Here is a 224,973-nt window from a genome sequence, read left to right as displayed (position 1 = left end):
CTGAGTAAACATCTAACGCTATCAATGGTGGCCATTAAGTTACATTTTTATGGTAAAAAATAAACAGGTCTGTCCCCTGTGAGATCTAATTGGCCTGAACCTGGTCCTCCAACTGGGGTCCTGGGCTCAAATCCAGGTCAGTCCACATGTGTGGAGTTTCCATGTTCTCCCTGGGCCTCCATGGGTTTCCCTTGGGTACTCTAGTATCCTCCCAAATTCCAAAAACATGCATAATAGGCTGATTGGACACTCTAAATTGCCCCTAGTTATGATTGGCTGTCCTTTGTCGCCTTGTGTTCTGTGATTGGTTGGCCACTGATTCAGCTGGGATAGGCTCCAGCACCCTAATGAGGATAATGTGGTTCCGAAAATGATTTGAGATCAATTTTAAGAGAAGACAAGATTCAGTTGTCTGTGGGAGAAAGTGCAAAGTGATCAAGTAAAGATGTAAACGGTAAAATGTGAATTGGACATGTTCCGCCTTCGGAAAGGCTCGAAGAAATCAAGTGTCAAGAGATCATTGAATATGAAGTACACTCACACTTTAATAGCATTTGGCTGCGTGACTGACGATACCTCTGTACTGCATTTGCCGGCCCCCGCGCGAACCCTCAACTTTTTTCATCCGTGTCATTGAGGCGCTCGGAACAGGCTCCATGTTTGAAATGGAATTTTCTTTCTTTTTTTTTTCATAATCACTCCAGAAAAATATCATGGTGCTTTTCCATGCGGAGAATTGAACAAAGAAACCAAGTTTTGCTTCAAAGTGCTGCAGTTGGGCTTTTCTGCTTTCTGTCAGGGAGAGTTTTTGTGATTACTGTATTTTTACGACTATAAGGCGCAATGCATGTAAAGGCGCACCGTCAATGAATGAGACATTTTTTTTTTTCCATATATAAGGCACACTGCATTATAAGGCGTCATGTCTATTTTGGAGAAAATTTAAGACTTAAGTGCGCCTTATAGTTGTGAAAATACAGTAGTATTGATGAATATAAGTACTTTGAGTTTATTGCAAGCTATTGCTTAATTTAAATCTGTTTTTTAGGGATGTCTTCATCACATATTTTTTTGCATGTCATCTGATTTTATGGATTTGTACATACCTAGGAATTATAAAAAAAATAGCACATTTTTTTTCTCCCCAATTTGAACATTGAAGACTCAGGAGACATTTTTTTCTGCAAAAACATGAACATCAGTTGTGCAGCAACAAAAAAAGGTTTTGAACAAATGACCTTAAAATATTTGGTTCTTATAAATAAGATCTCTTGATTGGGATTTTCCTGACTTTGACATTTTGACAGTAGTACGTATAGTCATACTGTATATGTATTTTTTGCAGTATAGCTCAGGATTTTTTAGTTGTTTGTAGCCCTTAACTCTTCCACTGACCTCAAAATGTAAAGTTTGACATTGTGTAATCAGGTTTCTCTACTATGGACGGCCATAGGCGTCCAATTTAATGTGACTGGAGGGTTGCCAGATGACATAAAGTTAGTCAGTTCTTAGCCAAGTACAGTTTTTGGGCGATTTGCTTCGATCCAACGCACTTAAATCGACTTCTCCGCTTCAATCCCAACTTTCCTTCTTCCATTCATTGGATAAAACATGACCACAATGTCCCCTTTCCTCAAAATGTTTCTACAAAGAAAGCCCAGATAAAGATACACACACACAGACACTCGCCTTACTTTACATGACCATGTTTACTTTTCATTACTTCTCCCGAGAAGGTTTGTTCAAAGTTCAAGCGTCGACAGAAAGGACTTTCCAGCTAATCTTCCAATTTAAGTAGCGGGCAAACAAAAGCGCAGATTGGACTGCTGACGCCGTCCAGAATCTTGACCAACAACCAACCGGGAGAATCAAATTAGTTTGCTGTAAATCCGTCTCGGGCTTGAGCAAATATTCTAAGGCGGAATATTTAATAATTCTTAAATAACCCTCAGTACAATAATGACAACGAGTTATGATTTTTCCATGAAGAGGCTTTTGAAAATGGCCTCTCGAGATATAACGTTGGGAACAAAGAACAAACAATATCATGGATATGCAATCATTCATCACTCTCCATGATAAGAAACGCGGCAATTTAATAACTGAGTGACTGACCCCCATAATGCATTGCTTCCAAGGAGATTTCTTAAAATGACGTGTTATGTTCTCGTGTGTGTGCTTGTGTAATTGTTATTACGATAAGCTGCTTGTTATCTTTTTCTTCGTTGTTTTGTGATGTGCTTGGGTTTGTGTAGTACTCTGTGTGTGTTTTGTGTTGTACTTGTACACAAATGCCTGAAAATGAATTCAGATATTCAGTACTGAAAAAGTCTTGGCACTATTTGATGTTTTTCCCAAATAGTATAATGACTGTATTTTCACGACTATAAGGCGCACTTAAAAGTCTTAAATTTTCTCCAAAATAGACAGTGCGCCTTATAATCCAGTGCGCCTTATATATGGAAAAAAACTGAAAACCAAAAACGAAAGACCACCACAGACGGATATTAAAAAAACACAAATGCCTGAACTGAAACAATACTGTTAAATATGCAGATCAGCCATCTTAGTTTACAAAATCTTCCATCATATAGCTCCTCCCCCACTGCAAGATTTTATACAAAAAAAATCCAAAACATCAACGATGGCTGGCTCTAGAGGTGACTGTAAAGTAGTGAGTGCTTCATAACTGGAAGTCAATAGCAATTACCGTATTTTCATGACTATAAGGCGCACATAAAAGTCTTAAATTTTCTCCAAAATAGACAGTGCGCCTTATAATCCAGTGCGCCTTATATATGGGAAAATGTCATTCGTTGAAGGTGCGCCTTATAATGCGGTGCGCCTTATAGTCATGAAAATACGGTACTTAAAAAGTCAATGGGTATTTTTAATAAATACCACATTGGGTACTACTGTGAATACCTTACATATATTTTGGCTGGTAGTGAATGAGTTAAATGTACGCCAAATGTGAAAATAATGTGGATTCACATTCATCAATTGTTGTAAAAACCAAAGTGATGACTGTGAAAAAGGTCATTACATCAACAAATAGTGGCCGTGAGACTTTTTCAGAATATATTTTACTCGACTGTGTAAGCTGTTGTTTACTCTGCAGGGAAGTTAAAATTAATTTGTATAGGTCATTGGAGGATCGGGGGACATTTTTTTGTCCCCACCTGCAAACTTAAATCAAGAAAATGATAGTAAATAAGTCTATTTACTCATCCCAAAACGAAATAATTTACATACTTAGCGTATTTTCAGGACTATAAGTCGCTTTTTCATAGCTATGACTAATACTCAAGTGTGGCAAATATATATTTTTTTTCTCTTTCTGACCACTAAACCATTTTATTAGCTTACAATTTTTCAAAAAGTCTAAATGTTAATTTAGCAAGTAACTATTTAGCCTGTTTTTCTCCCATTTACCTATTTTTACTCAAATAAAAAACGTATATATTCCACTGCAAATTTTATTTTTCCATTTTTCAATTTGCATTATTTGGCTAGTGCGACTTATAGTCCAGAAAATACGACATACATGCAATTTCTGATTCAATTAACTCAAAATCCGCCAAAAAACAAATCTTAAAATATGATAAATATTAAAAATATATACTTAGCTAGCATATACTCCATAGGAAAAAGCTAGTTAACCATATACACCCACAAAATTTAATATACAATTAGGTCAAATGTTACCATTGACCTATTTAAGCCACAGATAGTTTTGAGCTAATATGTAGCAGAAAACCAGAAAAATTAAGGTTCTTTTCCCAAATTTTGAGGCGCAATTCCGGAATACCGCTTTTACCCAGGTGGTCTTTGCCATTCATTTGAATCCAACCTGACCCGCAGGTAACTATTTAGCCTGTTTTTCTCCCATTTACCTATTTTTACTCAAATAAAAATCTTATATATTCCACTGCAACTTTTATTTTTCCATTTTTCAATTTGCATTATTTGGCTAGTGCGACTTATAGTCCAAAAAAATACGACATACATGCAATTTCTGATTCAATTAACTCAAAATCCCCAAAAACCAAAAATCTTAAAATATAAGAAATATTTAAAATATCTAAATATCTAACATATAACATAACCAAATATACTCACAAAATTTAATATACAATTAGGTCAAATGTTACCATTGACCTATTTAAGCCACAGATAGTTTTCAGCTAATATGTAGCAGAAAACCAGAAAAATTAATTTTGAGGCGCAATTCCGGAATACCGCTTTTTCCCAGGTGGTCTTTGCCATTCATTTGAATCCAACCTGACCCGCAGGTAAACCAAAATCCCCCCCGCAAAAGAATCAGCTAAGTGCTAATAAGCACTCTCTTCTAAATGGAGCCTTGATTCCATTTAAAAGAGGGCAGAAAAGTACTCGCACTCTCGCTCCAGGCTTTCATCTTGCGTATAAATCATCGCAGTCGAAAGTTGGCGTCGAAGCGCCGCATATTTCAGTTCTCGGGGCGTGCTCCGTATCGCTAGCCAAGACTGCATTAACAGCAGCCAAGCCAGCCAATTTTAAATATATTCTTTGAGCGGATCAAATGTGGAAACGGGAGGCTTTTTTTTGACGGATTTAAAAAGCTTACATTCTTTTCTTTATTTATTTTTTTCTCTAGGTTCCCCCGCAGTTACGATCCCTGACGTACAGTTGCGAGCCGGCCGTGCTGGACTACTGCCGCGCTCACCTGCACGTCAAGATGGATCCCCGCTTTCCAGAGATGGAAGGCCAGGAGACTGTTCGTCCCCAGGACTGTTCGCCGCTGCCAGTGAGCGGCGCTCACTATTAACCAGTCAGACATCTTTTTTTTTGCGGAAAAAACTGTGTGGAAGGACGGCGCCACTAGGGAGGAAAAAAACCCAAACATTCAATTTTCCGCAGAGTATCCAGGGTATGACGAAGATGAAATATTTCTCCGTGGAAATACAGTAAGAAGACCGCCATCCATCCTATTGATTGACATGTTTCTGACCCACGGAAATTTCCGTGTCCTCAATTAGCCCAGGAAGGCCGAACAGCGTTTTTTTTTTTTTACTTGGTTTCGCTTCACTTGTCGCCAAGTATTAGAGGGAATACTTCGACCATTTGTTAATCCTATTAAATGATGGGTATTTTGCTCATCGAGTTCTTCTGCTGTGTCAGGTAAAGACAGTAAATAAGGAGGAAAAAAAACTAGGAAGAAATGGTGGCCATTAAGGGTTTTTTGCTGCTTTTTTTTTTCTTCTTGAGATATTATCGCTATTATTATGCTGCCAGTCGGATGGATGTCCCTGTACAATTTTCATTTGTGCTCAACTAACCACTCGAATGAATATATAAGCGTCAAAAGTGCTACAGTTTCAGCCACATGACATTTCTGGGAAATAGTATACAGATTTTTTGATTTTTTTTTTCATGATTTGTGATGTCTGTTGCATTATAATTAACTGCAAAGAGACATGAGCAAAGTAAAAAAAATACATATATATATATGCATATATATAAAAGTGTAAGTACAGGCCTTGTCTCAATTGACCACTCACTTATTGAGCCATCTTTTCATCATTTTTAGGCACTCCTGTATAAAAATATGTTTATTTTTCCTCCCCAAGGTGTATTCTTATGGTGTGCTTACATTACTACATGCGTGAACTTTTTACAGGATGTTACATATTATATGGAAAATAAATGGTGGTAAATCACTTGTTTTGTGTTATTCCTCATGATCCATGACCTTTAGTTTGAAATCAGCGGCAAGTGGTTAGCGCCTCACAGTGCTGGGGTCCGGGGTTTGATCACAGGTGAGTGCTTTCTGGACTTGTGTGGGTTTTCTCTGCGTATTTTGGTAGGTTATATGTATGCTAAATTGTCCATAGGTGTGTCTGTCGGCGTGAATGGTTGTCTGTCTCCTTGCTCCGTGTGATTGGCTGGCCACCCAGGACTTCCCCTGCCTGTTGGCTGGAATTGGCTCCAGCACCCCCTGCGACCTTTGTGAGCAATGTACTCTTCAACATGCGTAATTGTGCACGGCTCACACATTCTCAGCGCACAAGAAAATGTATGCAGTGCTTAAAAATGTCATTAATAATATGTAATGCTGTACCTCATCATATTTGATTAATTTGACCAATGTTGTTTTCTCACAGTAGTTGTAGTAGTATGTTTATTCTATGTAATATTTTTGATTATTAACGGTTTTTAAATTAATAATATTAATTTTCTGTTCAGTTTGATATCGTCTCTCAGTGAGCGACAGAGGTGCCAATCAGATGACGTCACTGGTGCAGGTTCGCTCGCCAACATTGGTTAACACTAACATAGTGAAACGAGCGAGAAGCGACAAAAAAGACAAGATAAAAACGAAAAATATGCTTCTTTTAAGATGGATCGGCTGTCGGAGGATATGCAAATATAATAAAAAGTGGTGCAGCTTGGTAAGACCTTTTCTTTTACAAGTGGGAAAGTTTTATTCTGTAAAACATGCAGCCAATGTGAGTTTTCCGTACAACTTCAAGTACATAATGAAGCCAAAACTTAAACAAGGGTCAATCGGCACCTTTTGCGATAGGGTCGCAGATGTGAGAAGCTAAAGATCTCACAACTTGTGGGTATTTATGCTAAATATCGGTCCAGATTGTGATGTTTAGTTTAATGAATCGTATCAAAACCGCATCCAGGAATCATCCAGAAGACGCTCATTTGGAACACCTGAGGCTAATAAAGTCAAGCTGACGAAGCCATCAACCTGGACAAAGTGTATATTTACAAACATTTGACGGGTGACAAGAACATACGTGAAAAATAAGGTAAGATTTAATTCAGACATTTTTAAGTGTTATAATTATTGATATCAACAAGTGTATGCGGTCCGGTGGATACTGGACAGCACGTCGGGCTCACAGTTCTAGGGTCGTAGGTTCGATTCCAGGTCGGTCCTTACTGCGTGACGTTTACATTTTTTTTGGCTCTAAATTGTCCCCATTTATAAATATTTGTCTTCTTGTTGTCTCCTGTAATTGGCTGTCCAAAAATTCAGGGTGTATGTAGCCCATCTGCTGGGATAGGCTCCAGCACCCCTCCGTGATCCTTGCGAGGATAAGCGGTACGGTAAGTGAATGAGTAATATAACAGTTGTTTGCGTATTGGATGCTGAGAAACATTTAATGTGTAATTGATGAATAATAATTAAAAGTGATGAAAAAAAGTGGAACGTGGTAATTATCCAAAGAATAAGAAGCAAACATGAGTTGAATATTTATTATTTGTATTATATGATGTTAATATAAGCTGTGGGAGGATTTTAGCAATGGTGAATCTTTTGTTTTGAAGATTTGCAATGGCCGTTTTTCTTTAGGAAGAAGTCTGTGAAAAAGATGGATACTCTGCATCCAATAAATTAGGAGAATGGTGTCATTTTATTTGGCCTTTCGACAAACACAAGCAAGGAATTGGATTGTGTACAAGGCTGATTTACTACCAGAGCCGTACTAGTTAACAGGCTTCAGTTCATTGACTAAACTGGGTTTTACTCATTACATTACTGCCAGCGCCATAGGGATAGTTTGATTAGACTCCAAGCTAATTTTGTTGCAGGCTCCCCACATTACTCCCAAATGAATTCATAAGAAAATGTGTATCATTTCAAGCAAAGGTCAACTGAAAGTGGTCAATTTTTCATTGCTTTTTTTTAGTCTATTTTTCCAATTTGGGTTTACCTTGGGGCATTTTGTTGGAAAATACCATTGATTAAGAGCAGAGTTTGGCTCTCAGTTCTTTTTTGTTTATTACAATTTAAAGTTTATCTACTTGGTTGTAGTATTCAGGATCTACCAGTAGGGATTTTTTAATGTTTTTTTGTTGTACCGTATTTTCGAGACTATAAGGCGCACTTAAAAGTCTTAAATTTTCTCCAAAATAGACAGTGCGCCTTATAATCCAGTGCGCCTTATATATGGGAAAAACAGAAAACCAAAAACGAAAAACCACCACTGTAGGATATTAAAAAAACACAAACGCCTGAACTGAAACAATACTGTTAAATATGCAGATGCCATCTTAGTTTACAAAATCTTCCAACATATAGCTCCTCCCCCACTGCAAGATTTTATACAAAAAAATCCAAAACATCAACAATGGCTGGCTCCAGAGGTGACTGTGTAGTTCATAGCTGGAAGTCAATAGCAATTACCGTATTTTCACCACTATAAGGCGCACTTAAAAGTATTAAATTTTCTCCAAAATAGACAGTGCGCCTTATAGAGCAGTGCGCCTTATATATGGAAAAAATGTAATTCGTTGAGGGTGCTCCTTATAATGTGGTGCGCCTTATAGTCGTGAAAATACCGTGAATGAAAGTCTCGCTGCTTGCTTTAAAACCATAATTGAGGATCTGAGCATTATCTACTAATGGCAAAAGTGGTCTAATACATGAAGGAATCATGCCGTTTGCGGATTTATAGCTGGAAGGCCAGAGCTATAGTCCAACATCCCAGTTTGAGCAGTTTAACGACACTGATAGATTGCACGGCGCACTCTCTCGGGGTGTTCGCAAAAGTGTTGGCGTAGAAATCGAGAATGGCGAAGAGCAGCAGATGCTGCATTGAGACTTATGTGTTTAAATGCAATTATGCAGAAAGGCTGGTGACTCATGATGCTCCAGTCAATAAGCGCTTCTGGAGCCGTTCTGACTTTAACCACAAAATGAGACGTAATCATCTCACACTGCTCCGTTTTAATCAGCTACGGAATGTTTTTAGCCCGGAGTTTGCCTCAAGCAGGTAATGTAGAAAAAAAATTGTACAAGTAATCAAGAGATGCTGATTGTTAAACTAAAACTTTTGCTGAATTTTATCGCATATTAACCGCCTCTGCGTATAAACAGTACCCTTAAAATCGTTTAATTTTACTATTTCTCTCGTATAAGTTGCACCCTGATTCACAATTTTCAACTCCATATTCATGGTTTTAATAGAGTACAAATGTGTTACTTTGGAGGGAAAATCATCGCATGTGGTATTTCTAAGATACTGTATAAATCTGGATGTACATTCCAAAAGGGTGTGGCTTGGACGTAAACCACATGTGTCAAAGTGGCGGCCCGGGGGCCAAATCTGGCGCGCCGCATCATTTTGTGGGGCCTTGGAAAGTAAATAATGAGTGCCGACTTTCTGTTTTAGGATCAAATTAAAATGAAGAATATAGATATATAATACATTTCCTGATTTTCCCCCTTTTATATCAATAACTGTCATTTTTTAACCATTTTTTTCACTTTTTAGTTAAAAAATAATTTTGTAAAATCTAAAAAATATATATAAAAAAGCTAAAATAAACATTGTTTTAGATCTATAAAAAACTCAATATTCAGGGATTTTTAATCCAGTTTTTAAATCCATTTATGAAAAGAAAATCTGAATATTATATCTAAAATAGTCCGGCCCACATGAAATCGACACCCCTGACGCAAACAAATTCAAAAAGGAAGTCAGGTGAGCAATACGACCAGGAAGTGTGTCCGTAGCGGTTTGGTTTGCAAGAGTTTTTTTTCTTCTTTTGGTGCAAGATACATTTTTTTTCTTGAATTTCATTCATAGACTTCAAAATAAATGTTTAGCGTTTATCTTAATATTTTCGTGCATGTCAAGTCTAATTTGTGCGCATATAAGCCGTACCCTTAATTCAGTCATCATTTTTTTAGCGACAAATCCGGCCAATATGCGAGAAAATTGCAGTAAATCCCTCAAGGAGGGTGACGGATCCTGGCACAATATTTGTTTGCTTCTCTTTCCGGTGAGAACCACGGAAAATGGAAGTGTCACAGCATGAGATATTTTAATCTCAAATGTATTGTGTAGATACACTTGGCATGTTATCTATATTGGTCCTTTTTAGTCTGCAGGTTGGCATATCCTCGGGAAGCTGACACAAACTATTTTCCTTCTCGGCGGGGCCGTCAAAGTGACTCAGACATTGTGAACGCTCTTAAAATATAAAGGAAAGTTTTCTCATTCTGCTCCATTGATTTCATCTAATGAACTAATTCTGGGGGAATTTAGGACATCATCAGGGGAGTTCTCGGCAATTGGAAAACTCATAAACACACTATTTTTTTTTGCAACTAGGCGATTGCATACTTGTAGAGAAACTACTATGAAGACCCGAATAATAGTAGGCACTGGAATAATAGTAGGGAGTGGAAAATTCCAAATGAATTAATAATAGTAGGCAATGGAATAATAGTAGGCAGTGGAAAATTATAAAAATAATGAATATTAGTAGGCACGAGATAATTAGTGTCTAAGAATTAAAGCTATGATGGAAGATTTATTATAAAATCATAACAAGGACAATCATTATTATTTTAATCAACAGTTTACTAGTAGCATGAAACAAAATAATATGTTTAAATTCCACAATTAGCTACAAATTAAAGTCATGATGATCGATTACATAGGCTACTGTAAAGAAATCATCAACTTTTCTGTCAGTCCAAATAAATGGCTCAATTCAAACTGTTAAACATCAGTTTAAGATACATAAAGAAATATCATATGAAGCAACAAAGGTCTAGAAGTATACTTAGTAGTGATATTATTTGTGTGTATTATCCAGCCTACTGCTAGCAAGACAACGGATAATTGTGTTGCAAAGTTGTATTACAGTTGCAAATAATTGCTGCAATGAATTGCGTATAACGTAACTCTCGTATATATTAGGCCTACCAATACATTGTAATTATGTATACATTGCAACTCTACTACTGGCAATTGCACGTTCTTACTAGTACTAGTACGTGAGTAAAAACAGCACGTGTGCTTTACACGTAGAAAGTTATTGATATAGAACAATGTTGCTGCTGCATGGACTTAATTGAGGCAAAAATTAATAATCGTAGGCACCCGAATAAGAATCGTAGGCATGCGAAAATTTGAGTTGAAAAAATAATCGTAGGCATATGATTATTCGGGTCTTCATAGTATTCATGTATCACACGTTTTTGGAGGAAATGACAAAAGAGGAAATGTTGAATCTTAGGACACGAACGTAGTGACTAAATTAAGATCGTAAGTTGACATGTAGCTCAAAGTAGACGGTATTTTTTGGCCGGTTGTCAGTCACGGCGTAAAGACTGACAACTAAAACCGCAAACGTCAGATCAGCTTCAGTGAAATAGATCATTCAATTTTAGGATCGAGATCAAGTCGTTTTCATTTCACAATTGTGATGCGTCTTGCTGGTACACAAGGAAGCTTTTTGAAGGTTTATTTCCCTGGAGTGTCACCTTTTTAAGGCCTTCCAGGTATCCCATTTCTAAACGTCTTTCAAATGGCTCGCCAGACATCTGATTTCTCGGTGCCCTTCAAAGTTTTCAAAGCTATTGTTGACGTTTCGATTACGTCTATGAATCAGAGCTCTGTTTGTCTCATTAGACGCAGCCATAGAGATAGACTGTCGTCAAAAGGTCGATAAATGTAGCCGACCAGAAAGTCCAATTAGCACGCCAGTGTCACATCACATTCCCCGACCGGTTTGCATTTTGACTTGCAATAAAAATAGGAAACGCAACATTACCTCCACTTTCATGTTATTATTATTATGACTATGCTAACTATGCTGCTATGTGTTTGGATTCTACTTGTGCAAATATTTAGGACGGTGTCAGAAATTATCCACCATGACGGTTTACTAGCGCGAGTCAATAAACAGAAAGTATTCACGTTTTGAACTAGTTTTCTTTGTTTAAGTCAGTTTTCACTATTATAGTAGACATTTACTCATCAAAATACGATACATTAAAATACAAAATGCTGTTTTTATCATAAAGTGAGGTTTTTATTGGTTTATTTGTAACCAAAAACACAGTTCATGACTACTGTGACGCCACTAAACCGAAACCCAAACAATTTTATGATATTACCGTATTTTCACGACTATAAGGCGCACTTAAAAGTCTTAAATTTTCTCCAAATAGACAGGGCGCCTTATAATCCAGTGTGCTTTATATATGGAAAAAAATTAAAATGTGTCACTCATTGACGGTGCGCCTTAGAATGTGGTGCGCCTTATAGTCGGGAAAATACGGTAATTAAATGCTCCTCCCATATACATTTTTTTTATATTACGGTATTTTCACGACTATAAGGCGCACTTAAAAGTCTTAAATTTTCTCCAAAATAATCAGGGAGCCTTATAATCCAGTGTGTTTTATATATGGGAAAAAATTAAAATGTGTCATTCATTGACGGTGCGCCTAAGAATGTGGTGCGCCTTATAGTCGGGAAAATACGGTAATTAAATGCTCCTCCCACATACATTTTTTTAATATTACCGTATTTTCACGACTATAAGGCGCACTTAAAAGTCTTAAATTTTCTCCAAAATAATCAGGGTGCCTTATAATCCAGTGTGCTTTTATATAAGGAAAAAACATAAAATGTGTCATTCATTGACGGTGCGCCTTATAATGTGGTGCGCCTTATAGTCGGGAAAATACGGTAATTAAATGCTCCTCCCACATATATTTTTTTAATATTACTGTATTTTCACGACTATAAGGCACACTTAAAAGTCTTAAATTTTCTCCAAAATAGACAGGGCGCCTTATAATCCAGTGTGCTTTATACATAGAAAAAAAATTAAAATGTGTCATTCATTGACGGTGCGTCTTATAATGTGATGCGCCTTATAGTCGTGAAAATGCATGAAAAAGCTTTGGTTTTCTGGTAATTGTTATTTTTTTTGGGCTGAACTAAAAAGACCCAGCTTTTTTTCTTTTGAGCCATCATGTGAAAAAAAAACGGGTTAAAAAGTCAAAGGTACTCCAGACCCACATACTCCGTCAAGGACCATGCACTAGCTTAACCGATTCCATTGAGCAGGGGACTTGAAGGGGGACAAAAAGATGATATCTTTTACCTTTCAGGATAGAGATTTTTTTTTTTATCCCAAAGGTATAATAACTTGAAGACAACTGCCCTCATGTCGAGGTGATAAATTCTTCTTGGTAGTCTACATTTTGTTAGAAATATATCATCTATAATAGAAGGATATGCATAGCCTTGCTATTAGCGCACGATCCACACACAAGGACTGAGCTTTCATATTTAAAGGCAAAACAAAGAAATATGTTCCTGGAAATGTGTATAAACTCAGAGAATACAAGAGAAAAGACAGTCAGGCCACTTAAAGCAGGATTAATGATGCACATTTGGTAAGAGTGCAACAAGGCAAGCATTGTTTCTTTTTGATGAGGAATCGGAAATGTCAGTCGGGTCTGTTAGGCGACCAGAGACAGAGCAGTTTCACCCTGCTGTCTCGACTTTCCTGGTGAGGATAATAGACAGTCTCCATAAATCATTCTTTCCATGTTGATGTTCCTTTTAAAGCAGGGGTGTCAGACTCGGGTTGGTTCGCGGGCCGTGTTAACGTCAACTTGATTTCATGTGGGCCGGACAGTTTTAGATATGATATTTAGATTTTTTTTTTTATAAATGGATTAAAAGAACTGGATTAAAAGCCCTGTATATTCAGTTTTTTATAGATCTGAAACAAAGTTTATTTTAGATTTTTTTAAATATATTTTTAGATTTTTCAAAATGATTTTTTAACTAAATACACCAAAAAAATGGATTAAAAATGACAATTATTGATTTAAAAGGGGGAAAATCAGGAAATTTAATATATATCGATACTCTTCATTTTAATTTGATCCTAAAACAGAAAGTCGGCACTCACGATTTACTTTCCCGGGCCACAGAAAATGATGCGGCGGGCCAGATTTGGCCCCCGGGCCGCCACTTTGACACCTGTGGCCAATAGAATCCATACCTTTGACTACATCATCGGTTTCATTTCTGCAGAAGCAAACCATTCCCAAAAAAATGTTTTATTACCCAATTTCAACAGTTATGGATCTATGCGAGTCTTGATAATTAATTTTTAAACACCCTGACAAGATTCAATGATTTAATCAGTGTGCTAAAATGATCCAAGACAAATGTAGACTAGAAAACACAGTATAACAAAAAATAAAACCAAAGGTCACATTTCCACTTTATCCATTAAATATAGCGTCGTCCTAGGCACGAATGAATAAAATGTCTGTCCCCCCCTTTGATTCCCGTTAATGGCGCTTACGTTGACTTAATTGAGCTCATCTCCCTGGATACGAGACGAGAGGATGTAACATTAGCCGTGGCTCACATGCGGCTCATTGGGATGCAAGGACAGTGCTGTCAGAGTAAACTGCGCCTTGGCAGCGATGCGGTGGGGCTGCCGCTCGCTGCTGCAGGGACATGACAACCATTCTCCAAAAACCCCCCCTCAGCCCAGCCACACCTGTGAATTCGGCTTTCCGCTCAACCGTGGCCAAGTTCGCACTTTCCCGCTGTGCGCTATATCGCTGGGAGTGAGTGGTCAAGTGTGAGACATTTGTGCTGTTTCCTCAACATCTATCACTCAATAGGGATGCTTCATAGAGGAGAAATAGGGAAGTGTGTGCTAGTTTGTGTGTAGAGGCAATCATGCTATCTACTTCACATGTCCTGGATAAGAACAGAGTCGAGATCACAGAGCCAATTTGCCGTCACATTTGCCACGAAAGCACGTCGCGTCCTGGTTGAGGTTTTTCCAGATTTTTTTTCTTTTCGTAGTCGCCAAATTTGGATGAAAAATAAAAATCATCTCGTTGACTAATATATATATATATAGTGTGGGATGGAAGGGAGGATTAAAATGTCACCTGCTCAATGTTGACAATAACTTGCAGCTACGTGTCATAACAGATTGGCGAGAGCTTTACTCAGCTTCTCTCATTCTGCTTCTCAGCTCAGTGTGATATAACTTTGATTGTCAACTTGCAATTCGCCCAGCAACTGCTGGCTTGCTGGCTTTGCTTGCTGTCTTCACTGGGTTTTATTCAGACCTTTTCTTAGATCGCTAACGATTGCCTAGCAACCTTTTTCCCTTCCAAATACCTGGCTGAGTACAGAGATGTCAGGGTGGCTTAGTTGAATTACTGGAATTTCAATGCAAAACAAACACACACATTAGAATTAAAAATGTTATAAAACCACTGCAGACATATTGCTAATCAAGCATATGTAATATTTTAAATGGCTGAGGATGCTCATCTTTCAATGCCACTATGTTATCTTTATATGGCCAAAAAATTTACTGCACCAGCCCAAGTGAGAATAGTCGGAATGTGTCAAAGTGGTGGTCCGGGGGCCAAATCTGGCCCACCGCATCATTTTGTGTGGCCCGGGAAAGTAAATCATGAGTGCCGACTTTCTGTTTTAGGATCAAATTAAACTGAAGAGTATAGATGTATATTAAATCTCCTTATTTCCCCCCTTTTAAATCAATATTTGTCATTTTTTAATCATTTTTTTCAGTTTTTTTTAGTTCAAAAATCATTTTGTAAAATCTAAAAATATATTTAAAAAAAGCTCAAATAAACATTGTTTAACATCTATAAAAAAACTGAATATTCAGGGCATGTAATCCATTCATAAAAATAATGTAAATATAATCAAACTGAATACTAGTCTCCACTTAGTCAGGTTTAATCAGTCAATGTGTACATTTAATCCTGAATGCATTTTCCTAAAACAAAACTGGTCATTAGTGAGTTCTTTTTATGTATTTGTTTTCTTTTTCTTTTGGAAAACCCTCCGTCTTTGCCAAGGTAAATCCATTAGAGACACAGAGGCCAGGTGCGCTACACTAATGTGTCTGTGATACTAATTTCAAACCATTTTTACCGCTTCTGTCCCTTTTCAACTGAGTCCATTTACAAATAGTACTCTGACAACATATCCATTCAGCGACAATAAATGTCATTTTTCTCATATTTCCAATGTAACCAACATACATATGTACGTCTACCTATATGTTAAGCTACCAAAATAGCCTAGAATCCCATAATTGAACGTACAAGGACATAGAAAAGACACTTGGGACCCCCCATGGTAATAAAATGTGTTGTTTACTCATCAGTAAATAACAGGGAGTATGATCATGATTTTCCTAGTTGTATTTCTATTACCTTTTTAATGATTGGCTCACCTAATGAGTCTGTAGTCAAACGACGTCTCCGCTGTGTTGACATGAGCCACGCAATTAATTAGCTTTTAAAAAGGTGCTCTTAATTGCGGTTTCTTCAGCACCAGCCTGAGCTGATATTAGTTCTCTTTCAAGACTAGTTAATGTTTGTTTTCTCATCTTTCTTTGCTTGAGTCTACTGCTTGTTTGTGAGGCCCAAGGGCAGCGGGTGAACAGCTGCAAAAAACTGATTTATTAAATAGTTTTCTTTGCAACAACTACAAATAGCCCACACAGTGCTATATAATAAGTCTGTCAGGCAGTGCATGCTACTACATAATAATGAGTTCCATATATGACATGTTTCTGTTTTGATAGAAAATAGCTTTTTTGGGACTAAATTTAATCTTCAGATACATGACAAATTGTGCATTTTTTAACAACAGGTTTGGTGTATTCAGTCCAATGCAAGAAAAAGCATTTTTGTGATGGTTTGCCTCTGCATAGTGGAGATCAGTGATGGAGTTAGGGACTTGGGAAATGCAGGAGAGGTCAGATGAGTCAATCAATGGTAAACAGTTATTGAGACTTGTATTATTCCTGTGGTGTCTAAAAATGTTAATTAGGTTATGTGAATTCATTCCGATGCAAGAAAAAGCATTTTTTGTGACGGTTTGCCTCTGCATAGTGGAGATCAGTGATGGAGTTAGGGACTTGGGAAATGCAGGAGAGGTCAGATGAGTCAATGGTAAACAGTTATTGAGGCTTTTCTTTATCGTGTGGCGTCTAAAAATGTTAATTAGGTTATGTGAATTCATTCCGATGCAAGAAAAAACATTTTTGTGACGGTTTGCCTCTGCATAGTGGAGATCAGTGATGAGTTAGAGACTTGGGAAATGCAGGAGAAGTCAGATGAGTCAATGGAAAACAGTTATTGAGGGTTGTCTTGCTCCTGTGGCGTTTTAAAATGTTAATTAGGTTATGTGAATTCATTCCGATGCAAGAAAAAACATTTTTGTGACGGTTTGCCTCTGCATAGTGGAGATCAGTGATGAGTTAGAGACTTGGGAAATGCAGGAGAGGTCATATGAGTCAATGGAAAACAGTTATTGAGACTTTTCTTTATCGCGTGGCGTTTTAAAATGTTAATATCGGGATTTTTGTGTTTTTACTCTGATTTGTTGGCAAGATTAAAACTTTATTGCACTTTTTTTTGTTAGTTCATTTTAAAAAGGTAAAGGACTATGGGTTATGGCTCAGTGGAGACCAATTAGTAAGAAGAAAGTCTGAAATGTGCAAGTAGATATACAAAACGTTGTGAATAATTAAGTACTGTTTATGAAGGTTTTGTGTACATTTTTTAGGTTGAGTTTACATGTCTTTTGAAAAGTAGTGTTCTAGTGTTTTCGTGGTACATCTTGTGATATTTAGATTAGTGTCAGGCAGTATTTCTGTATATTAAAGAAAATGAAGTTTGCTTTGGTTGGAAAAACCACAGGCATAGATGGTCAATAATGCTAATGTACATTGGCACGATGGGGTATTGTACATAGTTTACACATCTGCAGCACTGTTAAACATTCCGGGTTTGATTTTTGCTTGGGGCATTTCATCTGTACGGTTCCCGCTCAACACTCTAAATTAGCCCGAGCTTTGAATATTGATAGTTAACGGTTTGCATTTGAAGGCCTAGATCAGGGGTGTCAAACTCCCTTTGGATCATCGTATTGCAAAATGACATAGAACTAACAATAAGCCCACTTTTTTTTTCCTTTGTATTAGTCACTAATACTAACAATTAGTGCAAAGAATGAGTAAATTATCAAAATATTTATTAACAGAATTTTCCTTTTACATTATGAACAATATATTATGAACAAGAGAATAACACAAGAACATAAATAAATGTCAATTCATGTTGTCTGCACGTACTAAAACACTACGCCCCTAGCGGATAATACAAGAACTACAAATTGTAAAGAAAATTCACATTTTTTTATACATTGCAGTTTTCTTCCCCGGGCCGTACCAAACCACCAGATGGGCCGTATCCGGCCCGCGGGCCGTATGTTTGACACCCCTGGCCTAGATGCTGTGAAAGCAAGTCTCAACTATTGTAAATGCCATTCAAGGGTCTTTTTTGACAAAAACTTTAGTTCTGATTATCACTAAATGATTAAACTAACCATTTTCTACCTTTTTTATTAATTTAAATCCATTTGGCAAAGAAGGAGGAATAAAACAGCTTGGGCTGAGCCAAAAGGAAAGAAAATCCTTTGTCTGTTGCATTGTATAATCTATTAAGATGTTCCCACACAAGATGCACTCTCACACCTTCCACCCTCAGAGATCACCCACACAATATGTGCATTTGTCTGTCTGCCCTGACTAACAGCTCAATAGCTACATGCTAGGCTACGAATCTGCCTCCATGGCCAATGAGACCTATGCGCATCCGTCATAATTATGTACTGCAGTGACTGAAATAGCAACTCTTGGTTCTTTCCAAGGGGAACGTTGCAACCGTTTTCTCTTGGTACTCCACTGTAGCACCGTGGAATATTTGAAATATAAAAATTCATCTTTCTCAAATGTAGTTTTTTTTTCTTTTTATCTGTGCAGTCACCTTTCGTCTGACATTTTTACTCTTCCTCAGACGGATTTCAAGCGGGGCTTCCCTGCCAGGATCATAGGCACTTTCTCAATTGAATCGGAGACTCGGTTAACCGGACGGCAACGGGAAGTCTGTACACATAAATCTCCCCCTACTTTTCACAGGGTGTAAACAGACACATGGAGAAAATTGTTTGTATCTTAGTATTACTAAAAGTGGAAAAACGGGAATGGTCACTGAGATTACTTGGGAATGAGTATTGAGAAGGTAAAGGAAAGTTTCTGGGAGACTGTCCTTTGGAAAATGTACCGTATTTTCATGACTATAAGGCGCACCTCAATGAATGACATCTTTTCCATACATTAGGCGCACTGTTTTATAAGGCGCACTGTCAATTTTGGAGAAAATTTAAGACTTAAGTGCGCCTTATAGTCGTGAAAATACGGTAATTGCTATTGACTTCCAAGTATGAAGCACTCACTACTTTACAGTCGCCTCTAGAGCCAGCCATTGTTGATGTTTTGGATTGTTTTGTATAAACTCTTGCAGTGGGGGAGGAGCTATATGATGGAAGATTTTGTAAACTAAGATGGCATCTGCATATTTAACAGTATTGTTTCAGTTCAGGCGTTTGTGTTTTTTTAATATCCGACAGTGGTGGTTTTTCGTTTTCTGTTTTTTTCCATATATAAGGCGCACTGTATTATAAGGCGCACTGTCTATTTTGGAGAAAATGTAAGACTTTTAAGTGCGCCTTATAGTCGTGAAAATACGGTAGCTAGGGTTTTTGGGGTTTTTGCCTTGCCAACTAATTACCGTATTTCTCGCATATAAGCCGTATTTGTCGCTAAGAAAAATGATGACTGAATCAAGGGTACGGCTTATATGCGCACAAATTAGACTTGACCTTCACAAAACTGCAAGGTAACAAAGACGAAAGGCCATAATGCAAAATAGAGAAAAGATAAGCAGATAGAATGCTAAACAAAATGTATTTTGATGTCTATGAATGAAATTCAAAGAAATAAAAACGTATTTTGCATAAAACGAGCAAAAACTCACTTAATTGTACCTTCCATTGCTTCCTTAGGACGCCGCCATCTTAACTACGAATGACAAACCAGACCGCTACGGACACTCTACCTGGTTGTACTGCTCACCTGACCTCCTTTTTGAATGCAGGTAAGACCCTTACTCATTAAAAAAATGTAAAATTAGACACTATTCAGGCAATTTTAAGGGTATGGCTTAAAAGCTGAGGTGACTAATATGTGAGAAAATACAGTAGGTTTTTAATTACACCTTGAACATCATTTGAACCAATCAGCTGCCACTGGCGCCATGTACAGGTGTTTGCCGTTGTCTTGTCAATTTGTTCCCTGCTTTGTTGAGTGAATGTCAGTCTTGATTTTGCCGTTAGGATGATCTTTGTGTTCTTTTGGTGTAAATTTAATTAGGATTTTGTTTCTCATTTGTATTCCTGTCAAGTTTTTTTGTAGCGTCTGTCTACGTAAAAGTGGCTGAGTTGAAATGACTTCGGAAAAAAAGTTGGATTTTTTGTTTTCAGGACGTAAAGTTGGGGAATTGTATTCATCGTGGTTTTAAAATCAATTAAAAATCATGTTAAACTGTTATTTATTAGAGTACATTAAAAAGGCCAGATGTTGGATGGTCAAAAAAAATGTTTTTATTCTTTTGCAAATAATCAATAACGTTGAATTTTATGTCTTTTGACACAATAACTGGTGGTTAAAAAGATCTAGAAAGTTGAGAAATAAAATCAATTGAGGCAGTTTCTCATTTGAGTACTTTTGTACTTTTGTATTTGACCTTCAACATGTAATGGCGTTTATAGCAAGATGTAAAAAATCACTCTTATTAAGACCTCGGTTTTTGCTGGGACTGATAAAAATCCATCATAGGGTAAAAGGACAAAATTATCTGTAATTATTTTCCTAGAAAATTCTATTACCATCCATTTCCTTCTCCTCTGAGTGTCTTTTTTTTCCGGGAAAATGGTTGGGTGAAACTCAACATTTTGTGGGATGAAGTACACAAGGTTACCTTGAGGCAACTTTTTGACATGCTAGGAAAAGGGGGAAAAATAAGAGGCCAATCGTAACCGTAAATCAAAAAAAAAATTTAACTCCTTGAAAGAGGAAGGCTGGATGGAACTCAGGGGGAGATTAAGTGAGATTAAAATGCTTAATACCTGGCAGGCTCATCATCGGGCAGCTTTCCATGAAGCGGTGACACTAAAGGTGACTTTCATACTAAGAGTAGAGTCGTGACACCTTGTCATGTGGGAGTGGGGATTTCCCGACATTTTCGGGAAAGAATCGTCAAAAATGCTGCTTGCATTTTTTTCTAAAAATGTCTTTTTGTGTAGAAATATGAAAAGGATAGTGTATTTGATCCTTGATTTATGGTATTTGTAATTTTTATTGTGTTGCTTTTGATTAAGAGTCCATCTTCTGTTGCTATGTGATAAAATATATATAAATATAGAGACATTTTAAGACAATTCTTCTTATTACTTACATATTTTTTCAATTTTTTGTTACTTTTTTAACCCTGTATTTTAGGATATTAGAGAAAAAATATTACAACTGGGCTTGTGTTGTACTTAAAAAAAATCAGATTTTTTTAAAGACATATTTTTTAAATTTGTGTTACTTTTATAATCCTGTATTTTAGGATATTAGAGAAAAATATTACAACTGGGCAGACAGTGTTGTACTTCTTATAAAATCTTATTATTTTTAAAGACATGATATATTTTTTACATTTTTTGTTACTTTTATAATCTTGTATTTTAGAATATTAGAGAAAAATACTGCAACTGGGCACAGTGTTGTACTTCTTAAAAAAATCTCATTATTTTTAAAGACATATATTTTTTACATTTTTTGTTACTTTTATAATCCTGTATTTTAGGATACTAGAGAAAAATACTGCAACTCGGCACACTAGTACTTTAAAAAATATATATTTTTAAAGACATCTTTTTCTAATTTTTTGTTACTTTTATAATCCTGTATTTTAGAATATTAGAGAAAAATACTGCAACTCGGCACACAGTGTTGTACTTAAAAAAAAAAAAAGTTTGCTTTTGCTGTGAAAAAATTGACCCAACAAGTTAATTTTAGCTTCCCATAATTAATTAAAACCACTGAGTATTGTAAAAGCAAAGCAATATACCCAACAATGGATTTTTTGGGGGGCGGAACAGCAATTTACAGTGTAGATGTAAATGTAAACTTTAAATGTTTATACTCGTTAAAGTCAACTTTAATGTTTCATAATGGATTGCCAAGACGCTTATTTTTTTGTCGCTAGCCGTTTATAATTAAGTACACGGGATATTTGCGTTTTCATTTCATGCTTTTACACCATTGAACTGAATATCTTTATTATGGTATGCAGTTATTGCAGTAGTAATCGTGTATTTGAAAAGTGCAGAAAATGATAGACTAGCACGCTTATATAACCATCTGATTTAACGCCAAGTGTACGCTTCAGAAATCATAGCGTATATATGTGTATTATGTGGAGTTCAGCCTCCTCGCCTGTTCTCGAGAGCCTTTTAACCAGAACATAAGGCTATTATTTTACATCTTATCATAATTTTATGATCCTATTAATCACACTTACTCCGCAGTGGTTCCTTATATTCAGAAGAAATAAATCTTTCTCAAATAATGTCATTAATCCAGTATAGAAGCAGCCTTGCAGATCCCTTCAATTCATGAAGTGAAATAAAAGAGCAGTAATTCTATATTGTCTGGCTCCTTTTCCTAACATCATGTTTGTTGATTACATTTCTGCAGGGTCATTCATCACCTCCTTTTTCTTTAGGCATCTTCATAAATCGGCGTTCGTATTTTAACAAAGTGTCTTTGTATACTGTGGTGTCTTGACATAAGAGTAATTTGAGATACGAGTAACATTTTGAGCAAATATTTATCTTGACCAGAAAAATTTGGATATAAGAGTGCAACTTCCTTGTGGAATGTCTCTGTGAGCACTGGGCGGGGCGTTCGATTTTTTTCAGTGTTTTTTTTCCCTTGTTAGTCAGTGCAGAAAGGCGGAGCTTGTTTGCTAATACGAGAGGAGTATATAGTACTTCTTGTTGGCAAGTAGTCGTGTGTTATCCTATTGTGAGGACATTTGTGTGTAGTATTTTGAGAATATTTTGAAGGGAATACAAAAGCAACCTTGATAGGTTGCATTTGAAAGTCAGGGTGGAGGCGGGGCTAATAGAGCCAAGAGAAGAAAGGTATCAAAATTTAAAACACAATTAGAATTAAGTTTAGTATAAGGTTAGATTAAATTTATTTTTCAGTGTCTACATTGTAATTCAAGTTAATTTAAATTTGTTTGTTATGTTACAAGCGCGTTGCCATGCAAAAACTCACCCTCTCTCTCTCTCCTCTGCAAAATCGGTCGAATTTTAGTTCGATTAAAACACATTTTAATACTATTAAACCACTAGTTATGTTACTTTTTTAATAGATGGCGCATTAGTACAAAAAAAAATCCAATCCAATATCCTTTTTTGGGTGTTTTTTCAGAGTGTTCGAACGAATTAATTAGTTTTTAGTTCATTTCTATGGGAAACATTCGTTTAAGTTAGTTAATGTGAAAGTCAGGGTGGAGGCGGGGCCAACAGAACCAAACCGGGAGAAGAAAAGTATCAAAATTTTAAACAAATTAGAATTAAGTTTAGTGTAAGGATAGATTAAACTTATTTTTTAGTGTATCTGCATTGTAATCAAAGTTAATTTAAATGTATGTGATGTTACAAGCACGTTGCCATGCAAAAAGTCCCTCCCCTCCTCTCTGTTCGTCTCTCTCTCTCTCTCGATTCCCCTGCGAAATCCGTATAATTTTAATACTATTAAACCGAGGTACCACTGTAATGTATGCTTAGCCTTTGATCGACTCGGGCGAAGTGAGTCCGTGTTCAATTTCCTCCTCTGTGATGTGCCCCCACCCGTTTGAATGGGCTTGTAAAATTGAAAATGTGGGAAACCAGTTCGGGTTGATGGAATGATATTTGCTACGCAGAGAGAGTAAAGTCCACATCCTCTTCTAAGTGATTTCGGGGTTACGAAAAATCAATATCGCTTTGACCGCACTTCTGCCAACTTGATGGAAGCGGTTGACTACAGGTGGAGAGAGGAGGATCCAGTTGGGAATCAATCAATTTCCAAATGGTTCATCTCAAAGTGGCAGAAATACGGGGAGCTAAAGGAAGAAGTCAAGCGAGTTCTAGTCGGTGAGGGCGGATTGGAAATGTGGAGGAGAAAATGGAGTCTGTTTATAGCAGGGTTCTGTTTTCTACATTGCGTAGTGTCCAAATCAAGCAGCGCTAGCTGGCTAATACGTTTAATCGGTCTTAATCTACTGGTAGGATACAGTGTATATTGGCTTTGAGAAAGTCTCTAGTGAAAAGCTGTTGTTTATTTTTGTTTTATCTGCCGTAAAAGACAAGACAGATTGCTTGCCCGTCCGTTGGCTTTTGTTTTGTTTTGTTTCTATCCGTAGCAAAAACTTGCCTTCATTTCCGTCATCATTGGATGTCACCATCCCTTTCCATGCATGGCTTTCAATTTCATCATTAATATGGAAATATTCATCTGACGTGACTAATTTTAAGAGACGCATAGAAAAAAATGCGTATATATGTATATGTATGTATATGTGTGTATATACGTGTGTATGTGTGTATATATATGTGTATGTATATATGTATATGTATATATGGGTATATGTATATATAGGTGTGTGTGTGTATATGTGTATATATATATATATATATATATATATATATATATATATATATATATATATATATATATATATATATATATATATATATATATATATATATATATATATATATATATATATATATATATATATATATATATATATATATATATATATATATGTATATATGTATATGTATATGTATATATATATATGTATATATATATATATATATATATATATATATATATATATATATATATATATATATATATATATATATATATATATATATATATATATATATATATATATATATATATATATATATATATATATATATATATATATATATATATATATATATATATATATATATATATATATGTATATATATATATATATATGTATATGTATGTATGTATATATGTATATATATATATATATGTATGTATGTATATATGTGTTCATGTATATATGTGTACATGTATTTATGTGCACATGTATATATGTATATATGAATGTATGTATGTATGTATGTATGTATGTATGTATGTATGTATGTATGTGTATTTGTATATATATGTATGTTTATTTGTATATATGTATGTTTATTTGTATATATGTATGTTTATTTGTATATATGTATGTTTATTTGTATATATGTATGTATGTGTGTATGTATATATATATACACATGTATATATGTATATACATACATGTATATGTTTATATATTAGCTCATTATTAACTTGCTTTTGAATTTTTGTCATGCAGTCTCGCAGACTTTAGATGTCTTTTTACTATTGCTCACACTGGTTTTAGGCACCCCCAAGTGTGCTTGTTGATTAGCATTTTAGCCAAAATAATATTTAATGATATATTATAGCATCATGAAACATTTGCTACCCTAAAAAAAAAAATCCTGCCCCCGTCTCTCCACCTCATGAATATTTTTCTAGCGACGGCGCTGCTTATCATTACACTTTAGTGTCAGAAAATGAACAGCAAAAGAAAAGCAAACACACCTAAAAACACTTTCCCGGTGTGAAATGCAGCCTCACTATTTGGCAACGTGACAAATATTTTTTTTCTAATACATCAAGTCTCAAAGTAAAGCCTCCATTTTCTTATATCATTATAATAGAACAGAATAGCAACCTTGAATATAATTTACATAAAAACAATTGGCACCTTTTGTGTTTTTCCATGCTCCAGATGTCTCATCTTAGTAGATTAGTGTTACAACTGCTAACATATTTCGTCTGTAATCACTCTGATACCGAAAATGCAAAACGCCAATTAAAAAACAAACAAGGAAGACAATTAAGCACACTACAATATTTGCACGAATGTAGATATTCAATCAAAGTAACATCCGAGAAAATGTTTCCCTCGTGTACCATGATACAACATCGACGTTGCCTTGGGAACCAAGCCTTCAATTTGACCAGTTTTTTTTTTCCGAAGCTAGCAATTGGTTTATTTTAAAATCTAACCATTCCACTGAGTAAAAGTGAAACCACATCATTGCTTTTGGAGAGGTTTTTATTTGTTGTTTTGACACAATGAAAGTAGGGTGGTGTTAAAACATCTTTTCCAATGACGGCTACATCGAAAAAAAGCAGGCTTTTGTATCTCGGAAGGCTTTCAACGCCATTCGCGGTGGAAACGCTAACCTCGCGGACGCTGTTGACGTTCAGTCGGGGGAGGGGGGGGTGCCGTTCAATGGTTTTCACCGAGTGGCACGCTAATGTCCTCTTACGTAGACGTTAGCGTAAAATGTCAGTGGGAATTCGAACATGTGGAACTAATGTTCCTAGAGAATCTCTCTCATTTTATTGAATGACTTTCCATCCATGAAATAACTATTTAGTCCATTAGAGAGGGTTGAACTTGGAATAAGCATTGACATTTCTCAGTCACTAAAGCATCAAATGTGTCTGTCTACCCTGTTTTTTTACAGGCTGAAAATTAATAACGTGTTGCCAAGGCAATCCTGTTAGTACAATCTAATCCGGCTCAGACTGATAGACTTGAAGACCGGTCGGTCTCAGAGGCAGTTGAAGGATTACTCGGCTTCAATCATACCGACAACATTTGTCTGTTTTTTGGGTGGGAGAAACCGAGGGGAAAAAACAAGATGGAGGAAAATGAAGGAAGGAAAAATCTGTAGTTTGATCTGAGTGTTTAATTTTGCTTAGCAGATATTTAAGCTAAGGATTAGGCGATAAAATAATACGTTTAGATTGGTTAGCGACTAAGATTTGCATTCAGAATGGAGGTTGTTAATAGATTGTTTTTAATTACTTTGGAGAAAGTTTAAAGACTTTGTCAATGAGAATAGTTAGGCTGTTGAATGGGTAAGGAAGGGATGAGATGACAGTGGAGAGATAGTGTTGCTGTAATTATGATATCAGTTGATTGATAGGAATGAGTTATGAGGATTAGCATTACAATTTATTCCGCTTTCAATACTTTTTTTCTCACTCACCCATCTTTGACCTTACTGACCTGATGCTATTCATTCATTCTCTGAACCGCTTTATCCTCACAATAGTCGTAGGGGGTGCCGGATTCTATTCCAGCTGACTTTGGGCACAAGGTAGGGGTTTGCCTGAATTGGTAGCGGGCCAATCACAGGGTACGAGGAGAGTAGTAACTCATAGATAGGGGCTGTTTATAGTGTCTATTCAGTTTATAAATGGATTAAAAGAATTGGATTAAATGCCCTGAATATTCAGTTTTTGTAGATCTAAAACAATGTTTATTTTAGCTTATTTTTTTTTTTAATTATATTTTACAAAATGATTTTTAAACTAAAAACAGAGGAAAATCTGATTAAAAAATGACAATTGTTGATTTAATTTTAGATTTTTTTATATATATATTCTTAGATTTTACAAAATGATTTTTGAACTAAAAACATAGAAAACATTGATTAAAAAATTACAATTATTGATTTAAAAGGGGAAAATCAGGAAATTTAATACATATCTATACTCTTTGTTTTAATTTGATCCTAAAACAGAAAGTCTGCACTCATGATTAACTTTCCCGGGCCACACAAAATGATGCAGCGGGCCAGATTTGGCCCCCGGGCCACCACTTTGACACATAATTGTCCAATCATCAGACTATGCATATTTTTGTAATGTGTGAGAAAACTATAGTACCCAGAGAAAACCCACACATGGCCCGGGGTGAACATACAAAGTCCACACAGGTGGACCAACCTGGATTTGGTTGACTGATTGTTTTAAAATGGACAATTGTAGTATATATGTTTTCCCATTGGTTCCTCCACCATAGCTTGGTGGTTTAGAATGTACTAATGAACTTTTTTTTCCCGCAAATGAGGATGTAATCGACTCACTCTCTCTTTTGAAATCTAGCAGTCGATAGCAATTGGCTTATCGGGTAACTCCACCATACACTAATGAAGTTGAAGTTGTTCCCTGCTTACTTCAAAATAGGTTTGGATTGTTTAATGCTATTCCAAAAACTGCTTCTAGTCTAACTCTCATAGGTTTTTGTTTTAAAAAGAAGTTTTGGGTGATGTTGTGTCTCATTGGCAAAATAACAAAAAATATGATAAGAAAAACTGCATTTTTACAGTTTTAGACACCAAAAGTCAAGGCTATTAAAGGTAATATGTAGGCAATAAATGACACCCCCCCCCCTTTATCCACTTAATGGGGTACATCGACGTGTAGAATGCATTAAAGTTAATTGAGCATTTTTTGCCTTGTGAGCTGTATTAATCGAAAAGCCATCATTTTAAGACTTAACGTAGTAAATGACCACATTAAGTGTCAACATTACATTTGACATCCTTCCAGAAGGGAAAGTACTTGATGAGGTCTCAGTGGGCTCTCACCGTCAGCAGATAAGTACAACGCTCGTGGGGGTGCTTAGGTCGAAAGACCGGGGGATCGAATTTCTGTTGTTCTTTGGCTTCGTTGTTGGAGGGATTTTCGATAAGCTTTGATTTGATTTTTTTGGGGGGGATTTTTTTTGTGATATCTGCCGTCTGAGCAGCTGTTTTATTGTTTAGGAGGTTTTCCAACAAATCCTGAAAATGTGTTTCCAATCCCTTGTTAGTCGCAAGGAAATGCGAGAGACAAAGACGGAGAGGCTGTGTAGAAGATGAGGCACTTTGCGATTCGCTCCCATCAATCCCCCTTAATCTACAAAATGAAAGAGAAGCATCCCATCAATGAGATAAAACAAAGGCTTTGCACTTTCTGATCCTTTTTTTTTGTGTGTTGACGACAAACTTTGCCCCGCATTTGCCATTTGCCAGACTTTCATCCGCCTTGAGTGAGTGACGCTAATGATGTTAAGCTAGAAAGGGCGGGAAATTTGCTTTAATGTCGGGAAAATTTCAATAAGAAGTTACAAATACCGGTGTTAGTTTGGATGTTAATTTTGCACAGTTTTTGAGTCCTGGGTTCAAATCAAGGGTTGGTCCACTTGTGTAGTAGAGTTTGTATGTTCTGTGTACCTTGTGTGGGTTTTCTATGGGTACTACAGTTTCCTCCCATATTCCAAAAATATGCATGGTAGAATGATTGGACACAATAAATGATAGGTGTCAAAGTGGCGGCCCGGGGGCCAAATCTGGGCCGCTGAATCATTTTGTGTGGCCCGGGAAAGTAAATCATGAGTGCCGACTTTCTGTTTTAGGATCAAATTAAAATGATAGATATAGATGTATATTAAATTTCCTAATTTTTCCCCCTTTTAAATCAATAATTGTAATTTTTTGATCAATTTTTTTCTGTGTTTTTAGTTCAAAAATAATTTTGTAAAATCTAAAAATATATTTAAAAAAGCTAAAATAAATATTGTTTTAGATCTATAAAAAAACGGAATATTCAGGGATTTTAATCCAGTTCTTTTAATCCATTTATATTAAAAAATAATCTAAATATTATTTCTAAAATGGTCCAGCCCACATGAAATCAAGTTGACGTTAAAGCGACCCGCCAACCAACCCGAGTCTGACACCCTTGCTCTAAATTGTCTCAATGACCTACTGGTTATCCGTCTGGCCACCAATTCAGGGTGTCACCCGCCTCAGGTATAGGCTCCGGCACCCCCTGCGAGTCTAATGAGGATTTTTTTTAAAAGAAGAAAATGAGATGAGAGAAAGAGAGAGAGACGTTTGCACAGCAGCATCCAAATTGAATGAAAAAAAAAACAAAAGACCAAATAAATGCCACATCTGGTGCTCATGACACTCTAAAGTGGGGAAAATGAAGTGCATAGCTGAAGCATCAACACGAGGATCTCGCTTGCAACATAATTAGACACCCGCAAAATGAAAAATGAAGCAGCAAGCACTCCTCAAAAGTGTCATGCTGCAAGACAAATGGAAGCCATTTTATAGTCATTGGGCAGTGGTTCAACAATATTTTGCATGACATTATTGGACTCTCCCACTACAACCGACAAGGGCAACATTATAAAGGATTATGTGGCAAAATGTGCCCCCAAAAAATGTTTCAGTTTTTGGTTGTTTTTTTTTTATAAGCCGTGCATTGGACATTAGGAATGTGTTATTTATTGAGGTGAAAATTAATTGGTATTACAACTTGTTCTGATAGATTTTGGGTATCTTCTGTAGTTTAAATTCAGTCTGGGCCGGACCATTTTAGATTTAATATTTAGAGTTTTTAAATGGATTAAAAGAACTGGATTAGAAGCCCTGAATATTCAGTTTTTTTATAGATCTAAAACAATGTTTATTTTAGTTTTTTTTATATATATTTTTAGATTTTACAAAATGATTTTTGAACTAAAAAGACAGAAAAAATGATTAAAAAATGACAATTATTGATTTAAAAGAGGGAAAAATCAGGAAATTTAATATACATCTATACTCTTCATTTTAATTTGATCCTGAAACAGAATTTTGCCACTCGTGATTTACTTTCCCTGGCCGCACAAAATGATGCGGCGGGCCAGATTTGGCCCCCAGGCCGCCACTTTGACACACGCGATTTAGATAGTCGATGAATTTCTGCAAAACATTTCTAAGCTAAAAAATCCTCTATTATGAAATTCACATCTGCCAGCATTCTTTATCATAGTCACATAATTCACTTTTGCGGACCACACAAAATGAAGAGAAGGGCCAGATTTGGCCCATGGACCTCCAGTTTGCCACATTTTATAAAGCAATGGCAATATCAGAACCATCAAACATTGGAGAAAAAACAATGTGTAACAAATGACAAACTAGTTCAATATAGAACACAATGACTGCACCTCAATTAACATATTGAAAAAAAAATGTCTGTATTTCAGATTACATTTAGTTTGACATGATTTCAACATCACTGCATCTGTTTTTATAATGTGACTCACTGCAGTGAGCTGCTGTGAAATATCATATTTCTTCTAACTGCCAGTTGTTAAAACAGCAATTCCTCTGAGGTGATGTTTATTATCTCTCAATTGTAAACTCTTGAAAATTCTACTTCATACCTTAAGTTGAATCGTTGAAAAAAAAAATGACGCTCACTACTAAAACATGTAAAACAAATTGATTATTTACACTTTGTGAATATAGACTTGTGATCTCTTTGTTATTTTTTAGTACATGGAATAAAATAGGGATTAAAATAGGATAGCATTACCTTGCGTTGGTGTTTGCAAGCAGCTGGAATCAAACTTCAAAGTCGGATTTTTAACAAGAGAAAGCAACAATATAACAAGGTCTCGGCAAGAAAAAAAAATAGCAATCAACTTTTTTCCAAGCCACAGATTGGGGAACTATACTATACTACTCCCAACACCTGAAGGTGTTCTTCCTACTCTTTCTATGTCAACAACAATATGTTCCGCCACCAGGGATTTGAAGGCATCTCTATCTTGTCTAGTGAATCCATCCGCTGAAAATTCATCAGTCTGGTTTGGGGGCTGACAAAGTGGACCAAAAAAAAATGGCTGCCAAACTTTGAGCGCTACAATATTTCCAAGGTAGAAAAAAAAATGGGTTCTTAAACACAACAGCAGTTTATGTCCTGTTGTGTCACCCACATAAATAACAACCCTCAAAAACCGGTGATGCAACTATTAATAGCGATTTGTTCAGAAAATGATTTCACAGATCCAGATTTTATTTTTTCTAGGGTGTATTCCAGACTAAATAAAATATGCTCATTGGATGACATAATTAATCTTTATGATAATATGAATTAACAATAAATTCCAGAAGTGTGCCATGCGGCAAGTGGGTTTTTTGCTTGACCGGACGTTTGGTCGCCCGGACGTTTGGTCGCCCGGACGTTTGGTCGCCCGGACGTTTGGTCGCCCGGACGTTTGGTCGCCCGGACGTTTGGTCGCCGGTCAAATGTACTTAGATATTAAATAGTACTTAGATATGAAATAGTACTTAGATATGAAATAGTACTTGGATATGAAATAGTACTTAGATATGAAATAGTACTTAGATATGAAATAGGACTTAGATATGAAATAGGACTTAGATATTAAATAGTACTTGGATATTAAATAGTACTTGGATATTAAATAGTACTTAGATATTAAATAGTACTTAGATATTAAATAGTACTTAGATATTAAATAGTACTTAGATATTAAATAGTACTTAGATATTAAATAGTACTTAGATATTAAATAGTATTTAGATATTAAATAGTACTTAGATATTAAACTCTCTCTCTTAGATATTAAACTCTCTCTCATGAACATAATTTTGAGACCTGGTTTCAACAGTAAACTCTCTGTCACCATTTGACTGACGACCAAACGTCCGAGCACCGTTTTTGTGTTCCGGGTCAGTATTTTGATTACTATTTCAACCTGTTATCAGTGCGTAATTTGATGAAATGGAAAAATACAGCCCGTAGTTGATGTTAAATTGTCTTCTGTTCTTTATGAATTGCTTTTATGTTTCTAAATTGCTCCCATTGTATTTATTTCCAAGGTTTTGTCTTCTATTTTCTAAGGTTACAGTCATTTCACACTACTGATTCATATCTCCCAATGCTAACAACAATGTCACTGTCACAATGCATTTTTTATTTTAATATCACACTACACACAAACACAGTGAGATATTTTTTGTTTTTGTGATGTTATCTGCTGTACGTTGTAGTTTCGGCTATGTTTGCAAACCATGTCTTTATTGTTAGCCTAGACTGAATCTATTCTATTTGCGCATATCGGTTTGTAGAGCATCTATCACGCGATATCTTGCGCCTTTGAGATACTTTCACTTTTCTCTTGAGGTCTCATCCTTTTTGAGAATCTGGCCTAGTGAATGGAATGGCCTCAGGAGCCAATGCAGATTCTTGTCTCTTTCGTAACTCGGTGTACTCACTCATTGGGAGAGTGTAGCGGGATAGCAACGCGGAATTTGAACCGAAAAGTTGAATTGGAGTCATTTGTGAATTTGTTCAAATGTGTGATATCAATTCCTGTATTTTTTCGCATAAAAGCCGTATTTGTCGTTTAAAAAAATGATGACTGAATCAAGGGTGCGACTTATATATGAAGAAATTAGACTAAGACTAACGACAAAGACGAAAACGCCTTAACGCAAAACAATGTGGATTGATACGGTCATTTATTTCAAAATAGAGAAAAGATAAACAGATAAAATGCTAAACAAAATGTATTTTTGTTCGTCTGTGAATGAAATTCAAGAAAAAATAAACTGTTTCTAGCATAAAATGTGAAAAAAACGTGCTCAGAAATACGACTTATGATGATTTTTCTTAAGATTTTCCCTTCAAAATAACACATTTGTACTACCAATTAAATTCATGAATATGGAAGTTAAAATTGTGAATAAGGGGGCGGCTTATACGAGGGAAATTGTAAAATGCAACCATTTTAAGGCAATTGTAAGGCCGCGGCTTATACGAGGGAAATATGGTATATTAAAAAACTTATATAAAGCCTTTTTCCGATGGAGATTCGTTTGAAAATGAAATTAAATACCACGTCGACATGGAATGCCATTTTGCATTTGATTTTATTTGAAACCAAGAGTTCATACACGAGTGCAATATCAATATTAGCAATAAAACACTTTTCGCAAGCTTCTCTTGAAAATTTTATGTCACCAATGGATCGAATGGCTTTGGAAGAAAATGAAGAGTCTAGGGTTGCAGTATCTCAGCTTTGAAGTCAATTTTATTGTTAAGCTTTACTCATTCCCTACGCTCTCATCAACATTGTTTGCAGTAGCTTTATTTTCAACCCACATTTTACCAGCAAAAAACAGTTGGCAAAGACTCAACAAGCTGCTGGACTTATTGCTCTCAAGAGTAGGTTCACTTCAAATTACACTCATTAAATGAATAAAATGGTGTAAAAAATGTTACATGCATTCTTAACAATAAATAAATTGACAAAAAACGAAATTGTCCATCACTAACGAGTGGTGTTGCATAGATAAATATTTAACTTGTACGTCACCAAAAAAATTGGCATAGAAGTAGTACTAACAATGTGTACCTTTTGAGATTTCTTTTTTTTTTTACAGCTGTCACGAACTCCTTCGGAAAAGTAGCAATGCCGGTTGCACTACCGTAAACCACATTGAATACGTCTCCCAATTTTATTTATTTATTTTTTAACTCTGAGGGGCACTTTTTAAAGGCTCCTAAGGTTGACTCGCAAATCTTTCAATTTGTATTTGTTATATAGGCAATTGGAATCAGATTGTTTTTTAAATATCGTGTTTAAAAAGTATTTTAAGTATGAACTCATTGACGGCAATAAATGTTCAATCTTTTTCATGCAATGATTTTGTATTAAAGTAGAGAAATTCAATGTAGGCTGAATTTTAACCAAATTTAATATTTTTCTCATTTGTTGCGGGCCAATTAGAATTGTGTAGCGGACCGGAATTGGCCCGCACTCCATAGTTTGCTTTTGAGGACAAAATAAGGACAAATGCAGTAATTTTGAATAAAATGAAGAAGAAAAATACACATTATTAATGGTCAATAACATGTTTTTTTTAAAATATATATCCGTTTCGGTGCAGAAAAAAAACTATGAATATTTCCTCATTTGTTTGGATCTGTGATTGGCAGGTAATGAGTGGGCGGAGCCCAAATCAAGCTCCACGCAACGTAATGAGGACAAGCACTACACGAATGGATTAAGGTAAGTCATTTTATTTCTAAAACAATAAAAAAAATGCTCATTGAATCACACCAGCTGTGTGGTAGTAGACTGTATGCGTTGATAAGGATGACAATAACATTTTGGTTCCAAAAAAACAACAACGAAAAAAAACGCTCTCAAGCCAACAGAATCGCTGAGGTAAACAAAAAAAATTGGAGATTGCAATCCGGTTATATCAGGCACCCTGCACTAATAAATGAAATCATCTGCTCCAACTGGCAGCTTGCCAAGTTGACATAAATAAATTAAGCAACAGATTTACTCCAACCTCCTTCATGATTGCAGCTGCGCTCTCTGAACAGAAAACAGCCTAATTCCACTGATAAAGTGCTCCAAAATATATTGCATTTAGACGGAATTCATTTCAGTTATGTCCATAGATTCATTTGTTTCATGCTACCGGATTTTCACGACTATAAGGCGCACCGCATTATAAGGCGCACCCTCAATGGATGACATTTTTTCCATATATAAGGCGCACTGTATTATAAGGCGCACTGTATTATAAGGCGCACTGTATTATAAGGCGCACTGTATTATAAGGCGTACTGTATTGTAAGGCGCACTGTCTATTTTGGAGAAAGTTTAAGACTTATGTGCGCCTTATAGTCGTGATAATACGGTAATTGCACTCAGTACACAGTCACCTCTAGAGCCAGCCATTGTTGATGTTTTGGATTTTTTTTGTATAAAATCTTGCAGTGGGGGAGGAGCTATATGATGGAAGATTTTGTAAACTAAGATCGCATCTGCATATTTAACAGTATTGTTTTAGTTCAGGCGTTTGTGTTTTTTTTAATATCCGACAGTGGTGGTTTTTCGTTTTTGGTTTTCAGTTTTTTCCATATATAAGGCGCACTGGACTACAAGGCACACTGGACTACAAGGCGCACTGTCTATTTTGGAGAACATTTAAGACTTTTACGTGCCCCTTATAGTCGTGAAAATACGGTAAATTAAACAATGAAGGTTAATCTTCTTTTAATGTTTTGCGGTGTGGATTTGTAAATAAATGGTTGAAATTAGCCAGGATTAACAAAATGAAAGATTATTAGGATGGCAGTCACTGCTTGAGGTATGTTAAACTTTCTCGTTTTAAAAAGAAGCAACTGCAGAGAGAGATTTGCTTAAATGGACGTACTGACTTTATTCATCGGAGTGATAAGAGGAAAATATTAACAAGTTTTTTTTTCGATAATGCAGTCCTGCAGCGTTTGATAGTTGGTCCAGCACACTTAAGTAATTATATGAAAAAAAATATATAGTCTGTGCTATTGGCAACTCTTCTATCCGTTTTTACACAAATGACTCACTTATTCATACTTTAAGCTCTTGAAAATTCATTTTCCGGCCTTCACTCATACTACAAAACTTACCAAGTGCACGTGTATGACTGGTATTTCTATTTTGGTGAAGTATAAATTTGTAGTTTTTTTGTAAGGGATTAGTCACAGATGTCCTCTATTAAAAGTCATCAATCATATTGAGAAATCTGGAATTAAAGTACCCAAATGTAACCTTAAAAAAGTACAAATATATGATTTTTTTTATTCCAAGTATACCAATAGAACATTTAATTCAAATGTATATGTACATGTACAAAAAAGTATAAAATAATGATGCATGATAGATACATGTACATGTACATATAAATGTATCATTTATATTTATATACATGTACATATAAATGTATCATTTATATGTATATGTACAGGTACATGTATCTATCATGCATCATTATTTTATACTTTTTTGAACATGTACATTATTATTTTTGTACATGTAAATGTACAAAAAGTATAAAATAATGATGCATGATAGATACATGTACATATAAATGTACATGTAAATATAAATGTACATGTACATATAAATGTACATGTATATGTACATATAAATGTACATGTACCTATCATGCATCATTATTCTATACTTTTTTGAACATGTACATTATTATTTTTGTACATGTAAATGTACAAAAAAGTATAGAATAATGATGCATGATAGATACATGTACATGTACATTTATGTGTACATATATATGTACATTTATGTGTACATGTATCTATCATGCATCATTATTTTATACTTTTTGTACAAGTAAATTATTATTTTTGTACATGTACATGTACAAAAATAATAATGATGCATGATAGATTATATACTTAAGTAAATTATCTCGTAAACATGACATTTTGGGTCATGTAGGCCATACTAAATATTAATGTTAGGTGCATGACCTAAATTGTGATATGTCTGGGATTAAGTTGTTTGTTTATTTAATAACCGAAAAATGGTCACTTGCCTGATTGAAGGTTTAAAAAAATAAGTCATAAATATTATATATAGCATCCAAGCCACATTGTCCTTGATTGCACTAAATTGAACTGCCATTCAATGAATCATAGAAATACCAGGAACACCAGTTAGCCTAAAATCAATTACCATATTAATTTCCTTACTTTAATAATTCATTATTTTGATTCCACCACACACCTTTTTGCATATTTTCCCCCAATACCTCTATAGCAATACCCTTACTCCTTGTATTTACATGCCACCTTCTTTTTTTTTTTAACCAAATGTCCCCGTCAACCTGGCAACCCGCAAATCGTGATACGAATATTGCACCTCAAATAATGAGAACAACTGTTTTGATTTCTCGGATCCACATTGTCGGGGTCATCGATAGAAGAAGCGTTAAGTGAAGAAAATTGATGGCGCACTGTTAGGACGTTAACACACACAAAGACACACAAAGACACACACACTCACACAAAGACACTTGCCAGTTATCAAAGAGGGAGTACATAACAATGTCTGTGAGAGTTAATGAGCTTGGTCTTCAAGGTAGCGGCCTATTTGAGCAGGAGAGGAAGTGGTGGCGCCTCTCTAAGCGTGGATGGATGGTGCCGTTTGATCGCTTGTTATCCAGGTGTGTTACTCCAAGGTCGCCGTGTTATTGCATCTAGTCTAATTATGTCAAGTCAAAACCAGAGTCATTTCACATTTGAATTCATTAGCTTTGGCAGGAAGCCGTCCCCTCTGCTACACCGTTAGAGGGCGGATTGTTCGAGTTCACGTTTCTGTGGTGAGGGTGTCAAAGTTTTTTTGTGAGGGAGGGCCCGTGTTGGGGGTGGGGTTTCAGAAATTACCGTATTTTCACGATTATAAGGCGCACTTAAAAGTCTTACATTTTCTCCAAAATAGACAGGGCGTCTTATAATCCAGTGAGCCTTATATATGGGAAAAAATCAAATGTGTCAATCATTGACTGTGCGCCTTATAATCCAGTGCGCTTTATATATGGGAAAAAAAATCAAATGTGTCAATCACTGACAGTGCGTCTTATAATCCAGTGCTCCTTATATATGGGAGAAAATCAAATGTGTCAATCATTGACAGTGCGCCCTATATATGGGGGAAAAATTCAAATGTGTCAATCATTGACAGTGCGCCTTATATATGGGCAAAAAATCCAATGTGTCAATCATTTACAGTGCGCCTTATATATGGGGAAAAAAATCCAATGTGTCAATCATTGACAGTGCGCCTTATAATCCAGTGTGCCTTATATATGAGGAAAAAATTCCAATGTGTCAATCATTGACAGTGCGCCTTTTAATGTGGTGCGCCTTATAGTTGTGAAAATACGGTAAGTTGTTTTGGAAGAAAAAAACATTATCAATCCTTCATTAGACTTCACTTTTATGAAAAGTTTGTGTGGAAAATGATCCTTCTAATTGATTTCCCAGAAACACGCTTGCTTATCGAGTGTGAATCATTCGCCCCCTTGCAGACGGAAGTCTTTTTCTGTATCAAGCTCGGATTAATGCTCGTTTGCCCGCTTGTCTTTGGCTCTTTTATCGCATCATTTAGCGCCGACGTAGATAAACATTTCCAAAATGGCAAGGAAAAACACCCATTTGGTGGACTCCATTGAGATGGATATTTGTATGCTGGAAACGTGGCCTTAATTACAAGCGTAAACACTTTTTTCTTTGTCCTACAATCCGCAAGTGAAGCAAACATGGCGTAATGATCCCCAGTGTATTACATTTTAATTATGTGATTACCGCATATGAATACAATTAGTTCATCTGAAGGAGTTGATCATTTCTAATGGCCTGGCAAGAATTCTTGCCAGTGTAGAGGGAACAAAAAAAAACATCTTGTATCAGGTGGATGACATTTAAAACCATATGCTATTTATAGCTGTGATTGTGTGTGTGCAATTTACCTGAAAAGCCAAAGTCATTTGCATAAATCTTGCCTGGAATACATAGCAAAAAGTCAACTACAGTGGTACCTTGAGATATGAGCTTAATTCGTTTTGGGATTGAGCTCTTATGTCGATTTTTCTCGTAACGGACGTTTCTCATTGAAATGAACTAAATGAAACAAATTAATGTGTTCCAACCCTCTGAAAAAACACCAAAAACAGGATATTATATGGGAAAAAAATGTTTTATTTCTTCTAATTTACCATCTATTAACAAAGTAACACATAACTAGTGGTTTAATAGTAATAAAATGTTTGTAATAGTATTAAAATTATACAGATTTTGCAGAGGGGAAGACTTTTTGCATGGCAACGCGCTGGTAACATAACATAAATAAATTTAAATTAACTTGGATTACAATGTAGATACACTAAAAAATAAGTTTATTCTACCCTTACACTAAACTTAATTCTAATTTGTTTTAAATTTTGATACCTTTCTTCTCCCGAGTTGGCTCTTTTGGCTCCGCCTCCAAACTCACTTCAGATGCAATTTTTCGAGGGTTGTTTGCTTTTGTATTCGCTTCAAAATATTCCTGAAAACGATGCACACAAATGTCCTCACAATAAGATAACACACGACTACTTGCCAACAAGAAGTAGTAAATACTCCTCTCCTATAATAACTAAAATAACTTTTTACTCGTATCTCAAATTGCTCGTATGCCGGGCCACTCATATGTCAAGGTACCACTGTATACCACTTTTTGTTCAAATTCGGCACTACAGAAAACATTAAATGTAATTTTACTCTCAGATTAATTCAACATTTCACTATTAAATTTAATAAGAACTAACCTTCCCAGTCTGGATATGGATTTTTTTTTCTTTTGGCCTTTTGTGATGTTTTAAAAATCATAAGTTTGCTTTGATGTATAGCTTTCAGGATACATATGTCATGACATCAATATTCTTTGACAGGTTCACGGTTATCGGACCACCCAAAATGATATCCGATGGATGGGTCAAGTTAAAATTGGACAGGTGAAACACTATGTCATTCTGACATGAGGACAATGTGGACAGGATGAGCATTCATTGGAAGGAAAAAAATGGATTTGAGGAGGGATAATATTTAAAGGGATGGAATCAATCAAGCTTTTGGATGAAAAAAAATTGGTTTTCGTGTTATTAAGGACGTATTAGTGGGTAAAAATAATGTTCCAATGTCCTTGTTGAGTTGTGGGTGAAATGTTCGGGTAAAGCAGGGTTTTTGTAGTCATGTTTTTGAGGGCCGTATTGTAATTTTGATTTACTTTTGAGGGCCATTATGTCTGGCAGCTCATGGAAAATGAATGGTTGCCTCATCTTATTACATATAAATAACAAAATGAATAATAGCCAGAGCTCTACAACTTTTGCTTTTTTTTTTTTTTTAAACAAGTAGGCACTGTGGCAATCTGACCTAAAATGTTAGAGTGTTGGTAGTAGCACATTTATGGAAATCGATAAAGTCAATATTCACATTTCCACTCATGCGTTAATAATTAATATGGTGGTATAGAGGCTCATTTATGCATTATGTCGTTAACAGCTGGGCTGGGAGTGCAAAAGTAAAATATTTCAACTATGACAAAAGAATTGAGAATAATAACAATTTAAAACATTTTTTTTAAAAAAATAAAACATTTAAAAAAAATACCAGTCTTTAAAAAATAATAATAATAATTAAAATCCACATTTTTCAACATTTTTACCATCCACAAATACCGTATTTTCACGACTATAAGGCGCACCGCATTATAAGGCGCACCCTCAATGAATGACATTTTTCCATATAAAAGGCGCACTGTATTATAAGGCGCACTGTTTCATAAGGCGCACTGTCTATTTTGGAGAAAATGTAAGGCTTTTAAGTGTGCCTTATAGTCGTGAAAATAAGGTAATTACTATTGACTTCCAGGTATGAAGAACTCACTACTTTACAGTCACCTCTAGAGCCAGCCATTGTTGATGTTTTGGATTTTTTGTATAAAATCTTGCAGTGGGGGAGGAGCTATATGATGGAAGATTTTGTAAACTAAGATGGCATCTGCATATTTAACTGTATTGTTTCAGTTCAGGCGTTTGTGTTTTTTTAATATCCGACAGTGGTGGTTTCTCATTTTTGGTTTTCTGTTTTTTCCATATGTAAGGCGCACTGTTTATTTTGGAGAAAATGTAAGACTTTTAAGTGCGCCTTATAGTCGTGAAAATACGGTAATACAATTTCAGACCAAAATCCATGCTTAACCCTTTAAGGGTAAAACCACAAAATAATTGCCAGCTAATCAAAATTTTCAAACTCTGAGTCATTAATGGAAAAATCTCACTTGGCTCAAAATTCATGTATCAAATATGAAATATAAAAATTCCCATTTGTTCTAAGTAGTTGTTTCTTCCACTAAGCTTGAATTCCAATAACTGGATTCATCTTTGTTGAGGATATTTTGTTTCTTTACTCTGGCTAAGAAAAATAAACGACACATTCTTATTGTAGTTTTGACCAAATGATGTCCAAGCTTTAATGTTTTTAATTCTTCTTATTGCAGGCCTCCAATTCTCATCAAACAAGCTGAAAAGAACAAATCACTGCTTTTTAGCCTTGCCTTGGTACGGACCCGGGTCGTCATGGTAACCAAACATACTTGCCATCATCGTACAGGTGGGTGGAGATTTACATCAGACAAAACAAAGATGTGTTCAAATCCATGAGAATGACAATTATAGCCAAAAAATGACATTAAAATCATTATTTAATGGCTGAAATCTACCAAAAAAGGCTTCTGTTGCAAAATTAGTTATTATTATGCCTTACTAAAACGTTAATTATCATTAAAATCCACTTTAAATGCCACCTAAGCAACCCAAGATGCACCGTTTTACTCAATTTCAAAGTTATTTTTAATCAATTTCTCAGAATTGAAACGGCTTAGCAAAATTGTTGATATGTCATTGGGCGGAAACTGAGATTATTCTCTTTTTAATATACCAAAACCTCCATTTAAAACAAGAAAAATGGGTCACTGTGATTCATTTAGCTGTGCCAGTTCCCTTTTTTTATTATTTTTTTTAGCAAATCACAGCATTACGCTGAGCAATAGATTATAAATGTGTAAAAAATCACAATATACTTAAAGCAAGGGTTCAGAAGGTTCTTTTTTTTCCAAGTGATTTGTTTGTCATTAAGCTGTTTTTTTATTTATTTTTACGTTTTTATGATTATCCCCAACATGAGTGTATTTTTTAATAATCTCCCTTTCACGTGGGATATGCAATGTTATGATAAATGATATTAAAAATAAAAAAAAAACCTTAGCTATCAGGATAATACAAGCTCGTTCTTGACTACTGGCGAAATGATAATGGCTTTGGTGATTGCTTGATTGACTGATTAAATGAATTTCTATCCGACAGTCCAAATCTAAACTGACTGTTATTACCTTTTTTGCCAAGGGAGAAATTGTCGTATGCTAGTAATAATGGATTTCATTAGACTGTTCAGATACCACTGAAGGATCGGGATGAATGACTGAATTCAACATATTTAATAAATATTTATTCTTGGTAGGAAGAGATTGAATTTTCCCAAAACTCATTTCAATTGTAGTTTTAATGACTAGCGTATTTTCCGGACTATAAGTATCAATTTTTCATAATTTGTGAGACATTTTAATTCTCTGTCTTGTGTCAGATACCACTGACCAATCTGAATAAATGACTGAATTCAACATAGTTATTAAATGTTCATATTTGGTAGGAAGAAACTGAATTTTCCCAAAACTAATTTCCATTATTTTTAATTACTACCGTATTTTCCGGACTATAAATTGCAATTTTTCATATTTTGTGAGACTTTTTTGTCTCTCTTGTGTCAGATACCACTAATGGATCTGAATAAATGACTAAATTCAATATATTTAATAAATATTTATTCTTGGTAGGAAGAGATTGAATTTTCCCAAAACTCATTTCCATTCTACTTTTAATGACTACCGTATTTTCCGGACTATAAGTTGCAATCTTTCATAATTTGTGAGTCATTTTTTTTTCTGTCTGGAGTCAGATACCACTAATGGATCTGAATAAATGACTGAATTCAACATATTTAATAAATATTTATATTTGATAAGAAGAGATTGAATTTTCCCAATGACTACCGTATTTTCCGGACTATAGGTTGCAATTTTTCATAGTTTGTGAGAGTTTTTTTCTCTCTCTCTTTGAACCCTTAACAGCCTCTCATGTTGTTTTTTTCCGCTATACTTTACAAATTACATATTTACAAATATTTAGCCTGCTCTTTTGCATTTTACTGACAAATTTTTGTTCTTGATTTGGGATATATTATAAAAAAATGCTCTCCCAAAAATAGTGCTACATTTTTTTTTCTGCCTAATTTTGTATTCTTCAGCTAGTGCGACTTATAGTCCAGAGACTACGGTAGCGTCACATTATCGTTCACACACCTATTAGCATTTAACACAAGGACGCAGAAACTCTCCAGAGTTAAGACAATTTTCACTCGGAGGTGTTAACCACATGCCCAGATGGAGTAAATGTTACATAAAATGTTGAGTCTTTAATTTAAAATGTAGCAATGTGTAATTACCTCATGTTTAGCTTTAATGAAGGCACTGATTAAACTGGCAGTGTTGCATCGGGATGCTTTCCAATTGTCCTTTTTTTTTCTTCATTGACTTATATTAGAACTCTCATTCAAGCAGTGTTTGCTTAAGAATTATTATGGATTAATAAACCCATGATAAAAGCATTTATTGATCAGTTTGGATATTTATTAAGATAAGGATGGTAACATTTTAAAAAATGAACCATTTGCATTACAGAATATGGCCCTAAAAGTAATTTTCTATATGGATTAAGTTAGTCAGTAAAATTTAACTTTAAGGCAAGTTAGATTTAGTTTCTTGGATTTCAACATTTATCTTCAAGGACTTAGTCATGTTTTTCCAAATGAATGATGTCACGCTGCTTCTGTGAGACTTTAAAATTTGTTGTACCTGGTTTTCTAATCTCATTATATTTCACGCACTGTTTCATCCCAGTCAAAGAAATTTCACCACTATCACAACCGGATAGAAATTGTGAAATAAATGTGTCACATGTTCAAATTGACATCTCATACCTTGGCCAATTGCTCCACTTATAAATGATTCCAATTCCCCTTTGTTAAGTGATAATAAACCATACAAATGCAACACGGCACATATTTACTCGCATAGGGCGCACTTAAAAGTCGAAGATTTTCTACAAAGTGGATGAAGTGCTCATCAGTATGCAATAAATTCAAGATTCTGTAGATGTCGCTATAGACACGATAACGTTTTTGTTTGCTACAAGTGACCGATACGATCCGAATTAGAGCCAAAATGGGTAAAACGAGGTCGCTTTTACAAAATATACGTAAAAAACATCCCGTACAAAAGTTGTTACACGGCGTGCACAATTTTAAGTGTTAAAAAAACTTATTAGTTGACAGGTATGTTTATATATTTCACTTCCAGTCTGTAGTACCTTGTGTCGCCTCTAGGGATCTGTTCAAGAAGTGAGTTCCCAGTTTGATAAGCGACCTCTTGGAAAAAAGAACGCGGGGCCGACGACAACAACAATTTCTATATTCAGAAAACTATTGTGCGCTCATTCTTTATTTAAGACTTATTGACGTGTTCTTTGAAATCTGCTGCTCGCGAGCGTCCCTCTTTAGAGAAGCTTTGAAGTATCTAAACTACACTCCACTGACACTATAAGCTTTAGCATAGATCTACTCAGGAGAGGCTGTTCTTGCTCTATTTAACAGGATTGAATTTTTGAGGTTATCGATAATGTAAGGTCACAAATTCAGCTAGGATAATATGATTAACTAAACTTCCGCCCGGTACAGTAATCCCTCGAATATCGCGTCTTCACTACATTGCGGATTTTCAGTAAAGTAAAAAAAAAATATATATATATATTTTTTTAAAGTTAATCTGGGTACTACTAGAACTCAGCACTGAAGTAAAACAATAAATACATATATTTTTTTTAAATAGGGGTGACCCAACTTCACGGTTTTTGGTTAATCGCGGATTTATCTGGTCTATATTAAGTGCACTAATTGAGGGATTACTGTACAATCAAATGATAATCTTATTTCTTCCCTTAATAATTTAAGTCAGGGGTGTCTATCCTTTTTTTTTAATAATCAAAGGATTCAAGGTGCAAGTTAAATCCTTCCACTTTTATTTGCTAAATAGCTGATCTGAATCATGTGAAAAACATAAATATAATGAATAAAATAAATGTGTTTTAGTCAAGAAAATTACCTCCAAAATACTTCAATTCATCACATTGGATTTTTTTTAACTAGAAGTTTATTTGTGTAAAACAAAATACTGAAACTACAATATATACTGGCTTTAGAATGGCCGCATACATTTCGGACTAGAGCAGTTTATGAGAGTTTAAAAAATATACATTGATTAAAGAATAGTTGTGTATTATCTATCTCACACACACAATACACAACCGACACTTGCTGTAAAATGTCATTTGCCACTTTGATTGTGTAATTTGCATCCCCCGCCAGCAAAACTCAGAAAATAATATTCGCTACGATAAAGCCATCGTGAACCACTTTTCATGAATTATTTATTCAATGTTTTTTTTTATTTTTTACATGCTCCAGAACAACCGTCAAGATCTACTAAATAGTTATTTTTATCCTGTCTTCCTAGAGACTCGGCACCCTAAAAACTTTGGATCCAACAATGACATGTGACCTTGACCAATTGCTTTGCTTGGAGCTCAACTTTCAAAAAGGTAATGTCAAGTTCCTCTTTTTCAGGACTTTAACGAAGCATTTCTGTTGGTTGCACTCGAGCAGTAAATTCAATTTTACATCTGTCGTGGCTAACGATCTTTTCTAGTCATCAATATATTAATCAATTACTCCTTTTCCGGCAAATTATTCTCAAAGGTCTAGCTAATCACAATGTGTCACTTTCTACAACAGTGTGACATTTGTTATTTGCGATCTGCTACTTAACGCCCACATTTTAAAAACATAGTTCAATTCAAGATTGCAATTTGTACTCCAGGCCGCTAGGTGGCGATAACGTAAATTTAATATAGTTGCAGATTTTTGTATCTTCTTGTAGCAACCTTCTGGATTGCCTTACTACGGTCAATTCTGTACATTAGCTAACTATTGTTTACATTATTAACAGTCATTTAGAGTATAAAATTAAAATTGGGTGTACTTGGGGAGAAATACCTGGGAAGACAGCACTATTGGAGGGTTCAAGTACTGTATTTTCCACACTATAAGGCTCACTGGATTATAAGGCGCACTTTTAATGAATGACCCATTTTAAAATGTGTTTCACATATAAGGTGAACTGGATAATATGACTCAGCAGTAGTAGTAGTAGTAGTAGTAATAGTAGTAATGGTGGTAGTGGTGGCTCTTACAGGTTGGAATGAAAACCTGCATCCACTCTGATTAGGAGTTGTCATACATAAACTAGATGGCGCTGTGCTAAGGGGAATCTCTTACCAGAATTATCCCATAATGATCAATTTTCATACATAAACTAGATGGCGCTGTGCTAAGGGGAATCTCATACAAGGATTAACCAATATTGAGCCATATTTAGGGTGAAAATCTGGCTTTTTGAGGAAATTCAAAGTCTTTCAGTTGTGCCTTATAGTGCGGAAAATGCGGTACTTCTGGATTTCCATGTGTATGCAGATTTTTCCATGTAAAACAAACATGAAGGTGGAGTTAAAATAACAGTTTTGCGTTTTTGCTCAAAATCAATGACTTGGAAAGTTTTCAGTTTGCTTCAAATTTTGATTACAATTTTTAGCTTACTTCCTAACTACCAAGATAATTAGTTTAATCCTTTTTTTTCTGGTTTAGTTTTTTTTCTTTTCACTGTCACAAACAACAGTAACAATTCCCAAGCATCTTCACGGTATAAAAAAAACGCCCACTCGTCATCATTGGAACTCCACGCAAACACACGTAGGCACAAATAAACAAACTCTCCAAACTAAACACTAAGACCAAGACGAAAAACATTTACCAACACAAAAACGGGTGTGTTTTTCATCTTTTTAAGGGTCACGCTTATTCAGACTCTTCCAGTCTAACGTGACCTTAAAATCAAATGTAAAAAAAAAAAAAAAAATCACTGAGCAGCGGCAACATTGTAAGAGATGTGAGCCAGATCAAGGTCCATTTAAAGAAGATTTCAATCTTTGCTCTGAAAAAACATTGTCGGATCAAACCATGTCAATCACTTCACTTCAAGTAAAAAAACAAAACAAAAAAAAACACTCCTGCTCTTTTCTCCAATCCAATAAATCCACTAGATTTACCATTGTTTGTTTTTCATACTTCCTTTTTTATGAAGTGGAGTCAAGTTGAATTTCCAAAACGGGGGTCTCGTAGATAACGATGGAAACGCGCCAAAAAAACATAAAAACTGGACTCGCCATGATTTTAACTGCCCGACCTCCCATCTGCTCTGAATTGCCACTATAAAACGTCATTTTCACTTTGGAGTCTATGAAATCTATTTTCAGCGCCCAAGCGCAACGAGGAATCAACGAGGGCATGCCCGTGTCTTTGATGAGAAAACGGCCAAAGAAAGATGCAATAAAAGTCAAGTAAAAACCACCCCCCCTCCCCCCCTCGCCTTGATATCGCTAGGCAGACGCTTGTTTGATACACCTCGGGCTAGATATTAAAAATCTCAGATGGGCTGTCCAACTGACAACTTAATCCATTTAGAGTCTCAAAGTAAGCAGCGGCAAACTGACCCGGGGTCAGTCGACACGGAGGTCTGTCATTTCTCTCGCCAGGCGCAATAAGTTTACAGTGTGTCTGTTCTTCTTTAAAACACACTTGAGATGGAAGTAAAGAGCAGAAAGGGGGAATTATGCTAATTAAAAGCTGCTCCCACATAAAAAATGAAAAAAAAATGAAGTTATTTAATGGTTTACCGTATTTTCATGACTATAAGGCGCACTTAAAAGTCTTAAATTTTCTCCAAAATAGACAGGGAGCCTTATAATAGTGTGCTTTATATATGGAAAAATAATTAAAATGTGTCATTCGTTGAGGGTGCGCCTTATAATGCAGTGCGCCTTATAGTTGGGAAAATACAGTAATTAAAAGCTGCTCCCACTTACTTTTTTTAAATGGAGGTGATTTAATGGTTTACCGTATTTTCACGACTATAAGGCGCACTTAAAAGTCTTACATTTTGTCCAAAATAGATGGTGCGCCTTATAATCCAGTGCGCCTTATATATGGATCAATACTAAAATTATTATCGTATAAAACTTGGAGTTTTCGATGACTCATTTGGACAATTGTTCAATTCGGACACAGAAAAATGAGGATTTTGATGGATTTGTGGGTGATGATGATGTGAGTACATTATAAAATGGCTAAATAAAGTACAACTGAACTCCGTTTTTATTCCGTTGCCTTGTAAAAACCTGTTTAAGATGGTGTAAGGCTGCGTCTTTAAAATTGGTGCGTTTTGTGTGTGTTTGTGTGTGTCAAATACAGAAATAGCACTCGTTACTGACAATGCGCCTTTAAATGCGATTGCGCCATATAGTCGTGAAAATACGGTAATTGTTTTTTGCCCATTTTCAAACTGCAAAAAAATGATGCATCGGTAATAATGGACTGAATGTGAGATTATTATGTAAAAGCCTTCAAGTAGGTAAGATGGATAAAAGGATGACCTTTTCAAAAAAGAGCAGTTCAATATGTTAATTAAAAAAAGGCCATGTTGCAACCAGGCAAAAGATCAGTATGGGCCACTTTAGTTCTTCTAACTTTGATATTAAGGATCGCTGGGAAAATAAGAGCTGACATTTGGAATACATTTTAGAATTGAGATTTAGTGTGTTCGCAGACAGCATTAAAAAAAAGAAGGCGACTTTTAAACAATGACTCGACATCCGAGTGGGAAGACGGCAGACATTGGAAAAGCACTTGAATCTCTTCATTCTGTTGAGTCAATTCTATCCAATCTTACTATTTTTTTTTTTTTACTGAATGATCTTGAAAATTGGGTTTTGCTCAAAAGCCAAAATGGAAGCACAAATTTATTAATGTTGATGTTATATTGTTGTTATTTTCCCGTGCTGTCAAAACGATTGAATTATAAAGAAATACATTGACTTGCCACTATCACCTCAGGGTGTACTTTACTCAATCTGATAACTTGAACTTCACCCAGCCACGGATCGTCGTTCTTTTCTTTAAAAAAAAAATATATATATACAAAAAAGCACAATAATAATCACATTTCGCTGTTGGCCAGAAAACCGGGGTTGTTACAGTAAGTCATCTAACGCAAGGTCGACTTATTTGTAGTACTCTTTTAGTTGTTTGTTGTTGTTTTTTTTTCTCCAAGAAATTCTATCATTTTATCAGAAAACGATTATTGTATTTTCACGACTATAAGGCGCGCTTAAAAGTTTTAAATTTTCTCCAAAATAGCCTGGGCGCCTTACAATCCAGTGTGCTTTATATATGGAAAAAAAAATTAAAATGTGTCATTCGTTGAGGGTGCGCCTTATAGTGCAGTGCGCCTTATAGTCGTGAGAATACGGTAATACGTGTTTTGTAGGAAATTAGTACCATACCATATAAAAACTGCTAATTTAAGCCCTTGTCTTTTTTCAGAACTCAATGAATGAAGCACAAATAAAGAAATTGAGATGTTGGTAAGTAGACAATATTGTTGTTTTGATACAAACATTTTTGTAAACAGACTTTGACAAAGTAACACATGACATGTTGACAACAAATTGGGTTTTTGGGGCTAAACTGCATAAAAATATACCAGTTTTAGATGGTTAGCATGCTGGCTAGCTGCAGTGATTAACAATAATACAACAATCGGTCCAACGGATGAGTGGTTAGCGCGTTGGCCTCTCAGCTCTGGAGTCCTGGGTTCAAATCTTGGTCGGTCCATCTGTGTGTGGAGTTTACATGTTCTCCACTGGCCTATATGGGTTTTCTCTGGGTAATCCGGTTTCAAAAACATGCCTGGTAGGCTGATTGGACATTCTAAATTGCGCCCATGTACGAGTGTGAAATCTTGTCCATTTCATCGTGCCCGGCGATTGATTGGCCACCCGGGTCTCCCCTGCTCCAGCACCCTCCGCAACCCTGGTGAGGGTAAAGCAGTTGAAAATGATTGAATTAATTCTTGAGACATATTTAAAGTTTTGGGGAGTTAATTGCTGTGTATTTTGTTGAATTTAGAGGCGAAAAGTGTCCTTTTTTTGCACAATTTGTGAATATGTATATCAAACCCTCACCACTGCAGCTGGGACTGTTAGCTCACTGTGACTCATATATTGACAGAAGAATTTATAGACAGTTTAGGCTTTGCAAAGAATGTCAACTCTGACAGGTGTCAGACTAGTCAACTGTGTGCTCCACTGAGAAATGGGATGGTGTGTGTGTGCGTGCGTGCGTGGGGGTGAAAAACCTCATTAAAGTATATTAAAAATACAGAAATTGATTTGACAGTGCCATACTGCCATCTCCTGGATAATTAGCACCCTGTGGTGGTGCCAAAAAGTAGCCAGCAAATGGACAGATTCTGGGTTTGGAGAACTGTTGCAAAGAGAGAGAGCTTATTTGGGACTGGTTACTGTTTAGTATTTGACAGGTTGTAATATTGATCATGATTTTGTATCGATATTTTGAGGGAATATGAGGGAAGTTGATTCTGGGTTGCCAGGTTTAAGGTTCTATGGTTTATTGGTGGTTTTGGGTTTTTGGTGTTGTCCTTTTTTAGGTGAATTTTGATTTTAATGTCTGTTTTTTTAGGGGAGTAAATGTGTAAATATAATTTGCATTGCATGAATTTAGTAGCCAAGAATGAGCTCAAATTGGTTGGTGTTATTTATTACTTTCCTGGTCCATAATAGTCAACTAAATGGCAGGTGTTTTAGTAAGTAAAGCAATATTAAAGCTTTTTTTTAATGAAGTTAATTGTTATTCATATTTATTGGCTAAATTATAATTCGTTATATCATTTTTCTTGCAAGAAATATGTTTTAGTAACTGTATATTATGAAACAAGGTAAAGAGCATCTCCATAAAATAGGGACAATATATGCAAAAAATGAATTAAAATTAGTTTTCATATAGAAAATAGTGTTAAATATAGAAATTTATAATGGAAATTCGACAATGGAGGGTTACAGTCTAATACTTTACAGTCTTTTACTTTGTTAATGTAAAAAATTGTCCATAAAATAAAGATTAGTTGCAGAAAGAAAAAAAAAAACAACTGCGTCACAGTGACGTTTGTTTTAGTGGCCAAAAAGGAGGGTCGTTTGAAAGCTACAAACTTTTCTTCCGGCGTTCTCTATGAAAACAAATGTGCATTTGTCAACGATGTAAACGCCTAATTTGGATATTTAACTATGATTCGTGAACGTATATTGCATTTCACGCTAGCTAACGTTAAAGATACCATCACATGATAGCTTGCTAGCAAGCTGCTATCTGCTCATAGACTGTTCATTACCAATTCTTCTCTTCGTTACAACGATCTCAAACATTAGGAAAGATGGCAAGTGTGCACGAAAGTTTGTATTTTAACCCAATGATGACAAATGGAGTGGTGCACGCTAATGTTTTTGGCACAAAAGACTGGGTCAGCCCTTATAAAATCTCCGTATTGGCGTTGCTGTACGAGATGACATCGTCGTCTAAAATAACGCTGCCGGAAAGAAGACGACTCAACAAACTTATTTTACCTCTGCAGCAGGTAATATTGGCATTAATGTTGTTATATGTGTGTATATTTATCTATATTATATTGTTTTCATGCTTTTTCAGAGCTCTGATGTGTCTCTTGGTCATTTTCTCAAAACTGTGGGAGAGTGTTGTTCAGAAACTGCATTTTCCGTCAAAATGAGGTTAGTTTGCTTTATTTATTCATTCATTCATTCATTTTCTGTGATGTTACCCTTGCGGGTCGCGAGGGGTGCTGGAGCCTATCCCAGCCAATCGCAGGGAGTTATCTTGCTTTAAAATAAAATCAAACCATCTCATCATTTAGTAATTATTAATGTACGACTTACTTTAGTCATTTTATAAAAGTTTTAACTGTTTTCTACTATTTTGTATATGTATTTCTATCATATAATAATAATATAATTTAATGTATTCTGTGAATAGTTTTAATTGATCATCATTTATTTAGTTCATTCAAAATATATTATCACAATGAAAATGATTAAAAAAGAAGAAATTCAAGAAATGTATAATTATTACATTGTATAAAATGGTAAAAAAAATGCAAATATCTCACAAAAAAGGGCAAGATTTTGAACTCACTCACAATGCACATGTAGCAAAACTGGATCAAGTTTTCACATGTAAATGACTCTAATCTTTATTATTTCTGGCCTGTTTTTGCATCCAAAGGCTTCATGAAATGGTCCACGGAGAACTGCGAGACATGGACTGCTTCTTTTCCACCTTGCCTAATTCCTTCACGGCTTTTGATTCGGAGGCGTATAAAACAAGTGTTGTGGGTGGGTAGCTGTTTAAAGCTATAAAAACAAGAAATATAATCTATAGCATCTTTTTTTTTTTTTTACAATTTACCAATCAAACTAACAAAGGATACATCATTTCTTCTCAATTGCAGGTCTTTTTATGCGACACATGCTGCTGGCCTACAATAAGCTGTCTTTCAGTCAAGTGTATAAATTGTACAAGTCCCTACAGCAATACTACCACAGTAACTACCCCAAACCCACCGACGGACAAACGGCTTCAATGCCATTGGCTGCTGATGATTGTGATATGGACCTCACCAATACTGAGGATACCGTTGGGGACCACCGGCTGGACAGAGTGGACAAGGACAACTTTATAGACGAATCAGAAATTGAGTTGGTGCTTTTTAATTATTTTATTTTAAACTACAAATCTAACGTACTCCAACTCTGGCCAGGGTTGCTCTGATTGGTACAGGTCATGATTATCAATGCCTACTGCTGACTTTATTACAATAAATACGGTTATTTTTATTTTTCAATCTAAGGGCTGTGTCAAAGTGACCATTTTTTTTTCAAGAAGATATTATGTTATCAAAACCATTCAAAATTAAGTTTTTTTTCAGAAAAAAATGGACTAAAGCCCATGTTAGAGTTTGGCTAGACTTTATTGAATTTGGTTCTATAACCACAAAACTCGCATTTATAAAAACTAAAGTTTAACAGAGAATGGCTATTGCATTACTAAACTAAAAATATATTTTATTGTTTGGGGGTACGCAAATCTTGTGCATTCCATGTAAATGAAATACAGTCTTCCCTCGATTATCGCGATTTTACTGCTTGGCGATTTTTTTTTTTGCTCCTATTAAAAATTAAAAAATAATTAAAATTAAAATTCATAATAATGTAAAACATAAGTGGAAGCCATTCTTTCTACTAGGGCTCAGTACTGTGGTACAAATTTATAATGGGGGGTTACCCTACTTTTTTTGCGATTATTCCGACCATGTCTGGTCTATATAAACCGCGATATTTGAGGGATTACTGTACTTTTGGATTAGTGTAAATTTCAATAAAGTAATAGTAAGAAGCATAATTTTAGTGACACTATTTACTCTAAAAAAAAAACTCAAATTGATGCCATTCTATTGCTGTTTACTTGATATTGATTAAAATGGCATTATTTTCCCCATTGGTCAAATCAAAGACACGCTGGCCTGAGTCAAAGTATGTGAGATTTTTTGGTCTTTATATTCTTTAGATTTAGAATGATTTCTGATTTACAATACTGTTGATTTTTTTTTTAGGCATGAGTTTACTCCAAGCAACGGTCCCCTATCCCAAAAACAAGCAGAGTACTTTCTTGCAAGACAGGTAAATTCACCATTTCTTCCACTCGATTTAGAATTTGTGTGATGCATATTATGCATATCCTTAGGCATACCTTCTGAAAAATGACGAGTATAAAGCCCTGAAGCCTGCATTGCTGCAGGAGGAGCTCAACAACATGCTGAAATTTAACCCAGACTTTGCTGAGGCGGTGAGACTTGTCTTCCTTCAACTTGACCATTTTGACACTTGAATATTTTCATGCTTTTTATCTTTTTTTCCCTTCTTTTTCTCAGCACTACTTGAACTATCTTAACAGCATCCGAGTGCAGGACATCTTCCTCTCCACCCACAGTCTCTTGCATTATTTTGACCGCCTCATTTTGTGTGGGAGTGAAGGAAAGAGCAATGGAGAAGAAGGCCTGGCCAGAAATCTACGTTATGCCACGCTCAATTTGGCCAGCCTTCACTGCCGTTTCGGACACTAGTTAGTATAAGAGGAGTTCATTTTAAGCGGAAGGGGACTTGGTTGATTGTTTTTTTTTTCTCATCTGTAGCCAGCAGGCTGCTCTGGTTTTGCAGGAAGCCATCCGTATCGCCCAAGAATCGAATGATCATGTTTGCTTGCAGCATTGTTTGGTAAAAAAAAGAGAAAACTTTCATTGAATTGTCTTTTTGTAGGATGATTGATGGATAGCGTTGTAGCCTTACTTTTTTTTTGTTCTGCATCAGAGTTGGCTCTACACACTGGAACAGATGAAAGGATGTGACAGCGCTGTGTTAACGGAGGATTCTGTCAAAATGGCCGTTCATTTCTGCCTGCCGGTGAGTGCCACGTCAACAGATGAGATTTTTGTGCAATTTAAAAGACAAGACTATCATGTTTGTGTCAGCAAAAATTATTGTGTAGTAATTTTTGGAGAAAACACAATTTTATGTTTCTGATGTTTTAACATGGTCTTGAATGGGATCTTTACAAGCTTTATTGTGTGTCCATTTGTGTAAATATTCTGTAAACAAATTGGTTTGTTTTTTTGTCAAATTTGGTCAATGTGTATTATAGTATGAGGCTTTATAATCTGGAAAAAAATAGGTTAATCTGACAAGAAATTTTCCAAATACGGATAATATAAAATTCTAATCTAAGTTTAAATACTACATAAATAAAATCTGTTTTTTTTTGTCAAATTTGGTCATCGTGGTTAATAGTAAAGGGGCTTTATAATCTTACCAGAAATTGGTCAAATATGGGATGAAATAAAATTCTAATCTAAGTTTAAAAACTACATATTACATATTTTATTATTGTGCTGTTCAAGAACACAGTCATCACCATGGTTACACTTAAAAACTAATTTTTTATTTTAAGATATTCTTTTCTCCATTCTCAGAGGTCTAATAACCATTTACACACTCACTTAAATACATTCATTTATACTAGGTTTTTCCCTTTCCCTTTAATATTTAGCGGCATGCCAATTGCCTTTGCATCACATGAACATCCAATGCAGAATCCTGACATATTTACGCTTTTTCCCCCTCTTTGCTACAGTACCTAGCCTCCCTAGGCATCCAGTCTTTAGTCCAGCAGGGGACAAAGCAGGGAAAAACGGCACATAAACTGATGGATGCGCTGAAGGACACCGACATCCTTCACTGGAAGCACAGCCTGTCTGAGCTGATCGAGATCAGCTTGGCTCAGACTACGTCCATATGGAGGATGTACGGCAAAAGGTCTGCTTTATTGACACTTTGGGGGCCAGCATTCCTTTTCTAGCTCTGCACATCGGAAAAGTGATTTATTTGATGATTTTTTTTGAAATATCCTTGAGAATTACAGACAGACCCAGTTTGAGTCATAATGATTGAACCAGTTGTTTTATTCCCTTTGTGCGCTAATATGTGCAGCACCATGGCACTCCAGCAGTCCCAGCTGCTTCTCCACATGAGCAGCTTGGAACCAGTCAATTACGGAGTCCAGCAGAACAACACGGAGCCTTTCAATGTGGCTCTCTGCCATCTGGCGGAATTGCATGCCGGGCAGGTAAGTCTTATATGGGTGATTTATGTCCTGATATGCACATAGACAAAATAAAAATCTCTATTTGTTCAATAGGGCCTTTACGGTGCTGTTTCAGACATCCTACGGCATCTGAAAGATCAGTTTCCTGCTCATACACAGCACGCCAAGGTATGTCCTCTCATCCAATGTTCCCTCTAAGGTGCGCACTACTAGTCATCTTCTCTGCGCAGCAGCAATCATATGGCGCGCAGTAAATAAAATCTAATTTTTTTTATACCCCTTTCCCCATGATGGCGCCGTTTACGCGGCAGCCAGTGGCAGTAGCTCTGTCCACTCTTATGTTTTTTGTGTTTTACAGCATGTTTTACATGAAAAATTAGAGGGAACATTGACATGCACCTGTTTATTGCAGGTGTAATACTAGTGTGCACATAACGAGCAATGATGATGTCACTCATACTGGTAATCAGTGCGCTCAGGGAGGTTGTTTTTCTGCCCAGACCAACAAAAAATTAGAGAACATTGCTTTCACCTGCAGCTTTCTTTTTTTTAAAAAAAAAAGAATAGTCCTTGCATTCAGCTTGTTGTTCTCTTTCTCCAATGCAGCTCTGGATGTTATGTGAGCTAAAAATCCAGTTCGAAAGGCACATGATTGAAGGAAAATACAACTCGGCGGAGCAGCTGGTCACGTCAATTTCAGCTTTAAATGAAACCGAGGGTCTCTTCAGGTAGTGGAAATGCACGGTGTGACCTAATTCATCTCAGTTGGAGGTTTAAAATAAATTAATAAAACCGTGTGTGTGCTGTTTCCAGGAAAGTTCAAGTGTTAAAAGTTCTTAATCGAACTACTGAAGCTTTTGACATCTTGCAGCGATTGCACCTGCACTGCGAAAAAAGCAAATGTACAGAGACGGTCATCAGGTAGACAGACACCTGCTGTACGAATTCATCATTTCTGATTCCGCGAGGACTCACCCTGGTGTTTTGTCTCCCGCAGAGTTATGCTTTGTACAGCTGAGCTCCATTGGGAGTCTCACGGTTTCTCCACAGCCCTTCCTCTCCTATTTCAAGCCTTAGCTCTGGCCCGACAGCACCACCTACAGGCACTTGCCTCAGAGACGCTCCTACACCTGACCTTCACGCAGGTCAGTCCAAAACTATTTACCTCCAGTTGTCGGCATCTCAGCTCACGTCACGCCTATTTCGTTCGTCTTCTCCACAGTTGATGCTGGGGGTGCCGGAGAAGGCTCTCGTTGTGTTGCACGAAGCCATCGAGCCCGTCCTGGCTCACGGGGCGCTGCTGGATAAAGGCCGTGCACTGCTGCTGGCAGCCCGCTGTCACATGGCTGTCGCTGGATTTAGGCCAGATAGTCAAGGGCAAGCAGGTAACACTGTTACTCATAAACATTCCTAGGTCAGAGTAGATGTACCGACACATGCAGAGTGGCATGTAAGCTACCTATTTTCTCCCCCCTCCAATATCCTTCATCAGTTGTAAGGTTCATGTGCTAATACACTGTCAACATGAATAAGTCAAATTACTGTATTTTCACGACTATAAGGCGCACCCCCAATGAATGACATTTTTTCCTTATATAAGGCGCACTGTATTATAAGGCGCACTGTCTATTTTGGAGAAAACTTAAGACTTTTAAGTGCGCCTTATAGTGGTGAAAATAGGGTAATTGCTATTGACTTCCAGGTATGATGGACTCACTACTTTACAGTCACCTCTAGAGCCAGCCATTGTTGATGTTTTGGATTTTTTTGTATAAAATCTTGCCGTGGGGGAGGAGCTATATGATGGAAGATTTTGTAAACTAAGATGGCATCTGCATATTTAACAGTATTGTTTCAGTTCAGGCGTTTGTGTTTTTTTTAATATCTGACAGTGGTGTTTTTTTGTTTTTTGTTTTCTGTTTTTTACATTATATAAGGCGCACTGGATTATAAGGCGCGCTGTCTATTTTGGGGAAAATTTAAGACTTAAGTGCGCCTTATAGTCGTGAAAATACGGTATTCAAAAAAATAAATGCTCGAGACTCTCAATAAAAACAATGGATGTAACAATTTGCTTCTGCATAAGTTGAAAGCGATGGGTAAAAATTGGGCATTATCGTGTGATGAGTCGTAAGAATGTGATTGCAGGGAGATTTTTTACAATTAAACGGTAAGCAAAATCACCATAGCCCAAGAGACTTAGAGAGAAATCGATCTATCCAATCTTGTAAAGTACCCCCCTTGAGGTGATTAAGAGACTTAAATCCTTAGTCATGTAGTACTCTGCTGAATTAGTAACATAACGCATCATACACCATTTTCCACTTTATCAGTAAAAATAAATAATTGCTCATTTACCTTCAATATACTTGTCCCAGCAGATGTAAAAGTTGCTGTTTCTGCGGTGGACATGTTAAACGAGGCTGCCGCCTATTTCACCAAGCTGAACTGCAAAGAGCAACTGCGAGAGGTCCATTACCTGCAGGCTCAGCTTCACCATTCTCTTGGACAAGCATCACAACGCAATAAGAGCGCCATGCTGTTTCGACTTTTGGACCAGGAGTTGCGAGCACCCGCACTGCCGCTCTCGATGCGTCTCTAAAGCTCCTTCACTTTTCAAATGAAGCCTGATTTGACCGCTAGATGGCAGTAAGTCCCCGTTCTTCTTGGAACAATTCATAACAGTAATCCCTCGATTATCACGAATTCACTACCTCTCAATTTGTTTATGCTATTATTATTATTTTTTATAACTTCATAAAAATTTGAAAATCCTTGCTGAAACAAGGAAGGGGAAGCCACTCTTGGTAATAGGACTCAACACTGAAGAAGAAATGTATTTATTTTTTATAGGGGTGGCTCGATTTTTTTGATTATCACAGCCATGTTTGTTCTACATTAACTGCAATATTTGAGGGATTTCTGTATTCGTTTATCCGCCCCTCCCAGTCAAAATGGATTTGATGAACCTAATCAGACTACCTAGCGCAAGGGTGTCAGACTCGGGTTGGTTCACGGGCTGCTTTAACGTCAAATTACTTTCACATGGGCCTGACCATTTTAGATATATTATTTAGGTTTTTTTTATAAATGGATTAAAAGAACTGGATTAAAAGCCCTGAATATTGAATTTTTAATAGCTCTAAAACAATGTTTATTATAGCTTTTTTAATATATATTTAGATTTTACAAAATTATTTTTGAACTAAAAACAAAAAAAATTATTAAAAAATGACAATTATTCATTTAAAAGAGGGGAAATCAGGAAATGTAATATACATCCATACTCTTCATTTTAATTTGATCCTAAAACAGAAAGTCGGCACTCATCATTTACTTTCCCGGGCCACACAAAATGACACGGTGGGCCAGATTTGGCCCACGGGCCGTACGTTTGACACCACTGGTCTACTTATAATTGGCCATGAATGTCACTCGCTTTCTGTAGTCAAGGAGAAATAACCCCAAAAATGTAAAGAATCAAATTAATTCATCTAATTTGTAAATGGGCCTGTACTATACAGGGTGCTAAAAATAAGGAGTGAAACAAATGATATCCTAGCTTGTAAAACAAATAGGCCAAATTTGTCTAGGTAGATAAGGTGAAAGTTTATCAGGAGCTGTCAGTCCGCTGCAGTTTGAACCGTGGCTTTTTTTTTTTTTTTTGATGAATGGAGGTAATCTTGCAGCTTCCCTGGCCTGGTTTATTCAGAGTCTGCCCGGAGAATACTGATGATGAATCCACAGGAGGAAATTGTCATTCCATATATAATGTAGGAGACCTGCCATGACATAACTAGACACTGTCTGCTTCCCACTTAGCTTTGACTCGGCGGGATGACAGATAACATCTATATCTCTCCCCCAAAAAATTCTAAATTTAAAGTTTTGGCAGGTGAGAATATGCAATATTTGCTCGTATAAGACTTTAGACAGCAGGTAGCTTTTCTTTTGGGTATACGTACTTTATTTGCAAGTGTTTTGTTCCTGTGGTGCAGTTGAGGACTTGTGTGAATGAATATAAAAATCAAATCACCGGTAAATCTCAGCCAAATATATTGCCATAAATTGTCTCTGCTCACAAAATTAATGAGACGCCGGTTGACATTTTCGTGGGACAAATGGGGAAATTATAAATTTTCTCTGTATTGAGCGATTTTTCAATCATTTTTATAAGCAATCAAGTTAAAAAATAATGGTTTTTTTTGGAAAAGTTTATTTTCAAATCTGGTCACAAACATCATAAAAACAATGCAAGTTTAAAAAAATATATTTTTAAATGTGTCCAAATTCCACCTTACATAGATTTTAACAGGTCATTCGTATAAAACATGTGCAATTCCTCATTTTTTTTCTATACTTTCTATAGAAAAACTTTTTTTCTTTAGGTAATATTGTCATTTTCAACGACACTTTACACATTTCACATTTCAAACATATATAAAATTCTTCCCAACGTGTTAAAAAATTAATTATTGCATGGCCGTGCAACTGCATTCAGTATCCAGCCGGGTAGCCTCCTTTCCGGGGGTCCGATTCCGCGCAAAGATAGTCTCCCTGGCGCAATACCACCTGAACCACAGAATCTGGACTCTGCTGCAGTGTTACGTGATTCTTCCAGCTGAGACCTTCCAGGATTTTCTAGAATATTAACACACACATGAAAGATTGGGTCATAATTGTTATATGCCACATTTAAAGCAAATTGTGTCAAACATATTTTGCTTTATTTCTTATTCAGAGTCACTTTGGGTTTTTTTTTGTCCTAAAACTGAGTCAACAAATGGCAGTCAATGAGTTAAAAAGGAACATTAAAATGCTTTATTTTCCTAAGACGAGTTAATTGAGGAAATTCATGGCACATGTAAGGACATTTTATATCATCTTTACCATGTTGTGGTTATTTTTTAAATTTTTTGGCGGTATTATTGAAGAGAAAATTATTGAACAGATTATACATATTAACATTTTTGGGTAAAGTTTACAAAAGGTTTGGAGTTGGAAATTATTTCTCATATGTGACCAAAATGAAGGTCATTTTCTTTCATTAGTGGTAAATTATTATCAAAATATTAGACAGGTCGGTTGTAAAAATTATAATGCAATTGAACACTGACAAAAATGTCTTTAAAACAAGCCAAGAAACCTGTTTTAAAAAAAGGTTAAATTATTTCCCTCATTATTTGCCTTATTTAATTACTAACGGTTGCCTATCATTAGAATTCACTTATTAATCATCTAAATTTGTTTAATTAACCTGTTTTTTGCACTTTCAGGAAAGACACTTGTAATATTTCCATTGCCTTTCCAATGTATTCTCATTTATATACAGTGTTCCCTCACTTATCGCGGTTAATGGGGACCGGGACCACCCGCGATAAGTGCATTTCCGCGAAGTAGGGATTCCCCTTCAAAAATGCTTAATTTGAATTTAATTCCTTTTTTTTTAATATATATATTTTTTTTACCCCCCTGTATACAGTACACCATATAGAAAATACGGGTAGAGAGAGTGAAATTCATGTTATAACAAAAAACTGTAAAATATATTGTTTCAATGTAATATTTGTATTTTTTTATTTTTTCAAAAAAAATCTGCGAAGCTCTGAGTTCGCGATAGCTGAACCGCGAAGTAGCGGGGGAACACTGTATATATATTAATATATTTTTTAACCCTAAAGTAGGGGCCATTTTAACAGTGAAGATCTTCACTTACATTTTCAAAACCATGTTCCACCACCGTCATATTTGGATTGAGCTGATTGTGCACTCGCGGCTCAGTCACCGCTTTTCTCAGGTTGTACTTAAAGAACAAAGAGTTCAAAATCACCTGTTTACACAACCAACAAGGAGCACCAAAATTCAAAGCACGTCAAAAGAATTAAGATCCTCATCTCCGAGCTGTACGCCATTGCACTCTCTCTCTCACCAATGCCGTCGCCGTGGTAATTTTTGTGCCACCAGATGCTCCGACCACCATCTTCACCTTTTTTTCTTTATCAAAGATTATGGCTGGAGACATGGAAGACAAAGGCCTCTTTCCTGCAATTCACGGTAAGAGCAAACACACAAAAATAAAGCATTTAAGGATAATTGTTGTAATATTTAACCCTTATTTTTAAATAGAAACAGGCCAAAATGGAGAAGGAATCACCTGGTTGGATGAAGTTGTTCGGGGAAGGAGGGATTCCAAAGCCGTTAGTGAAATATGGAGAGCTAAAATCATCCATTTGGTCATTCAAGATGATTCCAGTGGATCGAGACATGACTTTGGACCCGAAGCTGAAATGGGGTAAACTTTAACATCTAATAAGGCCAAAATAATTCATACTTTAGCCAAATTCTTTGTTTTTTTGCTATAAATGACTTAAGCTGTATATCTTTTAAAACCACTATTTTCAAATGCAAGTCGGTTATGATTTGAAATATCGTTTTACAATAAATTTCAGGTCAGTGAATCGTTTGGCCTGGTAGTGAATCATGTTGCTCTTAAGTGTATTTACTGCAGATGTAGATTTATTTTGGGAGGGCAAATGGAAGGGAGTTAGTTTGGATTTATGGGGAGGAGATGGATGGGAATCTTACTATAGATTAATGGTGCTGGTAGCTGCTACGGCACTTCCGTCTTCTGCTATGACTGACAGGTGAGCCGTTCCGTGGTTGTCGGGGACAAAGTAATCCGGTTCGTAGTAAATGTCTGGATGCGTGGTGTCGTCTGTAATTTTCTGCCGTATGCCTTCGGCAAAGTAGGTGGATGTCATGTTTTGGATCAGCTGAGAACAGCCAATACATTTGCAATTAATGTACTTGAGCACACAAATTATTATTATTTTTTTAATTTTGTAAGACATTATTTCAGTTTTTTTATTTTTTAGACATTATTTCAGTTTTTTAGTTTTTTTTTATTTTGTAAGACATTAGTTCAGTTTTTTTAGTTTTTTTTTATTTTGTAAGACATTATTTCAGTTTTTTATTTTATTTTGTAAGACATTTTCAGTTTTTTTATTTTTAAATTTTGTAAGACATTTCAGTTTTTTCAAAATTTTGTAAGACATTATTTCTGTTTTTTTATTTTATTTTGTAAGACATTATTTCAGTTTTTTAGTTTATTTTTTATTTTGTAAGACATTATTTCATTTTTTTTATTTTGTAAGACATTATTTCAGTTTTTTTATTTTATTTTGTAAGACATTATTTCAGTTTTTTTAAATTTTATTTTGTAAGACATTATTTCAGTTTTTCTATTTTATTTTGTAAGACATTATTTCAGTTTTTTTATTTTGTAAGACATTATTTCAGTTTATTTTATTTTAGTTTGTAAGACATTTCAGTTTTTTATTTTATTTTGTAAGACATTATTTCAGTTTATTTATTTATTTATTGGACTATAAATCTCGCCAAAGTATAAATAACACAATTTTATTCTGTAAGAGTCCAAAAGGAAACATTTTACAATGTATATTAATCATAATATTGAGAACAGCATGCTAAATAGCTGTCTGATATGTTAAGTTATTCTGAAAAATACTATCAATCTCACTACTAAGCCCTTTTAAAGTTTTCCTCTTCTCAGAAAGTCATCTGAACAACTACACCAACTCTGGAGACTCCTGAAAATATGGTAATATTCCTTCCTATCACTTGATAAACAACTTTTAATGATTTCTGCTAGTCTGTCCTTCCACTTAAAATGGATTGGATGGACATCCCTTGCCGTCAATGGAATATAATGAATTATTAGTACTACTTTAATAATTTAATATCTTACATCTGTAACATTGAGAAAACGCGGGTCCCCGAGTCTGCTTCGCTTGGCATAAGCGAAACGGAAAGTCTCGATGATGCGATGATACGTTAGCGTCTTTTTCTCTGCAGTGGAGACACTCGATTCTGTAAAGTTGTATCCTGCAAAATATTAATATCACTTTTTTATAGATGGAACTGTCAGTGTGCTGAAAACTCATTTCAGATGAGATTGAAGATTTTCATACAGGGACTTGCTTATATTAGACGGGAACATTTTTTCTTGTTTTAGGTCTGCCAGCAGTTTTTAGATGAGGAATCCAAAAACTGACCTCAGTTTTTCTCTATCACATAGTTTTTTTAACTATTGGATTTTTAGACATGTGAAAATCACAATCTAATAAATGGGAACAAAACTAATTGGAAAACTAAATGAAAAAACTAACAAGAAAATCTGAGACCTGGTTTGGTATTCCGCATCCAAAATGAGTTCCAAAGGGCTCCATTTTCATTTTGAGTGTTATTAATCAAATCCAGACTTGAGAATTGATTTCAGGCTACCGTATTTTCACGACTATAAGGCGCACTGCATTATAAGGCGCACCCACAATGAATGGCATTTTTTCCATATATAAGCGGCACTGTCTATTTTGGAGAAAATTTAAGACTTAAGTGCGCCTTATAGTCGTGAAAATACGGTAATTGCAATTGACTTCCAGGTATGAAGCACTCACTCACTACACAGTCCCCTCTCGAGCCAGCCATTGTTGATGTTTTGGATTTTTTTTGTAGAAAATCTTGCAGTGGGGGAGGAGCTATATGATGAAAGATGTTGTAAACTAAGATGGCATCTGCATATTTAACAGTATTGTTTCAGTTCAGGCGTTTTAGTTTTTTTAATATCCGACAGTGGTGGTGGTTTTTCGTTTTGGGTTTCTGTTTTTTCCATATATAAGGCGCACTGTATTATAAGGCGCACTGTCTATTTTGGACAAAATTTAAGACTTTTAAGTGCGCCTTATAGTCGTGAAAATACGGTACTCACCATTTAGCACGTTGAGAATGAGCGCCAAAACCGGACCACTGGAGGGGGCATCCGGGACATACATAGTGTACTCCCCCGCACTCAGCTTCAAGGGATTTTCATTGAGCACCGCCTGGTACTCCAATAAATCATCCAAGGTGATAATCCCACCTAGAGCATTGAGATTAGTAACTGTCCTTTTTGTTTTGCTGTTGATTTCATATTTTTTAGCCCAAAATAATGACAGCCAACCTGCCGCCTGGATATCTTCCACCAGTCTCTGTGCTATGGAGCCATTGTAGAATACGTTGGGACCGGCTTCTGCTATTCTCTGGTATGTGTCTGCCAATTTGGGGAATCTTATCAAGTCGTTTTCCTTGAGAATGCTTTTTTGGGCGTCACAAAACACTTCACTGGAAGGTAAGGGAAGACAAAAATGTTTTTTTTTTTTACATTTCAAGCACTGATTCATGAGCTAAAAGAACATTTTTAGTATTAGATAACTAGATGTGAGCTAAAAGTACAGTTTTAGTATTAGATAACTAGATGTGAGTAACCAACGGTTTTACTTACAACGCATACTACTTGAAGACGATACTTATTTACCTAACGTCTCGATTCGATACAGAGTATAAGTAACCGTTATCCAGATATTTTGGGAGTATTTTATTGTTTTTGGTACGGCTATTTTTCAAGTAGCAAACAGAGTCAAATTTGCAGCAGTTGCGTGTTTTAAGTACTATTGTACAAACAGCTGCTTAAAACTACCAAAGTTTGAGTACTTCCCTTTGGAATACAACCGATATTAACAGAGCATTGTTACTAATGTTACTTTTTTACATTATTCTTGCTAGTCTAAAAACATCGGATTGTTATTGGCAAAAGATATCTTCAGAAACATTGGATCGGAAGTTAAAAATGAAAAATAATTAGCACCAGGACATCGGTAAGTGCCAATCATTGAGCTATTTAGTGTTGGATGACATTGATGTTATCACTTTCTCCTCACCAAAGGTTAGCGTTTCCTTGTATGGAATCTCTGCTTCTATAGATGGCCCGAGCCAAGGATTTCCCAATGGCAAAGCCTTCTCGAGCTAAGGTGATACTTGGCTCAAACAGCTCTTTCCATGGCAGCCTACCATGTCTCTTGTGCGCCATCTCATAGCCACGAATCTGCCCAGGAATGGCAATGGACAGTCCACCTGTCGTGTATCATCATCATCATTAACATCCTTCATGGTTCCATTTTTCTCGGTAGGCCATCATACCTGTACGTGAAAGTTGTGTGTTGTTGCCAAACATGTCTTCTGTAGCTTTCTTGGGTGCTGTCTCTCTGGCATCGATGGTTTCTACCCTTCCTATTGAGAAGATCATATCAGCGAGGGTCAGTTTAACTCATTTAATTTCCCCAATGTTCCGTAAACCAGGTGTGCTTAAACTTTTGCTCAAAGATTGACTTTTCAAGGAGCCAAATTTTACTACAAATCCAGTCCTTGATTCAAATCTTTGTCATGTATTGAGGTATTGACGATCCCTGTTGGAAACGATAAGGTAAAATAACGACAGGTCTCACAAAGTATGGACAAATAGGCTTAATAAAAGTTTTCCCCCCATATCTATCAGGACTAAACTTGCGGTAGCACGACACACGGTCCCTTCTGTGTAATAAATTCGGGGTGAGGTAACATGAAAAACTTTGGGCGATGACAATTAGCCTCGATTCAATGATGATGACAAAGCCTCTGTCCGATTATTATAAGGGAAAATCACCTGACGAGGCGCTGTAGATGACAAAGAAGCCCCCTCCTCCAATCCCCATGCTGTGAGGGTTAAAAAGGCCGACACATAGCAACGCAGCAATGGAAGCATCCACCGCGGAACCTTTTTTCTTTAAAATATCCCTAAAAAAACACATTGAAGATGATGGTTGGTGGTAGATTCCAAGACAGGTTTTTCTTTGGGATTGTAATCCAAGTAAACCACATTTGATTATTTTTCTTTCAATCAATTGAGGAATAAACATCTTACCTTCCAATTTCTGAACACTTTCCAGCATCAGCAGCTACCGCCGCTCTGGAGAATAAATGTCCTGAAGGGGGAGCCAGATGTTTCTTCCCCATACCTACGAAAAGGACCAGGCCAAACACAAGCACCAGAAGAACCACCACACCAGCAACCAGACGCTTTGCAGGCATTTTCCTGCCAAGTGAATTCAAAAAAAGAACAACAATGGACACATTTAGCGGCCAACAGGTACCCTGAGACGTTAACTATTAATAATAGCTCATTCATTAGATGTGCTTTCTCACATCCCCCCTAAAAAATAGATTGACCTCATGGAGGTATTAAATTTAGGCCAATTTTGCTTAAGAATGCATCCTACAGCCTTGTAAGGTATTTGTATGCAAGCGTATCGGCACGGTACGTTGCCTCGTTTTATTCCCCCGTTTGCTTGGGCTGCTGCTGGGCAAGACTAATAATGCGGCTGTGACTGCTGCTCCTGCTGTTTTCATTGCTCAATCTAATCACGGATTGCGTTCTCAATCCCACAGGTTCCAAGGCTGCCTGAGAAAAGGGCAAGCAGCAGAAGGGTACCATTTTGCATTCTCGTGTGGATAGGAATACTCGTTTGTGTTCATTTGAAATGATCATTCTTAATGATGTAATGTGTGGTCGTTTTATATTAAAATGTGCTTAATGCACCATGTGGGGGATTGAAAAAGGCATTGCTGTACATCATAAAAGGGATTTTTTTCATAATGATGAGAATTTTTTGTCAAATGTGTCACTTTTTGTGAAATGTTTACTGTTTTAAGATGCATGCAAGGTTGCTTGATCACTTTAAATTGTCCCTAGGGTTCAATGTGACTGACTTGGCTGCCAATCAGGATTTGCTGGGATTGGCTCTAGCACCCCTGCGACCCTTGAGGATTAGCAGCTCTGAAAAACAACTCAAGGTAAAATTGTCACTTAAATGTGCTTCAAAATGACACTTTATAGGTCAAAATACACAACACTAGGCCTAAATACTTAATACTAAGTAGTTTTTGTCTTGTACTTGAGTACATTTGGAGAATCATAGTATACATTTTGAGTTTAATGGTATCTTGAAGTAACAAGTTTTAGACAGCTGCCTGTCTTCAGTTATGATTATTTTATTGCATTACATTCAGTTTTGCAAAGATGTTGTTTCAGATATATTGTGTTGTTATGTTGTCTACTTATCTTAGTTGACTACTACTTATTTAGAATGTTGACTACTTATTTATTGATTCTTTTTCTGTTTGTTGATATTTGTGCACTTCCTTACTCATGTTGTTGACTACTATACTATTTATTTTTCATTGCTGATTACCTATTTATTAGTCATTGTTATTTATGGATCTATTTGTCTGTTTGTTGTTGTTGTGCACTTTGTGGTGAGGCTTTAAATGTCATTATACTTGTATAATGACAATAAAAGCATTCAATTCAATTTAATGTTATACGTATGACAAAATTGGATTAGAACTCCAATTTAAATTGAATTTTTGGCTGTCTAACCATCCCCACCACTGGTTATTCCGCTGCAAATTTGTCACCAAAACGCCTCATTTACAGCTAAGGGCGGGGTTTAATCGGGGGAGGCGGGACAGTCAGGATGCTAGACGTGCTCTGATTGGTCAAACGTTGCACGTTGCTCCAACCTAAACAGCAGCGTAAAAACAGAAGACGAGACTGTTCGAGATAAAAAAGCAGACGGAGCTTCGTCGTTTATCACCGTCATTCTAACAAAGGTAGGACTCGTCAGATTCTATTTTGGACAATTCTACGTTAAGTGAAAGTGCAACAAAAAATAAAAAAATGCGCTTGTTATGATGTTTTTTTTTCCTCCAGCGGGGACCACGACGTCGTGCAGGCTGATCCATGGGTCAACCCCGTCGCTAATCCCGTTTGACTCACTTCGACAACATCGCCTCGCCATGGGTTCTCGCCTTAGCCGACAGAACAGCTTGGACGGCGAGAATTTCTCCAAAAAGCGACGCAGGCTGCTGGATGTGGCCACGGAGAGCGAGAATAGGAGCGGCCGTGTTGGCGGAGACTTCCTGTTGGCCCTGATGCTTAAGACTGACAAACTGCCCGGGATGCTGCGTCGGAGCAACCATAGCCCTTACGTGAGACGAGTGGCTTGGATCAGGGATATCCAGAAACTGCTACGCGATCGCAGGATGGAGCAAGCTACCGAGGTGCTTCGATTTCTGAGGAAGGTGAGCTCACATTGTACACATTTCTGCCTGATTGGGATGTCCTTTCTGTTTGGGCCTCTGACCTTACTGATGCAATGCAAGAGCAACAGATGGGTAGTGCGATGTAGACACTTGTATTTTGTTGTTGTTTTGCATCTTTGTGATGATAATGTAGCCTATTTCATTAGTGTCAAATTGTTTGGTTCATGGGATAAAGCTCAAATAGGCCGAACTAGTTTGTTTTTGACCCAAAAAGTTAGATTACTGGCCACCCTTGACAGCACTAGGCGTCCAAATCCATGAACAAACCCATAAGAATCATGCAAATTCCACATAGAAAGGGCAAAACCTACCAGGGATTGAACCCTGATCTCAGAACTGTGAGGCAGATGTGCTACCCACTTTTCCTCCCGTTTAATATAGTTTTTTTTCACATAAAATGACATTTTAGGTTAAATATAGCACATTGTTGCCACCATTTAATATGGTTGGTTGTATACTTTGAACACATTTTTGTGATTTCAGTTCCTGGAAACCTCTCAGTTATGTTTTAACCAGACTTTTTGTTTACTTATATTGGCGGTATTACATTTTGTGGTGATACACACTTAAAAATTGGATAGTGGTGTAAAAGCAACACATGGTATGGCTATTTATTCCTAATGTTGGTTCCTGTACGGAGCCATAATTCAGATTGGAAGTGATAAAGGTTTAAACCGTGCTCTATAAAATCCATTGCGCTCATGGCACACGCTTCACCGTATGACCTCGTCCTTTTCAAATGCAGTTTGCATACTTAGCCGCCTCCTGGCGCGTTAGTCATCAAAAGCAGGACACTGACAGCATGGCGTAAACATGCTCAAAGTAGCAGGCGCAACATGCATTGGTCTGAATTTGAAACAAGAAAATAAACCTGCAGCCCAAATAAGAAGAAATCCATCATGATCTTTAACCAGATTATCACAACGACAGACATTTTCTTGCGGCGTCATCCGTCTTCTACCCTCTTATTTTTATCATTCTGCTTGGCACCACTTTGTGGAGGAGATTTCCCGTCTGGTTGGGTTGTTTGGACATGCCCATTAGTACAGACTTGAGAAGTACATGACGCTGTTTGAAAAGAAGGTCACCGACAAGGAAATATGGAGCTGTTTCGACTGCCCTTTTATTCCATTGTCTTCGCTCATGTTGGAGTGTGAAATCAATGGAGTAATTGTATGCGACTTTGAATTGCAAATTCTCCATCAAACAGAATGCCACGCAGTAGAACAATGCTACGGTAAAGCATTTGAAATGCGTATCAGTCCTTTCCCTCATGGAGATTTAAAATGCAGCTAGTGAATCCTGTGTTTAATCGATTATACTGATACATATATTTTTTTTTCGGGTCTTTCACACTCAAGGGATTAATTCGAAGTTAAAGTGGGAAGGATTTTGAAGGCGATCAGTCATGTCAGGGTTGACTAATGTTAGGTTTTGGTGCGTTTTTTAAATTTTGAGTTGAATCTCTGTGTTTAATTCTAGAGTCTCATCATGGAAACTGATTGGTCATAAAGAGGCGTGCCCATCCCTGACAAAAAAAAATGTAAATAGGGAAATTAAACTAGATTTATAGTGTTTATATGAGTGAGAAAAAATGAAAATATTTTAGAGTCACCTTTATCATGTTTTATTGTTCGCAGGCTGCATTAATGTCAACTCGATTTGATAATTTTTAGATAGTATTTTTTATAAATGGATTAAATTAACTGGATCAAAATCCCTGAATATTCGGTTTTTTAATCTAAAACAATTTTTATTTGAGCTTTTTTTCTTAATAAGGGAAAATCTTGTTTTAATCATTATGTTCCATCTTAAAGTAGAAAATAGAATATTTAGATTTTACAAAATGATTTTTGAACTAAAAATACAGAAAAAAATTGATTTAAATAATTTCAATTATTGATTTAAAAGGGGGAAAATCGGGAAATGTAATATACATCTATACTCTTAATTTTAATCTGATCCTAAAACAGAAAGTCGGGACTCATGATTTACTTCCCCGGGCCACACAAAATGATGCGGCGAGCCAAATTTGGCCCCCGGGCCGCCACTTTGACACATACTCTAACCCTTCAATTTAGTTTGATAATAAAGCAGTCTAAGTATCTAATTTTAGACCAGAATAATAGACTATTGTTCTCTTTATGACTATAAAGAGGATAAATCACCTACTTTTTCTTATTCTACTGAGCTTATACATGTAGTTAGATGAAAAGCATTCCCTAGACGAGTCTCCTGACATCTAAGTGAGTTTCCACCTTGAAGATTTTATATGTAATTAATAGTTTTCTAACAACCCTTGAGTAAAAAAAGATCCCATCACTATTTCTAGTGATTACATTAAATTTCAGCCTCCCTCCCTCCCTTTTTGGCTGGCCTATTTGGCTGGCAATCATCTGGGAATGCAGCCATATAGTCTAGCTATCTGCGATATCTTTTTAATAGCTCTATCATGGCTCAGTCTTTGAATTCAATTCCACAGATGAGTTTTATTTGCACCTGACTTGTCGATTAAAATAGAAAAAAAAAATAAAGATATATTCCCGGCAGAGTCTTTCCAAGTTAGCGCGAAAAAATGAGGGTTGCTGATATTTTTATAAAAAAATTTTGTATTCATTGAGTTGAAAATGGAGCGAAAAAAAGCATACTGAATTCCTGTTTACTGTATTTTCACGACTATAAGGCGCACCCCCAATGAATGACATTTTTCCATATATAAGGCGCACTGTATTATAAGGCGCCCTGTCTATTTGGGAGAAAATGTAAGACTTAAGTGCGCCTTATAGTCGTGAAAATACGGTAATTGCTATTGACTTCCAGGTATGAAGCACTCACTACACAGTCACCTCTAGAGCCAGCCATTGTTGATGTATAAAATCTTGCAGTGGGGGAGGAGCTATATGATGGAAGATGTTGTAAACAAAGATGGCATCTGCATATTTAAGAGTATTGTTTCAGTTCAGGCGTTTGTGGTTTTTTAATATCTGACAGTGGTGGTTTTTCGTTTTCTGTTTTTCTGTTTTTTTTTCCATATATAAGGCGCACTGGATGATAAGGCGCACTGTCTAATTTGGAGAAAATGTAAGACTTTTAAGTGCGCCTTATAGTCGTGAAAATACGGTACTTTTTTTTTTGCTAAATATTATGTTTAATGTTGGATTTTTAAATCGTCACACTTCCTAATCCTAGTTTTGTTTGTTTACTCTTGTTAAAACGGAGGCAGAACAATTTAGCGCCGCCAGCCTCCCACTCTCCCTGTCTGTCGCAATCAGCGTCTATTGTGATACGCTGAATACAAAATGTACGCGCGAGAGCGTGTTGAATCAGCTGGCCAAGTGCTTGTCATTGTCATTTTCCTCATTAGAGCGCACAGTTGTTGAAGCCAGCCGCTCTGTCCAATACAGACAAGAAGCCCCCTCATTACATTCCTTAAATGCTGAATTTCATATCTACTTGGAATTATTTCTTCCAGAAGTTTTCGTGTTTTACAGCCCCTCTATCTTTTTTTAAATGCCATTTTAATATTTCTTAATACATTCGTTTTTACTTTACTTTGTACTTTATACTTTTTACTTTACTTTGTACTTTACACTTTTTATTTTACTTTGTAATTTATACTTTTGACTTTACTTTGTACTTTATACTTTTTACTTTGTACTTTATACTTTTTACTTTCTACTTTGTACTTTTTACTTTACTTTACTTTGTACTTTTTACTTTACTTTGTACTTTACTTTGTACTTTATACTTTATTTTGTACTTTATACTTTTTACTTTGTACTTTAAACTTTTTACTTTGTACTTTACTTTGTACTTTATACTTTTTACTTTGCACTTTATACTTTTTACTTTGTACTTTATGCTTTACTTTGTACTCTATACTTTTTACTTGACTTTGTACTTTATACTTTTTACTTTAATGATGAGTGACGAGTATGTTAATACCTGATTCCTTTTTTTTCTGTTTGTTTCATATGTACTGTTAACGGATGCACTTTTTTATATGTATCCTATCTAGTGCTGACCCCTCCCATCTGTCAAATTTTTAAAGTCAATTTGACCCCCGAGCCCAAAAGTTTGACCACCCCTGATCTAGGAAAAGTTTCAAACACTAGTCAAATGATATTTTTTTCACTTTAATATATGAATCCTGTTCAATAAAATGTAAATTACTTTTTTTTTCATTTCCAATGTGTCAGTGATTTAATAGAAAGCTGTAGATGTCAGTTTCAATCACACAGCCACATTCTTATTGGCCACACATTTTTCCCTTGTCGTAACATTCTATGGATTTGATGATTGTTTTGTTTTTCTGTTTTCATCTAGGATCTGGGATTGGAAGGAACCTCGCTCAATGACATTTTATATAAGAATGCAGCCTTCCTTAATCTAGTGGATCCAATTTCACACGAGCTGTTACTGAGCTTGGCCCGAGAGATGCAAAATCCAAAGAAGGTCAGCTCTTTTCTTTTTTTCATTTTCCCAAGCATAGCACCCCTTGCAAATCCTTTTTAATGCTTGAAGGCACCAATATTGAAACTGTCAATGACGCCTACTTAAGTCATACATCTATATTAAACGCAAAGTAATCTTGTTTTATTGTATTTTTCTATTTTAATACATTATTTTTAGACATATGCTAAATGTAAAATATAAAAAGGAGAACTCTAATACCATACATGTTCTATTTTGGTTCTTAGGATTCAGACACCATAAAGTCGTCGGATAAAATTTGCAGACAGCTAATCTACCACCTGACGCCACATTCAAAATGGCTGAGACAGAGCATGTCCCGTCGGAAATCCCAGGCATGGTAAGTAAGCCCCTTGTACCCAGACACCCGCTAATCATAACAGTCATAAATCTGCAGACTGAGGTACCAACCAGTGCCGGGTCGAATTAGAACGGTGTTGGCAACAGCCCGACCTGACGGTGACCACATCTGTCAATCATTTTTTTTTCCATTTTTAAAGTGCATGGCTTGTCCAATGCCTGCGGGTTCTTTCCCTCTATGTCCCTACTCTTGTGACCTCCCGTAAAAAGTGCCACTGCAACCCATTTTCCATCTGTCTGAAGGAGAGGGAGAAAAAACTCGTGGGGGGTATGCACTGAATACAAAATAGGATTTGATGGCACTTGTATTTTTTGAGTGGTTTTAGATGTATTTGTTTGGTGGATGTCAATGATGTGGTCACTACATATAGTGGATATTTTTTTCTAAGGGAAGAGGGAAATTGATATTGAAAACTAGGGCTAGACCTTTAAGATAAAACTTAAACTACCGTATTTTCAGGACTATAAGGTGCACTTAAAAGGCTGAAATTTTCTAGAAAATAGACAGGGCGCTTTATAATCCAGTGTGCTTTATATATGGAAAACATTTTTGAATGTGTCATTCGTTGAGGGTGCGCCTTATAATGCAGTGCGCCTTATAGTTGTGAAAATATGGTTTATTTATCAAAGCAAACCCTCAATTAGGGGCTGTGAAATATTGGTCCACGGGCTACAGGTTTTAGAGCCATGTCTTATGGGACTGTAATTAAAAAACATTTGAGGTTTTGAACAAAAATCATAATTTGTGAAAGAAAAGGTTTAAAAATATAATCTGCATTACTTCTCTTAAACCACTAGGATTGCTGTTGAGTCATTCCTAATAGAACGGCGATTATGATTACTTGATATAAAAAAGTTTTTGTTTTTTTATAGTTAGACAAGTTCATATTTGAGGTGAAAATAGTATATTAATTTAGGCCACATTTTTAAAAATCTATTAATTACTGTGAAGAATTAAACTGAAGTGAGATTATCATAAATTGCATTCACTTAAATAAAGCACAACATACATTTATGCAAACATTATATATCAATTCTTAAAATAGGTAGTCAATGAATACCGTTAATTTTTTTTAGCAATTGTTAATCCTCCCGTGGCAAGGCTTATATTTTACATAATATATCCTTTATTATGCATTATAAATTTGATTAAAAAGGATGATTATGTAATGGATAAATACATGACTGAATCAACAATAGCATGCCGATCATCAACAATACCTTGAAAGCGATTATGTCATTATTAATCTCTCATCAATTCCATAATTATATGTCGTCCTTGAGACCTTCACTTATTAAATCAAAGTTACAGTTTAATTCATTCATAATGTTATGCTCAGATTCTAAATTATGCAGGTGCTCAAATTTTTCTTTAACATAACTACCTAAAATTAATTTAAAAAAAAAATGATTTAAGCACTTTTTTTTAATAGCGGGTTCTACAGCTGGCAGCCATTTTGTTTGGAAACTATAAAAAAGTACATAATGCATTATTTCTTATTACTCCCCAATAATAATGATGTCATTTTAGTGGTGTATCGATACTAATACGATTTTTGCGATGATTATCTGTGGGGAATATTTAACTGTGAGCTTGTAATATGACTAATAGCGGACTAGGAGTGCTGTATATACATATAATTATGATGTACTGGAAAGCATAATGAACTCTTGTTGAACCTGACCTAACATCATTGTTTGCCTGCCTTTAAGCACACGAGGCATATTTCGCCTCAGCCCTCACTTGAGATTGTCATCATGCATCACAATGAAGCAACAAAAATGACAGCCCTAACTAGTGAGCCATGCTAGAGACGGCTATAAATAATACAGCAGTACTTCTACATACAACAATTCCAGGCTACCAAACCCTTTGATATGATCCAACATACAAAAACAAGATCCATTTTTACAAACAACATAAATACAAAATGCACTATGTGGAGAAAATGCACCCTGGATTATTATTTTACCATATAATTCAACTTGTATCACAAAAATACCAGAACCAGGGGTGCTTAAACTTTCGTTTTGAAGGACACAACATAGCACAAGCTAGCTTTTTTCCCCCATGCTAACGACAGCTATAAATAATACAGCACTACTTCTACATACAACAATTCCAGGCTACCAAACCTTTTGATATGGTCCAACATACAAAAACAAGATCCATTTTTACAAACAACATAAATACAAAATGCACTATGTGGAGAAAAGTCACCCTGGGTTATTATTTTACCATATAATTCAACTTGTATCACAAAAATACCAGAACCAGGGGTGCTTAAACTTACGTTTTCAAGGACACAGCATAGCACAAGCTAGCTTTTTTCCCCCATGCTAACGACGGCTATGAATAATACAGCACCACCTCTACATACAACAATTCCAGGCTTCCAAACCCTCCATTTCTGTTCCAACATACAAAAACAAGATCCATTTTACAAACAATACATGAATACAAAATGCACTGTATGTGAATTTCTATAGAGGAAAAAGCACCCTCCATTATTATATTACTATATTATTCAATTTGCATCACATTAATGTCAATCATTGACAAAAAAAATACCAGAACCGGGGGTGCTTAAACTTTTTTTTCACCATGCTAGATAGTTTTCAAGGAGCTAACAAATTATGATTGAGCTATTTTTTCTATATGCTAACTACATGCTAGCTAATTATATTTTTATGGAGCGTTTGTAACATCGTAGGTCAGAACCTAAAAAATCCAAGTTACAAAGCTCTTTGCTCTTGGCCAGCCTGGATGTTTTTCCTTCCTCTGTTTAGTTAGCGACCATGCTCCGGTCTTAACCAGCCTTTTACCTCGAGCCACTGAGTCCATCCGTTAAAAAAACACAACATAAAGCCAACATTTCCAGATCAATGGCCCTCCTAACACTTCATTTCTTCACTCCTTTTACCACCAAATAACCTTTAACAGTTTTTCCTGATATCCTTTTCACAATAGTCTCAAGACAACACTCCAGAAAAAACTATCCAACGACACCGTGGACTTGTCAGGCATTCCCTTGTCCACCCGGGATGTCCGCCAAGTGGCTTTCTACCTCCAGAATAACGGCGACGCCGTAGCGGCGGTCGACGTCAGCTTTACGGAACTCCAAGACGAAAATCTAAGGCTACTCCTTCCTCTACTCGGCTCTATGCCAAAACTCAACACCCTAGCCCTCAATGGGAACCGTCTCACCTTAAATATCCTCAAAGACCTAACCGAGATGCTCAAAGACCCCAAAAAGTTCTCCAACCTAGCTTGGATCGACCTGGGAAACAACGTTGATATTTTCACCATGCCGCAGCCCCTACTGGTGGCTTTACGTCGGCGCTGTAGCCTGAAAAGTAGTCTACCCACCATCTACGAGTACACAGAAGGCCAACCCTTCTGCTACAGGATGGAAACCTCCATCGAAGAACCCAGCCATTACGAGGAAGACGAAGAAGATGAAGTAGACGAAACGGATAAAAAAATGGAGCTGGAATCGTGGGGTTTAGGCGAGAAACAGCTATCCAAAGACTTTACCCTTCACTACTGCGAGAGGTGATCGACTAGGCGTCTTTCCGACGGAAATGTTAAGACTTTCCTTAGCTTGAACACCCTTCACACCTTCTGGCCCAATCACAGTTTGAGGTACGAAGGAAGAGCACATGGCGAAATTTAGCAGAAACCAGACACCACGTAGCAACGATAAAAGGAATCTGCGCTAAAGAAAGTTGAGATAACGGACTTACTGCGTAGGTGGATGATGCTCTCGGGAAAGGAGGACCGCAGGACTGAATTCATTGGAGGTATGTCACTCACTTTAGCACACTTGCGTCCCTTTTTTTTTACTATTTGTCCAAGTGTCAGTCGTTACACCGGTCCAGCGGCATTGAGCCGGTATTTCTAGTCCGTGACCGGTCCGTTTGGAAGTAGTAGTGGTTCCTCTTTGGAATTCTAGGCCGAGACTGAGACCGTTTACCATCGGCGGGGCTTCACTTGGCCATTGTGTTTTGTCTGCTAATCTCTCGACAAAAGCCATGATACAAGTTCAACAGACTACACGGCCAATGAACTGTCACGTGATACTGGCAAAACTGCTCGGTCGAGACTTTTTCAGTCCTTTCTCTAGTGTCTACTTGTGAATAGCCTTGCTTCTCTTGTTTCTATGTAAATGAGGAGGTAAAATGTGGCTGTTTTTTGGGGTTTTTCATTTTGCGTGAGCTAATTCATTTGACATAGTAACACGGCTTATTGTTTTTTTGCTCCTTGAAGTACTCGTAGTTGTCAAATCCTGACCTCACATCGCCCAAATTGGAAGTCCACCTAATGGAAAAATAATACAATGAATTTGCCCTGGAAATTTTAAAAGTTCTTCTAAAAACAGTTTTGTGCTAGTCCATGAAATATTCTTTTATAGCAAACTAATGAGATATTTTATTGTAAGTGTTTTTGCCTATAGCTCTAAGAAATTTGTCTAAATATCAATTTAACTGCCAATGTAGGTTCAAAAAAGTTCAAAAATTGTGATACTAGGAAATCTTTTAAACCTGACATAATGGTATTGTATTGTGATACCTACTTGTTCCAGTTTCAACTGGTTAAACAAAACAAATTTTTTTCCACAAAAAAATACAAAAATTATAAGGATTTGAACCTCATAATTGGATCCATTTGTCTTCTAATATTACTTTAAGCTCCTAATACTCTGACAATATAAATAAGCAACCAGACAAGTTATATTACAATTTCGATCCTGTAATATTACGACAAAAACAACTTCTCATACCATTACTGTCTAAAGCGCTCAAATTTTAAAATATCAACTTTATATGGGAATCTAGCATGCGTGTGGTCTATACACAGCATTCACAGAGCGCCAAAACTTGTTGTTTTTTGTTATTTTTTGGTCAGTGTTGTCATTTATTGTGTTACTATGCGGGGTGGAACGCATTGGTGTGCTAAATAAGTGTGAAGTTGTTTTTTTTAGACATAATGATTCACATTTAGATCTCTGTATAGAACTTTTTGGAGCACAATAGCAAGAAATGAACTGAAATGGTGCATCGCTCCACCCAAAAAAACACAACTCTCTTTCTTCCTCGGCTCTATTTCTGTTCTTAGAACGCCACGACTGTTATTTTGTGTATCTAGACGGAGTTTCAGGGTCATGTCATTTGCAGTAGCACATGGACTACAATCAGTGCAATGCACTTCAAAGCACTTTTTTCTTTTGGATTTCTGCATAGAAGAAAATGGTGGAGAATTGTTTCAAATCATAATCCACAAGACAAAAATTGTCATCCAAATGGCTGGTGATTGTTAGAAAGTTCCGCAAGCAAGTACTTCTCCGTTACAAATATACTACACTCGATGTCTAAATGTCGAAATATATGTTAGTCAACACTGAAATGTCTTGTTGTCGTTGTAATTATTTGTTTTTTTGTCCAATTCTGTGATGTTAAGATTACAAATGTCATCAAGTTGAGCAAAGTGGCAAACTGAAAAGTGACTTATTGCGTTAGCCAGTGTAATTTTTCGATTACATTGAAAGCAATGTTGAATGTTTAAGCGGAGTTGGGGGGGTGTTAGAGTCGGGAGGGGGCGCTGTTTAATTGGTTCGTACCGTCCGTCTTTGTCTCTGAACAATTATTCTTGTAGTTCGCCCATTCCGGAACCAAAATCTACCAATAAATGAATCGATTCCAATCGAGAGAGTGATGTTTGGTCTTTTTTGGGTTTTTTTTTTTGTCCGTTTTGTGTTTTGAATTCTGAAAATACCATAGTGTCAAAATGCTGAGGTGTCAAAGGTAAGGTACATGGGCTAGGAGTGGTCTGATAGGGGTTCCGATCTTGGTTTTGCCTGATGGGCACTTTGTAACTCATTCATATGGTAGGTACAGAATGAAATGCTTTCTTTCAAAATTACTTTATGTATCCTACTTTGGTATTGTATGTCCTAATTTTAAAAACACAGAAATAATCTACCGTATTTTCACGACTATAAGGCGCACCCTCAATGAATGACACATTTTAATGTTTTTTTTCCATATATAAGGCGCCCTTGTCTATTTTGGAGAACATTTAAGACTTTTTGGAGAAAATTGAAGACTTTTTGGAGAATATTTAAGACTTTTTGGAGAATATTTAAGACTTTTTGGAGAATAAGACTTTTTGGAGAATATTTAAGACTTTTTGGAGAATATTGAAGATTTTTGGAGAAAATGTCAGACTTTTTGGAAAAAAATTAAGACTTAAGTGCGCCTTATAGTCGTGGAAATACGGTATTTGTTAAGGCATACAATAAATGGACAAAAAAAAAGACAGTTTCCATTTAAAGTTATTTTAATCTGTACTTTGAGATCAAGCCTGTTGTATATTTTGCTCTTAATTTATTTTCACATAGAAATGTAACATTGAACTGTAGATGTTGTATAATGAAATCTCTCCATGCTCACCAATGCCTTGCATCAGTAACCAACTGCTTTCCCCATTTTCCTGGCATCAGAAACCGCACTGATGCACCCCCGGTCTTTCTCCACCGCGTTGACCACATTGAAAAACTTCTTGATGGGTTTATGGATGTGTCCCCGACTCTTCAGATCCTCGATGACATCCTGAAAGAGGTTTTTCTCGTCACAATTCAGCCAAAAACCCACCTTGGCTTAGTTACCTTGTCAAAATTCCCTTCGAACTTCACCGCATTTTCAGAGTCGACGTAAAGAATCGGTGCTGCGATTGCCTCTTGAAGGCTCATTCCTAGCCACAGGTTGTTGATAATTGCCTGTAAATCATAATTATACCTCAACCATAGGGCAACTGCCAACAGGACTGGGCTAGCCGCCATGGTAACGAGGAAATCGTTAGCGGTGCTTAGCATCGACGCGCACCGAGGCCACTCCGGTGGTGATCATGCTGCCACCTGTGCCGCCAATAACCAGCACCTTTGACTTGGACTTTAGCACAGTCGGAGCCATGGATGAAGGAGGTTGTTCCCCTGCAACGATAACAAAAGCTTGGACAGCCGCCATTGGGATTCCTCGGCAAATGCAATCAGTGGCTGTCATTCGGAATTGCGGCTGTGCTAGTCAATATTTATAGCTTAGAAATGGCATGGAGGACGTCAGGTTTATTTATGATTTGTTTTTTTTCTATTGGGGAATGAACTGACATGTTTTTTTGGACGATGACATTTTTCCACTAGCGCAAAGGTTAGCTTGCCATATCATGTCCATCTGATTGTGTTTTTACACCCAACTGACAATCATTCTGACCTTTTAGGACTTGGTGGTGTTTTGGAGCGTCTCCTTCAAATGGCTTGAACAAATTGGAATGCCAATGTGACAAGAAAGGTTGATTTGTTCATTCATCCATTTTTTTTCTTCCTTAAATACATTTTTTTTTTAGATTCTTAGAAGCACATCTAGCATTGTTTTTCTGTCTTCCACTGCCCAAACATCCAACTAGGCAGTCCATCTCCTCATGGAACCCTGACTCATGTTAGCCGACATACTTCTAACTACAGACTGCGATGCTAACCATACGCCGTTTCCCATCATGTGTGTGATGAAAGAAGCCCTACTTACTACTTGCAAAAAGGTGCGTGATTTCTGAAGTCTGCTGAAACGCGGGGTCACTTTTCTGGTGCTCGGACGTTTGGTCGCCAGGTCTTTTGGTCTTAAACAGTACTTCGATACCAAACAGTACTTCGATACCAAACAGTACTTCGATACCAAACAGTACTTCGATACCAAACAGTACTTCGATACCAAACAGTACTTCGATACCAAACAGTACTTCGATCCCAAACAGTACTTCGATACCAAACAGTACTTCGATACCAAACAGTACTTAGATATTAAACTACTTATATATTAAACTACTTATATATTAAACTACTTAGATATTAAACTACTTAGATATTAAACTACTTAGATATTAAACAGCACTTAGATATTAAACAGCACTTAGATATTAAACAGCACTTAGATATTAAACTGTATTTAGATATTCAACAGTACTTAGATATTAAACAGTACTTAGATATTAAACAGTACTAGGATATTAAACTACTTAGATATTACAGAGTACTTAGATATTAAACAGTACTTAGATATTAAACACTACTTAGATATTAAACACTCTCATGAATAAAATTTTGAGAGCTGATTTTAACAGTAAACTCTGTTACCATTTGACCGGCGACCAAACGTCCAGTCACGACTTTTCCACATAATCGTTCGCTTGGAATGGAACCGAGACCACCAGGTCTTGGGCCCATCATTTGCTCCGCCCCAGACTTTTCAGATTAGTATCCACAATAGCCCAAAAGACGCACACTAGCTAATCTTTGGGCTTCGTCCCAACCCAACAAGTCAAATGTGTCATAATGTTGACATTAAGTCCCACCTGCGACTAAGCTATCAACTCTTTGGCAGAAGTCGCATAGCTGACTGTTGAGGATGACTCCGGTTCTGCTTGATAAGACTCTTGAGCCAAATCTGAGAAAACAAAGAAGGAAAAACTTCACGTCCACAGTAGAAAAACAAAGAATTACATTTTTTTTGTTTGGAATACTGACAGGTGGTTGATGCTGCTGGTTACAGACACGGCGGAACCGTCCTCGGCCAGAACCGAAACGTGCGTGGTCCCCGTGCTCTCCAGATAGGGTGTTGTGTGATAATACTGGGGGTCATGTGACCTCTGGTCGCTGATTAAAGCGCGGACGTGGTCGGCCAGGTCGTCCTTGGTGATGTTCTCAGTCAGCCGGGAGACAAAACATTATGGGCGTGTCACAGGTACTAAACTTGAAACTGTTCTTTTGTTTTTAAGATCTATGTCGTTCTTCACTCTTCTACTTTCGTCTTTCTAGTCTTGTTTTTAATTGTGATTATCTGACTTGATGGTGGATCGTTCTTTTGTAGCAGTTAACGCGGAACACGCTATAAAACTGTTAGCTATTTTTATGTCCTGATTTCCGATGATGATTTTTAGGTATGTTGTGAAAAATGAATGGTGTTAACTCACTGCGCTAAATAGCGGATCATTGGAATATTTCTTTAACCCGTTTGCAAATTTCAGTGCTTCAACGTAGCGGTGATAAAACAAGGATTTTTGTTCACCGCTCAGGCATGTTGGATTCAGGTTGTATCCTAAAAAACAACAATAACAACAACAAAAATTCTGCTATTACAGCTTTCTTAATTGCCAGTAAGTCCATATTTCAAGTCACCTTTCATGATGTTAAGCACGAAATTTAGGATGTTGCCACCTCCAGGTGGTGGCGCTGTGTACATTTGATATTCCCCCAAAGGAATAGTCCATGCGTCAAGAACACTTGGTCTGTACGACGCCAAGTCTTGCAACGTTAGGACCCCTCCTGAGCCAAAACAAAGGAACAAGTGTGAGTAAAACATGTTTTTATTTTAAAAGAATAGCCTCTTTAACAAGCTTGAATCCTTAGCTTGGTTAATAGTGGCTATTTTATGTTCATATATACCGTATTTTCACGACTATTAGGTGCACTTAAAAGTCTTAAATTTTCTCCAAAATAGACAGGGCGCCTTATAATCCAGTGCGCCTTATATATGGAAAATAAAATAAAATGTGCCATTCATTGAGAGTGCGCCTTATAATGTGGTGCGCCTTATTTATGGAAAATACAGTATTTAGCTACTACAGTCAAGTTTAAAATAGAATAAGGCTGGAAAACTACAAAATCTGTACTGACACTGATACATGCAAAAAATATATTGAATAAACAATAGTACTTCGACCAATAGTGGCCTCCACGCAGAATAAAAAAAAAATCCAAAAAAAACACTTTATTTTCACGACTATAAGGTGCACTTAAGTCTTGGATTTTTCTCCAAAATAGACAGGGCGCCTTCTAATCCAGTGCGCCTTATATATGGGGAAAAATGTCATTCATTGAGGGTGCGCCTTATAATGCAGTGCGCCTTTTAGTCGTGAAAATACGGTAACTAAAATGAAACAAATGCAATATATAGTATCCTTTCTCAGTACAAATCAATGAGTGAACACACGCACTTTAACTAGAAAGTAGCTTTCTGATGGTGCTTATTTGACTCTTTATTTTTCCAATGTAACCCAGTAATGAATAAATTAATGTTTATAATGTTCCAACAGTTAAGTAAGTGAGGGATTCCTGTGGTGTATTTGTCACATAATATTACTTCAAACCTCTGTTTTGCTTAGATGTTGTTCTGTATTTTACTCATTTGTTGTTGTGTTTGGCCAAAAGGTTAAATGCTTCATTTAATTAGCCAACAATACCTGCCTCCTGTATGTCTCGGATTAAATCTTTTGCGATTTTTCCAGTGTAGAAAACATCTGCTCCCAGTTTTGCAACCGTCTCCAAAGTGTCGGCCAGCCTCTGGAATTTGACGGTGTCCCCCGTTTGGAGCAGCTTTCCACTTTCATCTGAGAACAGCTCACTTGAAGATGTAAAAGCGGTAATTTTTACTATTATAATATGAATATTGCATGGAGAATGTGAACAAAAATGAGTCTTATGATTAGGTACAGTATGTGAATTTTTAAGCATCATACCACAAATAAGCAGGGGTCTAAAGACACAGCTTTTTCGAGGACATTGGTACCTCTACTTACAAAAAAAACCCTTCTAGTACCAAATAATCTTGTAAATAGAGGCATATTTTACATTGAATCAGCTTAATTTGTACCACAATCTTGAATACTAGCCACTATAAACCCTTTAAAAATTAATAAATACCAATTTCAGATTAAATATGTATGGAATGGTATGCAAAAAACAGAAAAACTGCAAAAATATCAAATGTTATTAAGTCATAACAATGACAAACCAAACAAAGTCTACATCAAGTCTTATAGTATTTTCTTGTTAAGTATAATGGTTTACCTCATTTATGGGTTTGTATCCTGAAACAATAATTGACCTATCAGTGTCTTGTAACCGGGCAGATTAGTATGTTGAAACATTTGTAAGTAGAGGTACTACTGTCCTGTATTTTGAAACCTTAATGATATGTACAAAGCAAAAGCTGTAGCTTAACATGCATTCAGTCACCATGTACTGTGTAGGTGTTTCTTCGCGTTGGAGGCGGAGCCTACCGAAGTGGCTGCGATTCGTTGGAAATAGTCGCGGCCAGGTATTGACCCAGGATTTTTGGAATAGGAAATCCTTGTCTGGCTAACTGGATGCTTGGCTGGAAGAGGGTTGCCCATGGCAACTTGCCGTAAAGCCTGTGCGCTTCTTCGTAACCACGGAGTTCTCCTGGGATGCCAATCCAAACGCTACCTGGAGAGGGCGCCACTGAAATACAAGATAAGTGTTTTTTATTTTACAGCATATTTAAAATATAGATCATGTGATCAGTTTGTAAATATGGCTACGATATTTTTTTAGGGGTGACTTAATGTGATTTGGAAAAATGAACAATTATACTCAAAAATAAAAAATCTCCGGAACGTGTATTTATTAAATGTTATACATTTATAGATATATATAGATACATATTTACATTTTTTCAAATTAAAAGGGTGGAAAGAGTCAACATATGTTCATTTTCCGTATTGCTTAACCCCTAAAGGGTCGTAAGGGGTGACGGAATCAGCCAATCGCAGAGGACAAGGAGACAAAGGACGACCAATCATCTTCATACCCAGAGAAAACCCACACAAGTCAAGGTATCTTCTTTTTAAAGTTCATTTTAAAATGAGTCAAATAGTTTCTTTCACCAATTTGGCAGGGAATGAAATATAGTGATTGCATTTGTTTTTTTTTTAAGAAATAAAATAGTACCTGACACAAAACGAGGAGGGTTGGGACAGGACTTCAATGTGTCAACATAGTTCCCGGGGACACGCTCTCTGGCGTTGATGATTTTTACTTTGCCTTGGGAAAGAGAACAGAATTGACACTTTCACTTCAGATCTGGCCTTAATGAGAAGAATGTATGAGTTTAATGAGAAGAATGCAGTGTGATTTGTGCTAAGCTAGGCAGGCACCAGTGCTATCCATCACTGTGAATATGGCTCCGCCCCCAAGGCCCATACTCTGAGGGTTCAGGAGAGAAGTGCAGAGAAGTGCGGCAATTGCGCCATCTACAGCTGAACCTCCTTTTTCAAGCATGTCCCTGAAAAATAATAATCACGCCCACCTGAGGTTGTGTATTGGGAATTCAGATTCTTTCAAAATAATAATTATTATAATAATATTTGTAATATTCATAATAATAATAATAATAGTAAAGTGGAAAATTTCAATCTCGGGGCAGTTAAGCTCTCCCAGAAGTGGTTAAATTTGTAAATAGCTCATTATTGTGATTTTTATTTGAATCCCAAATTAGTGACAGACATCCTTGCGTTTGTTGACCAGGCTTTTATTTTGAAGGAATCCCGCACAGTCTGTTTACATCCGTTTAACCATGTAATATTTAACCATTTTTATCAATGCAAATGTGAAACCATCACTTTCTGAGATATTTTATATGGCCTGTCCAACCTACAAGAAATGGAACTAGATAGAAAATATCTTATAAATTATATTAATTCTGGCTAAAATCTATATATTCACACATTTTCATATTTTTGCACATATTTCTTTATATCTAAACTATTTTACATTGTCCACAACTTTCTTATGTATCTTATTTTTTGTTTAATGATATTTAGTTGGACTTTGCACCATTGTTTGTATGGAATATTTAGTTGTATATGGATTTAAAAAATAGTTTAAGTGCTTTTGTATTCAGTTAGTTCAGTTTTTTGGGAGGTGGACAATTAGTCCCTTGATAAAAAGTACATGAAGAGAAAATAATTGACTTACCGTCCAATTTGTGAACATGTCCCAGTATCTGCAGCAACTGCAGCGTGAGAAAAAGAATCTGGTGGACATCCCCGTTTGGTAAATTTGATGATACATACAGTTAGGATAATGACGCAAAAAAGCAGTATCAGTATGACGCATGCATAAATTTGCCTCTTGGATTTGGCCATCCTTCCCTGCCAAGCTTGATTGGTCTCTTCATAAATTTTTGGATGATATAAAAAGTGTGAGCGTCAATGTCTGCTGGTGTAAATGCGGGGTGTCACTAAATCTTTGGTTTAAAAAAATGAGTCAAGCTCCACCTCTGCTTGGAGAATCGGAGGGGGAGCAAAAAAATGGGAATTGAGGAGTCATTCTAATGGAAGTCTGTGAAATGGAAGGAAAAAACATTAGAAAATGATGTGACATTTTCTAATGTGTATTTTTTGGATGTCTGGAAACAGGAAATTGGACTGAAAATGGGTGGAATCTGAATTTAACTGTACTACAAAACTAAAAAGGAACCTGTTTCCCACATTTCTCAGGTTAAAAGGGAGTGCATTCCAGGTGGTTTTTAGCTTTGATGCCTAAGAAAGCTGCTCTATAATTAAAGTCGTTTGTCTTTGTTTTTCACAGATGTTCATAGGATTTCTATTGGGGCCCTAAGGAAGTCATTTATTTTATGACAAGCTTCTTTCTTCTTTTTACTACCATCCTTGGCCCATTCCATATTTTTTTTTATTTTTTAACAATTCAGAACCTTGACTTCTCACCCTTTTTTTCCAGGGAAAAAAAACATCATGGCAGGGACAAATGTCAAGGAGACAATTGAGGTATTGTAAAGTTCCTAGTTACTAATTTTCATTGTAAATGATTTGTGATTAATGTTTGTTTAAGCCAAGAATGAGCTCTAATTAATGAATAGTTAATTAACCCAATCATTATTATGAGTTAAATACATAATTAAAGTGACGAATCTGTAGGCATTCAAGATAAGAGACCTCACAGCAAACTCGTACTCGAACCTAACATAGAACGACGAAAGTCTTCTATTTTGAAAGGTAAAACCGGATGTAGTTACATGCATTCCAACTTTCTTTACAATGGGTCTTTCCCAGTGAAGCTTTAGCATTTACAATCCAATTAGCATGTCTGCCGGTGTTCGACACAAAGAAAGAGTATCCAATTATCGGTAGGAGCATATTTTTTATTTTAAACATAAATACTATGTTTTCCCGTTCGGTATTCCGTCGCTCTTTTCAAAAACAAATGTTTTTATTTTAATGTCGAGTGGGGATCCGTCCGCTTGCATTGCAGTGGTGCACAGATTAATCGATAGGAAACACCTGTGTGCCTTCTTTTATGCTCTTTTTTTGGTCATAATCTGAACGTTAAGCGGGTATGGATGCATTTATTAATATATAATATATCGATCATGTAAGGGGGAGAGGGAAGATCAAGAAAAGGAACATGTTGACCAGTGAATGTTGTGGTTTTTATGATTTGAGTGGGTGTGTGTCGTGGTTTTTATGGTTTGGGTGTGTGTGTGTGTCGTACTGTGGTTCGATGCTACCACCCAGGATTCCTCCAACAACGTGGGTGGGTGTGGGTGTGTCTGTTAGAAGGATAATCCCACGATTTTTGGTGGAAATTTAACCATATACACATGCAGGCATGGGCGGGTTTACCAGGGTGGCATCGGAGGGTAACAGGCCCCCCAATTGGGGTCCCATGGGTAAAAAAACTCCGGTTAATTTGACATTTACGAGCACGAAACTCCAACGGTAGTGTGAAGGAGATGGACAAGGCGTCTTTGGCACTCACCGAGTGGAAAATAAGGGCTATTCACATTTGGTAATATACCATCACGAAATAATTGCCTCCTAAAACTGTCCCCCAGCCCTTCTGGACACCACATTAATATTGTTTCTGGATCCGCCCATGCCTGCAGGTTTTGTCTTTTGGTTTATGACTGTGGCTATTTTCATCCCCAAAGAGAAATTACAAAGACTTCATTTGAGTTTTATTCTCAGTGCATCAGCGCTTATGTTATTGTCAGTGTGTGTGTGTATGGCTACCAAGGGAGGAGATACTCAGGGAGACATTAGGCTTAAATTCAGCAATGTGCCAATGACTCATGGCTTGATTCAGTCACTACAGGGTCTGCAGTGCGGTTTTATCCGTAGGGGGTGTTAGAAAAAAAATAAGTCTTTCATGTTCTGGGATTTATATCCACACACATAGAGACAGAATGGTTGGTGACTGAGTCGTTTGGAGTTGCGCATCTTGAAATGCTAGCACACATTATGTTGCTGATTTGTGACTTGCTTACCTTGTTCTGTCCATCCATTTTCTCTCTAGCTAGTCCTCACGAGGTTTATGGGACCGCTGGAGTCGACCCAAGCTAACTTTAGCTCAAGGCTAGGTTACGTTGGGCTTGAGAATAAATCCCAGAATGCATATTAGACTCGCACTTAAATTCCTAACTATGAAAATACGTTTTGGGAAAGCTAAAAAATGATCGAAACCCTTTAAAAGTACCAACGCAGAAAACCCTGATGTGCTAAGTACATGTCCACTGCTCCACCGTTCTGCTCATTCTTAAAAGTAAATAGATTGGGTGATCTGTTATGAAGCCGCAAGCTTAAAAACAAGATTGTCTTGATTATGTAAGCTGCTTTATTCAACCAACAATCACAAAATTGGTCCTGGCTGATTACACAGCAAACTGTTGATGGTTCCCGGGGTTGCAAAAACGCAATAACTGTTGTACCTTATGCCAGAGGCGGGCTGGCTTCTTATTCCTTTTTCTCGCTTGTCTCTGTTTTCCAGAACGCGCGTAATGCAGCGGCTCTCTTCATTTGCAAGATAGAACGGGGAGAAAGAGCGGCGCCATCACCACCACCAGTAAACACACACTGCGAGGGCGTCGCTCTCTGCCCAGAGCTGAAATGTTACGATTGGAGACCGAGGGAGTCCGATGAAATCACAACAGACCGAGAAAGGAAGCAGCAGCAGCCTTTTTTTGACGCCAAACCTTTCGTGCCTTTCAATGCCGCTCCCAAACCAAACCAAGACTTAACTCTTATCACCATCCTTCCGTGAGATTCAGTCTTGCGTAGCAGAGTCCAGATGGAATGGTCCCTAGATAGCGTGAGGGAGATGCTGGCCGGAGGGATGCAGTCCGTAAGAGACTGCGAAACTAGCGCTTGTGCCACGGTGGGGTGTGTCCTCTTCCTGTTTTTGTGGTATTGCTACAGGGTTGGCCGAGATCACGGCCCCGCTCCCTCAAGAGGACCCGGCAGGGTCGGCGGCTTCGTGGGATCGGACTGTCGGAACAGGGGCGAGGGGAAGTCTGGCTCCATGTTGGAAGACCAGAACGGATTTGCCTTCTGCCAGTCGTCGGAGTGTTTCCGCTGCACCAGTGCTGGAGAGAGTCTAAACCAGAGGCTTTATCACAGCTTGCAGGAATACGCCAAACGCTACACCTGGTCCGGCATGGGTAGAGTCCACAAAGGGGTTCGGGAACAAGGCCGCTATCTTAAAAGCAGACCCGCCATACAGCGACCCGAAGTTTTTTTCCTCCCCGACTTACCGTCGGCTCCGTTTTTCTCCCGGGAAATTCAAAGACATGACGTGGAACTCCTGGAGCAGAGCTTCCCCACCCTTCTAGCTGAGTTCGAGAACATCTACAATCAACCCCCAGCCCAAGGGGGATCTCCCTTACCTCCCGGATGGAAGGCTAATAACACCCCCCGTGGACAGTGGTGGACCTACTACCTGGTTAACCAAGGGACACCTCTAGTACCCAATGCTAGGAGGTGTCCACGGGCCTGGAGGGTGCTGGGACAGCTGCGTACTTTCATTGCCAATAACGTCTTTGGAAACGCCTGCTTCTCCGTGCTGTCTCCTGGAGCGCTGATCACCGAACATTACGGTCCGACAAATGTGCGGCTACGCTGCCACTTGGGTAAGAAGGTCAGGCAAGGGGGTGGAGCCTAAACACTTTGCAAAACGATTGCCATACATTTATAGAATTCTTATTAATGAAATCAAAACACTGTTTAAGAGAGTAACAAAATACATGGGAAGGAAATTACAAATTAAATCTTAAATTAGGTCCTTTGCACAAATCGTGTAGTTTTCTGTTATGGTCTTTGGTCTTTATTAAAATTGTGAATTTATGCTTTTTTTTTAAACTGACAGGTCTGCGTGTGCCACCAACTTGTGAGCTTGTTGTTGGTGGAGAGCCACAGTGCTGGTCTGAGGGCTACTGTCTGCTATTTGATGATTCCTTCCTCCACAGGGCTTTCCACGAGGGTAAGAAAGGCTTCACCTATATTCCTTATGTAGTGTGATTAATGGGTGTGTGTATGTTAAGATTCTCTCGCTACGTTTGTCCAAACCGTACAAAGTAGAGAGTTGAAATTTTTTTATGTTGGTCAGAAACGACTGTCGGATCCTAATAGACAACCCTTTCCAAGTGTGTAAATATTGCAGTTTACGGTGCAACGTTACTTGACATCTTCTTTTTTCCCCTTTGAGTAGCTAAGAACGGGGCTTCCGCTTTTTTTCATGCTTGGCATGTTTTATTTTACTCATTTCCACAGAATGTCTAATTTATCCTATCAATGAACATCTGGAAAGGCACGGTGTATTTTCTAAATAGCTTTAGCAAGACGCTAAATGTTTTGGGATTATTTTTTTGCGCTTACACTTGTAGGAACTGCAGAGGACGGCATCAGGGTGGTCTTCATGGTGGACCTTTGGCACCCCAATGTTGCCGCCGCTGAGAGACAAGCCTTGGACTACATTTTCACTCCTGGGCGTTTGGAGGAGAAGGATGGCAAATAGGTGAACCTGTGAAGAAAAATCATGTCCAAGCACAAGAGGTAGAAGTTGTGTATGTATCTGCCGGACTTTCAAGTCTGTTCTTCTTTTCTCAAAATTAGCAAATTTGGTCTCCAATCTTGCAGGGATCATTTGAGAACCTCAAGAAATATTCATTCAATTTGGGTTTTAAACAACTGCACAAAGCGGCACATTTTCAAATATTTACGGTGGGGTTCTCAGACAGGGGTGTCCAAACTTTTTCATTTCTCAAAAGGACAGTTTAAAAAAATCTATGGATGGTAGTCTAGTTTAAAATTCTTCCACTTTTGTTGAATAGATGACCAGATTCAGGGAAAGTGTTTTTCATTCATCATTTGATCGCTGACAACCATTCTAGTCAAAATGGATTGGACGTTTAAGTCAGACATGATGACTCAATACCAACTTTCCAAGGTAATGTGGATTTGATTTTTATAGCTGTCATTTGAAGTGAATGATTTAAGGGCTACAAAAAATAAACAAAAAAGAATCCCTACTTATGAAGATATTCCAAAATACATATATTTACACTTCTGAAAACATCCTACAACATTTTCTACATTCGTTTCAAGGTCATGTTACTAACTGTAAGACAATAATAAGTGGGCAGCGGGCCGCAGTTTGGACACCTCTACTGCAATCTGTCAAAATCTCTTACGCTCAATATCTCGTACCAGTGGCTTAAAGTGTTAGCTTTATGCTACGTCTTTCCGTAAATACCTTCGATACACATTAGCCATTACGTGAATGTTTACAGAACTATTGCAGCTGAAGTTATCACTCCTGCAATCAATGGTTGCCATTTATTTTGCTCCAAATCCTCATTTTACAAGACGTGGTTGAATAAGCACATTTTTTTTCTTGAATTGGATGACTCAAGCAGATTTAAATGGAGGTCAAATTTCTGTTTAAATTTGCTCAACTACGGCAATTGGATTGTTTTTGTGTTGTACATATGTAGGAACTGAAAGCTGGAAAAAAAAGTCTTTTGGACTTCAGTGCTTGTAACTATCGTGTCGTCTTGAGTTGATGAATTCATTCACTGCTTTAAAAACTGCTGATTGCACTTGATAGATTTTGTAAAAATATGGATGAAGATTGCTACTTATTTATTTTATGTTATGCATGACATGCTAACACACAATATTACAGTATGTTTGTGTAACTTTAATCCATACTTACAGTTGAAATATAAAGGTTTACAGCTTATATGAAAAAGCACAAATGCCTTTTCTCCCTCACTGTCTGACATAAAATCAGACTGAACTTTCCTGTTTGGTGCTCGGACTTTTGATCGCCGGTCTTTTGGTCCCCAGTCTTTTGGTCCCCGATCTTTTGGTCCCCCGGTCTTTTGGTCCCCCGGTCTTTTGGTCCCCCGGTCAAATGGTGAAAGAAAGCTTACTGTTGAAACCAGCTCTCAAAATTATATTCATGAGAGAGAGTTTAATATCTAAGTACTGTTGAAAACAGTAGATATTTAGATATTAAACTCTCATGAATATAATTTTGAGAGCTGGTTTCAACAGTACTTAGATATTAAACTTTTCTTTTAGATATTAAACTCTCATGAATATAATATCCGGCGACCAAATGTCCGGCGACCAAACGTCCGGCGACCAAACGTCCGGCGACCAAACGTCCGGTCACGTTCCTGTTTTTGCTGTCCAAGAAATGAACTTATTTTGGTTTGTTATACGTGTATCAACTCACAGCAAAGTTGGTAAAGTGACACTTAGCCAAGTAAAGCAGTACGTTAAAAAGTCTTTAGTTGAAAGGCTACAATGAGAGTAGGAATCTATTAATCTGAAATAAATCAAAATAAAAATATTGCTATTTGAAAAGGCACAATTTGGAGAAATACTTAGATTTTTAGAGGCATTTTCCCCATAGCCGAAAATTAAATATTCCCGATGTTATGTCAGACAGTCATGGGTTTAAAAGTCTGTCTTTTTGTATAGCGTTTGAATTTCTGGTTGTACATCATTATACAGTATGTGCGCTGTTTAAAAGGGCCTTATTTTTTTTTGCACACGACGATTAATCGAAAACAGCTTTGTGTTTTTGCGGTCAAACACTGTTTACAAAGTCTTAGAACAATGGCGCTCACATTGAGCTGTCGCTTTTTAAATGTTGATATATGGATGTGGCTCATCGACATTTCGAAGAAGAGCGTGCAAGTTATCGAAGCTCGTTGTTTAAATTTTACGATCGGACAACGACATTGTTTACATTTCGGACGGGAAATGTTTTTCGGGGCTTTTGCGACCTCTGTTGGTGAAATGAATCATTGCAGGACACTGGTGATGACTTTTGTCGCCATCCACGTGGCAAAGAATTGCAGAAAGAAATGATTTCAAGGACTTGGACGTGTTGAGGTGATGTTTTGTAATGTTTTACCGCTATGGTCGGAGATTTCTGGTGGATTTTGCAGATGTTTTGAGTGATGCATGTGTTAAAGTAGGACAGTGACAGTCAGTGCCTTCAAAAGTCTTTCTAAACTACTTTTGAAATTGAATTTGTCGTATGATATTGTGTGGTGAGTAGTAGCCAACAATAGTTTGGTGGGGTTGTTAACACACTTTTTAATCCATCAATGTTGTTGTTTATTTTTTACTCAGTTCTGTTTAAAGTACTTATGAGTATTTCTTCCTTGTGGATTTTCAAGTGTTTCTGTACATCTAATAAATGGTGGAGAATGTTGGAGTTGGAGAATTTTGGTTGCTGTACTAATCGAGAAGTGGTCGTTTCTTCACCTAAACTGTCGTTAAGGTAAGGTACATTTTAAGTAAAGTTATTGTAGACATTTTTTTTCAAGTGCTGTTTTGAAACATTTGGTTTGAAGTAAAACTTGAACCTAACAAAAACTGAATTACAGCAATACAAAATCAACTTAGATTTCATTGTGCTAATTGATTCTTTAAATGTCTTTCTAAATATTTAAATTTGATTGTATATAAAATAGATAGATCATTTTTAAAATGTTTGCATAGTCATAAAATATTTTAAACTTGTTTCATTTATTATTTGACTAATAGTATAATGAACATTTAATTTGGCAAGCAGGGTGACCTAATCAAAGCTGCAAAAATTAAATAACTTGTAACGTGAATGTTTATATATACTAAATTGAGTAAAAAAAAAAAAACATTTAACGTGTAAAAGCAGATCCGAGGTGAGTCAGATTTATGTACCTCATTTGTTTCCATACACGTGTAACCACCCCAACATACACACACATGCACACACACTGCCCGAAACAGGTGCTGTTAGCCACTCAACACAAGCTGGCAAGAACTGGTCGACAATGGAAAGGAAGACCGGACGCGTGATGGCGACGATGACAATCGAGCCACCACCACGAACGAAAGAAAATCGGTAGCCATGAGCGCTTCTTTCCCACCATCCGACTCCACCACCTCGTTGCTCAAAAGCTCCTCGAGAAGATCCCCGCACGTCCCCCAACGCACGGTGGAGACTCGGAGAAGTCACCATCCGCATCACCACCACCGTCCCGCAGCCTCTTCTGCCACCACCACCGCCGCCCCGAACCAGAGCAATGGAACCGGCGAGGAGGCTTTATTGTCGGCGGGCAGCGACGTCAGCGCCCGGAGACCGCTGTGCCATCCTACGCTCGCCGGCAACCGTGACAAAGGCCAATCAACGCGAGTCAAGTGTCGGGATCAAGCACCTGACGGCCCCCTTCCGGAACCTCTAACCGAGGCCGGTCGCGGCGCGCACCGGCACCACCACCGCCGCAGGAAGCACAACCGAGAGGAGCGACAGCCCGCAGCCGGAGCGCCCGAAGCGGAGCCTCCGGAGCGGTTGCCGGAGCTTCGCCCTCGCTACCGAGCACGTCCTCTCCCGAAGATGCTCCCTCTTTCGGGCGAACAGGACGATAGAACTCCCCTGTGCGAACCGCGGGAGCAGCACAAGAGGGCCGCTTTGACCAAAAGCGGTGGCCGGGCCAGTCGGTCCCCGCCGCCGCCGCCGTCCGCCAGCTCTCCGCCGGTGCCGCCGTCCAGTGCCTCCTCGCGGCGTTCCCGGAGGTCCAGCGCCGCTTCTTTCGCTTCCGATGGCAACCTTCGCACTGTCCTCAATTCACTCTTTGGCCAGGTAAGAGTTACTGATTCATTTCCCATTAAGGACATAAAGTATGTGCTGTGGTCGTTAATAAAATATGGAAATTGTTATTTACCTTTCATAGGATAGTCGTTTAACTCGTTGCTGCCATTGACACTAATAGACGTCCAATTCATTTCCACCAGGAGGCCTGACGGTGACCAATCTCATTTGTTGTCAGCCTCTCCCAGTTGTAAAGGATAGGACACCAATTGCAGTCAAAGGCAGTGGTAGACATTTACAACCACGTAATCACCGTATTTTCTGGACTATAAGGAAAAATATATACCAGTATACATGGTGCACTGAGTACAAGTCACATTATTGGGAGGGTCTCACTTTTCTGGGTTTGTGGGTTTGATGCCAGGTTGGTCCTCACAATGTGGAGTTTCCATGTTCCCCCTGGGCATGCATGGGTATTCTCCAGGTACTCCAGTTTACTTCCACATCCCAAAAAATATGCTGGTGAGACACTCTTAATTGACCCTAGCATGAATAGTTGTCCTTCGTCTCTACGTGCCCTACGATTGGCTGGGATGGGCTCCAGCACCCCCAGCGACCCTTATGATAATAAGCGATTTGGACAAATGATTGAATGGATGATTTATGTATTTATAGACCATTAAGAGCAAACCGTGAACTTTAGACTTGGCGCACATTAGGTTTGTTTATTCCCAATATGCAAATGTCTTCAACATTGTGTAAATGCAACCATTTTTGGACAAACTTCAGGCCATCCTTGTCCAAAATGGTTGCTTATGTAATATATCCTCCTACGGACCTTCTGAATGAAAGCTTTTTCCTATCGAAGAGATTGTGCTGCGGGAGAGGAAATGTATCCGTTGGAGTGCAAATCCGTACACGGCCAAATATAACTTCCTACATGATTTATTGACAACTTTTGATTCAGTACCTTTTTAGTCTAGAGGTAAATCAGTGTTGGCTTCTCTTCCTTAAGTGCACTTTTATTCCCTAAAATGTAGTGGAAAATATTTCACTATACAGTCTGTGCTCCTTAGCAGGAAGCGCGACTGCTGTAGGTCGGAGTGACCTTGTCTTTTTCCGCAGGGGATGCAAGATGACAGGTGTGTGGGGGGCGGGACTAAACCAGCAAGTAAGGTGGGAATGAATAAAATAGACTATTTGGAAGGGAAAATGAAAGCTAGCTAAGATGAGGTATTTATCACAAAATACATTGATTGGCAGTGCTGCGTTTTCTCACCCCATTCGCTCTAAATTGTGTGGATTGCTCAGAGGAACGTTTGAAAACCCAGGATCGCCGCCCCTTTAATAGGCGTATTCCACTTTCCATCCTTGGTCTGCTTTCTTAGTTTATTTCCCAGGCTCACTTTTTCTTTCGCTCATTTGACGCACCAGTTGTGAAGCTTAGTTATTATTCTCACAAAGCAAAGAAAACTTGGATTTTTCTTGGGTGGTCATGGGTCTCGTCGAAACCAGAATTTACAGTCCTCTCAAAGGTCGAGCTGCAAATGTTACAGAGAAAAGGCCTTCCTGGTCCTTTTTAATGCCCTTTTTTTCTTTTGGTATGGGCAACTGCTTAGATTCAGCCCTCACCGTGGTAAGAGTCCCATTCTACTACTACTACAATCACAATTACTACTACTACTACTACTACCACTACTATTACTGCTACCACTACCACTTTAATTATTATTACCACTACTACTACTACCACCACTACTACAGTAATCACAATGACTAATACTACGCTCCAATACCACTACTACTATTACTGCTACCACCACCACTACTACTATTACCGCTACCACCACCACTACTACTACTGCTCCCACTACTACTACTACTACTACTACTACTACAACAATGACAATAACCACTACCGGGACCACTGACTACTACTACTACTGCTACTACTACAACAATGGCAATGACCGCTACTACTACTACTACTGCTACTACAACAACAACGGCAATGACCGCTACCACTATGACTACTACTACTACTACTACTACTGCTACTGCTACTACAACAACAACGGCAATGACCACTACCATTATGACTACTACTGTTACTACTACAACAATGACATTGACTGCTACCGCTACCACTGACTACTACTACAACTATGACTACTACTACCACTACAACAACTATGACTACTACTACTACTACTACTACTGCAGCTACCCCTGCTACTACCACTACAACCACTACAACTACTGCTACCACCACCACTACTACTTTTTGTAGGTCAAAACTGAGCATTAAATACAACTCAGGTTTTAACGGGCGCCTCTTTTGTAATTGTTTGTATCCGACTACTACCGAATAATTGTCAGAAATGTTTTTCTCCAGTTCTTCCCCGAAAAGGACAGTTGTCATTTTGTTAGCTTTATGAGGTTGTTATAGCAATATATTTTATTTCCCCGCTCCCGAACATGTTTACCCTTCTTGCCCCGAGCAAAGCGTAATGCGCGCTAAATGGAAACTTGGCATCGAGCCTTTTATCGATGCTTTTAAATTGTTTTCATAGTGAGCGTTCTCTACGTCACCCTCTTTTGCTCGGCTCCCTCCATTAGAATACATTACAATTATTGTTCCAATCTTCCCTAATCATATAAATTGGGTTAGTCAATGCAATTACGTTGTTAAAAGTATGAATTTAAAATATCAAGTCATCTATATGATAAATGACTAAGTAAATAAGGCCCATAAACCTGTCTATATCAAAGCAAACATATTCTTCTATTATTCATGTTGACACATTGTAAAACAGACTGCAAAAGTTTACAACAACCCGGTTTTTCCACCTTTTGTCCACATGCTTTGCTAATTGACTCTTCTACGCATAAATTGCATATTTACAATTATCACCATGTAAAAATGACATTTTCCTACCAAGTGCATATGTTTAAAAATATGCACATTAATATTTGTTTATACTAGAGTTTTGGTATTTACCTGAAGCATGAATTACATAGCATATTTATAATTATGGAAGCAATATCACCATTTAAAAAGAGAGTTTTATGTTTCATTTGGGTAAAAGCTTTAAAAAAATACAAGAACATTAAAAAAATAGGAAAGTTAAACATATTGACACAGTGTTAAATTAACACTTGTCAGACAATATCAGCCAAAAAAGACAATCATTAAATTTTAAAAAAATATGAATTTCTGTATCCCTTAAATAGGATTTTATGAATGGATACCTAACGTACTATCTGGTGAGTTTTCTGAACATACTGTAAAGCTACTTAGTGCACACTGCTTAAGAACAATATGTTAAGATTCTCAACAATTATGTGACAAATGTTCCAAACTCCTAATATAACCTGACAATATATTAAGATGGCGCACTTTTAGCATTTTATGGATACATATGACAATCCAAAAACTGTTTAGAATGCAGTACATGGGAACAAGCGGTCATGCAAAATCTGTCACTGGATGTGCTGACGTTTGATGACCCGTCCGTCACCGCCGTGACAAGAATTGCTGATGTTCCATATTTAATCACCCGCTTGTGTTTTCTCGCCTCTCAGTTGTTTCCAACGCCTTCAAACTTGCGTCATGCCTTAATGTTGTGTTTACACTTAGTTCTGGTGTTGTTAACCCCTGTCACTTCTGGGATATGTCTGCCCCCCTGTCTTTGCCCTTTAAAGGTTGCGTTCATTGTCAGCGAGAATCTTTGGGGCTCCAGATCATTTGGAACGTGTGTTTACATTCTTTTGTTTGTCTACTTTTAGTGTTGTTGCATAATGGATGAAAAAAAAACGCCCAATCCATGTTAAATGGTGTATTTTCCGCACTACAAGGCGCATTAGAAAAAATTCAATTTCCTGAAAAAGCCAGCAGTCTCCCATTATATATGGATTAATATTAGTTAGTAATTGTAAGAAATTCCCATTAGCACAGCTTCAGATCGTTGATGTATAACACAATACTCTACTACTACTACTACTACAGTGCCATCTAGTACATGTATATTCTTACCTAGGTCTTCAATGTATTGTCTTTTGTTTGTCTTGCTACTGCAATCAAGAAATTACCCGAATATGGGATGAAATAAAATTCTAATCTAATATAATCCAACATACTCTAATCTAATCTAGAACATCACTACCAATTACTACACCTGCCACCACCACTATTACTACTACTACTACTACTGTGATGTCTTATCTGTTGCGCCTTATATATGAAACAAATTTTGCGAGAGGACATTCATTGAAAGTGCATCTTATAGTGCGGAAATTACGGTATTCAAGTTCTATGTTTAAATGTCGTTTTGTAGAAATCATTGCTGTTCTTTGTATGGAAATCAGTCATGTTGGATTTGTTTATATTTGTACTGACGTGATTTATTTTCTTGACTTTGTAGGACAGAGAACTTCGTCCAGAGGAGATGGATGGTAAGTTGATTTGTCTTTATTAATAAATTGCCAAACAACAAATGCCCAAATGAATAATGTCTTTTTTAAACAGAGTTGCGGGATGCATTTAAAGAATTTGACAAGGACAAAGATGGCTTCATTAGCTGTAAAGATCTTGGAAACTGCATGAGAACTATGGGATACATGCCAACTGAAATGGAACTGATTGAATTGAGCCAGCAGATTAATATGAACTGTAAGAACTGGTTTTCAATGCTATTGTAAAGTTTTCACTTGGGAATATATATATATATATTTTAAATTTGGTCTTTCTCTAGTGGGCGGCCATGTTGATTTTGAGGATTTTGTGGAATTGATGGGTCCGAAACTCCTTGCTGAAACGGCAGACATGATTGGAATTAAAGAATTAAAAGAGGCCTTCAGAGAGGTAAGAATGTGGCAATTTATAGTCCGTCAGTTACGTTAATTTTCCACTTAATTGTTTTTGCATTGTTAGTTTGACACTAATGGAGATGGCGCTATAAGTACATCCGAACTTCGGGATGCCATGCGAAAGCTTTTGGGTCATCAGGTAAGGTTTCATTGACTTGGAGTATTTTTTATTTTTTGTTTAAAGATGGCTACTGACTACCACCATTTGATTTTTGCAGGTTGGGCTGAATGAAGTGGAGGATATTCTGCGGGAAGTTGATTTGAATGGTGACGGCTTGGTGGACTTTGAAGGTAAAGATACCAGGTTTGGGTTATTTATAGATGATGTTTGCGACCATATTGGGAGGTTTTTTTTCTTCCTTTGGCAGAGTTTGTTCGGATGATGTCGCGTTGAGTGCGTGGAAAGATCGTGAACGAGGAAATTCGCTCCTCGAAGACAGGCCAAGATTTTCCCCGAGCGATTCTGATCCGATCGTGGCCAAGACTGGAAATTCCGACGGCTCGAACGTTCAATCAAAAAAAAGTGTTCTTCCCGAGCGTCTCCAGTCCGATGGAGGCGGAACTCGTTGTAGCCTATCTTGACGATTGTATATTGGGTTTTTTTTTTTGCACTTTAAATCTCACTTGACTTCATCCCGTCTCGTCCAATGTCGGCGTTTCGTCTCGATGTTGTTTAATGTCTTAGAAAATATCACTCTGTCTGGATGTGAGAATAAATGTAGATTCAATTTAGAGAATAGGTGTCAAAGTGGCGGCCCGGGGGCCAAATCTGGCCCGCCGAATCATTTTGTGTGGCCCGGAAAAGTCAATCATGAGTGCTGACTTTCTCTTTTAGGATCAAATTAAAATGAAGAGTATAGATGTATATTATATTTCCGTATTTTTCCCCCTTTTAAATCAATAATTGTCATTTTTTTAATCATTTTTTCTGTTTTTAGTTTAAAAATCATTTTGTAAAATCTAAAAAATATATATATAAAAAAGCTAAAGTAAACATTGTTTTAGATCTATAAAAAACTGAATAATCAGGGCTTTTAATCCAGTTCTTTTAATCCGTTTATTTAAAAAAATCTAAATATTATATCTAAAATGGCCCACATAAAATCAAGTTAATGTTAATGCGGCTCACGAACCAACCCGAGTCTGACACCCTTGACTTAGAGTTAGAAAAATGTATATTTGGGACGTCTTTTTGTGTGACATCGGGGTCTCGGTAAAGAGCCCACGTAGCAATACTACATCTGTATCAAGTGTTTGTCCATTGCCGTAAAAAAAAAAAATCGGCGAAACTACAAAATGTACGAACACACAACTGTGAACTTGTCGAATGTTACCGCCGAATTCCCACCGCCAGCAGTTTATGTACACATCTCCGTTTTTTTTGTTGTTGTTGTTTTTTGGTTGATTTTCCCGTCCGAGCTGAAATCTAGACGACCAAAGTACTCGGCAATGATGAGCAGGTTCGTGTCATGCTTTTTTTTTTTTTTTTTAGGAATGGCGTGTGTGGGCGGTGTTTAGCGAATGTTAGTGTCAATATGATTGTAGCTGTGGTAAAAAAAAAACAAAAGTCTTGCAAATCTGTGTTGTTGAAGCAAAAAGTCTATGCATGCCAAAGAGAGGAGTTCTTTTCAGTATGCACATTTGGATTTTCAATCAATAGAAATGTTTGGCAAAGTGCAGTCTACAAAAAAATAAATGTCATTACATTGCAGCTATATTGTGTGAGTGGCTATTTGACTGAAAAATCAAAGTAGAAGGTCACCAAAAAAGAAGGACAGGACCTCAATTGTGGCTAAAGTTTTAACAATGTTCAAACCAACAGCTATAGTATGATTTTTTTTTTCAATTTTTGGTCTTTTAGAAGTCCAAGATTTGGAATTTCAGCATTGAACAAATTTTCAAAATCAAACTATTGGCTTTTGCAAGATTGTATTTATCCTCACTAAGGTCGCAGGGGGTGCTGGAGCCTTTTACAGCTGACTTGGGGCCAGAGGTGGGAAGACAACCTACTGAATCAGCCTACCATGCACGCCTTTGGAATGTGTAAGTACCCAGAGAAAACCCAAATAGGCCAAGGGAGAACATGCAAACTCTACACAGGTGAACTGACCTTGATTTGAACCCAAATCTCTCGCGGTGAGGCTGACATGCTAACCACTTATCCGCCGGGCTGCCCTCTTACGCTATAAATTACTAATAGTATTTATTGCATAAAACATTTGCAATTGCCAACACGTTTTATGTCATGTCTAAAACAGGATATGCTAACCCAAAAGAATTGAATAATTGAATTTGCTTTAAGAACAGCCGTCAATTTGAGAAATGTGTATATACACAAAGAAAAGCAAATGTTTGCACAAAATATAATCTATCTCAAAGATACAGTCGTGATAAAGAGCTGAAAAAAAATAATTGAAACCTGTAGTACAAATTTGGGTCATGTAGTTAGTCCACTGTTGTATACCAAAAACTACTAATAATGTGGTCACATTGCCTAAAATGTGATGTTCACATATTTATTTTTGTTTTAATGACCAAAATTATTAATTTTCCCCATAAAGTGTTAAAGGAGTAGTGCCTGTAATGAGAACGCTCAACATGTACGAAATTGATTAAAAGTTACCATAGCAACCTTTTGGGTCGCTCCACTTTGCTCAAGCCTTACGTTTGCGTTGGACGCTCCTGATTGGATAAAAGCTCAGCCATTCACGGACGTACGCCAAAAGAGGGCGGGTCAAAAACCTCTAGGCCACGCGTATGAATTAATAATAAGTATCTCGTCGCTCAATCACCACTCCCATTGACAGCGTTAAACGTTAAATTCTTTTTAGCTGTCCCATTCTAGTAGATTGGACGTTTATCACCGTCATTGGTAAACAATTGTGAAAAACGCCACGCAAGAAGCATGTTTATGAACACGTTTTTTTATAGCGTCTCGGAAAAAGAAACGTGGAGTGAAGACGCAGCTGGACCGGTAAGAGGAAATACAGGAAGAATGTGATTGGTCGGAATGGATGTCAATCATCCACTGCGTTACGTTGCACTGCAGCTAGCAGCCACTGTAGGTACACTCATACTTTGAATGAAAGTCGTCAAGTGTTCCACGCTGAACGCTCCACCGTCGGGCAAATATATGAACACGGTCAATTCTGCCTTTATTCACCGGCGTGTGCAACCGGTGAGACGGTTTTTACAGTGCTAGGCGTTGACTCGGACAACATTTTCGAGGAAAAAGGTAAGACACATGTTAGCCGCACTACAGTCGACCACGTCTTTCTGGTTAGACAGGTACGCTTAGCCAGCTAGCATCACTAGCGACGTGAACCTGTGTTTAATAGTATTTAAGTACACTAACGGTTCGTGTTATAAACACGTGATATGATACGGTTGTATTCGTTTTTTGCACTTGAATGAGTACACGTTTTATTGTGGCGTTGTCTCGTGTCTTGCTACCGGGTAGCGGTAGAGTTAGCATTGCGGCTAACTCGCTGCTTGTATCTTATTGCATGTCATGACTTGTGACGTCAGAATTCGGGGCCAACTCGGAAGTCGTGGATTTGACCGACTGACCGTGCCTTGGATCGGGACTACGTTGGGGATATGCAGCGACTTACGTCGCGGCTCTTCGCCGGGCTGATTGCAGCCGGATTGCTTGTGCAATGCCGGGCGGACGGCGGCGGTGGTGGTGGAGGTGGCGGCGGCGGCCCCAATCTAGCCGAAAGGGTCATCTTTGCTGTCAATGCCGGGGGAGAATCGCACGTTGACGTGCATGGGATTCAATTCAAGAAAGACCCTTTGGAAGGGAAACTCGGAAAAGGTAGGTCGTCACGACGGTTATGTATGGGTTATGATGGGAGGTGATCTAACCAGTTTAGATAAAACCACACATGATTCTTACAATGCTGTAGTCAAAACCAGGTCACTCATATTGGACTCGCAATTAGCTTTTATATTCGTGTTTCTATAATCGCAACCCAAAATGACCTCTAGTGATGACTCGATGAGGCATTGTATACTGTTTCCATACAGTGTGAAACCGTTTTGATACAGTTTCAAAACGGTGTAACAGAATATTGATGCTCCAGCATGGTTTTGTGACTGTCAATACATTTGAGCCGTAAAGGAAATTTCAAAGACTTGTATATTAAAGGCAGAAGTCTGACTTAATGTTGATTTTAACAATAAAAATTCAGAATAAAGTCATAATTCTTATTTTAAAGTGAAAACCTGCTATCTTGAGTATCTTAACAGACACTTGTAATGGAAAATTCTGGTTTTATTAAATCTTGACACCTTTTAAAATGATCTAATAATTCTAGCTGTTTAATAATAATCTAATAGGATACATAACAATATATCACAGTATTGACATATTGTTACACACCAAGTATACAAAGCACCACTTAGCTCCTCCCATTTTAGATATTATCAGTCTTCCAAAGTGGCTATGGATTTTTTCTCAAGGATTTAGAATACAATTTTTTTTTCTATCTGCAAATGCTTTGGCCATTTATAAGTGGCACTTAAGCTTTTCTGGGGTAAAAGACAGATTTCCAAAATGATTAAAAATAAAAAAAAATACGACCCTAAAATGACTAGTGTTTTTGTACAGGGTTCCTAGACATTAAAAATTAAGCGCTTATCTTTAATGCATTAGAGGGGTTTTAAGTGGTGAAAAAAAAACAATAGCGCAACGTTTCCTGCCATTCAGAGTCGAGACGTGATCTTCCAGCTAGAGCAGGGGTGAGCAAACTACGGCCTGCGGGTCACATCCGGCCCACTAGGCCTTTTAATCCGGCCCGCCGACGTTGTCCAAATGTTTTTTTTTCCCCAAGATGGCGCCGTCACGTGGAAGTAACTCTGTCCACTCTTATTTGTTTTTGGTGTTTTACAGCCCCTCTATCTTTTTTTAAAATACATTTTAATATTTCTCAATACATTCCTTTTTAATTGACTTTATACTTTAATGATGAGTATGTTAATACTTTAGTCCTTTTTATCTGTTTATGTTTCATATGTACTGTTAACGGATGCACTTTTTTATATGTATCCTATCTTGTGCTGACCCCGCCCCCATCTGTCAAAATTTTAAAGTCAATGTGGCCCCCCCGGGCCCAAAAGTTTGCCTTCCCGACTCTTAAAAAATGCTTTCATTTATCTTTTACAGCTTCCGATTATGGAATGCGCCTTCCCATCCTCCGTTCCAGTCCCGAAGATCAAGTCCTCTACCAAACCGAGCGCTACAACGAAGACACTTTTGGATACGATATCCCCATACGAGAAGAAGGCGACTATATTCTGGTGATGAAATACGCCGAGGTTTACTTTGCCCAGTCGCAACAAAAGGTATAACATCACCTAACATCCCTGCTTCAATGTTGTATAGTGTTTTTTTGACGTAAACTTGTTTACCAGGTGTTTGACGTCCGGCTAAATGGTCACGTGGTTGTAAAGGACTTGGATATTTTTGACCGAGTGGGCCATAGTACGGCACACGACGAAATCGTGGCCTTCTCCATTCGCCGTGGGAAGCTGAGCGTTCAAGGCGAGGTTTCGACCTTCAATGGGAAGCTCACGGTTGAATTTGTCAAGGTGAGTTCAATGTCATCTCGTAAAAAAAGAGATTTACGACTTTAATTCCATCCCGTACTATGTTTGTCGCTTAATTACTTGTACTCTGTATTTAATTAATGCTACTGAAATGAATTAAAATGCCATTATTAATCACTAGCTTGGAAAAAAAAGAGCTAAAGATCTATGATTCTTTTAATGAGGAAGCGGATTTTAGGTGAGATTAAAGATGCATTAATATAGCTCATAATTAATTCGGTTTTTTTACATCTCTCCGCAGTTTCAATGCGTGTATAATGAGATATTTTTTACATCAGTTTTCATGGCTTTGGTCACCATTAAGAGACATTTTTTTGGTAATAATGAGCCTTTTGTTGATCTATTCAAGCTGAAATTTGAGTGTGTCTTTGTGATGTGAGCCACATTAACGCGTGACTCATTTTCACACTGAAGACAGTTTCAAAGTTAGAAGGAACAAATTAGCTTGCCCCAGGCTGCATTTGAGCATGAATACGTATATCCTTATGTCCCTTACATGGAACTACAGTAGCTCAAAGAGGTTTTTGTTTTGTTTTATTCATACTATCACTTTAATGGAAGTGCTGATTCTTTCATCTACACAGTAATTTGACATTAAATGCGGGAACATTACCGTGTTGTGATTTGCGTATGATGTTATACTTGTTTTTTTTTTTATATTCTTCTTTTGATTGACCATCGCTTTGATTATTTTTTTTTGTGTTGATTTTGTATTTTTTTTTGTGTTCATTCCCAAAAAAAATGGACCCTTTCATCCATAGCTTAAATTGCAACAAACAATTGTTGGATCAAGTTTTATTGTAGTTTCTTTAACATGAATGACTTTCTATCTTATAGCTGTTAAAAAGTTATTTTGTCTTTGAAGAGAATTAAGGAAATGTAGTCATGTGACCGTTACCTCAGCTATTGCTACGTTCTTAAGCAAAACGTTACCTGTTGCATTCAGCCATGTAATTGCACCTGGAAACCATTGGGGGCGCTGTTTAGTTCGCAAGACCAATGGTTCTACTGACCTGTATAGATGAACAAATCTACCAAAATTTAAAAATAATAATAATAAAAAAAAGGAAACTAAATTAACAACTTTGGGAAAATGGCCTAATCATGGCAATTTCATAGGATTAGAATGGGGTAAAAAAAATAAAAGGCGATTTACAGATATGTTGCTATGGCAGATAATGAGTTAAGTTAAGAAATTAATCCATAAGTTTTAAGTCAAAATGCCTAAATATCATCAACAAAATCATAAAACCTCTGCACAAGTAGTGTTGCCCCTGGTGATTATTGACTTTCCTGTTTTTTTTTTTTTTTTCAGGGTTATTATGATAACCCCAAGGTCTGCGCTCTCTATGTGATGAAAGGAACCCCAGAAGGTACTTTTCCCATACTTTATTTTCCCTCTACTTTTTAATTTCAACGGCATTGACATTTTTTTCCCCTCCTTACGGAAAGACGTGCCCAAACTCCAGCCTCACCCCGGCTTGGAGAAGCACGAGGAAGAGGAGGAGGAAGAAGAAGACGGCGAGGGAAGCGACGACGCGGGCAAGAAGAAAATCCCACCCGATGCCAAGCCCAGAGTCCAATCGGGACCCCGGACGCCAAACCCGTACGCCGCCGATAACAGCAGCCTCATGTTCCCCATCCTGGTGGCGTTTGGGGTCTTCATCCCTACCTTGTTCTGCCTCTGTCGGCTGTGAGGACCCCCCCACACCCCTCGGCGGACAACACCGGACCACGTGACAGGTGAGGGGGCGGCGTTAAACAGGCCAATCGTGCAAAAAAAAACGTCTCGGAGGGAATACGGACCACGGAAGGACGATCAAAGACAAAAAAAAGAAAAAAACGCGGGCGGTTACGGGACGGAAAAAGCCGAGTCGGTCTTTCGGAGTCTGCTTATTGTCCATTCTTTCGTTGAGTGGATCTCAAAGTTCGAGTCCTCAAAAGCTAAACGCAATTTGGGCGGATGGGTCGTGGCGTCGGCGCGACGTTTAAGAAACTCGGATTTTTCTGGGGCGGAGGGAACGTTAGGCAAGCATTTTTCCTTTTTTTTCTCCCGGCGTTTCCGCATCTGGGTTTAGAAGACTATCTCGTCTGTCTTTTGTGATTTAATATTGATAAATATTCGGCTGAAGGTTCACGTCATGGCGTATCAAGGGGGGGTCTAAATGATGGTGGGATGCCCAGGTTTGATTGGCCCGTGGTGAATGATAATTGTATTGAGTGTGGCCTGCACAATAATATTAAATTTAGCCTGCATTTTTTTTGTGATTTTCAGCTTTAACAGTGGATGGGGTGAAAAATTATTAAATACCAGACTTGCCAGTTTAAATTTATTTTATTTCTATTATTAATATTAATAATAAGACTGAAGTATATCATAATTTTTGTTTAAAACATGAAAAAATGAATACATTAGTAGTAAATTATTGACTCAACCGAAATGAACTTTGTCCAGTGAGCCCACTAAAAAGTCAAGGAAATATTGAGTTTGAAAATATATTTAAGGGTAAAAAAAAAACTAATGTTATAGTTTCCGACTTTATTATAAGCAAAAGCTGTTTACGTGACTATCTCGTTTTGAAGGTGAGAAACGCCAAAAAAATGAAGGCTTTATTTTTTTGTGGACTAAATTCAATGCTATTTTCGTCATTAGCTGCGTGCCAATCAAAACTGGGTAGCAGGCCACAGTTTGGACACCCCCACATTTGCGCCTTCAATTTTTTTTTTTGACTGATTCACAGAATTTGGTGCCATTTTCTTGCCTTGCGTTCGTTTTTTTTACTTTTTCAAGACGTGAGCACCTTCTTCCCCCTCTTTGCCAAAATGTCATTTCATTCAGCACTAAAGTCACCATTTTTTGCTGAATTCCACGGTCACGTGTGTATGTGTGCGTGTGTATATGGTACAAGATCTTTGTTTTTGTTTAATTTTAACGGTTATCCTCGTTTTTGTCTGAATTGGGGTGCTGGGTTTTTATTTTTTTTTTTGGTTCTAAGCGATTTTCTCTTAAAAACATAGAAACAAACCCTGTGGCCTTTCTTTAAGAGGGAGAAACGGTTTGAAAACCACAAAAAACACTTAGCGGACTGTCCAATGAGATGCCTGTCAAAAAATTCATCAAAAAATGCGCCTTTTCTGGTGTAATTTAAATCGGAAATTGGATTTTAGGGTTTAAAATGTCTTTTTTTTAATGGGGAGTTCTTTCAACTTGATTTTTTTGTGATATTTTGCACTGCCTCGTCTGTATCGTTGCCTTTTAATTATGGAATAATTTCCACGTTTACCATCGTCAGCCTTTTTTTTGTCTCGTACGGATCGTTTTTTGGGTGAAAGAAGCGTCATGGGTCGACAGGATTGGATTTTGGAGTCGAAAAGAGGGACTTTTGTTAGAATTTTTTCAAATTCTAATCTCTAAAAGCACGAAAGTGGAATGAAGATCCGCTCGTTTGTCCTTTTTTTTTAACATTTGAACCAAAGACTCCATCCGTACTTTAGCTACGCAACATGGCGTCCTATCTTTCTTCTTCTTTGGCGTCGTTTAATAAATCAGGGAGATCCACCCAGCCATGTTAAAACCCGGCTCTTTTTTAAAGCTTTTTTGGTTTATTTTTCAACCTAATTGTGATATTATCATACTGTACTGTCAATCGGAATGCCCCGCCCCCCTCCCCTCTGTGTCTTATTTTCAAACTGTATAGTATATGTGAGTTCAATTTAAGAAATAATAATAATAATGATAAGATAAAGAGATGGATTTTGGTCTCCACCGTCCAGGCAGCGTTTAAATAAAAAATAGATAAAAAAAACATGTAAAAAATGCCAGAGTTCCCAACGCGATTGCATCCGATGGCCCGTGTATGATCTTTCTGTAGCGTTTTGGATGAACAAATGCTCCTCTGAGGCCTGATGGCAGCAGCAGATTAAGTGCTGTCTCTTTTTAATAAATGTGCTATTTTATCAGACTGTCGCCGCTGGTTTTTACCCCAAAAAATTCAAGTCAGGTTGTGTATGCTGTCTGGTGAAGGATGGAGTGGAAGACCGTGGTTAAGGTAAAAAGTTAAATGATCTTTTATATGTTTGAAGAGAATGTTTTGTTTGGCTTTTTTTGTAGAGTTTGATGTTTTTAGTGAAGTATATATTTGCACTTTTTCGATTTAGTTTTTAGATAGAGTAAAACGTAATTGATTTACTTTTTTATGTGGATAATAGATTTGTTTAGAGTTTGTTTTTCATTTGTAGGAAAAAAGTTAAAATTACTTTTTGGAGATCTCAAACTTAATTTTGCATTTTTTTTTTACTTATCCCAGTTTTTTTCAAAATGTAAAATTTAGAATATATAACATGTACAATTTTGATTATTTTCATGTTTCAGTTGTCAATGGTAAATATTACATTTGAAAATAGAATAATTAAATGTTTTAATGATTAGGTATTTTATATTTAAAAGATTTAAAACTGAAATATTTCATGTTATATACTTTAAACATATTTTAAAAGCTAAAAATTTCTAAAACAAATATAGAAAGCCAAACATTTTTTAAATAAATACTTTTCTTGTTCGCAAATTATATTTTTAAACTTCTATAGTAAACATTGAAGTGTAAAAATAGTCAAAATATGCCATCAATGCTAATAGATTAGCATTTAAATGCTAATACGCCAATTCTTGTATTTTTATGGGCGCAATTTTGTTAGGAACAAAAAAGTCATTATTCTGCATTTAAAGAAAAACCTTAACTAACCTTTAAAACATAACATTTACTAGTTTAAATTGGAACTTTTGTTCCTCCACATTAAAACCAAGGTAAAAACAGTGTGTATAGATATTTATAGAATTTGTACAAACCACAAGCATTATAAATTAATATATAGGATTTTTTGGAAGTGCATCATTTTTCCCTCAGCTCTCAAGGAAATTGAAAATCTCGGCATGTCCAATGTCCGTCACCCGCCGTGACCTCAGCGGTAGTAGAGGGCCACAAAAGGCGTGTGCACGAGGCCCACGCCGGCGTTTTCGCAACCCACGGCGACTCCGGCTCGGCTGCAGCCTAAGGCTAAAACCAGCTCCAGCTCCCCCCACGCCTCGTCCCGGACTGAAGCCGACTTTCCACGCGCAGAGGAAAGCGCAGCCAAGCGGTGACCACCTCCGGGCCCACCGACCACCTCTTGAAGACCCCGGAAAAGGAACAATAGATCCACTCGTAGCTCCAAGATGGTGCCGTGAGATCTTGAAATGAACCTGGAAGAGGCCAAAGAAGAAGAAGTAGATTTAGAGGAAAGGAAGAGACCAGTTGTGGAGATTCGATGTTTTTTGGACTGGGAAGCTTGCCCGCCATGGAGGTCAATTTAAGGCTGTTTTTGTACCAAGTTGAAGACTCACCTGGTCGGCAAGTTGCTCTTAGCCATGGTTAGAAGCAAAGGGCGGATGTCGACCTGTTGCGGGTTTGTTAACTGAAGGTGAAGCTCGGCTCTCCTGATGCTTAACGAGAAGATCTCCTTGGTGAGGAGCAGCTCCACGTCCGAACCTAAGAAGAACCAAGACCACATTGGTCAAAAAAGGAGCACACAAGGAGTCATATGTATGTATAAAACATTGCCTCTACTCCCCAACTAAATTCATTCTTCTTTTTTAACTATAAGATTTTTCTTGTGTCGTAAATACTAACTATTTCCACCAATTTACCTCTTCCAAAGCGACCCTGCAGACCCTTCACACTCCTGCAATCCAATCCGTCTTGACAGCACCGGTAGACCCGCCGAACGAAGGTGAATAGCGGCCTCTCTGGGAAGACCAAGCCCCGGGATATACCCGTGCCCAGCGGCCTGACGACGAGACGCACCGCGGTGGAATTATCCCTGGGAGTCCCGTAAGAATTCTCCTGCCAGGATGCGGTAAACTCGGCGCAACGTTCCCGGCGAGCCTCCGTGGCCCAGCGGCTCTCCCTGGTTATCCTGGTGTGGGTCGACCTCGCCGGCTGCGGGGCTGGTGAGCGTCGACCTTCGGCGGGGCGACCTCCGGCGTGACTGATAATCACCGAAAGAAGAAGTAAAGCAATCCACGGGTGCAAGTATGTCAAGGCCATGGTAAGTTTTTCTGTATCCGAACACGTAAGTTAGTCTTAGCCGCCGAGTTGCTCGTCCTCTTTATAAGCAGCTTCACAATGGGAACAACTTTTCCACTTGGAATTTGAATCTTGGTCCTCCCTCTTTTTTTTGTTTTGTTTTGTTTTGTTCCAAGTCGCTTGAACCCCCGTTGCTTTCTTTTAATGCGCTTGCATAATGAGGCGCCCCGACGAGCGCCTAGCACGGCCATTCATATTCAGCTACTTAGCTAATGACGCTAATGACTTCATATATTTGGAACTTCGACGTGTTAGTGAGACTCACAAACGCATGTATAGGAGGGGAATGCTGTTTTTTTGGGATAACGTCTTTTTTAACAACATTACATTGAATGTTTGTAATGTCGATAGAATAGGTGGAAAATGGTCCTTTTCCCGCTGTGATTTTAAAAAGCTGCTACTGCGTAGTCACCTTTGCCTGTTAAGATTCGATTCATTATGGGCTGTTAAATCGATAAGTAACATACAATACAATACTTTGGGATAACTTAAGTACACTTTAGTCAACTTGAGGCGTATTTTTGGGCTACTTTTTACTTTAAAACCTTTCAGAAAAAAATAGGCATCACAGTGGACAGCTATTCAAAGTATGGTGTTAAGACCTTTAATTATTTACATGGCAAAAACACCTTTTAGTCATTAGAAAAACGTCAAATTCTCATATACATCATTTAATAACGATTAATATATTTATGTAAAACATGTGAAATTGTGACTCCCTAACTTAACTTAAATATTTCTTGATTTTTAAAAACAGGATTCTGTAATGAAGACTGCAACTTGAGTGGACTTCCAATACTTCAACTCCTGACACCATCACGTCAAAGTAAGTTAACGCCATGTTTAAGCAGTCTGTGCCTCGCCTTGGCTGGCAGCGAGAAGGCACTATCCTGATGGTTGGGGACCCCCGAGTTCCTGAGCGCCGCGCCATGTTGCGTGAAGTACGTCTCCTGCGCCACACTGCGGACCCCGTAAACAGCGGCCGAGGCGTTCCTGCGGTGACGACGAAAGGGCGAGTCAAAAGGTGAGTGATACATTGGCAGAACGCCGTGACCCTCTGACATATCCTTACCCTACCCTGCCCCCCTTGGCCGCGATCCCCACTAGGCGTCCCCCACCCCCGCCACTCTAAACGAGCACGGTGGTCACTGGCGTACTGACCTGATAATAGCCTCCTGCAGAGTTTCAGTGTTACAGAAATGCGAGTGAAGAAGCGAGGCGGCCCTGACAAAAGAACGCTCGGGGGGTCCCCCAGCTCGAGTAGACAGGTTGGCTGCAGAGACACACAATCGCCATGTTGAACGCGACCGGGACCGCTTTCTGGGGACGACGCCTTACTTGTCAACGTGCTCTGCTCGCGGTCGTAATGGGCGAAGGCGTAGGGTCCCGCGGCGCTCGGGTTCCCCGGGGGGATGCTTCTCAAATGGGCCTCCAGTCCGTTGAGCGAAGCTAAGCAGCTGTGGTACTGGGAAACAAACGTAAAAGGTAGATTAGCATCACAAAGGCTAGTTAGTGCACTCGTGAACTGTTCCCAATGGCCGCTGGGCTTTTTCTAATTCAAATTCGGAGGGTTGCGCTGAGATTGTAAATATTCTAGTAGCAGATATATATATATCTTTGATGAATATTTTTTACTTTTTTTCTCCGCAGGACATGTTTTAATGAAGTAAGAGTTGAAATGGAGGTTTTCTTACCACTTCCTCCATGGCAGCTTGGTCACATAAGAAGTGAGGCTCCACCAGTAGGGTCAGAACCAGACCCTTGACTCGGTGCAAGTATAGAGTCATGGGGATCAGAAGATTGTCATCGGCGTAGACAGGTACAGTTTTATCCTTTCCTTGTGTGTTGTCTTGTAATTCCTCGTGGCGGGAGTCTGTCCCTCCTTGGTTTGTGTCTAAGTTTTTTCCTTCCATGCTGGAGGTTGAGTTAGAGCGGCCTGGTTCGGCACTATTTCTGTTTAAAAGGTCGTCGTTCGAAGTTGGTGGAGGTTTGTGATCGGTCCTGTGGGAAGGGGTTCTGTTTGGACTGGGTGGGCATGGATGGGTGGATCTGTGAGAGCTGAAGGATGCTTTTGGGGTGGATGATGGATTTGATGATGCCGATTCTGAAGAGGTTGAATCGGATGGTGTCCTTGACAGGTTGTGACGTAGGGGAGTAGTTTGAGACCTGGGGGAGTATAAACATTGTTGTTTTTTTACTTTCATGGATGAAAATAGTTGACAGCTATTACTTTGGTTCTTTTGAAGATCTGATGACTAAACTTTTACCTGAAATGGTGTAGATTCTGAAATAACACCTGATTATATGTACTAAATGTTGAGTATAATTGTACACAATGAAGTTTTGATTACTTTTTATACTATCATTTATAAGAATATATATATATATTACTGGTGACTAATCAGAAAATATGAATGTGTTCTTTTTCTCTACTCAGGTAATGACGACCAGTTTTCAACAAACCCAACCAGACAAATTCTGCTAAATTTCAGTGTCATGAAGATCATGAACACATGCAACTAAAACGGGCAAAGTAGGACATTACCACCATTCTCGCTCGACAGGAGCAGACTGCAAATACTGAAGCTCAAATGCAGTGAGGAAGACGGATTTGGAACTGACAGCGTCGTCGAAGAAGCGTAGCGTGCTCAGCCCTTTGGGCGACTGCGCCTGAAAATACAAACAAGACTTGACATGTTCCATTTTGGCACCCAAATTAAAACTGGAATAATGATTTTATTCACTCACTTTGAAGTTTTCACTTTCATGAACCATAACTTTCATGGTAAGAGCTGGGGACATCTGCGTGCTGACCACCCTACGAACCAGAAATGACAAAATAATGTAAGTAAACAATTACAATTTCTAGTGAAAACTAACCACTCATTCATTTTTCCAAACTTTGTGTCCACATTAGACTCGGAGGAGGGTGCTGGAACCTATCCCAGTGGACATTGAACACCAGAGACGGACCAAGGAATCGAACCCTCGACCTAGAACCGTGAGGTCGACGTGCTAACCACTCGGAACCAAATGTGGGTTTGTGTGTCACTTTAATATTTGGCCTTTAAGTTTGAAAATGACATGCCAAGCAAGCTATCTAACTCTTTAGTACTTCTAGCACAAATTTGGTCATTTTTGTTAGCCTCTGTGGACAAAAAGTTTTACAAATGCTTCTTCATTTAGAATTGGGAGCCTGCCCACAGGAAGTTCTTAAAGGGGAAGTGGTTTTCCACCCATTGTGTCATCAGCAGGTTGCAAAAAGATGTGTAAACGCCACCCACGCAAGTTAAACCCCCGAAAATATATTGGTCCTATTTAGAGAAACTAAAGTAAACTGAACTATTCTATATTTACATTAAAAACAGTACTCTGCATAGATTGAAGTACATTTTACGTGCATCTAAAATTTGTCACCAGGAGAAAACCCACACAAACCCGTGAACAACATGCAATCTCCACGGAGATAAAATCGACCTGGAATCAAACCTACGTCTGTCAGTCTGCTTACCTTCCTCTGAAAAGAATACAGCCTGCTAACACTAGAGGGCAACGCTGGCAGGATTGCAGAATAAGAGCAGCCTTGAGGAGAAGAAGCGGATCCACCTGGTGAGCAATATCATAATTAATAATACATCTTAATAGATACAACACAACTATGTTAACATTGTTTTGCTTTTAGAAAATGACACCTTGTGACATACATTTGTCGAGTCAATTGTGGGCAACGAAGAGAAGACCAGATGAAGCTCAGAAGGTCCGGCGAGGACGTGGAGAAGATAGCGTGACCACCGATTGGCCAACGTTTCTCGACTTTGAAGCTGTGGAGCCCAAAAAAAATAAACAAGATTAACAAAACGGTCATATTTGTGTCTGTTTGGTCATAATTCAAGTTAAGATAATGATGACTTTTGCAAAAATGTCTACTTTCATCCCTAAACGAATGAATGTCAATAGGCATTGCACTCAAAATATTTAAAAAAAAAAATAATAATAATAATAAATACCTGATAGCTTTGTCGCACGGAGCCATTGTAGAAACAAAAAAGGTTTATAATCTTATCCAAAAGTTGGCAAACACTCGTAGTGGGAGTTTCTGGAGAGCATCCAAGAGCCTGGAGAAAGATACGAAAAAAATTAGGTTGGCGACGTATCACTGATTGATGAGACATCTGACATACGCTACCCAAAAAAAGTCATCACGCGTGTGGATGGCAAACTTGTGTCGACGCAGCCTCAGAACGCGGACGGGAGATGATGAGATCTCCGAAATGCAACGTCCCACGCCGGCGAGTTGGCCACAGAGGAGCTCCTGGTTGTCCGTGGAGGTCTGTGGTGCACACAGGTTTGTCATGATTCACTTTGGGATTGTTTGTGAATGGGAATGTTAGGCAAGTTTGTGGAGACCAACCTCTTCTGGGTAGAAGTAACATATGCCTTTACTGGTAGGATCTCCCTCTCCCTTCACCTTGGAGCCATCGTAGAGGAAGAAAAAATGGCACCTGCAGAGAGAACTTTGTGTCAGGATGCAAAAACAAATATTGCACCATTTATAGCAAAACTTTTTTAAAAGAAAAATACGACATAGTATAGTAAGGCTTTCCTCTTTAAAAAATGACAAAGTATAGTAAGGCTTTTTTCTTAAAAAAACGACATAGTATAGTAAGGCTTTTTATCGCAAAAAAACGACATAGTAAAGTAAGGCTTTTTTCTTCAAAAAACGACATAGTATAGTAAGGCTTTTTATCGCAAAAAACGACATAGTAAAGTAAGGCTTTTTTCTTCAAAAAACGACATAGTATAGTAAGGCTTTTTATCGCAAAAAAAATGACATAGTATAGTAAGGCTTTTTTCTTCAAAAAACGACATAGTATAGTAAGGCTTTTTATCGCAAAAAAACGACATAGTATAGTAAGGCTTTTTATCGCAAAAAACGACATAGTATAGTAAGGCTTTTTTCTTCAAAAAACGACATAGTATAGTAAGGCTTTTTATCGCAAAAAAACGACATAGTATAGTAAGGCTTTTTATCGCAAAAAAACGACATAGTATAGTAAGGCTTTTTATCGCAAAAAACGACATAGTATAGTAAGGCTTTTTATCGCAAAAAAACGACATAGTATAGTAAGGCTTTTTATCGCAAAAAAACGACATAGTATAGTAAGCCTTTTTATCGCAAAAAAACGACATAGTATAGTAAGGCTTTTTATCGCAAAAAAACGACATAGTATAGTAAGGCTTTTTATCGCAAAAAAACGACATAGTATAGTAAGGCTTTTTATCGCAAAAAAACGACATAGTATAGTAAGGCTTTTTATCGCAAAAAAACGACATAGTATAGTAAGGCTTTTTATCGCAAAAAACGACATAGTATAGTAAGGCTTTTTATCGCAAAAAAACGACATAGTATAGTAAGGCTTTTTATCGCAGAAAACGACACAGTATAGTAAGGCTTTTTATCGCAAAAAACAACACAGTATAGTAAGGCTTTTTATCGCAAAAAACGACATAGTATAGTAAGGCTTTTTATCGCAAAAAAACGACATACTATAGTAAGGCTTTTTATCGCAAAAAAACGACATAGTATAGTATGGCTTTTTATCGCAAAAAAACGACATACTATAGTAAGGCTTTTTATCGCAAAAAAACGACATAGTACAGTAAGGCTTTTTTTCGCAAAAAAACGACATAGTATAGTAAGGCTTTTTATCGCAAAAAACGGCATAGTATCAGTGATAATTTTACAATTGGCACACTGCGAGTCCCAGGGATTCGCTTGTCTGAAAACTGTGCGTCCCAGGAAACTTGTCACGAGTCCCAACATACTACGGATGCAAATAAAACATAAACAACGATATATAAACATTCAGATTTAATTTATTTATTATATGGTTTAGGGTTAGGGTTTATTTATCATTGTACTAGTCTTTCAGCTCGTAGACCCTCCTCTCTTTGCAGCCAAAAGTCTTTTGAAATGTGCGTATTTTTCCTTGCTTCCCCCGTTTTGCTTCATGATCATCGATCGAATCTTCTGCAGTTCTTTTCTTACTAGTTGTATTTTTAACTGCGAAATAACTATCCAGACTGTTTTGCTTTTTCTGAAACATTTTTTATCTTTCTTACACTATTACGAAACTCTTGCTATCGCTTTCTCTCCTTCGTCTGCTAGTGTCTGCTAGTCTCGCGAGAATTATTTCGCAAAGATTATGTGGAATAAATTGGTTTGTTATCGGATATGTGTGTTTTGGTTTTTTTTTTGATAAAAATTTCTTTGCGTCCGAAAAAAGCACATTACTTGAAATTGTGCGTCTGGAAGAAAAGCTGTGCGTATCAGACGCAGGACGCAGAGGTAACGAGAACACTGTAGTATAGTAAGGCTTTTTATCGCAAAAAACGACATAGTATAGTAAGGCTTTTTTTCGCAAAAAAACGACATACTATAGTAAGGCTTTTTGTCGAAAAAAAACGACATAGTATAGTAAGGCTTTTTATCGCAAAAAAAGGACATAGTATAGTAAGGCTTTTTTTTCGCAAAAAAACGACATAGTATAGTAAGGCTTTTTATCGCAAAAAACGACATAGTATAGTAAGGCTTTTTATCGCAAAAAAACGACATAGTATAGTAAGGCTTTTTATCGCAAAAAAACGACATAGTATAGTAAGGCTTTTTATCGCAAAAAAACGACATAGTATAGTAAGGCTTTTTATCGCAAAAAACGACATAGTATAGTAAGGCTTTTTATCGCAAAAAAACGACATAGTATAGTAAGGCTTTTTATCGCAAAAAAACGACATAGTATAGTAAGGCTTTTTTCTTCAAAAAACGACATAGTATAGTAAGGCTTTTTATCGCAAAAAAACGACATAGTATAGTAAGGCTTTTTATCGCAAAAAACGACATAGTATAGTAAGGCTTTTTTCTTCAAAAAACGACATAGTATAGTAAGGCTTTTTATCGCAAAAAACGACATAGTATAGTAAGGCTTTTTATCGCAAAAAAACGACATACTATAGTAAGGCTTTTTATCGCAAAAAAACGACATAGTATAGTATGGCTTTTTATCGCAAAAAAACGACATACTATAGTAAGGCTTTTTATCGAAAAAAAACGACATAGTATAGTAAGGCTTTTTATCGCAAAAAAAGGACATAGTATAGTAAGGCTTTTTGTCGAAAAAAAACGACATAGTATAGTAAGGCTTTTTATCGCAAAAAAAGGACATAGTATAGTAAGGCTTTTTTTTCGCAAAAAAACGACATAGTATAGTAAGGCTTTTTATCGCAAAAAACGACATAGTATAGTAAGGCTTTTTATCGCAAAAAAACGACATAGTATAGTAAGGCTTTTTATCGCAAAAAAACGACATAGTATAGTAAGGCTTTTTATCGCAAAAAAACGACATAGTATAGTAAGGCTTTTTATCGCAAAAAACGACATAGTATAGTAAGGCTTTTTATCGCAAAAAAACGACATAGTATAGTAAGGCTTTTTATCGCAAAAAAACGACATAGTATAGTAAGGCTTTTTTCTTCAAAAAACGACATAGTATAGTAAGGCTTTTTATCGCAAAAAAACGACATAGTATAGTAAGGCTTTTTATCGCAAAAAACGACATAGTATAGTAAGGCTTTTTTCTTCAAAAAACGACATAGTATAGTAAGGCTTTTTATCGCAAAAAACGACATAGTATAGTAAGGCTTTTTATCGCAAAAAAACGACATACTATAGTAAGGCTTTTTATCGCAAAAAAACGACATAGTATAGTATGGCTTTTTATCGCAAAAAAACGACATACTATAGTAAGGCTTTTTATCGCAAAAAAACGACATAGTACAGTAAGGCTTTTTTTCGCAAAAAAACGACATATTATAGTAAGGCTTTTTATCGCAAAAAACGGCATAGTATAGTAAGGCTTTTTATCGCAAAAAACGACATAGTATAGTAAGGCTTTTTTTCGCAAAAAAACGACATACTATAGTAAGGCTTTTTATCGAAAAAAAACGACATAGTATAGTAAGGCTTTTTATCGCAAAAAAAGGACATAGTATAGTAAGGCTTTTTTTTCGCAAAAAAACGACATAGTATAGTAAGGCTTTTTATCGCAAAAAACGACATAGTATAGTAAGGCTTTTTATCGCAAAAAAACGACATAGTATAGTAAGGCTTTTTATCGCAAAAAAACGACATAGTATAGTAAGGCTTTTTTCTTCAAAAAACGACATAGTATAGTAAGGCTTTTTATCGCAAAAAACGACACAGTATAGTAAGGCTTTTTATCGCAAAAAACAACACAGTATAGTAAGGCTTTTTATCGCAAAAAACGACATAGTATAGTAAGGCTTTTTTCTTCAAAAAAACGACATAGTATAGTAAGGCTTTTTATCGCAAAAAAACGACATAGTATAGTAAGGCTTTTTATCGCAAAAAAACAACATAGTATAGTAAGCCTTTTTATCGCAAAAAAACGACATAGTATAGTAAGCCTTTTTATTGCAAAAAAACGACATAGTATAGTAAGGCTTTTTATCGCAAAAAAACGACATTGTATAGGAAGGCTTTTTATCGCAAAAAAACGACATAGTATAGTAAGGCTTTTTATCGCAAAAAAACGACATAGTATAGTAAGGCTTTTTATCGCAAAAAAACGACATAGTATAGTAAGGCTTTTTTCTTAAAAAAAACGACATAGTATAGTAAGGCTTTTTCTTCAAAAAACGACATAGTATAGTAAGGCTTTTTATCTCTAAAAACGACATAGTATAGTAAGGCTTTTTTATTGCAAAAAAACGACATAGTACAGTAAGGCTTTTTATCGCAAAAAACGACATAGTATAGCAAGGCTTTTTTTCTTTAAAAAGCGACGTAGTATATATAGTAAGGCTTGGATGGGGCGTTATCTTATGAAATGTTCTAAAACCACACAAGTTTGTCGACTAAGTGTTTTCCATTCCTAAAATTGTATGAAATAAGGTCTTACACTCCGGAGTCATGCGGAAAGAGTTCCGCCATGGTCCAAAATGATAAATCTTGACTTTGTCATGAGTTCTCTTGAGGTTCTCGCCGACACCAAACCACAAAACGCCAATAGTGCGCTGATGGCAAAACGACCGTGTAACTCTATGCAAATCTTTGACGAAGTTACCATATAAATACTCGCCTCATAGTGCTACAAAGCTTTGTTTATATCCACTAAACTGGCGAAAAAGTATAATATTCTTTAGATGAAGTCAATAAGTTCCTCCGTGGTGGAATGCAAGTCAGTCACACGCCAAACGAGTCATGTGAAAGTACGGCGTGCTACAAGGGGCAAAAATGATTTGACAAACGACAAAAGTACTTCTATTGTACAACAAACACTGCCAAAATATTCACAAACTGCATTTTGTAACAGCAAATGCAACATTAAATATAACAAAACTACCATAACGTTACAAATGTTTGTTTTGAACTAGCTAGCAATGAAGCTAGCATGTGCTTACTTACTAGCAAACATTTCTAACAACACACCTGCTGCTAATTACAAACATTTGGTGAGATGAACTATTGTTACGTTTAAATAAAATACTATATCAAGATATGTCTAAGTCATTGATAAATTAAATACATAAAAACATACAGTATACTTTTTTTTTTATTTGAACAATCAAACATTTAGTTGACCAAATTGGCAACTCAGCCGAAAATAAAAGCCATGTAAACAATAGCAAAATTATCTACGACCACCGGGTTCGCTCCAATATCTTGTATAAGCACAATCAAGATGCACAGGCAATCATAAATATACAATTAATTCATCTAATTTAATCACATTGAGTAAGAAAAAAAAACATTATCTGTCACTGAGGATCAACATATATACATCCATTAAAAAAATCTTATTTTAATTGCTATATTCCAGCAATTTTAATTGCACAAATACATAATTAAGCAGCCATGAAGTAATAAATATATATTTAATCCATATTTGGTCCATGTTTTGATTCTCCGGCAAGGGAATCTGAAATTATTATGCCGAAGAATGTCATGAAAAAACAAAAAAAACTCATTATTTTGTAGTTCATCATATTGGTCACGTCCGACTAATAGAGAAAGTCTGGGTTACGTCAGGCATTTGTTTATCAAGTAGTAACAGTTCCTTTTCAAACTTCCTCATTTTCAGAGCTCTGCAGACCATTTCTTGATCGCGGTTCTCAATTTCCTTTTGAAGGTAGGAGGAGTAAAGACATCTTATATCTGTATCCTGTTAAAAAAACACAAGTTTACTTTTATAGCATGGAAATATGATGAATTATTACCAGTTGCTACCTCTAAAACTTTGGAAAAAGATGAAGATGGCAGTGATGTGGATTTTTCCGGCTCCTCTGTTTGCAGCTAAAATATAAACAAACTTGTTAAATGTTTCTCAAAACAACAATGATAGGGGCGTGCCAAATTGTATTCAAAAATGAACGTTGATTAAGGGTTAAAACTGGAAAAAATGAATGGAAGTATTGTTTTAGTAGGACACATAGTATAGTAAGGCTTTAAAAAAAATAAACGACATAGTATAGTAAGGCTATTTTTCTTTAAAAAACGACATAGTATAGAAAAGCTTTTTTTCTTTAAAAAAACGACAGTATAAAATGAATGCGATGGTATGGGTTTGAATCATGCTAAAAATGGCTTTTCACTTAATTTAGATTTTTTGACAACATATTTAAAATCAACATTTTCTTTCCTCCAAAACATATCTTTACTCCTAACTATATATTTTTTTTAATGGCTTACCTCAGGCACATTAATGTCATTTAAGACGTTGACATCCCCACTGATGCTGTCTGGTTCCGTCTTTACTACACTTAGAATTTTGGACTGCCTGGGCGCTCCAGAGAGTAAAAACTTGACTTAGACAAGAATAAAAAACATTGGCTTCATTTGTTAAAAGAAATAAGCAAGCCCACTTACCATTAACAAAACAACTTTAAGAGTCTGGAAACGATTCCGAAGTGGATGCTTCAGTCAAGACCTTTTCTTTATAAACAAAAACTGAGTTGAACAAAAATGCTCTGAATGACAAAATAGGATGAACACATTCAACATAAACTTCTAGAAATGTATAGCTTGGTGTAGTGACAAAAAATATCATTTATAGAATTCCAACAAACGAAAACACTGTTTTTACATGAATTGAAATAGGTCGGCACGGAGGATAAGTGGTAAGCACGTCGGCCTCACATTTGGGGAACCTGGGTTCAAATCCAGGTTAGTCCACCGGTGTGGTTATCACTACCAAATTTCGTTTCAATTCAAATTGGTCCAGTTATTCACTCTCACTTTAAAAGATATTCTTACCTGTGTCTAAACTTTCCTCCAAAACTGGTCCAGGTAACAGGGACTCCCTATTTAATCCATCTTCTAGATGTGGAATAACCATTGGAAACAATGTGTCACTGCAACTACTATCATTGCTACCCTCAGTAAATTTTAAAATTGTTAAAAAGCCACAATTGTTCACGCCATTAGCACAAAAAGCAATAACACGAAATAGAGGTAATTACGTTACTTTATTTCAGTTATTGGGGGTAACATTTTGCTTGTGTTTACACTGGTTTAGGTCCCTTGTGTTCAGAGGTAAACACAGGAGAAGTAAGCTGTAAATGAATGTTGTCCTGGAAAGAAAACCCTAAAGAAGAAAACTGGTCCTCGCGCCTGTTATGTGATTTAAAGGTGGATTTATTCATCATGACCCTCGTAGCCATCAGGAAGGGCATTCAAGTGGGCATTGTGGAACAATGATTTGTTGCCATCTCCCCAGGGGAACCTCTGTTTAGTAATAGAACACATTTCAGAAACAGGCATCACAAATTGAATAGAATGTTTTCAAGTTCAACCAACCTTAGTGCGAATGCGGAGATGAGAGTACGGGACGAACTCTGGTTGCTCATGGCTGTGCTGCTGTTCCTTCAGGTACATGTTCAACATGCACACAGCAACGCCTGGGAGTGCAACCACGAAGGTGAGGATCTTCCATGTCCTGGCTGAAGAAACAATAAATCATCATCATCGGGAAAGATGGGGATTTTACGTGTAAACACGATGGATATTTTAGCATGAAAAACGTTTGTCCGGAGTTGTTTGGGATACCATGCTAATATTAGAGCTAACGGCACAGCAGCAACAAGGTCACTGGGGATAAATGGCAGACGTCCTGGTAAAATCACAAATAAAAGTTTGGTCTTTAATGGATGTCAGACTTACCAGCTTGCTCGCCGTGACCACCAGCAGCCGCCGCAGAAAGCTGGCGACGAGTCTGCGTCAAAGAAGACCTCAGCAAGGCTTGAGTCAGTCGACCGAGAGCCGCCATCTTGGTTTGAAATGACTTCCGACGAAGCGGAAATACGTAGAATGACAGGTCACGTGACAGGAAGCAGGTCTTAGAATTATGTTTTAAATACAAACATACCTTATTGTTAAATATTTGTCATGAAGGGTGTTATATAGGATTTATTCTGATTTTTTTTACAAATAATAAATAAGTAGAAATATTCAAAAATCGACGTTGTATATATACTATATTAGTCGTTGGTTGGCGAATGAGATACCGCCGTCTACAGGTTGCAGGTGATAGGACAGGAGTGATATAATTATGGAGTACTAGATAAAATAACATAAAATAACCTATATTTTTTAATATTTATGATGCACATTCAAAATTGACTTTAGACACCAATATATTAGGTGTTATCAACTGTCAGATATTCTTTTAAGAAAAATATCAAATGGGTAAATGTTTCCATAAAATCTCTATATATTTTGGATGCCCTTAAGCAAATAAAAGGAGGAAATTTGCATATATTTTGAACATGTCAGACAAAATAAAGATCTTTTATAGGTGATGGAAACTCGATACAGCCAGTTTGAGTCAACCTCTGAGAGATTTCAGCTCACTGATCAGAATGTGACATTGCCAAAAGGTACATTACGTCATATCACATGATTCAACGTTTCCAGATGTCTATCTCCTTTTTTAAATGTTTTTTATTCATAGACATGTAAGAATATATTGCTATATGTCCTTTATAGCATCCTAGTTTCCTTGTATTTAACTCATCAGATTTCAGTCGCAATGTATGACATGTTCCTTTCTGAAGAACATTTAGTACGCAGTCAGGAAAGTGGGAATATTTGCTGTATACACAGCTGCGTACGTACACAAAAAAAAAAACACAAAACACAAAAGTCAAACCCTGCAATCAAAACAAGCAGTCCAAGAAGTATTGTATTGAAAAAAAAAAAAACATATATATAAGAACTGAAATCCAAATGCTTTTCACGAAACACGAGCAACCGGGATCGAACCCTCGATACCAGGACTGCGAGGCCAACATGCAAACCACTCATGCACCAGACCACAAAGTTGATAAGTAGTGAAAACAAAATTCTCCAAGTGAAAACGATCTGTACTCCTCCCCCACACCTGCTCCTTATCGCGGCTTCACCTTTCGGCCTATAAGTAGCAGGGTGCCGTGACCATGCTTTCTTTCTTTCTTTCTCTCTGTGGGCAGGCAAGCATGAAGCTAGCAGCATTTCTTCTGTTGCTCACAACAGGTAAGAGAGCTCTTTAAAGACGATGCCACTTTTAAAGCCAGTTCTCCTAACGCAAGGGTGTCAGACTCGGGTTGGTTCTCGGGCCACTTTAACGTCAACTTGATCTTACGTGGGCCAGACCATTTTAGATATAATATTTAGATTTGTTTTTTTTTTAATAAATGGATTAAAAGAATTGGATTAAAAGCCCTGATTATTTAGTTTTTTATAGATCTAAAACAATGTTTATTTTACCTTTTTTAAATATATTTTTAAGATTTTACAAAATGATTTTTGAACTAAAAACACAGAAAAAAATGGCTTAAAAATGACAATTATTGATTTAAAAGGGGGGAAATCAGGAAATGTATTATACATCTATACACATTATGATTTGATCCTAAAACATAAAGTCGGCACTCATCATTTACTTTCCCGGGCCACACAAAATGATGCAGCGGGCCAGATTTGGCCCCCGGGCCGCCACTTTGACACCAGTGATGTCTAATAAGACAATTTTTCATTTTGAAAAAGTAGACAATTTTTAGTAAGGCTGTTATTTGTCCAAAAAAAATGACCACGTATAGTAAGGCATTTGTCTTTAAAAAAAAAGACCATATATATATTAATATATTAAGGCATTTTTTCTATTTGTCTATTATTTCCATTTGTCCTAACACATTCTATTGCCTTTCCCTCCCTAGCTTGCGTGGCAAATGGTGCCCGGCTGCCCAAGAACATATGGCAGTTCGGCAAAATGATCGAGTGCGCCCAACCGGGAGTGAGCGCGCTAATGTACAACGATTACGGCTGTTGGTGCGGATTCGGGGGAACGGGGAACCCTGTGGATGAACTGGACAAGTGAGATGGAGATACTTAACAACAATTTGAATTTAAGTCCGTGACGTCAAACATAAACACATAAACTCGCTTGTTTCAGGTGCTGTAAAGTCCACGATAAATGCTACGAAAGTAGCCGAAAGAAACCGGGATGTACGGACATTAGCGATCTTCCGTATGTTCTGGTTTATGATTACACTTGCAGTGATGAGCAAGTATCTTGTTCAGGTGAGTCGATTATTAGCTTGAGAATTGTGCGAGTTGTTGATATTGTTATTGACGTTGTGTTTTTTGTGTGTGTTTCCATAGCAACTAATAACAAATGCCAATCTGCGGTGTGTGAATGTGATCGTGTGGCTGCTCACTGCTTTGAAAAGGCCAAATTCAACTCTGAAAACAAGAATTTGGATCCTAATGTTCACTGCGTCAATTGATTAAGACAATAAATAAACACCCCCCCCCCAAAAAAAAAAACTTAAAACGTTTGTGTCAAAATTCACATTTATATAGTTTTTGTAGCCCTTTAAACAATAAACCATTAAGCTGTTTGTGTCAAAATTCACATTTATTTAGTGTTTGTACATATTAAATGAGGTAAAATTTGAATTTTTTGAAATGAATCGGGTTTATTTATTTTTGGAGAAAATTTTCAGGTTACTTTATTTGTGGTCTTTGGCTTTTAAAAATACTTTTTTTTTAAACTTATTAACAAAGCTAAGGCAACTACTTTTGCTTAATCAACTCAAGTACTTTACAGGGGAATTTACTTTTAGTTACCGAGTGGTATTATATGTTGGTTTGAAGTAAAAAAAATTGGAATGAAGTGAAAGTAAGAATAGTAGAAGAAAGTTGTGTATTGAGCAAACACAATGCAATTAAAATTTAAAACAACGCCATGTACATTATATTGGCTTGTACAGAAGAGTAGTCACGTACTTCTTTTTGTATCGGTGTGTTGCGCTCAGAACCATGACGCCATCCTGTGAGATAACAAAAAGTGAAATATTCAAGAAAAAAAAACAAAAGAATACTAAACATTTCATTTAATAGGGCTGTGCAACCTAAAATAAGGTCAAAATGGAGTATGGGGGTGCTTTGGTTTCAAACTCAAAGATTTCCACAATACTAATGTCCTGCAACTGCAATCAGTGGATTGCGGTCAGGTGTGTCTCGCAGCCCAACCCCCGTTGATTCAAATTTTCCAGCTATGTCTGTAGCAATATATACTCAACAATATTTACATTTTGGTTAATATACAGTGAATAAATTTGAAAATTGTCTCACTATCTTATTTAACCCACAGCAACACATTTATTGTGATAAAGCAGTGGTTGAACTCATGCGAGAATATTCCTAAATTTAAATTACATCGTTTTTGTTAGAGCTAATTTAGCAACAAATCTTCCCATAAGGAAAGGGTGTCAGATATTTGTATAATATTTAGATTTTTTTTTTTACAAATGGATTAAAAGAACTGGATTAAAAGCCCTGAATATTGAGTTTTTTTATAGATCTACAACAATGTTTATTTTAGCTTTTTTATATATATTTTTTAGATTTTACTAAATTATTTTTGAGCTAAAAACATGAAAAATGGATTAAAAAAGACAATTATTGATTTAAAAGGGGGAAAATCAGGAAATTTAATATACATCTATACTATAAGAAATACACTGACCCTCAAAATGACAACTTTTAGTCCAGTGGATGTTCACTGTAATGACATTAGTGCAACTTATTGTCTTAAAAATAGGTTTGAAATGTGCATTACCTTGATGGAGAGGGCGTATAAGTGGTTGAGCATCACGTGATTTGGCTCAGGAAGCAGGGTTGGGTCACACTAGGTACAAAAATGGGTAGAAGTTCCCATGAAACTGTCAAAATGGCGAAAGAGGAACATACCGAAATCCCCGTGTCTTTGTTGAGTAGCACTTGAAGCAAGTGTGGAGGTAAAATAGGAGGGTGCTTGAGCTTGTCTTCTGACTTGACCACGTAAGGGTCCTGCAGGTAGGGGCCAGGAGGGGAACTGGACAAATCTGACAAAAAATAATAAGAGTTCAGGAATTTAGAAGATTGGAATTGGGTGGAAAAAATATTGGTAGGAATAGTTTAAAAAAAAAAATAGCTACAAAGAAGTAACATTAATATTTTATTCTATTTATTTACATATTTATTCATGTACTTATTTATTAACTTACTTATTACCTACCTATTTACGTCTAAAATGTTTTTGCTGTGTCTGTATTCTCTATTTTTCAGAATACGGGATGAATAAAGTTATCCAATTCAATCTAACCCAAAAATAATCAAGTAACACAAATGTAGGATTAATTATAGAGGAATGGGTCCTGAAAATCAGGTACTCGTACTTGAATTTGGGTTCAAAAATTAAAAATAAATTGCATTAAATACCTGAGATTTCTGTAGAATCCTGAGAGTCAATTCGAAGTGCATCAAAGACCTCAAAGTCGGTCGTCTTCACCTCAATGACGTTATTAACCGTCCCAGTTTTGGTTGTGATCACAGCCTGGGAGTAAATAAGACAATAAATACCACAAAAAAGTCATGTAAAAAGTATTATTTACCCTGAGTTAACACGAATTGGATGTTGACAACCATTAATGAGTTGACTTAGTGTCAAAACAAAGAGAAAAGTAGAAGATCGAGTTCATTGGCTCACCCCCGTAGGATCCAAAGTCCACTGGCCGTCGACACAAAACTTGTACTGGTGTTCCCCCTCGGGCAGGTCCATGATGGCCACAAAGTTGTTCTTACTGGGCGAGATGAAAACCGTCATTCATGAACGCCAATCGCAAATTCCCACAATACCTTTTGTTGAGTGGGATCTTGGTGGTCCAATTATTAAAGGAGCCAGACACGAAAACCTCCTTGGCGCCTCCAGACCAGCGGAAGACAGTAGGCCTGGCCAGGGTGGGACATTTGCTGTCGCTTTCCAGGTCCTCCTGCCAGGCCAGGAACTCCCGTTCTTCTTGCGGCGCCTGATTAAAGAGTACCGTATTTTCAGGACTATAAGGCGCACTTAAAAGTCTTAGATTTTCTTCAAAATAGACAAGGCGCCTTATAATCCAGAGTGCTTTATATATGGAAAAAAATTAAAATGTGTCATTCATTGACGGTACGCCTTATAATGCGGTGCGCCTTATAGTTGTAAAAATACGGTAGTTTTCTGGCGGGTGAGGTCAAAGTGGGGAATGTGTTACCTTTGCGTCTTCCCTCTGGAAGATATCCCCATCTTCTGTGCTGTCTATCAGGATGTTGGCTCTGGCGTCCTTTCCTCTTTCGCTCTGACTCCCGCCGGATCGGTCGCTGGTGCTGTTACCCATCTTGACAGCATCTAATACTGGAAGGAATATAAAAATGAATTCACTTCTTTGCATTTTTTCTTGCTCTTAATTATTATTATTATTGAACTCAGCGATTTTTAAATTATTATATCCATGTCTGGTCTGCATTAACCGCGATATTCAAGGGAATACTGCATTCAGAATAGAGGCTAAATTGTCTTTTTTGCTGGGGATGCATATACAAGCCAAACAATTCAATGAAAGAGGAATACAATTAGTAAATAAATAAATGTAAAACATTAAAAGAATAAATACAACCATTTTTCCTGTTAAATAAAAGTTTGAAATAAGTGTTTACACCCCTTTCAGTTTGGCTAAACAAGTTCCCGAACTGGCCACTAGGGGCGCTCTAACTAGCAAATGCAGAAAAACAATAAGGAACTCGACGTGGTCTTCTGTAGAATTAAAGTATAATAGTATTAAATACTCACCTCCCAAAGGTCTTAAAAGACGTCTAAACGTGTATTATCTTTGGTCAAGAAGAGTACACGTTCTTCGGGAGCGGATGCAGTCGTCGTTGCTTTTTTTGCAGTTGTTTCCGTCGCGGAGAAGCACTCATCCGCTGTTTTATTTATTTATTTAAATTAAGCGGAGATACGCTCTGCTAAGACAAAAAAAGTCGCATTAAAATGTACCTTGAGTCGGTAAATTAGCTCGATTTGGTCTTGTCGCGAGGAGCATTTAGTGCTGACTTCATTCAATTATGTTTTTGCGTGTGTACGTGCGTGTTTCAAGTCGAGGACACACCTCTTCCGCCTCCTTCACGTTAACCCTATTCTTGCCAAAAAGGCGACCTTTTTTTCAATAAAAGCAAGGATTTAAAAAAGAAAACTGGTGTTTTAATCAAGTTAAGAGTTATTTGAAACATGCTATCTGATTAAATCACATGATTCAAATATCCTCGACGTCCATCGACGTCAATGTCAGGCATCTCATTGAAAAATAATATATTTTTCATTTATTTATTTATTTATTTTTAAATGAATTTATTCGAAGAATTTCGATTTTTTTTACTTTCGACGATATTCTTTTTGGTTTTGATTATGATTGTGCTCAGCAGCCATTAAAAATAATTTTAAAAAAATACTAACTATATTTCGTTTTTTGTATTTTTCATAAAATATATTACATTACGCAACCCTCTTACACATATGACCAGGCTAAGACAATTATTAATCTTCTTTATTTATTAAAAAAAGATAATAATTAAAAATTATTTGACCTTAGCAGCTAACAGCTAGAAAAAATGCTAGCTTCTACTCCAGAGAGAAAATAACTGACCCGAGAACAGATTTGCAATATCGTTTCTGTGATTATGAACGTCAAAGGCAGTGAATTAATTTTAAAAAAAATATGCATATTTTTTTATGTTAAACTTGGTGAGCCAGTTTGTGATGTTATGCCTTATCAGATTTTTTGTTTGTTTGTACAGCTAACACAAAAATGCTACATCATCAGGATAGCAATTCCGATAACGGTTGTCCATTTTCCTGCCTGAAAAAAACACAATTTCACCCCCAAACTGACGTCAAATCCAATCATGAAACATAAGTGGAATGTTTTAAAATAATTTATTAGGAAATTTAAAAAGGTTTTTGTTTTCTCCCAAGAAATAACTCGACAGGAAAGAAAACCTGTGAAAAGTTTACAGTGTTGACAAGTTGTTGTTTTTTCCTTCCCCATTCATGACGGCATCAAAACTGTTTTCGTGAATATCTAGCAAAAAAATATGAAAACCTTTTTTATGAAACATGGAGTGCTTTGTTCTTCTGCCCTTTTATTGGCCATCCAGTGCAACATCCTATTCACTTTGTTCACAACTCTTTTGGTCTAAAAATAGCCGTCACATCAGTGTAGTTGTGACCTCCAGAGGATTTGTGTGATGGTGCAAAGGTGATTCAAAACAAAAAACAAAAAAAAAACACCTTTTGAGGAAAAAAAAATGAAATAACTTGGACAAAACTTGTTAATGTATCAAGAAAAAGTCAAATTAAAGTTCACATTTGCAACGGAGATACCTCCCCCAACCCAAAAACAGCATTTTTTTTTTTTACATCGGGTCAAACGTTTAAGAAACTACATGCGACACACAATCAGCAGCCGTCGGCATGTGTGCTGTGATTAAATCTGTGTGTATAAATGTGTATTTGTGTGTATATATGTGTGTGTCAACAGGCTAGTGAAGTCCTTCATGTCCTCCCACAAACAATATTCACATCTTCAAAAAAATCACAGTTAAACGTAAGAAAACAAGTTTTTTTCTCCTCTCCTCAACACGTGAAAACGCTCTTCCCGTAAAAGTGGAACAAAACGAAATTGCAGTTGAGTGACAGGAAGTGAAATGCCTAAGCAAAGTTGCCAACATTGAGGATGAAACTCCAACTTCTCTGACGAAGTTTCCCGTACCCTAAAAGTATTGCCCACCCCCATTTTTTTTGTGAACCCCGCAGAAAAGTCCTATTTACATTATTTTACAGCATTGTACAGCTCAATTCAGCCTACCACGTCATTGACCAATGGGCCGCCGCCTTCACGCTTTACGTGTAACATTTTTGTTAAAACCTACCGAGACCAAAGTTAAAGTAAAATCCGTCACAAATGTGTTGTTAACACTCACGACGATTCGGGTTCGGAGGTCGAATGAGCTGAGAAGACAAATTGCAGCCATTGCTTCAAAAAAGAAAACAAAAAAATGGTAGAATAAACCCTTACCCCAAAAAGTAACACTACAAATACAGCATGTGCAATGTTTTCAATTCTTTGCCTGTTTCCAAAAATTTCCAAAAGTGGATTTTGCTGCCGGTCGGCTGGGTTGAGGTTGTAAGACTGTGCTGTGTTTGTGTGTGTGTGTAAGTGTGTGTGTGTGTAAGTGTGTGTAAGTGTGTGTGTGTGTGTGTGTGTGTGTGTGTGTGTGTGTGTGTGTGTGTATGTAAGAGTGTGTGATTGTGAGAAAAGTGAAGGTACAGAACCCCAAAGTGGCTTCCACTCCTTCCAAATCTCCGTCTGTCGACAACTCTGAGCTGAAAATGCAAACAAGCTAAATTAGCATAGCTCACATGCAATACGCTTCTACGCTAGGGTTGCCACGATTAATCGATGACGAATAAAGTAATAATCTATTTTATAACTTTGCCGTATTTTGCTGTTTATTATACCCAAACTTTTAATATACCCAGTTATATTAAACAATTTACAGAGTAAAACTACTTACTGCTGAATAAAGTCTGACTTGGAATTTTAATGAATTTAAGTATCTATAATTATGCTAAGTTGTAACTAAGTTGTCGTTTAATATACCCGGTATATTAAACATCAAGGGTATATTAAATGGCGTACAAACTCAAAAAAGCAAAAATCATTTAATATACCCGGGTATATTAAACGGAAAAATACGGTATATCTGGTCTACATTAACCGCAATATTCAAGGGATTACTGTAATGGTTACTCAATGTAATTTCATTAAAACTCACATTCTCAGTGGTAGCCATTAGTGAAGGCCGTGGCAATCAACGGGCCCTGGAGAAGGAAAAATGAAATTTCAACTTTTCTTGTCCACACCAAAAAATTATATTAAAAAATGGACCAAGTGCTCACCCCGAGACCATGGCTGAATCCAGCGGTAGGGGCGGGACTGGCGGCACTGAGGTAACCGCTGACCGCTGACTCCTGACCAGCTGTTCCATAAAGGTCCGCCATTGGACCCGGGCTACTGGTTCCCAAAAAGCCAGCCGTGCGAGATGGGGTCGTACCTGAAAGCATATATGTAAGATTGCAATTAGCTACACCATCGACGGGATTGTCATCACAACCCAAAAAAACGATTTTAAATCAATAATTGTATTTTTTTAATCAATTTATTCTGTGTTTTTAGTTCAAAAATCATTTAGTAAAATGTAAAAATAGATCTAAAAAAAGCTACAATAAATATTGATCTAGATTCTAGATCTATAAAAAAACTGAATATTCAGAGTTTTAATCCAGTTCTTTTAATCTGTTTAGAAAAAAAAAACTAAATATTATATCTAAAATGGTCCGGCCCACGTGAAATCAAGTTGACGTTAAAGTGGCCCGCGAACCAATACTTTAACGTATATTTCTTCTCGGTTTATGATGAAATAAAAAAAATGCAACTTATATATTTTTTCCATCTTCACTGTGTATTTTTTGGCTGGTGCGACTTATAGTCCGAAAAATACTGTCATAGTGTAAATGATAGTAAGATGGGATTTAATACCTTCAATCCATTCACATTATCTTCTTAATAGACAGTAAAAACTAATTTCAAAATGCACTCATTTCACTACAAAATGTTTTTTTTTTCCTCATAGATCCTCACCTCTGACTACTGCCGCCGCCGCCGCTGCCGCCATTGGTCCGTAGGCCGTGAGGGGGATGGCTTAAGAAAGAGAGATAGAGAGACAGGTCCACATTTAATGAACGCCATGAATCCAAACAATGAAAAAGACTGTCCGTTTTGGCGTAAAAGCAAAAGGCTAATGGGGTGAGACGCCGACACAGACGTTGATGGAAGGCTTTTGCTGCTTGGAAAGCCAGAAGCGGGGGTTGGTTGACTGACCTGTAAGTTCGGGGGGGTGGGGTGAAGTCAGAAGGGGAGTCCTCTCTAAGTGGAACTCTAAAAACAGAAACAGAGTGATTTTCAAACCTAAAACACCAAAACACAGCCCCGGTGGCGAGGATGGGAAGTGTGGAAAATTCAAGCTAGGATAGCCTTCTTGGGTGTTTGGGGGTGGTTTCAGGATGGAGAAGCGGGATTTATTGGGGGAATCACAATGGTCTACAACACAGGTGTCAAAGTGGCGGCCCGGGGGCCAAATCTAGCCCGCCGCATTATTTTGTGCGGCCCGGGAAAGTAAATCATGAGTGGCGACTTTCTGTTTTAGGATAGAATTCAAATGAAGAGTATATATATATATATAAAATGTCCTAATTTTCCCCATTTTAAATTAATAATTATAATTTTTAATCAATTTTTCTGTTTTTTTTGGTGCCAGTGTGTCAAGGTCATTCTAATTGAATCCCGCTTCTCACCTAACATCCCCGCAAACCAAATTAGCATTCAGCTTCAAGATGTGTGTGGGTGCTGTGTTTACCAGGAAACTGGTACGTGTATCCGGGGGTGATGCCGGCGTAGCTTCGGCTTGTGTAGGTGGCGGTCTGGAAGCTTGGGTAACCTTTAGAGGAAACAGAAAAACTTAAAAAGCGGAAAAAAGTAGCGATAAAGATTTATGCAAGAAAAATGTGGGAAAATTCTCATCAGTTCAGGCCATATTTTGATCTACATAGTGCAAAAAATATTCTTTTCAGTGGTATACATTGTAATGTATTATAGTGGGGCTGGTTGCCATGGTAACCAGGTAAATAACTGATGATTTATTAGCGCTGAAATGCTTACTGCGGCAAATTATGGATCTTTTTGGTCTTGTTTTGGAGGTACAAACAACAAAACAACCATTTTATTGATAGCCTTTTAAATATGTTCTTTCAGAGATGATTACTTTGTGAGATAGGATTGTTATCTCATGATATAACTGTATTTCATTCAATAACAAAAACAAATACAAATGAAAACAAACATCTAGAAAGAAACATAACCAATTATACCACTTTCTCTCATATACCACTTTTTTATGTGGTTTCAAAAAACTCTTTATGAAATAAATTGGGCTTTTGATGTAATTTTCAAGGTTATTTGGTGATGACCCATAAAAAGATTTTTAAAAAACGGATTCCAATTCCCTACAAAGCTGCAGTTTCCAGTTTGAACAGCAGGAGGCAGCATTAACGCGTCTAGTCACAACCGCAAATCAAACTCGCTCACTTAAAGTAGTCAAAATACTTAGTTTCATATTTTCCAGAATTGATGAGCACTTAAGTGTCAATATTTGGGCATATTAATAAATATGTATCGATCCAGACTCGGTTATTTAATGGCACTGAGTTGACATTTAAAAAAATACATGGAAATGGAATAAGTTTTTTGTCTATGAAGTTTAGATGGAGAGATCTAAGCTAGACGGCCAAGTTAAGAAAGCCATTTGATTGGTCAGCTTCCTTTTTCATGATGCGTCATGTGATTTTCAAAGCAGCTGAGGCCAAAAGTTCAGAAAAAAAGTTTTCAAGAAGCACAGATGAGAGAAAAGCCACCACTCCTCCCTCTTTCTACTCTGGACTTTTCCAAACTTACCCAGCATACCGATTCCCAGCATGAAAGCGTCCATTCCATAGGGCATCACCCGAGAGCGCCCCCTAGCCGAGCCGGTGGGGGACATCACCTCCTTGGGTTGAGCTTTCTTGCATTCCACCTGTTTCCAAGGGGGAAAAAATGTTAAAAAAAAACATGCTCGGATTAAGTCAGAGATAAATGAGTGGAAATAACTGACCATTTTGTTATTAATTTCGTGGAAATGGATCTCGCAGACTTTCTCCACCACGTCCTCGTTCTCAAACGTCACGAAGCCGAATCCTGGCGATGACAGAGAACATTTAACTCAATGTGTGTTTGTGTAAAGAAAATAGTCAAAACGTAATAGCTGTTTATCTACAAAAAAAAATCAACATTTCATCCCACTAGATTTTACTAAAGGAAGACAGATGCCCAAATCCTGTAAAAAAAATCGTAAAAAAATATGTTTCTATGGCGCTCTTGCAATATATTTTAATATTGAAACTTATAATAATAATAAAAATTACAATAGTTATTACCAGTTTTCATTGCAAAACCACCTAATGTGTCAAATACAGAAATAGCCCTCGTTACTGACACTGCGCCTTTAAATGCGATGTGCCATATAGTCGTGAAAATACAGTATTTACAAAAATAAGAATGCTTTTTTATGGTCGTATGCCAACATTACTGTTTCCAAAAACTTAATTATTACAGCAACTCTGCTTAGTCAATGTCAGCCAATGACTTAGAACCCCCCCCCCCCAAACACCCCAAGCGCACTCCTCCTCCCCCACCCTCCCTCCCCCTCCTTCCCTTCCTGGCCAGAAGGCCGGGGCAAAGCTGGTAGGCTGTCATAATCGATCAGTCCCGGGGTGGGGAGGAGGCTCTCAAGGAGGCTTTATCCTGATCCTGATTAACGGACTGGCTAATTAGACTAGCCCCGTTTGTCTCCTCCAGCTCAGCCCACAGGAAGGAGCTCGGCGGGTGGGGGGTGGAGGGGGCGGAGCTCGGGGGATCGATTCACTATCCAGGAAGACCACTCGTAACTTGAGCGAGAGATCTGGGCCCGGCAAAGGTAGGAAATTGGCGGAGGTCAGGGTGTCTCACCTCTGTGTCTGTTGGTGGTCTTGTCGAACATGAGCATGGCGTCGTCGACCTGAGGAGGGGGGGCACAAATAAGACGGTTAGGCGGCGCTCTCGCTCTCCCTCTCTCGTCACACGGCATATTGCCTGACCTCAGCCCTTCTCAAGTTCTGTCGGGAGGATCGGCGACAGATGGACGGACGAGAAGCAAAAGAGGAGGAGGAGGAAGAGGAGGGAGGAGGAGGAGGCAGGTTATGAAAGAAGGAAATATGAACGAGGCCTAATGTACATAATGGGTGGTGTGCAAAAGTCGAAAAAGTCACCGTCTACCACGGAGAGCTCCTAATCTGCCCCCTGTTTGCCCTCCAAAGTTTGACATTCCCATGGCAACCGTATAAAGAGAAGAAAACAAAAAAGACGCTCGTGAAAGGGCCCGACCGAGTCACATCAAATGAACTGGTGGGAATAAGCAGAGTTGAGACAAAGCTGGCCACAAAGAAGAGAAATGTGGCTATACAGAAAGGTGAATCTTACGGGCAGGTGGAGGGAGACTCGATGAGAGAAAATGAGAAAGAAAGAGAAAGCTAAAAGAGTGAGAAAGGGGGGGGGGTAGTGAGAGGAATAGCGACAGGTGGAGATCTGCTGAAAAGAGAGTACAGAGAGCTGTAAGAGAGTCAGGGGAGGGAAAAAAAAGAAGAAGAAAAAAGATTGGGTCAAAGTGGAAAGGGAGGCGGAAGAAAAGACAAAAGGGAGAGACAGAAAAGAACAAAGAACCCCGGAGGTTTTGTTTGTTGGCACACTAGGCCGCCATTCCGACCGACTGGCTCGGCCACCAGGCCGACCGAGCGACCTTTCTTTAAACAGCAAAGACACAGGTGTTTTTATGACACTGTACAAATAAATAAATAAAAAGAGGGTATAATTGAGAGGCTTTTTTGTACTTCAGGAGGAGGTGGCTAAGTCAGTGGGGAGAGGGAGGGAGGGTTGTTAGTTAGGAGGTTTTCAATGAAAAAGTTGAGATTTTTGATGGATTTTTACACAGCAATAAAATGACATAAGTCTATAACTAGTAAAAATGAACCAAAAAAGTAATTGATGTAATATTGCCATTAGCTTTCTTTAAAAAATTAAATGAAAAACAATGACGTGACAAGATTAGAAGAGCCAGCAGAGGGCGTATGCACCAACAGAAAAAAAAAATTGTTTTTATCATGGAATACCAAATTTTTATTTTTTTATTTTATTGCAATTTTTTGGGTTTATTTTACCAGAAAACATAAAATTTTGGCAACGCTAACTGTGTAAAAAATGTTTGCTAAAACCACATTGTTTTGGTCCTTATGCTAATAACTAGGGCAGCTATCCCACATGCTAACCATCCAAAATCAGTATATTTGACTGCATTTTTTTTTCGTTTTATTACACTTTTTTTGGTTTATCTTCCAAAAAAAAATGACTATGTATGTGTTATAGCTCAGCAAAATCCAATCTATCGAATTCAGTAAACTAATAAGGGGCATTTAAATGATTATGACTCATCAAATTTTACATTTGGTAAGTACATTAGATCGTGTTGATGATCTATAATAAGGCCATGTGTAATAAACATAATAGTGACATGCACTATATGCGTACACGAACACACCAGAATGTGTGTGTGTGTATATGTGTGTGAGACTCTTAAATCTCCTCAGGCCAGGGCAGCTTGCCTGCAGAAAGGTCAAAGGTGAGCCAGGAGCGTCAGCGTGTAAGCGGACCTCAATTCGTGGCTTCCTTTCAACGCAAAGGTAGGGCCTGTCACGGTGGTGTCAAACATGCGGCGTGCGGGCCCAAAGTGGCCCACTAGGTGTCTCAAAATGAATAGGAAATTATCTAAAATTGACTAGAATTGACTTAAAATTGAATTTAAAAAATGAAATGACGTAAAAGTAAGCCTGCTATTGACATTGATAAATTCTCAATTGAGTTAAACTAGCTGTAGATGCTAATTTTTCAGTGCTAATGACACTGCTAATTGTCCAATCAATTTTGACAGGGAGGGGCAGATGTACGAATGAAAGTATTTTATCCAGCCCAAATGAGATCTTGGTTGGCCCAAATATGGCCCGCCAACCAAAGTTTGACACCAATAGCCAACCTACTGCTAAAAAAAAGTTTCTGCGTCCGCATATCCAGGACACACTTTTGTCCAAGTGTTATGATTCCATATTAAAACGAAAAAAAGAAGAAGAAGAGAGGTCAGGAAGTCAACGGTAAGCAGGAAAAACACTCTTTGAACGTGGCAAAGTGCGTTAAGCGCCACATGATTGGTCAATATTTCAAAGCGCCATCTCTTTAATGGTGTGCCACTGGACAATATTCCCTTTTCCCCTCTTTTTTTTCTTTTTTTTTTTTCTTTCTCTCCCAGCTCTCATCTTCCCCGTTATATCCCCCTGCCCATCCCACCCCGCGCTCTTCTTTGTCCTCGCCACGACGGGACACAAAAGGTCCAGCGAGGCGGTCTAATCAGGAACTTCCATGGATGGCTGGAGCCCACATTTCACCGGCCATCCCTCGATATCTCTCTCTCTCTCTCGGTAAAAAAATTCATCTCCCCAACTATGATTGAGATGGGAGCTCGGAAGGGGATGACGACCAAGCGGGAGACCGCCAAAATAACCCCCGTCTCGACACTTTTTAACATGTCCGACTTTGAAAAAAGTTTGGACCTGTTAGCACTTGCTAAAAAAAGTTGTGTGGTGTTTTTTTTCTCTCTCCTTTTTCGGGACAAATTCCAAAATCTATGCGAGGCGTCTTAGGGAAAATGAAGCAAATATTTGCCTGTCTTTGTAACAGCTTTTGTAAATCTACCCCACACCCCATCTTTGCCCCACTTCCCTCTTTTACGCCTCCACAAACCCCTTTGTGGACCCTCGGTCCCCTCTTTCTCTCCCCACTATACAAAAACACGTGTTGAACAACATGAAAAACAACCCAAAAACGCCTCAGAACAAACATTTCCGACATTTTGATCACATGACAAGAAATCTTAAGCATTTTAAGTCAACTTTTTCCCATTTTTGTGTGTGTCTTGAATTGTTTCTAAACTCAAGTTGACCCCCACCGATCAGCCCTCACGCAAACACCCCCGAACGGCACCTCGTCCCTCCCTCCCTCCTCCTTCGGAACAAAACCCCCTTACCCGCAGAATTACTTAGGGACAATGGGCAAGCCAGGTCACCACGGTAACGGGTCAGGAGGGGGTTGTGGGTAGGAGCAGCTGTTACATCAGATTAATTCAGATTCTGATAATCCCTCCTCCTTCCTCACCATCACCATACAGCGGCCACAAAACTTTTTCAACCCAGCCCACCCACTCCCCCCTTCCTCCCACTACCCCCCCCCCCTTAACTTGGCCAGCCCAGCTCGGGCCCCCAGGAGCCCCTCAGCCTCTTTAGTTTGCCCTGCAACAAGCCTTTATCCTCCCCAGTAACTCCTTTGCTTCCGAGTGGGCCTTCTATACCGACGATAACGTCGTTATAACTGAAAAATTATTTGCGATACTTTGACAAAAATCCAGTATAACTGACCTTTCCAAACTGGTCAAAATATTGCTTGACGTCTTCTAAGGTGGTGTTGACCGACAGACCTCCGACGAAAATCTTCTTGGTGCGAGTCACTAACTGTTAAGAAAATGAAGACAATTATTTTTCACTCTTTATTTGGCCAGTGACCATTTTGGCGAATAAATTAAAAAAAAAAAAAAAAACAACAAGGATCTGGCAACCCATTTTGGCTTATAATATTAACATAATATGGTATACAGGTGTTAGCCCACCTGATAACCATATTCATTACATGTATTTTTTATGGCTAATCATTGTTCAATATTTTATTTAGAAAAAATACATATAACTATTAAAAAAATGTTAATAAAAATACAATGGCTCCAATTAAAATGTATGAAAACAGATATACACTGTAGTTTGGGACCCTAATAATACACTAGAATAGATTCTTTTTATTTCCAATTTCATCGTACACTATTTAACTCATCTGATTCTTTTTATTTCCAATTTCATCATACACTATTTAACTAATTTTTTGCCTGATATCAATATCAAAATCCACACCCAGAAACGAGCCGCGTGGTCCGACCACAACCTCTTCGGTTGCCAAGTATTAAATAATTTCAGCAAAAAGCACCAAACCCTTTCTAACACGATTTCTAACAATCCTTTAATTGTATTTTCTTTTAAAATCTCAATTCTTCTAGTTACACAACTCATTTTTAACACATTCACCTTTTAAATAGAAAAACAAAATAGCATAAAATTAAAATTATTGTTTTTTTTGGTCCATACATGCTCCAGTAAAAAAAAAATAATAATAAAAAAATCACCTTTTCAGCTGTTAAATCAGTTTAGCATGTGGTCCTAATTTAATTTAAAAGCCACTTTATATGTAAAGGACACAAAGGACTGCTTAGGTACAGCCTGCACTTAACACCTGTAATTATTTTGGGCTTTTCCAACAGTTTTGGCTGAACAACAGCAGGATAATCAGCCCCCCAAAAACGTCTATTTTCCCTTTCCGTGTATTAGCCAAAAAAAACGGGGGACAGAATGGCTGTATCTTTTTTAAACACATCTGATTAGCAGTCGGTTGCTTGGATGTGTTTGTGTTTGTCCTCAGTAGGAAAAGAGATCAGCCAGATTTACAGCTATGACACCGGACAACATGTCCTCACATCTGAGCTCCATTTCAAGCTGCTAATCATTGCATAAAAGTCACGTCGTCTGCAAAAAAAAGCCTTCCTTTCGCCTACCATCGTAACGGAATTTAATTCTGAAATAAATCATTAAAAACGGCTGGAAAAAATAAAGATGGAGGTACAAATTTTGGGTTTTGTGGAGGCCGTTTTTGGGTAAATAGCTTTTTTTGGGGGGTGGGGGTTAATAATAATAATAATAATAATAAAAAATAATCAGGCACTTCCTCCGAGTCCTTTTTTTTTTACGTCTTGTAAATAGACACTTGAGTCTTTTCTTCACAGTCAGACGTCACCTCGACACGTCGCAAAATGGCTGTGACAAGGCGTAGTGTACTTTGAGGTGCTATTCGCTAACAATGGATCGCTAAAGTTGTGAGACTTGATTAATGAAGGACCACAAAAAAAAAAAAGGTAAAGGGTCCACGCTTGGAAGTAAGTATCGTTAAGACTTTGAAAGCTTATAACCCAGAACAGTTTCATGGCAGTTATCATAAATTGATATGAAATGGAACTCACCTTAGGTTGAGCCCTCCGGGGAAATGCCACTTTAGGATCAATCTATACAAGATAATACAGAGAGAGAGAGAGAGAAAGCTCTGTTAAGTGATGGGATGGGTCCTCTTTTTTTTTTTTTTTTTTTACACTTGAGTGTTTTGAATTTTGGCATTTCCATATTTAATAAAAGAGCAATTCCATGTACACGTGATTTTTTAAAATTATTATAATTATTGCTGCCTTTTTAAAAAACAACAACAAATCAACATAGAAAAATTCTTTCTGTTTCCAGCCCTTTTTTGCCTAAAAACTGATATTTTTCAAAAACAAACAGCCTGCTCTTAAAAAAACACTGTTTAATAAAATAAAACGCAATTTTTATGACACAATTTTAGCCAATGAGTGCTTATTTCTATTTCTGAGAATAACACTTTGAAACACATTAACTAAAATATTGTGTGAATTAAGACACACATTGAGACCAGTTTTTAACCCCAAAAATTGAAATCCAATCCAAACCTATTATCCCTTATCATGTTTTTTTTTTTACAAATTAAAATTCCTTTCTCCCCGTAGTTCCCGAATCCGCAAAAAAAGTAAAACCCCGCTCGGATGTCATTGAACGATCCAAACAAACGAACACGTAATTAAGAAAACCAAATTTTCAGATGTATTGTCCCATTTGCAAAGCAATTTTCAATGAGATTGTCCTTATTATTATTACTAAGTGTGTGTGTGTGCGGTGTGGTGCGTCGCAACACTCAGGTGGAATGCCTGGGAACATCCAGTGAACCGGCGCCTCTCTCGTCACCACCATGTGACATGTGAGCTCCTGGAATCTCGCACGGGTACCACAATCACAAAAACCCAACTCGCTTCTGCGAGGAGGGGCGGAGACCCATCGGGGGAAGTGTGTCGGAGACTGGGAGGGGGGGGGGGCGAAGACGGGACAGAGAAGACGGAGCTGTCAATCCCAGCCTGCGGCGATAGTAGCATTTTGTTTGTTTGTGTTAGTTAGTTTGTTTTTGTTTGTTTTTTTTGCTTAGCGTCGAGCTAGTCTACGAGGATCTGCTGATTCCAGATGCTTATCTGCTTAGCTAAATTGCTACTCTTCATTTCAGTCCTTGGTTTTCCTTCTTTTTGTTGTTGTTTACAAACCAATGTTAGCAAAGATCACCATCACACCATGCGGTGAGAACGTAGTAGACATTTCCAATCTAGACCCATCTAATAGAGGTAAAGATCAACTATAAACTACTCCACACCGTACCGCCATTTACGCTAACAGATGGCCAGGCGATACGGCGCTAAAGATTAGTTTGCGAACTGTAAGAGGGTAAAGTTAAACTATGGAATATAGTAAAAGAACTAGATAGAGCCTCTATGGTAAATCACATGCGTTTACCAGAATGAGGACGACAGCATGTTTCTGTTGGAAAACACGGGTCGTGATTGTCATGGATTTGTTTCTTTCTCTTCTAAACAAAAAATAAAAAGTGAGAAGACTAAAGGCTATAAAGTCTGGAGGATCAGATGCAGAGGCTACTGTTTAGTTGTATCTAGTGGCTAAACTACTCTGATAGTCACCTCCGGTCGCCAAAAATCCTGATGGCCGACACTCCTGTACACATTCAAAAACAAACAAGACACACAAACAAACAAACAAAATCAAACAGGGATGCCACGCAAATACGCCAGCGGGAAAAGGGAAATTGTGGACATTAAATAATTAGAGTTGATGGGGCCTAACAAGAAAAATTAAAATGTCTAGGGATCGATGTACGCTGAAGAAATGGTTGTAAATGAGTTTGAGTTGAAATGATTGGGAAGTGCGACTGGGAGCTGCACCCGCGTGCATACAAAGACGCGACCTTGCCGCAAGGGTAGAGAGGTGAAGCCCGTTATAATTGAAAGCGCTTTAGGAAATGGGAGCAATCTCCTTTTCCTCATCTTTGCTGGATAGGAAAAGTCAACATAGCCTACTTGGGGGAAAAGTTAGGTTATGTAACCTATCACCTGGTTGACTTAACTGTATGGGAATATGTTAGAAGGATCAAGGGAAAATTAAAGGGTAAGAATTAGCTAATTAGCCTAGATAATGTAAAATGATGACATGAATGCGTTTAGAAAATCTAAACATTACTTTTTTTTAAATCGTTTCATAGTTATTGCATAAAAAATCACTGGGACACGCCCACTGTTTGGGGGTGGTGATGTCACAACCAGAATTGATGGTCATTTTTACTATTCTAGTGCTACACTAGCTAGTACATGTTAACAAAATGACATGAAAAGAAGGTAGCTTATGAATAAGAGTTAGCCTAGATAATGTCAAATGACGACATAAATGTAATTTTGCATTTATAAAATCAAATTTGGCACCCAAATATGATCTTTTTTAAAAACCACTTCATTGTTATTCCATAAGAATTCATCAGGACACGCCCACTTTTTGGGTTGGTGATGTCACAACCAGAATTGATGATTATTTCTAATATTCTAGTGCTACATAAGCTAGTACACATTAACAGAATGACATGGCAACAAAATATCTTATGAATAATATTTAGTCAATTAGCCTAGATAATGTAAAATGTAATTTTGCATTCAGAAAATTCTATTTGGCACCCAAATCTGACCTTTTTTAAAAAACACTTCATTGTTATTCCATAACAATTCATCAGGACACGCCCACTTTTTGGGTTGGTGATGTCACAACCAGAATTAATGATCATTCCTACTATTCTAGTCCCACACTAGCTAGTACACATTGACAGAATGACACGGCAACAACAAATCCTATTAAAAACATTCTACCAAACTGCAGCTCATTCTTTGTGCCAATCTTCCACTTGGAGATTTTTTTTAGTAGGCGGGGCCAGGGCAGCTGAGAAAGGACGACTAATTAGGCTCTAACGTCATTATGAAGCTTTTTCTGTCACTCTTATAACTAATGTATGTCCAAAATATATCCTATTGTCCTTTTAAAGTCACTTTTTTTGCAGTATTTCTAATCCCTTTTAATGAATAAAAAGAACCCTTTGCACATTTGGAGTGCAGAGCGCTTAAATCCACCATCCAATCCATGTCCAGTATGCAACAGTTGGCCCGACCTAGCTTCCACTCAGCATGCTTGAGACTCCAATCCTATTAGTTAGGAGAGCCACACTAATCGCATGGACGGCTCGCTCTCCCCGTCATGTTTCTGTCGCGGTGCTGAAACGGTTAACCAGATCTCAAACAGAGTGCCGTGACCGCTAGGTAACTCTTGTCGGGACAAAACTAACTGAACCCTGTTGGAGATGGCGCGGGAAAACACTCAAAAAAAAGGGTGTCTCGCCTAATACATTGACGAACAGTGGCTATAAATTGGGTATTAGCGGGTGCGCTAAAGGTCCGATAGCGCCGGAGCGACTCGCACGCTCACAGCGTGGCGCATTCTTTGTGTTGCTATTGGAGAACCTTTTCTCTCCATTCGCTAACAGGATAACCTGTCTGTATGAGGGAGGTGGGAAGGGGGGGGTAGGTTGGAGGAATAGCCCCCCCCCCCCCATTAAAAAAAAGTTCTCCCTAAAAGTCTGGATGAGGCCAGGAGGATTACTGTATTTCCACGACTATTAGGCGCACTTAAAAGTCTTAAATTTTCTCCAAAATAGACAGTGCGCCTTATAATCCAGTGCGCCTTATATATGGAAAAAACAGAAGACCAAAAACGAAAAACCACCACTGTCGGATATTATAAAAACACAAACGCCTGAACTGAAACAATACTGTTAAATATGCACATGCCATCTTAATTTACAACATCTTCCATCATATAGTTCCTCCACCACTGCAAGATTTTATACAAAAAAATCCAAAACATCAACAATGGCTGGCTCTAGAGGTGACTGTGTAGTTCATACCTGGAAGTCAATAGCAATTACCGTATTTTCACGACTATAAGGCGCACTTAAAAGTCTTAAATTTTCTCCAAAATAGACAGTGCGCCTTATAATACAGTGCGCCTTATATATGCAAAAAATGTCATTCATTAGGGGTCCGCCTTATAATGCGGTGCGCCTTATAGTCGTGAAAATACGGGAAGTTGAAGACAATGTAGAAATGTTAAAAAAAGGGTAAAAAATCAGTGTAAACGTGCGTGTGAGGCAGCAGGAATTGGTTGACCTTCGCTCTCCTTGACTAGGCTTGTTTATATGTCTTGGCCTAGCCAAGAAATAATTGTAAGTGATGTGCATTGTTATCGGCTTCTTTTTCTTTTGTGACATGGCCATTCTTCAACGGTGGAGAAGCGGGGTAAAAGGGGTGGGGGGGTCACTATGGAAACCAACCCCATGGCGATTTAGTGGCGTCCAAGCATGGTGCCACAAAGTGTCACGGGCCTTGTCCCTGCAAGTGATACTAAAGAGCCAGCAGGACGACCGGTTAAAAAAAAATGAAAAAGCCATTCTGGTTCTTTTAAAAGTCATTGTACATTTTCTGATCTTTTGTGTTTTACTTGAAGTTTCCGCTACAACTTTTTTTTTTTACTTTAGTTTCTCCTCATCGTGACTAAATGCATCTTTTCTTGACTTGTTTAACTCTTTGGTTGCCAGATGCTAGGAGGATAAACTTCTTCTGCATCCAAATATACCAATATTATCTTTTTTGAGCTAATTTATTTATTTATGGTAAATGCCTTTTCTTGAAAAATTTAAACTTTTAAGAATGGAAAAAAAGCACAAAAAAGTCCAGCAAAATATTCATCCACTATTATAGTGGAAAAAAGAAAATATTTTTATATATTTTTAGATTTTCTGAAAAGATTTTTGAACCAAAATGAACAGAAAAATGATGTAAAAATGTACAATTATTGATTTAAACAGGGAAAAATCAGGAACTATAATCTATATCTATAATCTTCATTTTAATTTGATCCTAAAACAGAAAATTGGCACTCATGATTTACTTTCTCGGGCCACACAAAATGATGCGGCGGGCCAGATTTGGCCCCCGGGCCGCCACTTTGACACCTGTGCTTTATTTTTTTTCGGGGGCGTTTTTGCTATTTCGGCCTGTTATGAGACGGTTTTAATTAAGCCATAATTTTTTTTTGTTAGCATGGTGCTAACTTTAAAAGTATTTTGGGGCATTTTAGCAATTTGGGCCTATTATGGGACTGTTTTAATTTAGCCAAAAAATTGCACTTTGGGCACTCATAGGGTTAAGGATAACCGGCAGCCATCATGGCCACTCCCAGGGACGGACTCGCAAGGTGGGAGCGGTGGGTTTGGTAGGAGTAGGGGTCCCTATGGCGACCAAAGGAGCCACATTGTTTGTAACTATCTCCCATTCATCACTGACACGCAGATATACCCACTCGTGCGCGGGTAAAAACCTCCCAAGTTGGGTTAATAAAGGTGGAATTAAGCACTTCTCACTTTGAAAATTGTTACAAAGAACTTATTCGTGCACCTTCACCGTCTCAGGTTGTGTTTCCCACCCCATTCTGAGAAAAAAACTTTTATTTCTAGAGGTCATTTCCAACCCTCGGGACAGAAAAGAAAAGGCAGGCAAAGGAAAAGAAAAGCCGAAACCACCCCCCCAACACCAACCCGGCCCCCTTCTCTCTCTAGAAGCCAAATCCAAAGATTGGCAAAGAGGGAAGTGGCCCAGCTCCGTTCCCCTTGTTTCTATGGAAATTGACACCGGGTGACATTTTCATGAATGTCTGGCGGAAAGTAAAAAAAACAACAAAAAAGACGCTCCTAAGCTCGCTTTATCATGCAAAACGTACCTAAAAAAAACTCGGCATTGACATAGAAAGCTTTAGTAAAAATAATCCAAAGGTATCAACTTTAACGGGACATATTTAGGAAATCCAACCAATCAGATTAGCCGATCAAAAACAGACAACTTACTGTTTTAGAGTCCAACTCGTGCCTGGTTTGGGCTAAAACTTTATCCACTCCGGCCTGGTCGACGAAGGTGACAAATCCGAAGCCTCTGCGGACATTGGCGGGGGGTGGACGAAAGTATTAATGACAGCGAAAAGCATGTTGACGCGTAATGATATGTTATGAGCGGCAAGGAATCACGGAAGACAGATAAACTTTCAGAGTGGACGCCAAGCTCACCTCGAGCGCTTAGTAATCGGATCTCGCATCACCATACACTCCTTCACCTCTCCGTACTTGCAAAAGTAGTCTTTAAGGCCCTCTGGGATACAAAGCAACAACAAGGGGGACACATTAGTACATAATAGTGCTTCAGAATAAAAGGAAATATGAGACTAAAACTCAAATTTGACTTTTTTTTCTTTTTTTTTTACTCTCACAATATAACCGGGGAATAAAAAAAAGCACTGGGTTGAAAACACCAACCAGATTGAGTAATAACTGGAATATTAACAGAACTGAGTTTTTTATTATGAAAGGGGTGCATTCATTCATAACTGAAAATAAACAAATGGCAGGTTTTTCCAAACGAGTTAATTCATTCTTTTTTAAAAATGTACCTTGTGTTGTTTGCCAGCTGAGTCCACCTATGAACATTTTGCTGTGGAAAGAAAAAAGAATATTTACACTTAGGAGCAAGTGGTAATTCGCCAAGTGGAATATTTATATGCCTACAAGGCACAAACAAACAAAGTTGTTGATGAAACTGAAGGTCGGTGTACGATCAGTTAATGTGACATGAAGGCTTCCAGTGTGGGGGTGTGTGCTCCTCAGCTTCCACGCAGAATGAAAGACTTGTTTCACCCCCCCTTTTCCCAAAAAAAAAAAAAAAACAAACACGTGCTAGGTGGTGGGGGAAAAAGTTTTCTTTTTTGACTTACCAGGGGTCGTGAGGGGAGTCCGTCGTGGAGAGGCTGGTCTGGCTCCCTTCCGTGTCCATTTCGTGCCCGACTGGTGTTTGCGTGTAAGCGGGTGCTTCGCCGAGGGTGTCCGGGGCCGAGGCGTGCGGGGGAACAAGCGGCCAGTGAGTGAGAGAGAGGCTTGGGGCGGGTTTGGCCCGTGGTGTCAGAGGGGAGAGGGCCAGATGCGAGCGGGGACAGACAGACTCCACCTCCTCGTCCTCGTCGTCGTCGTCCTAGTCCTCGTCCTCGACTCCGAGCACGCTGCCGTCGCTCCCTCATCCCTCCGCCAAGGGACGCGGGAGTCACGGCCGGGGAAAGCTAGAGTCAGCGAGATAACGGCTTCCGGTGAGAGGTTAAAAAAATAAGAGTATCCTCGCTGCATCAGAGGCATTCTGATTTGTTATAGCGGAGATACTACTATATCATAAATGTGTGATTAACTAATGTCATTTGCTTGACACTACTACAAATAGTAGACGGGAGATTTGAACGATATATGAGTTAGAGTTGCCAGATCGAAAAGACAAATTCAAGTCGCTTCACACTGAAATAAGAAAAGTTTATTTATAAACAGCCTAAACTATAACCTTTCAATAAGAAATGTTTTAGCTTAAAACTATTTTTTAAATAAAAACAATAATTAACAACTGAGACATTTCTTTTTCATTATTAAACAGCAAAAATGCAATTTTTTCAATTAAATTCCATAAATATGCTACAGTGAATATTAGCATGTTTAGCCCTGATTTAAAGGAGCTAACTACAAACCTGACTAGATTAAGGATGAGGAGCATAATATAAATGAAAACTGCCTACACAGCAGACCACTTCCAGACGATCTTATGTATTTTGTATTATTATGTATTATGCATGTAGTATCTTGCTCCCAGGCCATTAAGTGTGTTATTGTACAACATAACAGTATTTACAAGGGGTTGTGTATATGTGTATATTCTAATTAGTTAGTTATTATTATTGGTAGTATTTTCTTTACTACACAATGTATCATCAGCTATTGGAAACTGATCCAATGTTCACTTCTGCAGTTGCTCAGTCCTGTTAGGGGAATTGGCTTTTATTGTGAAAGTACAATGTGTGGCCTTTCCATCTGTTCTTGTAGATTTTGGGACTTTTGCTGTATTTTGATTTCAATTGTGATTTAAATGTTGTTGGTGGTTTAAATGTGTGATTTCTGAGATGATGAAGACTATGTAACTTGTGACTTCAAAATTTGAGTAAATGTGTTGAATAACGACTCACAAAACTTTATAAAAATGCAATTATTTTTGGCTCAAAAGAGGACAACTGTACATACTGTACATGTATCTACTATAAATGTGGATCATAGTATGGTGAAGTAGTGCCGTTATCAAAAATAAACTGGATTCCAAGCCGGATTTTGATGAAAAACCAAATGTAACATATATAGCGCTAACTTAATTAACTTTATTTTTAAAAATCTTAGTGTTTTGAGCAATTTTCTTGAGTTCCGACTCCCATTTCAAGTATATTTCTAAAAAAAGATCTCATGATGAAATAAAAGTATGCACCTTACTCCTCACACCAGTCAAAGCTGCCATTGTCTTTACGTGAATTACAATTGATTGGTCTTAACGCGGGTTACCAGGTCACATGTTGAAGCAGCGTTGAGAAGCTTAGCTTCGGCTTTGGCGCTAATTAAATACTTAAAAGTCCAGCAGTGAACCAGCACACAAGCCGCCTGTTAAAGAACGACCGCATTTGAGGGAGAATTAGAAAAACATTCAAACTTGAAGCTAACTAAAAAAACCTTGAAAACACTTTCTGGGTAACATCTCAAAAAGCTATGCTATCGACACCTAGCGTTATTTTCGACGGGGTTCGTGTATTCTTCGGCCCTCGTAAAAGTTTCTAGTTTAAAAGGTGTGTAGGCAGAGAATTTGTTTTATGGTCTGGCTAATATTGCAGTGTCCACTCTTCTAACTTGCCCGCCCTTCACAGTAGATGAGACTCTGGAAGTGGGACAAGAGCTATTTGGACACGAATAAAAAAAGGGGCGGTTCCATTTCTGCATGCATGATCAATGGGGTTGAATAGTGATGGTAGGGGTGGTGGTGTTTAGCAGGGGAGGGGGGGGGCTGGACGAGGAAAACGTGGAGACATAGCGCTAGTAGCGGGTACACAAAAGCGTCCTGTAAAGTCTCATTAGCTAGAGAAAGACGCCATGGATGCTACTATCTCGTTACAAATCGCTCCCGCTTGCGGCTTTCTGGGCAAAATTTGAGAGTTCATGTGTTTGAGGCGTATGCGCCTTATCTGGATAAACCCAGTTTGCGCGCTGGAAATTGGTCACGGCGGCGGCCGAACTGTCAGGAATCCAAACACGCTAACCCTCTGTCCACTTTGGGGACGCTTTCCCCCTTGTGAAAAGCGACAATGGGACTTAATTACAGGTCAGTGGCGTGTCTCTGAGAGATACAGAGAGCTCTGTTACACGTCCAAATACAGTATAATGCCATCTTTCCCCAGGGTGGGGTGGCGGGATGGAGTAACAAGAGCTTTACACACACACAAAAAAAAGAAGGTGGAGATATAGCCCCGAACCTGAGAATGGGTTAGGGAGGTGATTGAGGTGGAGAAAGTGAGGGTTTTGAGTTGGAAGAACAACAAAGATGGCTTCATTCTCATGGGCCTTTTCGCATTTTATTTGACTGCTTTTTAGTCCAAATTGTTTTTGACTTTACATAGTTTTTTTTTGGGGGGGGGGGTGGCGTTGATAAATAAAACTTGTTGGAGGAGTGCTTTCCATTATTATGTTGAGATTAAGTCAATTTTTGAAAATTAAAGTAAAGCAAAAAGGGGTGTACGGATATTAGTGTCAAAAAACTATCAAAATTCTTAAGAACAACTGTGAAATAGCAATTTTCTCACATGAATTTAAATCATTACTGCTTGATAACTATTGTAATTGCATTTGAAAACTAATTTGTTGCTTCCCTAAGAGTTGTCAGAAGCAGATTTGGCACAACCGCGCTCTCTAGTGGTCAGCACGAGGCAACTCCGGTGTCTAAAAGTTGTTTTTAAACTGCAGCATGCATTTTGCAACAACAACAAAAATACAGCGTGGTATTGAAGTTTATGGTTTCAAAACAATGGCTTTTGTTTGGTAGATAATTAGGCCTGCAGATACTACTGTATTAATCAATTGCTGTTTTGCACAATCCAAAAGGGTGGGGCCTGCAGATAGACAAATTAAAAAAGGAAGTCATGTGAGCAGTACAACCAGGAAGTTTGTTCGTAGCGGTCTAGTTTGTCTTCCCGAGGTTAGATAAGCAAGTTTTTTCAAATTTTATGCAAGATATGATTAATTTTTTTCTTGAATTTAATTCATAGACGACAAAATTAATTTTGTTTAGCAATTTATCTGTTTTTCTTTTCTCAATTTTGAAATAAATGACCAAATCAGCCACATTGTCTTGCATTTTGGCCTTTTGTTCTTGTCACCTTGCAATTTTGTGCATGTCAAGTCAAATTTATCCGCATATAAGCCGTATCTTTGATTCGGTCTTCATTTTTTAAGCAAAAAATACAATGTATATGCTCAAAAATATGGTATTTTCCCCTAAAAATGTGACATAAGCTGCATTGTTATTGAATTTTCTTTGTACAAATTGTTTGTTAAAGTGCACTTTGTTCACAGTGGGGGAATGAGGGAGACGGGACAAAGTTCAAGGCGGGGGGGTAGGCGGTGAAGAGGAAGAAGGTTAAAAAAAAAAAAAAAAAAGAAAATTGACCTTTGAAAGCTAAACAGCAGGTGGAGAGAGAAAACTAGCCACCACTCTGGATTCAACCCACGAAAAAGTCAATGTCAAGAAATAAGGATATTCGCAAAAATATGTCCATTTGACGGCGTAACCGTCCAGCATACAAGAGCCAAGTCTTTTTGTTGACCAAGCGCCATCAAGGTAAGGCATTAGAGCGATGGACGGCGAGGACAGACCCGCCACGGCGAGGTCGGGTCGTCTAACGGCCCTCCAGGAGCAACTCCTTTGGGCTCTCCTGGAATCGGGCCTTTCTAGGGACGTCCTAGTCCACGCTTTGGGAGAACTAGAACGAGAAAGAGCCAATGGGACGGACAAGGGCGAGCGAGGGGACGGAGACAGCTCCGAAGAAGGCGAGATGGAATACCCGCCGCCGATATTCCGAGATTTGGAGAAGCTCGGACCGGAAGAAGCGGCTAAATTACGGGCTGAAGTTGAACGGCTATTGCAGTAAGTATTTTTAAAATATCCGGAAAGTTTGAGTTGGGGTAAATATCTTCGTTTCTGGGTTTGGTGGGTTGAATAAATGAGGTGAAATGGCTTCCTTAATGTGTTGTTGTTGTTCTTCTGCGGCTTGTGTGTCTCGCTCTGGCGTCTGAAGCCCATTTAAAGAGGGTTCCACCTTTGCTGGTTACTAATTACCCACCCCCATCATTATTCCGCGAGGATTTCTTAATAAATAAACGGCACGCGTATGTGTAGGTGAAGATTAATGGATGAGGGATGGTCCTGAGTCCATGTTTGCATAACTACATGTGAGGTAATGGGTATTTGAATGTGATGTATGCTAGGAAAAATGTATTTTTTTAGGGTTTGATTAGGATTTTTTTGAAAATAGGGATTATTTTAGGGTTAGGAAAAGGGAAGTTTGTATGTATTTTTGGGGGAATTGTGTAAATGATGGATTTTTGTTGGTTTTGATGGGTCGGTGTATGACTGGCTAGGGTTTTTAAAGGATGAAATGTATATAAGGGGTTTTGAGTGGTGTGGTTTGAGTTGGTTTTTGTGGCGGATGGACTTTGCTCCTTTGTGTGCTTTAGCTTATCTCGGTCAATAAAGTGCCTGGACACGTCTTTCCGAGTGATCACGTTCGACGACTGTTGCGTGATAGACTCGGTGTTCTTATGTAAGCAAATATGTTGTGTCTAAATTTTGCATAATGGGGAAAAAGGGAAAGTAAAAGACAAAAAAAAAAGCAAAGTGTCAGTTAGATTTTGTCACAAAAAATAACCGGAAAATTTCTGTAAAAATTGTTGCTATTTGCGAGGAAGTATGTTGAAAAATCAATTAAAAAATACTCAAAAATATATGTATTTTTACAATTAAATTGTGTATTATCAAGCTTATGAGTCATTGATTTAAATGTGCTTTAAATCTGATTAAACTTAAGTATAATGACAATAAAAGCATTCAATTTTGTTTTTTTTTAATCCAAATTGACCGTGAACATATTTGACCAAAATATTTCAACCCCCCTTGCCTCAACATAGTACTTTTTAAAAACATCAAGCAAATTCCAAAGTACATAACATATATAACGTACATTATATATAAACCCATTCCACATATTCGAGGGATTACTGTATACTGTATACACAATTTGAACTAATCCAAAATGTCTTAATTCTCTTTTCTACATGTAATTCTAACAGAGAAGACCCATGGCATGTAGCAAAAATGGTGAAAAGCTACATGCAGCAACACAATCTCCCACAACGAGAAGTAGTAGAGTCCACTGGGCTCAACCAATCGCATCTCTCGCAACATCTCAACAAAGGCACGCCGATGAAGAACCAGAAGCGAGCGGCGCTCTACAGCTGGTACGTCACGAAGCAGTGTGAAATCAGCCAGCGTGAGTGTCAAAACAAGTCGCCACGTCTCCGGGTAAAAGCGCAAAACTAAAAGTACCTGACCATTCGTTACCTGCTAGAATTCACCAACGCCAAACATGGCCTGGCGTCCATGGAGGAGCCAGGTGATGACACCAGGAGGGGTCGCAGGAACCGGTTCAAATGGGGTCCAGCTTCCCTGCAAATCCTTTTCCACGCATACGAACGGCAAAAAAACCCTAGCAAGGAGGAGAGAGAAGGTTTAGTGGAGGAGTGTAACAGGTAATTTGACACATTTGACTTGATCTGATCATTATGAAAAATTATCAATAATCAATACTGCATTAAGTGGGCGTCTCCCATTTATATATGATCTTCAATAGTGGTGCTAAAAACCAAATAAAAACAGGGAAATTAATCTGGAATCGATTTGGGGTTACAAATGCTCAATAAATACAGAATGCATAAAAAATGACAGTATTTAAAGTGTCATAATGCTAAATATTCATTTACCAATGTATGATTAAGGCAGCCCAGTGTTTGAGTGGTTAGTGTCAGCTTCACGGATCTAGGGTACTGGGTTCAAATCCAAGTTGGTCCACCTATGTGGAGTTTGCATGTTCTACCCAGGACTGAGTGGGTTTTCTTTGGGTACTCCAGTTTCCTCCCACAATAAAAAAAAACATGCAAGGCTGATTGTACACCCTAAATTGTCGCTTAGTTATGGTGTGAGTGTGAATGGGTGTACCGATTCAGGGTGTGCCTTACCTCTGGATTGGAGTCGGCTGGGATAGGCTCAAGCACCCCCGCAAACCTTGTAAGGATAGAGCGGTTCAGAAAATGAATGTATTTTTAGTATGTAGATTATGTCAATCAAGAAGAAGTTCAACTTACTTAGAAATGTTTGGTTTGGTTGTGATGTCACAACCAGAATTAGTGAAAAGGTTGGGGTCCCCTGCTGAATTGTTTTGTATAGAATAACGGTTTAGATAAAAAAATATTTAAAAAAAGGCAGTTAATCCAATTTAAAATTAATGTTTTTATTCCCTTCAGGGCAGAGTGTCTCCAAAGAGGAGTATCCCCTTCCCAGCTTGCTGGCCTGGGCTCAAACCTGGTCACAGAAGTCCGGGTCTACAACTGGTTCGCCAACCGGCGGAAGGAGGAGGCATTCCGCCACAAACTGGCTCTCGACGGGCCCTTCCCCAGCCATTCTGCTTCTTCTTCCAACCACCTCTCCTCCAGTCCAGAACTGAGTAATCAAACTTTTTTTGTGCCACTAGCCTAGCACCATTAGCACACAAAAGTCACTCAATCCATAACTCTGCCTTAAAACTCTAGGTGCCAAATATAGTCATCAAATCCATTGTGACACCCTGAACCCAGCCAGAGGTGGTGAAAACGTGGGGCGTCTCGTGGCCAGTCCCATCCAGCTGGAGCCGAGCCACACACTCCTCGAGAGCCACCATCCCAAACTGGTAAAAGGAGGATTCAAACCATCTCCGTTGTGTGGACTAATTTGCAGCTGTAACGATTACATCGCCATCTCCTCTTAGATTTCAAGCGGAGGCCCACTTCCCCCCGTAAGCACTTTGACCTCACTTCACAGTTTGTCCTCATCGTCTGCATCTTCGCAAGGTCTGATCATGGCTTCCCTTCCCAGCGTCATGAGCCTTGGAGAGTCTTCGCTTCTCATCGGTAACATCCACTTTCCCAAATTTTCGAACATCTTTTCATACCTGTCGAAATCAGCCAAATTTTCCCCTTTTTAATGATTGCAATCCCCTTATTAAGCGATAATAAACCATACAAATGCAACACTTCACATTTTTACTCACATAGGGAGCACGTAAAAGTCGAAATTTTTCCCCAAAGTGCCTAATAAATCGATGCGCCTTTTGTAAGCACTGATTTCAAGATTCCGTAGATGTCACTGAGAGCTTGACTGTCTGGCTGCATTGCTTGCTGACACGCTATATTTATATAGTGAAAAGACAGAAGTGACTGGCACCTGTGTGCATATCATGCTAAAAGCATGACAACATTACCGAGACAATGCGGATTAGAGCCAAAATGGGGAAGATTAGATCGGTTTTACAAAAAAAAAACCATACTTATAACATTTTCCCATACCAAAACTTTAATAATTCAAGCAGGATCTTAGAAAATAACAAAGACTTAGAAATCAAATCACCTAACAAGGGGAGACAGTCGAAAGTGAGGAACGAGCCATATGGAACAGGGATCGAGGTATCGTGGAAATCTGGCATAGACAAACAAAATCAGACAATCCGACAAAAAAATAATCAGTGGGAATACACCAGGGCTGGAGAAACGACAGCTGAACCCAATCTGCAATCACTCAGACAGGACACCAGGGTGAAAAAAGCATAAAACCAAACAACTCTAACATTACACGGTGTACACAATTACAGAAAAATGAATGAAATACGGGAAAACATAAATTGATAGGTATGTCTTTTGGTTTTTCACCTCAATTTTTTTCCCATTCTTAGGGCTAACTTCCACACAACCTCAAACAGTACCCGTCATAAATAACATGGGAGGTGGCTTCACTACTCTGCAGCCAATCTCCTTCCAGCAGCAGCTTCATAGCCAGCAGCCAATGACACAACAGCTCCAAAGTCACATGGGTGCCAGTCCATTTATGGCAACCATGGCACAATTGCCGAGCCACAGTAAGTTTGCACAATTACACACCATTGGGCAAATTTCACAGAAAGCATAACTACATTTTTCTATTAATTTTAGTGTATAACAAGAGCGATTCGGCTCAGTACGCCACGTCCGGTCTGCTGTCGCAGGCTATGGTTATTACTGATAGCAGCAGTCTGGGGACGCTTACCAGCCTTACATCTGTCAGACAGGTAGAGTACTACGTATAAACGTTTTTTTTTTAAACAGAAACTTCTCAAATAACGTCACTATCTTTTTGGAATAGATTCTAACGACAGATCCCGAGGAGCAGACAGATCCTTCGTTACAGGAAAATTCTCTGCACCTGCAGCCTCACACACCTGTACCAGGTAATGGGAAACCTCTGCAACTAACAACTACCAATAAAAGCCTAACTAAACATCTATAGTGTCAAACTGACGGCCCGGGGGCCAAATCTGGCCCGCCACATCATTTGGGTGGCCCGGGAAAGTAAATTATGAGTGCCGACTTTCTGTTTTAGGAACAAATTAAAATGAAGAGTATAGATGTATATTACATTTCCTGATTTTCACCCTTTTAAATCAATAATTGTATTTTTTTTTATCTTTTTTTGTGTTTTTTGTTAAAAAATCATTTTGTAAAATCTAAAAAATATATAAAAAAGCTCAAATAAACATTGTTTTAGATCTATAAAAAAACAGAATATTCAGGGCTTTAAATACAGTTCTTGTAGTCAATTTATTTTAAATATATATATAAATATTATATCTAAAATGGTTTGGCCCACATCAAATCTTGGTTTACATGAATAAACTTATACAGCAAATAAATATTTTCACCCACTGCAATAAATTGAGCTATTTTAGTTGCAATTAGTTTTGCTTTAATAGTGTCAAAAGTCTAAAAATCTATATTTTTTAATAATTTTTGGATTATACTTGTGGATCATTTGGAAAACATTATTTTTTTAATCCAATCTAATTAAGATTGATTCCTAGGTATTTAAATTCTTGCACTACATCGTTTTTCAGCCAAAAAAATATATCAAAAGTCCATTAATCAGCATTCCATTTATGCTCCAGCTTTCCCTTTTTGGTCTCTCGTCAAATTTAATCCCATAAATAACTTTTTTTTGGGGGTATGACAGTGATTATTTACAGCCCAGTTAAATAAATGTCATGTTTTTGTTTTTTTAACAGTATCGAGCCAGCGTTCGGAGCTGTATTCTGCATCCCAGACAACGGACAACAACCAGTCTCACCTCTTGTCGCCCTCACCAACAGACATTAGCTCTTACATTCCGACACAACTGGTCTCTACTGCCCAGTAGTGCTTCAGCCAGGCAACACCAACATGACCAAGGAGCTTTATCGGAATGTTGCTTTCAATCAACATTAGCAAATTCTGAATAAAAAAGGACAACAAGAAGTGTTAGCACAAAAAAGTCACCAGATTTGCCAACCAAATGTATTTTATTTACATACTTTTGGGAAAATCTGGGGGAAATTGTACGTTCATTTCAATTGTGTTCACATGATAGACACAAGGTGGATGTTTTGTGACAAACTATGAACAATAGTATTAAAAGGGCAAGAATTTACGTGTTTTTCAATGTTTTTTTTTATCTAATCAGTGGGCTTTTCATTCAATTTTCATTCATCGGAATCGGGCACTTGCTTTTTCCATTTGACTTTGTGGTGCTCGCCATTAGTTTTGAGACAAGGCGATTCTTTGGACTCCACATGCTTACTTTCTATGTCTTCTGCTTGTTTTTTCCGTTTCTTTTTCTTCTTCTTCTTTTTGGCAATACTGGCTTCTTTGGTATCAGATGTGTTTTTCTCCTCTCCTTCTGAATGGGGAATTGCTTCGGTTGTTGGTGAGGCAACAGGTAACGATGGAGGTAGAAGATCTTTCAACGAGACGGCTGCTTCTTTCAGCCTTGATTCCATCTCACTGTCGCTGTCACTGGACAAAAGAGAGTGAAATGTTAGATTGAGAAGCAAAATGGCATTCATTTAGAAGTTTCTTGTGTCTTTATGCGGCCCAAGAAATGTCCCAAATATGGGATGAAATAAAGTTCTAATGTCCTTCGTCATATCATTCTGAAAAATGTGATTTTTTTCTATCAAATTTTGTCTAAGATACTCAGTCTTTGTTAAAAAAAGTATTTTAAGTTAAAATACAATTCATTTCAGGTATGTGCCTCTGTCTGATTTGTTACAATATAATGATTGTGTTATAATATGCTTGAATTTTGAGTATTTGTAATTTTAGTGTTTTTTTTCCTCCTGAATTTTAGATATATACATATCTAATTGACTTATAATAAGTCCATAAGTGTATAGATAGAAAAACCTTGAGCTTGGAATAGGTCGACGTCGCTTTACATCAGGTGGAGGTTCCTCTGGCTGTCCTGGTACTGATGTGGAGAACAAAAGAAACCCTGAGAAAAGAATAATAGATTAAAAAATAAGAATAAAATGACAACATGCAAGAATGTTGAGGCGAAAAGGAAGTTTACCTTCATCTTCACACTGTGGTGGTGTTTTACACTCAGTCTCGATTTCTGTAAAGCAACTAAATCAAATGTGAATTATTTTTTTAGGCATGTTTTGCAGATTTAAACAGACTAAAAAATAGAAGACTTGTTTACCTGTCAAGAAGATGACCCAACTTTTTGGCAACGTGAGTTTGAAAGCCCTGAGTGACTTGCAGTTCGTTGCCATCATGTTCATGGTCAGCAACTATAACACTGTCAACCACATTAAATGACATTATTAAAAACAACCACTATAATAAAAACTGAGCTGAAAAGCTAATGGAGTTTTGGAACAGACACTAATTAAATAAATTACAGGTGAGGGATGCATGCCAACAAATATGTAGGTTTTTAAATGTGTTACGACTTAGGACGAAGTGCAAAAATGCTACAATATGGGATTTTTCTTAATTAACTTACCGTTTTGACTGTTTGGTCGTGTCGTTTGCTAAAAAAACAAAGGAAATAATCACGTATTTAATAATATCTATGTTAATAATTGCATTACAAATGGAACACAAATATTCACATTATCTTTAAGTTATTGCTGGAGTTTTGTAGTATTTGTAATAGCACGGCGGTACGTCGATCATGTTGTTTTAGTACTGCGAATTAGTCTTCAAAAAGATAGACAAAATATTACCAGTAGTGCCACTTTTTCCTGAATCCGAAACAGCTTCTGCAAATCTTTTCCGTTCCTCGTCGTCTTCACTACTACTGCTGGAATCTTTTGAAGTACGAAGCATCTTCTTGGCATTCACGGCCGCCATGTTAACACACGTGCCTTCAAGTAGTTCCTGTTTGTAGCTGGGGATTCTGGGTAATGTAGTTGCTTGGCTTGAACTCCAGCTCATCCGTGCTAACGAAGTCCAAAGAGTTAGCTTTCAAACTACTTTTAAGACTAAAAAGAGTTACAAAATCCAAGGGGACAATTAGATATTAATAAAGAAATATTTTGTATATTATGAAACAAGTGGATAGTACTAATAGGTCTAAAAAACCCTGACAGGAGACATTATAAATGCTTCTGATTTATTTACAATACATTTTAAGGGAGTGAATCTTAATTGCAAACCAACATTATCAGCAACTTTATAAACAAATTTGAACTTTTTTTCTGATTCAATTTTCACATGACTATTGACATATAACATACAAAATGCAATCAGGTGATTATGTAAAATACAAATGACAAATTACTCCCACCAACATTACTAAAGTTGTTAACCAGTCAATCAACCTGGTCACCAATGTCTTTTTACGCAATTCTAATGAGTTTAACAAAAAATGGTTTAAGAAAACAAACAAAACAACAACTTTGTAACGCAAATACTACAGCTGTCAGTCACCTTAATTGATCATTTTCTTACTCCGATATACAATTCTTACCACTCGCACAATTTTCAGATCAGAGTGACTTTTACCATTTTTTTAAAATAATTTTTTTCACATTTCCGACATGAAACTTTTTTTTTTTTTTTTTTTAAATCCTACAATAATAACAGATGAAAGCATGTATTTTCTAGTCCTTTCACATATCGGAATGCCAATTCACATTATTCTTCACAACAAATATTGGGATGAAAGGCACAATAAGTTTTTTAAACAAATACAAAAAAATAAACATTATGCTGATGGAAATATTTCCACCACTGTCATCATCATCATCAGCTTGTTAACTTAAAGCAATGCAAACATTTCCAGAGTAAGATTTAGAATTGCATTCAAAGTAAACTGATGTGTATATTTGGGTGGCTCAAAGAGTAAAAAAAAACATCTTGCAAAAAAATATAGTCTTAAGCCTAAAAAAAATATGACATGACCCTCTCAAGGCATGGAAAGATTTGCTATTAAAATTCTAAAATTCTCTAGGTTGAACACAACTCATGTGCCTGTTAATTTCTACTACAAGGCTGTAAATTAAATATTTCACACAACAGCACCAGAAATGCAAAAGAAACCCAAAAAAAATACAAATATTTAAAGGAGGATTAAAAAGAACCACCACTGTCAATACTATACAACTTCTACTCAGGGCTCTTCATTCTTTAAGAGGAGCGATCGTCACTTGAGAACGTGCATTTAAGTCATTTCATTGGAAAACTGTTATGCTAAAGCCAAGTGATTGTGTCCCAGTTCAGGTCTGCGATTGTCCCTTTCCAGCAGAGACGCAAACGGGACACTTTATCGACAAATTTTCCTTCCATATTTAATAATGACCCAAAATCTTGGATGGGGGAACTGTGCTGTTGATTCTGCAGATAAAATAAGAATCCATCTGTCTCAGGAAAACCAAAAAACTAAACTAAACTAACAGGAATTGTAGAAAAATCCCTTCTTGGGTATAATGCACAGCAGGCAGTCAGTCCACTTAAGGGTCTTACTGACCCCCATTGTAGGCATAGTCTGCCTTGTTGTGCATGATGAGCTTGTTGTCCACAAAGTAGAAACTGTCTGATCTCGTCTCATATGGGTGTGCCACCATCTGGCGAACTGGGAAAAAAAAGGAAGAAATTAGAAAAATATGTCCGTATTGATCAACATTATGCGTGACCGGACGTTTGGTCCCGGGTCAAATGTATTTAGATATTAAACAGCACTTAGATATTAAACAATAATTAGATATTAAACAGCACTTAGATGTTAAACAGTACTTAGATATTAAACAGTACTTAGATGTTAAATAGTACTTAGATGTTAAACAGTACTTAGATATTAAACAGTACTTATTTATACAGTACTAGGATATTAAACAGTACTAGGATATTAAACAGTACTTAGATATTAAACAGTACTTGGATATTAAACAGCACTTAGATATTAAACAGTACTTGGATATTAAACAGTACTTAGATATTAAACAGTACTTAGATATTAAACAGTACTTAGATATTAAACAGTACTTAGATATTAGACAGTAATTAGATATTAAACTCTCATGAATATAATTTTGAGAGATGTTTTCAACAGTAAACTCTGTCATCATTTGACCGGCGACCAAAAGACTGTCAGTCTTAGTACAAAATGGGACTTACTAAGGTCATCCGGAAGTTGTGGAAACTCATAAATGTGTTCACACGTGTTACGACTGTTGGGAATGCAAAAGCCGAAGTCAAAGTCAAAGTTCTTAAGGAGGTGTCCTTGAAAATAATGCCTCTCGATCATACGGAAGTTGTTAATGGGACGGTCGCCGACGGTGAACTCCACTCTGATGGTAGGAAACAAAAAAAGAGTTTGCACTTTAGTCGACGGGAAATGAAACCAAATGGTGATGCATGTACTTACGTTGCACCTACGGTTTGTAGTTTCAAGAAGGCTGGCGTAAACTGATATCGCACGAAGCGCCCGGCGCTGACGTCAACGTCACCACTCAAGTCTTCAGCCTCCACGGGACCTAGCAGACAAAATCACTTTAACTGTTAGGAAATGTAATTATGAAGATAGGAATGATAGTCACTTAGTGACAAAAAAAACACAATTACTCTTCTAATTGAATCATGCAACCATTTGAATACTCTGTTGAGTCCAAAAAAAATATTCATGGTGGTCTTGTTATTCTCCTGATCTCAGCTAGTCTGAGATTTAAAAAAAGGCATCCCATAATTTTACCTCCCTCTTGAAACATTAGCTACTACAACTAAGGTTGACCAAAACTTCTCAATTAAACCATCAGCACAAGTTTAATTAATCATAGGTCCTTAAAATCAAGTAATAATGATCAAAATTAATCACTAACAAAAACAAACCTAGTCAATAATATTAATCACTATAAAGATACATTTAAAAATGTAATAATCAGCAAATCAGTATTATTATAAGTAATAACATATTAATACATGTATAAATGTGTCCTAAGGTTTATAATGAAGAAATTTTATTTAAAATGTGTCTCTGTCTGTTGTTATTTAATATGCAAACCCCAATTATATATAATACATATATTTATATGCTGTCCAATAGTTTGTAGTGCTCATTTTGGAAGAAAAAAAAGGAGTTGTCTTTAAAATTATCTTTTGAAAGACAGTTAACTCAATGCTAAAAAAAAAGCCAGTTTTCCAAACTGCAACATGGGAATGGTTCCCTCACCTCAACAGATATAATTGCAAAAAAATATATATATTTATATATATTAACACATTTACCACTGTTGGGAGGTTTGGCAATCTCAAACAAAACTGTGCCAGTCTCGAGATCTCTGATCTTGAACCTTGTGAAGTCGATATTGTAGATATTGTCCTCAGGTTTGCAAAGATAGTCTGCAATTTAAAAACAAACAATATATTCATTAGTGAAACCAGTTTTGAGGATTATTATTATTATTATTTTGTCTCAGAATTTGGGTATGATGCACAACAAGATCGGCAGGTTTCACCCATGCTGTCAAGCACAACTGTTTTTTTCCCCCTCCTATGAGGCTCTTTAAGAAAGCACTCTGATTGAGGGGGGAAGAAACGCCATTGTTGTCTGGTGCAGGAAAAGCAAACACAATGAGAGGCATTTTAAACATTAGCTGTGGCTCCGGTGACAGACCTCATAGTTGGTGTCAGACAGTCTCAGGTAGTCTCACTAGGACACTCCCTTAGAGACATACTTTTTTTTTTGTTAGAGCTCATTAATTGAACTAGTTTCTTGTTACAAATCTGTCCCAAAACGGTTCAAAACTCGCAAATATCACAAATTACAATAGCTAGCATAAACCAGACCACAACAAACAGTAATATTCACTTGTATATTCAAAAAAACAACCACCCTTAAGCATTAATTGGGTAAAATTGAACATTAGAACACTCTAAAGTCAAGATTTTATCTCGTCACGTAGTTTGTCTTCCGATTAAAATTAAATGTAACAAAAATTTGCTCACATTGCCATTGTGCACCTGTGAAAACTGGCCAAGACATTCGCCCCCCATGTTAGCACCCACCACCAACAATAGTGGTAGCTTGACGTCTAGGTATCCATTTAGAGCACAAAAAAGCTACCGTTCACGTACCCTCCGTGACAGCCCGGAGTCCGAGGACATGATCCGGCGAAATATCTCCTCCAAGCGCCCTAAGTTCATCTTCCGTGACGACGGGCCACTTATCCGTTTGACTGCGTCTCGACTTCAGCTTCTTGAACATGCCTCCTCCCACTGCTTTTCGGTCCCTGCGGTTCGACTCGGTGCCGGCGTCTGCGTCCGTGTGTCCCTTCCCGACAGTTGGTGCCGATTTGTTCCGAGAACCGTTCATATTAGGCACCGTGGCGGTAAGGGGAGGAAATAGTTGCGCTTTTATGGAGGGGGGAGAGCGCCCTAGAAAATTGCGGCTGTAATTTCAAGATGGCGTAAAGCGTGTACGGATGACGGAAAAGTACGACTGCGGTTGGCCGAGGAAGATTTGCGTTGTCATGGTTACCGAATGGGTAGGAATGTTTTCCTGTCCGAGTCCTCCCGTTGTATATTTAGCTGGGTGATAAAATACTTTATATAGGCAACATGAAACCCATGTTGAACGCTAAAGTAGCACTTAACGGTTCTAATATTATCGATTGTTTTCGAGGATAAACCTAAACAAATAAAACCAAAATATTTACAGCAGTTTCTTTAACGTCCTGCATATGGCGCTAGCGATACTCATACACTTCAATGCTGTTATTGCCGGAAGTTCGTGATCGTAGAAGAAGAAATGAGCAAGCATGGTGCGTGTTAAGTGGAGGTAAACAAGCTATAATGTTTTTCTATTCACGTCCCAGGTTGTATAAATTACTTGGTTTCTGAAATTGTGTTGTATTTGACAGGTATTTGGTGTGTGAAATCAACGTGTTGGACAAAAAAAGCCTATTTGTGTTGAGTGAGGGAGGTGTCGCCAGCGCAGTGAAAAATGCAGTGGCCTCCATACATGGAGACTATGGATCGGCCATGTTAGCCCGCGGGGATTTTGGTAAACTTTCTTAAATCAAACCTTAATTGTCCGAATTTACTCAGTGTGTTAAGAATTAGACACGTGTTTCTTTTAATTTATAAAGTATAGAAATCTACCAGCTTTTCCAACCTTTATTAACTAATTTCTCGCCAATGAAAACCATGTAAAATATTTCTTTTCTGTTTTCTTTACAGTGAAATACCTGAATACTTTCACAGGAATTGTCGTCATACGTTTCCCAAAAAAATACTACAAAATACTATGGTCAGCGTTGCCTTTTATCACTTCTATTGAGACCAATCACCAGAGCGTACCGTGTTTTCTGAACTGTTTGCACATTGGAGGTAAGACAAAAGTTTTTTTTATTTAATAAGTAAAATGTTGACATTTGAATTCATTTGGAGAATAACTCAATTGAATATTTCCAAAGGAACAATCAGAACTTGCCAGAGGTTTTTGATTAGTTACAGCGTACGACAGCTCCATCGAATGCTGCCAAATTGTAAAAATGAAGGTAAGTGTTGACATTCAACCCTTGATTATATTTCATTGCACCTACAATATTGTAATAGAAAATTGTCAAACCCCTCGGTTTGAAAATTGACATTTTGTTTCTTTTTCTCAATTGTAGCCGAAAGGAGAGAGGTTCGCAAGGCTATTCTAAGTTGCTCCTATGAACAGGATAAACGACAGGGTAATCAACATGATGATGATGCAGAAGAATTCTAAACTCCCCGTTCACAGTGATTAACCCCCATTTATGGTCATCATGTATATAATTTTTAGTTTTTACCATGTTATGCTTTACTATTTTTTGGTGTGAAATAAAATGAATACTCTATTGAAATTTATTTGAAACATTTATTTTTGGTATTGAATAAAATCGGATTAATTTCAGTAAAATACAAATGATGAGCAAATGAGAATTATTTGCAGATACTATTGTCCCATCTAAAACAACTGAAAGTGTTTTTGTAAATGACAATTTCCAAAGATACAGCCTAAAAAAGTGCTAATTAAGGTTTTTATGAGATCACTTTTATGTTACACTTATGTGCTCTTTATAGAAAGGGAATTACTGATTAGAGGACAATATGCAATACTACATAACTTTACCACAAACATGATAGCGTTTAATCTTCAATAACCCTGTTTTATTTTGTAAAAATGATGTTTTGTGTGCAATACTGGAATTGTTTTGACTGTTCACTATGCATTGCAGCAAAAATCAAAAATAGCAACACACAGGACAAAAATAAACAAAAAAACATCTACTAAATAACCAAACCAGGATTGTTAAAGATGACACTCCTCCAAATCAGTCAGTCCTTTTCTATAAAGAGTAGATAAAAACACCAAACAAAAGTGTAACATAGGAGATGCCTTCTCATAAAAACTTCAAGTAGCACTGCAATCAAAGACCGTGTACGGCAATGTTTTAATTAATGACAAAGAAATATGAGAACATTCGTGCCTTTGATGCGTAATACGAGCCAAAACAGTTCGAGTCGGACGATCTGTTTAAGAACTACATTACCCAAGATACCCCAGAAGGCCTCAGCCCGACATATCAGCTGCGGGAAGAGAAACATCCGGGTCCCTCAGCATTCTGACTGGCGACCCGTCGCCATTCGTGCAAGCGAATAGAAATTTCTATTTTTGAGCGAAAATATCAACAAGAAACAAACACGCAAAAGGGAAATATTTATTCAATCGGATTGGCTAGCTTTTGGCCTAAACGAGAAGGAGCACCATTTTTTTAGGGGTCTTGACCCCGTGTGGCGAGCTTTCGTCCTCTCTTCGCTTAGCATTTTTAACTTGAGACGCCGATATCGTGTCTCTTGTTTTTTTCTCCGTGTTGTTTTGTTTGAAGATGTCGCCGTAATGGGTTCTCCGTGTTTGAGAGATATGAATCAGGGCCTTTGCCGCCTGACCCGTACTCATTGCAGCCCATTTTATTCTTTTGTTTTTTCGTTGAATGCTCGAGAGCTCTGCGGCTCTTGGCTCGAAGCTCGGCCTCGTTCACTACAGGGAAACAGACATGGAGAAGAACCCGAACAACAGCAACAATACCAAGGTTCCACCGCGTTCCAACTCCTCTGGACCAACCCCGGGGGAATCTAAACCGAAATCAGGTGAGTTTAACATTGTAAATGGCTATCGAGTTGGGAAACGTTTACGCTGAAATGAATCCAATTTAAGGCCTAGTCGTAGTGGACTTTTTGAGGCTATCCAACATGGCTGACATCGCTGTCAAAACATATGACCCGCAAGATAAAATTAGAACGACGTACTTACTGCATCGTAACACATACGTCACACATGCTTCGTTACGGCCTTATTATTGTATTATCGTATTTTTTTTTAATTATTTTTTTCATAAATAATTATTTACATGTCTGAAGCGCCGATGTACTTTGTTTTAAAATCATTTATTATTTACTCATGAAGTAAAATTGTAGAGTTGTCCCCATCACATATTTTGCACCCGAGTTGAGTCCCGATATATCAAAAAAATACCTTATTTTCCCACCTGATTTTCTTAAAATCTTCTAAAAATCTTTAATAGTTAAAAAAATACCCTATTCTTCCATTTAATTGCCAGGAGTTCTTAATTAATAAATATTAAAAAAACAACAACATAAATACTTAATTGCATGAAAACTTAATGCATGAATGGCCAGTTTTCCCTAATGGAGTATTTTGTGCCAAGGTGAAATTATGCGCTCATGGATTCTTCTAACTCATAGCGTTCCATTTCATGTTTCAGAAAGTAAAAATAATGGAGGGGCCAAGCGCTACAGCCGCAAGCGGGAGCCCTCCTTTCCCAAACCAGAAAATTTCTCCAGTACACGTCGTAGCAATCCACAGAAAAGCAAGAATTTTGACAAGAGACCCCCCCAGAGAGGTGGAGGACGGCAATATGGGGTTGCAGGTGGAGGACGACGGGAGGAGGTTAATACTTACAATCATACTTAACATATTGTTTACGTCTTCTTAATTATACCCAAAGTACCTGAAAATTGCATTTTCATTTCTACTTTTTTCAGGTAGCAGACACGCGCCGGGCAGAGTTTAGCCCGGCTCAGTTTTCCGGACCGAAAAAAATAAACCTGAACCATCTGTTGAACTTCACCTTCGAACCTCGCGGAGGTAACGGCGCTGCCGTAGATGGAGGCTACTCCTGTTGGGGGCGCCGAAATAAATGGGGTCACAAGCACAAGCCCTTTAACAAGGAGCTTTTCCTGCAGGCCAAGTAAATATTAATTTAAGAGCCCAATGAGGATGCCAGATTGTCTTTTCTCAACACGATTCTATTTTTAGTTGCCAGTTCGTGGTGACCGATGACCAGGACTACACGGCGCACTTCACTGATCCAGATACTTTGGTCAGCTGGGATTGTGTGCAGCAAGTGGTTAGTGCTTTCCCTTTTTTAATGTTTTTTTGCTTAAAGCACAAATATTTAAAGAATATCTTTATTTTTTACCAAACAGCGCATCTACAGTCATGAGGTGCCATCTTGTCCCATCTGCCTGTACCCGCCCGTGGCAGCACGCATTACGCGTTGTGGACATATCTTTTGTTGGCCATGCATACTGCACTACCTGTCTTTAAGTGATAAGACTTGGTCCAAGTGCCCCATATGCTATGAGGCTGTTCACATGGTGGATTTGAAGAGGTAATTGTTCAGATGTTATGTATTGTATTATTGTCACATATTTTTGCACAACACTCAGAGTCGCCTGATTTGGAGAATCTGTCATCTCAATGTCCACCCAATTTGAATATAGCTAGCGAAAAATTAGTCCTATATCATTTCAACAGAGCAGAAGAAAAAATAAATCAAAAATCCTTTTTTCCTCCAAAATAAGTTTATCAACAAATTGTTTCAATGTATCTTACATGAATAACTAAATCAACTTTGTCATCCAATGCAATATATCAAGTTATTTTAGTTGTTTTGTTGGACTTTTAATTTTTAGACTTCACGGTTTGTTTTAAGTCAAAATTGTCTATTTTTGCATTTTATCAACCATACCCATTAACTGCCATGGCAAAAAAAAAATGATCCTTTTTTTTACCTAATTCCAATCCTCTGTAAAAAAAAACATATGGGCCCAAAATACGATCCAATTTCTGATAGGGGCATCCTTAGTTTTGAATTAAATATTTCCAAGCCACTTGTGAAATATAAACAAGCATTCTTGTTGCAGTGTGGTTGCCATGGAGACCAGGCAGTATGTGGTCGGCGATATCATCACCATGCGCCTCATGCGGAGGGAAAAGGGAAGTTTGGTAGCCATGCCGAGCTCACAGTGGGTGAAAGTGGAGGAACCTGCACGTTTTGGAGGTGATTCCTTTTAATACATCAGCATATTTGCAGTTGGGATGTTTCTTGACTTTAAAGTCACCATTTTGCATCAACCTCCTGGCTGTATAAGAAGTGAGCCAAAAAAAATCAATAAGTGGCTGTTTTTTTCCCCTTTAGATGCTTCTCTGAGCCCTTATTCCAAGCTGCTGCTGAGCTCCAGCAGTCAGGTCCTCAGCATGGTGGCAGAGGAGAAGGGAATTCTGCAAGCTCAGCTATGCCTGGAAGAAGATGCGCAAGGCTGCTTCATCCAGAGTGCACTTTGCCACTTGCAGGTAAAAGTTTGCTTTGCTTGCAAATCATATAATGCGGCAACTCTTTTGTAGCATGTGTTAATCGATATTGGATAAAACTTGAAAATGGTAGGAAATCTGGACTTTTTTGCATAGAATTGTGTTTTGACGGGAGGTTTCACGGGGAAAAAATGGGGATTGATGTGGAAAAAAAATTCCAAATGCTCTCAGGTGGAAGTGTATATGTATGTTATATATATATATATATTTTTTTTTTATTGTCAATTATCAATGCCCAAATCTGGGTTACAATTTGGCTGTAATACTGTCAGGGTCATGCCCACTTCACTATAATGAAACGGTTAATAACGGGATTGATATAATAAAACTATGCCAAGTTACTGTTGGTGTAACAAAATCGTTAATAGCCATTTTTTTTCTCTTTCAGGAGCGAGAGGAAATGTTGTTGAAGCAACAGCCAGCTTCAGACAACCGCTTTGATTTGTCCACTCTGACTCTCGCGGAAACTATTCCTGTCGATGAAGTGTTGACTATTAAGATCTCTGCCAAGGTATCCTTGAAGGAAAACATTCTTTTTTACATAACCCTTCAGCCCTATCACCATTGATACCTTGTTTATTTTTAGCCCATGCTCCAGTACGCATCTGCTTTTGACGATGAAGTGTTACACGAAACAATTGTTGAAGTGCCGGAGGCGGTGTCCCTTGAACCTACTTTGGAAAGTCTGCCTGAAGAACCTCCCGATACTGAGTTGGAGGCGGCAACAGATCACGTTTCTGATGAAACAAATGCTCCCAAAGAGGCGGAACAAGGTCACTCGCAAACCAGCCAGGTGCATGGACCCTTCTACTATTTCTATCAAGGTTGGTATTTTCAGTGTTTGTCTTTTTACATTATTGCAAGCACAAATATAAAACATTACTTTGGTCTGTAAGCAATTTATGTTCTGGTTTATCTTATAATCTCCATTTTTTTTTTCCCCCCGCAATGTCTAGCGGAGGACTGCCAGCAGATGTTTTTACATCCCGTCAATATACGTTGTCTATTGAGGGAATATGGCAGTTTGGAAACCAGTCCAGACTCTATCACTGCTACAGTGGTGGAGATTGAGGGACATACTGTCACTGAGGTGAGCTAAATTCAAAGCATAGATTGGACGAGGCTTGTTTAAGTAGTGGAATAACATTAGTGGTTTACTTTGAAGGAAAAATTGCCATTTTGTTTGTTGTCTTATTATAACATGGTCACTAGAAATGTTGGTTAAAAAAGATGTCATTTCTAGAATTTTTTTAAGGAAAAAAATGCTGAATTTTTAACATTGGTCTTAAAATCTTATTAAATTAACTAAGTTTTTTAACTTTTTCACAGGACATCCGTCGTCGACATCGGTACCTGTCTCATCTTCCTCTAACATGTGAATTCAGCACCTGTGAGTTGTCCTTGCAGCCACCAATCCTGTCCCAAGAAACCATTGACACATTTTCAGGTTTGTTCTTTTTATTTCAAAATGCATTGTCATTTAAAGTTGTATTCTCTTTTGGACGCCAGGTGGCACAATTCATGCATGTGTCAATGCAAGATTTCTTCTAAATGTTAATGTGATTTGATATACATGTGCTCTTTGGAGTGTGAGTGAGGGAAAATGTCCCATGTCATTTAATCACATTTTCACCAACTTAGTTTCACCTGAAATGAAGTTTATGTTATGACTTTTTCAACTTGAAGATGAATTGGAGAAAAGGAAACGCCTGAGACTGAAGAAAGCCAGAGACGAAAAGCGCAGGGAGAAGCGGATTGAAATGGAAGAGAACAAGAAGCAGGGTAGATGTAAGTATAAATGCCAGTTTGAGAACATTTCACTACAGGATCTGTTAGCTATTTATATTTGCCATTGTTTTTTTTTCTTCCCCTTCTTAGACCCCGAGGTGCATATTGGCCTTGAGAACCTCCAACATTTCCCGGCTTTTGGGTCGCCACCTGACAATAGCTGCCCTCTGGCCCAGCCGGATTTTACCTTGCGTCCTCCTTCTCCCCTGAGTAGCAGTCCTTCTCCTGGTAAGAGATCCTAACTTAGCATCACTTACAAAGTGTGTTAATCATTCTGGAATAGAGTAGTTGGTCTCAAGATTGATGGATGTTTTGGGACATTAAAGCATGACAAATGTTTAATTATGTTTTTCTTTCTTTCTGGATTCCAGAGGCAACAATGTTTCCATGTCTGAATGCGCAAAACTCTCTTCTTGTGGGAAATGTGGAAGATGACTCTCACTGCATGTCATTTGCACAGGTGTGTATAAGTTGTACAGATCAACTAGAATGCTTATTTAAGTAACATTTCCAATCACAATTTTTTTCATGCGCATTGACATTGTGATAATATAGTGTAACATATAAAATGCACCTACATCATAAGACAAATTGGAAAAAAATATGCATACAACACCATTGAATATATTTGACATTAATCATTATTTTGAGTGATTTCTTTTGGTTGGTTAGCACCTATTGGTCGAAAAAAAATCCTGAAAGATTTGTAATAACTAAGTTTTAAACCATGATTTTACAATGTTACATTGTGTTATATTGCATATAGATGCTGAAAGGTGGAAAAGCCAGAGCTGATGGACCCAAAACCACCACCAAAACAGGTACGCAAATTGCAATTGAACTAAATCTAAATAACTAAATTCCGCTAAACATTACATACCATGCTCATTTGTATTAAAATATCATTTGTGTAACCTAACCATAAACTTTCACATTAAACAGGTGAGTCCCGAAAAAGCAGTGACTAACACTTGCTAATCATTGTGATGAGTCATTTCAAGAACTTCAGGGATTTCTGCACTGTAGTGACGGCTCATTTTGTATTTGGAAACATTACCTCCCTATGGGTGTGTTTATAGGGTGAAATAACAGTACTGTTGTTGTATTTCACTTCCTGCTAAACCGGTTTTGGGGCTTTAGAACAGTGCGACTTCTAAAGACTCCTTATAGTCATGATGATATGTTCTTCAAACAGATAAACTGTTATCGCCATCAACCGCTGACAGCGACGGAGAGAGTGATGGGTCAGAACGAGCTCCGGTTCCAAACTTTCAGAACTCTTTCAGCCAAGCATTTGAGAAGGCACTTCTCCAGCTTGATAGTCCAGAAGTTTCTCCGCAACCTGTCGTTGTCCCAGGTGCGCCATCTCTCAATTTGATAAAAAGGAATGATAATCAATGTTCCCTCTAATTTTTTATTGATCTGGGCAGAAAGACAACTTCCCTGAGCGCACTGAGTACCAATGTGTGACATCATTGCTCGTTATGAGCACACCAGTATAACACCTGCCATAAGCAGGTGCATGTCAATGTTTCCTCTTAATTTTTCATGTAAAACATGCTGTAAAACATGACAAACATAAGAGTGGACAGAGAGAGCTACTGCCAATGGCTGCCGCGTAAACGGTGCCATCATGGGGAAAGGTAAAAAAAATAGTAATTTAAATTTTTTTTTTTTTTTACTGCACGCCATATGATTGCTGCTGCGCAGAGAAGACGAGAGTAGTGCGCAGTTTAGAGGGAACACTGATGATTATGCTATAATTATGCCTGATTATGATTTATTTTGAAGGAGCTAAATCCCTCCCATTTCTTTTCCTCTGCAGATGAGAAGGGTGGAAAGAAGAAAAAGAAAAAACAGAAGCTTCTCTTTAGCACATCCATGGTTCACACAAAGTAAATAGCACTGAAATATCGTAATTTTTGGACTACACAGCTAGCCCATCACATTTCAAAAATGCATTCTGTAAAATATACTGGACTATAAGCCTCAGTTCTTCACATTCTAATAAGATATATTTACACCAAAAGACATGCAGCCCCATTATTAGCCTGTAAAAATCTGTTTCTAAAATTTGATGGATTACAAAGAGCTGGTTTATCGTCCAAAAATTACACTCAATTGGTAGTTTGTTTATCTGTATTAAATAATTGCTTCACTTCTTTGCCAACATCTCTAGTAGTTAAAAAAAAAGTGAATTGGTTTCCTAATGATAGACTTTTTCAGTTAATTTTTTATTTAAATTTGCTGCAAATAGTATTGGATGCCGATTGGTGAAAATTAAGATTAGTTTTACTAATATTTTGGATCAGATTATTCGTTAGTGTTTAATTGGAGTGGCAGTCAGCCTTTGAATTATTTTTTCTTCTTTAAAGTACATTGGAGTTTAGCGCTTTGCTTTTGAATGTTGTTAAAGTTGAAGGCATCAACATTGTCGCAATAAAGAAGGCCGATTAAATGTAATCCCCATCATCGTCACAGTTGGTAAACCATAATTCATGCACTTTCTCCTTTCTGTGTAACATTTTCTCGATGTATTAATTGACTTTCAGTGCTACGATTGTGTGAAACTTGAAATTTTGGATGGTGTTTTTAAGGGTTCTTAAATTCACCTTTTAAATTTGAGGAAACAGGCAGGTATGCAAAGAATAAAGAATTATTCGACAATTGAATACTGGGTTGACTAATTTCTTGCCAAAAACCTGTTTGGACAGTATGAATGTCTTTGCTGTTATCAAAACAATCAATTCAATACAGAACAATAAGATAGGGAGGGAATGTCAGAATAGTATTTGATAAATTCCTGTAAATTATTTGAGAAAATTCTTTTATTTGGAGTTGGTGAGATAACATGATGACATCAAAATTATCCATTGAATATAATAGGATTATTACGTTAGAGGAAATAAATGTCCGTAATTTATTTGACATTTGATTGCGTCTTCAATTTAAAAGAAAAGTTAATGGGCAAAACGCGTCGCTGCTGTTTGTGTCTAATATGTACTGGTTTTATTTTGGGAACTAGCCGGAAACACTTGTTCGTGTAATGTCACCCTGCAGCCAGCGGAATCCTGTAGCGCTGTCTAGTCGCGCCTGTCAACAACACCGCAACCTGAGACAGGATAGCAGCTTTTGTGGCTAGCAAAGTCAACTTGCTAAGTAGCGAAAAAGCCATTGTTTACATTTACATTTCTTCTTCTTGAAAGGTGCTTTTTACAAAAATGTAGCCCATTGGGAAAATATTTGGACAGAAAGATGAAGAATGGACTTTGTTAGGTAAGTTCCGTGTGCTTCCCATCAAACAGTGAAAGACAGGTTCAGTCAGTGTTTCCATTTTGATTAGTTGCCTATTGTTGGATTACCTTTCGCTTGCTTGGTATTTTTTTCCCCGTGTTTTAAACTTTAACATTTTTTATTTAAACTTTTACATGGTCCTTTTTTAAAATGTTGGAACCGTGTCCGTGTTTCTTTAAATGTTCTTCATTTTGGAGCAGGCCAACACAGGTTTGTTAATCTGCTCCGGGTGCGCAGCGAGGAAGGAAGTTTTTTTTTTAAATTAATTTATTTCTTTTATTTTTTTAACACTTAATGCTCGTTTTTATATTCTTAATTGAGAAAAGTATTAATATTTCAGTTGGAGTTCACGGGTGGGGACTATTTTGTTGAAAGTGTTATAAACTAAGATTAATAGGACTTTTACGCTATTAGCACTTTACTTTAATTGTTATTACCTAAGTTTGACAACCTGAAAATAATTCCAAGTACTGTTAAATTAATAAAAAATCACTTTTAAATAATGACGCTTAACCTAGAAGTAAAAATAGGTGTGTACTTGACTGTGTGGGTGTGTGATTTATTACTCAAATCTGTCAGTGTAAATATAGTTGTGTTTGCATTATTTAATAAAAATGTGGTGGAATTTAAAAGTCGAGCGGGTTTGCCGTGATTTACAATGCGCAATAAGTTTGTGTACTTAAAAAAGATAAAATCTTGAGGTTTCTGAAATTCCCTTTAGGCTGCCTGGGTGCAACCTTCTTGTATGATATGACGTCACTGGTCGATAAAAACCAGCATTCAACAGCATACGGTTGACATCTGCTCAGGTACAGTATTGCCTTTATGTATTTATTCAATTCACTTTGGCAATATTCCATTTTTTATATCCCTGGAGAGCAACATTTAATGTTGACGTCTTCCCCCAGAAACATGTGCAGTTCATTATCCAATACAAAGAAGTACTATGTTCTTGAAGGTCAAACAGAAACAGACTTGAAAATAACAATAACACTTGTTATCTAGGATTGTTTATGTTAATCAAGAATTTAGAGGATTTGAAATAATTGAATTGGCTAATTTTCTGGAATATGATTTTTCACTCAACATTCCCTTTTCTGTCTTATGCCTGTTTGGTATAAAATAGTAACAATTTTCTTAAAAGTTATTTTTCATCATGCAAAATTGAACACAAGTGATTTTAAAATTTGGAATGATTAAAACTGAGGGCAGAGAATCTAACTTACAACCTCTGGTTAGGGTTACTGCAGTTGTACTACTGATCAACGTGACCACAGTCTGCCCAATTGTTTGTGTTTTTTTTTTTTTTGCAGCTGCACCTTATTATATAATTTCTATTTAAAGGCATAAATCAAAAGTGCCTCTTTGATTAATTATTAAGAGTTGTGCTATAAACAGTTATTGATTGATTATACATTAAAGAAAACCTTTTATTGCTGTCGATGTAGATTGTAGAAGGTCATGAACCACTATTCGCACTAGTCTTTACATGCTTTATTGCTCTGTAGTGATTTATGCCCACATGTAATAAAAAAACACAAAGTATATTTCTCTACTTTCACTCATGACACTCTCTTACATAAGGTCCACAATAAAGGCCATATAAAAAAATTTGTGAGGCTTTAATATTTCTAATTTGACCAAAAAAAAATCACTTTAAAAATGAGTAACACCAAAAAAACGAGTTATTTTTTCCTTATAAAAAGAGATTTAATTATATATTTTGGTGAGTTTTTTTTAATGGAAACTATAATGTTGGTAAGATTTGGATGCTTTAGCAATGTTTTCCCCATTCTGAACATTTTTTGTGTTAATAGGTGCTGTTGACGAAAATGGCTGCACAGGTGGAGGTACAAAGTGGTGAAGTTGGGAGGACAATGACAGGAGGACGGCTTCACCTGAGTCCCCTGACTGACTCAAGTCCATCACTCACAGAGTCCCATAATATCACATCTGAAGCCAAGAAACCTGTCCCTGCTCCCAAGCCACGGCTGACTCCAAAACCCTTTGCTGTAGAAAAAACCACCATAAAGCCTATACTTGCCCCAAAGCCACAGACCACACCCAAACTCGAATCCACAAACACCACTGGTTACAAACCAGAGCTTCCAAACAACCCAAAACCACAACAACCAGTTGCCATTGTTAAGCCAACCCCCGTGTCAACCAATTCCAGTCGTCCTGCCACCACTTCTTTTCGAACAGCCGCTAAAGTAAATACTGGGCAAACCGTAAAACCTACTGTCCATCCATTTAAACCAGCCCCTCCTTTAGATGCTATCGACACCAACAAATCCACGCTACCGTTTCCGGCCGAAAGACAGAAACCTAAGAACCAAAAGACCCCTATTCAAGGTGGAGTATCCATTGCCAGAGCCAAGTCATTAGGGTTTCTTAATCAGATTGACAAAGAGGATGAAGAAAATAAATCTGTGACAGTTGTACCACCCCGACCACAACCTCGTGGTTCCAGGCCGAGACCAGTTTCTGCAGTTTTTGTTACCGATCCAGAGATACCAGGTCCTGTACCGCGGTTGGTTGGAGGAAACCCACTTTCATCTGATCTTACGTCAAAATTTGAATCAATTGGTCTGTCATTACACCGGAAAACAGTCAAGAGCAACGTTAAAGAAAGTGTCAAACCTCTTCAACAAAATACTCAACAGGAAAAACATTCTAATAATATTCTTAGGGTCAAACCATCGAGTGCAGATGAGCACAGCGATGGTATTGTAGAAAATATCAGTCTAAAAGAGACTAAAGAGGATCAACGAGGTGGTAGCATTAAGTCACGAATTAATCTCCTACTTGATTCCTCCTCCATGCTTGAGGTAGTTTCTTCTGAGCAAAAAACAGATATTCTCTCTCCAGAGCAGACAATGATTGAAAATGAACCACAGGTGGATGTCAAACAGCTCATCAAACAGCTAACGGTGGAAACAACTTCAACACAAAGTCCAGTTTTCAAACCTTTGTTGAAGCCTCGACAGCTGCACAGTGATCTCACTAAAAAGTAAGATACTCTAATGTATAAGTTTACTTTTGACATACTGTAATGTGCCCATTCTCCTGTTTGTCTTTCATTGTGTAATGTCCTTTTCTCAGGTTTTCATCTGAGACATCATCTGACTTTGTCAAAGCATCACTCCTTGAGACTTCTACAGATCATCAGATCACCCAAGATCCTCAAAGCAGGGTAAGAGATTTCCAGATTTTGATTACAAAGTAGATGCAGCTGCTTACAAAAGGAAGGGAAGCCTGGAGGAACCCAAGAGGCAAAAAGCAAACAAACCTACCAAAGCCCTAACTAACCCTAACATCAGATGCCATAGTGTGTAAAAAACAACTGAAAGAATCGTATAGTCTGGGTCTGGCATGATACAAACACATTGAAGTATAAAACTATAAACAGCCAATTATCGCACTAGCTCATGTCTGAACGTCACTTTATTTTTTTTTAGATTGAAGCAGCTGACCACAGTGGCAAGATGGCTGTGGATTTCCAAGATCAGCTCCAACAGGGCAGTTCACATTTAGAAGAAGCAGAACCGGTTTCAAGTACTACCACCAATCAAAGTGGTGTTGAACTGGAGACAGTTCTTGTCTCTTTACTACCCGATAATAATGTGGAGAGATCCAACATGAACAATAGCCCCGAATATCTTAGTAGTCCATCGTTTAGAGGTAGACGCAAAGAGGATGCAGGACCTCTGTTGACCTCTACTTATAAAGATCCTGTATCTCCAAGTCCTAAGAGGGTGAACCATGCTGTGGACACATTCCAAACTCTTGGCGGGAGAAGATCGCTGAGTGAGAGCATTCCACTTCCTCAGAGGGAAGATAAAGCCATGACTTTACGTTCCAGACGCTCAGAAGGGAATAAGCCAATGATGGAAACAACCGATTTAATAAAAGGTGAAACGACTCCGGCGATGGCAATGGAGCAGCAGCCTCGATACTTGCGAATAGGATCGTTGCAAAAATGGCCTCTTATAGGTATACCACAAGACGTGGATGTGGATAATGGTGCGCAAATGCCATCACAAAGGGGAAAAGAAATGGATTTGATTAAAGATAAAGACAGGCAGAGAGAAGCAGATCATGAGGAAATTGCTGGAGCTCCCAAACGCATGAAAACTCTGCAGACGGATGAAAAGTCAAAACATAAGGCAACTTATTTTGCTTTGACCGGACAAATACAGGAGTCAGTTTCTTCTTCAGATACTGGATGTGATGTTATATACCCTGTAGTGTCTTATGATGATATAGATTCTGGACAGGTAAATGCTCAAGGTAAGGTAGCTGCAGTTAAGAGAAATCTGTCGTTAAATGAAACTTCAGGGAAGAAATCGTTGGAACTAAAAGAGGAAGTCAGGAGGACAAGTCATATTTCTGCCAGGCATGTGGTTTCGGCTCTGGTAGAGCCGGCAGCAGAGAAAATGACAGAAGTGGTTAAAGGAGAGCAAAGAACTGATGATGAAAGACAAAATGCCAAATTGAAAATTATTAATGAGGACCAACGAAGGCAAATGGAAATTGAGAAACAAGCCATGTTACAGTTTGCACAGATGAAGGAAAGGGAGATGCAAAGAGAGTTTGAACGGAGGAAGGCTTTTGAAAGGGAGAAACAAAAACTGAAAGAAATTCAAAACCCCAATCAGCAAGAAATTGTATTTGAAGGTCAAGAAGATACAGAAAAACAAGCGCAAGAAAAGACAAACCGGCAAGAACGAGCGATTCAGATCCAGGAAGTTGAGAAGCAAAAAGATCTAGCAAGGCAAAGAGCGTTAGAGAAGCAGAGACGGCAAGAAATGCACAAGCAGAGGGAGAGAGAAATGGAGATACAGCAAAACCTGCAAAGGCAGAGAGAGCAAGAACTGGAGAGGCAACAAGAACTGATGAGGAAAAGGGAGGTAGAAATGGAAAATCAGTTGCAACAGATGAGGATGAGGGAGCAGGAAAGGGAGCGCCTGCAAGAACTCGAGAGACAGCAAGAACTGATGAGATTTAGAGAAATGGAAATGGTGAGGTTGCAAGAAGAAATGAGGCTGAAGGAGCAGGAAAGGGAAGAATTGAGGCGACTTAGCGAGAAGGAAAGCCAATGGCAGAAGGAACTTGAAAGGCAAAGTGAAATGGAGAGACAGCAAGAAATTGAAAGGCACAGAGAACTGGCGAGAGTTGCGGAGCAGGTGGAAAAACGTCAGCGAGAAGTTGGAAGGCGGCAGGACCAGATGAGACCGAGGGAACAGCCCACGGAGAGACCGAGGGAACCGGAACATGGGATGCAAGAACTTGAGAGGCAGCAAGAACACCTGAGGCCGAGGGAAAGAGAAATTGAGAGACAAGAAGTTGAAAGACAGCAAATGAAACTGATGCAGCAAGAACAGGCAAGACTGAAGGATCAGGAAATCCAGAGAAGGCGGGAAATTGAGCTTCAGAAAGAACAGGCCAGACTGAAAGAGGAGGAAATCCAGAGAAGGCGGGAAATTGAACTGCAGAAAGAACAGGAGAACGCCAGACGCCGGGAAATTGAAATGCAGCAGGAAGAACTGAGGCAAAGGGAGCAAGAAATGGAAAGGCAAAGAGAACTGATGTGGCTAAGGGAGCAAGAACTGGAGAGACAGCGAGAACTTGCACAGCAAGAACACTTGAGAGTGAAGGCGCTGGAAATGGAAAGACTGCGAGAACTTGAGAGGCAGGAACAGAAGGAGAAACAGCAAGAATATGAGAGACAGCAAGAGCAGATGAAGCTGAGGGAGAAGGAGTTGGAAAGACGGCGAGAACTTCAGCAACAGGAGCAGTTGAGGATACGGGAGCTGGAAAAGGAACGATTGCGCGATCTGGAGAGGCAGCAAAGAGAACTAGAAACTGAAAGACTCCGAGAACTGGAGCGGCAGCAAGAAAAAGCCAGACTGAGGGAGCAGGAAATGGAGAGACGTCGAGAACTTCAGCGGCAGCAAGAAGAACAGGAAAGGGTTCGACGTCAAGAACTGGAGCGCCTTCGCCAGAGGGAACTAGAAATGGAAAGACAGCGAGAACTGGAGAGGGAGGAACAACACCAGAGGCAGAAGGAGCAAGAATTACAGAGGCAACGAGAACTTGCCTTGCATCAGGAAGAGATGAGGTTGAAGGAACAGGAAAGACTTCGTGGATTTCACCAACAGCAAGAAATGGAACAAGAGAGACAACGTAACTGGGAAAGACAAAGACAGAAAGATGAAGCCAGGCAGACTGAGTTAGATAAAGAGACTCGTCTTTTGGAAATGCAAAGGAATAAGAGGATTGAGGAACAGGAGAGGCAAAGTCTAAAAGAAGTGGACAAATCGAGGGAGAGACAAGTCCACGCCGAGAGAAAAACTCAGAGGTTAAGACATCAGGTCTCGCAAAACGAAAGACTCAATTGGGAGGCAGAAGAAGAGAAGATGGAAAAGGCCGAGGCAGATCGAATGAGACAGATTGCAAGACATCAAGAAGCTGAAAGACTTCGACTCAAGGAAAAACAGAGGAAGGACGAACAGGAGAAGACGGCGATAGATCAGTCTACTCTGCGGCCCAAAGTAGTGGATGTAGACTCTCTTCTCCGAGCTGCAACTTCTCAGCAAGTTTCCCCATCGCTAAGATGGAAAGAACCATCTCCGAGAACTGACGAGCGTTATAGATCTTCCATTCTTGATGTGGACTCTTTCAGATCTCAATCACAGCACTCCTCAAATCAAGATTTACTATCTGTGTCTGGTATTCAGGAAATAAACTCTCCCATTGGTACACGTATATCACGGCTTTCACCTGAAAGAGACATTACGTGGAAGGTACCCCCACAGCCTTCAGCCAACTTTACAAGTACAGAATTGGATCCACAGTCTTACAACAAAACCCCTCACGAGCCTAGGAAACAGACAATGAAAATGAGTCCAGAACAGTTGCCCCTAAGGCTGGAGGAACATTCTTCAGCTGTGCATAGCCAGTATCGCCACAGGCAAGACCAGGTCTGGTTGCCCAGGGAATTCAAATCCCCAGATGACCAAGAAGAAGTCTGGAAGCACAGAAGATCCCAGGGATCCAAGGTAAATTTTACTGTAAATTTTACTGTAAAATCCTTGAGATAATCTTGCTGTTATCTTAAAAGTTTTGTACTGGGAGTCAACAGGTTATGATGTCATTGCCTTGCTATATTTTAACTTTACAATACTATTGTTTGTTTGTCCAAAAAAAGAAAGGTAGGTCTCTTGTAATAAATCATGATTAGGTGCTAAGTGTAGAACTCGAGTTGAGTATGATGACAACCTTTGGGAAGAAACTGTCTTTGAGTCTGTTTGTCTTGGCTGTTATGGCTCTGTAGAGCCTTCCAGAAGGCAGCACGTTGAAGTGGTGGAAGCCGGGATGCGTATTGTCTTTTATGATGCTCTCAACCCTTCTAAGGCACTGAGATTTTTAGATGCTGGACAGGGTAGGTAGGTGGAAGTTGATGATCTGTCTGTGCCTTAAATTCTCCATGGTCTCTTTTTCTTACAAGGAAATGAACAGGATGCGCTCTCGCAGTATGTCCCGCCGATCAGCCCCATCTGGTTTAGCTCTGGAGAAAAATCTTTCCAGAATACGGAGTCGCAGTGCCCACAGAGAACAAAACGGACAAAATTGGGTAAGTGGGATTTCAGATACTTTTATTGCAGGAAACAAATGTGAATCATAAGCTTCTAAGGACAAAGTGTTTGCAATCAATATGAACTGAATCAGGGTTAAGGTTAGGGGTAAGGTTAAGGTTAGGGATAGAGATAGAGATAGGGATAGAGATAGAGATAGAGATAGAGATAGAGATAGAGATAGAGATAGAGATAGAGATAGAGATAGAGATAGAGATAGAGATAGAGATAGAGATAGAGATAGAGATAGAGATAGAGATAGAGATAGAGATAGAGATAGGGATAGGGTTAGGGTTGGGGTTGGGGTTGGGGGTTGGGGGTTGGGGGTTGGGGTTAGGGTTATTACAACTGTAATTTAACCTGAAATAAAATGTAAGTATACAGCATTTTTCGGAATGATTTTCCCAACCCTAATAACAGTTAACAGCCCTCCGCAATAGTCTTCCCTCGATTATTTAATTCATTCTATAATTAATTCATTCATTTCCCTATACTAGTAAACATCCTGCTATTTAAATAACAGTGACATTTTTATGTAGTTCTCAATTTCTCATTTTTTAAAAAATACTCCTTTGTTCTTCTTTTACCAGACAGGCAGTCTAGTGAATTAGATTTGGACAGATATTGAACAACAGATGACTATTATGTATATAGTATGTTGTGTTGAAGAATATCCAATTAGGAGAAATAGGAGGTTCCTTCCAAGAAATTCAGATGAGGTCATGGTGGTCTGCTGACATCATAGCATTAGTCCAAGGGAAGCTAGTGAATGAGTGAGCGTGGGCAGAGCAGAGATGGGCACTGGGCTGAGAGCCTTGTTGTACAACTTGTACTTGTGGTCATGTTGCTTGAGTCCGCGCTATTCCTGGGTAAGTGCCACTAAACGACTGAAAAGATTTTCTTCTTTGCTTATACAGAAAAAGTCCCGTTTATGTCTCTAGGCTACATGTGCTTTGTTTGTGGTTATTGGCTTGGCTGTCGCCGTGCGCCGGATGACATCATCCGAGGAGGGGAATCGATGAGTCTCTATTGGTCAGATAGTTGGTGTTTTCAGTAGAGTAGCATTTTTTGTTCTTACAATGTCACAACATGTTTTCTCATATTTTCTAACAAAATGCAATTGTGGTTTTAATGCTGACTTCTAGACATTTTTTTAAAACTGTGATTGATTACTCTGCTGCTTTCCTGCAATATGCAACTTCTTGTAGGTTACAAATATTTCCTGTAGAGGGCGTATTTTGACAAATTTCATTCATGGTTCTTACTGCTTATCCTCACAAGATGCAGCAATTTTGCTTCTCTCTTTCAGTTCATATGAATCGTTTGAATCATTTTTTGGGACTATATTTGCTATGGGGTGGAATAATGCACAACACCATATTACATGAATTGTGTAAAAGTTTCATGATTCTTTTTAAGAAAACACTATAGGCCAGACATGGGCAAACTACTTTGTCTTTCGTGTTTTACAGCCCCTCTATTTTTTTAAATGACATTTTAATATTTCTTAATACATTCCTTTTTACTTTGTACTTTATACTTTTTACTTTAATGATGAGTGATGAGTATGTTAATACTTTAGTCCTTTTTATTCTGTTTATGTTTCATTTGTACTGTTAACGGATGCACTTTTTGTATCCTATCTTGTGCTGACCCCGCCCCCATCTGTCGCATTTTTAAAGTCAATATGGCCCCCGGGCTGAAAAGTTTGCCCACCCCTACTATGAACCAACTAATATAATCTCATACAACACTCTTTTGTATGTAGGAAGCAATTTTGTTTCTGTTTATTGTTCACCTTTCACAAAGTTTCTTCATTCCCCCACTTTGTATACATTTTTTTGCGTAGTCCTTCTTTTGTGGGAAAGACACTTGTCTTGCCCTGCCCTGCAATCAAAACCGGGCTGAGCAACAACACCGCAGACCATACGTTACCCTTCCCACTCCCTTGCGTTTGAAATCAGGGACCTCCCATTCTTGCTCTCTCTCTCTCTCTTCCACTGCTTCCAGACTCCCTCTCTCCACCAGTTTCTCCTTGACAGTGAGCTCTAACGTCCTGAATACAGAAAGGCATACTGCTGACTCATTTTCTCTTACCTGTCTCTACCTGCAGATTGAAAAGAACTGAACTTTGGATTTAACTTTCCGACTGTGTTCCCTGTTTTGGATAGTGATTTCTTTGTGGGTTTTTAGGGTGGAATTCAAAAGGACTAGAGGAGAGTTCATTTCGTAACTATTTGCCATGTACCTTTTCTCCTTTTTTATTGGGAGAGGAAGAGAGAAGTAAATCGTAATGGATTTTTGGACATTTTGAATCTTGGATTCCTTGGCGAAGAGTCTTTTCAGGTCTAATTGAGTCTGGAATTCTGACAGATGAGCATACAATGACTCATTTGGAGAGATCCTGTAAAAAAATCGAATTATTTTCAGGATTTCTGACTTTGTCAGCTTATCATGAGAATAGTTAAGTATCCCATAAGTGATTGATTCTTACTTTGGAGCCATAGAACCATGACATAGCTTGTTGGTAAACAGAAATGTCTTCAGCTACGCAGTAGCTAAAAGTACTCTAGCTATAAAGCAGCATTACATCATATTTACATGTCCAGGTGTTGGCTTTACGAGAATAACATAGCCAGAAGACTTTGCCTGCATCAAAATAGACATTAGGAATGTTATATTTTACTGGCTGCAAGCCCAGAGACTTGACAGCGATGAGCTGAAACGTAGCCCTTGTGGCTCCTCTAGGACTGCACTTTCGGGAAGACGTTATGAACTGAAACCAAAGAGGAAATTACCCATTTTACAGTCAGTGCATTAGCCTCTAAACATCACTGCTACGCAGGACCACATGAGAAATCCCGTCCCCTTTTTGTCCCCGCTGATTGGACCTTGATGGAGTACCTAGGGGACAAGCTGTCAGTGGCGCACTCTCAAGTGTCAGGATGGGTAGGAAATGTACGCCGCTCTTTTCACGGGGCGCTCAGCTTTTTTTCCGCGGAGAGAGAAGATGGAGAGGTCAGCGGCAGTGAACAGTTCAACCGAACGAGCTCCTTGCGATCGCTAGCTTCCCGCAGCAGGGAGTCCATCCGCAGGTTCTCGCTGCGTAGCCAGCAACGTCTGTCCTTACGCAGGCGTACCGCGCCCAACACCCCCACTTCTGTAAGAGAGCATCCTGAAAGCTTGGTTGGTTTGAACAAAAAATGTTCTTGTAATGTTTTCTTTATGCAGAGCTCGTATTGCCATCCATAGGCTATTATTCTTCCTCCTATTTTTGACCTTTGTTGATATTGATAGTTAAACTATGTGCAGTTTTATTGATATTGATAGTAAAACTAGGTGCGGTTTTATTGATATTGATAGTAAAACTAGGCACAGTTTTATTGGTGAGATGTACCTCAACATTTTAATCAGTGTTGGACCCGGCAATTTATTAGTTTCCCTTTGATTTTCATTTTCAAATTTATTAATTTGATTTATTTAATAAGGGACAGCTCATATTAATGAACTTATTTATGTAAATATGTAAGATTGTAGCCAAGGGCTAATTTCTTTCCATCTTTAGTCCCTTGTGTTGGTTGAAGATAAAATAATGACACACACACAATCACACATACACACAATCACACACACACACACACACACAATAACACACACACACAATAACACACACACAATCACACACTTACAATCACACACTTACAATCACACACACACAATCACACACACACAATCACACACACACAATCACACACACACAATCACACACACACACTCACAATCACACACACACAATCACACACACAATCACACACACACACACAATCACACACACAATCACATACAATCGCACACGCACACACATTTTGTCTAACAGCCAGTAAGATGATTGGTGAAGAGGTTTTAATTGGTATTGATTGTTATTATCAAAACATTTAGTTGCAACAGTTATTTTTTTGTGGGAATTGTTAGGTGTAGTCTCTTGTTCAGGCATGTTCGAGCCTCAAATCATAGTGAAAATATTCCAAAAGAATGGAAGCTCCAATACCTCACCTCAACATTTTCAGTCCTCTTAACGATAATAACCAAAAGGTCGAACTAATCCTTTTAGTCCGTAAAAGGTATTTCTGGTCAATCTGAGCGATTGTAGCCTTGCGCCAGATTTAGAAAGCCATGTATGGAGATACATCGCAGCAAGAAGACTCACTCCTATCTTTAGGTAACACCTGTTTGCTGTACAATCTTTGATGACTCATAACTGCTAAAGATAAGCCATGTTTTCCCTTATCTACTTTTTGTTTGAAATCAACATGCATCTTTTAGTTTGAAAAAGATAGTATTATTGTCTCTGGAGACTGGCCTTTGTAGTACTTGTTTTGAAGTATTTTTTACAATATAGAGAAACGGGAGTGTGTATAAAAAACTAACATAGTAGTTCCACATCCCTTTTTTTACTGATTTTATAGTGTTTTTTGCAGATTTTCGACTCATTATCTTACATAGGAAATGGAAAAGTACTAGAAATAGAGCATATTTTGAATTTATTTTGCCACCAAAATCATTAAAGACAAAACATTATGATTTTTTTAACTAAAGAGTAAGAGTACAGATTGGGATTTTATCCTAGTGTTGTTACTTTTTGATACTTAGTTCTGAAAAATTGTGTTGTTTTTAAAATATCATTCCTTAATACACTCGTAGTTGAAGGACAGGCCGGAGCGCAAAAGTAGTACATTTATTGCAAATTTGTGTCAAATGTGTGAGGCGAATCGCACCAAGATAAATTAACAAAAATTTCATGCAAAAAATAAAACTACACCTCAGACTGCAAGTAATGTAAATAATCTTTTAAGTCGCTTTTCTTCAACGATTTCTATGTTAAATTCTTAAGGCAAGTCAGGGCTTAACATTCTTTTACTTTGTTTATCCTTGTTCACCTTTGTCAAAAGTATATTTAAATGAACAAAAAACTTGATATAGCACTTAAAAAAGTGTTTTTTTGTCATCTATCCCTAAAGTACTTTTTTAGAAATATGTCTTAGTAGACAAACAATGAAATTCGGGTAAAAAAAATTCCAATCTTCATGGTTAAAAAAAATTGAAAAAAATTGAAAAAACTTTATTGATACCAATACACCTCACAAAACTTTAACCTGAACAGAACATACATGTAATACCACCAAAAAGTAATAACTATCTAATGCAAATACCTTCTAAATGCAGTTTAATGGTGATGAAACCTTTTCAGTAAAAAGAATTGAGAATTCTTATGCATCCTGTGTTCTGGGTGTGCCATTGTAGTGATTCAGACTTACGTGTAAGACAGGAATTTTTATCATCAACAAGGCGTACAATCCAGATTTTCTTTGGCTATTTGACAACATTGATAGCAGTGGAAGAAAGGCTGGCTGGGGAGGATAGGAGGGATGACATAACACCACCAAAGTCTCCATCTGGAACCGAGTAGTATAGCAATTACGTGGTGCACTTGCAATGATGCCCCCCAAACCCCCCCCCCCCCCCCCCCCCCATACTGGGCCTCTTGACTCACTCCTGAAGCATGACACCATATACTTCACATGTAAAGTTGCCTCTTCATGTGTCTTACTGTAAATTTCAGCTTTAGTACAATCATCTCAAATTTTGACCACGCTGGTTTAAATGGACCTCAGTTTAAGGTCAACTTTGGTATATTCCTGCATTTTCTGAACCGCTTATCCTTACAAGGGGTCGCGGGGGTGCTGGAGCCAATCTCAGATGACTTCAGCTCACAAGGCACACTCTGAATTGGTGATCAGCCAATCACAGTAGACAAACAAGAATTTACTTGTACCTAGGGACGATTTAGAATTTGTTTTGGGTCGCGGGGGGTGCCGGAGCCTATCCCAGCTGACTTCAGCCCACAGGGAGCACACTGAATTGGTGATTAGCCAATCGGAGTAGAGAAACAAGCATTCACTTATACATAGGGACGATTTAGAGTTTTTTGGGGTTGCGGGGGGTGCTGGAGCCTATCCCATCTGACTTCAGCCCACAGGGGAGACCCTGAATTTGTGATCAGCCAATCGCAGTAGACAAACAAGCATTTCCTTGTACTTAAGGACAATTTTAGAGTTTTTGTTTGGGGACGTGGGAGGATACCGGGACACCCTGAGAAAACCCACGCAAGCCCGGGGCAGAATATGCAAATTCGAGGACCCACCTGGGATCGAACCCTCGACCCCGGAACTGTGAGCCCCACATTCTAAGTACTTTTTCATTCAACTTTGTAATTATTATTACTCGTCTCCGGCCAATCACTGACATGACACTCTGTTTCCAACCCCTATTCTCCTTGTCTGTATTTTGTCCCTTTCAGGACATTCTGTAAAGTCACTCCTCCGTCTTTGCCGGAATAGTATACGTAGGTTGGTAATTCCAGAGGCAGGTGTATCACGTTTCTTCCCTATCCGGACGGCTGGCCGGACGGCCTGCCCTCGGGCAGAAGGATTTCCTTTTGTATTTTTCCTATATAGGGCAGGTTTATCAGTTCATGCGCAGACACGCCTCTGTTGGCTCTGCGTGGTTTTGAGACAAAATGTCCTCTGTGGCGGCCTCATTAAAAGAAGCATGGTTGACTAGACGACAAATTCACATGTCTTTATCTTTGTCTCTGCTTCTGTTTCCATAAATCACAATTTTTGCTTTTCCTTATCTTTCCCGCGCTGATTTTTCTTTTTTCATTTTTTTCCGTCCCAAAAAAAATCATTTTTTTTCTGCCAAAAAAACATTTTTTCCGCCCAAAAATATTTTTTTCCGCCAAAAAATCTTTTTTTCCGCCAAAAAATCTTTTTTTCCGTCACAAAATCTTTTTTTCCGCCAAAAAAACATTTTTTTCCGCCAAAAAAACATTTTTTTACGCCAAAAAAAACATTTTTTTCCGCCAAAAAAAACATTTTTTCCGCCAAAAAAAACATATTTTTCCGCCCAAAAAACTTTTTTTTCCCCAAAAAAATCATTTTTTTCCACCAAACAATCATTTTTTTCCACCAAACAATTTTTATTGCTTATGCTTGCAAGGGCCGCGAGGGGTGCTGGAGCTTATGCCAGCCAATTTTGATAAGGATGTTGTATTTTTTTTGTTTTAACATACACTTACTAGCTTTAAATATTTTGAGGGATTTTTTATTCACATTTTTCTCTTTTTCTTGACTGCAGGAGCAACCGAAGCAAGATGTCAACGGTGAAAATGATAGGAAGGAGTCTATCACCCCAGTGGGCGAAATAGATAGTCAGTACGGGACTTGGGACACAGGACTGCGCACAGATGATAGGTAAACAACACACACAACTGCATTTTTCTCATAAAAAATATTTTTTAAACCTATTTTGGTCAATATATGATGTGATACAAGGCACAAAAGAATTTAAAAAATCACAATCAGGCTAACAGTGTCATGTTAGCCTTGTATATTGCCATCTTAAACGTAGTGGGTGTGTTAAAAGTCAGGGTGTAAGAAGAATATTGTACATGAATGAAAATCCACAAGCTCAGGCAAGTCAAAACAACTTTGTGCGCTAATGGAAGAATGTAGTTATTTTGGCCACACATGTATAACTCAAAACTAGAATTAGTCATGGAAATTTAGAAGCATTTTGTTTAGAATGTGTCAAAACAAAACATTGTACTCATTTTCAATTTGGGATATTATTGGAAACAAAGTAGCACATTGGACAGTTGATGTCCTTGTACTGAATTGGGATTAAAATGTAGAAGTTAAATTTAGAAAAAAATGAATTATGTAAAATTTACTAGTCATTTAATGTTCTTTCAAAAACAAAAGGGCATTCTTATTTTTATTTAAAGCTTAAGAACCTGCCAATTTGGTTTGATACAGTCAAGTTTGCTGCCAGTGACCATTACTGACCTCTTGTGGCCATAAACATTATGAATTATTATTATTTATAATAGAGTGAGGTGGTCCGGCTCATGCTTATTGTTTTTTTTTCTCCTCGTTTTGTAGTCTAACTCCAGCCACTCCCAGCTCAGAAAGCAACCTCAGTCCTTCACCGAGAAACGCAACTCCGTCCCACCCGCAAAGTGAACCCGACAGCTTGGACGGCCCGCCGCAACCACCCCCTAAACCGGAGAAGCAGCCGCTCTTGTTTCCCGATGTAAGCATCCTCTGCCAATGTGCCTTAAACCTTTATAGATTGCTCATTGGTTGCCATTGACTGTGCTCGCTGTCCAATCCATTTTGACTTGGAAAGGTTGCCAGCACTGAAAGATGAGCTTCCACAACTAGTATTTGTAGTTTAAATGAATTGGACGCCCATCATTTTAAATGGCAGCCAATAACCTAAGTCACTGATGTCAAAGTGGTGGCACGGGGGCCAAATCTGGCTCGCCGCATCATTTTGTGCGGCCCGGGAAAGTTAATCATGAGTGCCGACTTTCTGTTTTAGGATCAAATTCAAATGAAGAGTATATGTATATTATATTTCCTGATTTTCATCCTTTTTAATCAATAATTGTATTTTTTTAATCATTTTTTTCTGTTTTTAGTTCAAAAATAATTTTGTAAAATCTAAAAATATATATATAAAAAAGCTAAAATAAACATTGTTTTAGATATATAAAAAACTGAATATTCAGGGCTTCTAATCCAGTTCTTATAATCCATTTATTAAAAAAAAAATCTAAATATTATATCTAAAATGGTCCAGCCCACGTGAAATCAAGTTGACGTTAAAGCGTCCCGCGAACCAACCCGAGTCTGACACCCTTTGCTCTAATCTATTTCCTTTACTTTTACATGGCCAAGGCTCCAACCATTCTTCTGGACACCGCTGTCCTACGCTCCAGAGTCCAACTTGGCAAGAAACGCGCCCCCAGGACACGTCCCTCCAGAGCTGCCCGTCAAAACTCAAACCAAGCCGGGGAAGGAGCGACCACATCCGATGACTGGCTTTACCGAGACTCCACAGGTTTGTCTTTCCATAAAAACCACATAGAACATAAACACAATCATACCACCGCGTCTCAACATATTCCTTATGACACTAAATACTACATCTACTATTCATACTAATTCTACCTGCCTTTTCCTACTGCCAAATTCCACTCACAAATCATCTGACGTGGCTTTTCCCCAACAGAGGAAAAGCCGGAGCGCAATACAGATCAAGTGGATCCCGAGGAGCAACCCGCTGCCGCCATTTTTCCTTCTCAACCACAAAGAATCGCCTTGTTCCCCGGCGTAGACTCACAAGCTATAAAGGTCAATACGTCGCCGAAAATGCTAACCATCAGCCTCATCTGATCTAATTTTACTCTAATTTCTAGATCCAGTTAAAGAAGATGAGCGACTCCGACAATCCAACCGGCTTGGCGTCTCCATCTCTTTCCTCTCGATCCCCAAAATCGCCGTTTCTTCCCCGAGCTGCTCGAGTGCTTCCCCCTGCTGGTGCGGTGGAAAATGGGTAAGCCTTAACAACATTGAAAATTTATTTTCTCCACATATTTCTTCACTTTTATTGGTTTATTGGTTCTTATTAGTGAGGAAGAATCCCCTCAATGGTTGAAAGAACTGAAATCTAAGAAGCGTTTGAGTCAATATGAGAGTGAAAGCTAAGATCAGGTCAGTTATTTTTATTTTTTTTCCATCTTTATAACATTTCTTCACACTTTATACATATTTTTTTTTGTTTTCAACAGGTTGCCTTGTGAAAAGAACTTATAAATAGAGGCCTTAATATCCAACTTCAAAGTTTGGACCGGAAAATCTGCAGCTGAGGATTTGTTTTTCCACTTTTCTTCACTTGGTTGATCATCTCGCATTGGTGCCTTTTATAGTGAACATCTGCAAAAATATTTACAAAAAAATAGAGGCATATATATGTGTGGATGGGGGCTAAAAATACCTGCTTCTACATCTCTTTTCAACGAATGTGATTTCGAAAAAGAGACACTTAACCCTTGAAAAAAGGGACTTAGGGTGAGTTAAATGAGTTCTGGTCAAGAAAGGGTTAACCTGAGGGACCACTGGCACAATTGGCCGCATACTGGGAGAGCCAAATTGTACAAAAAAAATGGTGGATTCCCTTATTTGGTGGAGTCTATGTTTTGTCTGCATGTTGAGTCAACTTACAAGCATTGCCATAAGACAATATTTCAGATACTAATGGTTCCTTGTTGAACTTTCAATGCTGCTTACCACATTATTAGTTGGGTTGTATATTATGTAAAGTAATCATGAAATGTTATATTTGTATGTTTTATCATACCACAAAGCTAGTTTTTTGGGGAGTGGAGAAAATGTATTGTTTCATTACAATTGAGGCTCTAAATGCTTGGTTTTGATACACTTGTCAATGTTAAAGTTGGATTTTTGTTGATTTTTTTTTCCATTTTTGTGGAAGAAGAACGAAGGGGGTACTTTTGGGATTAGGATTTTTCAAAATGGACACTCCAATACTGCACAAAAAAAGTCCAGTTTTATATCAAAACGCTAATTATGTTCCCTCTTTTTAGGGAAAATGACATAATTATTGTAACACACTCCCGATGTGATGTTCTGACAATTTATGTCCCGTCGATGTATGCACAATCTTTTCCGTCAAAAACGACGGGATACTTTTTCTGCTCCTTTGGGATTGGACAGAACAGACGTGACTACTTTCCACGTAACGTTGCCATTTACTTACTTACTTACTTCACATGTCTAAAGCACTTTGTCACTTGTTGATGTATGGCAACCTTTGACCTCCGGGGTCACATTTTGTCTGATTTAAACAAGTGAAAACATTACAATATCCCTGCAGGACGAAATGTGTCTAATTGTAACCATTTTTTTTGGGATGTACATTATGCTAACATGAATTTGGGATTTATTTTCTATCTCTTTTTTTTTAATTCGCAAGTACAGATGTATAAGGCACTGTGTTATTCTGGCCAGTGTTTTTAAGTGAATCCATTGTTAATAAAAAAAAAAGGAGAACATATACTGGATTTGAACGCTCCCATTTTTGTAGATTAGATTAGACTAGATTAGACTAGGCTAGACTAGATAGACTAGACTAGAATGGAATAGAATAGACTCGAATATACTAGAATGGACTAGATTAGACTAGAATAGACTACTCTAGACCAGATTAGACTAGATTAGACTTGAATAGGCTAGACTAGATTATACTAGATTATAATATAGTATATTAGACTACATTAGGCTAGACTGGGATAGACTATTTCAGACTAGAATAGATTAGACTATATTAGACTAGAATAGATTAGACTAGAGTAGACTAGATTAGGATAGACTAGATTAGACTAGGCTAGACTAGACTAAACCAGACTAGATTAGACTGCTAGGCTATGCTACAATACACTAGATTAGACTAGATTAGACTATGTTAGGAAGAGCTATACTAGATTAGGCTGGACTAGATTATACTAGATTAGACTAGACTAAATTAGCCTAGATTAGGCTAAACTAGATTATACTACATTAGGCTAGGATAGACAACTATATTAGACTAGATTAGATTAAATCATATTAGATTAGAACTGTATTTCATTCCATATTTGGGAAAGTTCTTTGCTTGTAGACATGTTTCTTAAATATCTGGCGACACGATACGCCGCGAGTCCGCTAGCATCCTCGCACGTTAATGCTGACAGAGGCTATTTGTGCAATTTGCTGGTCTCCGTCCCCCCGTGCCCGCCCGCCCTTGCGCAGTATGAGTTGGCGGGCAGGCCGACAGGCCGCCCGGCCCGTGCCAACACAGCTGCCTATTGAGGGGCAGCGTTACGGACACAATGTGAGCGACAGACTTGCTGTATCAACAGCTCCCCCTTTTCTGCTGTTGTGGCCAGAAATAAACCATAAATAGCCCTCCATCCCGGCCCTCTAATGGCTCGACCCCAGCAAACACCAACCAGGCAGCACTTTAATATCAAGGTAAAATTAAACAACTCCGTTTGGATCAAAAACGCAACTAAAATAACCCACCGATCAAGTTGTGCATGTTCATATTTGCTGTGTTTACATAACGGTTCATGGGTTTTTCTGGAGGAGCCATCGCAAAAATGTCAGATCAACAGTCTGCCCCCGAGAAGTTGGCGGTGGGGAAAAGCCAGCCCGGTTCTGGACCCGTTTACAAGGTACCGGAATGGCGGAATAGACAAAATTTAGTACGGTTAACTGGCTTTTTGAATTTGCAGGTGGTGCTGTTTGAGTATGAGAACTTCCAGGGAAGCCAGGCGGAGTTCTCGGCGGAATGTAAAGACGTACTGCAGAAGGGTCTGCAGAAGGTCGGCTCGGTGATTGTGGAATCCGGACCGTAAGTGGTTTGGAGGAATCCCAATCCTAAACCCTTTTAAAACAGCTTTTCTAAAAAAAATCGCTGTTAGTGTAGTAATAATAACATTAAGATAAAATGGCCTCCTAGTGGCTGATTATGCACATAACTCCAAATTCTACTGGCATTTAGCATCTTTTCTATTCACAACAAGACTTAGTTGCATTGTACAATTTCCTACAAATTAACAATATACATAGTACTACAGAAATGTATCAATAATATCTGCTCTATGTGTATTACTATAAATTACAGGACGTAATGGGATATATAACCACATCTCACGGCCTGTAACTTAATCTATGGTAGTACAAAATTTTTAACTCATTTTCCTAGTTTCCCCAGACTTAAAAACAATCGAGTTCTAATTTTTTATTGGAAAAAAAGACGAATGATTAGCAAAAAGTGCCATCATATTGTGTTTTCTTAACCACAGTTGGGTGGGCTACGATCGTCGAGGCCTCTCGGGAGAACAGTTTATCCTTGAGAAAGGCCAGTACCCTCGCTGGGACACTTGGACCAACAGTCAGAATAGCTACACCCTTTTGTCCATCAGGCCACTGAAGGTGGTGGGTAAACCAATGTTTTATTTCAAGGCCAAGTCCATCATCGACGTTTTTTTCCAACCAGATGCCATGTCAGCATTTCTTATTTTTAGGATAGCGCTGACCATAAGATACAATTATTCGAGAACCCCGGATTCGCCGGCAGGAAAATGGAAATCGTTGACGACGACGTCCCCAGTTTGTGGGGACACGGTTTTCAGGATCGAGTCGCCAGTGTCAAAGTTCTCAACGGAACGTAAGATCCATCCATTCCCACTTCCCCCGACATTTTTCCCATTTCCATGTACATTTCACTCCTCCAGGTGGGTTGCTTACATGTACCCAGGCTACAGGGGGCGCCAGTACATCTTGGAACGAGGTGATTTCAAGCACTGGAACGACTGGGACGCCGCCCTGCCACAGATTCAATCTGTCCGACGGGTTCGGGATATGCAATGGCACAAGAGGGGTTGCTTCTCAGCTTCGGACCCCGCCCCAGCCCCGGCCCCGGCCCCGGCCCCCGCACCGGCTCCAGCCCCGGCACCAGCTCCTGCTCCAGCCCCTGCCCCCGGTCCAGGTCCAGATCCAGCTCCGGCACCCCCTGCTCCCTCTGCTAAAGGCAGTTGAGAAGGATTCTAAGGAGCTTCCCACCCTAACATTGCCTCCCCTCTGCCTACATTAACCATGAAAAATGACGCAGAGTGGCTGGTGTATGGTTCAATAGCCAATAAAAGTTATTTATCTTGCAAATGGTCTTTTCTTTCTTAAAATTGAGATGTTTTGTGAACATTGAAGGCACATTTTAATGAATACAGTCCAATTGTGTGAACATTGAAGGCACATTTGAGTCAATGCAGTCCACTTTGTAGTATTCTGTTAAAGTGCAATTAGCATGCAATCCACATCATGAAAAGATACATATACTATACTATATAGAAATATTGTAATACATTGAAATTTGCTATTGATACATGATGCCCCATTTTAGTTCTGGTGGTCCAATCCATCATTCACTTCAATTTATAATAAGCAAGCCTGAAACTATATTAAGTATTTCACCTTATTTTGAAGGGACATTCACATTATTAACTATCTCCATCCCTTCATTACATCATGAATGCATGAAATCCTAAAAAATATACCAAGTTTATTCTATTACAATTTAGAATCAAGACTGAAAGAATGTGAAAGACTTATAAATTGCATTATAAGTTAACATATGATACTCTTGAGTCGTGTCAATAATAATACCACAGCATAACAATGGTAACTATATAAACAGCATATATCATTGCTATAGGAAATGATTGCAAGTTTTTGATTGTTTTTGCTCTGTAAAGTGCTTTTGTACAACTATGGCTGTTGGGAAAGAACTTTAGAAATAAAGTTGGTTTCAGTTCCTACACATGTTGTCATTATTATTATTATTATCTTAATAAACGTGGATGCATAATAACTAAAGTAGTAAAAATACATCAATTTGGAATAATCTTTTATGGTTGATTCATACATTTTCATCAAGAATTCCATACGAAATGACAATTTATACAAATGAAACATACATTTATGAAAAATACATACTTTATGCTTCCTTAAATATGTCCAAACTTCACTCAAACCATATCTCACATGATATATCCTCCAAAAACAGCTCAAAATAATCAAATACTCTTGACCAGAATCTAAAAAAATACTGATTCCACCACATCATGTTGAAATATGAATCATAACCAAAGCCTTTTACTTGCTTTCCAAATTATCCTCTACAAAAACAAACATCTATTTCACCAATAGCCCCAAAATATAAAACAATACACACTCCATAAAATCAAAATATATTCCCTGCCCAACCCCCAAACTTGATTACCACTTCTGAAAAATAACTTTTCATGCAATATTTTCTACCAAAGACCAGGAATGTCCATTGGAAACACACTGGTTCTCTCTCTCATTGTGGCTGAGAACTTTTTGGCAGTGTTTGTGCTGAATCATGAGGATAAATGAACAATGTGTGGCTCGATAAAAGTGACAACGAATGAAATTACTTTGTGGGGGGGTCGGGGTTGGGGTGTGTGACAGCCCCAGCCAGGGTGGTTGTTTATGCCGTGACCCCTAGTTTCAGTGCGCTTGGCCTATGGCAGGCCTCTCTGCACCCTGGCATGGTCACAGTGGGTAAAGTTGGCAGAGTTTCCACCCCTGTGTTTCCTGTATATATTGAGCGCCGCGCATCAACGGACGCTACACTGGCACAGACTGGCACGGGTAAGATTACAGCTTTATTTGGGGTGTTTTTGACATTTTTTATTGCATTTTTGACTGATTTATTGGGATTTTTTGGGCTCTTGTGTTGTGTTTTATTTCGGAGATGTTGTGAGAAGGAAGTTAAAGGAAAATGAAGTTGTTTGTAGGGTTGAATTTAGGTTTTTGGGAGTAAAGGGGATGTTTTTGGAGGTTGATTTTTAATTTTAAAGGTGATTTATAAGATAATGAGAGGGGAGAATGGAGGACTTGGAAAATGGCAGGTTCTGTTGAATAGTCTTGAATTGAAAAGTACATTTTTATTTTTTTATATCTATGAAAATGAGGATATACAGTAGAAGTGTCAAAGTCAATTTGGTTTGCAGGCCACATTAATGCCAACTGGAGCTCATTATTTTTGGGACAAAAGGTTTATTCACGCTTCCTAGTCAAAACGGATTGCTGTTAATGGCACAAAATGACAAAAATCAAGTGAATTGCACATCTAACATTGTTAATAGCAGACAAATTTGCGTCCCTATGTTTTTTCAATTCCATTTTAATGTACTTACAAGTCACTTCTGGTATATTTTGGGTCATTTCATATTAATTTTGAGGGAAATTCTAGTATTCTTCTTCCTTTGTCAGTTCCTACTCATTTTTGGGTATTTCCATGTTACTTCCTATTGGTTTTGTAGCATTTCAAAGTCCATTGAACGACTTCCATTGAACGCACCATTTTGACTGTAGGGGGCAAAATAACTAACATGACTGCGGATAGGAAAATTAAGCAAAGTGGAGTTGCCAGATCAGATATTTATCCCGTATTGATCCACTTATAAAACTCCAATGAAAGTAGCTTTATTTTGCTTTCAGTTTCATCTTTGCCTATCCATCGATTATGGCAACAGACCACCAGAACCCCGCATCCAAGCAGCAGCAGCCCGGCTCCAGTGCACTTAAGGTGGATTGTGACAACCAAAATACTAATCCCCCCCTTTTGGGAGATCCGTCCTTTTGATATTGTTTTTTTTTTTTACCCAAAAGCTGGTGATCTACGAGCAGGAGAACTTCCAAGGACGTTGCCATGAGCTGACTGGTGCCTGTAACAATCTCCAAGAAGCCGGCGTGGAGAAAGTGGGATCCATACTGGTGCTTTGTGGACCGTGAGTGTGTGTGTGTTTTTTAGAGAGAAACTGGATGTAGAATTGACCATGTGGATCTTAAGTTAGTATTTTTTTTTTTATCTTTCAAACTTCTTAGATGGGTGGGATATGAACAAGCGGACTGCAAGGGGGAGCAGTATGTGTTTGAGAAGGGGGAGTATCCTCGCTGGGATTCCTGGACCAACAGTAGGCGCAGTGACACCATTGTTGCATTCCGACCAATTAAAGTGGTAAGAAACATTTAAAAATTGTTTTTTTAAAATAGTATATTAAAGTATTGTTTTTTGTTTCAAAAATCGATGTAATTTTTTAAATTGTAGATTACATTATTGTTGTTTGTTTCATAATTATTATATCTTTTGGAACTATTTGTCTTTGTTTACATTAAAACTAGTCAGAAAAATTGTGAAATATGTTTTTTAAAAACTATTTTCTCGCATATAAGCCGTATTTGTAACTTTATAAAATGATGACTGAATCAAGTACGGCTAATATGCGCACAAGACTTGCTATACTTTTTTTCACCAGTAGATGGTAGCAAAGTGACCTTTAATATTTGTTGGTTATTTTCTATTTTGCATTAAGTTTAGTGATGAATTTTATGAAGTCTTTTATATCTTAAGTTTCCTCTCCTGTGTTATCATACTTTTTATTCTATTTGAAAATCTGGTGGCCTTTAAATAACATTTCCATGACAAAAAAGCCTACTTTTAATGAATTATTTGAGTGGCAAATTAGTAATACAATCACTTTTTCCCCATTACAGGACAGCCAGGAGCACAAGATCGTCCTTTATGAGAACCCTAGCTTTGCGGGCAAGAAGATAGAAATTATTGACGATGACGTTCCCAGCTTTCATGCGCATGGCTACCAGGAAAAGGTCTCCTCTGTTCGGGTTCAGAGTGGCACGTAAGTCCCTGAAAAACATTAAAATCCAACAATCACAGTTAAAGTGGCTTCTAAGCATTGGTTTTAAACCAATCCTTTTTTTCCAGATGGGTGGGCTACCAGTACCCAGGCTACAGAGGTTTCCAGTATTTGTTCGAGAAGGGCGAGTATAAGGACAACGCAGAGTTTGGCGCCCAGGTCCCGCAGATCCAGTCGGTCAGGCGCATCAGAGACATGCAGTGGCATCAGAGGGGTGCTTTTCACCCAGTCAACTAACCTTTGACCTTGTGGGAACCTTGACCTTTGCAAGATGAAACTCACTCTGCAATGATCCATTCCCTCATTAGTAGGAAATACTTTGAAGCAAATGAATAAATTCCTTCATGCTTATTTCCTCAGAGTCAAAGTCAGTTTTATTCTATAATAATGTTGTGAATGGGTAACACAACAACTTGTTTTTTTCACTATACTACAACTTTACTACAATAGCATACTTCAAATTTCTGGGCTGTGCTTTATCTTTTAACTTGTTCCGTTTAAAAAGTGTAAGAGTAAAACAGCAGAAGTTGTACAGAGCAAGAATAGGTGCCCTTTTAATGTTTTGGTGGTTGCATTGTTTCTGACAATAGGGGCGCTGTTGCGAGTTAAAGCCCCTTCCTGACCGTCATTGAACAGAGAAAAAGAGCTTAGCAACGCAGACAACATGATAGTCATAAGTACCCCACTTTTATTTACTACTACTATTTAGTTCAGCAACAGAATACAATTTTTGTATTTTTTTATTTTCATCTTGAACTTCCTTGTCAATACTGACGTCGTTTTAACGGTACGTAACACTTTCTACAGCAAATGAATGCAGTACCCAACCATTGGCTTTATCGTAGTACTAGCTAGCTGCTGCTAGCTAACCACACGCTACTGCTAAGAATTGTGGTAAATTTAATTTACTTTGTGCACTCGTTGCATGACTTAATATTTTATAACCAACCTTTCCTCGAGCATTTACGCAATTTTTCTCATTTGTTAAGTATTATTCTATCACTTTCCTGCCATGATTCTCTCAGGCAGGGTGTTGTTTTCTTCCATATATAGGTACTTTATTTTGGACAGGGCCCTAAAATTAGAAGTCTGATGATCCGGGTGATAATTTAACTAGCTGTCATTTTCCAAGAACGCACCTCATAAATTTAACAATTTAAAATAGAATTGGATAAAATGTGTCAAGTGCATGAATAAGAACTGTGCATTTTTCATGATCTTTATTGCAAACAACCTGATCTGTGTATATTGCTCCCAACAGTAAAGATGCCCGTCCAGTGCAGCAGCTGTACAGAAAAGCGTGCCGTGCTCAAACGCCCCAAAACGGGTCACTCCTTGTGTAAGGAGTGCTTCTTTTGGGCCTTTGAGGAAGAAGTGCATCAAACCATTGTTGCGGCAAAATTATTCAAATCCGGCGAGTCGGTGGGGATCGCTGCGTCCGGCGGAAAAGACTCCACAGTTCTCGCTCACGTTATGAAGCTCCTGAACGAGAGGTACTCGTATGGCTTGAATCTCATGCTCCTCTCCGTGGACGAGGGCATAACGGGTTATAGAGATGACTCTTTGGAGACGGTGAAGAGAAACCAGCAACAGTATGAGTTGCCGTTGAAGATCGTGTCGTATGAGGAGCTGTACGGCTGGACCATGGATGCCATTGTCAAGCAAGTGGGCATGAAAAATAACTGCACATTCTGTGGCGTGTTTAGACGACAGGCACTGGACAGAGGAGCCATTTTGCTTAAAGTGGACAAGATTTGTACAGGTAACATCAAGTGGTGAAAAATTCGGGTCTTTGGAGATCTTTTGGAAAAATTCAGGCCTAGCTCTACTTACAAAACTCTCCATACGAAATAATGTGTACTTTATTTTACAATTGGCTTGATTGATTTGCTCTTCCATTGGCTATTTTGATCATGGGTTTTACATCTAAAATTCGTCTACTTACGAAAAATTCAAGTTACAAGTAGAGGTACTGTAGCACTATATTGTACTATAAAGTAACGATTTTCCTTCATAAGACGTAGTCGTGAAAAGTTGAATCCAACTATACTTGAAGTAAATGTTTTCTTTCATATACCGTATTTTCTGCACTATAATGCGCACCCAAAAGATATTATATATTGCGCTGGACCTGTATAAAAGAGTACACTGATATACTGCTATGATGTCACAAAAGAGTTGTATGTTTTTGCACAGGTCACAATGCTGACGACATTGCCGAAACGGTGCTGATGAACATCTTGCGAGGGGATATCGCCCGCCTACGGCGTTGCACCGCCATCTCCACCAACTCCGAGGGCGACGGCGTGGTGCCGCGGTGCAAGCCTCTCAAATACGCCTACGAAAAAGAGATCGTCCTCTACGCCTACTTCAAAAAATTGGACTACTTCACCACCGAGTGCATCTACTCCCCCAACGCTTATCGCGGCCACGCGCGGACATTTTTAAAAGATCTGGAGAGTATACGTCCCAGTACTATCATCGATATCATCCATTCTGGGGAGAATCTTTCCATACGGGAGGACGTGAAGATGCCGGTGCAGGGTACGTGTAGCAAATGTGGGTATATCTCTAGTCAGATATTGTGCAAGTCTTGCGTGCTACTGGAGGGGCTTAACAGGGGTCTACCAAGGCTGGGGATCGGAAAACATCATCGTCTACACCAGAAAATTGCCAACAATGAGCCACTAACTGAAAAGGAGGAGAGGAAATTGAAAGGGGTTGACTTTTGAAAAATAGAAGCAAATTAGATAAGTTTTAATAGGAAAATTCATTATGAACTTGATGTATTCAGTTGCATAGATCTACATTCTATGTTGCCCTTCATTAGTCATAATTAGTCATTATTGTGCACTGGTACTTGTAGTTATTTTTAAATTCATTTAATTAATTCAATTATGGAATTATATTAGGGAAAATTGACCTGGTATGTTGCAGCAAAGTAATAAATTATTTCAAATAAATGTTTTTTGTCGTCTATACCAGTTATGAGCACATGTCATGCCACTTTTCTACCACGAGAGGACGCACCAAGCAGAGCCCTCCCATTAACGTAGCGTGCTTGTGCGCGCTCCTGCGAACTACACGCGTGCTGCGCGCTCACGTTGACGACCCTGACCAACTTCCAGGAGGAGAAACAGTGGCGAAAGTGTGGAAAGTTGAAAAGCAAAGGACGGACTCGTCTCAGGTTTTTTATTTTGAAGCAGGCAATCATCATGGACGACCTAGGTGAGTTGTGATGTTGCATTTGTTGTAAAAAGAAAAAGCAAAGTCGCCGAGAAAGCAGGGCGACGGAGTCAACGTGACGAGAAAAAAAAACGCATTCCTGGGGAGCAGCTAACCCGGCATTGAACTGTTACTTTCGGAAATTTGAAGCGAGCTTTCCATAGTTAACCTTTTAATATTGATGCTTTTAATATTGATGCCTTTCCGACTTAATTTTTGTTCTTGTAGATGTTGGCGAGACAACTGGCCTGTTTGTTGTACTCATGGCTTCATAAGAACAAAAAACAGTAAATCGACGTTATTCTCCTTTTTTTTGAGAAATTTAACTAATTAAATCGTATATTTTTTCAGTCACCCCATTGTGTTATCTTTACGCTTTTGCATTTTCGCATTAAAGTATTCCTTTGAAACACTGTGATTACGCAGCACTGACATTCCAAACATACCCAGATTTAACCAAACTAGTTATTTTTCAACTAGATTTGAATTATAGATGATTGAAAATACTATAAAGTAGATGTCAGACCAAACTAGCTGCACGTGTATTTTGTAGCCGTACCGCTATATAGCATATCATTACTGTACTAATGTTTTATTTCCCAGAAAATGGTGCTTTCAAGGAAATCTGTTTTTTTAAATGCAGGTGTATTTGAACGCATCGTTCTTCCGTCCATGCATAAAATTAACCTGTTATAATCCACTAAAACCACATTGTTTGTGTTTAAATGTTTGGAAATGATGTGTGGAAGTGGGATTATGAGCATGATTTGGTCAAAAGTTGTGGTATACCACCGTTTAGTGACATTTATAAGCATTCAAAACCTTTTGAGGAAGATCAATGAGTCCATGGTTGTGTATTTAAGTAAAACACACACACTTTGGTCTCATTTAGGACGAGACCACATTGAAAAGCTGTCAAATAGTGTTGTAATGACTTAAGTCGTGAGTCATTCTTTTGTTTTGCCTTGTTATGCGAAGAGCTCCAGGATACGTTTTGGAATCATGGCCAGTGAAAGGGCCGATTGTTGGTTTAAAAAAGAGCTGCCTTTCAGTCTCGTTGAAGAAGGCCGACTTTGAAGGCGGGGGCGAGGCTCCAGAAGAATGCCAAACATCACTCCAAGGCCAAATACTCTCTGGGTCGTGACCCGTGTCTACTCTCGCTTCCACAGATGATCCATGTTCTCAAACACGTGCCCCCTGGTAATTACAAAATCTGCGGAAGGGTTGCTTTCAGGTCCGTTGGGGTTATGAACGTCATGGCTTTCAAACCTCGTCACCCTTCGTTTCTTTTAGTGGCGCACTCGAGACATGCAAAGACAAACAGTGTCAAGTATTTATTTCACATCTTGTAAAGTACCCTTGTCAACAAATACTTCTCCATGGTGGACCTGTTTGGAAACATGACCGCTTTCCCTAGGAAGGCAATTCCCTCAGTGATTTAGTGCTACAATAATTAGCCAGAGCTTTTCTCTGATCCGTACTGGGGGGGTCCGGATCAGGCTGATTGAAGACGGCAATTGCTTCCCAGTTGGCGCAGAATGTGTCCTATACCCTTTAATAAGATGGCCGTTATCCCCCATATCAACCCCAAAGTTTGAGAATTTTGCATTGTTTTTGTTTGTTTTTAAAAAAGCTTCATCCGAAAAGCTAGTAATTCCAAACAAAATGGCTGACAGAATCCATCTAGCCGAGGAGTGGGCAAACTTTTGGGCCCGGGAGCCATATTGACTTTAAAAATTTGACAGATGGGTCAGCACAAGATACGATACATATAAAAAAGTGCATCCGTTAACAGTACATATGAAACATAAACATGAAAAAAGGACTAAAGTAGTAACATACTCATCATTCAAGTCAAAAGTATAAAGTACAAAAAAATCTTGGAAAAACAAAACAAAATTAAAAAAAAATATTTGGACAACGTCGGAAGGCCGGATTAAAACGCCTAACGGGCCGGATGCGGCCCGCGGGCCGTAGTTTGCCTATCAATGTCTGATTTAGCCATAAGATTTCAGATCAGATCTTGTTGAGTGCTCGCAGTCGGGGTTCTCTTAAATGTTGCAAAGTGACATTGTGGTTTCTGCGACGAAGTTAGCGTAACCTGACTAGCTATCAACACCTTCCGATGGCCACGCGCCATCCAAGCCACGAAAATGGAAACTCCTGGTTGTAAATCACTAATGGTTCCCCAATTCCCGCCCATCCTGTTCTGGAACTGGGGAAGGGAGAGTAGCATGGTAGGCAATGGACCTTGCCCTACATCCTGAGGAAACAGGAGGTAGAAAAAATAACAATAACGTCAGTTACGCTATTCAAAGATGACAGTTTTGGTTTAATATTTTTTAGATGAAAAGTTTTTTCATGATTTACTTTCCCAGGCCACACAAAATGATGCGGCGGGCCAGATTTGGCCCCCGGGCCACCACTTTGACACATGAGCTGTGTAGAGTGTCCAATGTCTACCATTCTAATCCAGTTTAAACTCTTCTTCTGACCCACTTTCTGACTAATTCTGTTCCAAAAGTTGTGCTCGTGACACCATTCATTGTTTTGAATCTGTTTTGAGTTTTGATCATTTATTTTGCATACTTTTTGCCACGATTCTATCAGTAATGAAGTGTTTCAAAACTCATGACAGTGGCACTTTAATACTTATTTCACAGAAACATTCATTAAGGTCATTTACTGCCACGTAAAATGTATTAAATCCAGACTTTGTTCACTTTTAATACATATTATTTTAGAATGTAGGAAGGTTGTGTCCCCATCTTAATCCTGATGACATAATTTTCAAGAATGATTTCATCAGCATATTTAAGACTTTTGGGTTAGGAATGTATGAAGTAATTTCACTATAAACCTTGTGGTTAAATAGACTGGAATGTAAGTACAGTTGGAATTGCATTAAACACCCAATCATAAGTGGATTATTGGGAATACGTCAAATCATGATAATATCCCAACTTTTTCACCCAAGGCCATGCAATGGTTACATCTTGGAGTATTTGGGATCGTTTCTTGGCTCCATGGTGGTTTGGGAGGAATGAATACCAAGGTTTTAAATCACTACAGTTAAAGTAACAACAACAAAAATGCTGTTTCAGCATTTTGGCTAAGGCTAGCTAATGAAAGTTTTATGCTCCGTTTCTAAGCAGAAACAAGTAACTAAAGTACTGAATGAAGGAGAATGTTTTTTTGTAAGGCTTTGTGTATAAAAGCAATGCAGACTTCACTTTTTTTGGTGATAATTGTAGTCATGTTTTGATCCGATTGCGTGTTTTTAGAAGATTAAAATCGGGAAACTGTAAGCTAACAGTTATATTGCCTAGTTTCATAATAAGAAATGCACTTGAATGAATGTAAAGTGAATATGGAATACCATTTTTTGTGTTGTTTTTCTGCGTTTTGGTAAAAAAATTTGAGTGAAGTTCACCGTTTTATGCCCAAAAAGTATTTAAAAAGCAATTTGCTATCTCCCTTGTTTTGGAATTTAAAGAATTGCACTAGATAGCTTGTAATTATGGACATTCTTATCATTGTTTTCATTTTTTGTCGGATTTGAGTCATCTTTCATTTTGGTTTCCCCCTCATTTTTTTCTGCCAAGACAGGTGGGGGTGTTAAATGACCGGATAGGGCTAATTATACACAGCCTTCATGCCCCATGGCTTTCTTTCGGCACATTGGGCAAAGAATGTGTGGAATGCCGCATCGGCCTTTACATCTATCCGATAAAAGCTCCGAGACGGAGCCTCGTTTCAGTCAACCACAAGAAGGGACAAGTCCTACGACCGCAAGAATTCGTAGTGTACCCACAGAATTGCCACTTGGGTTAGCCCAGGGGTGGGCAAAGTTTTTGGCCCGGGGGGGCTACATTGACTTTAAAAATTTGACAGATGGGCCGGGTCAGTACAAGATAGGATACATATAAAAAAGTGCATCCGTTAACAGTACATATGAAACATAAACAGAAAAAAGGACTAAAGTATTGACATACTCATCATTAAAGTATAAAGTACAAAGTCAAGTCAAAAGGATTGTATTAAGAAATATTAAAATGTCATTTAAAAAAAGATAGAGGGGCTGTAAAACATAAAAAAACAAATAAAAGTGGAGAGAGCTACTGCCACATGCTTCTGCCTGACGGCGCCATCTTGGGGAAAAATAATAATAATCATAATAATAATAATTAAAAAAAAACATTATTTGGACAACGTCGGCGGGCCGGATTAAAAGGCCTCACGGGCCAGATGTGGCCCGCGGGCCGTAGTTTGCCCATCTCTGGGTTAGCCCAATGAAAGACAGACGTCATATTTGATTGGGTCTGGAGTCGCCCTTTATTTGACGGATGGGTTCCAGGGAGACGATTGACGGCGTGAAACTCTGAATGACTTGTTTTCTTCGGAGACTGCACAATGAGAACTATTGAGGCTGGTTACTGTTAGAGCAGAATTGGACTTTGTCCTCTGGCTTCAAGCGACTGTTTGGAATGGAAAAGATTAGCCTGTCGCTTGGCTGCCGCCGGCGGCGCAATGCAACCCTGACTGCTTCTGACGTTTTGTTAAAGCACCCTCGGTGACATGGGCAAACTCTCAGTCGTTCTCACGCCACACTCAAATCAGGAAATGGTTTGGCGGCGAGATTTTCATCTGACATTCCATGATTTAGAGCAAGACTCGGGTTGGTTCGCGGGCCGCGTTAATGTCAACTCGATTTCACATGGACCGGACCATTTTAGATATAATATTTCATTTTTTTTTAATGAATTGATTAAAATAACTTTATTAAAAGCCCAGAATATTCTGTTTTCTAAAACAATGTTTATTTTTGTTTTTTAAATATATTTTTAGATTTAAAAAAAAATATTTTTGAACTGAAAACAGAAAAAAATGATTAAAAAATGACAATTATTAATTTAAAAGGGGGAAAATCAGAAAATTTAATATAAATCAATACTCTTCATTTTAATTTGATCCTAAAACAGAAAGTCAGCACTCATGATTTACTTTCTTGGGCCACAAAAAAATAATCTGGCGGGCCAGATTTGGCCCATGGGCCGCCACTTTGACACCAATGCTGTAAGCATTAATTAAGCCTGTTAATTCTGTAATAGTTTGACAGAACAATCAAAATTCAGTTACTATGTCATTCAACTGTTTTTTAAATCTAAAAATTCAAAATTTTATATAGAATTCCTGCTCTATTTATTGGGACATTGTCATTCTTATTTAAAGGTTATTTTGCTGAATCCACTTAGGCGCCATCTTGAAAAACCTCAATCCGGCCATAGAGTTTTCTTCCTAGTCTAAAGACTTTAATAGGAACAAGTTAGACAGAATAATGATGTGTTGACACCGATTTTATTTTCGATTTGCACTGAGCAACTTTAATGTAAGTATGAGACGGTCAAAGCCAACCAAACAAACACTGCAATGTTTCTTTCCTGGAGGCTTTGTCTTTTAAGTGACAGACACCGTCAGTGAGACCTTCCTTGTTCAGCATGTCAACGCCAGGTGCAGATTATTTTGAGAAGGCCGTGATGTTTCAGATCATTTGCAGAGACATGAGCTAGTCGCCCCTAGGCTTAGTGCTTTAAATAGGCAGGAGCTCCCATGTGCTTTATGCTAAACCGGCCTCAATTCAACACCTAACCTTTGGACACTAGGCCAACATTCACAATGTGGATTAGTCCAACATGTGTTTACTTGTTTGAAATTATTATTTTTTTAGTCAATACTTTTCGTAGAGAATAATTGTATTGTGCACGGGTGTCAAAGTGGTGGCCCGGGGGCCAAATCTGGCCCACAGTATGATTTTGTGCGGCCCGGGAAAGTCAATCATGAGTGCTGACTTTCTGTTTTAGGATCAAATTAAAATGAAGAGTATAGATGTATATTATATTTTCTGATTTTTTTCCCTTTTAAATCAATAATTGTCATTTTTTAAATCATTTTTTCAGTTTTAGTTCAAAAATAATTTTGTAAAATCTAAAAATATATTTTAAATAAAAGCTTTAATAAACATTGTTTTAGATCTATAAAACTGAATATTCAAGGCTTTTAATCCAGTTCTTTTAATCTATTTTTAAAAAAAACAATCAAAATAGTCATCCGTTTCAAATACAAAATTGCAATTGGGTTCGCTTCAGTTCTATAGGATCGTAAAAAAAATGTTTTTTGATTGATGTATATTATATTTCCTGTTTTTTTCCCCCTTTTAAAACAATAATTGCAATTTTTTGATCCATTTTTCTGTGTTTTTAGTTCAAAAATCATTTTGGAAAATCTAAAAAAAATATATAAAAAAATGGACTGTAGTTTAAGTGTTGTATCATACATTTATTTTTACAGTAAACGTCTTCCATTTTTTTAAAAGAATCCAAAATGCCCAAAGTATGTTATATGATGTAAGAGTCTATTTTATCCTATGATTCCATTTGCCACCACATAGAGGGGGTGGCGCACTTCCTGCCCTGAACAGTGTTGAACAACACCTCGGAACAATCCCATTGGTTCTGATCCACACATTCCTCCGAGTCAACGAGCTTGGATTTATTGTGAAGGGCTGGCAGACAAAATAGGTTGCGTTGTTGTGATGTCACTATGGCGGCAGTACAAGTGCTGAATAGCATTTTGATGACGGCTTAAAACCAGCCAGACGGTGCTGTTGTCTTTTTACAGCCTGACAAATGTCCGACTGTTCATCTAGTTGTCAATTCACACCATTTCTGTCCTTTACTTTTGCTTCTTTGATGGGAAATTGGACTTTTTATTTTTCAGACGCATTACTGGCTGACCTGGAATCAACGACATCCCATATTTCTAAGAGACCCGTGTTTTTGCAAGAAGAGACCCCCTACTCCATCCCTACCGGTGGTGGGAATACTTACCAGGATCTAGCGGTTCCACCACCGGTTCCTCCTCCGCCTTCAAGTGAGGCTTTGAATGGTTCAGCGCAAGAACATTCTGATGGCTCGCCTCAGCAGGTACTAGTCACTCTCCTACCTTTAACTTACTTGTACTACCATTTTAGATATAATATTTAGATCTTTTTTTTTACAAATGGATTAAAAGAACTGGATTAAAAACCCTGAATATTTAGTTTTTTATAGATCTCAAACAATGTTTATTTTAGCTTTTTTGAAATATATTTTTAGATTTTACAAAATGATTTTTGAACTAAAAACACAGAAAAAATGGTTAAAAATGACAATTATTGATTTAAAAGGGGGAAAATCAGGAAATTTAATATACATCTATACTCTTCATTTTAATTTGATCCTAAAACAGAAAGTCGGCACTCATGATTTACTTTCCCGGGCCACACAAAATGATGCGAAGGGCCAGATTTGGCCCCCGGGCCACCACTTTGACACCCTTGGACGAAATACTACTTCTTATCGTAAATACTACTTCTTTTTGTGAGAACATTTGTGTGCATCATTTTTGGAATATTTTGAAGGGAATACAAAAGCAAACAACCCTTGATAGGTTGCATCTGAAAGTCAGGTTGGAGGCGGGGCCAATAGAGCCAAACTGGGAGAAGAAAAGTATCAAAATTCGAAACAAAATTAGAATTAAATTTAGTGTTAGGTTAGATTAAACTTATTTTTGAGTATGTCTGCATCAGTTCATTTAAATTTGTTTCTGTTATGTTACGAGTGCGTTGCAATGCAAAAAATTATAAACTATTTTGTGCAAATAAGTCATTTTGGCATCATTGCAGTCTTTAGGTTCTGGCCAGAAGAGCTCATGGTCAAGGGACTGTAGCAGTTCTCCTACTCATTTCGAAGAGGACCACGTCTACAGGTTAGCATGTAGCCTTTTTAGCATCTTCGTTATTGATCTTCCATGTTAACTCCCAATTTCTCCATCAGCTTTCCCAACAAAGTAAAATCCTCCGACTCAGCCATGTCCACCGTCCTGGGCAGCAACCTGTCAGAACTTGACAGACTGCTTTTAGAGCTGAATGCTGTTCAACAGAGCTCCCCTTCATTCGCCACTACAGGTACTTTTTCAGGTCTTGGTCTTCACCCACCGGTTTTCTTGGTGCTAAACGGGCCGAGTAATGTTTCCGCAGAGGAGAGAGCTCCACCATTGCCGTCCACCGGCGTCACTCATTATGAAAATGGCAATGCCCCTGATATTAGAGTGAGTCCACCCCCTCAAGAGGAGCCCAATGGGAATGGAATGAGGCAAGATGAAAACCGGCCCAATGTGGAGAGTCTTCTGGATGACCTGGAGGGTTCGGTACCTTCAACCAGGTGAGATTGAGATTAACAACATTTTAATGCTAAATTTTAAGATTATTTGGATGTGCGGCAAATAGATCCCTGCTTGATTGACCCAAGTTAGGGCATGGTGTCAAAGTGGCGGCCCGGGGGCCAAATCTGGCCCGCCGCATCATTTTTTGCGGCCCGGGGAATGTAAATCATGAGTGCCAACTTTCTGTTTTAGGACCAAATTAAAATGAAGATTATAAATATATATTATATTTCCTTATTTTCCCCCTTTTAAATCAATAATTGTCATTTTTTAATCATTTTTTTCTTTTGTTTTTTGTTCAAAAAGCATTTTGTAAAATCTAAAAATAAATATATAAATATTTTCCATTTTCCACTTTAATATGCCACATAATTTTAAAACATATTTTGTTTCCTTTTTAAATAAAAAAAACATGATTAAAAGAAATGTTCCCTTACAAAGAAAGAAAAACTTAAATAAACATTGCTTTAGAACTATAAAAACTGACTATTTAGGGATTTTGATCCAGTTCTTTTAATCCAATTTACAAAAAAAACAATCTAAATATTATATCTAAAATATTCTGGCCCACATGAAATCAATTAGATGTTAAAGTGGCCCGAGAACCAACCCGACTCTGACACCCTTGATCTAGGACAACAGCTACAGCTACTTTGAGTCAGATCAACATGTCCAAGTTTAACTCTAAGACTGATGTCTTATATTTTCTAGCCCCTCCCCCCGACACAGTGATTTAGACAGCCCATCTCAGCAACAAACACGGATTTCCGCTTCATGTGCTACAAGAGAATTAGATGAACTGATGGCCTCTTTGTCTGACTTTAAGGTAGAGACACAAAAGTATGGCTGAAAGTCATCCCCTATCCTTTCCACTCCCGCATTTCATCTTACTTTCCTCTCTGTATTTCTAGCCCAGCTCTCCTTCCACTTCTACCTTCGCCCCTACGTCAGCTTCTCCTTCCCTCGATCTATCCACCTGTACTTCTCCTACGCTCTCTTTCCCCACCGGTCTAGAACTTCACATAGACGAGGACTCCGTCAACCGAGGCTTGTCCACAAACCGCCTGGATCGCCTTGTAGGCCACAGTCCCATTTCCACCCTCTCGGCGGGTAGCGATCTGGACCGTGTCCCCGATGAGTTTTCCTCTGGTCCGCAATGTCCCCAACATTCCCTACTCGTCCTTGATGCCTCTGCCAGGAACACCCTACAAAGAAGCAGTTCAAGTCCATCATCTACTCCTTCAATGGCTTCGGTAAACACGGTGTTGGACCACAAAAGCTCCAAATCACCAAGCCCAGCCGTGGACCATGGTTCAACCCAAGAAGCTGCTTGTTCACCTGACAATCTGACCAATGGCGTCTTCTCAGATCAGAGCACGAATCTAACTGCCTCCGTCAACCCTAAAACTCAATCACCGCTACCTTTACCTTCCTCAATGTCTCCAAACCTCACTATTAACTCCTTCCAAACCTCCTCACCATCCCCTCTGGTCAACATTCCTTCACCTGGAACCTTCCCAAGCTCAATTCCCAGTGGTCATCCGTCACCGCAAACTACTCGGAGTACTCCACTACTTCTAGAACAACAATCCCTGGATGAAGCACTTGATAAACTCCTCGAGATGAGTTTTTCTCAGAATAACTCGGTCCAGGACAAAGATCTACACCTACCCACGGAGGCGTTTAGTCTCGGAAGTGGACCACCAGAACTGCAAGAGGAATTGATTCTACCAATGGACAGGAAGAGTGTACAACCAGACATGTTTACTTGCACCACCAACACCACCACGGATGAATCGGTGGACGGGTGTACAGACACAAACGGAGATCTGGAATGGGCTGACGAGGATCTGTCCTTGTCCTTCCACGACGGAGCCGACGGGACCATGACCCCTTACACCGAGAGGTTGTACACCGACGGTAGCGTGACTCCGATGACCGAAGCTAGCTGGATGGACGAGTCTGTGACGCCGTCGACTTGCCCCGGGTCGCCGGATGTGGCTCTGGATTTGCCTTTGTTGCAGACGCCCACTATGGACAGGATGTCCGCCTCGGGACACGTAGGCTTTTCGCTCGGCCAATGCGGGTTGAGCACGTGTTTTGTCCACGTATTGTGTGCTTTTTGGAATGATACATTGCTAAGCGGCTAATGCTAATGTCGTCAGTGTTGCTCTTAACTCATTGAGTAACAGGTATAGAAAGGGAATGATCTGGAATTGCCAGTACCTGGACGTTTGGTCCCTGGATGTTTGGTCAAACGGACATTTGGTCGAACGGACATTTGGTCGAAGGGACGTTTGGTCGAACGGACGTTTGGTCGAACGGACGTTTGGTCGAACGGACGTTTGGTCGAACGGACGTTTGGTCGAGCGGACGTTTGGCCGAGCGGACGTTTGGCCGAAAGGACGTTTGGCCGAAAGGACGTTTGGCCGAAAGGACGTTTGGCCGAAAGGACGTTTGGTCGAAAGGACGTTTGGTCGAACGGACGTATAGTCACGGGAATTGCCTGTCTTGGGCCGCAAATGACTATTTTTAATTAAAAAAAAATTATCTAGTAAGAGTGTTATGCCTTGCGGTGTAAAAACTAACCAATCGGAAAGTTGTCTTTGACTTAAACAAATGGTATCCGTGAATTAACATGGATTGCTTTGCTGTTTTACTCACATGTTAGCCAGATAGCCTAACTGTTTGGTTTCTTGGAGGGTTTGAGGAGAATGCAAGAGTTTTGCCATGACATGGAAGTGTTTGTTTTTCGAACCTCTCACCTGACTCACCTTGCCCGGAGTGCTGTGGCGAATTCATCAACAAATTGAGTTCAGTCCATCTCAACGTTGAGCCACTGCTCGCCATTCCTCTCCAGATCAAATCGGTGATCAAGCGCACTAAGGAGATCCCCAACGTTCACCCCATGTATCGAGACGGTCTCCTGCGCAGAAAAATGGGCCCTGTCATCGTCAACAAGAACTCTTCACAGGACCGCCTCATTGAGGAGCTTCAGGGCAAGCTCGGAATCGGACGCTCGGAGCGCCGTCGCAAACAGACGGACGATTGGCAGGCCGACGTCACCTCCAAATCCCCACGCTTCCGCCCCGATGGTGCGGCAGGCGAGGCGGACAAGGTTGTTCTCCACAGAAACCACCCCTCCTTCCATCTTGGTTCTTTTTGCATTCTGTCTTTGTCTCTTCCACTTTAGATCATAAGCACCACCATGTCCCCATCTTCCGCCAGAAGGGTCCTCCCACCCCAGTCACCAACCACCCCTCGCCGTCCTCCCGTCCTAGAAGAAACCAAGCCGATGCTCCCTATTGCTCCTTTACCTCCGCCCCCTTTACCTCCCTGTCCCCCACCTCCTCGCGGCCCAGACCAGATCACGGCTCTGCACATAACAGCTACAGCACCACCTCCACCACCACCGCCACCACCTCCACCACCACCCATCCAGGAACCATCTTCTCCCAAACTAGAGCGCCCCCTATCTTTCGATAAAACACAATCACTACCAGTGGAATGCGTCCTACCACTTCCACCCAAAGTTCTGGTCTCAGTAGGCTGCCAAACTGACTATGACCCAGTCTTCTTCTCAGTCCAGGCATGACTCCTCCCCTTTTTCCCCGTCTTTGCTACTTTTCAAACACTTGGAGTTAGCATGCTAGGCTACAAGGGGTATTTTTCAAGCATTTTCTTTCCTTGTAACTGTCTTTTTTAGATGACTCAAGGGAAAGTGGGGGCTCCCGGTGGTCCGCAGACGCAGGTCAACAAGTTGGACAACATGCTTGGGAGTCTCCAATCGGATCTCAACAAACTGGGTGTCCAGACGGTGGCTAAAGGAGTTTGTGGGGCCTGTTACAAGCCGATTGTTGGACAGGTGAGTTATTTTTAAGAACTGGTTAATCAGCGATATAAATGAGGTGATCAATATTTATCAGATTTTTGCATTATCATTGTATTACCAAATCGATTAAAAGAACTGGATCAAAAGTTATTTTTATAGATCTAAAACAATGTTTATTTTAGCTTTTTTTTTTTTTTTTACATATTTTCGGGTTTTACAAAATAATTTTTGACCTACAAACACAAAAAATTGATGAAAAATTGCAATGATTGATTTAAAAGGTTGAAAATCAGGAAATATAATATACATCTATATCTATCATTTTAATTTGATCCTAAAACAGAAACTCGACAATCCTGATTTACTTTCTCGGGCCGCAAAAAATGATGCGGCGGGCCATATTTGGCCCGCGGGCCACCACTTTGACACCTGTGGGCTAAATACAGCACTTTCAAAACAAACCATCCACTAACGATATGAATGTTGACATGTTTTTGACTAGTTGGTGACTGCTATGGGGCGCACGTGGCATCCCGAACACTTTGTATGCACTCACTGTCAAGAAGAAATCGGATCCAGGAACTTTTTTGAGCGAGAAGGACAGCCCTACTGTGAGACGGACTACCATAACCTGTTTTCACCTCGTTGCCATTACTGCAACGGGCCCATCCTAAATGTGGGTAACTGCTTTATTTGAGTGGGAATTTCAATTTTAGCTCAACTTATGGTCTATTCTTGTTTTTACAGCAAGTTGTAACTGCGCTGGATCGAACATGGCACCCTGAACACTTCTTCTGCGCTCAGTGTGGATGCTTTTTTGACCCAGACGGTACTGTTAATTCAATAGACTATAGTAGAGTTACTGTATTTTGCTGTTTAATATACCCGGGTTTATGAAATGATTTTTGCTTTTGTGTGCCATTTAATATACCCCTGCCGTTTAATATATCAAATGTATATTAAATAGGGGCAGGGGTATGTTAAACAGCCAAATACGGTACTAACGCTATTATTTAATGATTTTAATTCGTTTTTTAAAAAACATTTCCTTTTTCTTCTGTTAATTTTGGTTCATTCCTGCATAGGTTATTGCATTATATTGTTATTGAAATACATTTAATATGAAAACTTCATCTTATATCCACCTAAGAAAAACATGTAGTAATTAAGCACCTCAAATTCCACTTCAGAAAAACATGTCGACATTTTCAGTCCCCCAAATTAATCCATCTATACTAGATTTGTATCCTTCACAATTGGACAAAAAACATCTTTATTGCCCTAAAATCCAAACAAAAACAACATTTTAAGCTAGCTACAACACCAGTTTCTACCTTTTTAGATGTTGTTACTTTCTATGACATGTCACTTTTAAAGTTGTCCACCATTTTCCCAACTGTTTTTCTTCGAAGGCTTTCACGAAAAGGACGGCAAAGCGTACTGCCGGAAGGATTACTTCGACATGTTCGCCCCAAAATGCGGCGGCTGTGCCCGAGCCATCGTGGAGAATTACATCTCGGCACTCAACTCGCTTTGGCACCCCGAGTGTTTTGTTTGCAGGGTCTGTCATCAAGCGCCGTTTCTTTAAAAAAAAAAAACTCCAAATCTCGACTTACCTTTTCATCCAATTTTTATGTCTCGGACAGGAATGCTTCACCCCGTTCGTCAACGGCAGTTTCTTCGAGCACGACGGGCAACCTTATTGCGAAGTCCACTATCACGAAAGGCGTGGCTCGTTGTGCTCGGGTTGCCAGAAGCCAATCACGGGTCGCTGCATCACGGCCATGGCTAAGAAGTTCCACCCGGAACACTTTGTTTGCGCTTTCTGCCTTAAGCAACTCAACAAAGGCACCTTTAAAGAACAGAACGGGAAACCGTACTGCCACGGTTGCTTCATCAAGCTCTTCAGCTAAGGAGGCTCGGCACAAAATGGCGTCCCAGGAGGTGAAATTTTTATCAAATTGTATGTATTATGTGGCTTAGTTGGGTTGTCGGAAAGGAGTCCGTAAACCGCCATGTTTGGAGAAATGTGTTCGATACCCGACCTCAGGTTGGTCAAATCTGTGACCGGACGTTTGGTCGCCAGTCTTTTGGTCCCTTATGGTCGCCGGTCAAATGATGGCAGAGAGTTTACTGTTGAAACCAGCTCTCAAAATTATATTCATGAGAGAGAAAGTTTAATATTTTAAGTACTGTTTAATATCTAAGTATTGTTTAATATCTAAGTACTGTTTAATATCTAAATATTGTTTAATATCTAAGTACTGTTGAAACCAGCTCTCAAAATTCTATTCATGAGAGAGTTTAATATCTAAATATCTACTGTTTTCAACAGTACTTGGATATTAAACAGTACTTAGATATTAAACAGTACTTAGATATTAAACAGTACTTAGATATTAAACAGTACTTAGATATTAAACTCTCTCTCTTAGATATTAAACTCTCTCATGAATATCATTTTGAGAGCTGGTTTCAACAGTAAACTCTCTCACCATTTGACCGGCGACCAAAAGACCGGCGACCAAACGTCCGAGCACAGGTCAAATCAAGGTTAAAATAACGGGAACGTTTTGGCGTTTTTTTTGTAATATCTTTTCTTTATGTTATGCTAATTTGATGACTTATCACGTGGTGGTAACAGACTGGAGTTATGATAGGAAAATGTGTTTTTAACATTCTCACTGGTTGAGTCTGTTTTTATTTAGGAATGAAAAAAATGACGCATTTTCAGCCTGTTTTTGGTCATTTTATTCAATCACGTTTACCAGAACGAGACATAAGCGCAAGTGAAATGTTTAATGCGAGGAAGTGAGATATTTTAGTCGATTTGTCTGTGCCAGCAAAAAAAAAAAATACTTATATTCAGAATACTTACAACCGAACATCTTTCTAGAAATGTTCATCTGTGATCATCTTTTGACAGTTCATAATTCCAGTTTAACACGTTGCAAAATCATTCCTTGTTTTCAATCATGAAAATAATCAGTGATTTCTTTCAAAACTTTTGTCATACCATTTTTACGCTATTGCTCGACTACAGCTTTTTGAGTGTGGATTTTCTTAACGCAATGAAATATGAAGCTAAAGGTTGAATAACCACTCCCTACAAAAATGGTGATTTCATAGTGGGACATTGATGCTAGGCTAAGTGTTCGTCAGCGTCTTTTTTTGTCAATAAATGACAGTTTGCGGCATTTGACGTTTACATGTGATACTCGAAACAGTATCAATTCATAAGACCACCAAGCGGAGTCTTTCTGCAAAAAGAATGGATAAAATATATATATGTATGTAGTATATGTATACATGTGTGCAATATATGTATATATCTATATACATGTGTATGTACTTTATTTGTCTAATAGGAATTCATATGACAAATTCATGTTTCAAAATATTCCACTTGAAGGTACCATAAAGTACTAAGTATGATTTTGGAGTGAAAAGAGACAAGACTACAAATACTACTACCTAATCTTGGAGAGTGGTGGCCCAGTGGCTAAGTCATCAGTCTGCCACTTCTATGGTCCTTTTTGAAGAAAAAATCCTTACTATATGTCAGGTTCATTAATAATTACCTTCGTCCGTAATTATCAATAACTGCAGGAAGACATCTTATTCAATTATTGACATTTAATTAAATAGAAATGGATACAACAGATAAAAAGCTTCCGGAAGGGAGAGTTACAGCAAGCGTCACCGTACGACTTCCGAACGTCTCCTCGAATAGACGTTTTCGTCCCATTCTTATGGTCACAAGTTACAGAGTTGTTGATCATTCCATCACGTATGAGTAAAAACAACATCTGGGACTACAATAACAATCAAAGTATTTTACTAATAACAAAAACAGGGACTAGACCTAACAACATTTAGATTAGAGTAATTATACAACCTCCTTGACCTAAGAATCATATAATATAATCATAATCATATAATCGTTACATACAGAAAAACCCGAAGTGTACGGTTACATAACGATAACAATATTCTTGTTATTGTCCGAATAGCCCTGTCCTCGTCACCAAGGGCCCACCAAATCTCAAGGACCGAGATTGGGTGGATTGTTTGTATAACCATCCTGGAACAGGCTGTCTAGGTTAAAGATGACTTGGCGTGACCTTAAGACTTTTGAAAAACAGAAAGAGAATGATTTAACAAAGTAATGAATTAATACAAAGAAAAGAAAGAGATTGATTTAATAAAGAAATGAATTAATATAACTATTATAATAATAAAACAGAATAAACCCAACATTCCCCCGTTTTTATAATATGTATGTTATTAGTCATTTCTTAGTAATCACTAAATGGTAATGTCGGGTTACTGTGATTTTTCCCGCCTACTCCTTACTCCCATGGCTGGTCTGAAAGAGAAAAAACATAATTATATTCGTCCAATTGGTCCTCGGATTTACCGTACTCCTGGACCTCACTGCTTTCCCCAAACCGTCCCATAAGATACAACTCATGTACTTTAGAATTTGTAGGGGCCATTGCAGTAGTTATAAGTCGGCTTAGCAAGGAGCGCAAACAGGGGATACTACATCACCCACACAATGTTAGGATAGCGGTAATTGTGCCTATAGTCCAAATCTTTAGATTTTCCAAAGGTCTTATCCCACCAATCTGACAATGCGGACGTATCTACTCCAGAGTGCTCTTGCATATTGCGGTTCAGTGTTTGCAGGCCAGTAATGGCCCTGGTGAGAGATCCACTGGGTGACGCGTTGTTCGGTATGAAGCTATGTCGATTTTTGAAGAAAAAAGCCTAACTATACTGTTGTTTTTTGAAGAAAAAAAGCCTTACTATACTATGTCGTTTTTTGAAGAAAAAAGCCTTACTATACTATGTCGTTTTTTTTAAGAAAAAAGCCTTACTATACTATGTCGTTTTTTGAAGAAAAAAGCCTTACTATACTATGTCGTTTTTTTGAAGAAAAAGCCTTACTATATACTTTGTCGTTTTTTGAAGAAAAAAGCCTTACTATAGTATGTTGTTTTTTGAAGAAAAAAGCCTTACTATACTATGTCGTTTTTTTGAAGAAAAAAGCCTTACTATACTATGTCGTTTTTTGAAGAAAAAAGCCTTACTAAACTATGTCGTTTTTTTTGAAGAAAAAAGCCTTACTATACTATGTCGTTTTTTGAAGAAAAAAAAAGCCTTACTATACTATGTCGTTTTTTTGAAGAAAAAAGCCTTACTATACTATGTCGTTTTTTGAAGAAAAAAGCCTTACTATACTATGTCGTTTTTTGAAGAAAAAAGCCTTACTATACTATGTCGTTTTTTGAAGAAAAAAGCCTTACTATACTATGTCGTTTTTTTAAAGAAAAGAGCCTTACTATACTATGTCGTTTTTTGAAGAAAAAAAGCCTTACTATACTATGTCGTTTTTTGAAGAAAAAAGCCTTACTATACTATGTCGTTTTTTGAAGAAAAAAGCCTTACTATACTATGTCGTTTTTTGAAGAAAAAAGCCTTACTATACTATGTCCGTTTTTGAAGAAAAAAGCCTTACTATACTATGTCGTTTTTTTAAAGAAAAAAGCCTTACTATACTATGTCGTTTTTTGAAGAAAAAAGCCTTACTATACTATGTCGTTTTTTTTGCGATAAAAAGCCTTACTATACTGTCGTTTTTTTGAAGAAAAAAGCCTTACTAAACTATGTCGTTTTTTTTTGAAGAAAAAAGCCTTACTATACTATGTCGTTTTTTTGAAGAAAAAAGCCTTACTATACTATGTCGTTTTTTGAAGAAAAAAGCCTTACTATACTATGTCGTTTTTTGAAGAAAAAAGCCTTACTATACTATGTCGTTTTTTGAAGAAAAAAGCCTTACTATAGTATGTTGTTTTTTGAAGAAAAAAGCCTTACTATACTATGTCGTTTTTTTGAAGAAAAAAGCCTTACTATACTATGTCGTTTTTTGAAGAAAAAAGCCTTACTAAACTATGTCGTTTTTTTTGAAGAAAAAAGCCTTACTATACTATGTCGTTTTTTGAAGAAAAAAAAAAGCCTTACTATACTATGTCGTTTTTTTGAAGAAAAAAGCCTTACTATACTATGTCGTTTTTTGAAGAAAAAAGCCTTACTATACTATGTCGTTTTTTGAAGAAAAAAGCCTTACTATACTATGTCGTTTTTTGAAGAAAAAAGCCTTACTATACTATGTCGTTTTTTTAAAGAAAAGAGCCTTACTATACTATGTCGTTTTTTGAAGAAAAAAAGCCTTACTATACTATGTCGTTTTTTGAAGAAAAAAGCCTTACTATACTATGTCGTTTTTTGAAGAAAAAAGCCTTACTATACTATGTCGTTTTTTGAAGAAAAAAGCCTTACTATACTATGTCCGTTTTTGAAGAAAAAAGCCTTACTATACTATGTCGTTTTTTTAAAGAAAAAAGCCTTACTATACTATGTCGTTTTTTGAAGAAAAAAGCCTTACTATACTATGTCGTTTTTTTGCGATAAAAAGCCTTACTATACTGTCGTTTTTTTGAAGAAAAAAGCCTTACTAAACTATGTCGTTTTTTTTTGAAGAAAAAAGCCTTACTATACTATGTCGTTTTTTTGAAGAAAAAAGCCTTACTATACTATGTCGTTTTTTGAAGAAAAAAGCCTTACTATACTATGTCGTTTTTTGAAGAAAAAAGCCTTACTATACTATGTCGTTTTTTGAAGAAAAAAGCCTTACTATACTATGTCCGTTTTTGAAGAAAAAAGCCTTACTATACTATGTCGTTTTTTTAAAGAAAAAAGCCTTACTATACTATGTCGTTTTTTGAAGAAAAAAGCCTTACTATATACTTTGTCGTTATTTGAAGAAAAAAGCCTTACTATAGTATGTTGTTTTTTGAAGAAAAAAGCCTTACTATACTATGTCGTTTTTTTAAAGAAAAGAGCCTTACTATACTATGTCGTTTTTTGAAGAAAAAAAGCCTTACTATACTATGTCGTTTTTTGAAGAAAAAAGCCTTACTATACTATGTCGTTTTTTGAAGAAAAAAGCCTTACTATACTATGTCGTTTTTTGAAGAAAAAAGCCTTACTATACTATGTCCGTTTTTGAAGAAAAAAGCCTTACTATACTATGTCGTTTTTTTAAAGAAAAAAGCCTTACTATACTATGTCGTTTTTTGAAGAAAAAAGCCTTACTATACTATGTCGTTTTTTTTGCGATAAAAAGCCTTACTATACTGTCGTTTTTTTGAAGAAAAAAGCCTTACTAAACTATGTCGTTTTTTTTTGAAGAAAAAAGCCTTACTATACTATGTCGTTTTTTTGAAGAAAAAAGCCTTACTATACTATGTCGTTTTTTGAAGAAAAAAGCCTTACTATACTATGTCGTTTTTTGAAGAAAAAAGCCTTACTATACTATGTCGTTTTTTGAAGAAAAAAGCCTTACTATAGTATGTTGTTTTTTGAAGAAAAAAGCCTTACTATACTATGTCGTTTTTTTGAAGAAAAAAGCCTTACTATACTATGTCGTTTTTTGAAGAAAAAAGCCTTACTAAACTATGTCGTTTTTTTTGAAGAAAAAAGCCTTACTATACTATGTCGTTTTTTGAAGAAAAAAAAAAGCCTTACTATACTATGTCGTTTTTTTGAAGAAAAAAGCCTTACTATACTATGTCGTTTTTTGAAGAAAAAAGCCTTACTATACTATGTCGTTTTTTGAAGAAAAAAGCCTTACTATACTATGTCGTTTTTTGAAGAAAAAAGCCTTACTATACTATGTCGTTTTTTTAAAGAAAAGAGCCTTACTATACTATGTCGTTTTTTGAAGAAAAAAAGCCTTACTATACTATGTCGTTTTTTGAAGAAAAAAGCCTTACTATACTATGTCGTTTTTTGAAGAAAAAAGCCTTACTATACTATGTCGTTTTTTGAAGAAAAAAGCCTTACTATACTATGTCCGTTTTTGAAGAAAAAAGCCTTACTATACTATGTCGTTTTTTTAAAGAAAAAAGCCTTACTATACTATGTCGTTTTTTGAAGAAAAAAGCCTTACTATACTATGTCGTTTTTTTGCGATAAAAAGCCTTACTATACTGTCGTTTTTTTGAAGAAAAAAGCCTTACTAAACTATGTCGTTTTTTTTTGAAGAAAAAAGCCTTACTATACTATGTCGTTTTTTTGAAGAAAAAAGCCTTACTATACTATGTCGTTTTTTGAAGAAAAAAGCCTTACTATACTATGTCGTTTTTTGAAGAAAAAAGCCTTACTATACTATGTCGTTTTTTGAAGAAAAAAGCCTTACTATACTATGTCCGTTTTTGAAGAAAAAAGCCTTACTATACTATGTCGTTTTTTTAAAGAAAAAAGCCTTACTATACTATGTCGTTTTTTGAAGAAAAAAGCCTTACTATATACTTTGTCGTTATTTGAAGAAAAAAGCCTTACTATAGTATGTTGTTTTTTGAAGAAAAAAGCCTTACTATACTATGTCGTTTTTTTGAAGAAAAAAGCCTTACTATACTATGTCGTTTTTTGAAGAAAAAAGCCTTACTAAACTATGTCGTTTTTTTTGAAGAAAAAAGCCTTACTATACTATGTCGTTTTTTGAAAAAAAAAAAAGCCTTACTATACTATGTCGTTTTTTTGAAGAAAAAAGCCTTACTATACTATGTCGTTTTTTGAAGAAAAAAGCCTTACTATACTATGTCGTTTTTTGAAGAAAAAAGCCTTACTATACTATGTCGTTTTTTGAAGAAAAAAGCCTTACTATACTATGTCGTTTTTTTAAAGAAAAAAGCCTTACTATACTATGTCGTTTTTTGAAGAAAAAAAGCCTTACTATACTATGTCGTTTTTTGAAGAAAAAAGCCTTACTATACTATGTCGTTTTTTGAAGAAAAAAGCCTTACTATACTATGTCGTTTTTTGAAGAAAAAAGCCTTACTATACTATGTCCGTTTTTGAAGAAAAAAGCCTTACTATACTATGTCGTTTTTTTTAAAGAAAAAAGCCTTACTATACTATGTCGTTTTTTGAAGAAAAAAGCCTTACTATACTATGTCGTTTTTTTGCGATAAAAAGCCTTACTATACTGTCGTTTTTTGAAGAAAAAAGCCTTACTATACTATGTCGTTTTTTTTTTAAGAAAAAAGCCTTACTATACTATGTCATTTTTTTGAAGAAAAAAGCCTTACTATACTATGTCGTTTTTTGAAAAAA

At 37.9% G+C, this 224,973-nt stretch overlaps 24 protein-coding genes and 2 long non-coding RNA genes across 43 annotated transcripts in view; 17 read left to right on the top strand and 9 right to left on the bottom strand.

The window, feature by feature from the left end:
* The window catches only part of LOC144195859 (leucine-rich repeat transmembrane neuronal protein 4), a 48,020-nt gene extending 42,318 nt beyond the window's left edge, over positions 1 to 5,702 (top strand). Inside the window, exon 4 of one of the 2 annotated variants that reach the window (XM_077715712.1) lies at positions 4,640 to 5,702. In XM_077715712.1, coding sequence (XP_077571838.1) covers positions 4,640 to 4,810 — 171 coding nt within the window. In that variant the 3' untranslated portion in view covers positions 4,811 to 5,702. The remainder of the gene's footprint in view (positions 1 to 4,639) is intronic. The other variant, XM_077715713.1, reaches the window with a different exon arrangement.
* A 14,084-nt stretch (positions 5,703 to 19,786) lies between these two features.
* anapc5 (anaphase promoting complex subunit 5) lies at positions 19,787 to 62,248 on the top strand. 4 transcript variants are annotated; one of them, XM_077714745.1, is made up of 23 exons: positions 19,787 to 19,840; positions 34,516 to 34,588; positions 41,423 to 41,535; positions 45,608 to 45,692; positions 49,588 to 49,628; positions 51,766 to 51,845; positions 52,357 to 52,466; positions 52,583 to 52,829; positions 53,744 to 53,810; positions 53,875 to 53,976; positions 54,062 to 54,252; positions 54,323 to 54,404; positions 54,498 to 54,590; positions 55,318 to 55,499; positions 55,674 to 55,809; positions 55,882 to 55,956; positions 56,395 to 56,516; positions 56,602 to 56,709; positions 56,786 to 56,933; positions 57,011 to 57,173; positions 58,167 to 58,437; positions 61,794 to 61,842; positions 61,915 to 62,248. In XM_077714745.1, exons 5-21 carry the CDS (start codon positions 49,623 to 49,625, stop codon positions 58,388 to 58,390), a joined length of 2,136 nt encoding a protein of 711 aa, XP_077570871.1. In that variant the 5' UTR covers positions 19,787 to 19,840; positions 34,516 to 34,588; positions 41,423 to 41,535; positions 45,608 to 45,692; positions 49,588 to 49,622; the 3' UTR covers positions 58,391 to 58,437; positions 61,794 to 61,842; positions 61,915 to 62,248. The 4 variants fall into 4 exon arrangements, with proteins under 4 accessions (XP_077570871.1, XP_077570869.1, XP_077570868.1 ...); XM_077714743.1 differs by lacking the exons at positions 19,787 to 19,840; positions 34,516 to 34,588; positions 41,423 to 41,535; positions 45,608 to 45,692; positions 49,588 to 49,628 and adding an exon at positions 50,378 to 51,694 and having other exon boundaries at positions 61,921 to 62,248; XM_077714742.1 differs by lacking the exons at positions 19,787 to 19,840; positions 34,516 to 34,588; positions 41,423 to 41,535; positions 45,608 to 45,692; positions 49,588 to 49,628 and adding an exon at positions 50,378 to 51,694.
* On the bottom strand, positions 60,027 to 77,642 carry ggt1a (gamma-glutamyltransferase 1a). 4 transcript variants are annotated; one of them, XM_077714748.1, is made up of 13 exons: positions 77,404 to 77,640; positions 66,584 to 66,754; positions 66,326 to 66,456; positions 65,824 to 65,913; positions 65,565 to 65,757; positions 64,808 to 64,968; positions 64,577 to 64,726; positions 63,557 to 63,693; positions 62,374 to 62,561; positions 61,943 to 62,070; positions 61,718 to 61,830; positions 61,505 to 61,618; positions 60,027 to 60,429 (listed from the first exon to the last, which is right to left on the bottom strand). In XM_077714748.1, exons 2-13 carry the CDS (start codon positions 66,748 to 66,750, stop codon positions 60,286 to 60,288), a joined length of 1,716 nt encoding a protein of 571 aa, XP_077570874.1. In that variant the 5' UTR covers positions 66,751 to 66,754; positions 77,404 to 77,640; the 3' UTR covers positions 60,027 to 60,285. The 4 variants fall into 4 exon arrangements, with proteins under 4 accessions (XP_077570874.1, XP_077570873.1, XP_077570872.1 ...); XM_077714747.1 differs by having other exon boundaries at positions 61,505 to 61,591; positions 64,577 to 64,968; positions 77,404 to 77,642; XM_077714746.1 differs by having other exon boundaries at positions 64,577 to 64,968; positions 77,404 to 77,641.
* LOC144195249 (uncharacterized) lies at positions 65,545 to 68,128 on the top strand. Its single transcript, XR_013326063.1, has 3 exons — positions 65,545 to 65,939; positions 66,609 to 66,808; positions 67,412 to 68,128. It is a non-coding gene; the product is annotated as an uncharacterized LOC144195249 (long non-coding RNA).
* Positions 68,183 to 78,028, top strand: lrrc75ba (leucine rich repeat containing 75Ba). Its single transcript, XM_077714750.1, has 6 exons — positions 68,183 to 68,331; positions 68,432 to 68,802; positions 73,150 to 73,278; positions 73,524 to 73,636; positions 76,628 to 77,212; positions 77,297 to 78,028. The coding sequence occupies exons 2-6, from the start codon at positions 68,518 to 68,520 to the stop codon at positions 77,331 to 77,333; spliced, it is 1,149 nt and encodes a 382-aa protein (XP_077570876.1). The 5' UTR covers positions 68,183 to 68,331; positions 68,432 to 68,517; the 3' UTR covers positions 77,334 to 78,028.
* Positions 78,029 to 79,978: 1,950 nt separating this feature from the next.
* On the bottom strand, positions 79,979 to 86,663 carry ggt5a (gamma-glutamyltransferase 5a). The gene is made up of 12 exons (XM_077715149.1): positions 86,484 to 86,663; positions 85,664 to 85,791; positions 85,458 to 85,550; positions 84,767 to 84,968; positions 83,948 to 84,108; positions 82,884 to 83,030; positions 82,679 to 82,803; positions 82,233 to 82,408; positions 82,061 to 82,152; positions 80,542 to 80,648; positions 80,325 to 80,435; positions 79,979 to 80,268 (listed from the first exon to the last, which is right to left on the bottom strand). Exons 1-12 carry the CDS (start codon positions 86,651 to 86,653, stop codon positions 80,122 to 80,124), a joined length of 1,659 nt encoding a protein of 552 aa, XP_077571275.1. The 5' UTR covers positions 86,654 to 86,663; the 3' UTR covers positions 79,979 to 80,121.
* An 843-nt stretch (positions 86,664 to 87,506) lies between these two features.
* On the top strand, positions 87,507 to 94,032 carry asphd2 (aspartate beta-hydroxylase domain containing 2). The gene is made up of 4 exons (XM_077715220.1): positions 87,507 to 87,654; positions 89,295 to 90,432; positions 90,669 to 90,782; positions 91,186 to 94,032. Exons 2-4 carry the CDS (start codon positions 89,595 to 89,597, stop codon positions 91,314 to 91,316), a joined length of 1,083 nt encoding a protein of 360 aa, XP_077571346.1. The 5' UTR covers positions 87,507 to 87,654; positions 89,295 to 89,594; the 3' UTR covers positions 91,317 to 94,032.
* A 503-nt stretch (positions 94,033 to 94,535) lies between these two features.
* On the top strand, positions 94,536 to 101,648 carry cabp1a (calcium binding protein 1a). Of its 2 annotated transcripts, none has more exons than XM_077715218.1 (7): positions 94,536 to 95,447; positions 99,821 to 99,851; positions 99,925 to 100,068; positions 100,151 to 100,260; positions 100,330 to 100,404; positions 100,484 to 100,556; positions 100,634 to 101,648. In XM_077715218.1, exons 1-7 carry the CDS (start codon positions 94,716 to 94,718, stop codon positions 100,657 to 100,659), a joined length of 1,191 nt encoding a protein of 396 aa, XP_077571344.1. In that variant the 5' UTR covers positions 94,536 to 94,715; the 3' UTR covers positions 100,660 to 101,648. The 2 variants fall into 2 exon arrangements, with proteins under 2 accessions (XP_077571344.1, XP_077571345.1); XM_077715219.1 differs by lacking the exon at positions 94,536 to 95,447 and adding an exon at positions 96,796 to 97,032.
* Positions 101,649 to 103,037: 1,389 nt separating this feature from the next.
* Positions 103,038 to 109,343, top strand: mlec (malectin). Of its 2 annotated transcripts, none has more exons than XM_077714847.1 (6): positions 103,038 to 103,239; positions 103,794 to 104,082; positions 105,433 to 105,611; positions 105,681 to 105,857; positions 107,191 to 107,248; positions 107,328 to 109,343. In XM_077714847.1, exons 2-6 carry the CDS (start codon positions 103,866 to 103,868, stop codon positions 107,570 to 107,572), a joined length of 876 nt encoding a protein of 291 aa, XP_077570973.1. In that variant the 5' UTR covers positions 103,038 to 103,239; positions 103,794 to 103,865; the 3' UTR covers positions 107,573 to 109,343. The 2 variants fall into 2 exon arrangements, with proteins under 2 accessions (XP_077570973.1, XP_077570972.1); XM_077714846.1 differs by lacking the exon at positions 103,038 to 103,239 and adding an exon at positions 103,293 to 103,500.
* A 1,343-nt stretch (positions 109,344 to 110,686) lies between these two features.
* Positions 110,687 to 112,373, bottom strand: LOC144195304 (uncharacterized). The gene is made up of 3 exons (XM_077714845.1): positions 111,559 to 112,373; positions 111,256 to 111,400; positions 110,687 to 111,114 (listed from the first exon to the last, which is right to left on the bottom strand). Exons 1-3 carry the CDS (start codon positions 111,956 to 111,958, stop codon positions 110,835 to 110,837), a joined length of 825 nt encoding a protein of 274 aa, XP_077570971.1. The 5' UTR covers positions 111,959 to 112,373; the 3' UTR covers positions 110,687 to 110,834.
* A 260-nt stretch (positions 112,374 to 112,633) lies between these two features.
* hps4 (HPS4 biogenesis of lysosomal organelles complex 3 subunit 2) lies at positions 112,634 to 121,361 on the bottom strand. 2 transcript variants are annotated; one of them, XM_077714843.1, is made up of 12 exons: positions 120,976 to 121,361; positions 116,409 to 116,499; positions 116,184 to 116,327; positions 116,005 to 116,112; positions 115,702 to 115,818; positions 115,509 to 115,603; positions 114,746 to 114,815; positions 114,546 to 114,667; positions 113,692 to 114,163; positions 113,336 to 113,462; positions 113,159 to 113,270; positions 112,634 to 112,990 (listed from the first exon to the last, which is right to left on the bottom strand). In XM_077714843.1, the coding sequence occupies exons 1-12, from the start codon at positions 121,005 to 121,007 to the stop codon at positions 112,819 to 112,821; spliced, it is 1,662 nt and encodes a 553-aa protein (XP_077570969.1). In that variant the 5' UTR covers positions 121,008 to 121,361; the 3' UTR covers positions 112,634 to 112,818. The 2 variants fall into 2 exon arrangements, with proteins under 2 accessions (XP_077570969.1, XP_077570968.1); XM_077714842.1 differs by having other exon boundaries at positions 114,543 to 114,667; positions 120,976 to 121,352.
* LOC144195305 (uncharacterized) lies at positions 114,451 to 115,863 on the top strand. 3 transcript variants are annotated; one of them, XR_013326076.1, is made up of 4 exons: positions 114,451 to 114,841; positions 114,923 to 115,032; positions 115,184 to 115,606; positions 115,680 to 115,863. It is a non-coding gene; the product is annotated as an uncharacterized LOC144195305 (long non-coding RNA). The 3 variants fall into 3 exon arrangements; XR_013326075.1 differs by lacking the exon at positions 114,451 to 114,841 and having other exon boundaries at positions 114,863 to 115,032; positions 115,184 to 115,329; positions 115,418 to 115,606; XR_013326074.1 differs by lacking the exon at positions 114,451 to 114,841 and having other exon boundaries at positions 114,862 to 115,032.
* Positions 121,362 to 123,522: 2,161 nt separating the features above from the next.
* cox6a1 (cytochrome c oxidase subunit 6A1) lies at positions 123,523 to 124,398 on the bottom strand. Its single transcript, XM_077715023.1, has 3 exons — positions 124,236 to 124,398; positions 123,873 to 124,015; positions 123,523 to 123,800 (listed from the first exon to the last, which is right to left on the bottom strand). The coding sequence occupies exons 1-3, from the start codon at positions 124,339 to 124,341 to the stop codon at positions 123,711 to 123,713; spliced, it is 339 nt and encodes a 112-aa protein (XP_077571149.1). The 5' UTR covers positions 124,342 to 124,398; the 3' UTR covers positions 123,523 to 123,710.
* Positions 124,399 to 125,519: 1,121 nt separating this feature from the next.
* On the top strand, positions 125,520 to 126,879 carry pla2g1b (phospholipase A2, group IB (pancreas)). Its single transcript, XM_077715657.1, has 4 exons — positions 125,520 to 125,585; positions 126,269 to 126,425; positions 126,505 to 126,632; positions 126,714 to 126,879. Exons 1-4 carry the CDS (start codon positions 125,549 to 125,551, stop codon positions 126,836 to 126,838), a joined length of 447 nt encoding a protein of 148 aa, XP_077571783.1. The 5' UTR covers positions 125,520 to 125,548; the 3' UTR covers positions 126,839 to 126,879.
* Positions 126,880 to 127,240: 361 nt separating this feature from the next.
* On the bottom strand, positions 127,241 to 130,502 carry prkab1b (protein kinase, AMP-activated, beta 1 non-catalytic subunit, b). The gene is made up of 9 exons (XM_077715656.1): positions 130,405 to 130,502; positions 130,201 to 130,331; positions 129,626 to 129,765; positions 129,234 to 129,403; positions 129,085 to 129,178; positions 128,817 to 128,931; positions 128,307 to 128,440; positions 128,176 to 128,244; positions 127,241 to 127,384 (listed from the first exon to the last, which is right to left on the bottom strand). The coding sequence occupies exons 3-9, from the start codon at positions 129,746 to 129,748 to the stop codon at positions 127,307 to 127,309; spliced, it is 783 nt and encodes a 260-aa protein (XP_077571782.1). The 5' UTR covers positions 129,749 to 129,765; positions 130,201 to 130,331; positions 130,405 to 130,502; the 3' UTR covers positions 127,241 to 127,306.
* An 819-nt stretch (positions 130,503 to 131,321) lies between these two features.
* Positions 131,322 to 149,371, bottom strand: msi1b (musashi RNA binding protein 1b). Of its 2 annotated transcripts, XM_077714601.1 has the most exons (15): positions 149,107 to 149,371; positions 148,786 to 148,826; positions 148,406 to 148,487; positions 148,190 to 148,274; positions 142,311 to 142,352; positions 140,611 to 140,703; positions 137,066 to 137,114; positions 136,173 to 136,255; positions 135,977 to 136,094; positions 134,883 to 134,963; positions 134,348 to 134,404; positions 134,108 to 134,167; positions 133,366 to 133,520; positions 133,242 to 133,287; positions 131,322 to 132,789 (listed from the first exon to the last, which is right to left on the bottom strand). In XM_077714601.1, exons 1-14 carry the CDS (start codon positions 149,163 to 149,165, stop codon positions 133,246 to 133,248), a joined length of 1,047 nt encoding a protein of 348 aa, XP_077570727.1. In that variant the 5' UTR covers positions 149,166 to 149,371; the 3' UTR covers positions 131,322 to 132,789; positions 133,242 to 133,245. The 2 variants fall into 2 exon arrangements, with proteins under 2 accessions (XP_077570727.1, XP_077570728.1); XM_077714602.1 differs by lacking the exon at positions 134,348 to 134,404.
* Positions 149,372 to 152,907: 3,536 nt separating this feature from the next.
* On the top strand, positions 152,908 to 159,529 carry hnf1a (HNF1 homeobox a). Its single transcript, XM_077714599.1, has 10 exons — positions 152,908 to 153,377; positions 154,580 to 154,779; positions 154,858 to 155,038; positions 155,810 to 156,009; positions 156,095 to 156,231; positions 156,310 to 156,451; positions 157,270 to 157,452; positions 157,526 to 157,641; positions 157,716 to 157,800; positions 158,632 to 159,529. Exons 1-10 carry the CDS (start codon positions 153,088 to 153,090, stop codon positions 158,760 to 158,762), a joined length of 1,665 nt encoding a protein of 554 aa, XP_077570725.1. The 5' UTR covers positions 152,908 to 153,087; the 3' UTR covers positions 158,763 to 159,529.
* c4h12orf43 (chromosome 4 C12orf43 homolog) lies at positions 158,571 to 160,803 on the bottom strand. The gene is made up of 6 exons (XM_077714603.1): positions 160,615 to 160,803; positions 160,392 to 160,419; positions 160,086 to 160,184; positions 159,954 to 160,009; positions 159,788 to 159,875; positions 158,571 to 159,397 (listed from the first exon to the last, which is right to left on the bottom strand). The coding sequence occupies exons 1-6, from the start codon at positions 160,739 to 160,741 to the stop codon at positions 159,085 to 159,087; spliced, it is 711 nt and encodes a 236-aa protein (XP_077570729.1). The 5' UTR covers positions 160,742 to 160,803; the 3' UTR covers positions 158,571 to 159,084.
* Positions 160,804 to 160,992: 189 nt separating this feature from the next.
* Positions 160,993 to 165,324, bottom strand: unc119b (unc-119 lipid binding chaperone B). The gene is made up of 5 exons (XM_077714739.1): positions 164,963 to 165,324; positions 164,114 to 164,227; positions 163,257 to 163,365; positions 163,007 to 163,179; positions 160,993 to 162,464 (listed from the first exon to the last, which is right to left on the bottom strand). The coding sequence occupies exons 1-5, from the start codon at positions 165,198 to 165,200 to the stop codon at positions 162,352 to 162,354; spliced, it is 747 nt and encodes a 248-aa protein (XP_077570865.1). The 5' UTR covers positions 165,201 to 165,324; the 3' UTR covers positions 160,993 to 162,351.
* Positions 165,325 to 165,407: 83 nt separating this feature from the next.
* Positions 165,408 to 166,719, top strand: pop5 (POP5 homolog, ribonuclease P/MRP subunit). The gene is made up of 5 exons (XM_077714740.1): positions 165,408 to 165,665; positions 165,748 to 165,890; positions 166,067 to 166,216; positions 166,303 to 166,386; positions 166,504 to 166,719. Exons 1-5 carry the CDS (start codon positions 165,646 to 165,648, stop codon positions 166,599 to 166,601), a joined length of 495 nt encoding a protein of 164 aa, XP_077570866.1. The 5' UTR covers positions 165,408 to 165,645; the 3' UTR covers positions 166,602 to 166,719.
* Positions 166,720 to 167,409: 690 nt separating this feature from the next.
* rnf10 (ring finger protein 10) lies at positions 167,410 to 174,994 on the top strand. Its single transcript, XM_077714738.1, has 17 exons — positions 167,410 to 168,007; positions 168,643 to 168,827; positions 168,923 to 169,128; positions 169,197 to 169,287; positions 169,367 to 169,551; positions 170,087 to 170,223; positions 170,362 to 170,516; positions 170,923 to 171,045; positions 171,121 to 171,358; positions 171,491 to 171,624; positions 171,864 to 171,981; positions 172,221 to 172,322; positions 172,413 to 172,550; positions 172,694 to 172,782; positions 173,089 to 173,143; positions 173,518 to 173,679; positions 174,148 to 174,994. The coding sequence occupies exons 1-17, from the start codon at positions 167,851 to 167,853 to the stop codon at positions 174,219 to 174,221; spliced, it is 2,349 nt and encodes a 782-aa protein (XP_077570864.1). The 5' UTR covers positions 167,410 to 167,850; the 3' UTR covers positions 174,222 to 174,994.
* A 395-nt stretch (positions 174,995 to 175,389) lies between these two features.
* Positions 175,390 to 194,213, top strand: LOC144195280 (uncharacterized). 2 transcript variants are annotated; one of them, XM_077714803.1, is made up of 13 exons: positions 175,390 to 175,598; positions 176,338 to 176,425; positions 177,434 to 178,629; positions 178,722 to 178,812; positions 179,078 to 182,680; positions 183,130 to 183,255; positions 190,454 to 190,569; positions 191,260 to 191,410; positions 192,061 to 192,223; positions 192,395 to 192,516; positions 192,582 to 192,718; positions 192,795 to 192,876; positions 192,954 to 194,213. In XM_077714803.1, exons 3-12 carry the CDS (start codon positions 177,449 to 177,451, stop codon positions 192,868 to 192,870), a joined length of 5,766 nt encoding a protein of 1,921 aa, XP_077570929.1. In that variant the 5' UTR covers positions 175,390 to 175,598; positions 176,338 to 176,425; positions 177,434 to 177,448; the 3' UTR covers positions 192,871 to 192,876; positions 192,954 to 194,213. The 2 variants fall into 2 exon arrangements, with proteins under 2 accessions (XP_077570929.1, XP_077570930.1); XM_077714804.1 differs by lacking the exon at positions 176,338 to 176,425.
* Positions 194,214 to 195,031: 818 nt separating this feature from the next.
* Positions 195,032 to 196,890, top strand: LOC144195893 (beta-crystallin B3-like). Of its 3 annotated transcripts, none has more exons than XM_077715761.1 (6): positions 195,032 to 195,195; positions 195,310 to 195,398; positions 195,459 to 195,577; positions 196,032 to 196,164; positions 196,254 to 196,396; positions 196,464 to 196,890. In XM_077715761.1, exons 2-6 carry the CDS (start codon positions 195,324 to 195,326, stop codon positions 196,765 to 196,767), a joined length of 774 nt encoding a protein of 257 aa, XP_077571887.1. In that variant the 5' UTR covers positions 195,032 to 195,195; positions 195,310 to 195,323; the 3' UTR covers positions 196,768 to 196,890. The 3 variants fall into 3 exon arrangements, with proteins under 3 accessions (XP_077571887.1, XP_077571886.1, XP_077571888.1); XM_077715760.1 differs by having other exon boundaries at positions 195,133 to 195,195; positions 195,291 to 195,398; XM_077715762.1 differs by having other exon boundaries at positions 195,150 to 195,195; positions 195,313 to 195,398.
* A 1,432-nt stretch (positions 196,891 to 198,322) lies between these two features.
* crybb2 (crystallin, beta B2) lies at positions 198,323 to 200,822 on the top strand. The gene is made up of 6 exons (XM_077715756.1): positions 198,323 to 198,402; positions 199,255 to 199,342; positions 199,426 to 199,544; positions 199,642 to 199,774; positions 200,311 to 200,453; positions 200,540 to 200,822. Exons 2-6 carry the CDS (start codon positions 199,280 to 199,282, stop codon positions 200,706 to 200,708), a joined length of 627 nt encoding a protein of 208 aa, XP_077571882.1. The 5' UTR covers positions 198,323 to 198,402; positions 199,255 to 199,279; the 3' UTR covers positions 200,709 to 200,822.
* A 267-nt stretch (positions 200,823 to 201,089) lies between these two features.
* Positions 201,090 to 203,297, top strand: ctu1 (cytosolic thiouridylase subunit 1 homolog (S. pombe)). The gene is made up of 3 exons (XM_077715082.1): positions 201,090 to 201,258; positions 201,733 to 202,233; positions 202,668 to 203,297. Exons 2-3 carry the CDS (start codon positions 201,738 to 201,740, stop codon positions 203,201 to 203,203), a joined length of 1,032 nt encoding a protein of 343 aa, XP_077571208.1. The 5' UTR covers positions 201,090 to 201,258; positions 201,733 to 201,737; the 3' UTR covers positions 203,204 to 203,297.
* A 248-nt stretch (positions 203,298 to 203,545) lies between these two features.
* On the top strand, positions 203,546 to 219,127 carry pxnb (paxillin b). 2 transcript variants are annotated; one of them, XM_077715564.1, is made up of 11 exons: positions 203,546 to 203,699; positions 210,474 to 210,679; positions 211,420 to 211,502; positions 211,571 to 211,701; positions 211,774 to 211,957; positions 212,670 to 212,784; positions 215,665 to 215,823; positions 216,293 to 216,466; positions 216,538 to 216,619; positions 217,203 to 217,351; positions 217,437 to 219,127. In XM_077715564.1, the coding sequence occupies exons 1-11, from the start codon at positions 203,687 to 203,689 to the stop codon at positions 217,701 to 217,703; spliced, it is 1,563 nt and encodes a 520-aa protein (XP_077571690.1). In that variant the 5' UTR covers positions 203,546 to 203,686; the 3' UTR covers positions 217,704 to 219,127. The 2 variants fall into 2 exon arrangements, with proteins under 2 accessions (XP_077571690.1, XP_077571689.1); XM_077715563.1 differs by lacking the exons at positions 215,665 to 215,823; positions 216,293 to 216,466; positions 216,538 to 216,619; positions 217,203 to 217,351; positions 217,437 to 219,127 and adding an exon at positions 212,870 to 214,133.
* Positions 219,128 to 224,973: the final 5,846 nt, after the last annotated feature.

The sequence above is a fragment of the Stigmatopora nigra genome, chromosome 4, assembly GCF_051989575.1.
Source record: "Stigmatopora nigra isolate UIUO_SnigA chromosome 4, RoL_Snig_1.1, whole genome shotgun sequence".
NCBI lineage: Eukaryota > Metazoa > Chordata > Actinopteri > Syngnathiformes > Syngnathidae > Stigmatopora > Stigmatopora nigra.
The sequence above is the reverse complement of the archived record's forward strand: the minus strand, read 5'-3'. Positions and strand labels throughout refer to the sequence as shown.

Excerpts from the sequence above, each read along its gene's own strand:
- asphd2 (XM_077715220.1), top strand. The coding sequence starts at position 89,595 with ATGGAATGGTCCCTAGATAGCGTGAGGGAGATGCTGGCCGGAGGGATG. Across the intron at positions 90,433-90,668 it reads GCGGCTACGCTGCCACTTGG|GTCTGCGTGTGCCACCAACT; the intron begins GTAAGAAGGTCA and ends TTAAACTGACAG. Across the intron at positions 90,783-91,185 it reads CCACAGGGCTTTCCACGAGG|GAACTGCAGAGGACGGCATC; the intron begins GTAAGAAAGGCT and ends TTACACTTGTAG.
- hps4 (XM_077714842.1), bottom strand. The coding sequence starts at position 121,007 with ATGGCGGAACTCTTTCCGCATGACTCCGGAGT. Across the intron at positions 116,113-116,183 it reads CGCGTGATGACTTTTTTTGG|GCTCTTGGATGCTCTCCAGA; the intron begins GTAGCGTATGTC and ends ATCTTTCTCCAG. Across the intron at positions 114,668-114,745 it reads ATGAAAGTGAAAACTTCAAA|GCGCAGTCGCCCAAAGGGCT; the intron begins GTGAGTGAATAA and ends TTGTATTTTCAG.
- mlec (XM_077714847.1), top strand. The coding sequence starts at position 103,866 with ATGCAGCGACTTACGTCGCGGCTCTTCGCCGGGCTGATTGCAGCCGGA. Across the intron at positions 104,083-105,432 it reads GGAAGGGAAACTCGGAAAAG|CTTCCGATTATGGAATGCGC; the intron begins GTAGGTCGTCAC and ends TATCTTTTACAG. Across the intron at positions 107,249-107,327 it reads GATGAAAGGAACCCCAGAAG|ACGTGCCCAAACTCCAGCCT; the intron begins GTACTTTTCCCA and ends CCTTACGGAAAG.
- crybb2 (XM_077715756.1), top strand. The coding sequence starts at position 199,280 with ATGGCAACAGACCACCAGAACCCCGCATCCAAGCAGCAGCAGCCCGGC. Across the intron at positions 199,343-199,425 it reads CCGGCTCCAGTGCACTTAAG|CTGGTGATCTACGAGCAGGA; the intron begins GTGGATTGTGAC and ends TTTACCCAAAAG. Across the intron at positions 199,545-199,641 it reads ATACTGGTGCTTTGTGGACC|ATGGGTGGGATATGAACAAG; the intron begins GTGAGTGTGTGT and ends CAAACTTCTTAG.
- ggt1a (XM_077714746.1), bottom strand. The coding sequence starts at position 66,750 with ATGCCTGCAAAGCGTCTGGTTGCTGGTGTGGTGGTTCTTCTGGTGCTT. Across the intron at positions 64,969-65,564 it reads CAAGGAAACGCTAACCTTTG|TGAAGTGTTTTGTGACGCCC; the intron begins GTGAGGAGAAAG and ends CTTACCTTCCAG. Across the intron at positions 61,831-61,942 it reads GAACAACTTCATCCAACCAG|GAAAGAGGCCTTTGTCTTCC; the intron begins GTGATTCCTTCT and ends CGTGAATTGCAG.
- pxnb (XM_077715563.1), top strand. Across the intron at positions 211,503-211,570 it reads GAAGAGGACCACGTCTACAG|CTTTCCCAACAAAGTAAAAT; the intron begins GTTAGCATGTAG and ends TTTCTCCATCAG. Across the intron at positions 211,702-211,773 it reads CCCTTCATTCGCCACTACAG|AGGAGAGAGCTCCACCATTG; the intron begins GTACTTTTTCAG and ends ATGTTTCCGCAG.
- rnf10 (XM_077714738.1), top strand. The coding sequence starts at position 167,851 with ATGCTCGAGAGCTCTGCGGCTCTTGGCTCGAAGCTCGGCCTCGTTCAC. Across the intron at positions 169,288-169,366 it reads GGGATTGTGTGCAGCAAGTG|CGCATCTACAGTCATGAGGT; the intron begins GTTAGTGCTTTC and ends TTTACCAAACAG. Across the intron at positions 173,680-174,147 it reads GCAACCTGTCGTTGTCCCAG|ATGAGAAGGGTGGAAAGAAG; the intron begins GTGCGCCATCTC and ends TTTCCTCTGCAG.
- lrrc75ba (XM_077714750.1), top strand. The coding sequence starts at position 68,518 with ATGGGTTCTCGCCTTAGCCGACAGAACAGCTTGGACGGCGAGAATTTC. Across the intron at positions 68,803-73,149 it reads TGCTTCGATTTCTGAGGAAG|GATCTGGGATTGGAAGGAAC; the intron begins GTGAGCTCACAT and ends GTTTTCATCTAG. Across the intron at positions 73,279-73,523 it reads AGATGCAAAATCCAAAGAAG|GATTCAGACACCATAAAGTC; the intron begins GTCAGCTCTTTT and ends TTTGGTTCTTAG.
- anapc5 (XM_077714743.1), top strand. The coding sequence starts at position 51,494 with ATGGCAAGTGTGCACGAAAGTTTGTATTTTAACCCAATGATGACAAAT. Across the intron at positions 53,977-54,061 it reads ACCCAGACTTTGCTGAGGCG|CACTACTTGAACTATCTTAA; the intron begins GTGAGACTTGTC and ends TCTTTTTCTCAG. Across the intron at positions 54,253-54,322 it reads CACTGCCGTTTCGGACACTA|CCAGCAGGCTGCTCTGGTTT; the intron begins GTTAGTATAAGA and ends TCTCATCTGTAG.
- hnf1a (XM_077714599.1), top strand. The coding sequence starts at position 153,088 with ATGGACGGCGAGGACAGACCCGCCACGGCGAGGTCGGGTCGTCTAACG. Across the intron at positions 156,452-157,269 it reads AGAGTCTTCGCTTCTCATCG|GGCTAACTTCCACACAACCT; the intron begins GTAACATCCACT and ends TCCCATTCTTAG. Across the intron at positions 157,801-158,631 it reads GCCTCACACACCTGTACCAG|TATCGAGCCAGCGTTCGGAG; the intron begins GTAATGGGAAAC and ends TTTTTTTAACAG.
- prkab1b (XM_077715656.1), bottom strand. The coding sequence starts at position 129,748 with ATGGGTAACAGCACCAGCGACCGATCCGGCGGGAGTCAGAGCGAAAGA. Across the intron at positions 128,932-129,084 it reads GGACTTTGGATCCTACGGGG|GCTGTGATCACAACCAAAAC; the intron begins GTGAGCCAATGA and ends ATTTACTCCCAG. Across the intron at positions 128,245-128,306 it reads ACAAAGACACGGGGATTTCG|TGTGACCCAACCCTGCTTCC; the intron begins GTATGTTCCTCT and ends TTTTGTACCTAG.
- LOC144195893 (XM_077715760.1), top strand. The coding sequence starts at position 195,148 with ATGGCTCGACCCCAGCAAACACCAACCAGGCAGCACTTTAATATCAAG. Across the intron at positions 195,578-196,031 it reads GTGATTGTGGAATCCGGACC|TTGGGTGGGCTACGATCGTC; the intron begins GTAAGTGGTTTG and ends TCTTAACCACAG. Across the intron at positions 196,397-196,463 it reads GTCAAAGTTCTCAACGGAAC|GTGGGTTGCTTACATGTACC; the intron begins GTAAGATCCATC and ends TCACTCCTCCAG.
- ctu1 (XM_077715082.1), top strand. The coding sequence starts at position 201,738 with ATGCCCGTCCAGTGCAGCAGCTGTACAGAAAAGCGTGCCGTGCTCAAA. Across the intron at positions 202,234-202,667 it reads AGTGGACAAGATTTGTACAG|GTCACAATGCTGACGACATT; the intron begins GTAACATCAAGT and ends GTTTTTGCACAG.
- LOC144195304 (XM_077714845.1), bottom strand. The coding sequence starts at position 111,958 with ATGGCCTTGACATACTTGCACCCGTGGATTGCTTTACTTCTTCTTTCG. Across the intron at positions 111,401-111,558 it reads GCAGGGTCGCTTTGGAAGAG|GTTCGGACGTGGAGCTGCTC; the intron begins GTAAATTGGTGG and ends GGTTCTTCTTAG. Across the intron at positions 111,115-111,255 it reads AAGAGCAACTTGCCGACCAG|GTTCATTTCAAGATCTCACG; the intron begins GTGAGTCTTCAA and ends GGCCTCTTCCAG.
- pop5 (XM_077714740.1), top strand. The coding sequence starts at position 165,646 with ATGGTGCGTGTTAAGTGGAG. Across the intron at positions 165,891-166,066 it reads GTTAGCCCGCGGGGATTTTG|TGAAATACCTGAATACTTTC; the intron begins GTAAACTTTCTT and ends TTTTCTTTACAG. Across the intron at positions 166,217-166,302 it reads GAACTGTTTGCACATTGGAG|GAACAATCAGAACTTGCCAG; the intron begins GTAAGACAAAAG and ends ATATTTCCAAAG.
- cox6a1 (XM_077715023.1), bottom strand. The coding sequence starts at position 124,341 with ATGGCGGCTCTCGGTCGACTGACTCAAGCCTTGCTGAGGTCTTCTTTG. Across the intron at positions 124,016-124,235 it reads TGGTCACGGCGAGCAAGCTG|CCAGGACATGGAAGATCCTC; the intron begins GTAAGTCTGACA and ends TTGTTTCTTCAG. Across the intron at positions 123,801-123,872 it reads ATCTCCGCATTCGCACTAAG|AGGTTCCCCTGGGGAGATGG; the intron begins GTTGGTTGAACT and ends ATTACTAAACAG.
- cabp1a (XM_077715218.1), top strand. The coding sequence starts at position 94,716 with ATGAGCGCTTCTTTCCCACCATCCGACTCCACCACCTCGTTGCTCAAA. Across the intron at positions 95,448-99,820 it reads TCAATTCACTCTTTGGCCAG|GACAGAGAACTTCGTCCAGA; the intron begins GTAAGAGTTACT and ends TTGACTTTGTAG. Across the intron at positions 100,261-100,329 it reads TAAAAGAGGCCTTCAGAGAG|TTTGACACTAATGGAGATGG; the intron begins GTAAGAATGTGG and ends TTGCATTGTTAG.
- msi1b (XM_077714601.1), bottom strand. The coding sequence starts at position 149,165 with ATGGACACGGAAGGGAGCCAGACCAGCCTCTCCACGACGGACTCCCCT. Across the intron at positions 148,488-148,785 it reads CAGCTGGCAAACAACACAAG|AGGGCCTTAAAGACTACTTT; the intron begins GTACATTTTTAA and ends TTTGTATCCCAG. Across the intron at positions 136,256-137,065 it reads GACCACCAACAGACACAGAG|GATTCGGCTTCGTGACGTTT; the intron begins GTGAGACACCCT and ends TGTCATCGCCAG.
- c4h12orf43 (XM_077714603.1), bottom strand. The coding sequence starts at position 160,741 with ATGGCGGCCGTGAATGCCAAGAAGATGCTTCGTACTTCAAAAGATTCC. Across the intron at positions 160,185-160,391 it reads ACGACCAAACAGTCAAAACG|TGTTATAGTTGCTGACCATG; the intron begins GTAAGTTAATTA and ends TGTGGTTGACAG. Across the intron at positions 159,398-159,787 it reads CGACCTATTCCAAGCTCAAG|TGACAGCGACAGTGAGATGG; the intron begins GTTTTTCTATCT and ends TCTTTTGTCCAG.
- LOC144195280 (XM_077714804.1), top strand. The coding sequence starts at position 177,449 with ATGGCTGCACAGGTGGAGGTACAAAGTGGTGAAGTTGGGAGGACAATG. Across the intron at positions 178,813-179,077 it reads CCCAAGATCCTCAAAGCAGG|ATTGAAGCAGCTGACCACAG; the intron begins GTAAGAGATTTC and ends ATTTTTTTTTAG. Across the intron at positions 183,256-190,453 it reads AACAAAACGGACAAAATTGG|GAGCAACCGAAGCAAGATGT; the intron begins GTAAGTGGGATT and ends TCTTGACTGCAG.
- unc119b (XM_077714739.1), bottom strand. The coding sequence starts at position 165,200 with ATGAACGGTTCTCGGAACAAATCGGCACCAACTGTCGGGAAGGGACAC. Across the intron at positions 164,228-164,962 it reads ACTCCGGGCTGTCACGGAGG|ACTATCTTTGCAAACCTGAG; the intron begins GTACGTGAACGG and ends TTTAAATTGCAG. Across the intron at positions 163,366-164,113 it reads TGCCAAACCTCCCAACAGTG|GTCCCGTGGAGGCTGAAGAC; the intron begins GTAAATGTGTTA and ends TTTGTCTGCTAG.
- ggt5a (XM_077715149.1), bottom strand. The coding sequence starts at position 86,653 with ATGGCCAAATCCAAGAGGCAAATTTATGCATGCGTCATACTGATACTG. Across the intron at positions 82,409-82,678 it reads ATGATCCGCTATTTAGCGCA|AACATCACCAAGGACGACCT; the intron begins GTGAGTTAACAC and ends CGGCTGACTGAG. Across the intron at positions 80,269-80,324 it reads TCGAAGGGAATTTTGACAAG|GATGTCATCGAGGATCTGAA; the intron begins GTAACTAAGCCA and ends AACCTCTTTCAG.
- pla2g1b (XM_077715657.1), top strand. The coding sequence starts at position 125,549 with ATGAAGCTAGCAGCATTTCTTCTGTTGCTCACAACAG. Across the intron at positions 125,586-126,268 it reads TCTTCTGTTGCTCACAACAG|CTTGCGTGGCAAATGGTGCC; the intron begins GTAAGAGAGCTC and ends TTCCCTCCCTAG. Across the intron at positions 126,633-126,713 it reads TGAGCAAGTATCTTGTTCAG|CAACTAATAACAAATGCCAA; the intron begins GTGAGTCGATTA and ends GTGTTTCCATAG.